This window comes from Phyllobates terribilis, unplaced genomic scaffold (genome assembly GCF_046119375.1).
Source record: "Phyllobates terribilis strain yellow unplaced genomic scaffold, ASM4611937v1 Scaffold_10__3_contigs__length_209671492, whole genome shotgun sequence".
In the NCBI taxonomy this organism is placed as follows: Eukaryota; Metazoa; Chordata; class Amphibia; order Anura; family Dendrobatidae; genus Phyllobates; species Phyllobates terribilis.
This window is the reverse complement of record NW_027362770.1, coordinates 40,441,111-40,729,468: the sequence shown is the minus strand read 5'-3', so window position 1 is coordinate 40,729,468 and position 288,358 is coordinate 40,441,111.

Below are 288,358 nucleotides of genomic sequence, written 5' to 3'. Positions count from 1 at the left end.
CGTGGAGGTCAGAGTGGTATAACAAGATGCTTTTAATGCCCCTCAGAAGAGACGTGGAGGTCAGAGTGGTATAACAAGACGCTTTTAATGCCCCTCAGAAGAGACGTGGATGTCAGAGTGGTATAACAAGAAGGTTTTAATGCCCCTCAGAAGAGATGTGGAGGTCAGAAAGGTATAACAAGACACTTTTAATGCCCCTCAGAAGAGACATGGAGGTCAGAGTGGTATAACAATATGCTTTTAATGCCCTTTACAAGAGACGTGGAGGTCAGAGTGGTAAAACGAGATGCTTTAAATGCCCCTCAGGATAGACGTGGAGGTCAGAGTGGTATAACAAGATGTTTTTAATGCCCCTCAGAAGAGACATGGAGGTCTACGTGGCATAAGAAGATGCTTTTAATGCCCCTCAGAAGAGACGTGGAGGTCAGAGTGGTATAACAAGACGGTTTTAATGCCCCTCAGAAGAGACGTGGAGGTCAGAGTGGTATAACAAGACGCTTTTAATGCCCCTCAGAAGAGACATGGAGGTCAAAGTGGTATAACAAGACGCTTTTAATGCCCCTTACAAGAGACGTGGAGGTCAGAGTGGTATAACAAGACGCTTTTAATGCCCCTCAGGATAGACGTGGAGGTCAAAGTGGTATAACAAGACTTTTTTAATGCCCCTTACAAGAGACGTGGAGGTCAGAGTGGTATAACAAGACGATTTTAATGCCCCTCAGAAGAGACGTGGAGGTCAGAGTGGTACAACAAGATGCTTTTAATGCCCCTCAGAAGAGACGTGGAGGTCACAGTGGTATAACAAGATGATTTTAATGCAGCTCACAAGAGATGTGGAGGTCAGAGTGGTTTAACAAGACACTTTTAATTCCCCTCAGAAAAGACGTGGAGGTCAGAGTGGTATCACAAGATGCTTTTAATGCCCCTTACAAGAGACGTGGAGGTCAGAGTCGTATAACAAGACGGATTTAATACCCCTCAGAAGAGACGTGGAGATCAGAATGGTATAAGAAGATGGTTTTAATGCACCTCAGAAGAGTCGTGGAGGTCGCAGCTGCTTAACAAGACGCTTTTAATGCCCCATCAGAAGAGACGTGGAGGTCAGAGTGGTATAACAAGACTGTTTTAATGCCCATCAGAAGAGACGTGGAGGTCAGAGTGATATAACAAGATGGTTTTAATGCCCCTCAGAAGAGACGTGGAGGTCGCAGTAGCTTAACAAGACGGTTTTAATGCCCCTCAGAAGAGATGTGGAGGTCAGAGTGGTATAACAAGACGGTATTAATGCCCCTCAGAAGAGACGTGGAGGGCAGAGTGGTATAACAAGACGCTTTTAATGCCCCTCAGAAGAGACATGGAGGTCAGAGTGGCATAACAAGACGCTTTTAATGCCCCTTACAAGAGACGTGGAGGTCAGAGTGGTATAACAAGACGATTTTAATGCCCCTCAGAAGAGACGTGGAGGTCAAAGTGGTATAACAAGGCGCTTTTAATGCCCCTCACAAGAGATGTGTAGGTCAGAGTGGTATAAAAAGACGCTTTTAATGCCCCTCAGGAGAGACGTGGGGGTCAGAGTGGTATAACAAGACGGTTTTAATGCCCCTTACAAGAGACGTGGAGGTCAGAGTGGTAAAACAAGATGCTTTAAATGCCCCTCAGGATAGACGTGGAGGTCAGAGTGGTATAACAAGACGTTTTTAAGGCCCTCAGAAGAGACATGGAGGTCTAAGTGGCATAACAAGATGCTTTTAATGCCCCTCAGAAGAGACGTGGGGGTCAGAGTGGTATAGCAAGACGGTTTTAATGCCCCTCAGAAGAGACGTGGAGGTCAGAGTGGTATAACAAGACGCTTTTAATGCCCCTCAGAAGAGACATGGAGGTCAAAGTGGTATAACAAGACGCTTTTAATGCCCCTTACAAGAGACGTGGAGGTCAGAGTGGTATAACAAGACGCTTTTAATGCCCCTCAGGATAGACGTGGAGGTCAAAGTGGTATAACAAGACTTTTTTAATGCCCCTTACAAGAGACGTGGAGGTCAGAGTGGTATAACAAGACGATTTTAATGCCCCTCAGAAGAGACGTGGAGGTCAGAGTGGTACAACAAGATGCTTTTAATGCCCCTCAGAAGAGACGTGGAGGTCACAGTGGTATAACAAGACGCTTTTAATGCAGCTCACAAGAGATGTGGAGGTCAGAGTGGTTTAACAAGACACTTTTAATTCCCCTCAGAAGAGACGTGGAGGTCAGAGTGGTATAACAATATGCTTTTAATGCCCCTTACAAGAGACGTGGGGGTCAGAGTCGTATAACAAGACGGATTTAATGCCCCTCAGAAGAGACGTGGAGATCAGAATGGTATAAGAAGATGGTTTTAATGCACCTCAGAAGAGTCGTGGAGGTCGCAGCTGCTTAACAAGACGCTTTTAATGCCCATCAGAAGAGACGTGGAGGTCAGAGTGGTATAACAAGACTGTTTTAATGCCCATCAGAAGAGACGTGGAGGTCAGAGTGGTATAACAAGATGGTTTTAATGCCCCTCAGAAGAGACGTGGAGGTCGCAGTAGCTTAACAAGACGGTTTTAATGCCCCTCAGAAGAGATGTGGAGGTCAGAGTGGTATAACAAGACGGTTTTAATGCCCCTCAGAAGAGACGTGGAGGGCAGAGTGGTATAACAAGACGCTTTTAATGCCCCTCAGAAGAGACATGGAGGTCAGAGTGGCATAACAAGACGCTTTTAATGCCCCTTACAAGAGACGTGGAGGTCAGAGTGGTATAACAAGACGATTTTAATGCCCCTCAGAAGAGACGTGGAGGTCAGAGTGGTACAACAAGATGCTTTTAATGCCCCTCGGAAGAGACGTGGAGGTCACAGTGGTATAACAAGACGCTTTTAATGCAGCTCACAAGAGATGTGGAGGTCAGAGTGGTTTAACAAGACACTTTTAATTCCCCTCAGAAGAGACGTGGAGGTCAGAGTGGTATAACAAGATGCTTTTAATGCCCCTTACAAGAGACGTGGAGGTCAGAGTCGTATAACAAGACGGATTTAATACCCCTCAGAAGAGACGTGGAGATCAGAATGGTATAAGAAGATGGTTTTAATGCACCTCAGAAGAGTCGTGGAGGTCGCAGCTGCTTAACAAGACGCTTTTAATGCCCATCAGAAGAGACGTGGAGGTCAGAGTAGTATAACAAGACTGTTTTAATGCCCATCAGAAGAGACGTGGAGGTCAGAGTGGTATAACAAGATGGTTTTAATGCCCTTCAGAAGAGACGTGGAGGTCGCAGTAGCTTAACAAGACGGTTTTAATGCCCCTCAGAAGATATGTGGAGGTCAGAGTGGTATAACAAGACGGTTTTAATGCCCCTCAGAAGAGACGTGGAGGGCAGAGTGGTATAACAAGACGCTTTTAATGCCCCTCAGAAGAGACATGGAGGTCAGAGTGGCATAACAAGACGCTTTTAATGCCCCTTACAAGAGACGTGGAGGTCAGAGTGGTATAACAAGACGATTTTAATGCCCCTCAGAAGAGACGTGGAGGTCAGAGTGGTATAACAAGGCGCTTTTAATGCCCCTCACAAGAGATGTGTAGGTCAGAGTGGTATAAAAAGACGCTTTTAATGCCCCTCAGGAGTGACGTGGGGGTCAGAGTGGTATAACAAGACGGTTTTAATGCCCCTTACAAGAGACGTGGAGGTCAGAGTGGTAAAACGAGATGCTTTAAATGCCCCTCAGGATAGACGTGGAGGTCAGAGTGGTATAACAAGACGTTTTTAAGGCCCTCAGAAGAGACATGGAGGTCTAAGTGGCATAACAAGATGCTTTTAATGCCCCTCAGAAGAGACGTGGAGGTCAGAGTGGTATAGCAAGACGGTTTTAATGCCCCTCAGAAGAGACGTGGAGGTCAGAGTGGTATAACAAGACGGTTTTAATGCCCCTCAGAAGAGACGTGGAGGTCAGAGTGGTATAACAAGATGCTTTTAATGCCCCTCAGAAGAGACATGGAGGTCAAAGTGGTATAACAAAACGCTTTTAATGCCCCTTACAAGAGACGTGGAGGTCAGAGTGGTATAACAAGATGCTTTTAATGCCCCTCAGGATAGACGTGGAGGTCAGAGTGGTATAACAAGACTTTTTTAATTCCCCTCAGAAGAGACGTGGAGGTCAGAGTGGTATAACAAGATGCTGTTAATGCGCCTCAGAAAATATGTGGAGGTCAGAGTGGTATATCAAGACGCTTTTAATGCCCCTCAGAAGAGACATGGAGGTCAGAGTGGCATAACAAGACGCTTTTAATGCCCCTTACAAGAGACGTGGAGGTCAGAGTGGTATAACAAGACGATTTTAATGCCCCTCAGAAGAGACGTGGAGGTCAGAGTGGTACAACAAGATGCTTTTAATGCCCCTCAGAAGAGACGTGGAGGTCACAGTGGTATAACAAGACGCTTTTAATGTCCCACACAAGAGATGTGGACGTCAGAGTGGTATAACAAGACACTTTAAATTCCCCTCAGAAGAGACGTGGAGGTCAGAGTGGTATAACAACACTGTTTTAATGCCCACCAGAAGAGTCGTGGAAGTCGCAGTATCTTAACAAGACGCTTTTAATACCCCTCAGAAGAGATGTGGGGGTCAGAGTGGTACAACAAGATGCTTTTAATGCCCCTCAGAAGAGACGTGGAGGTCACAGTGGTATAACAAGACGCTTTTAATGTCCCTTACAAGAGATGTGGAGGTCAGAGTGGTATAACAAAACACTTTTAATTCCCCTCAGAAGAGACGTGGAGGTCAGAGTGGTATAACAAGACTGTTTTAATGCCCACCAGAAGAGTCGTGGAAGTCGCAGTAGCTTACCAATACGCTTTTAATGCCCCTCAGAAGAGACTTGGAGGTCAGAATGGCATAACAAGACGCATTTAATGCCCCTCAGAAGAGACGTGGAGATCAGAATGGTTTAAGAAGATGGTTTTAATGCACCTCAGAAGAGTCTTGGAGGTCGCAGCTGCTTAACAAGACGCTTTTAATGCCCCTCAGAAGAGACGTGGAGGTCAGAGTGGTATAGCAAGACGGTTTTAATGCCCCTCAGAAGAGACGTGGAGGTCAGAGTGGTATAACAAGGCGCTTTTAATGCCCCTCACAAGAGATGTGTAGGTCAGAGTGGTATAAAAAGACGCTTTTAATGCCCCTCAGGAGAGACGTGGGGGTCAGAGTGGTATAACAAGACGGTTTTAATGCCCCTTACAAGAGACGTGGAGGTCAGAGTGGTAAAACGAGATGCTTTAAATGCCCCTCAGGATAGACGTGGAGGTCAGAGTGGTATAACAAGACGTTTTTAAGGCCCTCAGAAGAGACATGGAGGTCTAAGTGGCATAACAAGATGCTTTTAATGCCCCTCAGAAGAGACGTGGAGGTCAGAGTGGTATAGCAAGACGGTTTTAATGCCCCTCAGAAGAGACGTGGAGGTCAGAGTGGTATAACAAGACGGTTTTAATGCCCCTCAGAAGAGACGTGGAGGTCAGAGTGGTATAACAAGATGCTTTTAATGCCCCTCAGAAGAGACATGGAGGTCAAAGTGGTATAACAAAACGCTTTTAATGCCCCTTACAAGAGACGTGGAGGTCAGAGTGGTATAACAAGATGCTTTTAATGCCCCTCAGGATAGACGTGGAGGTCAGAGTGGTATAACAAGACTTTTTTAATGCCCCTCAGAAGAGACGTGGAGGTCAGAGTGGTATAACAAGATGCTGTTAATGCCCCTCAGAAAAGATGTGGAGGTCAGAGTGGTATATCAAGACGCTTTTAATGCCCCTCAGAAGAGACATGGAGGTCAGAGTGGCATAACAAGACGCTTTTAATGCCCCTTACAAGAGACGTGGAGGTCAGAGTGGTATAACAAGACGATTTTAATGCCCCTCAGAAGAGACGTGGAGGTCAGAGTGGTACAACAAGATGCTTTTAATGCCCCTCAGAAGAGACGTGGAGGTCACAGTGGTATAACAAGACGCTTTTAATGTCCCTCACAAGAGATGTGGACGTCAGAGTGGTATAACAAGACACTTTAAATTCCCCTCAGAAGAGACGTGGAGGTCAGAGTGGTATAACAACACTGTTTTAATGCCCACCAGAAGAGTCGTGGAAGTCGCAGTATCTTAACAAGACGCTTTTAATACCCCTCAGAAGAGATGTGGGGGTCAGAGTGGTACAACAAGATGCTTTTAATGCCCCTCAGAAGAGACGTGGAGGTCACAGTGGTATAACAAGACGCTTTTAATGTCCCTTACAAGAGATGTGGAGGTCAGAGTGGTATAACAAAACACTTTTAATTCCCCTCAGAAGAGACGTGGAGGTCAGAGTGGTATAACAAGACTGTTTTAATGCCCACCAGAAGAGTCGTGGAAGTCGCAGTAGCTTACCAATACGCTTTTAATGCCCCTCAGAAGAGACTTGGAGGTCAGAATGGCATAACAAGACGCATTTAATGCCCCTCAGAAGAGACGTGGAGATCAGAATGGTTTAAGAAGATGGTTTTAATGCACCTCAGAAGAGTCTTGGAGGTCGCAGCTGCTTAACAAGACGCTTTTAATGCCCCTCAGAAGAGACGTGGAGGTCAGAGTGGTATAACAAGACTGTTTTAATGCCCATCAGAAGAGATGTGGAGGTCAGAGTGGTATAACAAGATGGTTTTAATGCCCCTCAGAAGAGACGTGGAGGTCGCAGTAGCTTAACAAGACGGTTTTAATGCCCCTCAGAAGAGATGTGGAGGTCAGAGTGGTATAACAAGACGGTTTTAATGCCCCTCAGAAGAGACGTGGAGGACAGAGTGGTATAAAAAGACGCTTTTAATGCCCCTCAGAAGAGACGTGGAGGTCAGAGTGGTATATCAAGACGGTTTTAATGCCCCTTAGAAGAGACGTGGAGGTCAGAGTGGTATAACAAGACGCTTTTAATGCCCCTCAGAAGAGACGAAGAGGTCAGAGTGGTATAACAAGATGGTTTTAATTCCCATCCGAAGAGAAGTGGAGGTCGCAGTAGCTTAACAAGGCGCTTTTAATGCCCCTCAGAAGAGACGTGGAGGTCAGAGTGGTATAACAAGATGCTTTTAATGCCCCTCAGAAGAGAAGTCGAGGTCAGAGTGGTATAACAAGACGCTTTTAATGCCCCTCAGAAGAGACATGGAGGTCAGAGTGGTATAACAAGACGGTTTTAATGCCCCTCAAAAGAGACGTGGAGGTCAGAGTGGTATAACAAGACGTTTTTAATGCCCCTCAGAGGAGACGTGGAGGTCAGAGTGGTATAACAAAATGCTTTTAATGCCCCTCAGAAGAGACGTGGAGGTCAGAGTGGTATAACAAGATGCTTTTAATGCACCTCAGAAGAGACATGGAGGTCAGAGTGGTATAACAAGACGGTTTTAATGCCCCTCAGAAGAGACATGGAGGTCAGAGTGGTATAACAAGACGGTTTTAATGCCCCTCAGAAGAGACGTGGAGGTCAGAGTGGTATAACAAGACGATTTTAATGCCCCTCAGAAGAGACATGGAGGTCAGAGTGGTATAACAATACGCTTTTAATGCCCCTTACAAGAGACGTGGAGGTCAGAGTGGTACAACAAGACGCTTTTAATGCCCCTCAGGATAGATGTGGAGGTCAGAGTAGTATAACAAGACGTTTTTAATGCCCCTCAGAAGAGACGTGGAGGTCAGAGTGGTATAGAAAGATGCTTTTAATGCCCCTCAGAAGAGAAGTCGAGTTCAGAGTGGTATAACAAGACGCTTTTAATGCACCTCAGAAGAGACATGGAGGTCACAGTGACATAACAAGATGCTTTTAATGCCCCTTACAAGAGACGTGGAGGTCAGAGTGGTATAACAAGACGATTTTAATGCCCCTCAGAAGAGACGTGGAGGTCAGAGTGGTATAACAAGGCGCTTTTAATGCAGCTCACAAGAGATGTGTAGGTCAGAGTGGTATAACAAGACGCTTTTAATGCCCCTCAGAAGAGACGTGGGGGTCAGAGTGGTATAACAAGACGATTATAATGCCCCTTACAAGAGACGTGGAGGTCAGAGTGGTAAAACGAGATGCTTTAAATGCCCCTCAGGATAGACGTGGAGGTCAGAGTGGTATAACAAGACGTTTTTAATGCCCCTCAGAAGAGACATGGAGGTCTAAGTGGCATAACAAGATGCTTTTAATGCCCCTCAGAAGAGACGTGGAGGTCAGAGTGGTATAACAAGACGCTTTTAATGCCCCTCAGAAGAGACGTGGACGTCAGAGTGGTATAACAAGAAGGTTTTAATGCCCCTCAGAAGAGATGTGGAGGTCAGAAAGGTATAACAAGACACTTTTAATGCCCCTCAGAAGAGACATGGAGGTCAGAGTGGTATAACAATACGCTTTTAATGCCCTTTACAAGAGACGTGGAGGTCAGAGTGGTAAAACGAGATGCTTTAAATGCCCCTCAGGATAGACGTGGAGGTCAGAGTGGTATAACAAGATGTTTTTAATGCCCCTCAGAAGAGACATGGAGGTCTACGTGGCATAACAAGATGCTTTTAATGCCCCTCAGAAGAGACGTGGAGGTCAGAGTGGTATAACAAGACGGTTTTAATGCCCCTCAGAAGAGACGTGGAGGTCAGAGTGGTATAACAAGACGCTTTTAATGCCCCTCAGAAGAGACATGGAGGTCAAAGTGGTATAACAAGACGCTTTTAATGCCCCTTACAAGAGACGTGGAGGTCAGAGTGGTATAACAAGACGCTTTTAATGCCCCTCAGGATAGACGTGGAGGTCAAAGTGGTATAACAAGACTTTTTTAATGCCCCTTACAAGAGACGTGGAGGTCAGAGTGGTATAACAAGACGATTTTAATGCCCCTCAGAAGAGACGTGGAGGTCAGAGTGGTACAACAAGATGCTTTTAATGCCCCTCAGAAGAGACGTGGAGGTCACAGTGGTATAACAAGACGCTTTTAATGCCCCTTACAAGAGATGTGGAGGTCAGAGTGGTTTAACAAGACACTTTTAATTCCCCTCAGAAGAGACGTGGAGGTCAGAGTGGTATAACAAGATGCTTTTAATGCCCCTTACAAGAGACGTGGAGGTCAGAGTCGTATAACAAGACGGATTTAATGCCCCTCAGAAGAGACGTGGAGATCAGAATGGTATAAGAAGATGATTTTAATGCACCTCAGAAGAGTCGTGGAGGTCGCAGCTGCTTAACAAGACGCTTTTAATGCCCATCAGAAGAGACGTGGAGGTCAGAGTGGTATAACAAGACTGTTTTAATGCCCATCAGAAGAGACGTGGAGGTCAGAGGGGTATAACAAGATGGTTTTAATGCCCCTCAGAAGAGACGTGGAGGTCGCAGTAGCTTAACAAGACGGTTTTAATGCCCCTCAGAAGAGATGTGGAGGTCAGAGTGGTATAACAAGACGGTTTTAATGCCCCTCAGAAGAGACGTGGAAGGCAGAGTGGTATAACAAGACGCTTTTAATGCCCCTCAGAAGAGACATGGAGGTCAGAGTGGCATAACAAGACGCTTTTAATGCCCCTTACAAGAGACGTGGAGGTCAGAGTGGTATAACAAGACGCTTTTAATGCCCCTCAGAAGAGACGAAGAGGTCAGAGTGGTATAACAAGATGGTTTTAATTCCCATCCGAAGAGAAGTGGAGGTCGCAGTAGCTTAACAAGGCGCTTTTAATGCCCCTCAGAAGAGACGTGGAGGTCAGAGTGGTATAACAAGATGCTTTTAATGCCCCTCAGAAGAGAAGTCGAGGTCAGAGTGGTATAACAAGACGCTTTTAATGCTCCTCAGAAGAGACATGGAGGTCAGAGTGGCATAACAAGACGCTTTTAATGCAACTTACAAGAGACGTGGAGGTCAGAGTGGTATAACAAGATGGTTTTAATTCCCATCCGAAGAGAAGTGGAGGTCGCAGTAGCTTAACAAGGCGCTTTTAATGCCCCTCAGAAGAGACGTGGAGGTCAGAGTGGTATAACAAGATGCTTTTAATGCCCCTCAGAAGAGAAGTCAAGGTCAGAGTGGTATAACAAGAAGCTTTTAATGCCCCTCAGAAGAGACATGGAGGTCAGAGTGGCATAACAAGACGCTTTTAATGTAACTTACAAGAGACGTGGAGGTCAGAGTGGTATAACAAGACGGTTTTAATGCCACTCAGAAGAGACGTGGAGGACAGAGTGGTATAAAAAGAAGCTTTTAATACCCCTCAGAAGAGACGTGGAGGTCAGAGTAGTATAACAAGACGCTTTTAATGCCCCTCAGAAGAGACGTGGAGGTCAGAGTGGTATAACAAGAAGGTTTTAATGCCCCTCAGAAGAGAAGTGGAGGTCGCAGTATCTTAACAAGGCGCTTTTAATGCCCCTCAGGAGAGACGTGGGGGTCAGAGTGGTATAGCAAGAAGGTTTTAATGCCCCTTACAAGAGACGTGGAGGTCAGAGTGGTAAAACGAGATGCTTTAAATGCCCCTCAGGATAGACGTGGAGGTCAGAGTGGTATAACAAGACGTTTTTAAGGCCCTCAGAAGAGACATGGAGGTCTAAGTGGCATAACAAGATGCTTTTAATGCCCCTCAGAAGAGACGTGGAGGTCAGAGTGGTATAGCAAGACGGTTTTAATGCCCCTCAGAAGAGACGTGGAGGTCAGAGTGGTATAACAAGACGGTTTTAATGCCCCTCAGAAGAGACGTGGAGGTCAGAGTGGTATAACAAGATGCTTTTAATGCCCCTCAGAAGAGACATGGAGGTCAAAGTGGTATAACAAAACGCTTTTAATGCCCCTTACAAGAGACGTGGAGGTCAGAGTGGTATAACAAGATGCTTTTAATGCCCCTCAGGATAGACGTGGAGGTCAGAGTGGTATAACAAGACTTTTTTAATGCCCCTCAGAAGAGACGTGGAGGTCAGAGTGGTATAACAAGATGCTGTTAATGCCCCTCAGAAAAGACGTGGAGGTCAGAGTGGTATATCAAGACGCTTTTAATGCCCCTCAGAAGAGACATGGAGGTCAGAGTGGCATAACAATACGCTTTTAATGCCCCTTACAAGAGACGTGGAGGTCAGAGTGGTATAACAAGACGATTTTAATGCCCCTCAGAAGAGACGTGGAGGTCAGAGTGGTACAACAAGATGCTTTTAATGCCCCTCAGAAGAGACGTGGAGGTCACAGTGGTATAACAAGACGCTTTTAATGTCCCTCACAAGAGATGTGGAGGTCAGAGTGGTATAACAAGACACTTTTAATTCCCCTCAGAAGAGACGTGGAGGTCAGAGTGGTATAACAAGACTGTTTTAATGCCCACCAGAAGAGTCGTGGAAGTCGCAGTATCTTAACAAGACGCTTTTAATGCCCCTCAGAAGAGATGTGGAGGTCAGAGTGGTACAACAAGATGCTTTTAATGCCCCTCAGAAGAGACGTGGAGGTCACAGTGGTATAACAAGACGCTTTTAATGTCCCTTACAAGAGATGTGGAGGTCAGAGTGGTATAACAAGAAACTTTTAATTCCCCTCAGAAGAGACGTGGAGGTCAGAGTGGTATAACAAGACTGTTTTAATGCCCACCAGAAGAGTCGTGGAAGTCGCAGTAGCTTAACAAGACGCTTATAATGCCCCTCAGAAGAGACTTGGAGGTCAGAATGGCATAACAAGACGCATTTAATGCCCCTCAGAAGAGACGTGGAGGTCAGAGTGGTATAACAAGACGGTTTTAATGCCCCTCAGAAAAGACGTGGAGGTCAGAGTGGTTTAACAAGACACTTTTGATGCCCCTCAGAAGAGACGTGGAGGTCGCAGTAGCTTAACAAGATGCTTCTAATGCCCCTCAGAAGAGATGTGGAGGTCAGATTGGTATAACAAGACGGTTTTAATGCCCCTCAGAAGAGACGTGGAGGTCGCAGTAGCTTAAGAAGACGCTTTTAATGCCCCTCAGAAGAGACGTGGAGGTCAGAGTGGTATAACAAGATGCTTTTAATGCCCCTTACAAGAGACGTGGAGGTCAGAGTGGTATAACAAGGCGCTTTTAATGCCCCTCATAATAGACGTGGAGGTCAGAATGGTATAAGAGGATGGTTTTATTGCCCCTCAGAAGAGTCGTGGAGGTCGCAGCTGCTTAACAAGACACTTTTAATGCCCCTCAGAAGAGACGTGGAGGTCAGAGTGGTATAACAAGACGGTTTTAATGCCCCTCAAAAGAGACGTGGAGGTCAGAGTGGTATAACAAGACGTTTTTAATGCCCCTCAGAAGAGACGTGGAGGTCAGAGTGGTATAACAAGATGCTTTTAATGCCCCTCAGAAGAGACGTGGAGGTCAGAGTGGTATAACAAGATGCTTTTAATGCACCTCAGAAGAGACATGGAGGTCAGAGTGGTATAACAAGACGGTTTTAATGCCCCTCAGAAGAGACGTGGAGGTCAGAGTAGTATAACAAGATGGTTTTAATGCCCCTCAGAAGAGACGTGGAGGTCAGAGTGGTATAACAAGACGATTTTAATGCCACTCAGAAGAGACATGGAGGTCAGAGTGGTATTACAAGACGCTTTTAATGCCCCTTACAAGAGACGTGGAGGTCAGAGTGGTACAACAAGACGCTTTTAATGCCCCTCAGGATAGATGTGGAGGTCAGAGTAGTATAACAAGACGTTTTTAATGCCCCTCAGAAGATACGTGGAGGACAGAGTGGTATAAAAAGATGCTTTTAATGCCCCTCAGAAGAGAAGTCGAGGTCAGAGTGGTATAACAAGACGCTTTTAATGCCCCTCAGAAGAGAAATGGAGGTCAGAGTGGCATAACAAGATGCTTTTAATGCCCCTTACAAGAGACGTGGAGGTCAGAGTGGTATAACAAGACGATTTTAATGCCCCTCAGATGAGACGTGGAGGACAGAGTGGTATAACAAGGCGCTTTTAATGCCCCTCACAAGAGATGTGTAGGTCAGAGTGGTATAACAAGACGCTTTTAATGCCCCTCAGAAGAGACGTGGGGGTCAGAGTGGTATAACAAGACGATTTTAATGCCCCTTACAAGAGACGTGGAGGTCAGAGTGGTAAAACGAAATGCTTTAAATGCCCCTCAGGATAGACGTGGAGGTCAGAGTGGTATAACAAGACGTTTTTAATGCCCCTCAGAAGAGACATGGAGGTCTAAGTGGCATAACAAGATGCTTTTAATGCCCCTCAGAAGAGACGCGGAGGTCAGAGTGGTATAACAAGACGGTTTTAGTGCCCCTCAGAAGAGACGTGGAGGTCAGAGTGATATAACAAGACGCTTTTAATGCCCCTCAGAAGAGACGTGGAGGTCAGAGTGGTATAAGAAGACGCTTTTAATGCCCCTCAGAAGAGACATGGATGTCAAAGTGTTATAACAAGACGCTTTTAATGCTCCTTACAAGAGACGTGAAGGTCAGAGTGGTATAACAAGATGCTTTTAATGCCCCTCAGGATAGACGTGGAGGTCAGAGTGGTGTAACAAGACGTTTTTAATGCCCCTCAGAAGAGACGTTGAGGTCAGAGTGGTATAACAAGATGCTGATAATGCCCCTCAGAAAAGACGTGGAGGTCAGAGTGGTATATCAAGATGCTTTTAATGCCCCTCAGAAGAGACATGGAGGTCAGAGTGGCATAACAAGACGCTTTTAATGCCCCTTACAAGAGACGTGGAGGTCAGAGTGGTATAACAAGATGATTTTAATGCCCCTCAGAAGAGACGTGGAGGTCAGAGTGGCACAACAAGATGCTTTTAATGGCCCTCAGAAGAGACGTGGAGGTCACAGTGGTATAAAAAGACGCTTTTAATGCCCCTCACAAGAGATGTGGAGGTCAGAGTGGTATAACAAGACACTTTTAATTCCCCTCAGAAGAGACGTGGAGGTCAGAGTGGTATAACAAGACTGTTTAATGCCCACCAGAAGAGTCGTGGAAGGCGCAGTAGCTTAACAAAACGCTTTTTATGCCCCTCAGAAGAGACGTGGAGGTCAGAGTGGTATAACAAGATGCATTTAATGCCCCTCAGAAGAGACGTGGAGGTCGCAGTAGCTTAACAAGACACTTTTAATGCCCCTCAGAAGAGACGTGGAGGTCAGAGTGGTATAACAAGACGGTTTTAATGCCCCTCAGAAGAGACGTGGAGGTCAGAGTGGTATGACAAGACACTTTTGATGCCCCTCAGAAGAGACGTGGAGATCAGAGTGGTATAACAAGACGCTTTTAATGCCCCTCAGAAGAGACGTGGAGGTCGCAGTAGCTTAACAAGACGCTTTTGATGCCCCTCAGAAGAGATGTGGAGGTCAGATTGGTATAACAAGACGGTTTTAATGCCCCTCAGAAGAGACGTGGAGGTCGCAGTAGCTTAACAAGATGCTTTTAATGCCCCTCAGAAGAGACGTGGAGGTCAGAGTGATATAACAAGACGGTTTTAATGCCCCTCAGAAGAGACGTGGAGGTCGCAGTAGCTTAAGAAGACGCTTTTAATGCCCTTCAGAAGAGACGTGGAGGTCAGAGTGGTATAACAAGATGCTTTTAATGCCCCTTACAAGAGACGTGGAGGTCAGAGTGGTATAACAAGACGCTTTTAATGCCCCTCAGAATAGACGTGGAGGTCAGAATGGTATAAGAGGATGGTTTTAATGCCCCTCAGAAGAGTTGTGGAGGTCGCAGCTGCTTAACAAGACACTTTTAATGCCCCTCAGAAGAGACGTGGAGGTCAGAGTGGTATAACAGGACGGTTTTAATGCCCCTCAGAAGAGACGTGGAGGTCAGAGTGATATAACAAGACGCTTTTAATGCCCCTCAGAAGAGACGTGGAGGTCAGAGTGGTATAAGAAGACGCTTTTAATGCCCCTCAGAAGAGACATGGATGTCAAAGCGTTATAACAAGACGCTTTTAATGCTCCTTACAAGAGACGTGAAGGTCAGAGTGGTATAACAAGATGCTTTTAATGCCCCTCAGGATAGACGTGGAGGTCAGAGTGGTGTAACAAGACGTTTTTAATGCCCCTCAGAAGAGACGTTGAGGTCAGAGTGGTATAACAAGATGCTGTTAATGCCCCTCAGAAAAGACGTGGAGGTCAGAGTGGTATATCAAGATGCTTTTAATGCCCCTCAGAAGAGACATGGAGGTCAGAGTGGCATAACAAGACGCTTTTAATGCCCCTTACAAGAGATGTGGAGGTCAGAGTGGTATAACAAAACACTTTTAATTCCCCTCAGAAGAGACGTGGAGGTCAGAGTGGTATAACAAGACTGTTTTAATGCCCACCAGAAGAGTCGTGGAAGTCGCAGTAGCTTACCAATACGCTTTTAATGCCCCTCAGAAGAGACTTGGAGGTCAGAATGGCATAACAAGACGCATTTAATGCCCCTCAGAAGAGACGTGGAGATCAGAATGGTTTAAGAAGATGGTTTTAATGCACCTCAGAAGTGTCTTGGAGGTCGCAGCTGCTTAACAAGATGCTTTTAATGCCCCTCAGAAGAGACGTGGAGGTCAGAGTGGTATAACAAGACTGTTTTAATGCCCATCAGAAGAGACGTGGAGGTCAGAGTGGTATAACAAGATGGTTTTAATGCCCCTCAGAAGAGACGTGGAAGTCGCAGTAGCTTAACAAGACGGTTTTAATGCCCCTCAGAAGAGATGTGGAGGTCAGAGTGGTATAACAAGACGGTTTTAATGCCCCTCAGAAGAGACGTGGAGGACAGAGTGGTATAAAAAGACGCTTTTAATGCCCCTCAGAAGAGACGTGGAGGTCAGAGTGGTATATCAAGACGGTTTTAATGCCCCTTAGAAGAGACGTGGAGGTCAGAGTGGTATAACAAGACGCTTTTAATGCCCCTCAGAAGAGACGAAGAGGTCAGAGTGGTATAACAAGATGGTTTTAATTCCCATCCGAAGAGAAGTGGAGGTCGCAGTAGCTTAACAAGGCGCTTTTAATGCCCCTCAGAAGAGACGTGGAGGTCAGAGTGGTATAACAAGATGCTTTTAATGCCCCTCAGAAGAGAAGTCGAGGTCAGAGTGGTATAACAAGAAGCTTTTAATGCCCCTCAGAAGAGACATGGAGGTCAGAGTGGCATAACAAGACGCTTTTAATGTAACTTACAAGAGACGTGGAGGTCAGAGTGGTATAACAAGACGGTTTTAATGCCACTCAGAAGAGACGTGGAGGACAGAGTGGTATAAAAAGAAGCTTTTAATACCCCTCAGAAGAGACGTGGAGGTCAGAGTAGTATAACAAGACGCTTTTAATGCCCCTCAGAAGAGACGTGGAGGTCAGAGTGGTATAACAAGAAGGTTTTAATGCCCCTCAGAAGAGAAGTGGAGGTCGCAGTATCTTAACAAGGCGCTTTTAATGCCCCTCAGGAGAGACGTGGGGGTCAGAGTGGTATAGCAAGACGGTTTTAATGCCCCTTACAAGAGACGTGGAGGTCAGAGTGGTAAAACGAGATGCTTTAAATGCCCCTCAGGATAGACGTGGAGGTCAGAGTGGTATAACAAGACGTTTTTAAGGCCCTCAGAAGAGACATGGAGGTCTAAGTGGCATAACAAGATGCTTTTAATGCCCCTCAGAAGAGACGTGGAGGTCAGAGTGGTATAGCAAGACGGTTTTAATGCCCCTCAGAAGAGACGTGGAGGTCAGAGTGGTATAACAAGACGGTTTTAATGCCCATCAGAAGAGACGTGGAGGTCAGAGTGGTATAACAAGATGCTTTTAATGCCCCTCAGAAGAGACATGGAGGTCAAAGTGGTATAACAAAACGCTTTTAATGCCCCTTACAAGAGACGTGGAGGTCAGAGTGGTATAACAAGATGCTTTTAATGCCCCTCAGGATAGACGTGGAGGTCAGAGTGGTATAACAAGACTTTTTTAATGCCCCTCAGAAGAGACGTGGAGGTCAGAGTGGTATAACAAGATGCTGTTAATGCCCCTCAGAAAAGACGTGGAGGTCAGAGTGGTATATCAAGACGCTTTTAATGCCCCTCAGAAAAGACATGGAGGTCAGAGTGGCATAACAAGACGCTTTTAATGCCCCTTACAAGAGACGTGGAGGTCAGAGTGGTATAACAAGACGATTTTAATGCCCCTCAGAAGAGACGTGGAGGTCAGAGTGGTACAACAAGATGCTTTTAATGCCCCTCAGAAGAGACGTGGAGGTCACAGTGGTATAACAAGACGCTTTTAATGTCCCTCACAAGAGATGTGGAGGTCAGAGTGGTATAACAAGACACTTTTAATTCCCCTCAGAAGAGACGTGGAGGTCAGAGTGGTATAACAAGACTGTTTTAATGCCCACCAGAAGAGTCGTGGAAGTCGCAGTATCTTAACAAGACGCTTTTAATGCCCCTCAGAAGAGATGTGGAGGTCAGAGTGGTACAACAAGATGCTTTTAATGCCCCTCAGAAGAGACGTGGAGGTCACAGTGGTATAACAAGACGCTTTTAATGTCCCTTACAAGAGATGTGGAGGTCAGAGTTGTATAACAAGACACTTTTAATTCCCCTCAGAAGAGACGTGGAGGTCAGAGTGGTATAACAAGACTGTTTTAATGCCCACCAGAAGAGTCGTGGAAGTCGCAGTAGCTTAACAAGACGCTTATAATGCCCCTCAGAAGAGACTTGGAGGTCAGAATGGCATAACAAGACGTATTTAATGCCCATCAGATGAGACGTGGAGGTCAGAGTGGTATAACAAGACGGTTTTAATGCCCCTCAGAAGAGACGTGGAGGTCAGAGTGGTTTAACAAGACACTTTTGATGCCCTTCAGAAGAGACGTGGAGGTCGCAGTAGCTTAACAAGACGCTTCTAATGCCCCTCAGAAGAGATGTGGAGGTCAGATTGGTATAACAAGACGGTTTTAATGCCCCTCAGAAGAGACGTGGAGGTCGCAGTAGCTTAAGAAGACGCTTTTAATGCCCCTCAGAAGAGACGTGGAGGTCAGAGTGGTATAACAAGATGCTTTTAATGCCCCTTACAAGAGACGTGGAGGTCAGAGTGGTATAAAAAGGCGCTTTTAATGCCCCTCATAATAGACGTGGAGGTCAGAATGGTATAAGAGGATGGTTTTATTGCCCCTCAGAAGAGTCGTGGAGGTCGCAGCTGCTTAACAAGACACTTTTAATGCCCCTCAGAAGAGACGTGGAGGTCAGAGTGGTATAACAAGACGGTTTTAATGCCCCTCAAAAGAGACGTGGAGGTCAGAGTGGTATAACAAGACGTTTTTAATGCCCCTCAGAAGAGACGTGGAGGTCAGAGTGGTATAACAAGATGCTTTTAATGCCCCTCAGAAGAGACGTGGAGGTCAGAGTGGTATAACAAGATGCTTTTAATGCACCTCAGAAGAGACATGGAGGTCAGAGTGGTATAACAAGACGGTTTTAATGCCCCTCAGAAGAGACGTGGAGGTCAGAGTGGTATAAAAAGATGCTTTTAATGCCCCTCAGAAGAGAAGTCGAGGTCAGAGTGGTATAACAAGACGCTTTTAATGCCCCTCAGAAGAGAAATGGAGGTCAGAGTGGCATAACAAGATGCTTTTAATGCCCCTTACAAGAGACGTGGAGGTCAGAGTGGTATAACAAGACGATTTTAATGCCCCTCAGATGAGACGTGGAGGACAGAGTGGTATAACAAGGCGCTTTTAATGCCCCTCACAAGAGATGTGTAGGTCAGAGTGGTATAACAAGACGCTTTTAATGCCCCTCAGAAGAGACGTGGGGGTCAGAGTGGTATAACAAGACGATTTTAATGCCCCTTACAAGAGACGTGGAGGTCAGAGTGGTAAAACGAAATGCTTTAAATGCCCCTCAGGATAGACGTGGAGGTCAGAGTGGTATAACAAGACGTTTTTAATGCCCCTCAGAAGAGACATGGAGGTCTAAGTGGCATAACAAGATGCTTTTAATGCCCCTCAGAAGAGACGTGGAGGTCAGAGTGGTATAACAAGACGGTTTTAGTGCCCCTCAGAAGAGACGTGGAGGTCAGAGTGATATAACAAGACGCTTTTAATGCCCCTCAGAAGAGACGTGGAGGTCAGAGTGGTATAAGAAGACGCTTTTAATGCCCCTCAGAAGAGACATGGATGTCAAAGTGTTATAACAAGACGCTTTTAATGCTCCTTACAAGAGACGTGAAGGTCAGAGTGGTATAACAAGATGCTTTTAATGCCCCTCAGGATAGACATGGAGGTCAGAGTGGTGTAACAAGACGTTTTTAATGCCCCTCAGAAGAGACGTTGAGGTCAGAGTGGTATAACAAGATGCTGTTAATGCCCCTCAGAAAAGACGTGGAGGTCACAGTGGTATATCAAGATGCTTTTAATGCCCCTCAGAAGAGACATGGAGGTCAGAGTGGCATAACAAGACGCTTTTAATGCCCCTTACAAGAGACGTGGAGGTCAGAGTGGTATAACAAGATGATTTTAATGCCCCTCAGAAGAGACGTGGAGGTCAGAGTGGCACAACAAGACGCTTTTAATGCCCCTCAGAAGAGACGTGGAGGTCACAGTGGTATAAAAAGACGCTTTTAATGCCCCTCACAAGAGATGTGGAGGTCAGAGTGGTATAACAAGACACTTTTAATTCCCCTCAGAAGAGACGTGGAGGTCAGAGTGGTATAACAAGACTGTTTAATGCCCACCAGAAGAGTCGTGGAAGTCGCAGTAGCTTAACAAAACGCTTTTAATGCCCCTCAGAAGAGACGTGGAGGTCAGAGTGGTATAACAAGATGCTTTTAATGCCCCTCAGAAGAGACGTGGAGGTCGCAGTAGCTTAACAAGACACTTTTAATGCCCCTCAGAAGAGACGTGGAGGTCAGAGTGGTATAACAAGACGGTTTTAATGCACCTCAGAAGAGACGTGGAGGTCAGAGTGGTATAACAAGACACTTTTGATGCCCCTCAGAAGAGACGTGGAGATCAGAGTGGTATAACAAGACGCTTTTAATGCCCCTCAGAAGAGACGTGGAGGTCGCAGTAGCTTAACAAGACGCTTTTGATGCCCCTCAGAAGAGATGTGGAGGTCAGATTGGTATAACAAGACGGTTTTAATGCCCCTCAGAAGAGACGTGGAGGTCGCAGTAGCTTAACAAGATGCTTTTAATGCCCCTCAGAAGAGACGTGGAGGTCAGAGTGATATAACAAGACGGTTTTAATGCCCCTCAGAAGAGACGTGGAGGTCGCAGTAGCTTAAGAAGACGCTTTTAATGCCCTTCAGAAGAGACGTGGAGGTCAGAGTGGTATAACAAGATGCTTTTAATGCCCCTTACAAGAGACGTGGAGGTCAGAGTGGTATAACAAGACGCTTTTAATGCCCCTCAGAATAGACGTGGAGGTCAGAATGGTATAAGAGGATGGTTTTAATGCCCCTCAGAAGAGTCGTGGAGGTCGCAGCTGCTTAACAAGACACTTTTAATGCCCCTCAGAAGAGACGTGGAGGTCAGAGTGGTATAACAGGACGGTTTTAATGCCCCTCAGAAGAGACGTGGAGGTCAGAGTGATATAACAAGACGCTTTTAATGCCCCTCAGAAGAGACGTGGAGGTCAGAGTGGTATAAGAAGACGCTTTTAATGCCCCTCAGAAGAGACATGGATGTCAAAGTGTTATAACAAGACGCTTTTAATGCTCCTTACAAGAGACGTGAAGGTCAGAGTGGTATAACAAGATGCTTTTAATGCCCCTCAGGATAGACGTGGAGGTCAGAGTGGTGTAACAAGATGTTTTTAATGCCCCTCAGAAGAGACGTTGAGGTCAGAGTGGTATAACAAGATGCTGTTAATGCCCCTCAGAAAAGACGTGGAGGTCAGAGTGGTATATCAAGATGCTGTTAATGCCCCTCAGAAGAGACATGGAGGTCAGAGTGGCATAACAAGACGCTTTTAATGCCCCTTACAAGAGACGTGGAGGTCAGAGTGGTATAACAAGATGATTTTAATGCCCCTCAGAAGAGACGTGGAGGTCAGAGTGGCACAACAAGACGCTTTTAATGCCCCTCAGAAGAGACGTGGAGGTCACAGTGGTATAAAAAGACGCTTTTAATGCCCCTCACAAGAGATGTGGAGGTCAGAGTGGTATAACAAGACACTTTTAATTCCCCTCAGAAGAGACGTGGAGGTCAGAGTGGTATAACAAGACTGTTTAATGCCCACCAGAAGAGTCGTGGAAGTCGCAGTAGCTTAACAATACGCTTTTAATGCCCCTCAGAAGAGACGTGGAGGTCAGAGTGGTATAACAAGATGCTTTTAATGCCCCTCAGAAGAGACGTGGAGGTCGCAGTAGCTTAACAAGACACTTTTAATGCCCCTCAGAAGAGACGTGGAGGTCAGAGTGGTATAACAAGACGGTTTTAATGCCCCTCAGAAGAGACGTGGAGGTCAGAGTGGTATAACAAGACACTTTTGATGCCCCTCAGAAGAGACGTGGAGATCAGAGTGGTATAACAAGATGGTTTTAATGCCCCTCAAAAGAGACGTGGAGGTCAAAGTGGTATAACAAGACGCTTTTAATGCCTCTCAGAAGAGACGTGGAGGTCGCAGTAGCTTAACAAGACGCTTTTGATGCCCCTCAGAAGAGATGTGGAGGTCAGATTGGTATAACAAGACGGTTTTAATGCCCCTCAGAAGAGACGTGGAGGTCGCAGTAGCTTAACAAGATGCTTTTAATGCCCCTCAGAAGAGACGTGGAGGTCAGAGTGATATAACAAGACGGTTTTAATGCCCCTCAGAAGAGACGTGGAGGTCGCAGTAGCTTAAGAAGACGCTTTTAATGCCCTTCAGAAGAGACGTGGAGGTCAGAGTGGTATAACAAGATGCTTTTAATGCCCCTTACAAGAGACGTGGAGGTCAGAGTGGTATAACAAGACGCTTTTAATGCCCCTCAGAATAGACGTGGAGGTCAGAATGGTATAAGAGGATGGTTTTAATGCCCCTCAGAAGAGTCGTGGAGGTCGCAGCTGCTTAACAAGACACTTTTAATGCCCCTCAGAAGAGACGTGGAGGTCAGAGTGGTATAACAGGACGGTTTTAATGCCCCTCAGAAGAGACGTGGAGGTCAGAGTGGTATAACAAGACGTTTTTAATGCCCCTCAGAAGAGACGTGGAGGTCAGAGTGGTATAACAAGATGCTTTTAATGCACCTCAGAAGAGACATGGAGGTCAGAGTGGTATAACAAGACGCTTTTAATGCCCCTTACAAAAGACGTGGAGGTCAGAGTGGTATAACAAGACGCTTTTAATGCCCCTCAGGATAGACGTGGAGGTCATCGTGGTATAACAAGACCTTTTTAATGCCCCTCAGAAGAGACGTGGAGGTCAGAGTGGTATAACAAGATGCTTTTTATGCCCCTCAGAAGAGACGTGGAGGTCAGAGTGGTATAACAAGATGCTTTTAATGCCCCTCAGAAGAGACATGGAGGTCAGAGTGGTATAACAAGACGATTTTAATGCCCCTCAGAAGAGACATGGAGGTCAAAGTAGTATAACAAGACGCTTTTAATGCCCCTTACAAGAGACGTGGAGTTCAGCGTGGTATAACAATACGATTTTAATGCCCTTCAGAAGAGACGTGGTGGTCAGAGTGGTATAACAAGGCGCTTTTAATGCCCCTCAGAAGAGACCTGGAGGTCAGAGTGGTATAACAAGACGCTTTTAATGCCTCTCAGAAGAGACGTGAAGGTCAGAGTGGTATAACAAGAAGGTTTTAATGCCCCTCAGAAGAGATGTGGAGGTCAGAAAGGTATAACAAGACGGTTTTAATGCCCCTCAGAAGAGACGTGGAGGTCAGAGTGGTATAACAAGACACTTTTAATGCCCCTCAGAAGAGACATGGAGGTCAGAGTGGTATAACAAGACGCTTTTAATGTCCCTTACAGGAGACGTGGAGGTCAGTGTGGTAAAACGAGATGCTTTAAATGCCCCTCAGGAGAGACGTGGAGGTCACAGTGGTATAACAAGACGTTTTTAATGCCCCTCAGAAGAGACATGGAGGTCTAAGTGGCATAACAAGATGCTTTTAATGCCCCTCAGAAGAGACGTGGAGGTCAGAGTGGTATAACAAGATGCTTTTAATGCCCCTCAGAAGAGATGTGGAGGTCAGAGTGGTATAACAAGACGCTTTTAATGTCCCTTACAAGAGATGTGGAGGTCAGAGTGGTATAACAAGACACTTTTAATTTCCCTCAGAAGAGACGTGGAGGTCAGAGTGGTATAACAAGACTGTTTTAATGCCCACCAGAAGAGTCGTGGAAGTCGCAGTAGCTTAACAAGACGCTTTTAATGGCCCTCAGAAGAGACTTGGAGGTCAGAATGCCATAACAAGACGCATTTAATGCCCCTTAGAAGAGACGTGGAGGTCAGAGTGGTATAACAAGACGGTTTTAATGCCCCTCAGAAGAGACGTGGAGGTCAGAGTGGTTTAACAAGACACTTTTGATGCCCCTCAGAAGAGACGTGGAGATCAGAGTGGTATAACAAAATGGTTTTAATGCCCCTCAAAAGAGGCGTGGAGGTCAAAGTGGTATAACAAGATGCTTTTAATGCCCCTCAGAAGAGACGTGGAGGTCGCAGTAGCTGAACAAGACGCTTTTTATGCCCCTCAGAAGAGATGTGGACGTCAGATTGGTATAACAAGACGGTTTTAATGCCCCTCAGAAGAGACGTGGAGGTCGCAGTAGCTTAAGAAGACGCCTTTAATGCCCCTCAGAAGAGACGTGGAGGTCAGAGTGGTATAACAAGATGCTTTTAATGCCCCTTACAAGAGACGTGGAGGTCAGAGTGGTATAACAAGGTGCTTTTAATGCCCCTCAGAATAGACGTGGAGGTCAGAATGGTATAAGAGGATGATTTTAATGCCCCTCAGAAGAGTCGTGGAGGTCGCAGCTGCTTAACAAGACACTTTTAATGCCCCTCAGAAGAGACGTGGAGGTCAGAGTGGTATAACAAGACGGTTTTAATGCCCCTCAAAAGAGACGTGGAGGTCAGAGTGGTATAACAAGACGTTTTTAATGCCCCTCAGAAGAGACGTGGAGGTCAGAGTGGTATAACAAGATGCTTTTAATGCACCTCAGAAGAGACATGGAGGTCAGAGTGGTATAACAAGACGGTTTTAATGCCCCTCAGAAGAGACGTGGAGGTCAGAGTGGTATAACAAGACGGTTTTAATGCCCCTCAGAAGAGACGTGGAGGTCAGAGTGGTAAAACAAGACGATTTTAATGCCCCTCAGAAGAGACATGGAGGTCAGAGTGGTATAACAAGACGCTTTTAATGCCCCTTAAAAGAGACGTGGAGGTCAGAGTGATACAACAAGACGCTTTTAATGCCCCTCAGGATAGATGTGGAGGTCAGAGTAGTATAACAAGACGTTTTTAATGCCCCTCAGAAGATACGTGGAGGTCAGAGTGGTATAAAAAGATGCTTTTAATGGCCCTCAGAAGAGAAGTCGAGGTCAGAGTGGTATAACAAGACGCTTTTAATGCCCCTCAGAAGAGACATGGAGGTCAGAGTGGCATAACAAGATGCTTTTAATGCCCCTTACAAGAGACGTGGAGGTCAGAGTGGCATAACAAGACGATTTTAATGCCCCTCAGAAGAGACGTGGAGGTCAGAGTGGTATAACAAGGCGCTTTTAATGCCCCTCACAAGAGATGTGTAGGTCAGAGTGGTATAACAAGACGCTTTTAATGCCCCTCAGAAGAGACGTGGGGGTCAGAGTGGTATAACAAGACGATTTTAATGCCCCTTACAAGAGACGTGGAGGTCAGAGTGGTAAAACGAGATGCTTTAAATGCCCCTCAGGATAGACGTGGAGGTCAGAGTGGTATATCAAGACGTTTTTAATGCCCCTCAGAAGAGACATGGAGGTCTAAGTGGCATAACAAGATGCTTTTAATGCCCCTCAGAAGAGACGTCGAGGTCAGAGTGGTATAACAAGACGGTTTTAGTGCCCCTCAGAAGAGACGTGGAGGTCAGAGTGATATAACAAGACGCTTTTAATGCCCCTCAGAAGAGACGTGGAGGTCAGAGTTGTATAAGAAGACGCTTTTAATGCCCCTCAGAAGAGACATGGAGGTCAAAGTGTTATAACAAGACGCTTTTAATGCTCCTTACAAGAGACGTGAAGGTCAGAGTGGTATAACAAGATGCTTTTAATGCCCCTCAGGATAGACGTGGAGGTCAGAGTGGTGTAACAATACGTTTTTAATGCCCCTCAGAAGAGACGTGGAGGTCAGAGTGGTATATCAAGACGCTTTTAATGCCCCTCAGAAGAGAGATGGAGGTCAGAGTGGCATAACAAGACGCTTTTAATGCCCATTACAAGAGACGTGGAGGCAGAGTGATATAACAAGACGATTTTAATGCCCCTCAGAAGAGACGTGGAGGTCAGAGTGGTACAAGACGCTTTTAATGCCCCTCAGAAGAGACGTGGAGGTCACAGTGGTATAAAAAGACGCTTTTAATGCCCCTCACAAGAGATGTGGAGGTCAGAGTGGTATAACAAGACACTTTTAATTCCCCTCAGAAGAGACGTGGAGGTCAGAGTGGTATAACAAGACTGTTTTAATGCCCACTAGAAGAGTCGTGGAAGTCGCAGTAGCTAAACAAGACGCTTTTAATGCCCCTCAGAAGAGACGTGGAGGTCAGAGTGGTATAACAAGATGCTTTTAATGCCCCTCAGAAGAGACGTGGAGGTCGCAGTAGCTTAACAAGACGCTTTTAATGCACCTCAGAAGAGACGTGGAGGTCAGAGTGGTATAACAAGACGGTTTTAATGCCCCTCAGAAGAGACGTGGAGGTCAGAGTGGTATAACAAGACACTTTTGATGCCCCTCAGAAGAGACGTGGAGGTCAGAGTGGTATAACAAGACACTTTTGATGCCCCTCAGAAGAGACGTGGAGATCAGAGTGGTATAACAAGATGGTTTTAATGCCCCTCAAAAGAGACGTGGAGGTCAAAGTGGTATAACAAGACGCTTTTAATGCCCCTCAGAAGAGACGTGGAGGTCGCAGTAGCTTAACAAGACGCTTTTGATGCCCCTCAGAAGAGATGTGGAGGTCAGATTGGTATAACAAGACGGTTTTAATGCCCCTCAGAAGAGACGTGGAGGTCGCAGTAGCTTAACAAGATGCTTTTAATGCCCCTCAGAAGAGACGTGGAGGTCAGAGTGGTATAACAAGACGGTTTTAATGCCCCTCAGAAGAGACGTGGAGGTCGCAGTAGCTTAAGAAGACGCTTTTAATGCCCTTCAGAAGAGACGTGGAGGTCAGAGTGGTATAACAAGATGCTTTTAATGCCCCTTACAAGAGACGTGGAGGTCAGAGTGGTATAACAAGACGCTTTTAATGCCCCTCAGAATAGACGTGGAGGTCAGAATGGTATAAGAGGATGGTTTTAATGCCCCTCAGAAGAGTCGTGGAGGTCGCAGCTGCTTAACAAGACACTTTTAATGCCCCTCAGAAGAGACGTGGAGGTCAGAGTGGTATAACAAGACGGTTTTAATGCCCCTCAGAAGAGACGTGGAGGTCAGAGTGGTATAACAAGACGTTTTTAATGCCCCTCAGAAGAGACGTGGAGGTCAAAGTGGTATAACAAGATGCTTTTAATGCCCCTCAGAAGAGACGTGGAGGTCAGAGTGGTATAACAAGATGCTTTTAATGCACCTCAGAAGAGACATGGAGGTCAGAGTGGTATAACAAGACGGTTTTAATGCCCCTCAGAAGAGACGTGGAGGTCAGAGTGGTATAACAAGACGGTTTTAATGCCCCTCAGAAGAGACGTGGAGGTCAGAGTGGTATAACAAGACGATTTTAATGCCCCTCAGAAGAGACATGGAGGTCAGAGTGGTATAACAAGACGCTTTTAATGCCCCTTACAAGAGACGTTGAGGTCAGAGTGGTATAACAAGACGCTTTTAATGCCCCTCAGAATAGACGTGGAGGTCAGCGTGGTATAACAAGACCTTTTTAATGCCCCTCAGAAGAGACGTGGAGGTCAGAGTGGTATAACAAGATGCTTTTAATGCCCCTCAGAAGAGACGTGGAGGTCAGAGTGGTATAACAAGACGATTTTAATGCCCCTCAGAAGAGACATGGAGGTCAAAGTGGTATAACAAGACGCTTTTAATGCCCCTTACAAGAGACGTGGAGTTCAGCGTGGTATAACAAGATGATTTTAATGCCCTTCAGAAGAGACGTGGTGGTCAGAGTGGTATAACAAGACGCTTTTAATGCCCCTCAGAAAGACGTGGAGGTCAGAGTGGTATAACAAGACGCTTTTAATGCCCCTCAGAAGAGACGTGGAGGTCAGAGTGGTATAACAAGAAGGTTTTAATGCCCCTCAGAAGAGATGTGGAGGTCAGAAAGGTATAACAAGACGGTTTTAATGCCCCTCAGAAGAGACGTGGAGGTCAGAGTGGTATAACAAGACACTTTTAATGCCCCTCAGAAGAGACATGGAGGTCAGAGTGGTATAACAAGACGCTTTTAATACCCCTTACAAGAGACGTGGAGGTCAGAGTGGTAAAACAAGATGCTTTAAATGCCCCTCAGGATAGACGTGGAGGTCAGAGTGGTATAACAAGACGTTTTTAATGCCCCTCAGAAGAGACATGGAGGTCTAAGTGGCATAACAAGATGCTTTTAATGCTCCTCAGAAGAGACGTGGAGGTCAGAGTGGTATAGCAAGACGGTTTTAATGCCCCTCAGAGGAGACGTGGAGGTCAGAGTGGTATAACAAGATGCTTTTAATGCCCCTCAGAAGAGACGTGGAGGTCAGAGTGGTATAACAAGACGATTTTAATGCCCCTCAGAAGAGACATGGAGGTCAAAGTGGCATAACAAGACGCTTTTAATGCCCCTTACAAGAGACGTGGAGTTCAGCGTGGTATAACAAGACGATTTTAATGCCCCTCAGAAGAGACGTGGAGGTCAGAGTGGTATAACAAGATGCTTTTAATGCCCCTTACAAGAGACGTGGAGGTCAGAGTGGTATAACAAGACGCTTTTTAATGCCCCTCAGGATAGACGTGGAGGTCAGAGTGGTATAACAAGACTTTTTTAATGCCCCTCAGAAGAGACGTGGAGGTCAGAGTGGTATAACAAGATGCTGTTATTGCCCCTTACAAGAGACGTGGAGGTCAGAGTGGTACAACAAGACGCTTTTAATGCCCCTCAGAAGAGACGTGGAGGTCACAGTGGTATAACAAGACACTTTTAATGCCCCTCACAAGAGATGTGGAGGTCAGAGTGGTATAACAAGACACTTTTAATTCCCCTCAGAAGAGACGTGGAGGTCAGAGTGGTATAACAAGACTGTTTTAATGCCCACCAGAAAAGTCGTGGAGGTCGCAGTAGCTTAACAAGATGCTTTTAATGCCCCTCAGAAGAGACGTGGAGGTCAGAGTGGTATAACAAGACGCTTTTAATGCCCCTCAGAAGAGGCTTGGAGGTCAGAATGGTATAACAAGACGCATTTAATGCCCCTCAGAAGAGACGAGAAGGTCGCAGTAGCTTAACAAGACGCTTTTAATGCCCCTCAGAATGACGTGGAGGTCAGAGTGGTATAACAAGACGGTTTTAGTGCCCCTCAGAAGAGACGTGGAGGTCAGAGTGTTATAACAAGACACTTTTGATGCCCCTCAGTAGAGACGTGGAGGTCAGAGTGGTATAACAAGATGGTTTTAATGCCCCTCAAAAGAGACGTGGAGGTCAGAGTGGTATAACAAGACGCTTTTAATGCCCCTCAGAAGAGACGTGGAGGTCGCAGTAGCTTAACAAGACGCTTTTAATGCCCCTCAGAAGAGAAGTGGAGGTCAGATTGGTATAACAAGACAGTTTTAATGCCCCTCAGAAGAGACGTGGAGGTCGCAGTAGCTTAACAAGATGATTTAATGCCCCTCAAAAGAGACGTGGAGGTCAGAGTGGTATAACAAGACGGTTTTAATGCCCCTCAAAAGAGACGTGGAGGTCGCAGTAGCTTAAGAAGACGCTTTTAATGCCCCTCAGAAGAGACGTGGATGTCAGAGTGGTATAAAAAGATGCTTTTAATGCCCTTTACAAGAGACGTGGAGGTCAGAGTGCTATAACAAGACGCATTTAATGCCCCTCAGAATAGACGTGGAGGTCAGAATGGTATAAGAGGATGGTTTTAATGCCCCTCAGAAGAGTCGAGGAGGTCGCAGCTGCTTAACAAGACACTTTTAATGCCCCTCAGAAGATACGTGGAGGTCAGAGTGGTATAACAAGACGTTTTTAATGCCCCTCAGAAGAGACTTGGAGGTCAGAGTGGTATAACAAGATGCTTTTAATGCCCCTCAGAAGAGACGTGAAGGTCAGAGTGGTACAACAAGATGCTTTTAATGCACCTCAGAAGAGACATGGAGGTCAGAGTGGCATAACAAGAAGCTTTTAATTCCCCTCAGAAGAGACGTGGAGGTCAGAGTGGTATAACAAGACGGTTTTAATGCCCCTCAGAAGAGACATGGAGGTCTAAGTGGCATAACAAGATGCTTTTAATGCCCCTCAGAAGAGACATGGAAGTCAAAGTGGCATAACAAGACGCTTTTAATGCCCCTTACAAGAGACGTGGAGTTCAGCGTGGTATAACAAGACGATTTCAATGCCCCTCAGAAGAGACGTGGAGGTCAAAGTGGTATAACAAGACGCTTTTAATGCCCCTCAGAAGAGACGTGGAGGTCAGAGTGGTATAACAAGACGCTTTTAATGCCCCTCAGAAGAGACGTGGACGTCAGAGTGGTATAACAAGAAGGTTTTAATGCCCCTCAGAAGAGATGTGGAGGTCAGAAAGGTATAACAAGAAACTTTTAATGCCCCTCAGAAGAGACATGGAGGTCAGAGTGGTATAACAAGACGCTTTTAATGCCCTTTACAAGAGACGTGGAGGTCAGAGTGGTAAAACGAGATGCTTTAAATGCCCCTCTGGATAGACGTGGAGGTCAGAGTGGTATAACAAGATGTTTTCAATGCCCCTCAGAAGAGACATGGAGGTCTAAGTGGCATAACAAGATGCTTTTAATGCCCCTCAGAAGAGACGTGGAGGTCAGAGTGGTATAACAAGATGCTTTTAATGCCCCTCAGAAGAGACGTGGAGGTCAGAGTGGTATAACAAGACGCTTTTAATGCCCCTCAGAAGAGACGTGGAGGTCAGAGTGGTATAACAAGACGGTTTTAATGCCCCTCAGAAGAGACGTGGAGGACAGAGTGGTATAAAAAGACGCTTTTAATGCCCCTCAGAAGAGACGTGGAGGTCAGAGTGGTATATCAAGACGGTTTTAATGCCCCTTAGAAGAGACGTGGAGGTCAGAGTGGTATAACAAGACGCTTTTAATGCCCCTCAGAAGAGACGAAGAGGTCAGAGTGGTATAACAAGATGTTTTTAATTCCCCTCAGAAGAGAAGTGGAGGTCGCAGGAGCTTAACAAGGCGCTTTTAATGACCCTCAGAAGAGACGTGGTGGTTAGAGTGGTATAACAAGACACTTTTAATGCCCCTCAGAAGAGACGTGGAGGTCAGAATGGTATAACAAGACGCATTTAATGCCCCTCAGAAGATACGCGGAGGTCGCAGTAGCTTAACAAGACGCTTTTAATGCCCCTCAGAAGAGACGTGGAGGTCAGAGTGGTATAACAAGACAGTTTTAATGCCCCTCAAAAGAGACGTGGAGGTCAGAGTGGTATAACAAGACGGATTTAATGCCCCTCAGAAGAGACGTGGAGGTCGCAGTAGCTTAACAAGACGCTTTTAATGCCCCTCAGAAGAGACGTGGAAGTCAGAGTGGTATAACAAGATGGTTTTAATGCCCCTCAAAAGAGACGTGGAGGTCAGAGTGGAATAACACGACGCTTTTAATGCCCCTCAGAAGAGACGTGGAGGTCAACGTGGTATAACAAGACTGATTTAATGCCCCTCAGAAGAGACGTGGAGATCGCAGTAGCTTAACAAGACGCTTTTAATGCCCCTCAGAAGAGACGTGGAGGTCAGAGTGGTATAACAAGACACTTTTAATGCCCCTCAGAAGAGACATGGAGGTCAGAGTGGTATAACAAGACGCTTTTAATGCCACATACAAGAGAGGTGGAGGTCAGAGTGGTAAAACGAGATGCTTTAAATGCCCCTCAGGATAGACGTGGAGGTCAGAGTGGTATAACAAGACATTTTTAATGCCCCTCAGAAGAGACATGGAGGTCTAAGTGGCATAACAAGATGCTTTTAATGCCCCTCAGAAGAGACGTGGAGGTCAGAGTCCTATAACAAGACGGTTTTAATGCCCCTCAGAAGAGACGTGGAGGTCAGAGTGGTATAACAAGATGCTTTCAATGCCCCTCAGAAGAGACGTGAAGGTCAGAGTGGTATAACAAGACGATTTTAATGCCCCTTACAAGAGATGTGGAGGTCAGAGTGGTAAAACGAGATGCTTTAAATGCCCCTCAGGATAGACGTGGAGGTCAGAGTGCTATAACAAGACGTTTTTAATGCCCCTCAGAAGAGACATGGAGGTCTAAGTGGCATAACAAGATGCTTTTAATGCCCCTCAGAAGAGACGTGGAGGTCAGAGTGGTATAACAAGACGGTTTTAATGCCCCTCAGAAGAGACGTGGAGGTCAGAGTGGTATAAAAAGATGCTTTTAATGCCCCTCAGAAGAGACTTGGAGGTCGCAGTAGCTTCACAAGACGCTTTTAATGCCCCTCAGAAAAGACGTGGAGGTCAGGATGGTATAATAAGACGCTTTTAATGTCCCTCAGCAGAGACGTGGAGGTCAGAGTGGTATAACAAGATGTTTTTAATGCCCCTTACAAGAGACGTGGAGGTCAGAGTGGTACAACAAGACTGCTTTAATGCCCATCAGAAGAGACGTGGAGGTCAGAGTGGTATAACAAGACGCTTTTAATGCCCCTCAGAAGAGACGTGGAGGACAGAGTGGTATAACAAGACGCTTTTAATGCCCCTCAGAAGAGACGTGGACGTCAGAGTGGTATAACAAGAAGGTTTTAATGCCCCTCAGAAGAGATGTGGAGGTCAGAAAGGTATAAAAAGACACTTTTAATGCCCCTCAGAAGAGACATGGAGGTCAGAGTGGTATAACAAGACGCTTTTAATGCCCTTTACAAGAGACGTGGAGGTCAGAGTGGTAAAACGAGATGCTTTATATGCCCCTCTGGATAGACGTGGAGGTCAGAGTGGTATAACAAGATGTTTTTAATGCCCCTCAGAAGAGACATGGAGGTCTAAGTGGCATAACAAGATGCTTTTAATGCCCCTCAGAAGAGACGTGGAGGTCAGAGTGGTATAACAAGACGGTTTAATGCCCCTCAGAAGAGACGTGGAGGTCAGAGTGGTATAACAAGATGCTTTTAATGCCCCTCAGAAGAGACGTGGAGGTCAGAGTGGTATAACAAGACGGTTTTAATGCCCCTCAGAAGAGACGTGGAGGACAGAGTGGTATAAAAAGACGCTTTTAATGCCCCTCAGAAGAGACGTGGAGGTCAGAGTGGTATAACAAGACGCTTTTAATGACCCTCAGAAGAGACGTGGTGGTTAGAGTAGTATAACAAGACACTTTTAATGCCCCTCAGAAGAGACGTGGAGGTCAGAATGGTATAACAAGACGGTTTTAATGCCCCTCAGAAGATACGCGGAGGTCGCAGTAGCTTAACAAGACGCTTTTAATGCCTCTCAGAAGAGACGTGGAGGTCAGAGTGGTATAACAAGACAGTTTTAATGCCCCTCAAAAGAGACGTGGAGGTCAGAGTGGTATAACAAGACGGATTTAATGCCCCTCAGAAGAGACGTGGAGGTCGCAGTAGCTTAACAAGACGCTTTTAATGCCCCTCAGAAGAGACGTGGAAGTCAGAGTGGTATAACAAGATGGTTTTAATGCCCCTCAAAAGAGACGTGGAGGTCAGAGTGGAATAACACGAAGCTTTTAATGCCCCTCAGAAGAGACGTGGAGGTCAACGTGGTATAACAAGACTGATTTAATGCCCCTCAGAAGAGACGTGGAGATCGCAGTAGCTTAACAAGACGCTTTTAATGCCCCTCAGAAGAGACGTGGAGGTCAGAGTGGTATAACAAGAAAATTTTAATGCCCCTCAGAAGAGACATGGAGGTCAGAGTGGTATAACAAGACGCTTTTAATGCCACATACAAGAGAGGTGGAGGTCAGAGTGGTAAAACGAGATGCTTTAAATGCCCCTCAGGATAGACGTGGAGGTCAGAGTGGTATAACAAGACATTTTTAATGCCCCTCAGAAGAGACATGGAGGTCTAAGTGGCATAACAAGATGCTTTTAATGCCCCTCAGAAGAGACGTGGAGGTCAGAGTGCTATAACAAGACGGTTTTAATGCCCCTCAGAAGAGACGTGGAGGTCAGAGTGGTATAACAAGATGCTTTCAATGCCCCTCAGAAGAGACGTGAAGGTCAGAGTGGTATAACAAGACGCTTTTAATGCCCCTTACAAGAGACGTGGAGTTCAGCGTGGTATAACAAGACGATTTTAATGCCCCTCAGAAGAGACGTGAAGGTCAGAGTGGTATAACAAGACGCTTTTAATGCCCCTCAGAAGAGAAGTGGAGGTCAGAGTGGTATAACAAGACGCTTTAAATGCCCCTCAGAAGAGAAGTGGACGTCAGAGTGTTATAACAAGAAGGTTTTAATGCCCCTCAGAAGAGATGTGGAGGTCAGTAATGTATAACAAGACACTTTTAATGCCCCTCAGAAGAGACATGGAGGTCAGAGTGGTATAACAAGACGCTTTTAATGCCGTTTACAAGAGACGTGGAGGTCAGAGTGGTAAAACGAGATGCTTTAAATGCCCCTCAGGATAGACGTGGAGGTCAGAGTGGTATAACAAGATGTTTTTAATGCCCCTCAGAAGAGACATGGAGGTCTAAGTGGCATAACAAGATGCTTTTAATGCCCCTCAGAAGAGACGTGGAGGTCAGAGTGGTATAACAAGACGGTTTTAATGTCCCTCAGAAGAGACGTGGAGGTCAGAGTGGTATAACAAGACGGTTTTAATGCCCCTCAGAAGAGACGTGGAGGTCAGAGTGGTATAACAAGACGCTTTTAATGCCCCTCAGAAGAGACATGGAGGTCAAAGTGGTATAACAAGATGCTTTTAATGCCCCTTACAAGAGACGTGGAGGTCAGAGTGGTATAACAAGACGCTTTTAATGCCCCTCAGGATAGACGTGGAGGTCAGAGTGGTATAACAAGACTTTTTTAATGCCCCTCAGAAGAGACGTGAAGGTCAGAGTGGTATAACAAGATGCTGTTATTGCCCCTCAGAAAAGACGTGGAGGTCAGAGTCGTATAACAAGACGGATTTAATGCCCCTCAGAAGAGACGTGGAGATCAGAATGATATAAGAAGATGGTTTTAATGCACCTCAGAAGAGTCGTGGAGGTCGCAGCTGCTTAACAAGACGCTTTTAATGCCCCTCAGAAGAGACGTGGAGGTCAGAGTGGTATAACAAGACTGTTCTAATGCCCCTCTGAAGAGACGTGGAGGTCAGAGTGGTATATCAAGACGGTTTTAATGCTCCTTAGAAGAGAAGTGGAGGTCAGAGTGGTATAACAAGACGCTTTTAATGCCCCTCAGAAGAGACGAAGAGGTCAGAGTGGTATAACAAGATGGTTTTAATTCCCCTCAGATGAGAAGTGGAGGTCGCGGTAGCTTAACAAGGCGCTTTTAATGCCCCTCAGAAGAGACGTGGTGGTTAGAGTGGTATAACAAGACACGTTTAAGGCCCCTCAAAAGATACGTGGAGGTCAGAGTGGTATAACAAGACGGATTTATTGCCCCTCAGAAGAGACGTGGAGGTCGCAGTAGCTTAACAAGACGCTTTTAATGCCCCTCAGAAGAGATGTGGAAGTCAGAGTGGTATAACAAGATGGTTTTAATGCCCCTCAAAAGAGACGTGGAGGTCGCAGTAGCTTAACAAGACGCTTTTAATGCCCCTCAGAAGAGACGTGGAAGTCAGAGAGGTATAACAAGATGGTTTTAATGCCCCTCAAAAGAGACGTGGAGGTCAGAGTGGTATAACACGACGCTTTTAATGCCCCTCAGAAGAGACGTGGAGGTCAACGTGGTATAACAAGACGGATTTAATGCCCCTCAGAAGAGACGTGGAGATCGCAGTAGCTTAACAAGACGCTTTTAATGCCCCTCAGAAGAGACGTGGAGGTCAGAGTGGTATAACAAGACGGTTTTAATGCCCCTTGGAAGAGACGTGGAGGTCGCAGTAGCTTAACAAGATGCTTTTTATGCCCCTCAGAAGAGACGTGGAGGTCAGACTGGTATAACAAGACGGTTTTAATGCCCCTCAGAAGAGACATGGAGGTCGCAGTAGCTTAATAAGACGCTTTTAATGCCCCTCAGAAGAGACGTGGAGGTCAGAGTGGTATAACAAGACGCTTTAAATGCCCCTCAGAAGAGACATGGAGGTCAGAGTGGCATAACAAGACGCTTTTAATGCCCCTTATAAGAGACGTGGAGGTCAGAGTGGTATAACAAGACGCTTTTAATGCCCATCAGAAGAGACGTGGAGCTCAGAGTGGTATAACAAGACGGTTTTAATGCCCCTCAGAAGATACGTGCAGGTCGCATTAGCTTAACAAGACGCTTTTAATACCCCTCAGAAGAGACGTGGAGGTCAGAGTGGTATAACAAGATGGTTTTAATGCCCCTCAGAAGAGACTTGGAGGTCGCAGTAGCTTCACAAGACGCTTTTAATGCCCCTCAGAAAAGACGTGGAGGTCAGGATGGTATAATAAGACGCTTTTAATGTCCCTCAGCAGAGACGTGGAGGTCAGAGTGGTATAACAAGATGTTTTTAATGCCCCTTACAAGAGACGTGGAGGTCAGAGTAGTACAACAAGACTGCTTTAATGCCCATCAGAAGAGACGTGGAGGTCAGAGTGGTATAACAAGACGCTTTTAATGCCCCTCAGAAGAGACATGGAGGTCAAAGTGGTATAACAAGATGCTTTTAATGCCCCTTACAAGAGACGTGGAGGTCAGAGTGGTATAACAAGACGCTTTTAATGCCCCTCAGGATAGACGTGGAGGTCAGATTGGTATAACAAGACTTTTTTAATGCCCCTCAGAAGAGACGTGGAGGTCAGAGTGGTATAACAAGATGCTGTTATTGCCCCTCAGAAAAGACGTGGAGGTCAGAGTCGTATAACAAGACGGATTTAATGCCCCTCAGAAGAGACGTGGAGATCAGAATGATATAAGAAGATGGTTTTAATGCACCTCAGAAGAGTCGGGGAGGTCGCAGCTGCTTAACAAGACGCTTTTAATGCCCCTCAGAAGAGACGTGGAGGTCAGAGTGGTATAACAAGACTGTTTTAATGCCCCTCTGAAGAGACGTGGAGGTCAGAGTGGTATAACAAGATGGTTTTAATGCCCCTCAGAAGAGACGTGGAGGTCGCAGTAGCTTAACAAGACGGTTTTAATGCCCCTCAGAAGAGACGTGGAGGTCAGAGTGGTATAACAAGACGGTTTTAATGCCCCTCAGAAGAGACGTGGAGGACAGAGTGGTAGAAAAAGACACTTTTAATGCCCCTCAGAAGAGACGTGGAGGTCAGAGTGGTATATCAAGACGGTTTTAATGCCCCTTAGAAGAGAAGTGGAGGTCAGAGTGGTATAACAAGACGCTTTTAATGCCCCTCAGAAGAGACGAAGAGGTCAGAGTGGTATAACAAGATGGTTTTAATTCCCCTCAGATGAGAAGTGGAGGTCGCAGTAGCTTAACAAGGCGCTTTTAATGCCCCTCAGAAGAGACGTGGTGGTTAGAGTGGTATAACAAGACACTTTTAAGGCCCCTCAGAAGAGACGTGGAGGTCAGAATGGTATAACAAGACGCATTTAATGCCCCTCAGAAGATACGCGGAGGTGGCAGTAGCTTAACAAGACGCTTTTAATGCCCCTCAGAAGAGACGTGGAGGTCAGAGTGGTATAACAAGACAGTTTTAATGCCCCTCAAAAGATACGTGGAGGTCAGAGTGGTATAACAAGACGGATTTAATGCCCCTCAGAAGAGACGTGGAGGTCGCAGTAGCTTAACAAGACGCTTTTAATGCCCCTCAGAAGAGATGTGGAAGTCAGAGTGGTATAACAAGATGGTTTAAATGCCCCTCAAAAGAGACGTGGAGGTCGCAGTAGCTTAACAAGACGCTTTTAATGCCCCTCAGAAGAGACGTGGAAGTCAGAGTGGTATAACAAGATGGTTTTAATGCCCCTCAAAAGAGACGTGGAGGTCAGAGTGGTATAACACGACGCTTTTAATGCCCCTCAGAAGAGACGTGGAGGTCAACGTGGTATAACAAGACGGATTTAATGCCCCTCAGAAGAGACCTGGAGATCGCAGTAGCTTAACAAGACGCTTTTAATGCCCCTCAGAAGAGACGTGGAGGTCAGAGTGGTATAACAAGACGGTTTTAATGCCCCTTGGAAGAGACGTGGAGGTCGCAGTAGCTTAACAAGATGCTTTTTATGCCCCTCAGAAGAGACGTGGAGGTCAGACTGGTATAACAAGACGGTTTTAATGCCCCTCAGAAGAGACGTGGAGGTCGCAGTAGCTTAATAAGACGCTTTTAATGCCCCTCAGAAGAGACGTGGAGGTCAGAGTGGTATAACAAGACGCTTTAAATGCCCCTCAGAAGAGACATGGAGGTCAGAGTGGCATAACAAGACGCTTTTAATGCCCCTTATAAGAGACGTGGAGGTCAGAGTGGTATAACAAGACGCTTTTAATGCCCATCATAAGAGACGTGGAGCTCAGAGTGGTATAACAAGATGGTTTTAATGCCCCTCAGAAGAGACTTGGAGGTCGCAGTAGCTTCACAAGACGCTTTTAATGCCCCTCAGAAAAGACGTGGAGGTCAGGATGGTATAATAAGACGCTTTTAATGTCCCTCAGCAGAGACGTGGAGGTCAGAGTGGTATAACAAGATGTTTTTAATGCCCCTTACAAGAGACGTGGAGGTCAGAGTGGTACAACAAGACTGCTTTAATGCCCATCAGAAGAGACGTGGAGGTCAGAGTGGTATAACAAGACACTTTTAATGCCCCTCAGAAGAGACGTGGAGGTCGCAGTAGCTTAACTAGACTGTTTTAATGCCCCTCAGAAGAGACGTGGAGGTCAGAGGGGTATAACAAGACGGTTTTAATGCCCCTCAGAAGAGACGTGGAGGACAGAGTGGTATAAAAAGACGCTTTTAATGCCCCTCAGAAGAGACCTGGAGGTCAGAGTGGTATAACAAGACTGTTTTAAAGCCCCTCAGAAGAGGCGTGGACGTCAGAGTGATATAACAAGACGCTTTTAATGCCCTCAGAAGAGACATGGAGGTCAGAGTGGTATAACAATACGCTTTTAATGCCCCTTACAAGAGACGTGGAGGTCAGAGTGGTATAACAAGACGCTTTTAATGCCCTTCAGAAGAGACGTGGAGGTCAGAGTGGTATAACAAGACGCTTTTAATGCCCCTCAGAAGAGACGTGGAGGTCAGAGTGGTATAACAAGATGGTTTTAATGCCCCTCAGAAGAGAAGTGGAGGTCACAGTAGCTTAACAAGATTCTTTTAATGCCCCTCAGAAGAGGCGTGGAGGTCAGAGTGGTATAGCAAGATGGTTTTAATGCCCCTCGGAAGAGACGTGGATGTCAGAGTGGTATAACAATATGCTTTTAATACCCCTCAGAAGAGACGTGGAGGTCAAATTGGTTTAAAAGACGCTTTTAATGCCCCTCAGAAGAGACGTGGAGGTCAGAGTTGTATAACAAGACACTTTTAATGCCGCTCAGAAGAGAAGTGGAGGTCAGAGTGTTATAACAAGTAGCTTTTAATGCACCTCAGAAGAGACATGGAGGTCAGAGTGGTATAACAAGACGCTTTTAATGCCCCTCAGAAGAGACATGGAGGTCAGAGTGGTATAACAAGATGCTTTTAATGCCCCTCAGAAGAGATATGGAGGTCGCAGTAGCTTAACAAAATGCTTTTAATGCCCCTCAGAAGAGACATGGAGGTCAGAGTGGTATAACAAGACGCTTTTAATGCCCTTCAGAAGAGACGTGGAGGTCAGAGTGGTATAACACAATGCTTTTAATGCCCCTCAGAAGAGACGTGGAGGTCAGAGTGGTATAACAAGACGCTTTTAATGCCCCTCAGAAGAGACGTGGAGATCAGAATGGTATAAGAAGATGGTTTTAATGCCCCTCAGAAGAGTCGTGGAGGTCGCAGCTGCCTAACAAGACGCTTTTAATGCCACTCAGAAGAATGGTGGAGGTCAGAGTGGTATAACAAGACTGTTTTAATGCCCCTCAGAAGAGACGTGGAGGACAGAGTGGTATAACAAGACGGTTTTAATGCCCCTCAGAAGAGACGTGGAGGTCGCAGTAGCTTAACAAGACTGTTTTAATGCCCCTCAGAAGAGACGTGGAGGTCAGAGTGGTATAACAAGACGGTTTTAATGCCACTCAGAAGAGACGTGGAGGACAGAGTGGTATAAAAAGAAGCTTTTAATACCCCTCAGAAGAGACGTGGAGGTCAGAGTAGTATAACAAGACGCTTTTAATGCCCCTCAGAAGAGACGTGGAGGTCAGAGTGGTATAACAAGATGGTTTTAATGCCCCTCAGAAGAGAAGTGGAGGTCGCAGTATCTTAACAAGGCGCTTTTAATGCCCCTCAGAAGAGACGTGGAGGTCAGAGTCATATAACAAGACGCTTTTAATGCCCCTCAGAAGAGACATGGGGGTAAGAGTGGTATAAGAAGACGCTTTTAATGCCACTTACAAGAGACGTGGAGGTTAGAGTGGTATAACAAGACGCTTTTAATGCCCTTCAGAAGAGACGTGGAGGTCAGAGTGGTATAGCAACAAGCTTTTAATGCCCCTCAGAAGAGACATGGAGGACAAAGTGGTATAAAAAGACGCTTTTAATGCCCCTCAGAAGAGAAGTGGAGGTCGCAGTAGCTTAACAAGATGCTTTTAATGCCCCTCAGAAGAGGCGTGGCGGTCAGAGTGGTATAACAAGACGGTTTTAATGCCACTCAGAAGAGACGTGGAGGTCGCAGTAACTTCACAAGACGCTTTTAATGCCCCTCAAAAGAGACGTGGAGGTCAGAGTGGCATAAAAAGACTGTTTTAATGCCCCTCAGAAGAGACGTTGAGGTCGCAGTAGCTTAACAAGACGCTTTTAATGCCCCTCAGAAGAGACGTGGAGGTCAGAGTGGTATAACAAGTCGCTTTCAATGTCCCTTACAAGAGACGTGGAGGTCAGAGTGGTATAACAAGACGCTTTTAATGCACCTGAGAAGAGACGTGGAGGTCAGAGTGATATAACAAGACGGTTTTACTGCCCCTCAGAAGAGTCGTGGAGGTCGCAGTAGCTTAACAAGACGCTTTTAATGCCCCTCTGAAGAGACATGGAGGTCAGAGTTGCATAACAAGACGCTTTTAATGCCCCTTACAAGAGACGTGGAGGTCAGAGTGGTATAACAAGACGATTTTAATGCCCCTTACAACAGACGTGGAGGTCAGAGTGGTATAACAAGATGCTTTTAATGACCCTCAGAAGAGACGTGGAGGTTAGAGTGGTATAACAAGACGGTTTTAATGCCCCTCAGAAGAGACGTGGAGGTCGCAGTAGCTTAACAAGACGCTTTTAATGCCCCTAAGAAGAGATGTTGAGGTCGCAGTAGCTTAACAAGATGGTTTTAATACCCCTCAGAAGAGACGTGGAGGTCAGAGTGGTATAACAAGACGGTTTTAATGCCCCTCAGAAGAGACGTGGAGGTCCCAGTAGCTTAACAAGACGCTTTTAATGCCCCTCAGAAGAGACGTGGAGGTCAAAGTGGTATAACAAGACGGTTTTAATGCCCCTCAGAAGAGAAGTGGAGGTCGCAGTAGCTTAACAAGATGCTTTTAATGCCCCTCAGAAGAGACGTGGAGGTCAGAGTGGTATAACTAGACGGTTTTAGTGCGCCTCAGAAGAGACGTGGAGGTCGCAGTAGCTTAACAAGACGCTTTTAATGCACCACAGAAGAGACGTGGAGGTCAGAGTGTTATAAAAAGATGATTTTAATGCCTGCCAGAAGATACGTGGAGGTCAGGGTGGTATAACAAGACGCTTTTAATGCCCCTTACAAGAGACGTGGAGGTCAGAGTGGTATAACAAGACACTTTTAATGCCCCTCAGAAGAGACGTGGAGATCAGAGTGGTATAACAAGATGGTTTTAATGACCCTCAGAAGAGACGTGGAGATCAGAGTGGCATAACAAGACTGTTTTAATGCCCCTCCGAAGACACGTGGAGGTCGCAGTAGTTTAACAAGACGCTTTTAATGCCCCTCAGAAGAGACGTGGAGGTCAGAGTGGTATAACTAGACGGTTTTATTGCGCCTCAGAAGAGACGTGGAGGTCGCAGTAGCTTAACAAGACGCTTTTAATGCACCACAGAAGAGACGTGGAGGTCAGAGTGGTATCAAAAGATGATTTTAATGCCTGTCAGAAGATACGTGGAGGTCAGAGTGGTATAACAAGACGCTTTTAATGCCCCTTACAAGAGACGTGGAGGTCAGAGTGGTATAACAAGACGATTTTAATGCCCCTCAGAAGAGACGTGGAGAACAGATTGGTATAACAAGATGGTTTTAATGACCCTCAGAAGAGTTGTGGAGGTCGCAGTAGCTTAACAAGATGCTTTTAATGCCCCTCAGAAGAGACATGGAGGTCAGAGTGGTATAACAAGGAGGTTTTAATGCCCACAGAAGAGACGTGGAGGTCGCAGTAGCTTAACAAGACGCTTCTAATGCCCCTCTGAAGAGACGTGGAGGTCAGAGTGGTATAACAAGACAGTTTTAATGCCCCTCAGAAGAGACATGGAGGTCAGAGTTGCATAACAAGACGCTTTTAATGCCCCTTACAAGAGACGTGGAGGTCAGAGTGGTATAACAAGACGATTTTAATGCCCCTTACAACAGATGTGGAGGTCAGAGTGGTATAACATGACGCTTTTAATGACCCTCAGAAGAGACGTGGAGGTCAGAGTGGTATAACAAGACGGTTTTAATGCCCCTCAGAAGAGACGTGGAGGTCGCAGTAGCTTAACAAGATGCTTTTAATGCCCCTAAGAAGAGACGTGGAGGTCAGAGTGGTATAACAAGACGGTTTTAATTCCTCTCAGAAGAGACGTGGAAGTCAGAGTGGTATAACAAGACTGTTTTAATGCTCCTCCGAAGAGACGTGGAGGTCGCAGTAGCTTAACAAGACGCTTTTAATGACCCTCAGAAGAGACGTTGGGGTCAGAGTGGTATAACAAGATGGTTTTAATGCCCCTTAGAAGAGACGTGGAGGTCGCAGTAGCTAAACAAGACGCTTTTAATGCCCCTCAGAAGAGACGTAGAGGTCAGAATGGTATAAAAAGACGGTTTTAATGCCCCTCAAAAGAGACGTGGAGGTCAGAGTGGTGTATCAAGACTGCTTTAAAGCCCCTCAGAAGAGATGTTGAGGTCGCAGTAGCTTAACAAGATGGTTTTAATACCCCTCAGAAGAGACGTGGAGGTCAGAGTGGTATAACAAGACGGTTTTAATGCCCCTCAGAAGAGACGTGGAGGGCCCAGTAGCTTAACAAGACGCTTTTAATGCCCCTCAGAAGAGACGTGGAGGTCAGAGTGGCATAACAAGACTGTTTTAATGCCCCTCCGAAGAGACGTGGAGGTCGCAGTAGCTTAACAAGACTCTTTTAATGCCCCTCAGAAGAGACGTGGAGGTCAGAGTGGTATAACTAGACGGTTTTAATGCGCCTCAGAAGAGACGTGGAGGTTGCAGTAGCTTAACAAGACGCTTTTAATGCACCACAGAAGAGACGTGGAGGTCAGAGTGGTATAAAAAGATGATTTTAATGCCTGCCAGATGATACGTGGAGGTCAGGGTGGTATAACAAGACACTTTTAATGCCCCTTACAAGAGACGTGGAGGTCAGAGTGGTATAACAAGACGCTTTTAATGCCCCTCAGAAGAGACGTGGAGATCAGAGTGGTATAACAAGATGGTTTTAATGACCCTCAGAAGAGACGTGGAGGTGAGAGTGGCATAACAAGACTGTTTTAATGCCCCTCCGAAGAGACGTGGAGGTCGCAGTAGCTTAACAAGACGCTTTTAATGCCACTCAGAAGAGACGTGGAGGTCAGAGTGGTATAACTAGACGCTTTTATTGCACCTCAGAAGAGACGTGGAGGTCGCAGTACCTTAACAAGACACTTTTAATGCACCACAGAAGAGACGTGGAGGTCAAAGTGGTATCAAAAGATGATTTTAATGCCTGTCAGAAGATACGTGGAGGTCAGAGTGGTATAACAAGATGCTTTTAATGCCCCTTACAAGAGACGTGGAGGTCAGAGTGGTATAACAAGACGCTTTTAATGCCCCTCAGAAGAGACGTGGAGATCAGAGTGGTATAACAAGATGGTTTTAATGACCCTCAGAAGAGTTGTGGAGGTCGCAGTAGCTTAACAAAATGCTTTTAATGCCCCTCAGAAGAGACATGGAGGTCAGAGTGGTATAACAAGGCGGTTTTAATGCCCCTCAGAAGAGACGTGGAGGTCGCAGTAGCTTAATAAGACGCTTCTAATGCCCCTCAGAAGAGACGTGGAGGTCAGTGTGGCACAACAAGACGGTTTTAATGCGCCTCAGAAGAGACGTGGAGGTAAGAATGGTATAACAAGACTGTTTTAATGTGACTCAGAAGAGACATGGAGGTCGCAGTAGCTTAACAAGACGCTTTTAATGCCCCACAGAATAGACGTGGAGGTCAGAGTGGTATAACAAGATGATTTTAATGCCTGTCAGAAGATACGTGGAGGTCAGAGTGGTATAACAAGACGCTTTTAATGCCCCTTACAAGAGACGTGGAGGTCAGAGTGGTATAACAAGACGCTTTTAATGCCCCAAAGAAGAGACGTGGAGGTCAGAGTGGTATGACAAGACGGATTTAATGCCTCTCAGAAGAGACGTGGAGTTCGCAGTAGCTTAACAAGACGCTTTTAATGCCCCTCAGAAGAGACGTGGAGGTCAGAGTGGTATAACAAGACGGTTTTAATGCCCCTCGGAAGAGACGTGGAGGTCGCAGTAGCTTAACAAGATGCTTTTTATGCCCCTCAGAAGAGACGTGGAGGTCAGACTGGTATAACAAGACGGTTTTAATGCCCCTCAGAAGAGACGTGGAGGTCGCAGTAGCTTAATAAGACGCTTTTAATGCCCCTCAGAAGAGACGTGGAGGTCACAGTGGTATAACAAGACGCTTTTAATGCCCCTCAGAAGAGACATGGAGGTCAGAGTGGCATAACAAGACGCTTTTAATGCCCCTTACAAGAGACGTGGAGGTCAGAGTGGTATAACAAGACGCTTTTAATGCCCCTCAGAAGAGACGTGGAGGTCAGAGTGCTATAACAAGACGGTTTTAATGCCCCTCAGAAGATACGTGCAGGTCGCAGTAGCTTAACAAGACGCTTTTAATACCCCTCAGAAGAGACGTGGAGGTCAGAGTGGTATAATAAGATGGTTTTAATGCCCCTCAGAAGAGACTTGGAGGTAGCAGTAGCTTCACAAGACGCTTTTAATGCCCCTCAGAAAAGAAGTGGAGGTCAGGATGGTATAATAAGACGCTTTTAATGTCCCTCAGAAGAGACGTGGAGGTCAGAGTGGTATAACAAGATGTTTTTAATGCCCCTTACAAGAGACGTGGAGGTCAGAGTGGTATAACAAGACTGCATTAATGCCCATCAGAAGAGACGTGGAGGTCAGAGTGGTATAACAAGACACTTTTAATGCCCCTCAGAAGAGACGTGGAGGTCGCAGTAGCTTAACTAGACTGTTTTAATGTCCCTCAGAAGAGACGTGGAGGTCAGAGGGGTATAACAAGACGGTTTTAATGCCCCTCAGAAGAGACGTGGAGGTCAGAGTGGTATAACAAGACGGTTTTAAAGCCCCTCAGAAGAGGCGTGGAGGTCAGAGTGATCTAACAAGTCGCTTTTAATGCCCCTCAGAAGAGACATGGAGGTCAGAGTGGTATAACAATACGCTTTTAATGCCCCTTACAAGAGACGTGGAGGTCAGAGTGGTATAACAAGATGCTTTTAATGCCCTTCAGAAGAGACGTGGAGGTCAGAGTGGTATAACAAGACGCTTTTAATGCCCCTCAGAAGAGACGTGGAGGTCAAAGTGGTATAACAAGATGGTTTTAATGCCCCTCAGAAGAGAAGTGGAGGTCGCAGTAGCTTAACAAGATTCTTTTAATGCCCCTCAGAAGAGGCGTGGAGGTCAGAGTGGTATAACAAGACGGTTTTAATGCCCCTTGGAAGAGACGTGGAGGTTGCAGTAGCTTAACAAGATGCTTTTTATGCCCCTCAGAAGAGACGTGGAGGTCAGACTGGTATAACAAGACGGTTTTAATGCCCCTCAGAAGAGACGTGGAGGTCGCAGTAGCTTAATAAGACGCTTTTAATGCCCCTCAGAAGAGACGTGGAGGTCAGAGTGGTATAACAAGACGCTTTAAATGCCCCTCAGAAGAGACATGGAGGTCAGAGTGGCATAACAAGACGCTTTTAATGCCCCTTATAAGAGACGTGGAGGTCAGAGTGGTATAACAAGACGCTTTTAATGCCCATCAGAAGAGACGTGGAGCTCAGAGTGGTATAACAAGATGGTTTTAATGCCCCTCAGAAGAGACTTGGAGGTCGCAGTAGCTTCACAAGACGCTTTTAATGCCCCTCAGAAAAGACGTGGAGGTCAGGATGGTATAATAAGACGCTTTTAATGTCCCTCAGCAGAGACGTGGAGGTCAGAGTGGTATAACAAGATGTTTTTAATGCCCCTTACAAGAGACGTGGAGGTCAGAGTGGTACAACAAGACTGCTTTAATGCCCATCAGAAGAGACGTGGAGGTCAGAGTGGTATAACAAGACACTTTTAATGCCCCTCAGAAGAGACGTGGAGGTCGCAGTAGCTTAACTAGACTGTTTTAATGCCCCTCAGAAGAGACGTGGAGGTCAGAGGGGTATAACAAGACGGTTTTAATGCCCCTCAGAAGAGACGTGGAGGACAGAGTGGTATAAAAAGACGCTTTTAATGCCCCTCAGAAGAGACCTGGAGGTCAGAGTGGTATAACAAGACTGTTTTAAAGCCCCTCAGAAGAGGCGTGGACGTCAGAGTGATATAACAAGACGCTTTTAATGCCCTCAGAAGAGACATGGAGGTCAGAGTGGTATAACAATACGCTTTTAATGCCCCTTACAAGAGACGTGGAGGTCAGAGTGGTATAACAAGACGCTTTTAATGCCCTTCAGAAGAGACGTGGAGGTCAGAGTGGTATAACAAGACGCTTTTAATGCCCCTCAGAAGAGACGTGGAGGTCAGAGTGGTATAACAAGATGGTTTTAATGCCCCTCAGAAGAGAAGTGGAGGTCACAGTAGCTTAACAAGATTCTTTTAATGCCCCTCAGAAGAGGCGTGGAGGTCAGAGTGGTATAGCAAGATGGTTTTAATGCCCCTCAGAAGAGACGTGGATGTCAGAGTGGTATAACAATATGCTTTTAATACCCCTCAGAAGAGACGTGGAGGTCAAATTGGTTTAAAAGACGCTTTTAATGCCCCTCAGAAGAGACGTGGAGGTCAGAGTTGTATAACAAGACACTTTTAATGCCGCTCAGAAGAGAAGTGGAGGTCAGAGTGTTATAACAAGAAGCTTTTAATGCACCTCAGAAGAGACATGGAGGTCAGAGTGGTATAACAAGACGCTTTTAATGCCCCTCAGAAGAGACATGGAGGTCAGAGTGGTATAACAAGATGCTTTTAATGCCCCTCAGAAGAGATATGGAGGTCGCAGTAGCTTAACAAAATGCTTTTAATGCCCCTCAGAAGAGACATGGAGGTCAGAGTGGTATAACAAGACGCTTTTAATGCCCTTCAGAAGAGACGTGGAGGTCAGAGTGGTATAACACAATGCTTTTAATGCCCCTCAGAAGAGACGTGGAGGTCAGAGTGGTATAACAAGACGCTTTTAATGCCCCTCAGAAGAGACGTGGAGATCAGAATGGTATAAGAAGATGGTTTTAATGCCCCTCAGAAGAGTCGTGGAGGTCGCAGCTGCCTAACAAGACGCTTTTAATGCCACTCAGAAGAATGGTGGAGGTCAGAGTGGTATAACAAGACTGTTTTAATGCCCCTCAGAAGAGACGTGGAGGACAGAGTGGTATAACAAGACGGTTTTAATGCCCCTCAGAAGAGACGTGGAGGTCGCAGTAGCTTAACAAGACTGTTTTAATGCCCCTCAGAAGAGACGTGGAGGTCAGAGTGGTATAACAAGACGGTTTTAATGCCACTCAGAAGAGACGTGGAGGACAGAGTGGTATAAAAAGTGTAACATACCTGGCGGCGTCCTTGCATGGTGGTCCATCTCCCACTGTGCAAGAGGGCGCACTTGATCTCCTGTCCAGAATGTCTCTCTGGCTTCCCTCCATGCTGTCTGTTTGTGTCTGTTTCTGCTGCTTAAGGGCGGCGCCCGATCACTTCCTGCCTTTAGTACCTGCTGTGGGTCACACCCCTTGTGCGTCCTCAGCCTATTGCTGTCTGTCACTTGGTATATAGCTCAGCAGCTCCCTTCTATCCCTGCCTGAGCATAGTGTTTCCTTCAGTGTGTGCTTGCACTCTGAAGGTGCCAGGTCCCGTCTCTTGTCTCCTGCTTTTTGTATCAGTTCCCGTGTCTGAACTGAGTCCTGTATGTCTCCTGCTTTGCGGTATCAGCTCCCGTGTCTGAACTGTGTCCTGTATGTCTCCTGCTTTGCGGTATCAGCTCCCGTGTCTGAACTGAGTCCTGTATGTCTCCTGCTTTGCGGTATCAGCTCCCGTGTCTGAACTGACTCCTTTCTGTGTTCTCTTGTCTGTCCTGTCTGAACACGCTCCTAGCCTGTTCCTCTCGCCTTCTAGTGGCCGATTTCCTAGACCCGCTCCTGTGTCTGGTCTGTCCTGTCTGAACACGCTCCTTGCCTGTTCGTTCCGCCTCTCTGGGGGCCGTATTCCTAGACCCGCTCCTGTATCCCTCTGCAGTGTCGGTCTCCTCCGTACACTCAGTTCCAGTCTGAACTCTCTCCTGTCCTTTACCAGTTTTGCCTCTATGTCCGTTCCCTTCCTTTTTCTGCAGAGTCTGAACTCGTACCTAACTCCTGCTTGTTGTCTCTGCAAGTACTGTGTGAGTATCTGGCTCTGTCTTTCCCTTCCTGTCTGTTCCGTGTGAACAGAGCCCTGTCCTCCCTGCTCAGCCTTGTCTGCACTCTAGCTGTGCTTGCCTGTAACCCTCTGCCTGTATTGTTCCTGAGTCCCGGTGTGTACTGGGTCCTATCCCGCCTGTGTTCCTACCTGCTAGTGCCTCCCTGTCTGCACTCTAGCTGTGCTTGCCTTTACCCCCCTGCCTGCATACCCGCCTGCCTGCATACCAGTCGTGCCTGCCTATACCCTCCAGTCTGTGTACCAGCCTGTTCCTGTATTTCCCTGTGTGGGTCAACAGCCGTGTCTGGGGTCTGTCCTGGAGTAGCACCTGGTCCCTCTGCTCGGTTCCTCCTTGGTGCACTGGCGTCGTATGCCGTCGTGCGACCCTGGTCGGATCGGGTGAATACTTAGTCACGCCCCTCCAGGCATTCACTCTCCGGCACGGTCCAGTGGAATCACTACCAATCACACGCACACGCCGCTTAGCCCGGGCGTGTGCATAACAAAAAGAAGCTTTTAATACCCCTCAGAAGAGACGTGGAGGTCAGAGTAGTATAACAAGACGCTTTTAATGCCCCTCAGAAGAGACGTGGAGGTCAGAGTGGTATAACAAGATGGTTTTAATGCCCCTCAGAAGAGAAGTGGAGGTCGCAGTATCTTAACAAGGCGCTTTTAATGCCCCTCAGAAGAGACGTGGAGGTCAGAGTCATATAACAAGACGCTTTTAATGCCCCTCAGAAGAGACATGGGGGTAAGAGTGGTATAAGAAGACGCTTTTAATGCCACTTACAAGAGACGTGGAGGTTAGAGTGGTATAACAAGACGTTTTTAATGCCCTTCAGAAGAGACGTGGAGGTCAGAGTGGTATAGCAACAAGCTTTTAATGCCCCTCAGAAGAGACGTGGAGGACAAAGTGGTATAAAAAGACGCTTTTAATGCCCCTCAGAAGAGAAGAGGAGGTCGCAGTAGCTTAACAAGATGCTTTTAATGCCCCTCAGAAGAGGCGTGGCGGTCAGAGTGGTATAACAAGACGGTTTTAATGCCACTCAGAAGAGACGTGGAGGACAGAGTGGTATTACAAGACGGTTTTAATGCCCCTCAGAAGAGACGTGGAGGTCGCAGTAACTTCACAAGACGCTTTTAATGCCCCTCAAAAGAGACGTGGAGGTCAGAGTGGCATAAAAAGACTGTTTTAATGCCCCTCAGAAGAGACGTTGAGGTCGCAGTAGCTTAACAAGACGCTTTTAATGCCCCTCAGAAGAGACGTGGAGGTCAGAGTGGTATAACAAGACGCTTTTAATGCACCTCAGAAGAGACGTGGAGGTCAGAGTGATATAACAAGACGGTTTTACTGCCCCTCAGAAGAGTCGTGGAGGTCGCAGTAGCTTAACAAGACGCTTTTAATGCCCCTCTGAAGAGACGTGGAGGTCAGAGTGGTATAACAAGACAGTTTTAATGCCCCTCAGAAGAGACATGGAGGTCAGAGTGGCATAACAAGACGCTTTTAATGCCCCTTACAAGAGACGTGGAGGTCAGAGTGGTATAACAAGACGATTTTAATGCCCCTTACAACAGACGTGGAGGTCAGAGTGGTATAACAAGACACTTTTAATGACCCTCAGAAGAGACGTGGAGGTTAGAGTGGTATAAGAAGACGGTTTTAATGCCCCTCAGAAGAGACGTGGAGGTCGCAGTAGCTTAACAAGACGCTTTTAATGCCCCTAAGAAGAGACGTGGAGGTCAGAGTGGTATAACAAGACGGTTTAAATTCCTCTCAGAAGAGACGTGGAAGTCAGAGTGGTATAACAAGACTGTTTTAATGCCCCTCCGAAGAGACGTGGAGGTCGCAGTAGCTTAACAAGACACTTTTAATGACACTCAGAAGAGACGTTGGGGTCAGAGTGGTATAACAAGATGGTTTTAATGCCCCTTAGAAGAGACGTGGAGGTCGCAGTAGCTAAACAAGACGCTTTTAATGCCCCTCAGAAGAGACGTAGAGGTCAGAGTGGTATAAAAAGACGGTTTTAATGCCCCTCAAAAGATACGTGTAGGTCAGAGTGGTATATCAAGACTGCTTTAATGCCCCTCAGAAGAGATGTTGAGGTCGCAGTAGCTTAACAAGATGGTTTTAATACCCCTCAGAAGAGACGTGGAGGTCAGAGTGGTATAACAAGACTGTTTTAATGCCCCTCAGAAGAGACGTGGAGGTCCCAGTAGCTTAACAAGACGCTTTTAATGCCCCTCAGAAGAGACGTGGAGGTCAGAGTGGTATAACAAGACGGTTTTAATGCCCCTCAGAAGAGACGTGGAGGTCGCAGTAGCTTAACAAGACGCTTTTAATGCCCCTCAGAAGAGACGTGGAGGTCAGAGTGGTATAACTAGACGGTTTTAGTGCGCCTCAGAAGAGACGTGGAGGTCGCAGTAGCTTAACAAGACGCTTTTAATGCACCACAGAAGAGGCGTGGAGGTCAGAGTGGTATAAAAAGATGATTTTAATGCCTGCCAGAAGATACGTGGAGGTCAGGGTGGTATAACAAGACGCTTTTAATGCCCCTTACAAGAGACGTGGAGGTCAGAGTGGTATAACAAGACGCTTTTAATGCCCCTCAGAAGAGACGTGGAGATCAGAGTGGTATAACAAGATGGTTTTAATGACCCTCAGAAGAGACGTGGAGATCAGAGTGGCATAACAAGACTGTTTTAATGCCCCTCCGAAGACACGTGGAGGTCGCAGTAGTTTAACAAGACGCTTTTAATGCCCCTCAGAAGAGACGTGGAGGTCAGAGTGGTATAACTAGACGGTTTTATTGCGCCTCAGAAGAGACGTGGAGGTCGCAGTAGCTTAACAAGACGCTTTTAATGCACCACAGAAGAGACGTGGAGGTCAGAGTGGTATCAAAAGATGATTTTAATGCCTGTCAGAAGATACGTGGAGGTCAGAGTGGTATAACAAGACGCTTTTAATGCCCCTTACAAGAGACGTGGAGGTCAGAGTGGTATAACAAGACGATTTTAATGCCCCTCAGAAGAGACGTGGAGAACAGATTGGTATAACAAGATGGTTTTAATGACCCTCAGAAGAGTTGTGGAGGTCGCAGTAGCTTAACAAGATGCTTTTAATGTCCCTCAGAAGAGACATGGAGGTCAGAGTGGTATAACAAGGAGGTTTTAATGCCCACAGAAGAGACGTGGAGGTCGCAGTAGCTTAACAAGACGCTTCTAATGCCCCTCTGAAGAGACGTGGAGGTCAGAGTGGTATAACAAGACAGTTTTAATGCCCCTCAGAAGAGACATGGAGGTCAGAGTTGCATAACAAGACGCTTTTAATGCCCCTTACAAGAGACGTGGAGGTCAGAGTGGTATAACAAGACGATTTTAATGCCCCTTACAACAGATGTGGAGGTCAGAGTGGTATAACATGATGCTTTTAATGCCCCTCAGAAGAGACGTGGAGGTCAGAGTGGTATAACAAGACGGTTTTAATGCCCCTCAGAAGAGACGTGGAGGTCGCAGTAGCTTAACAAGATGCTTTTAATGCCCCTAAGAAGAGACGTGGAGGTCAGAGTGGTATAACAAGACGGTTTTAATTCCTCTCAGAAGAGACGTGGAAGTCAGAGTGGTATAACAAGACTGTTTTAATGCTCCTCCGAAGAGACGTGGAGGTCGCAGTAGCTTAACAAGACGCTTTTAATGACCCTCAGAAGAGACGTTGGGGTCAGAGTGGTATAACAAGATGGTTTTAATGCCCCTTAGAAGAGACGTGGAGGTCGCAGTAGCTAAACAAGACGCTTTTAATGCCCCTCAGAAGAGACGTAGAGGTCAGAATGGTATAAAAAGACGGTTTTAATGCCCCTCAAAAGAGACGTGGAGGTCAGAGTGGTGTATCAACACTGCTTTAAAGCCCCTCAGAAGAGATGTTGAGGTCGCAGTAGCTTAACAAGATGGTTTTAATACCCCTCAGAAGAGACGTGGAGGTCAGAGTGGTATAACAAGACGGTTTTAATGCCCCTCAGAAGAGACGTGGAGGGCCCAGTAGCTTAACAAGACGCTTTTAATGCCCCTCAGAAGAGACGTGGAGGTCAGAGTGGCATAACAAGACTGTTTTAATGCCCCTCCGAAGAGACGTGGAGGTCGCAGTAGCTTAACAAGACGCTTTTAATGCCCCTCAGAAGAGACGTGGAGGTCAGAGTGGTATAACTAGACGGTTTTAATGCGCCTCAGAAGAGACGTGGAGGTTGCAGTAGCTTAACAAGACGCTTTTAATGCACCACAGAAGAGACGTGGAGGTCAGAGTGGTATAAAAAGATGATTTTAATGCCTGCCAGATGATACGTGGAGGTCAGGGTGGTATAACAAGACACTTTTAATGCCCCTTACAAGAGACGTGGAGGTCAGAGTGGTATAACAAGACGCTTTTAATGCCCCTCAGAAGAGACGTGGAGATCAGAGTGGTATATCAAGATGGTTTTAATGACCCTCAGAAGAGACGTGGAGGTGAGAGTGGCATAACAAGACTGTTTTAATGCCCCTCCGAAGAGACGTGGAGGTCGCAGTAGCTTAACAAGACGCTTTTAATGCCACTCAGAAGAGACGTGGAGGTCAGAGTGGTATAACTAGACGGTTTTATTGCACCTCAGAAGAGACGTGGAGGTCGCAGTAGCTTAACAAGACACTTTTAATGCACCACAGAAGAGACGTGGAGGTCAAAGTGGTATCAAAAGATGATTTTAATGCCTGTCAGAAGATACGTGGAGGTCAGAGTGGTATAACAAGACGCTTTTAATGCCCCTTACAAGAGACGTGGAGGTCAGAGTGGTATAACAAGACGCTTTTAATGCCCCAAAGAAGAGACGTGGAGGTCAGAGTGGTATGACAAGACGGATTTAATGCCTCTCAGAAGAGACGTGGAGTTCGCAGTAGCTTAACAAGACGCTTTTAATGCCCCTCAGAAGAGACGTGGAGGTCAGAGTGGTATAACAAGACGGTTTTAATGCCCCTCGGAAGAGACGTGGAGGTCGCAGTAGCTTAACAAGATGCTTTTTATGCCCCTCAGAAGAGACGTGGAGGTCAGACTGGTATAACAAGACGGTTTTAATGCCCCTCAGAAGAGACGTGGAGGTCGCAGTAGCTTAATAAGACGCTTTTAATGCCCCTCAGAAGAGACGTGGAGGTCACAGTGGTATAACAAGACGCTTTTAATGCCCCTCAGAAGAGACATGGAGGTCAGAGTGGCATAACAAGACGCTTTTAATGCCCCTTACAAGAGACGTGGAGGTCAGAGTGGTATAACAAGACGCTTATAATGCCCCTCAGAAGAGACGTGGAGGTCAGAGTGGTATAACAAGACGGTTTTAATGCCCCTCAGAAGATACGTGCAGGTCGCAGTAGCTTAACAAGACGCTTTTAATACCCCTCAGAAGAGACATGGAGGTCAGAGTGGTATAACAAGATGGTTTTAATGCCCCTCAGAAGAGACTTGGAGGTAGCAGTAGCTTCACAAGACGCTTTTAATGCCCCTCAGAAAAGAAGTGGAGGTCAAGATGGTATAATAAGACGCTTTTAATGTCCCTCAGAAGAGACGTGGAGGTCAGAGTGGTATAACAAGATGTTTTTAATGCCCCTTACAAGAGACGTGGAGGTCAGAGTGGTATAACAAGACTGCATTAATGCCCATCAGAAGAGACGTGGAGGTCAGAGTGGTATAACAAGACACTTTTAATGCCCCTCAGAAGAGACGTGGAGGTCGCAGTAGCTTAACTAGACTGTTTTAATGTCCCTCAGAAGAGACGTGGAGGTCAGAGGGGTATAACAAGACGGTTTTAATGCCCCTCAGAAGAGACGTGGAGGTCAGAGTGGTATAACAAGACGGTTTTAAAGCCCCTCAGAAGAGGCGTGGAGGTCAGAGTGATCTAAAAAGTCGCTTTTAATGCCCCTCAGAAGAGACATGGAGGTCAGAGTGGTATAACAATACGCTTTTAATGCCCCTTACAAGAGACGTGGAGGTCAGAGTGGTATAACAAGATGCTTTTAATGCCCTTCAGAAGAGACGTGGAGGTCAGAGTGGTATAACAAGACGCTTTTAATGCCCCTCAGAAGAGACGTGGAGGTCAAAGTGGTATAACAAGATGGTTTTAATGCCCCTCAGAAGAGAAGTGGAGGTCGCAGTAGCTTAACAAGATTCTTTTAATGCCCCTCAGAAGAGGCGTGGAGGTCAGAGTGGTATAGCAAGACGGTTTTAATGCCCCTCAGAAGAGACGTGGAGGTCAGAGTGGTATTAAAAGACGGTTTTAATGCCCCTCAGAAGAGATGTGGAGTTCGCAGTAGCTTCACAAGATGCTTTTAATGCCCCTCAAAAGAGACGTGGATGTCAGAGTGGTATAACAATATGCTTTTAATACCCCTAAGAAGAGACGTGGAGGTCAAATTGGTTCAACAAGACGCTTTTAATGCCCCTCAGAAGAGACGTGGAGGTCAGAGTGGTATAACAAGACACTTTTAATGCCGCTCAGAAGAGAAGTGGAGGTCAGAGTGTTATAACAAGAAGCTGTTAATGCACCTCAGAAGAGACATGGAGGTCAGAGTGGTATAACAAGACGCTTTTAATGCCCCTCAGAAGAGACATGGAGGTCAGAGTGGTATAACAAGACGCTTTTAATGCCCCTCAGAAGAGACATGGAGGTCGCAGTAGCTTAACAAAATGCTTTTAATGCCCCTCAGAAGAGACATGGAGGTCAGAGTGGTATAACAAGACGCTTTTTTATGCCCCTCAGAAGAGACGTGGAGGTCAGAGTGGTATAACAAGACGCTTTTAATGCCCTTCAGAAGAGACGTGGAGGTCAGAGTGGTATAACACGATGCTTTTAATGCCCCTCAGAAGAGACGTGGAGGTCAGAGTGGTATAACAAGACACTTTTAATGCCCCTCAGAAGAGACGTGGAGATCAGAATGGTATAAGAAGATGGTTTTAATGCCCCTCAGAAGAGTCGTGGAGGTCGCAGCTGCCTAACAAGACGCTTTTAATGCCACTCAGAAGAAAGGTGGAGGTCAGAGTTGTATAACAAGACTGTTTTAATCCCCCTCAGAAGAGACGTGGAGGTCAGAGTGGTATAACAAGACGGTTTTAATGCCCCTCAGAAGAGACGTGGAGGTCGCAGTAGCTTAACAAGACTGTTTTAATGCCCCTCAGAAGAGACGTGGAGGTCAGAGTGGTATAACAAGACGGTTTTAATGCCACTCAGAAGAGATGTGGAGGACAGAGTGGTATAAAAAGAAGCTTTTAATACCCCTCAGAAGAGACGTGGAGGTCAGAGTAGTATAACAAGACGCTTTTAATGCCCCTCAGAAGAGACGTGGAGGTCAGAGTGGTATAACAAGATGGTTTTAATGCCCCTCAGAAGAGAAGTGGAGGTCGCAGTATCTTAACAAGGCGCTTTTAATGCCCCTCAGAAGAGACGTGGAGGTCAGAGTGATATAACAAGACGCTTTTAATGCCCCTCAGAAGAGACATGGGGGTAAGAGTGGTATAAGAAGACGCTTTTAATGCCACTTACAAGAGACGTGGAGGTCAGAGTGGTATAACAAGACGCTTTTAATGCCCTTCAGAAGAGACGTGGAGGTCAGAGTGGTATAACAAGACGCTTTTAATGCCCCTCAGAAGAGACGTGGAGGACAAAGTGGTATAAAAAGACGCTTTTAATGCCCCTCAGAAGAGAAGTGGAGGTCGCAGTAGCTTAACAAGATGCTTTTAATGCCCCTCAGAAGAGGCGTGGAGGTCAGAGTGGTATAACAAGACGGTTTTACTGCCCCTCAGAAGAGACGTGGAGGACAGAGTGGTATTACAAGACGGTTTTAATGCCCCTCAGCGGAGACGTGGAGGTCGCAGTAGCTTCACAAGACGCTTTTAATGCCCCTCAAAAGAGACGTGGAGGTCAGAGTGGTATAAAAAGACTGTTTTAATGCCCCTCAGAAGAGACGTTGAGGTCGCAGTAGCTTAACAAGACGCTTTTAATGCCCCTCAGAAGAGACGTGGAGGTCAGAGTGGTATAACAAGATGCTTTTAATGCCTGTCAGAAGATACGTGGAGGTCAGAGTGGTATAACAAGACGCTTTTAATGTCCCTTACAAGAGACGTGGAGGTCAGAGTGGTATAACAAGACGCATTTAATGCACCTCAGAAGAGACGTGGAGGTCAGAGTGATATAACAAGACGGTTTAACTGCCCCTCAGAAGAGTCGTGTAGGTCGCAGTAGCTTAACAAGACGCTTTTAATGCCCCTCTGAAGAGACGTGGAGGTCAGAGTGGTATAACAAGACAGTTTTAATGTCCCTCAGAGGAGACATGGAGGTCAGAGTTGCATAACAAGACGCTTTTAATGCCCCTTACAAGAGACGTGGAGGTCAGAGTGGTATAACAAGACGATTTTAATGCCCCTTACAACAGACGTGGATGTCAGAGTTGTACAACAAGAGTCTTTTAATGACCCTCAGAAGAGACATGGAGGTCAGAGTGGTATAATAAGACGGTTTTAATGCCCCTCAGAAGAGACGTGGAGGTCGCAGTAGCTTAACAAGACGCTTTTAATGCCCCTAAGAAGAGACGTGGAGGTCAGAGTGGTATAACAAGACGGTTTTAATTCCTCTCAGAAGAGACGTGGAAGTCAGAGTGGTATAACAAGACTGTTTTAATGCCCCTCCGAAGAGACGTGGAGGTCGCAGTAGCTTAACAAGATGCTTTTAATGACCCTCAGAAGAGACGTTGGGGTCAGAGTGGTATAACAAGATGGTTTTAATGCCCCTTAGAAGAGACGTGGAGGTCGCAGTAGCTAAACAAGACGCTTTTAATGCCCCTCAGAAGAGACGTAGAGGTCAGAGTGGTATAAAAAGACGGTTTTAATGCCCCTCAAAAGAGACGTGGAGGTCAGAGTGGTATATCAAGACTGCTTTAATGCCCCTCAGAAGAGATGTTGAGGTCGCAGTAGCTTAACAAGATGGTTTTAATTCCCCTCAGAAGAGACGTGGAGGTCAGAGTGGTATAACAAGACGGTTTTAATGCCCCTCAGAAGAGACGTGGAGGTCCCAGTAGCTTAACAAGACGCTTTTAATGCCCCTCAGAAGAGACGTGGAGGTCAGAGTGGCATAACAAGACTGTTTTAATGCCCCTCCGAAGAGACGTGGAGGTCGCAGTAGCTTAACAAGACGCTTTTAATGCCCCTCAGAAGAGACGTGGAGGTCAGAGTGGTATAACTAGACGGTTTTAATGCGCCTCAGAAGAGACGTGGAGGTCGCAGTAGCTTAACAAGACGCTTTTAATGCACCACAGAAGAGACGTGGAGGTCAGAGTGGTATAAAAAGATGATTTTAATGCCTGCCAGAAGATACGTGGAGGTCAGGGTGGTATAACAAGACGCTTTTAATGCCCCTTACAAGGGACGTGGAGGTCAGAGTGGTATAACAAGACGCTTTTAATGTCCCTCAGAAGAGACGTGGAGATCAGAGTGGTATAACAAGATGGTTTTAATGACCCTCAGAAGAGACGTGGAGGTCAGAGTGGCATAACAAGACTGTTTTAATGCTCCTCCGAAGAGACGTGGAGGTCGCAGTAGCTTAACAAAACGCTTTTAATGCCCCTCAGAAGAGACGTGGAGGTCAGAGTGGTATAACTAGACGGTTTTATTGCGCCTCAGAAGAGACGTGGAGGTCGCAGTAGCTTAACAAGATGCTTTCAATGCACCACAGAAGAGACGTGGAGGTCAGAGTGGTATCAAAAGATGATTTTAATGCCTGCCAGAAGATACGTGGAGGTCAGAGTGGTATAACAAGACGCTTTTAATGCCCCTTACAAGAGACGTGGAGGTCAGAGTGGTATAACAAGACGCTTTTAATGCCCCTCAGAAGAGACGTGGAGATCAGAGTGGTATAACAAGATGGTTTTAATGACCCTCAGAAGAGTTGTGGAGGTCGCAGTAGCTTAACAAGATGCTTTTAATGCCCCTCAGAAGAGACATGGAGGTCAGAGTGGTATAACAAGGCGGTTTTAATGCCCCTCAGAAGAGACGAGGAGGTAGCAGTAGCTTAACAAGACGCTTCTAATGCCCCTCAGAAGAGACGTGGAGGTCAGTGTGGCATAACAAGACGGTTTTAATGCGCCTCAGAAGAGACGTGGAGGTAAGAATGGTATAACAAGACTGTTTTAATGCGCCTCAGAAGAGACATGGAGGTCGCAGTAGCTTAACAAGTCGCTTTTAATGCCCCACAGAATAGACGTGGAGGTCAGCGTGGCATAACAAGTTGATTTTAATGCCTGTCAGAAGATACATGGAGGTCAGAGTGGTATAACAAGACGCTTTTAATGCCCCTTACAAGAGACGTGGAGGTCAGAGTGGTATAACAAGACGCTTTTAATGCCCCAAAGAAGAGACGTGGAGGTCAGAGTGGTATAACAAGACGGTTTTAATGCCCCTCAGAAGAGTCGTGTAGGTCGCAGTAGCTTAACAACACGCTTTTAATGCCCCTCAGAAGAGACGTGGAGGTCAGAGTGGTATAACAAGACGGTTTTAATGCCCCTCAGAAGAGACATGGAGGTCAGAGTAATATAACAAGACGCTTTTAATGCCCCTTACAAGAGACGTGGAGGTCAGAGTGGTATAACAAGAAGCTTTTAATGACCCTCAGAAGAGACGTGGAGGTCAGAGTGGTATAACAAGACGGTTTTAATGCACCTCAGAAGAGACATGGAGGTCGCAGTAGCTTAACAAGACGCTTTTAATGCCCCTAAGAAGAGACGTGGAGGTCAGAGTGGTATAACAAGACGGTTTTAATGCCCCTCAGAAGAGACGAGGAGGTCAGAATGGTATAACAAGACTGTTTTAATGCCCCTCAGAAGAGACGTGGAGGTCAGAGTGGTATAACTAGAAAGTTTTAATGCCCCTGATAAGAGACGTGGAGCTCAGAGTGGTATTATAAGACGCCTTTAATGGCCCTCAGAAGAGACGTGGAGGTCAGAGTGCTATAACAAGATGGTTTTAATGCCCCTCAGAAGAGAAGTGGAGGTCGCAGTAGCTTAACAAGGCGCTTTTAATGCCCCTCAGAAGAGACGTGGAGGTCAGAGTGATATAACAAGACGCTTTTAATGCCCCTCAGAAGAGACATGGAGGTAAGAGTGGTATAAGAAGACGCTTTTAATGCCCCTTACAAAAGACGTGAGGTCAGAGTGGTATAACAAGACGCTTTTAATGCCCTTCAGAAGAGACGTGGAGGTCAGAGTGGTATAACAAGACGCTTTTAATTCCCCTCAGAAGAGACGTGGAGGTCCCAGTAGCTAAACAAGACGCTTTTAATGCACCTCAGAAGAGACGTGGAGGTCAGAGTGGTATTATAAGACGGTTTTAATGCCCCTCAAAAGAGACGTGGAGGTCAGAGTGTTATATCAAGACTGCTTTAATGCCCCTCAGAAGAGATGTTGAGGTCGCAGTAGCTTAACAAGATGGTTTTAATACCCCTCAGAAGAGACGTGGAGGTCAGAGTGGTATAACAAGACGGTTTTAATGCCCCTCAGAAGAGACGTGGAGGTCGCATCAGCTTAACAAGACGCTTTTAATGCCCCTCAGAAGAGACGTGGAGGTCAGAGTGGCATAACAAGACTGTTTTAATGCCCCTCCAAAGAGACGTGGAGGTCGCAGTAGCTTAACAAGACGCTTTTAATGCCCCTCAGAAGAGACGTGGAGGTCAGAGTGGTATAACTAGACGGTTTAAATGCGCCTCAGAAGAGACGTGGAGGTCGCAGTAGCTTAACAAGACGCTTTTAATGCACCACTGAAGAGACTTGGAGGTCAGAGTGCTATAAAAAGATGATTTTAATGCCTGCCAGAAGATACGTGGAGGTCAGAGTGGTATAACAAGACGGTTTTAATGACCCTCAGAAGAGTCGTGGAGGTCGCAGTATCTTAACAAGACGCTTTTAATGCCCCTCAGAAGAGACATGGAGGTCAGAGTGGTATAACAAGGCGGTTTTAATGCCCCTCAGAAGAGACGTGGAGGTCGCAGTAGCTTAACAAGACGCTTTTAATGCCCCTCAGAAGAGACGTGGAGGTCAGTGTGGCATAACAAGACGGTTTTAATGCGCCTCAGAAGAGACGTGGAGGTAAGAATGGTATAAAAAGACTGTTTTAATGCGCCTCAGAATAGACGTGGAGGTCGCAGTAGCTTAACAAGACGCTTTTAATGCCCCACAGAATAGACGTGGAGGTCAGAGTGGTATAACAAGATGATTTTAATGCCTGTCAGAAGATACGTGGAGGTCAGAGTGGTATAACAAGACGCTTTTAATGCCCCTTACAAGAGACGTGGAGGTCAGAGTGGTATAACAAGACGCTTTAAATGCCCCAAAGAAGAGACGTGGAGTTCAGAGTGGTATAACAAGACGGTTTTAATGCCCCTCAGAAGAGTCGTGTAGGTCGCAGTAGCTTAAAAAGACGCTTTTAATGCCCCTCAGAAGAGACGTGGAGGTCAGAGTGGTATAACAAGACGGTTTTAATGCCCCTCAGAAGAGACATGGAGGTCAGAGTGATATAACAAGACGCTTTTAATGCCCCTTACAAGAGACGTGGAGGTCAGAGTGGTATAACAAGACGCATTTAATGACCCTCAGAAGAGACGTGGAGGTCAGAGTGGTATAACAAGACAGTTTTAATGCCCCTCAGAAGAGATGTGGAGGTCGCAGTAGCTTAACAAGACGCTTTTAATGCCCCTAAGAAGAGACGTGGAGGTCAGTGTGGTATAACAAGACGGTTTTAATGCCCCTCAGAAGAGACGAGGAGGTCAGAATGGTATAACAAGACTGTTTTAATGCCCCTCAGAAGAGACGTGGAGGTCAGAGTGGTATAACTAGAAAGTTTTAATGACCCTGATAAGAGACGTGGAGGTCAGAGTGGTATTACAAGACGCTTTTAATGCCCCTCAGAAGAGACGTGGAGGTCAGAGTGGTATAACAAGATGGATTTAATGCCCCTCAGAAGAGAAGTGGAGGTCGCAGTAGCTTAACAAGGCGCTTTTAATGCCGCTCAGAAGAGACGTGGAGGTCAGAGTGATATAACAAGACGCTTTTAATGCCCCTCAGAAGAGACATGGAGGTAAGAGTGGTATAAGAAGACGCTTTTAATGCCCCTTACAAGAGACGTGAGGTCAGAGTGGTATAACAAGATGCTTTTAATGCCCTTCAGAAGAGACGTGGAGGTCAGAGTGGTATAACAAGACGCTTTTAATGCCCCTCAGAAGAGACGTGGAGGTCAGAGTGGTATAACAAGACGCTTTTAATGCCCCTCAGAAGAGACGTGGAGGTCAGAGTGGTATAACTAGACGGTTTTAATGCGCCTCAGAAAAGACGTGGAGGTCGCAGTAGCTTAACAAGATGCTTTTAATGCACCACAGAAGAGACGTGGAGGTCAGAGTGGCATAAAAAGATGATTTTAATGCCTGCCAGAAGATACGTGGAGGTCAGGGTGGTATAACAAGACGCTTTTAATGCCCCTTACAAGGGACGTGGAGGTCAGAGTGGTATAACAAGATGCTTTTAATGACCCTCAGAAGAGACGTGGAGGTCAGAGTGGTATAACTAGACGGTTTTAATGCCCCTCAGAAGAGACGTGGAGGTCGCAGTTGCTTAACAAGACGCTTTTAATGCCCCTAAGAAGAGACGTGGAGGTCAGAGTGGTATAACAAGACGGTTTTAAAGCCCCTCAGAAGAAACGAGGAGGTCAGAATGGTATAACAAGACTGTTTTAATGCCCCTCAGAAGAGACGTGAGTTCAGAGTGGTATAACTAGAAAGTTTTAATGCCCCTGAGAAGAGACGTGGAGGTCAGAGTGGTATAACAAGACGCTTTTAATGCCCTTCAGAAGAGACGTGGAGGTCAGAGTGGTATAAAAAGATGGTTTTAATGCCCCTCAGAAGAGAAGTGGAGGTCGCAGTAGCTTAACAAGGCGCTTTTAATGCCCCTCAGAAGAGACGTGGAGGTCAGAGTGATATAACAAGACGCTTTTAATGCCCATCAGAAGAGACATGGAGGTAAGAATGGTATAACAAGACTGTTTTAATGCGCCTCAGAAGAGACGTGGAGGTCGCAGTAGCTTAACAAGACGCTTTTAATGCCCCACAGAATAGACGTGGAGGTCAGAGTGGTATAACAAGATGATTTTAATGCCTGTCAGAAGATACGTGGAGGTCAGAGTGGTATAACAAGACGCTTTTAATGCCCCTTACAAGAAACGTGGAGGTCAGAGTGATATAACAAGACGCTTTTAATGCCCCGAAGAAGAGACGTGGAGGTCAGTGTGGTATAACAAGACGGTTTTAATGCCCCTCAGAAGAGTCGTGTAGGTCGCAGTAGCTTAACAAGACGCTTTTAATGCCCCTCAGAAGAGACATGGAGGTCAGAGTGATATAACAAGACGCTTTTAATGCCCCTCAGAAGAGACATGGAGGTAAGATTGGTATAAGAAGACGCTTTTAATGCCCCTTACAAGAGACGTGGGGTCAGAGTGGTATAACAAGACTCTTTTAATGCCCTTCAGAAGAGACGTGGAGGTCAGAGTGGTATAACAAGACGCTTTTAATGCCCCTCAGAAGAGACGTGGAGGTCAGAGTGGTATAACAAGATGGTTTTAATGCCCCTCAGAAGAGACATGGAGGTCAGAGTGATATAACAAGATGCTTTTAATGCCCCTTACAAGAGACGTGGAGGTAAGAGTGGTATAACAAGACGCTTTTAATGACCCTCAGAAAAGACATGGAGGTCAGAGTGGTATAACTAGATGGTTTTAATGCCCCTCAGAAGAGACGTGGAGGTCACAGTTGCTTAATAAGACGCTTTAATGCCCCTAAGAAGAGACGTGGAGGTCAGAAAGGTATAATAAGACGGTTTTAATGCCCCTCAGAAGAGACGAGGAGGTCAGAATGGTATAACAAGACTGTTTTAATGCCCCTCAGAAGAGACGTGGAGGTCAGAGTGGTATAACTAGAAAGTTTTAATGCCCTTGAGAAGAGACGTGGAGGTCAGAGTGGTATAACAACACGCTTTTAATGCCCCTCAGAAGAGACGTGGAGGTCAGAGTGGTATAAAAAGATGGTTTTAATGCCCCTCAGAAGAGAAGTGGAGGTCGCAGTAGCTTAACAAGGCGCTTTTAATGCCCCTCAGAAAAGACGTGGAGGTCAGAGTGATATAACAAGACGCTTTTAATGCCCCTCAGAAGAGACATGGAGGTAAGAGTGGTATAAGAAGATGCTTTTAATGCCCCTTACAAGAGACGTGGAGGTCAGAGTGGTATAACAAGACGCTTTTAATGCCCTTCAGAAGAGACGTGGAGGTCAGAGTGGTATAACAAGACGCTTTTAATGCCCTTCAAAAGAGACGTGGAGGACAGAGTGGTATAAAAAGATGCTTTTAATGCCCCTCAGAAGAGAAGTGGAGGTCGCAGCAGCTTAACAAGATGCTTTTAATGCCCCTCAGAAGAGGCGTGGACGTCAGAGTGGTATAACAAGACGGTTTTAATGCCCCTCAAAAGAGACGTGGAGGTCAGAGTGGTATTACAAGACGGTTTTAATGCCCCTCAGAAGAGACGTGGAGGTCGCCGTAGCTTCACAAGATGCTTTTAATGCCCCTCAAAAGAGACGTGGAGGTCAGAGTGGTATATAAGATGCTTTTAATGCCCCTCGAAAGAAACGTGGAGGTCAAAGTGGTTTAACAAGACGCTTTTAATGCTCCTCAGAAGAGACGTGGAGGTCAGAGTGGTATAACAAGATACTTTTATTGCCGCTCAGAAGAGACGTGGAGGTCAGAGTGGTATAACAAGACGCTTTTAATGCCCCTCAGAAGAGACATGGAGGTCAGAGTTGTATAACAAGAAGCTTTTAATGCCCCTCAGAAGAGACATGGAGGTCGCAGAAGCTTAACAAGACGGTTTTAATGCCCCTCAGAAGAGACGTAGAGGTCAGAGTGGTATAACAAGATGCTTTTTTATGCCCCTCAGAAGAGACGTGGAGGTCAGAGTGGTATATCAAGACGATTTTAATGCCCCTCAGAAGAGACGTGGAGGTCGCAGTATCTTAACAAGACGGTTTTAATGCCCCTCAGAAGAGACATGGAGGTCAGTGTTGTATAACAAGACGCTTTTAATACCCCTCAGAAGAGACATGGAGGTCGCAGTAGCTTAACAAGACGCTTTTAATGCCCCTCAGAAGAGACGTGGAGGTCAGAGTGGTATATCAAGACGCTTTTAATGCCCCTCAGAAGAGACATGGAGGTCAGAGTGGTATAACAAGACTCTTTTAATGCCACTCAGAAGAGACTTGGAGGTCAGAGTGGCATAACAAGACGGTTTTAATGCCCCTCAGAAGAGACGTGGAGGTCGCAGTATCTTAACAAGACGGTTTTAATGCCCCTCAGAAGAGACATGGAGGTCAGAGTGGTATACCACGACGGTTTTAATGCCCCTCAGAAGAGACGTCGAGGTCGCAGTAGCTTAACAAGACGCTTTTAATGACCCTCAGAAGAGACGTGGAGGTCAGAGTGGCATAACAAGAAGGTTTTAATGCGCCTCAGAAGAGATGTGGAGGTCAGAGTGGTATAAAAAGACTGTTTAATTGCCCCTCAGAAGAGACGTTGAGGTCGCAGTAGCTTAACAAGACGCTTTTAATGCCCCTCAGAAGAGACGTGGAGGTCAGAGTGGTATAACAAGATGGTTTTCATGCCTGTCAGAAGATACGTGGAGGTCAGAGTGGTATAACAAGACGCTTTTAATGCCCCTTACAAGAGACGTGGAGGTCAAAGTGGTATAACATGACGCTTTTAATGCACATCAGAAGAGACGTGGAGGTCAGAGTGGTATAACAATACGGTTTTACTGCCCCTCAGAAGAGTCGTGGAGGTCGCAGTAGCTTAACAAGACGCTTTTAATGCCCCTCTGAAGAGACGTGGAGGTCAGAGTGGTATAACAAGACGGTTTTAATGCCCCTCAGAAGAGACATGGAGGTCAGAGTGATATAACAAGACGCTTTTAATGCCCCTCAGAAAAGACGTGGAGATCAGAGTGGTATAACAAGACGGTTTTAATGACCCTCAGAAGAGTCGTGGAGGTCGCAGTAGCTTAACAAGACGCTTTTAATGCCCCTCAGAAGAGACGTGGAGGTCAGTGTGGCATAACAAGACGGTTTTAATGCCCCTCAGAAGAGACGTGAAGGTCGCAGTAGCTTAACAAGATGCTTTTAATGCCCCTCAGAAGAGACGTGGAGGTCAGTGTGGAATAACAAGACGGTTTTAATGCGCCTCAGAAGAGACGTGGAGGTAAGAATGGTATAACAAGACTGTTTTAATGCGCCTCAGAAGAGACGTGGAGGTCGCAGTAGCTTAACAAGACGCTTTTAATGCCCCACAGAATAGACGTGGAGGTCAGAGTGGTATAACAAGATGATTTTAATGCCTGTCAGAAGATACGTGGAGGTCAGAGTCGTATAAGAAGACGCTTTTAATGCTCCTTACAAGAAACGTGGAGGTCAGAGTGGTATAACAAGACGCTTTTAATGCCCCGAAGAAGAGACGTGGAGGTCAGTGTGGTATAACAAGACGGTTTTAATGCCCCTCAGAAGAGTCGTGTAGGTCGCAGTAGCTTAACAAGATGCTTTTAATGCCCCTCAGAAGAGACGTGGAGGTCAGAGTGATATAACAAGACGCTTTTAATGCCCCTCAGAAGAGACATGGAGGTAAGAGTGGTATAAGAATACGCTTTTAATGCCCCTTACAAGAGACGTGAGGTCAGAGTGGTAGAACAAGACTCTTTTAATGCCCTTCAGAAGAGACGTGGAGGTCAGAGTGGTATAACAAGACGCTTTTAATGCACCTCAGAAGAGACGTGGAGGTCAGAGTGGTATAACAAGACTGTTTTAATGCCCCTCAGAAGAGACATGGAGGTCAGAGTGATATATCAAGATGCTTTTAATGCCCCTTACAAGAGACGTGGAGGTGAGAGTGGTATAACAAGACGCTTTTAATGACCCTCAGAAGAGACGTGGAGGTCAGAGTGGTATAACTAGATGGTTTTAATGCCCCTCAGAAGAGACGTGGAGGCCACAGTTGCTTAATAAGACGCTTTTAATGCCCCTAAGAAGAGACGTGGAGGTCAGAAAGGTATAACAAGACGGTTTTAATGCCGCTCAGAAGAGACGAGGAGGTCAGAATGGTATAACAAGACTGTTTTAATGCCCCTCAGAAGAGACGTGGAGGTCAGAGTGGTATAACTAGAAAGTTTTAATGCCCTTGAGAAGAGACGTGGAGGTCAGAGTGGTATAACAACACGCTTTTAATGCCCCTCAGAAGAGACGTGGAGGTCAGAGTGGTATAAAAAGATGGTTTTAATGCCCCTCAGAAGAGAAGTGGAGGTCGCAGTAGCTTAACAAGGCGCTTTTAATGCCCCTCAGAAAAGACGTGGAGGTCAGAGTGATATAACAAGACGCTTTTAATGCCCCTCAGAAGAGACATGGAGGTAAGAGTGGTATAAGAAGATGCTTTTAATGCCCCTTACAAGAGACGTGGAGGTCAGAGTGGTATAACAAGACGCTTTTAATGCCCTTCAGAAGAGACGTGGAGGTCAGAGTGGTATAACAAGACGCTTTTAATGCCCTTCAGAAGAGACGTGGAGGACAGAGTGGTATAAAAAGATGCTTTTAATGCCCCTCAGAAGAGAAGTGGAGGTCGCAGCAGCTTAACAAGATGCTTTTAATGCCCCTCAGAAGAGGCGTGGAGGTCAGAGTGGTATTACAAGACGGTTTTAATGCCCCTCAGAAGAGACGTGGAGGTCAGAGTGGTATTACAAGATGGATTTAATGCCCCTCAGAAGAGACGTGGAGGTCGCAGTAGCTTCACAAGACGCTTTTAATGCCCCTCAAAAGAGACGTGGAGGTCAGAGTGGTATATAAGATGCTTTTAATGCCCCTCGAAAGAAATGTGGAGGTCAAAGTGGTTTAACAAGACGCTTTTAATGCCCCTCAGAAGAGACGTAGAGGTCAGAGTTGTATAACAAGATACTTTTATTGCCGCTCAGAAGAGACGTGGAGGTCAGAGTGGTATAACAAGACGCTTTTAATGCCCCTCAGAAGAGACATGGAGGTCAGAGTTGTATAACAAGACGCTTTTAATGCCCCTCAGAAGAGACATGGAGGTCGCAGTAGCTTAACAAGACAGTTTTAATGCCCCTCAGAAGAGACGTAGAGGTCAGAGTGGTATAACAAGATGCTTTTTTATGCCCGTCAGAAGAGACGTGGAGGTCAGAGTGGTATATCAAGACGATTTTAATGCCCCTCAGAAGAGACGTGGAGGTCGCAGTATCTTAACAAGACGGTTTTAATGCCCCTCAGAAGAGACATGGAGGTCAGAGTTGTATAACAAGACGCTTTTAATACCCCTCAGAAGAGACATGGAGGTCGCAGTAGCTTAACAAGACGCTTTTAATGCCCCTCAGAAGAGACGTGGAGGTCAGAGGGGTATAACAAAATGCTTTTTTATGCCCCTTAGAAGAGACGTGGAGGTCAGAGTGGTATATCAAGACGCTTTTAATGCCCCTCAGAAGAGACATGGAGGTCAGAGTGGTATAACAAGACTCTTTTAATGCCAATCAGAAGAGACTTGGAGGTCAGAGTTGCATAACAAGACGGTTTTAATGCCCCTCAGAAGAGACGTGGAGGTCGTAGTGTCTTAACAAGACGGTTTTAATGCCCCTCAGAAGAGACATGGAGGTCAGAGTGGTATAACAAGACGGTTTTAATGCCCCTCAGAAGAGACGTGGAGGTCGCAGTAGCTTAACAAGACGCTTTTAATGCCCCTCAGAAGAGACGTGGAGGTCAGAGTGGCATAACAAGAAGGTTTTAATGCGCCTCAGAAGAGACGTGGAGGTCAGAGTGGTATAAAAAGACTGTTTTAATGCCCCTCAGAAGAGACGTTGAGGTCGCAGTAGCTTAACAAGACGCTTTTAATGCCCCTCAGAAGAGACGTGGTGGTCAGAGTGGTATAACAAGATGGTTTTAATGCCTGTCAGAAGATACGTGGAGGTCAGAGTGGTATAACAAGAGGCTTTTAATGCCTCTCAGAAGAGACGTGGAGGTCAAAGTGGTATAACATGACGTTTTTAATGCACCTCAGAAGAGACGTGGAGGTCAGAGTGGTATAACAATACGGTTTTACTGCCCCTCATAAGAGTCGTGGAGGTCGCAGTAGCTTAACAAGACGCTTTTAATGCCCCTCTGAAGAGACGTGGAGGTCAGAGTGGCATAACAAGACGCTTTTAATGCACCTTACAAGAGACGTTTAGGTCAGAGTGGTATAACAAGACGATTTTAATGCCCCTTACAACAGACGTGGAGGTCATAGTGGTATAACAAGATGCTTTTAATGACCCTCAGAAGAGACGTGGAGGTCAGAGTGGTATAACAAGACGGTTTTAATGCCCCTCAGAAGAGATGTGGAGGTCGCAGTAGCTTAACAAAACGCTTTTAATGCCCCTAAGAAGAGACGTGGAGGTCAGAGTGGTATAACAAGACGGATTTAATTCCTCTCAGAAGAGACGTATAGGTCAGAGTGGTATAACAAGACTGTTTTAATGCCCCTCAGAAGAGACGTGGAAGTCGCAGTTGCTTAACAAGACCCTTTTAATGACCCTCAGAAGAGACCTGGAGGTCAGAGTGGTATAACAAGACGGTTTTAATGCCCCTCAGAAGAGACGTGGAGGTCGCAGTAGTTAAACAAGACGCTTTTAATGCCCCTCAGAAGAGACGTGGAGGTCAGAGTGGTATAAAAAGACAGTTTTAATGCCCCTCAGAAGAGACGTGGAGGTCGGAGTGGTATATCAAGACTGCTTTAATGCCCCTCAGAAGAGATGTGGAGGTTGCAGTAGCTTAACAAGATGGTTTTAATACCCCTCAGAAGAGACGTGGAGGTCAGAGTGTTATAACAAGACGGTTTTAATGCCCCTCAGAAGAGACGTGGAGGTTGCAGTAGCTTAACAAGAAACCTTTAATGCCCCTCAGAAGAGACATGGAGGTCAGAGTGGTATAACAAGACGGTTTTAATGCCCGTCAGAAGAGACGTGGAGGTCGCAGTAGCTTAACAAGACGCTTTTAATGCCCCACAGAAGAGACGTGGAGGTCAGAGTGGCATAACAAGACGGTTTTAATGCGCCTCAGAAGAGACGTGGAGGTCAGAATGGTATAACAAGACTGTTTTAATGCGCCTCAGAAGAGACGTGGAGGTCAGAGTGGTATAACAAGACGCTTTTAATGTCCCTCAGAAGAGACGTGGAGGTCAGAGTGGTATAACAAGACGGTTTTAATGCCCCTCAGAAGAGTCGTGTAGGTCGCAGTAGCTTAACAAGACGCTTTTAATGCACCACAGAAGAGACGTGGAGGTCAGAGTGGTATAACAAGATGATTTTAATGCCTGTCAGAAGAGACGTGGAGGTCGCTGTAGCTTAACAAGATGCTTTTAATGCCCCACAGAATAGACGTTTAGGTCAGAGTGGTATAACAAGATGATTTTAATGCCTGTCAGAAGATAGGTGGAGGTCAGAGTGTTATAACAAGACGCTTTTAATGCCCCTTACAAGAGACGTGGAGGTCAGAGTGGTATAACAAGACGCTTTTAATGTCCCTCAGAAGAGACGTGGAGGTCAGAGTGGTATAACAAGACGGTTTTAATGCCCCTCAGAAGAGTCGTGTAGGTCGCAGTAGCTTAACAAGACGCTTTTAATGCCCCTCAGAAGAGACGTGGAGGTCAGAGTGGTATAACAAGATGGTTTTAATGCCCCTCAGAAGAGACATGGAGGTCAGAGTGGCATAACAAGACACTTTTAATGCACCTTACAAGAGACGTGGAGGTCAGAGTGGTATAACAAGATGATTTTAATGCCCCTCGGAAGAGACATGGAGGTCAGAGTGATATAGCAAGACACTTTTAATGCCCCTTACAAGAGACGTGGAGGTCAGAGTGGTATAACTAGATGCTTTTAATGACCCTCAGAAGAGACGTGGAGGTCAGAGTGGTATAACAAGACGGTTTTAATGCCCCTCAGAAGAGAGGTGGAGGTCGCAGTAGCTTAACAAGACGCTTTTAATGCCCCTAAGAAGAGACGTGGAGGTCAGAGTGGTATAACAAGACGGTTTTCATGCCCCTCAGAAGAGACGTGGAAGTCGCAATAGCTTAACAAGACGCTTTTAATGCCTCTCAGAAGAGACGTGGAGGTCAGAGTTGTATAACAAGTCGGTTTTAATGCCCCTCAGAAGAGATGTGGAGGTCAGAGTGGTATAACAAGATGCTTTTAATGCCCGTCAGAAGAGACGTGGAGGTCAGAGTGGTATAACAAGACGCTTTTAATGCCCCTTACAAGAGACCTGGAGGTAAGAGTGGTATAACAAGACGCTTTTAATGCCCCTCAGAAGAGACGTGGAGGTCGCAGTAGCTTAACAAGACGCTTTTAATGCCCCTCAGAAGAGACGTGGAGGTCAGAGTGGTAAAACAAGATGCTTTTAATGCCCGTCAGAAGAGACGTGGAGGTCAGAGTGGTATAACAAGACGCTTTTAATGCCCCTTACAAGAGACCTGGAGGTCAGAGTGGTATAACAAGACGCTTTTAATGCCCCTCAGAAGAGACGTGGAGGTCAGAGTGGTATAACAAGACGGTTTTAATGCCCCTCAGAAGAGTGGTGGAGGTCGCAGAAGCTCAACAAGATGCTTTTAATGCCCCTCAGAAGAGACGTGGAGGTGAGAGTGGTATAACAAGACGGTTTTAATGCCCCTCAGAAGAGACGTGGAAGTCAGAGTGGTATAACAAGACGGTTTTAATGCCCCTCAGAAGAGACGTGGAGGTCGCAGTAGCTTAACAAGACGCTTATAATACCCCTCAGAAGAGACGTGGAGGTCAGAGTGGTATAACAAGACGGTTTTAATGCCCCTCAGAAGAGACGTGGAGGTCAGAGTGGTATAACAATACGCTTTTAATGCCCCTCAGAAGAGAGGTGGAGGTCAGAGTGATATAACAAGACGGTTTTAATGCCCATTTAGAAGAGACGTGGAGGTCAGAGTGGTATAACAAGACGGTTTTAATGCCCCTCAGAAGAGACGTGGAGGTCGCAGTAGCTTAACAAGATGCTTTTAATGCCCCTCAAAAGAAACGTGGAGTTCAGAGTGGTATAACAAGACGCTTTTAATGCCCCTCAGAAGAGACGTGGAGTTCAGAGTGGTATAACAAGACGCTTTTAATGCCCCTCAGAAGAGACGTGGAGGTCAAAGTGGTATAACAAGATGTTTTTAATGCCCCTCAGAAGAGATGTGGAGGTCAGAGTGGTATAATAAGACGCTTTTAATGTCCCTCAGAAGAGACGTGGAGGTCAGAGTGGTATAACAAGACGCTTTTAATGCCCCTCAGAAGAGACAAGGAGGTCAGAGTGGCATAACAAGATGCTTTTAATGCCCTTTACAAGAGACGTGGAGGTCAGAGTGGTATAACTAGACAGTTTTAATGCCCCTCAGAAGAGACGTGGAGGTCAGAGTGGTATAACAAGATGGATTTAATGCCCCTCAGAAGAGACGTGGAGGTCGCAGTAGCTTAACAAGACGCTTTTAATGCCCGTCAGAAGAGACGTGGAGGTCAGAGTGGTATAACAAGACGGTTTTAATGCCCCTCAGAAGAGACATGGAGGTCAGAGTGGTATAACAAGACTGTTTTAAAGCCCCTCAGAAGAGACGGGGAGGTCGCAGTTGCTTAAAAAGATGCTTTTAATGCCCCTCAGAAGAGACGTGGAGGTCAGAGAGGCATAACAGGATGCTTTTAATGCCCGTCAGAAGAGACGTGGAGGTTAGAGTGGTATAACAATACGCTTTTAATGCCCCACAGAAGAGACTTGGAGGTCAGAGTGATATTACAAGACGGATTTAATGCCCCTTTATAAGAGACGTGGAGGTCAGAGTGGTATAACAAGACGGTTTTAATGCCCCTCAGAAGAGACGTGGAGGTCGCAGTAGCTTAACAAGATGCTTTTAATGCCCCTCAAAAGAGACGTGGAGTTCAGAGTGATATAACAAGACGCTTTTAATGCCCCTCAGAAGAGACGTGGAGGTCAGAGTGGTATAACAAGACGCTTTTAATGCCCCTCAGAAGAGACGTGAGGGTCGCAGTAGCTTAACAAGACACTTTTAATGACCCTCAGAAGAGACGTGGAGGTCAGAGTTGTATAACAAGATGGGTTTAATGCCCCTCAGAATAGACGTGGAGTTCGCAGTAGCTTAACAAGACGCTTTTAATGCCCGTCAGAAGAGACGTGGAGGTCAAAGTGGTATAACAAGACTGTATTAAGGCCCCACAAAAGAGACGTGGAGGTCGCTGTAGCTTAACAAGATGCTTTTAATGCCCCTCAGAAGAGACGTGGAAGTCAGAGTGTTATAACTATATGCTTTTAATGCCCGTCAGAAGAGACGTGGAGGTCAAAGTGGTATAACAAGATGTTTTTAATGCCCCTCAGAAGAGATGTGGAGGTCAGTGTGGTATAACAAGACGCTTTTCCTGCCCCTTACAAGGGACGTGGAGGTCAGAGTGGTATAACAAGTTGCTTTTAATGCCCCTCAGAAGAGACGTTGAAGTCAGAGTGGTATAACAAGACAGTTTTAATGCCCCTCAGAAGAGTCGTGGAGGTCGCAGTAGCTTAACAAGACGCTTTTAATGCCCCTCAAAAGAGACGTGGAGGTGAGAGTGGTATAACAAGACGGTTTTAATGCCCCTCAGCAGAGACATGGAGGTCAGAGTGGCATAACAAGACGCTTTTAATGCCCCTTACAAGAGACGTGGAGGTCAGAGTGGTATAACAAGACGCTTTTAATGACCCTCAGAAGAGACGTGGAGGTCAGAGTCGTATAACAAGACGGTTTTAATGCCCCTCAGAAGAGACATGGAGGTCACAGTAACTTAACAAGACGCTTTTAATGCCCCTCAGAAGAGACGTGGGGGTCAGAGTGGTATAACAAGACGGTTTTAATGCCCGTCAGAAGAGACGTAGAGGTCAGAGTGGTATAACAAGACTGTTTTAATGCCCCTCAGAAGAGACGTGGAGGTCGCAGTAGCTTAACAAGTCGCTTTTAATGCCCCTCAGAAGAGACGTGGAGGTTAGATTGGTATAACAAGATGCTTTTAATGCCCGTCAGAAGAGACGTGGAGGTCAGAGTGGTATAACAAGACGCTTTTACTGCCTCTTACAAGAGACTTGGAGGTCAGAGTGGTATAACAAGATGCTTTTAATGCCCTTCAGAAGAGACGTGGAGGTCAGAGTGGTATAACAAGACAGTTTTAATGCCCCTCAGAAGAGTCGTGTAGGTCGCAGTAGCTTAACAAGACGCTTTTAATGCCCCTCAGAAGAGACGTGGAGGTCAGAGTGGTATAACAAGACCCTTTTAAAGCCCGTCAGAAGAGACATGAAGGTCAGAGTGATATAACAAGACGCTTTTAATGCCCCTCACAAGAGACGTGGAGGTCAGAGTGGTATAACAAGACGCTTTTAATGACCCTCAGAAGAGACGTGGAGGTCAGAGTGGTATAACAAGACGGTTTTAATGCCCCTCAGAAGAGACGTGGAGGTTGCAGTAGCTTAACAAGATGCTTTTAATGCCCCTAAGAAGAGACGTGGAGGTCAGAGTGGTATAACAAGACGGTTTTAATGACCCTCAGAAGAGACGAGGAGGTCAGAATGGTATAACAAGACTGTTTTAATGCCCCTCAGAAGAGACGTGGAGGTCAGAGTGGTATAACTAGAAAGTTTTAATGCCCCTGATAAGAGACGTGGAGGTCAGAGTGGTATTACAAGACGCTTTTAATGCCCCTCAGAAGAGACGTGGAGGTCAGAGTGGTATAACAATATGGTTTTAATGCCCCTCAGAAGAGAAGTGGAGGTCGCAGTAGCTTAACAAGTCGCTTTTAATACCCCTCAGAAGAGACATGGAGGTCAGAGTGGTATAACAAGATGCTTTTTTATGCCCCTCAGAAGAGACGTGGAGGTCAGAGTAGTATATCAAGACGCTTTTAATGCCCATCAGAAGAGACGTGGAGGTCAGAGTGGTATAACAAGACTTTTTTAATGCCCCTCAGAAGAGAAGTGGAGGTCGCAGTATCTTAACAAGACGGTTTTAATGCCCCTCAGAAGAGACATGGAGGTCAGAGTGGTATAACAAGACGGTTTTAATGCCCCTCAGAAGAGAAGTGGAGGTCGCAGTAGCTTAACAAGACGGTATTAATGCCCCTCAGAAGAGAAGTGGAGGTCGCAGTAGCTTAACAAGGCGCTTTTAATGCCCCTCAGAAGAGACGTGGAGGTCAGAGTGATATAACAAGACGCTTTTAATGCCCCTCAGAAGAGACATGGAGGTAAGAGTGGTATAAGAAGACGCTTTTAATGCCCCTTACAAGAGACGTGAGGTCAGAGTGGTATAACAAGACGCTTTTAATGCCATTCAGAAGAGACATGGAGGTCAGAGTGGTATAACAAGACGCTTTTAATGCCCCAAAGAAGAGACGTAGAGGTCGCAGTAGCTAAACAAGACGCTTTTAATGCCCCTCAGAAGAGACGTGGAGGTCAGAGTGGTATAAAAGACGGTTTTAATGCCCCTCAAAAGAGACGTGGAGGTCAGAGTGGTATATCAAGACTGCTTTAATGCCCCTCAGAAGAGATGTTGAGGTCGCAGTAGCTTAACAAGATGGTTTCAATACACCTCAGAAGAGACGTGGAGGTCAGAGTGGTATAACAAGACGGTTTTAATGCCCCTCAGAAGAGACATGGAGGTCGCAGCAGCTTAACAAGACGCTTTTAATGCCCCTCAGAAGAGACGTGGTGGTCAGAGTGGCATAACAAGACTGTTTTAATGCCCCTCCGAAGAGACGTGGAGGTCGCAGTAGCTTAACAAGACGCTTTTAATGCCCCTCAGAAGAGACGTGGAGGTCAGAGTGGTACAACTAGACGGTTTTAATGAACCTCAGAAGAGACGTGGAGGTCGGAGTGGAATAAAAAGATGATTTCAATGCCTGCCAGAAGAGACATGGAGGTCAGAGTGGTATAACAAGGCGGTTTTAATGCCCCTCAGAAGAGAGGTGGAGGTTGCAGTAGCTTAACAAGATGCTTTTAATGCCCCTCAGAAGAGACGTGGAGGTCAGTGTGGCATAACAAGACGGATTTAATGCACCTCAGAAGAGACGTGGAGGTAAGAATGGTATAACAAGACTGTTTTAATGCGCCTCAGAAGAGACGTGGAGGTCGCAGTAGCTTAACAAGACACTTTTAATGCCCCACAGAATAGACGTGGAGGTCAGAGTGGTATAACAAGACGCTTTTAATGCCCCTTACAAGAAACGTGGAGGTCAGAGTGGTATAACAAGACGCTTTTAATGCCCCGAAGAAGAGACGTGGAGGTCAGTGTGGTATAACAAGACGGTTTTAATGCCCCTCAGAAGAGTCGTGTAGGTCGCCGTAGCTTAACAAGACGCTTTTAATGCCCCTCAGAAGAGACGTGGAGGTCAGAGTGATATAACAAGACGCTTTTAATGCCCCTCAGAAGAGACATGGAGGTAAGAGTAGTATAACAAGACGCTTTTAATGCCCCTTACAAGAGACGTGGGGTCAGAGTGGTATAACAAGACTCTTTTAATGCCCTTCAGAAGAGACGTGGAGGTCAGAGTGGTATAACAAGACGCTTTTAATGCCCCTCAGAAGAGACGTGGAGGTCAGAGTGGTATAACAAGACGGTTTTAATGCCCCTCAGAAGAGACATGGAGGTCAGAGTGATATAACAAGATGCTTTTAATGCCCCTTACAAGAGACGTGGAGGTCAGAGTGGTATAAAAAGACGGTTTTAATGCCCCTCAGAAGAGTCGTGTAGGTCGCAGTAACTTAACAAGACGCTTTTAATGCCCCTCAGAAGAGACGTGGAGGTCAGAGTGATATAACAAGACGCTTTTAATGCCCCTCAGAAGAGACATGGAGGTAAGAGTGGTATAAGAATACGCTTTTAATGCCCCTTACAAGAGACGTGAGGTCAGAGTGGTAGAACAAGACGCTTTTAATGCCCTTCAGAAGAGACGTGGAGGTCAGAGTGGTATAACAAGACGCTTTTAATGCCCCTCAGAAGAGACGTGGAGGTCAGAGTGGTATAACAAGACGGTTTTAATGCCCCTCAGAAGAGACATGGAGGTCAGAGTGATATAACAAGATGCTTTTAATGCCCCTTACAAGAGACGTGGAGGTCAGAGTGGTATAACAAGACGCTTTTAATGCCCTTCAGAAGAGACATGGAGGTCGCAGTAGCTTAACAAGACGCTTTTAATGCCCCTCAGAAGAGACGAGGAGGTCAGAATGGTATAACAAGACTGTTTTAATGCCCCTCAGAAGAGACGTGGAGGTCAGAGTGGTATAACTAGAAAGTTTTAATGCCCTTGAGAAGAGACGTGGAGGTCAGAGTGGTATAACAACACGGTTTTAATGCCCCTCAGAAGAGATGTGGAGGTCAGAGTGGTATAAAAAGATGGTTTTAATGCCCCTCAGAAGAGAAGTGGAGGTCGCAGTAGCTTAACAAGGCGCTTTTAATGCCCCTCAGAAAAGACGTGGAGGTCAGAGTGATATAACAAGACGCTTTTAATGCCCCTCAGAAGAGACATGGAGGTAAGAGTGGTATAAGAAGATGCTTTTAATGCCCCTTACAAGAGACGTGGAGGTCAGAGTGGTATAACAAGACGCTTTTAATGCCCTTCAGAAGAGACGTGGAGGTCAGAGTGGTATAACAAGACGCTTTTAATGCCCTTCAGAAGAGACGTGGAGAACAGAGTGGTATAAAAAAATGCTTTTAATGCCCCTCAGAAGAGAAGTGGAGGTCGCAGCAGCTTAACAAGATGCTTTTAATGCCCCTCAGAAGAGGCGTGGAGGTCAGAGTGGTATAACAAGACGGTTTTAATGCCCCTCAGAAGAGACGTGGAGGTCAGAGTGGTATTACAAGACGGTTTTAATGCCCCTCAGAAGAGACGTGGAGGTCGCAGTAGCTTCACAAGACCCTTTTAATGCCCCTCAAAAGAGACGTGGAGGTCAGAGTGGTATATAAGATGCTTTTAATGCCCCTCGAAAGAAACGTGGAGGTCAAAGTGGTAGAACAAGACGCTTTTAATGCCCCTCAGAAGAGACGTGGAGGTCAGAGTGGTATAACAAGATACTTTTATTGCCGCTCAGAAGAGACGTGGAGGTCAGAGTGGTATAACAAGACACTTTTAATGCCCCTCAGAAGAGACATGGAGGTCAGAGTTGTATAACAAGAAGCTTTTAATGCCCCTCAGAAGAGACATGGAGGTCGCAGTAGCTTAACAAGACGGTTTTAATGCCCCTCAGAAGAGACGTAGAGGTCAGAGTGGTATAACAAGATGCTTTTTTATGCCCCTCAGAAGAGACGTGGAGGTCAGAGTGGTATATCAAGACGATTTTAATGCCCCTCAGAAGAGACGTGGAGGTCGCAGTATCTTAACAAGATGGTTTTAATGCCCCTCAGAAGAGACATGGAGGTCAGAGTTGTATAACAAGACGCTTTTAATACCCCTCAGAAGAGACATGGAGGTCGCAGTAGCTTAACAAGACGCTTTTAATGCCCCTCAGAAGAGACGTGGAGATCAGAGTGGTATAACAAGATGCTTTTTTATGCCCCTTAGAAGAGACGTGGAGGTCAGAGTGGTATATCAAGACGCTTTTAATGCCCCTCAGAAGAGACATGGAGGTCAGAGTGGTATAACAAGACTCTTTTAATGCCACTCAGAAGAGACTTGGAGGTCAGAGTGGCATAACAAAACGGTTTTAATGCCCCTCAGAAGAGACGTGGAGGTCGCAGTATCTTAACAAGACGGTTTTAATGCCCCTCAGAAGAGACATGGAGGTCAGAGTGGTATACCAAGACGGTTTTAATGCCCCTCAGAAGAGACGTGGAGGTCGCAGTAGCTTAACAAGACGCTTTTAATGCCCCTCAGAAGAGACGTGGAGGTCAGAGTGGCATAACAAGAAGGTTTTAATGCGCCTCAGAAGAGACGTGGAGGTCAGAGTGGTATAAAAAGACTGTTTTAATGCCCCTCAGAAGAGACGTTAAGGTCGCAGTAGCTTAACAAGACTCTTTTAATGCCCCTCAGAAGAGACGTGGAGGTCAGAGTGGTATAACAAGATGGTTTTAATGCCTGTCAGAAGATACGTGGAGGTCAGAGTGGTATAACAAGACGCTTTTAATGCCCTTTACAAGAGACGTGGAGGTCAAAGTGGTATAACATGACGCTTTTAATGCACATCAGAAGAGACGTGGAGGTCAGAGTGGTATAACAATACGGTTTTACTGCCCCTCAGAAGAGTCGTGGAGGTCGCAGTAGCTTAACAAGACGCTTTTAATGCCCCTCTGAAGAGACGTGGAGGTCAGAGTGGTATAACAAGACGGTTTTAATGCCCCTCAGAAGAGACATGGAGGTCAGAGTGATATAACAAGACGCTTTTAATGCCCCTCAGAAGAGACGTGGAGATCAGAGTGGTATAACAAGACGGTTTTAATGACCCTCAGAAGAGTCGTGTAGGTCGCAGTAGCTTAACAAGACGCTTTTAATGCCCCTCAGAAGAGACATGGAGGTCAGAGTGGTATAACAAGGCGGTTTTAATGCCCCTCAGAAGAGACGTGGAGGTCGCAGTAGCTTAACAAGATGCTTTTAATGCCCCTCAGAAGAGACATGGAGGTAAGAATGGTATAACAAGACTGTTTTAATGCGCCTCAGAAGAGACGTGGAGGTCGCAGTAGCTTAACAGGACGCTTTTAATGCCCCACAGAATAGACGTGGAGGTCAGATTGGTATAACAAGATGATTTTAATGCCTGTCAGAAGATACGTGGAGGTCAGAGTGGTATAAGAAGACGCTTTTAATGCCCCTTACAAGAAACGTGGAGGTCAGAGTGGTATAACAAGACGCTTTTAATGCCCCGAAGAAGAGACGTGGAGGTCAGTGTGGTATAACAAGACGGTTTTAATGCCCCTCAGAAGAGTCGTGTAGGTCGCAGTAACTTAACAAGACGCTTTTAATGCCCCTCAGAAGAGACGTGGAGATCAGAGTGATATAACAAGACGCTTTTAATGCCCCTCTGAAGAGACATGGAGGTAAGAGTGGTATAAGAATACGCTTTTAATGCCCCTTACAAGAGACGTGAGGTCAGAGTGGTAGAACAAGACGCTTTTAATGTCCTTCAGAAGAGACGTGGAGGTCAGAGTGGTATAACAAGACGCTTTTAATGCCCCTCAGAAGAGACGTGGAGGTCAGAGTGGTATAACAAGACGGTTTTAATGCCCCTCAGAAGAGACATGGAGGTCAGAGTGATATAACAAGATGCTTTTAATGCCCCTTACAAGAGACGTGGAGGTCAGAGTGGTATAACAAGACGCTTTTAATGACCCTCAGAAGAGACGTGGAGGTCAGAGTGGTATAACTAGATGGTTTTAATGCCCCTCAGAAGAGACGTGGAGGTCGCAGTTGCTTAATAAGACGCTTTTAATGCCCCTAAGAAGAGACGTGGAGGTCAGAAAGGTATAACAAGACGGTTTTAATGCCCCTCAGAAGAGACGAGGAGGTCAGAATGGTATAACAAGACTGTTTTAATGCCCCTCAGAAGAGACGTGGAGGTCAGAGTGGTATAACTAGAAAGTTTTAATGCCCTTGAGAAGAGACGTGGAGGTCAGAGTGGTATAACAACACGCTTTTAATGCCCCTCAGAAGAGATGTGGAGGTCAGAGTGGTATAAAAAGATGGTTTTAATGCCCCTCAGAAGAGAAGTGGAGGTCGCAGTAGCTTAACAAGGCGCTTTTAATGCCCCTCAGAAAAGACGTGGAGGTCAGAGTGATATAACAAGACGCTTTTAATGCCCCTCAGAAGAGACATGGAGGTAAGAGTGGTATAAGAAGATGCTTTTAATGCCCCTTACAAGAGACGTGGAGGTCAGGGTGGTATAACAAGACGCTTTTAATGCCCTTCAGAAGAGACGTGGAGGTCAGAGTGGTATAACAAGACGCTTTTAATGCCCTTCAGAAGAGACGTGGAGGACAGAGTGGTATAAAAAGATGCTTTTAATGCCCCTCAGAAGAGAAGTGGAGGTCGCAGCAGCTTAACAAGATGCTTTTAATGCCCCTCAGAAGAGGCGTGGAGGTCAGAGTGGTATAACAAGACGGTTTTAATGCCCCTCAGAAGAGACGTGGAGGTCAGAGTGGTATTACAAGACGGTTTTAATGCCCCTCAGAAGAGACATGGAGGTCGCAGTAGCTTCACAAGACCCTTTTAATGCCCCTCAAAAGAGACGTGGAGGTCAGAGTGGTATATAAGATGCTTTTAATGCCCCTCGAAAGAAACGTGGAGGTCAAAGTGGTAGAACAAGACGCTTTTAATGCCCCTCAGAAGAGACGTGGAGGTCAGAGTGGTATAACAAGATACTTTTATTGCCGCTCAGAAGAGACGTGGAGGTCAGAGTGGTATAACAAGACGCTTTTAATGCCCCTCAGAAGAGACATGGAGGTCAGAGTTGTATAACAAGAAGCTTTTAATGCCCCTCAGAAGAGACATGGAGGTCGCAGTAGCTTAACAAGACGGTTTTAATGCCCCTCAGAAGAGACGTAGAGGTCAGAGTGGTATAACAAGATGCTTTTTTATGCCCCTCAGAAGAGACGTGGAGGTCAGAGTGGTATGTCAAGACGATTTTAATGCCCCTCAGAAGAGACGTGGAGGTCGCAGTATCTTAACAAGATGGTTTTAATGCCCCTCAGAAGAGACATGGAGGTCAGAGTTGTATAACAAGACGCTTTTAATACCCCTCAGAAGAGACATGGAGGTCGCAGTAGCTTAACAAGACGCTTTTAATGCCCCTCAGAAGAGATGTGGAGGTCAGAGTGGTATAACAAGATGCTTTTTTATGCCCCTTAGAAGAGACGTGGAGGTCAAAGTGGTATATCAAGACGCTTTTAATGCCCCTCAGAAGAGACATGGAGGTCAGAGTGGTATAACAAGACTCTTTTAATGCCACTCAGAAGAGACTTGGAGGTCAGAGTGGCATAACAAGACGGTTTTAATGCCCCTCAGAAGAGACGTGGAGGTCGCAGTATCTTAACAAGACGGTTTTAATGCCCCTCAGAAGAGACATGGAGGTCAGAGTGGTATACCAAGACGGTTTTAATGCCCCTCAGAAGAGATGTGGAGGTCGCAGTAGCTTAACAAGACGCTTTTAATGCCCCTCAGAAGAGACGTGGAGGTCAGAGTGGCATAACAAGAAGGTTTTAATGCGCCTCAGAAGAGACGTGGAGGTCAGAGTGGTATAAAAAGACTGTTTTAATGCCCCTCAGAAGAGACGTTGAGGTCGCAGTAGCTTAACAAGGCGCTTTTAATGCCCCTCAGAAAAGACGTGGAGGTCAGAGTGATATAACAAGACGCTTTTAATGCCCCTCAGAAGAGACGTGGAGGTCAGAGTGGTATAACAAGATGGTTTTAATGCCTGTCAGAAGATACGTGGAGGTCAGAGTGGTATATCAAGACGCTTTTAATGCCCCTTACAAGAGAGGTGGAGGTCAAAGTGGTATAACATGACGCTTTTAATGCACATCAGAAGAGACGTGGAGGTCAGAGTGGTATAACAATACGGTTTTACTGCCCCTCAGAAGAGACATGGAGGTCTGAGTGATATAACAAGACGCTTTTAATGGCCCTCAGAAGAGACGTGGAGATCAGAGTGGTATAACAAGACGGTTTTAATGACCCTCAGAAGAGTCGTGGAGGTCGCAGTAGCTTAACAAGACGCTTTTAATGCCCCTCTGAAGAGACGTGGAGGTCAGAGTGGTATAACAAGACGGTTTTAATGCCCCTCAGAAGAGACATGGAGGTCTGAGTGATATAACAAGACGCTTTTAATGGCCCTCAGAAGAGACGTGGAGATCAGAGTGGTATAACAAGACGGTTTTAATGACCCTCAGAAGAGTCGTGGAGGTCGCAGTAGCTTAACAAGACGCTTTTAATGCCCCTCAGAAGAGACATGGAGGTCAGAGTGGTATAACAAGGCAGTTTTAATGCCCCTCAGAAGAGACGTGGAGGTCGCAGTAGCTTAACAAGATGCTTTTAATGCCCCTCAGAAGAGACGTGGAGGTAAGAATGGTATAACAAGACTGTTTTAATGCGCCTCAGAAGAGACGTGGAGGTCGCAGTAGCTTAACAAGACGCTTTTAATGCCCCACAGAATAGACGTGGAGGTCAGAGTGGTATAACAAGATGATTTTAATGCTTGACAGAAGATACGTGGAGGTCAGAGTGGTATAAGAAGACACTTTTAATGCACCTTACAAGAAACGTGGAGGTCAGAGTGGTATAACAAGACGCTTTTAATGCCCCGAAGAAGAGACGTGGAGGTCAGTGTGGTATAACAAGACGGTTTTAATGCCCCTCAGAAGAGTCGTGTAGGTCGCAGTAGCTTAACAAGACGCTTTTAATGCCCCTCAGAAGAGACGTGGAGGTCAGAGTGATATAACAAGACGCTTTTAATGCCCCTCAGAAGAGACATGGAGGTAAGAGTGGTATAAGAATACGCTTTTAATGCCCCTTACAAGAGACGTGAGGTCAGAGTGGTAGAACAAGACGCTTTTAATGCCCTTCAGAAGAGACGTGGAGGTCAGAGTGGTATAACAAGACGCTTTTAATGCCCCTCAGAAGAGACGTGGAGGTCAGAGTGGTATAACAAGACGGTTTTAATGCCCCTCAGAAGAGACATGGAGGTCAGAGTGATATAACAAGACGCTTTTAATGCCCCTCAGAAGAGACGTGGAGATCAGAGTGGTATAACAAGACGGTTTTAATGACCCTAAGAAGAGTCGTGGAGGTCGCAGTAGCTTAACAAGACGCTTTTAATGCCCCTCAGAAGAGACATGGAGGTCAGAGTGGTATAACAAGGCGGTTTTAATGCCCCTCTGAAGAGACGTGGAGGTCGCAGTAGCTTAACAAGATGCTTTTAATGCCCCTCAGAAGAGACGTGGAGGTAAGAATGGTATAACAAGACTGTTTTAATGCGCCTCAGAAGAGACGTGGAGGTCGCAGTAGCTTAACAAGACGCTTTTAATGCCCCACAGAATAGACGTGGAGGTCAGAGTGGTATAACAAGATGATTTTAATGCCTGTCAGAAGATACGTGGAGGTCAGAGTGGTATAAGAAGACGCTTTTAATGCCCCTTACAAGAAACGTGGAGGTCAGAGTGGTATAACAAGATGCTTTTAATGCCCCGAAGAAGAGACGTGGAGGTCAGTGTTGTATAACAAGACGGTTTTAATGCCCCTCAGAAGAGTCGTGTAGGTCGCAGTAGCTTAACAAGACGCTTTTAATGCCCCTCAGAAGAGACGTGGAGGTCAGAGTGATATAACAAGACGCTTTTAATGCCCCTCAGAAGAGAGATGGAGGTAAGAGTTGTATAAGAATACCCTTTTAATGCCCCTTACAAGAGACGTGAGGTCAGAGTGGTAGAACAAGACGCTTTTAATGCCCTTCAGAAGAGACGTGGAGGTCAGAGTGGTATAACAAGACGCTTTTAATGCCCCTCAGAAGAGACGTGGAGGTCAGAGTGGTATAACAAGACAGTTTTAATGCCCCTCAGAAGAGACATGGAGGTCAGAGTGATATAACAAGACGCTTTTAATGCCCCTCAGAAGAGACGTGGAGATCAGAGTGGTATAACAAGACGGTTTTAATGACCCTCAGAAGAGTCGTGGAGGTCGCAGTAGCTTAACAAGACGCTTTTAATGCCCCTCAGAAGAGACATGGAGGTCAGAGTGGTATAACAAGGCGGTTTTAATGCCCCTCAGAAGAGACGTGGAGGTCGCAGTAGCTTAACAAGATGCTTTTAATGCCCCTCAGAAGAGACGTGGAGGTAAGAATGGTATAACAAGACTGTTTTAATGCGCCTCAGAAGAGACGTGGAGGTCGCAGTAGCTTAAGAAGACGCTTTTAATGCCCCACAGAATAGACGTGGAGGTCAGAGTGGTATAACAAGATGATTTTAATGCCTGTCAGAAGATACGTGGAGGTCAGAGTCGTATAAGAAGACGCTTTTAATGCCCCTTACAAGAAACGTGGAGGTCAGAGTGGTATAACAAGACGCTTTTAGTGCCCCGAAGAAGAGACGTGGAGGTCAGTGTGGTATAACAAGACGGTTTTAATGCCCCTCAGAAGAGTCGTGTAGGTCGCAGTAGCTTAACAAGACGCTTTTAATGCCCCTCAGAAGAGACGTGGAGGTCAGAGTGATATAACAAGACGCTTTTAATGCCCCTCAGAAGAGACATGGAGGTAAGAGTTGTATAAGAATACGCTTTTAATGCCCCTTACAAGAGACGTGAGGTCAGAGTGGTAGAACAAGACGCTTTTAATGCCCTTCAGAAGAGACGTGGAGGTAAGAGTGGTATAACAAGATGCTTTTAATGCCCCTCAGAAGAGACGTGGAGGTCAGAGTGGTATAACAAGACGATTTTAATGCCCCTCAGAAGAGACATGGAGGTCAGAGTGGTATAACAAGATGCTTTTAATGCCCCTTACAAGAGACGTGGAGGTCAGAGTGGTATAACAAGACGCTTTTAATGACCCTCAGAAGAGACGTGGAGGTCAGAGTGGTATAACTAGATGGTTTTAATGCCCCTCAGAAGAGACGTGGAGGTCGCAGTTGCTTAATAAGACGCTTTTAATGCCCCTAAGAAGAGACGTGGAGGTCAGAAAGGTATAACAAGACGGTTTTAATGCCCCTCAGAAGAGACGAGGAGGTCAGAATGGTATAACAAGACGGTTTTAATGCCCCTCAGAAGAGTCGTGGCGGTCGCAGTAGCTTAACAAGACGCTTTAAATGCCCCTCAGAAGAGACATGGAGGTCAGAGTGGTATAACAAGACGGTTTTAATGCCGCTCAGAAGAGTCGAGGAGGTCGCAGTAGCTTAACAAGACGCTTTTAATGCCCCTCAGAAGAGACGTGGAGGTCAGAGTGGCATAACAAGACGGTTTTAATGCGCCTCAGATGAGACGTGGAGGTAACAATGGTATAACAAGACAGTTTTAATGCGCCTCACAAGAGACGTGGAGGTCGCAGTAGCTTAACAAGACGCTTTTAATGCCCCACAGAATAGACGTGGAGGTCAGAGTGGTATAACAAGATGATTTTAATGCCTGTCAGAAGATACGTGGAGGTCAGAGTGGTATAACAAGACGCTTTTAATGCCCCTTACAAGAGACGTGGAGGTCAGAGTGGTATAACAAGACGCTTTTAATGCCCCTCAGAAGAGACGTGGAGGTCAGAGTGGTATAACAAGACGGTTTTAATGCCCCTCAGAAGAGTCGTGTAGGTCGCAGTAGCTTAACAAGACGCTTTTAATGCCCCTCAGAAGAGACGTGGAGGTCAGAGTGTTATAAGAATACGCTTTTAATGCCCCTTACAAGAGACGTGAGGTCAGAGTGGTAGAACAAGACTCTTTTAATGCCCTTCAGAAGAGACGTGGAGGTCAGAGTGGTATAACAAGACGCTTTTAATGCCCCTCAGAAGAGACGTGGAGGTCAGAGTGGTATAACAAGACGGTTTTAATGCCCCTCAGAAGAGACATGGAGGTCAGAGTGATATAACAAGATGCTTTTAATGCCCCTTACAAGAGACGTGGAGGTCAGAGTGGTATAACAAGACGCTTTTAATGACCCTCAGAAGAGACGTGGAGGTCAGAGTGGTATAACTAGATGGTTTTAATGCCCCTCAGAAGAGACGTGGAGGCCACAGTTGCTTAATAAGACGCTTTTAATGCCCCTAAGAAGAGACGTGGAGGTCAGAAAGGTATAACAAGACGGTTTTAATGCCGCTCAGAAGAGACGAGGAGGTCAAAATGGTATAACAAGACTGTTTTAATGCCCCTCAGAAGAGACGTGGAGGTCAGAGTGGTATAACTAGAAAGTTTTAATGCCCTTGAGAAGAGACGTGGAGGTCAGAGTGGTATAACAACACGCTTTTAATGCCCCTCAGAAGAGACGTGGAGGTCAGAGTGGTATAAAAAGATGGTTTTAATGCCCCTCAGAAGAGAAGTGGAGGTCGCAGTAGCTTAACAAGGCGCTTTTAATGCCCCTCAGAAAAGACGTGGAGGTCAGAGTGATATAACAAGACGCTTTTAATGCCCCTCAGAAGAGACATGGAGGTAAGAGTGGTATAAGAAGATGCTTTTAATGCCCCTTACAAGACACGTGGAGGTCAGAGTGGTATAACAAGACGCTTTTAATGCCCTTCAGAAGAGACGTGGAGGTCAGAGTGGTATAACAAGACACTTTTAATGCCCTTCAGAAGAGACGTGGAGGACAGAGTGGTATAAAAAGATGCTTTTAATGCCCCTCAGAAGAGAAGTGGAGGTCGCAGCAGCTTAACAAGATGCTTTTAATGCCCCTCAGAAGAGGCGTGGAGGTCAGAGTGGTATAAAAAGACGGTTTTAATGCCCCTCAGAAGAGACGTGGAGGTCAGAGTGGTATTACAAGACGGATTTAATGCCCCTCAGAAGAGACGTGGAGGTCGCAGTAGCTTCACAAGACGCTTTTAATGCCCCTCAAAAGAGACGTGGAGGTCAGAGTGGTATATAAGATGCTTTTAATGCCCCTCGAAAGAAACGTGGAGGTCAAAGTGGTTTAACAAGACGCTTTTAATGCCCCTCAGAAGAGACGTGGAGGTCAGAGTTGTATAACAAGATACTTTTATTGCCGCTCAGAAGAGACGTGGAGGTCAGAGTGGTATAACAAGACGCTTTTAATGCCCCTCAGAAGAGACATGGAGGTCAGAGTTGTATAACAAGACGCTTTTAATGCCCCTCAGAAGAGACATGGAGGTCGCAGAAGCTTAACAAGACAGTTTTAATGCCCCTCAGAAGAGACGTGGAGGTCAGAGTTGTATAACAAGATACTTTTATTGCCGCTCAGAAGAGACGTGGAGGTCAGAGTGGTATAACAAGACGCTTTTAATGCCCCTCAGAAGAGACATGGAGGTCAGAGTGGTATAACAAGATGCTTTTTTATGCCCCTCAGAAGAGACGTGGAGGTCAGAGTGGTATATCAAGACGATTTTAATGCCCCTCAGAAGAGACGTGGAGGTCGCAGTATCTTAACAAGACGGTTTTAATGCCCCTCAGAAGAGACATGGAGGTCAGAGTTGTATAACAAGACGCTTTTAATACCCCTCAGAAGAGACATGGAGGTCGCAGTAGCTTAACAAGACGCTTTTAATGCCCCTCAGAAGAGACGTGGAGGTCAGAGGGGTATAACAAGATGCTTTTTTATGCCCCTTAGAAGAGACGTGGAGGTCAGAGTGGTATATCAAGACGCTTTTAATGCCCCTCAGAAGAGACGTGGAGATCAGAGTGGTATAACAAGACGGTTTTAATGACCCTCAGAAGAGTCGTGGAGGTCGCAGTAGCTTAACAAGACGCTTTTAATGCCCCTCAGAAGAGACATGGAGGTCAGAGTGGTATAACAAGGCGGTTTTAATGCCCCTCAGAAGAGACGTGGAGGTCGCAGTAGCTTAACAAGACGCTTTTAATGCCCCTCAGAAGAGACGTGGAGGTCAGAGTGGCATAACAAGAAGGTTTTAATGCGCCTCAGAAGAGACGTGGAGGTCAGAGTGGTATAAAAAGACTGTTTTAATGCCCCTCAGAAGAGACGTTGAGGTCGCAGTAGCTTAACAAGACGCTTTTAATGCCCCTCAGAAGAGACGTGGAGGTCAGAGTGGTATAACAAGATGGTTTTAATGCCTGTCAGAAGATACGTGGAGGTCAGAGTGGTATATCAAGACGCTTTTAATGCCCCTTACAAGAGAGGTGGAGGTCAAAGTGGTATAACATGACGCTTTTAATGCACATCAGAAGAGACGTGGAGGTCAGAGTGGTATAACAATACGGTTTTACTGCCCCTCAGAAGAGACATGGAGGTCTGAGTGATATAACAAGACGCTTTTAATGGCCCTCAGAAGAGACGTGGAGATCAGAGTGGTATAACAAGACGGTTTTAATGACCCTCAGAAGAGTCGTGGAGGTCGCAGTAGCTTAACAAGACGCTTTTAATGCCCCTCTGAAGAGACGTGGAGGTCAGAGTGGTATAACAAGACGGTTTTAATGCCCCTCAGAAGAGACATGGAGGTCTGAGTGATATAACAAGACGCTTTTAATGGCCCTCAGAAGAGACGTGGAGATCAGAGTGGTATAACAAGACGGTTTTAATGACCCTCAGAAGAGTCGTGGAGGTCGCAGTAGCTTAACAAGACGCTTTTAATGCCCCTCAGAAGAGACATGGAGGTCAGAGTGGTATAACAAGGCAGTTTTAATGCCCCTCAGAAGAGACGTGGAGGTCGCAGTAGCTTAACAAGATGCTTTTAATGCCCCTCAAAAGAGACGTGGAGGTAAGAATGGTATAACAAGACTGTTTTAATGCGCCTCAGAAGAGACGTGGAGGTCGCAGTAGCTTAACAAGACGCTTTTAATGCCCCACAGAATAGACGTGGAGGTCAGAGTGGTATAACAAGATGATTTTAATGCTTGACAGAAGATACGTGGAGGTCAGAGTGGTATAAGAAGACACTTTTAATGCACCTTACAAGAAACGTGGAGGTCAGAGTGGTATAACAAGACTCTTTTAATGCCCCGAAGAAGAGACGTGGAGGTCAGTGTGGTATAACAAGACGGTTTTAATGCCCCTCAGAAGAGTCGTGTAGGTCGCAGTAGCTTAACAAGACGCTTTTAATGCCCCTCAGAAGAGACGTGGAGGTCAGAGTGATATAACAAGACGCTTTTAATGCCCCTCAGAAGAGACATGGAGGTAAGAGTGGTATAAGAATACGCTTTTAATGCCCCTTACAAGAGACGTGAGGTCAGAGTGGTAGAACAAGACGCTTTTAATGCCCTTCAGAAGAGACGTGGAGGTCAGAGTGGTATAACAAGACGCTTTTAATGCCCCTCAGAAGAGACGTGGAGGTCAGAGTGGTATAACAAGACGGTTTTAATGCCCCTCAGAAGAGACATGGAGGTCAGAGTGATATAACAAGACGCTTTTAATGCCCCTCAGAAGAGACGTGGAGATCAGAGTGGTATAACAAGACGCTTTTAATGACCCTAAGAAGAGTCGTGGAGGTCGCAGTAGCTTAACAAGACGCTTTTAATGCCCCTCAGAAGAGACATGGAGGTCAGAGTGGTATAACAAGGCGGTTTTAATGCCCCTCTGAAGAGACGTGGAGGTCGCAGTAGCTTAACAAGATGCTTTTAATGCCCCTCAGAAGAGACGTGGAGGTAAGAATGGTATAACAAGACTGTTTTAATGCGCCTCAGAAGAGACGTGGAGGTCGCAGTAGCTTAACAAGACGCTTTTAATGCCCCACAGAATAGACGTGGAGGTCAGAGTGGTATAACAAGATGATTTTAATGCCTGTCAGAAGATACGTGGAGGTCAGAGTGGTATAAGAAGACGCTTTTAATGCCCCTTACAAGAAACGTGGAGGTCAGAGTGGTATAACAAGATGCTTTTAATGCCCAGAAGAAGAGACGTGGAGGTCAGTGTTGTATAACAAGACGGTTTTAATGCCCCTCAGAAGAGTCGTGTAGGTCGCAGTAGCTTAACAAGACGCTTTTAATGCCCCTCAGAAGAGACGTGGAGGTCAGAGTGATATAACAAGACGCTTTTAATGCCCCTCAGAAGAGAGATGGAGGTAAGAGTTGTATAAGAATACCCTTTTAATGCCCCTTACAAGAGACGTGAGGTCAGAGTGGTAGAACAAGACGCTTTTAATGCCCTTCAGAAGAGACGTGGAGGTCAGAGTGGTATAACAAGACGCTTTTAATGCCCCTCAGAAGAGACGTGGAGGTCAGAGTGGTATAACAAGACAGTTTTAATGCCCCTCAGAAGAGACATGGAGGTCAGAGTGATATAACAAGACGATTTTAATGCCCCTCAGAAGAGACGTGGAGATCAGAGTGGTATAACAAGACGGTTTTAATGACCCTCAGAAGAGTCGTGGAGGTCGCAGTAGCTTAACAAGACGCTTTTAATGCCCCTCAGAAGAGACATGGAGGTCAGAGTGGTATAACAAGGCGGTTTTAATGCCCCTCAGAAGAGACGTGGAGGTCGCAGTAGCTTAACAAGATGCTTTTAATGCCCCTCAGAAGAGACGTGGAGGTAAGAATGGTATAACAAGACTGTTTTAATGCGCCTCAGAAGAGACGTGGAGGTCGCAGTAGCTTAAGAAGACGCTTTTAATGCCCCACAGAATAGACGTGGAGGTCAGAGTGGTATAACAAGATGATTTTAATGCCTGTCAGAAGATACGTGGAGGTCAGAGTCGTATAAGAAGACGCTTTTAATGCCCCTTACAAGAAACGTGGAGGTCAGAGTGGTATAACAAGACGCTTTTAATGCCCCGAAGAAGAGACGTGGAGGTCAGTGTGGTATAACAAGACGGTTTTAATGCCCCTCAGAAGAGTCGTGTAGGTCGCAGTAGCTTAACAAGACGCTTTTAATGCCCCTCAGAAGAGACGTGGAGGTCAGAGTGATATAACAAGACGCTTTTAATGCCCCTCAGAAGAGACATGGAGGTAAGAGTTGTATAAGAATACGCTTTTAATGCCCCTTACAAGAGACGTGAGGTCAGAGTGGTAGAACAAGACGCTTTTAATGCCCTTCAGAAGAGACGTGGAGGTCAGAGTGGTATAACAAGATGCTTTTAATGCCCCTCAGAAGAGACGTGGAGGTCAGAGTGGTATAACAAGACGATTTTAATGCCCCTCAGAAGAGACATGGAGGTCAGAGTGGTATAACAAGATGCTTTTAATGCCCCTTACAAGAGACGTGGAGGTCAGAGTGGTATAACAAGACGCTTTTAATGACCCTCAGAAGAGACGTGGAGGTCAGAGTGGTATAACTAGATGGTTTTAATGCCCCTCAGAAGAGACGTGGAGGTCGCAGTTGCTTAATAAGACGCTTTTAATGCCCCTAAGAAGAGACGTGGAGGTCAGAAAGGTATAACAAGACGGTTTTAATGCCCCTCAGAAGAGACGAGGAGGTCAGAATGGTATAACAAGACGGTTTTAATGCCCCTCAGAAGAGTCGTGGCGGTCGCAGTAGCTTAACAAGATGCTTTAAATGCCCCTCAGAAGAGACATGGAGGTCAGAGTGGTATAACAAGACGGTTTTAATGCCCCTCAGAAGAGTCGAGGAGGTCGCAGTAGCTTAACAAGACGCTTTTAATGCCCCTCAGAAGAGACGTGGAGGTCAGAGTGGCATAACAAGACGGTTTTAATGCGCCTCAGATGAGACGTGGAGGTAACAATGGTATAACAAGACAGTTTTAATGCGCCTCACAAGAGACGTGGAGGTCGCAGTAGCTTAACAAGACGCTTTTAATGCCCCACAGAATAGACGTGGAGGTCAGAGTGGTATAACAAGATGATTTTAATGCCTGTCAGAAGATACGTGGAGGTCAGAGTGGTATAACAAGACGCTTTTAATGCCCCTTACAAGAGACGTGGAGGTCAGAGTGGTATAACAAGACGCTTTTATTGCCCCTCAGAAGAGACGTGGAGGTCAGAGTGGTATAACAAGACGGTTTTAATGCCCCTCAGAAGAGTCGTGTAGGTCGCAGTAGCTTAACAAGACGCTTTTAATGCCCCTCAGAAGAGACGTGGAGGTCAGAGTGGTATAAGAATACGCTTTTAATGCCCCTTACAAGAGACGTGAGGTCAGAGTGGTAGAACAAGACTCTTTTAATGCCCTTCAGAAGAGACGTGGAGGTCAGAGTGGTATAACAAGACGCTTTTAATGCCCCTCAGAAGAGACGTGGAGGTCAGAGTGGTATAACAAGACGGTTTTAATGCCCCTCAGAAGAGACATGGAGGTCAGAGTGATATAACAAGATGCTTTTAATGCCCCTTACAAGAGACGTGGAGGTCAGAGTGGTATAACAAGACGCTTTTAATGACCCTCAGAAGAGACGTGGAGGTCAGAGTGGTATAACTAGATGGTTTTAATGCCCCTCAGAAGAGACGTGGAGGCCACAGTTGCTTAATAAGACGCTTTTAATGCCCCTAAGAAGAGACGTGGAGGTCAGAAAGGTATAACAAGACGGTTTTAATGCCGCTCAGAAGAGACGAGGAGGTCAAAATGGTATAACAAGACTGTTTTAATGCCCCTCAGAAGAGACGTGGAGGTCAGAGTGGTATAACTAGAAAGTTTTAATGCCCTTGAGAAGAGACGTGGAGGTCAGAGTGGTATAACAACACGCTTTTAATGCCCCTCAGAAGAGACGTGGAGGTCAGAGTGGTATAAAAAGATGGTTTTAATGCCCCTCAGAAGAGAAGTGGAGGTCGCAGTAGCTTAACAAGGCGCTTTTAATGCCCCTCAGAAAAGACGTGGAGGTCAGAGTGATATAACAAGACGCTTTTAATGCCCCTCAGAAGAGACATGGAGGTAAGAGTGGTATAAGAAGATGCTTTTAATGCCCCTTACAAGACACGTGGAGGTCAGAGTGGTATAACAAGACGCTTTTAATGCCCTTCAGAAGAGACGTGGAGGTCAGAGTGGTATAACAAGACACTTTTAATGCCCTTCAGAAGAGACGTGGAGGACAGAGTGGTATAAAAAGATGCTTTTAATGCCCCTCAGAAGAGAAGTGGAGGTCGCAGCAGCTTAACAAGATGCTTTTAATGCCCCTCAGAAGAGGCGTGGAGGTCAGAGTGGTATAAAAAGACGGTTTTAATGCCCCTCAGAAGAGACGTGGAGGTCAGAGTGGTATTACAAGACGGATTTAATGCCCCTCAGAAGAGACGTGGAGGTCGCAGTAGCTTCACAAGACGCTTTTAATGCCCCTCAAAAGAGACGTGGAGGTCAGAGTGGTATATAAGATGCTTTTAATGCCCCTCGAAAGAAACGTGGAGGTCAAAGTGGTTTAACAAGACGCTTTTAATGCCCCTCAGAAGAGACGTGGAGGTCAGAGTTGTATAACAAGATACTTTTATTGCCGCTCAGAAGAGACGTGGAGGTCAGAGTGGTATAACAAGACGCTTTTAATGCCCCTCAGAAGAGACATGGAGGTCAGAGTTGTATAACAAGACGCTTTTAATGCCCCTCAGAAGAGACATGGAGGTCGCAGTAGCTTAACAAGACAGTTTTAATGCCCCTCAGAAGAGACGTAGAGGTCAGAGTGGTATAACAAGATGCTTTTTTATGCCCCTCAGAAGAGACGTGGAGGTCAGAGTGGTATATCAAGACGATTTTAATGCCCCTCAGAAGAGACGTGGAGGTCGCAGTATCTTAACAAGACGGTTATAATGCCCCTCAGAAGAGACATGGAGGTCAGAGTTGTATAACAAGACGCTTTTAATACCCCTCAGAAGAGACATGGAGGTCGCAGTAGCTTAACAAGACGCTTTTAATGCCCCTCAGAAGAGACGTGGAGGTCAGAGGGGTATAACAAGATGCTTTTTTATGCCCCTTAGAAGAGACGTGGAGGTCAGAGTGGTATATCAAGACGCTTTTAATGCCCCTCAGAAGAGACATGGAGGTCAGAGTGGTATAACAAGACTCTTTTAATGCCAATCAGAAGAGACTTGGAGGTCAGAGTGGCATAACAAGACGGTTTTAATGCCCCTCAGAAGAGACGTGGAGGTCGTAGTATCTTAACAAGACGGTTTTAATGCCCCTCAGAAGAGACATGGAGGTCAGAGTGGTATAACAAGATGGTTTTAATGCCCCTCAGAAGAGACGTGGAGGTCGCAGTAGCTTAACAAGACGCTTTTAATGCCCCTCAGAAGAGACGTGGAGGTCAGAGTGGCATAACAAGAAGGTTTTAATGCGCCTCAGAAGAGACGTGGAGGTCAGAGTGGTATAAAAAGACTGTTTTAATGCCCCTCAGAAGAGACGTTGAGGTCGCAGTAGCTTAACAAGACGCTTTTAATGCCCCTCAGAAGAGACGTGGTGGTCAGAGTGGTATAACAAGATGGTTTTAATGCCTGTCAGAAGATACGTGGAGGTCAGAGTGGTATAACAAGACGCTTTTAATGCCCCTCAGAAGAGACGTGGAGGTCAAAGTGGTATAACATGACGTTTTTCATGCACCTCAGAAGAGACGTGGAGGTCAGAGTGGTATAACAATACGGTTTTACTGCCCCTCAGAAGAGTCGTGGAGGTCGCAGTAGCTTAACAAGACGCTTTTAATGCCCCTCTGAAGAGACGTGGAGGTCAGAGTGGCATAACAAGACGCTTTTAATGCCCCTTACAAGAGACGTTTAGGTCAGAGTGGTATAACAAGACGATTTTAATGCCCCTTACAACAGACGTGGAGGTCAGAGTGGTATAACAAGATGCTTTTAATGACCCTCAGAAGAGACGTGGAGGTCAGAGTGGTATAACAAGACGGTTTTAATGCCCCTCAGAAGAGATGTGGAGGTCGCAGTAGCTTAACAAGACGCTTTTAATGCCCCTAAGAAGAGACGTGGAGGTCAGAGTGGTATAACAAGACGGATTTAATTCCTCTCAGAAGAGACGTATAGGTCAGAGTGGTATAACAAGACTGTTTTAATGCCCCTCAGAAGAGACGTGGAAGTCGCAGTTGCTTAACAAGACCCTTTTAATGACCATCAGAAGAGACCTGGAGGTCAGAGTGGTATAACAAGACGGTTTTAATGCCCCTCAGAAGAGACGTGGAGGTCGCAGTAGTTAAACAAGACGCTTTTAATGCCCCTCAGAAGAGACGTGGAGGTCAGAGTGGTATAAAAAGACAGTTTTAATGCCCCTCAGAAGAGACGTGGAGGTCAGAGTGGTATATCAAGACTGCTTTAATGCCTCTCAGAAGAGATGTGGAGGTTGCAGTAGCTTAACAAGATGGTTTTAATACCCCTCAGAAGAGACGTGGAGGACAGAGTGGTATAACAAGACGGTTTTAATGCCCCTCAGAAGAGACGTGGAGGTTGCAGTAGCTTAACAAGAAACGTTTAATGCCCCTCAGAAGAGACATGGAGGTCAGAGTGGTATAACAAGACGGTTTTAATGCCCGTCAGAAGAGACGTGGAGGTCGCAGTAGCTTAACAAGACGCTTTTAATGCCCCACAGAAGAGACGTGGAGGTCAGAGTGGCATAACAAGACGGTTTTAATGCGCCTCAGAAGAGACGTGGAGGTCAGAATGGTATAACAAGACTGTTTTAATGCGCCTCAGAAGAGACGTGGAGGTCGCAGTAGCTTAACAAGACGCTTTTAATGCACCACAGAAGAGACGTGGAGGTCAGAGTGGTATAACAAGATGATTTTAATGCCTGTCAGAAGAGACGTGGAGGTCGCTGTAGCTTAACAAGACGCTTTTAATGCCCCACAGAATAGACGTGGAGGTCAGAGTGGTATAACAAGATGATTTTAATGCCTGTCAGAAGATAGGTGGAGGTCAGAGTGTTATAACAAGACGCTTTTAATGCCCCTTACAAGAGACGTGGAGGTCAGAGTGGTATAACAAGACGCTTTTAATGTCCCTCAGAAGAGACGTGGAGGTCAGAGTGGTATAACAAGACGCTTTTAATGCCCCTCAGAAGAGTCGTGTAGGTCGCAGTAGCTTAACAAGACGCTTTTAATGCCCCTCAGAAGAGACGTGGAGGTCAGAGTGGTATAACAAGATGGTTTTAATGCCCCTCAGAAGAGACATGGAGGTCAGAGTGGCATAACAAGACACTTTTAATGCACCTTACAAGAGACGTGGAGGTCAGAGTGGTATAACAAGATGATTTTAATGCCCCTCGGAAGAGACATGGAGGTCAGAGTGATATAGCAAGACACTTTTAATGCCCCTTACAAGAGACGTGGAGGTCAGAGTGGTATAAAAAGATGCTTTTAATGACCCTCAGAAGAGACGTGGAGGCCAGAGTGGTATAACAAGACGGTTTTAATGCCCCTCAGAAGAGAGGTGGAGGTCGCAGTAGCTTAACAAGACGCTTTTAATGCCCCTCAGAAGAGACGTGGAGGTCAGAGTGATATAACAAGACGCTTTTAATGCCCCTCAGAAGAGACATGGAGGTAAGAGTGGTATAAGAATACGCTTTTAATGCCCCTTACAAGAGACGTGAGGTCAGAGTGGTAGAACAAGACGCTTTTAATGCCCTTCAGAAGAGACGTGGAGGTCAGAGTGGTATAACAAGACGCTTTTAATGCCCCTCAGAAGAGACGTGGAGGTCAGAGTGGTATAACAAGACGATTTTAATGCCCCTCAGAAGAGACATGGAGGTCAGAGTGATATAACAAGATGCTTTTAATGCCCCTTACAAGAGACGTGGAGGTCAGAGTGGTATAACAAGACGCTTTTAATGACCCTCAGAAGAGACGTGGAGGTCAGAGTGGTATAACTAGATGGTTTTAATGCCCCTCAGAAGAGACGTGGAGGTCGCAGTTGCTTAATAAGACGCTTTTAATGCCCCTAAGAAGAGACGTGGAGGTCAGAAAGGTATAACAAGACGGTTTTAATGCCCCTCAGAAGAGACGAGGAGGTCAGAATGGTATAACAAGACGGTTTTAATGCCCCTCAGAAGAGTCGTGGCGGTCGCAGTAGCTTAACAAGACGCTTTTAATGCCCCTCAGAAGAGACATGGAGGTCAGAGTGGTATAACAAGACGGTTTTAATGCCCCTCAGAAGAGTCGAGGAGGTCGCAGTAGCTTAACAAGACGCTTTTAATGCCCCTCAGAAGAGACGTGGAGGTCAGAGTGGCATAACAAGACGGTTTTAATGCGCCTCAGATGAGACGTGGAGGTAACAATGGTATAACAAGACAGTTTTAATGCGCCTCACAAGAGACGTGGAGGTCGCAGTAGCTTAACAAGACGCTTTTAATGCCCCACAGAATAGACGTGGAGGTCAGAGTGGTATAACAAGATGATTTTAATGCCTGTCAGAAGATACGTGGAGGTCAGAGTGGTATAACAAGACGCTTTTAATGCCCCTTACAAGAGACGTGGAGGTCAGAGTGGTATAACAAGACGCTTTTAATGCCCCTCAGAAGAGACGTGGAGGTCAGAGTGGTATAACAAGACGGTTTTAATGCCCCTCAGAAGAGTCGTGTAGGTCGCAGTAGCTTAACAAGACGCTTTTAATGCCCCTCAGAAGAGACGTGGAGGTCAGAGTGGTATAAGAATACGCTTTTAATGCCCCTTACAAGAGACGTGAGGTCAGAGTGGTAGAACAAGACTCTTTTAATGTCCTTCAGAAGAGACGTGGAGGTCAGAGTGGTATAACAAGACGGTTTTAATGCCCCTCAGAAGAGACGTGGAGGTCAGAGTGGTATAACAAGACGGTTTTAATGCCCCTCAGAAGAGACATGGAGGTCAGAGTGATATAACAAGATGGTTTTAATGCCCCTTACAAGAGACGTGGAGGTCAGAGTGGTATAACAAGACGCTTTTAATGACCCTCAGAAGAGACGTGGAGGTCAGAGTGGTATAACTAGATGGTTTTAATGCCCCTCAGAAGAGACGTGGAGGCCATAGTTGCTTAATAAGACGCTTTTAATGCCCCTAAGAAGAGACGTGGAGGTCAGAAAGGTATAACAAGACGGTTTTAATGCCGCTCAGAAGAGACGAGGAGGTCAGAATGGTATAACAAGACTGTTTTAATGCCCCTCAGAAGAGACGTGGAGGTCAGAGTGGTATAACTAGAAAGTTTTAATGCCCTTGAGAAGAGACGTGGAGGTCAGAGTGGTATAACAAGACGCTTTTAATGCCCCTTACAAGAGACGTGGAGGTCAGAGTGGTATAACAAGACGCTTTTAATGCCCCTCAGAAGAGACGTGGAGGTCAGAGTGGTATAACAAGACGGTTTTAATGCCCCTCAGAAGAGTCGTGTAGGTCGCAGTAGCTTAACAAGACGCTTTTAATGCCCCTCAGAAGAGACGTGGAGGTCAGAGTGGTATAAGAATACGCTTTTAATGCCCCTTACAAGAGACGTGAGGTCAGAGTGGTAGAACAAGACTCTTTTAATGCCCTTCAGAAGAGACGTGGAGGTCAGAGTGGTATAACAAGACGCTTTTAATGCCCCTCAGAAGAGACGTGGAGGTCAGAGTGGTATAACAAGACGGTTTTAATGCCCCTCAGAAGAGACATGGAGGTCAGAGTGATATAACAAGATGCTTTTAATGCCCCTTACAAGAGACGTGGAGGTCAGAGTGGTATAACAAGACGCTTTTAATGACCCTCAGAAGAGACGTGGAGGTCAGAGTGGTATAACTAGATGGTTTTAATGCCCCTCAGAAGAGACGTGGAGGCCACAGTTGCTTAATAAGACGCTTTTAATGCCCCTAAGAAGAGACGTGGAGGTCAGAAAGGTATAACAAGACGGTTTTAATGCCGCTCAGAAGAGACGAGGAGGTCAGAATGGTATAACAAGACTGTTTTAATGCCCCTCAGAAGAGACGTGGAGGTCAGAGTGGTATAACTAGAAAGTTTTAATGCCCTTGAGAAGAGACGTGGAGGTCAGAGTGGTATAACAACAAGCTTTTAATGCCCCTCAGAAGAGACGTGGAGGTCAGAGTGGTATAAAAAGATGGTTTTAATGCCCCTCAGAAGAGAAGTGGAGGTCGCAGTAGCTTAACAAGGCGCTTTTAATGCCCCTCAGAAAAGACGTGGAGGTCAGAGTGATATAAGAAGATGCTTTTAATGCCCCTTACAAGAGACGTGGAGGTCAGAGTGGTATAACAAGACGCTTTTAATGCCCTTCAGAAGAGACGTGGAGGTCAGAGTGGTATAACAAGACGCTTTTAATGCCCTTCAGAAGAGACGTGGAGGACAGAGTGGTATAAAAAATGCTTTTAATGCCCCTCAGAAGAGAAGTGGAGGTCGCAGCAGCTTAGCAAGATGCTTTTAATGCCCCTCAGAAGAGGCGTGGAGGTCAGAGTGGTATAAAAAGACGGTTTTAATGCCCCTCAGAAGAGACGTGGAGGTCAGAGTGGTATTACAAGACGGATTTAATGCCCCTCAGAAGAGACGTGGAGGTCGCAGTAGCTTCACAAGACGCTTTTAATGCCCCTCAAAAGAGACGTGGAGGTCAGAGTGGTATATAAGATGCTTTTAATGCCCCTCGAAAGAAACGTGGAGGTCAAAGTGGTTTAACAAGACGCTTTTAATGCCCCTCAGAAGAGACGTGGAGGTCAGAGTTGTATAACAAGATACTTTTATTGCCGCTCAGAAGAGACGTGGAGGTCAGAGTGGTATAACAAGACGCTTTTAATGCCCCTCAGAAGAGACATGGAGGTCAGAGTTGTATAACAAGACGCTTTTAATGCCCCTCAGAAGAGACATTGAGGTCGCAGTAGCTTAACAAGACAGTTTTAATGCCCCTCAGAAGAGACGTAGAGGTCAGAGTGGTATAACAAGATGCTTTTTTATGCCCCTCAGAAGAGACGTGGAGTTCAGAGTGGTATATCAAGACGATTTTAATGCCCCTCAGAAGAGACGTGGAGGTCGCAGTATCTTAACAAGACGGTTTTAATGCCCCTCAGAAGAGACATGGAGGTCAGAGTTGTATAACAAGACGCTTTTAATACCCCTCAGAAGAGACATGGAGGTCGCAGTAGCTTAACAAGACGCTTTTAATGCCCCTCAGAAGAGACGTGGAGGTCAGAGGGGTATAACAAGATGCTTTTTTATGCCCCTTAGAAGAGACGTGGAGGTCAGAGTGGTATATCAAGACGCTTTTAATGCCCCTCAGAAGAGACATGGAGGTCAGAGTGGTATAACAAGACTCTTTTAATGCCAATCAGAAGAGACTTGGAGGTCAGAGTGGCATAACAAGACGGTTTTAATGCCCCTCAGAAGAGACGTGGAGGTCGTAGTATCTTAACAAGACGGTTTTAATGCCCCTCAGAAGAGACATGGAGGTCAGAGTGGTATAACAAGATGGTTTTAATGCCCCTCAGAAGAGACGTGGAGGTCGCAGTAGCTTAACAAGACGCTTTTAATGCCCCACAGAATAGACGTGGAGGTCAGAGTGGTATAACAAGATGATTTTAATGCCTGTCAGAAGATACGTGGAGGTCAGAGTGGTATAAGAAGACACTTTTAATGCCCCTTACAAGAAACGTGGAGGTCAGAGTGGTATAACAAGACGCTTTTAATGCCCCGAAGAAGAGACATGGAGGTCAGTGTGGTATAACAAGACGGTTTTAATGCCCCTCAGAAGAGTCGTGTAGGTCGCAGTAGCTTAACAAGACGCTTTTAATGCCCCTCAGAAGAGACGTGGAGGTTATAGTGATATAACAAGACGCTTTTAATGCCCCTCAGAAGAGACATGGAGGTAAGAGTGGTATAAGAATACGCTTTTAATGCCCCTTACAAGAGACGTGAGGTCAGAGTGGTAGAACAAGACGCTTTTAATGCCCTTCAGAAGAGACGTGGAGGTCAGAGTGGTATAACAAGACGCTTTTAATGCCCCTCAGAAGAGACGTGGAGGTCAGAGTGGTATAACAAGACGGTTTTAATGCCCCTCAGAAGAGACATGGAGGTCAGAGTGATATAACAAGACGCTTTTAATGCCCCTCAGAAGAGACGTGGAGATCAGAGTGGTATAACAAGACGGTTTTAATGACCCTCAGAAGAGTCGTGGAGGTCGCAGTAGCTTAACAAGACGCTTTTAATGCCCCTCAGAAGAGACATGGAGGTCAGAGTGGTATAACAAGGCGGTTTTAATGCCCCTCAGAAGAGACGTGGAGGTCGCAGTAGCTTAACAGGACGCTTTTAATGCCCCACAGAATAGATGTGGAGGTCAGAATGGTATAACAAGATGATTTTAATGCCTGTCAGAAGATACGTGGAGGTCAGAGTGGTATAAGAAGACGCTTTTAATGCCCCTTACAAGAAACGTGGAGGTCAGAGTGGTATAACAAGACGCTTTTAATGCCCCGAAGAAGAGACGTGGAGGTCAGTGTGGTATAACAAGACGGTTTTAATGCCCCTCAGAAGAGTCGTGTAGGTCGCAGTAACTTAACAAGACGCTTTTAATGCCCCTCAGAAGAGACGTGGAGATCAGAGTGATATAACAAGACGCTTTTAATGCCCCTCAGAAGAGACATGGAGGTAAGAGTGGTATAAGAATACGCTTTTAATGCCCCTTACAAGAGACGTGAGGTCAGAGTGGTAGAACAAGACGCTTTTAATGTCCTTCAGAAGAGACGTGGAGGTCAGAGTGGTATAACAAGACGCTTTTAATGCCCCTCAGAAGAGACGTGGAGGTCAGAGTGGTATAACAAGACGGTTTTAATGCCCCTCAGAAGAGACATGGAGGTCAGAGTGATATAACAAGATGCTTTTAATGCCCCTTACAAGAGACGTGGAGGTCAAAGTGGTATAACAAGACGCTTTTAATGACCCTCAGAAGAGACGTGGAGGTCAGAGTGGTATAACTAGATGGTTTTAATGCCCCTCAGAAGAGACGTGGAGGTCAGAGTGGTATAAGAATACGCTTTTAATGCCCCTTACAAGAGACGTGAGGTCAGAGTGGTAGAACAAGACTCTTTTAATGTCCTTCAGAAGAGACGTGGAGGTCAGAGTGGTATAACAAGACGGTTTTAATGCCCCTCAGAAGAGACGTGGAGGTCAGAGTGGTATAACAAGACGGTTTTAATGCCCCTCAGAAGAGACATGGAGGTCAGAGTGGTATAACAAGATGGTTTTAATGCCCCTTACAAGAGACGTGGAGGTCAGAGTGGTATAACAAGACGCTTTTAATGACCCTCAGAAGAGACGTGGAGGTCAGAGTGGTATAACTAGATGGTTTTAATGCCCCTCAGAAGAGACGTGGAGGCCACAGTTGCTTAATAAGACGCTTTTAATGCCCCTAAGAAGAGACGTGGAGGTCAGAAAGGTATAACAAGACGGTTTTAATGCCGCTCAGAAGAGACGAGGAGGTCAGAATGGTATAACAAGACTGTTTTAATGCCCCTCAGAAGAGACGTGGAGGTCAGAGTGGTATAACTAGAAAGTTTTAATGCCCTTGAGAAGAGACGTGGAGGTCAGAGTGGTATAACAAGACGCTTTTAATGCCCCTTACAAGAGACGTGGAGGTCAGAGTGGTATAACAAGACGCTTTTAATGCCCCTCAGAAGAGACGTGGAGGTCAGAGTGGTATAACAAGACGGTTTTAATGCCCCTCAGAAGAGTCGTGTAGGTCGCAGTAGCTTAACAAGACGCTTTTAATGCCCCTCAGAAGAGACGTGGAGGTCAGAGTGGTATAAGTATACGCTTTTAATGCCCCTTACAAGAGACGTGAGGTCAGAGTGGTAGAACAAGACTCTTTTAATGCCCTTCAGAAGAGACGTGGAGGTCAGAGTGGTATAACAAGACGCTTTTAATGCCCCTCAGAAGAGACGTGGAGGTCAGAGTGGTATAACAAGACGGTTTTAATGCCCCTCAGAAGAGACATGGAGGTCAGAGTGATATAACAAGATGCTTTTAATGCCCCTTACAAGAGACGTGGAGGTCAGAGTGGTATAACAAGACGCTTTTAATGACCCTCAGAAGAGACGTGGAGGTCAGAGTGGTATAACTAGATGGTTTTAATGCCCCTCAGAAGAGACGTGGAGGCCACAGTTGCTTAATAAGACGCTTTTAATGCCCCTAAGAAGAGACGTGGAGGTCAGAAAGGTATAACAAGACGGTTTTAATGCCGCTCAGAAGAGACGAGGAGGTCAGAATGGTATAACAAGACTGTTTTAATGCCCCTCAGAAGAGACGTGGAGGTCAGAGTGGTATAACTAGAAAGTTTTAATGCCCTTGAGAAGAGACGTGGAGGTCAGAGTGGTATAACAACAAGCTTTTAATGCCCCTCAGAAGAGACGTGGAGGTCAGAGTGGTATAAAAAGATGGTTTTAATGCCCCTCAGAAGAGAAGTGGAGGTCGCAGTAGCTTAACAAGGCGCTTTTAATGCCCCTCAGAAAAGACGTGGAGGTCAGAGTGATATAAGAAGATGCTTTTAATGCCCCTTACAAGAGACGTGGAGGTCAGAGTGGTATAACAAGACGCTTTTAATGCCCTTCAGAAGAGACGTGGAGGTCAGAGTGGTATAACAAGACGCTTTTAATGCCCTTCAGAAGAGACGTGGAGGACAGAGTGGTATAAAAAATGCTTTTAATGCCCCTCAGAAGAGAAGTGGAGGTCGCAGCAGCTTAGCAAGATGCTTTTAATGCCCCTCAGAAGAGGCGTGGAGGTCAGAGTGGTATAAAAAGACGGTTTTAATGCCCCTCAGAAGAGACGTGGAGGTCAGAGTGGTATTACAAGACGGATTTAATGCCCCTCAGAAGAGACGTGGAGGTCGCAGTAGCTTCACAAGACGCTTTTAATGCCCCTCAAAAGAGACGTGGAGGTCAGAGTGGTATATAAGATGCTTTTAATGCCCCTCGAAAGAAACGTGGAGGTCAAAGTGGTTTAACAAGACGCTTTTAATGCCCCTCAGAAGAGACGTGGAGGTCAGAGTTGTATAACAAGATACTTTTATTGCCGCTCAGAAGAGACGTGGAGGTCAGAGTGGTATAACAAGACGCTTTTAATGCCCCTCAGAAGAGACATGGAGGTCAGAGTTGTATAACAAGACGCTTTTAATGCCCCTCAGAAGAGACATTGAGGTCGCAGTAGCTTAACAAGACAGTTTTAATGCCCCTCAGAAGAGACGTAGAGGTCAGAGTGGTATAACAAGATGCTTTTTTATGCCCCTCAGAAGAGACGTGGAGTTCAGAGTGGTATATCAAGACGATTTTAATGCCCCTCAGAAGAGACGTGGAGGTCGCAGTATCTTAACAAGACGGTTTTAATGCCCCTCAGAAGAGACATGGAGGTCAGAGTTGTATAACAAGACGCTTTTAATACCCCTCAGAAGAGACATGGAGGTCGCAGTAGCTTAACAAGACGCTTTTAATGCCCCTCAGAAGAGACGTGGAGGTCAGAGGGGTATAACAAGATGCTTTTTTATGCCCCTTAGAAGAGACGTGGAGGTCAGAGTGGTATATCAAGACGCTTTTAATGCCCCTCAGAAGAGACATGGAGGTCAGAGTGGTATAACAAGACTCTTTTAATGCCAATCAGAAGAGACTTGGAGGTCAGAGTGGCATAACAAGACGGTTTTAATGCCCCTCAGAAGAGACGTGGAGGTCGTAGTATCTTAACAAGACGGTTTTAATGCCCCTCAGAAGAGACATGGAGGTCAGAGTGGTATAACAAGATGGTTTTAATGCCCCTCAGAAGAGACGTGGAGGTCGCAGTAGCTTAACAAGACGCTTTTAATGCCCCACAGAATAGACGTGGAGGTCAGAGTGGTATAACAAGATGATTTTAATGCCTGTCAGAAGATACGTGGAGGTCAGAGTGGTATAAGAAGACACTTTTAATGCCCCTTACAAGAAACGTGGAGGTCAGAGTGGTATAACAAGACGCTTTTAATGCCCCGAAGAAGAGACGTGGAGGTCAGTGTGGTATAACAAGACGGTTTTAATGCCCCTCAGAAGAGTCGTGTAGGTCGCAGTAGCTTAACAAGACGCTTTTAATGCCCCTCAGAAGAGACGTGGAGGTTATAGTGATATAACAAGACGCTTTTAATGCCCCTCAGAAGAGACATGGAGGTAAGAGTGGTATAAGAATACGCTTTTAATGCCCCTTACAAGAGACGTGAGGTCAGAGTGGTAGAACAAGACGCTTTTAATGCCCTTCAGAAGAGACGTGGAGGTCAGAGTGGTATAACAAGACGCTTTTAATGCCCCTCAGAAGAGACGTGGAGGTCAGAGTGGTATAACAAGACGGTTTTAATGCCCCTCAGAAGAGACATGGAGGTCAGAGTGATATAACAAGACGCTTTTAATGCCCCTCAGAAGAGACGTGGAGATCAGAGTGGTATAACAAGACGGTTTTAATGACCCTCAGAAGAGTCGTGGAGGTCGCAGTAGCTTAACAAGACGCTTTTAATGCCCCTCAGAAGAGACATGGAGGTCAGAGTGGTATAACAAGGCGGTTTTAATGCCCCTCAGAAGAGACGTGGAGGTCGCAGTAGCTTAACAGGACGCTTTTAATGCCCCACAGAATAGATGTGGAGGTCAGAATGGTATAACAAGATGATTTTAATGCCTGTCAGAAGATACGTGGAGGTCAGAGTGGTATAAGAAGACGCTTTTAATGCCCCTTACAAGAAACGTGGAGGTCAGAGTGGTATAACAAGACGCTTTTAATGCCCCGAAGAAGAGACGTGGAGGTCAGTGTGGTATAACAAGACGGTTTTAATGCCCCTCAGAAGAGTCGTGTAGGTCGCAGTAACTTAACAAGACGCTTTTAATGCCCCTCAGAAGAGACGTGGAGATCAGAGTGATATAACAAGACGCTTTTAATGCCCCTCAGAAGAGACATGGAGGTAAGAGTGGTATAAGAATACGCTTTTAATGCCCCTTACAAGAGACGTGAGGTCAGAGTGGTAGAACAAGACGCTTTTAATGTCCTTCAGAAGAGACGTGGAGGTCAGAGTGGTATAACAAGACGCTTTTAATGCCCCTCAGAAGAGACGTGGAGGTCAGAGTGGTATAACAAGACGGTTTTAATGCCCCTCAGAAGAGACATGGAGGTCAGAGTGATATAACAAGATGCTTTTAATGCCCCTTACAAGAGACGTGGAGGTCAAAGTGGTATAACAAGACGCTTTTAATGACCCTCAGAAGAGACGTGGAGGTCAGAGTGGTATAACTAGATGGTTTTAATGCCCCTCAGAAGAGACGTGGAGGTCGCAGTTGCTTAATAAGACGCTTTTAATGCCCCTAAGAAGAGACGTGGAGGTCAGAAAGGTATAACAAGACGGTTTTAATGCCCCTCAGAAGAGACGAGGAGGTCAGAATGGTATAACAAGACTGTTTTAATGCCCCTCAGAAGAGACGTGGAGGTCAGAGTGGTATAACTAGAAAGTTTTAATGCCCTTGAGAAGAGACGTGGAGGTCAGAGTGGTATAACAACACGCTTTTAATGCCCCTCAGAAGAGATGTGGAGGTCAGAGTGGTATAAAAAGATGGTTTTAATGCCCCTCAGAAGAGAAGTGGAGGTCGCAGTAGCTTAACAAGGCGCTTTTAATGCCCCTCAGAAAAGACGTGGAGGTCAGAGTGATATAACAAGACGCTTTTAATGCCCCTCAGAAGAGACATGGAGGTAAGAGTGGTATAAGAAGATGCTTTTAATGCCCCTTACAAGAGACGTGGAGGTCAGAGTGGTATAACAAGACGCTTTTAATGACCCTCAGAAGAGACGTGGAGGTCAGAGTGGTATAACTAGATGGTTTTAATGCCCCTCAGAAGAGACGTGGAGGCCACAGTTGCTTAATAAGACGCTTTTAATGCCCCTAAGAAGAGACGTGGAGGTCAGAAAGGTATAACAAGACGGTTTTAATGCCGCTCAGAAGAGACGAGGAGGTCAGAATGGTATAACAAGACTGTTTTAATGCCCCTCAGAAGAGACGTGGAGGTCAGAGTGGTATAACTAGAAAGTTTTAATGCCCTTGAAAAGAGACGTGGAGGTCAGAGTGGTATAACAACACGCTTTTAATGCCCCTCAGAAGAGACGTGGAGGTCGCAGTAGCTTAACAAGGCGCTTTTAATGCCCCTCAGAAAAGACGTGGAGGTCAGAGTGATATAAGAAGATGCTTTTAATGCCCCTTACAAGAGACGTGGAGGTCAGAGTGGTATAACAAGACGCTTTTAATGCCCTTCAGAAGAGACGTGGAGGTCAGAGTGGTATAACAAGACGCTTTTAATGCCCTTCAGAAGAGACGTGGAGGACAGAGTGGTATAAAAAATGCTTTTAATGCCCCTCAGAAGAGAAGTGGAGGTCGCAGCAGCTTAGCAAGATGCTTTTAATGCCCCTCAGAAGAGGCGTGGAGGTCAGAGTGGTATAAAAAGACGGTTTTAATGCCCCTCAGAAGAGACGTGGAGGTCAGAGTGGTATTACAAGACGGATTTAATGCCCCTCAGAAGAGACGTGGAGGTCGCAGTAGCTTCACAAGACGCTTTTAATGCCCCTCAAAAGAGACGTGGAGGTCAGAGTGGTATATAAGATGCTTTTAATGCCCCTCGAAAGAAACGTGGAGGTCAAAGTGGTTTAACAAGACGCTTTTAATGCCCCTCAGAAGAGACGTGGAGGTCAGAGTTGTATAACAAGATACTTTTATTGCCGCTCAGAAGAGACGTGGAGGTCAGAGTGGTATAACAAGACGCTTTTAATGCCCCTCAGAAGAGACATGGAGGTCAGAGTTGTATAACAAGACGCTTTTAATGCCCCTCAGAAGAGACATTGAGGTCGCAGTAGCTTAACAAGACAGTTTTAATGCCCCTCAGAAGAGACGTAGAGGTCAGAGTGGTATAACAAGATGCTTTTTTATGCCCCTCAGAAGAGACGTGGAGTTCAGAGTGGTATATCAAGACGATTTTAATGCCCCTCAGAAGAGACGTGGAGGTCGCAGTATCTTAACAAGACGGTTTTAATGCCCCTCAGAAGAGACATGGAGGTCAGAGTTGTATAACAAGACGCTTTTAATACCCCTCAGAAGAGACATGGAGGTCGCAGTAGCTTAACAAGACGCTTTTAATGCCCCTCAGAAGAGACGTGGAGGTCAGAGGGGTATAACAAGATGCTTTTTTATGCCCCTTAGAAGAGACGTGGAGGTCAGAGTGGTATATCAAGACGCTTTTAATGCCCCTCAGAAGAGACATGGAGGTCAGAGTGGTATAACAAGACTCTTTTAATGCCAATCAGAAGAGACTTGGAGGTCAGAGTGGCATAACAAGACGGTTTTAATGCCCCTCAGAAGAGACGTGGAGGTCGTAGTATCTTAACAAGACGGTTTTAATGCCCCTCAGAAGAGACATGGAGGTCAGAGTGGTATAACAAGATGGTTTTAATGCCCCTCAGAAGAGACGTGGAGGTCGCAGTAGCTTAACAAGATGCTTTTAATGCCCCTCAGAAGAGACGTGGAGGTAAGAATGGTATAACAAGACTGTTTTAATGCGCCTCAGAAGAGACGTGGAGGTCGCAGTAGCTTAACAAGACGCTTTTAATGCCCCACAGAATAGACGTGGAGGTCAGAGTGGTATAACAAGATGATTTTAATGCCTGTCAGAAGATACGTGGAGGTCAGAGTGGTATAAGAAGACACTTTTAATGCCCCTTACAAGAAACGTGGAGGTCAGAGTGGTATAACAAGACGCTTTTAATGCCCCTCAGAAGAGAAGTGGAGGTCGCAGCAGCTTAGCAAGATGCTTTTAATGCCCCTCAGAAGAGGCGTGGAGGTCAGAGTGGTATAAAAAGACGGTTTTAATGCCCCTCAGAAGAGACGTGGAGGTCAGAGTGGTATTACAAGACGGATTTAATGCCCCTCAGAAGAGACGTGGAGGTCGCAGTAGCTTCAAAAGACGCTTTTAATGCCCCTCAAAAGAGACGTGGAGGTCAGAGTGGTATATAAGATGCTTTTAATGCCCCTCGAAAGAAACGTGGAGGTCAAAGTGGTTTAACAAGACGCTTTTAATGCCCCTCAGAAGAGACGTGGAGGTCAGAGTTGTATAACAAGATACTTTTATTGCCGCTCAGAAGAGACGTGGAGGTCAGAGTGGTATAACAAGACGCTTTTAATGCCCCTCAGAAGAGACATGGAGGTCAGAGTTGTATAACAAGACGCTTTTAATGCCCCTCAGAAGAGACATTGAGGTCGCAGTAGCTTAACAAGACAGTTTTAATGCCCCTCAGAAGAGACGTAGAGGTCAGAGTGGTATAACAAGATGCTTTTTTATGCCCCTCAGAAGAGACGTGGAGTTCAGAGTGGTATATCAAGACGATTTTAATGCCCCTCAGAAGAGACGTGGAGGTCGCAGTATCTTAACAAGACGGTTTTAATGCCCCTCAGAAGAGACATGGAGGTCAGAGTTGTATAACAAGACGCTTTTAATACCCCTCAGAAGAGACATGGAGGTCGCAGTAGCTTAACAAGACGCTTTTAATGCCCCTCAGAAGAGACGTGGAGGTCAGAGGGGTATAACAAGATGCTTTTTTATGCCCCTTAGAAGAGACGTGGAGGTCAGAGTGGTATATCAAGACGCTTTTAATGCCCCTCAGAAGAGACATGGAGGTCAGAGTGGTATAACAAGACTCTTTTAATGCCAATCAGAAGAGACTTGGAGGTCAGAGTGGCATAACAAGACGGTTTTAATGCCCCTCAGAAGAGACGTGGAGGTCGTAGTATCTTAACAAGACGGTTTTAATGCCCCTCAGAAGAGACATGGAGGTCAGAGTGGTATAACAAGACGCTTTTAATGCCCCGAAGAAGAGACGTGGAGGTCAGTGTGGTATAACAAGACGGTTTTAATGCCCCTCAGAAGAGTCGTGTAGGTCGCAGTAACTTAACAAGACGCTTTTAATGCCCCTCAGAAGAGACGTGGAGATCAGAGTGATATAACAAGACGCTTTTAATGCCCCTCAGAAGAGACATGGAGGTAAGAGTGGTATAAGAATACGCTTTTAATGCCCCTTACAAGAGACGTGAGGTCAGAGTGGTAGAACAAGACGCTTTTAATGTCCTTCAGAAGAGACGTGGAGGTCAGAGTGGTATAACAAGACGCTTTTAATGCCCCTCAGAAGAGACGTGGAGGTCAGAGTGGTATAACAAGACGGTTTTAATGCCCCTCAGAAGAGACATGGAGGTCAGAGTGATATAACAAGATGCTTTTAATGCCCCTTACAAGAGACGTGGAGGTCAGAGTGGTATAACAAGACGCTTTTAATGACCCTCAGAAGAGACGTGGAGGTCAGAGTGGTATAACTAGATGGTTTTAATGCCCCTCAGAAGAGACGTGGAGGTCGCAGTTGCTTAATAAGACGCTTTTAATGCCCCTAAGAAGAGACGTGGAGGTCAGAAAGGTATAACAAGACGGTTTTAATGCCCCTCAGAAGAGACGAGGAGGTCAGAATGGTATAACAAGACTGTTTTAATGCCCCTCAGAAGAGACGTGGAGGTCAGAGTGGTATAACTAGAAAGTTTTAATGCCCTTGAGAAGAGACGTGGAGGTCAGAGTGGTATAACAACACGCTTTTAATGCCCCTCAGAAGAGATGTGGAGGTCAGAGTGGTATAAAAAGATGGTTTTAATGCCCCTCAGAAGAGAAGTGGAGGTCGCAGTAGCTTAACAAGGCGCTTTTAATGCCCCTCAGAAAAGACGTGGAGGTCAGAGTGATATAACAAGACGCTTTTAATGCCCCTCAGAAGAGACATGGAGGTAAGAGTGGTATAAGAAGATGCTTTTAATGCCCCTTACAAGAGACGTGGAGGTCAGAGTGGTATAACAAGACGCTTTTAATGACCCTCAGAAGAGACGTGGAGGTCAGAGTGGTATAACTAGATGGTTTTAATGCCCCTCAGAAGAGACGTGGAGGCCACAGTTGCTTAATAAGACGCTTTTAATGCCCCTAAGAAGAGACGTGGAGGTCAGAAAGGTATAACAAGACGGTTTTAATGCCGCTCAGAAGAGACGAGGAGGTCAGAATGGTATAACAAGACTGTTTTAATGCCCCTCAGAAGAGACGTGGAGGTCAGAGTGGTATAACTAGAAAGTTTTAATGCCCTTGAGAAGAGACGTGGAGGTCAGAGTGGTATAACAACAAGCTTTTAATGCCCCTCAGAAGAGACGTGGAGGTCAGAGTGGTATAAAAAGATGGTTTTAATGCCCCTCAGAAGAGAAGTGGAGGTCGCAGTAGCTTAACAAGGCGCTTTTAATGCCCCTCAGAAAAGACGTGGAGGTCAGAGTGATATAAGAAGATGCTTTTAATGCCCCTTACAAGAGACGTGGAGGTCAGAGTGGTATAACAAGACGCTTTTAATGCCCTTCAGAAGAGACGTGGAGGTCAGAGTGGTATAACAAGACGCTTTTAATGCCCTTCAGAAGAGACGTGGAGGACAGAGTGGTATAACAAGACTGTTTTAATGTCCCTCAGAAAAGACGTGGAGGTCAGAGTGATATAACAAGACGCTTTTAATGCCCCTCAGAAGAGACATGGAGGTAAGAGTGGTATAAGAAGATGCTTTTAATGCCCCTTACAAGAGACGTGGAGGTCAGAGTGGTATAACAAGACGCTTTTAATGACCCTCAGAAGAGACGTGGAGGTCAGAGTGGTATAACTAGATGGTTTTAATGCCCCTCAGAAGAGACGTGGAGGCCACAGTTGCTTAATAAGACGCTTTTAATGCCCCTAAGAAGAGACGTGGAGGTCAGAAAGGTATAACAAGACGGTTTTAATGCCGCTCAGAAGAGACGAGGAGGTCAGAATGGTATAACAAGACTGTTTTAATGCCCCTCAGAAGAGACGTGGAGGTCAGAGTGGTATAACTAGAAAGTTTTAATGCCCTTGAGAAGAGACGTGGAGGTCAGAGTGGTATAACAACAAGCTTTTAATGCCCCTCAGAAGAGACGTGGAGGTCAGAGTGGTATAAAAAGATGGTTTTAATGCCCCTCAGAAGAGAAGTGGAGGTCGCAGTAGCTTAACAAGGCGCTTTTAATGCCCCTCAGAAAAGACGTGGAGGTCAGAGTGATATAAGAAGATGCTTTTAATGCCCCTTACAAGAGACGTGGAGGTCAGAGTGGTATAACAAGACGCTTTTAATGCCCTTCAGAAGAGACGTGGAGGTCAGAGTGGTATAACAAGACGCTTTTAATGCCCTTCAGAAGAGACGTGGAGGACAGAGATGTATAAAAAATGCTTTTAATGCCCCTCAGAAGAGAAGTGGAGGTCGCAGCAGCTTAGCAAGATGCTTTTAATGCCCCTCAGAAGAGGCGTGGAGGTCAGAGTGGTATAAAAAGACGGTTTTAATGCCCCTCAGAAGAGACGTGGAGGTCAGAGTGGTATTACAAGACGGATTTAATGCCCCTCAGAAGAGACGTGGAGGTCGCAGTAGCTTCACAAGACGCTTTTAATGCCCCTCAAAAGAGACGTGGAGGTCAGAGTGGTATATAAGATGCTTTTAATGCCCCTCGAAAGAAACGTGGAGGTCAAAGTGGTTTAACAAGACGCTTTTAATGCCCCTCAGAAGAGACGTGGAGGTCAGAGTTGTATAACAAGATACTTTTATTGCCGCTCAGAAGAGACGTGGAGGTCAGAGTGGTATAACAAGACGCTTTTAATGCCCCTCAGAAGAGACATGGAGGTCAGAGTTGTATAACAAGACGCTTTTAATGCCCCTCAGAAGAGACATTGAGGTCGCAGTAGCTTAACAAGACAGTTTTAATGCCCCTCAGAAGAGACGTAGAGGTCAGAGTGGTATAACAAGATGCTTTTTTATGCCCCTCAGAAGAGACGTGGAGTTCAGAGTGTTATATCAAGACGATTTTAATGCCCCTCAGAAGAGACGTGGAGGTCGCAGTATCTTAACAAGACGGTTTTAATGCCCCTCAGAAGAGACATGGAGGTCAGAGTTGTATAACAAGACGCTTTTAATACCCCTCAGAAGAGACATGGAGGTCGCAGTAGCTTAACAAGACGCTTTTAATGCCCCTCAGAAGAGACGTGGAGGTCAGAGGGGTATAACAAGATGCTTTTTTATGCCCCTTAGAAGAGACGTGGAGGTCAGAGTGGTATATCAAGACGCTTTTAATGCCCCTCAGAAGAGACATGGAGGTCAGAGTGGTATAACAAGACTCTTTTAATGCCAATCAGAAGAGACTTGGAGGTCAGAGTGGCATAACAAGACGGTTTTAATGCCCCTCAGAAGAGACGTGGAGGTCGTAGTATCTTAACAAGACGGTTTTAATGCCCCTCAGAAGAGACATGGAGGTCAGAGTGGTATAACAAGATGGTTTTAATGCCCCTCAGAAGAGACGTGGAGGTCGCAGTAGCTTAACAAGATGCTTTTAATGCCCCTCAGAAGAGACGTGGAGGTAAGAATGGTATAACAAGACTGTTTTAATGCGCCTCAGAAGAGACGTGGAGGTCGCAGTAGCTTAACAAGACGCTTTTAATGCCCCACAGAATAGACGTGGAGGTCAGAGTGGTATAACAAGATGATTTTAATGCCTGTCAGAAGATACGTGGAGGTCAGAGTGGTATAAGAAGACACTTTTAATGCCCCTTACAAGAAACGTGGAGGTCAGAGTGGTATAACAAGACGCTTTTAATGCCCCGAAGAAGAGACGTGGAGGTCAGTGTGGTATAACAAGACGGTTTTAATGCCCCTCAGAAGAGTCGTGTAGGTCGCAGTAGCTTAACAAGACGCTTTTAATGCCCCTCAGAAGAGACGTGGAGGTTATAGTGATATAACAAGACGCTTTTAATGCCCCTCAGAAGAGACATGGAGGTAAGAGTGGTATAAGAATACGCTTTTAATGCCCCTTACAAGAGACGTGAGGTCAGAGTGGTAGAACAAGACGCTTTTAATGCCCTTCAGAAGAGACGTGGAGGTCAGAGTGGTATAACAAGACGCTTTTAATGCCCCTCAGAAGAGACGTGGAGGTCAGAGTGGTATAACAAGACGGTTTTAATGCCCCTCAGAAGAGACATGGAGGTCAGAGTGATATAACAAGACGCTTTTAATGCCCCTCAGAAGAGACGTGGAGATCAGAGTGGTATAACAAGACGGTTTTAATGACCCTCAGAAGAGTCGTGGAGGTCGCAGTAGCTTAACAAGACGATTTTAATGCCCCTCAGAAGAGACATGGAGGTCAGAGTGGTATAACAAGGCGGTTTTAATGCCCCTCAGAAGAGACGTGGAGGTCGCAGTAGCTTAACAGGACGCTTTTAATGCCCCACAGAATAGATGTGGAGGTCAGAATGGTATAACAAGATGATTTTAATGCCTGTCAGAAGATACGTGGAGGTCAGAGTGGTATAAGAAGACGCTTTTAATGCCCCTTACAAGAAACGTGGAGGTCAGAGTGGTATAACAAGACGCTTTTAATGCCCCGAAGAAGAGACGTGGAGGTCAGTGTGGTATAACAAGACGGTTTTAATGCCCCTCAGAAGAGTCGTGTAGGTCGCAGTAACTTAACAAGACGCTTTTAATGCCCCTCAGAAGAGACGTGGAGATCAGAGTGATATAACAAGACGCTTTTAATGCCCCTCAGAAGAGACATGGAGGTAAGAGTGGTATAAGAATACGCTTTTAATGCCCCTTACAAGAGACGTGAGGTCAGAGTGGTAGAACAAGACGCTTTTAATGTCCTTCAGAAGAGACGTGGAGGTCAGAGTGGTATAACAAGACGCTTTTAATGCCCCTCAGAAGAGACGTGGAGGTCAGAGTGGTATAACAAGACGGTTTTAATGCCCCTCAGAAGAGACATGGAGGTCAGAGTGATATAACAAGATGCTTTTAATGCCCCTTACAAGAGACGTGGAGGTCAGAGTGGTATAACAAGACGCTTTTAATGACCCTCAGAAGAGACGTGGAGGTCAGAGTGGTATAACTAGATGGTTTTAATGCCCCTCAGAAGAGACGTGGAGGTCGCAGTTGCTTAATAAGACGCTTTTAATGCCCCTAAGAAGAGACGTGGAGGTCAGAAAGGTATAACAAGACGGTTTTAATGCCCCTCAGAAGAGACGAGGAGGTCAGAATGGTATAACAAGACTGTTTTAATGCCCCTCAGAAGAGACGTGGAGGTCAGAGTGGTATAACTAGAAAGTTTTAATGCCCTTGAGAAGAGACGTGGAGGTCAGAGTGGTATAACAACACGCTTTTAATGCCCCTCAGAAGAGATGTGGAGGTCAGAGTGGTATAAAAAGATGGTTTTAATGCCCCTCAGAAGAGAAGTGGAGGTCGCAGTAGCTTAACAAGGCGCTTTTAATGCCCCTCAGAAAAGACGTGGAGGTCAGAGTGATATAACAAGACGCTTTTAATGCCCCTCAGAAGAGACATGGAGGTAAGAGTGGTATAAGAAGATGCTTTTAATGCCCCTTACAAGAGACGTGGAGGTCAGGGTGGTATAACAAGACGCTTTTAATGCCCTTCAGAAGAGACGTGGAGGTCAGAGTGGTATAACAAGACGCTTTTAATGCCCTTCAGAAGAGACGTGGAGGACAGAGTGGTATAAAAAGATGCTTTTAATGCCCCTCAGAAGAGAAGTGGAGGTCGCAGCAGCTTAACAAGATGCTTTTAATGCCCCTCAGAAGAGGCGTGGAGGTCAGAGTGGTATAACAAGATGGTTTTAATGCCCCTCAGAAGAGACGTGGAGGTCGCAGTAGCTTAACAAGATGCTTTTAATGCCCCTCAGAAGAGACGTGGAGGTAAGAATGGTATAACAAGACTGTTTTAATGCGCCTCAGAAGAGACGTGGAGGTCGCAGTAGCTTAACAAGACGCTTTTAATGCCCCACAGAATAGACGTGGAGGTCAGAGTGGTATAACAAGATGATTTTAATGCCTGTCAGAAGATACGTGGAGGTCAGAGTGGTATAAGAAGACACTTTTAATGCCCCTTACAAGAAACGTGGAGGTCAGAGTGGTATAACAAGACGGTTTTAATGCCCCTCAGAAGAGTCGTGTAGGTCGCAGTAGCTTAACAAGACGCTTTTAATGCCCCTCAGAAGAGACGTGGAGGTTATAGTGATATAACAAGACGCTTTTAATGCCCCTCAGAAGAGACATGGAGGTAAGAGTGGTATAAGAATACGCTTTTAATGCCCCTTACAAGAGACGTGAGGTCAGAGTGGTAGAACAAGACGCTTTTAATGCCCTTCAGAAGAGACGTGGAGGTCAGAGTGGTATAACAAGACGCTTTTAATGCCCCTCAGAAGAGACGTGGAGGTCAGAGTGGTATAACAAGACGGTTTTAATGCCCCTCAGAAGAGACATGGAGGTCAGAGTGATATAACAAGACGCTTTTAATGCCCCTCAGAAGAGACGTGGAGATCAGAGTGGTATAACAAGACGGTTTTAATGACCCTCAGAAGAGTCGTGGAGGTCGCAGTAGCTTAACAAGACGCTTTTAATGCCCCTCAGAAGAGACATGGAGGTCAGAGTGGTATAACAAGGCGGTTTTAATGCCCCTCAGAAGAGACGTGGAGGTCGCAGTAGCTTAACAGGACGCTTTTAATGCCCCACAGAATAGATGTGGAGGTCAGAATGGTATAACAAGATGATTTTAATGCCTGTCAGAAGATACGTGGAGGTCAGAGTGGTATAAGAAGACGCTTTTAATGCCCCTTACAAGAAACGTGGAGGTCAGAGTGGTATAACAAGACGCTTTTAATGCCCCGAAGAAGAGACGTGGAGGTCAGTGTGGTATAACAAGACGGTTTTAATGCCCCTCAGAAGAGTCGTGTAGGTCGCAGTAACTTAACAAGACGCTTTTAATGCCCCTCAGAAGAGACGTGGAGATCAGAGTGATATAACAAGACGCTTTTAATGCCCCTCAGAAGAGACATGGAGGTAAGAGTGGTATAAGAATACGCTTTTAATGCCCCTTACAAGAGACGTGAGGTCAGAGTGGTAGAACAAGACGCTTTTAATGTCCTTCAGAAGAGACGTGGAGGTCAGAGTGGTATAACAAGACGCTTTTAATGCCCCTCAGAAGAGACGTGGAGGTCAGAGTGGTATAACAAGACGGTTTTAATGCCCCTCAGAAGAGACATGGAGGTCAGAGTGATATAACAAGATGCTTTTAATGCCCCTTACAAGAGACGTGGAGGTCAGAGTGGTATAACAAGACGCTTTTAATGACCCTCAGAAGAGACGTGGAGGTCAGAGTGGTATAACTAGATGGTTTTAATGCCCCTCAGAAGAGACGTGGAGGTCGCAGTTGCTTAATAAGACGCTTTTAATGCCCCTAAGAAGAGACGTGGAGGTCAGAAAGGTATAACAAGACGGTTTTAATGCCCCTCAGAAGAGACGAGGAGGTCAGAATGGTATAACAAGACTGTTTTAATGCCCCTCAGAAGAGACGTGGAGGTCAGAGTGGTATAACTAGAAAGTTTTAATGCCCTTGAGAAGAGACGTGGAGGTCAGAGTGGTATAACAACACGCTTTTAATGCCCCTCAGAAGAGATGTGGAGGTCAGAGTGGTATAAAAAGATGGTTTTAATGCCCCTCAGAAGAGAAGTGGAGGTCGCAGTAGCTTAACAAGGCGCTTTTAATGCCCCTCAGAAAAGACGTGGAGGTCAGAGTGATATAACAAGACGCTTTTAATGCCCCTCAGAAGAGACATGGAGGTAAGAGTGGTATAAGAAGATGCTTTTAATGCCCCTTACAAGAGACGTGGAGGTCAGGGTGGTATAACAAGACGCTTTTAATGCCCTTCAGAAGAGACGTGGAGGTCAGAGTGGTATAACAAGACGCTTTTAATGCCCTTCAGAAGAGACGTGGAGGACAGAGTGGTATAAAAAGATGCTTTTAATGCCCCTCAGAAGAGAAGTGGAGGTCGCAGCAGCTTAACAAGATGCTTTTAATGCCCCTCAGAAGAGGCGTGGAGGTCAGAGTGGTATAACAAGACGGTTTTAATGCCCCTCAGAAGAGACGTGGAGGTCAGAGTGGTATTACAAGACGGTTTTAATGCCCCTCAGAAGAGACGTGGAGGTCGCAGTAGCTTCACAAGACCCTTTTAATGCCCCTCAAAAGAGACGTGGAGGTCAGAGTGGTATATAAGATGCTTTTAATGCCCCTCGAAAGAAACGTGGAGGTCAAAGTGGTAGAACAAGACGCTTTTAATGCCCCTCAGAAGAGACGTGGAGGTCAGAGTGGTATAACAAGATACTTTTATTGCCGCTCAGAAGAGACGTGGAGGTCAGAGTGGTATAACAAGACGCTTTTAATGCCCCTCAGAAGAGACATGGAGGTCAGAGTTGTATAACAAGAAGCTTTTAATGCCCCTCAGAAGAGACATGGAGGTCGCAGTAGCTTAACAAGACGGTTTTAATGCCCCTCAGAAGAGACGTAGAGGTCAGAGTGGTATAACAAGATGCTTTTTTATGCCCCTCAGAAGAGACGTGGAGGTCAGAGTGGTATGTCAAGACGATTTTAATGCCCCTCAGAAGAGACGTGGAGGTCGCAGTATCTTAACAAGATGGTTTTAATGCCCCTCAGAAGAGACATGGAGGTCAGAGTTGTATAACAAGACGCTTTTAATACCCCTCAGAAGAGACATGGAGGTCGCAGTAGCTTAACAAGACGCTTTTAATGCCCCTCAGAAGAGACGTGGAGGTCAGAGTGGTATAACAAGATGCTTTTTTATGCCCCTTAGAAGAGACGTGGAGGTCAAAGTGGTATATCAAGGCGCTTTTAATGCCCCTCAGAAGAGACATGGAGGTCAGAGTGGTATAACAAGACTCTTTTAATGCCACTCAGAAGAGACTTGGAGGTCAGAGTGGCATAACAAGACGGTTTTAATGCCCCTCAGAAGAGACGTGGAGGTCGCAGTATCTTAACAAGACGGTTTTAATGCCCCTCAGAAGAGACATGGAGGTCAGAGTGGTATACCAAGACGGTTTTAATGCCCCTCAGAAGAGACGTGGAGGTCGCAGTAGCTTAACAAGACGCTTTTAATGCCCCTCAGAAGAGACGTGGAGGTCAGAGTGGTATAACAAGACGGTTTTAATGCCCCTCAGAAGAGACATGGAGGTCAGAGTGATATAACAAGATGGTTTTAATGCCCCTTACAAGAGACGTGGAGGTCAGAGTGGTATAACAAGACGCTTTTAATTACCCTCAGAAGAGACGTGGAGGTCAGAGTGGTATAACTAGATGGTTTTAATGCCCCTCAGAAGAGACGTGGAGGCCACAGTTGCTTAATAAGACGCTTTTAATGCCCCTAAGAAGAGACGTGGAGGTCAGAAAGGTATAACAAGACGGTTTTAATGCCGCTCAGAAGAGACGAGAAGGTCAGAATGGTATAACAAGACTGTTTTAATGCCCCTCAGAAGAGACGTGGAGGTCAGAGTGGTATAACTAGAAAGTTTTAATGCCCTTGAGAAGAGACGTGGAGGTCAGAGTGGTATAACAACAAGCTTTTAATGCCCCTCAGAAGAGACGTGGAGGTCAGAGTGGTATAAAAAGATGGTTTTAATGCCCCTCAGAAGAGAAGTGGAGGTCGCAGTAGCTTAACAAGGCGCTTTTAATGCCCCTCAGAAAAGACGTGGAGGTCAGAGTGGTATAACTAGATGATTTTAATGCCTGTCAGAAGATACGTGGAGGTCAGAGTGGTATAACAAGACGCTTTTAATGCCCCTTACAAGAGACGTGGAGGTCAGAGTGGTATAACAAGACGCTTTTAATGCCCCTTACAAGAGACGTGGAGGTCAGAGTGGTATAACAAGACGCTTTTAATGCCCCTCAGAAGAGACGTGGAGATCAGAGTGATATAACAAGACGCTTTTAATGCCCCTCAGAAGAGACATGGAGGTAAGAGTGGTATAAGAATACGCTTTTAATGCCCCTTACAAGAGACGTGAGGTCAGAGTGGTAGAACAAGACGCTTTTAATGTCCTTCAGAAGAGACGTGGAGGTCAGAGTGGTATAACAAGACGCTTTTAATGCCCCTCAGAAGAGACGTGGAGGTCAGAGTGGTATAACAAGACGGTTTTAATGCCCCTCAGAAGAGACATGGAGGTCAGAGTGATATAACAAGATGCTTTTAATGCCCCTTACAAGAGACGTGGAGGTCAGAGTGGTATAACAAGACGCTTTTAATGACCCTCAGAAGAGACGTGGAGGTCAGAGTGGTATAACTAGATGGTTTTAATGCCCCTCAGAAGAGACGTGGAGGTCGCAGTTGCTTAATAAGACGCTTTTAATGCCCCTAAGAAGAGACGTGGAGGTCAGAAAGGTATAACAAGACGGTTTTAATGCCCCTCAGAAGAGACGAGGAGGTCAGAATGGTATAACAAGACTGTTTTAATGCCCCTCAGAAGAGACGTGGAGGTCAGAGTGGTATAACTAGAAAGTTTTAATGCCCTTGAGAAGAGACGTGGAGGTCAGAGTGGTATAACAACACGCTTTTAATGCCCCTCAGAAGAGATGTGGAGGTCAGAGTGGTATAAAAAGATGGTTTTAATGCCCCTCAGAAGAGAAGTGGAGGTCGCAGTAGCTTAACAAGGCGCTTTTAATGCCCCTCAGAAAAGACGTGGAGGTCAGAGTGATATAACAAGACGCTTTTAATGCCCCTCAGAAGAGACATGGAGGTAAGAGTGGTATAAGAAGATGCTTTTAATGCCCCTTACAAGAGACGTGGAGGTCAGGGTGGTATAACAAGACGCTTTTAATGCCCTTCAGAAGAGACGTGGAGGTCAGAGTGGTATAACAAGACGCTTTTAATGCCCTTCAGAAGAGACGTGGAGGACAGAGTGGTATAAAAAGATGCTTTTAATGCCCCTCAGAAGAGAAGTGGAGGTCGCAGCAGCTTAACAAGATGCTTTTAATGCCCCTCAGAAGAGGCGTGGAGGTCAGAGTGGTATAACAAGACGGTTTTAACGCCCCTCAGAAGAGACGTGGAGGTCAGAGTGGTATTACAAGACGGTTTTAATGCCCCTCAGAAGAGACGTGGAGGTCGCAGTAGCTTCACAAGACCCTTTTAATGCCCCTCAAAAGAGACGTGGAGGTCAGAGTGGTATATAAGATGCTTTTAATGCCCCTCGAAAGAAACGTGGAGGTCAAAGTGGTAGAACAAGACGCTTTTAATGCCCCTCAGAAGAGACGTGGAGGTCAGAGTGGTATAACAAGATACTTTTATTGCCGCTCAGAAGAGACGTGGAGGTCAGAGTGGTATAACAAGACGCTTTTAATGCCCCTCAGAAGAGACATGGAGGTCAGAGTTGTATAACAAGAAGCTTTTAATGCCCCTCAGAAGAGACATGGAGGTCGCAGTAGCTTAACAAGACGGTTTTAATGCCCCTCAGAAGAGACGTAGAGGTCAGAGTGGTATAACAAGATGCTTTTTTATGCCCCTCAGAAGAGACGTGGAGGTCAGAGTGGTATGTCAAGACGATTTTAATGCCCCTCAGAAGAGACGTGGAGGTCGCAGTATCTTAACAAGATGGTTTTAATGCCCCTCAGAAGAGACATGGAGGTCAGAGTTGTATAACAAGACGCTTTTAATACCCCTCAGAAGAGACATGGAGGTCGCAGTAGCTTAACAAGACGCTTTTAATGCCCCTCAGAAGAGACGTGGAGGTCAGAGTGGTATAACAAGATGCTTTTTTATGCCCCTTAGAAGAGACGTGGAGGTCAAAGTGGTATATCAAGGCGCTTTTAATGCCCCTCAGAAGAGACATGGAGGTCAGAGTGGTATAACAAGACTCTTTTAATGCCACTCAGAAGAGACTTGGAGGTCAGAGTGGCATAACAAGACGGTTTTAATGCCCCTCAGAAGAGACGTGGAGGTCGCAGTATCTTAACAAGACGGTTTTAATGCCCCTCAGAAGAGACATGGAGGTCAGAGTGGTATACCAAGACGGTTTTAATGCCCCTCAGAAGAGACGTGGAGGTCGCAGTAGCTTAACAAGACGCTTTTAATGCCCCTCAGAAGAGACGTGGAGGTCAGAGTGGTATAACAAGACGGTTTTAATGCCCCTCAGAAGAGACATGGAGGTCAGAGTGATATAACAAGATGGTTTTAATGCCCCTTACAAGAGACGTGGAGGTCAGAGTGGTATAACAAGACGCTTTTAATGACCCTCAGAAGAGACGTGGAGGTCAGAGTGGTATAACTAGATGGTTTTAATGCCCCTCAGAAGAGACGTGGAGGCCACAGTTGCTTAATAAGACGCTTTTAATGCCCCTAAGAAGAGACGTGGAGGTCAGAAAGGTATAACAAGACGGTTTTAATGCCGCTCAGAAGAGACGAGAAGGTCAGAATGGTATAACAAGACTGTTTTAATGCCCCTCAGAAGAGACGTGGAGGTCAGAGTGGTATAACTAGAAAGTTTTAATGCCCTTGAGAAGAGACGTGGAGGTCAGAGTGGTATAACAACAAGCTTTTAATGCCCCTCAGAAGAGACGTGGAGGTCAGAGTGGTATAAAAAGATGGTTTTAATGCCCCTCAGAAGAGAAGTGGAGGTCGCAGTAGCTTAACAAGGCGCTTTTAATGCCCCTCAGAAAAGACGTGGAGGTCAGAGTGGTATAACTAGATGATTTTAATGCCTGTCAGAAGATACGTGGAGGTCAGAGTGGTATAACAAGACGCTTTTAATGCCCCTTACAAGAGACGTGGAGGTCAGAGTGGTATAACAAGACGCTTTTAATGACCCTCAGAAGAGACGTGGAGGTCAGAGTGGTATAACTAGATGGTTTTAATGCCCCTCAGAAGAGACGTGGAGGTCGCAGTTGCTTAATAAGACGCTTTTAATGCCCCTAAGAAGAGACGTGGAGGTCAGAAAGGTATAACAAGACGGTTTTAATGCCCCTCAGAAGAGACGAGGAGGTCAGAATGGTATAACAAGACTGTTTTAATGCCCCTCAGAAGAGACGTGGAGGTCAGAGTGGTATAACTAGAAAGTTTTAATGCCCTTGAGAAGAGACGTGGAGGTCAGAGTGGTATAACAAAACGCTTTTAATGCCCCTCAGAAGAGATGTGGAGGTCAGAGTGGTATAAAAAGATGGTTTTAATGCCCCTCAGAAGAGAAGTGGAGGTCGCAGTAGCTTAACAAGGCGCTTTTAATGCCCCTCAGAAAAGACGTGGAGGTCAGAGTGATATAACAAGACGCTTTTAATGCCCCTCAGAAGAGACATGGAGGTAAGAGTGGTATAAGAAGATGCTTTTAATGCCCCTTACAAGAGACGTGGAGGTCAGGGTGGTATAACAAGACGCTTTTAATGCCCTTCAGAAGAGACGTGGAGGTCAGAGTGGTATAACAAGACGCTTTTAATGCCCTTCAGAAGAGACGTGGAGGACAGAGTGGTATAAAAAGATGCTTTTAATGCCCCTCAGAAGAGAAGTGGAGGTCGCAGCAGCTTAACAAGATGCTTTTAATGCCCCTCAGAAGAGGCGTGGAGGTCAGAGTGGTATAACAAGACGGTTTTAACGCCCCTCAGAAGAGACGTGGAGGTCAGAGTGGTATTACAAGACGGTTTTAATGCCCCTCAGAAGAGACGTGGAGGTCGCAGTAGCTTCACAAGACCCTTTTAATGCCCCTCAAAAGAGACGTGGAGGTCAGAGTGGTATATAAGATGCTTTTAATGCCCCTCGAAAGAAACGTGGAGGTCAAAGTGGTAGAACAAGACGCTTTTAATGCCCCTCAGAAGAGACGTGGAGGTCAGAGTGGTATAACAAGATACTTTTATTGCCGCTCAGAAGAGACGTGGAGGTCAGAGTGGTATAACAAGACGCTTTTAATGCCCCTCAGAAGAGACATGGAGGTCAGAGTTGTATAACAAGAAGCTTTTAATGCCCCTCAGAAGAGACATGGAGGTCGCAGTAGCTTAACAAGACGGTTTTAATGCCCCTCAGAAGAGACGTAGAGGTCAGAGTGGTATAACAAGATGCTTTTTTATGCCCCTCAGAAGAGACGTGGAGGTCAGAGTGGTATGTCAAGACGATTTTAATGCCCCTCAGAAGAGACGTGGAGGTCGCAGTATCTTAACAAGATGGTTTTAATGCCCCTCAGAAGAGACATGGAGGTCAGAGTTGTATAACAAGACGCTTTTAATACCCCTCAGAAGAGACATGGAGGTCGCAGTAGCTTAACAAGACGCTTTTAATGCCCCTCAGAAGAGACGTGGAGGTCAGAGTGGTATAACAAGATGCTTTTTTATGCCCCTTAGAAGAGACGTGGAGGTCAAAGTGGTATATCAAGGCGCTTTTAATGCCCCTCAGAAGAGACATGGAGGTCAGAGTGGTATAACAAGACTCTTTTAATGCCACTCAGAAGAGACTTGGAGGTCAGAGTGGCATAACAAGACGGTTTTAATGCCCCTCAGAAGAGACGTGGAGGTCGCAGTATCTTAACAAGACGGTTTTAATGCCCCTCAGAAGAGACATGGAGGTCAGAGTGGTATACCAAGACGGTTTTAATGCCCCTCAGAAGAGACGTGGAGGTCGCAGTAGCTTAACAAGACGCTTTTAATGCCCCTCAGAAGAGACGTGGAGGTCAGAGTGGTATAACAAGACGGTTTTAATGCCCCTCAGAAGAGACATGGAGGTCAGAGTGATATAACAAGATGGTTTTAATGCCTGTTACAAGAGACGTGGAGGTCAGAGTGGTATAACAAGACGCTTTTAATGACCCTCAGAAGAGACGTGGAGGTCAGAGTGGTATAACTAGATGGTTTTAATGCCCCTCAGAAGAGACGTGGAGGCCACAGTTGCTTAATAAGACGCTTTTAATGCCCCTAAGAAGAGACGTGGAGGTCAGAAAGGTATAACAAGACGGTTTTAATGCCGCTCAGAAGAGACGAGAAGGTCAGAATGGTATAACAAGACTGTTTTAATGCCCCTCAGAAGAGACGTGGAGGTCAGAGTGGTATAACTAGAAAGTTTTAATGCCCTTGAGAAGAGACGTGGAGGTCAGAGTGGTATAACAACAAGCTTTTAATGCCCCTCAGAAGAGACGTGGAGGTCAGAGTGGTATAAAAAGATGGTTTTAATGCCCCTCAGAAGAGAAGTGGAGGTCGCAGTAGCTTAACAAGGCGCTTTTAATGCCCCTCAGAAAAGACGTGGAGGTCAGAGTGGTATAACTAGATGATTTTAATGCCTGTCAGAAGATACGTGGAGGTCAGAGTGGTATAACAAGACGCTTTTAATGCCCCTTACAAGAGACGTGGAGGTCAGAGTGGTATAACAAGACGCTTTTAATGCCCCTCAGAAGAGACGTGGAGGTCAGAGTGGTATAACAAGACGGTTTTAATGCCCCTCAGAAGAGTCGTGTAGGTCGCAGTAGCTTAACAAGACGCTTTTAATGCCCCTCAGAAGAGACGTGGAGGTCAGAGTGGTATAAGAATACGCTTTTAATGCCCCTTACAAGAGACGTGAGGTCAGAGTGGTAGAACAAGACTCTTTTAATGCCCTTCAGAAGAGACGTGGAGGTCAGAGTGGTATAACAAGACGCTTTTAATGCCCCTCAGAAGAGACGTGGAGGTCAGAGTGGTATAACAAGACAGTTTTAATGCCCCTCAGAAGAGACATGGAGGTCAGAGTGATATAACAAGATGCTTTTAATGCCCCTTACAAGAGACGTGGAGGTCAGAGTGGTATAACAAGACGCTTTTAATGACCCTCAGAAGAGACGTGGAGGTCAGAGTGGTATAACTAGATGGTTTTAATGCCCCTCAGAAGAGACGTGGAGGCCACAGTTGCTTAATAAGACGCTTTTAATGCCCCTAAGAAGAGACGTGGAGGTCAGAAAGGTATAACAAGACGGTTTTAATGCCGCTCAGAAGAGAAGAGGAGGTCAGAATGGTATAACAAGACTGTTTTAATGCCCCTCAGAAGAGACGTGGAGGTCAGAGTGGTATAACTAGAAAGTTTTAATGCCCTTGAGAAGAGACGTGGAGGTCAGAGTGGTATAACAACAAGCTTTTAATGCCCCTCAGAAGAGACGTGGAGGTCAGAGTGGTATAAAAAGATGGTTTTAATGCCCCTCAGAAGAGAAGTGGAGGTCGCAGTAGCTTAACAAGGCGCTTTTAATGCCCCTCAGAAAAGACGTGGAGGTCAGAGTGATATAAGAAGATGCTTTTAATGCCCCTTACAAGAGACGTGGAGGTCAGAGTGGTATAACAAGACGCTTTTAATGCCCTTCAGAAGAGACGTGGAGGTCAGAGTGGTATAACAAGACGCTTTTAATGCCCTTCAGAAGAGACGTGGAGGACAGAGTGGTATAAAAAATGCTTTTAATGCCCCTCAGAAGAGAAGTGGAGGTCGCAGCAGCTTAGCAAGATGCTTTTAATGCCCCTCAGAAGAGGCGTGGAGGTCAGAGTGGTATAAAAAGACGGTTTTAATGCCCCTCAGAAGAGACGTGGAGGTCAGAGTGGTATTACAAGACGGATTTAATGCCCCTCAGAAGAGACGTGGAGGTCGCAGTAGCTTCACAAGACGCTTTTAATGCCCCTCAAAAGAGACGTGGAGGTCAGAGTGGTATATAAGATGCTTTTAATGCCCCTCGAAAGAAACGTGGAGGTCAAAGTGGTTTAACAAGACGCTTTTAATGCCCCTCAGAAGAGACGTGGAGGTCAGAGTTGTATAACAAGATACTTTTATTGCCGCTCAGAAGAGACGTGGAAGTCAGAGTGGTATAACAAGACGCTTTTAATGCCCCTCAGAAGAGACATGGAGGTCAGAGTTGTATAACAAGACGCTTTTAATGCCCCTCAGAAGAGACATTGAGGTCGCAGTAGCTTAACAAGACAGTTTTAATGCCCCTCAGAAGAGACGTAGAGGTCAGAGTGGTATAACAAGATGCTTTTTTATGCCCCTCAGAAGAGACGTGGAGTTCAGAGTGGTATATCAAGACGATTTTAATGCCCCTCAGAAGAGACGTGGAGGTCGCAGTATCTTAACAAGACGGTTTTAATGCCCCTCAGAAGAGACATGGAGGTCAGAGTTGTATAACAAGACGCTTTTAATACCCCTCAGAAGAGACATGGAGGTCGCAGTAGCTTAACAAGACGCTTTTAATGCCCCTCAGAAGAGACGTGGAGGTCAGAGGGCTATAACAAGATGCTTTTTTATGCCCCTTAGAAGAGACGTGGAGGTCAGAGTGGTATATCAAGACGCTTTTAATGCCCCTCAGAAGAGACATGGAGGTCAGAGTGGTATAACAAGACTCTTTTAATGCCAATCAGAAGAGACTTGGAGGTCAGAGTGGCATAACAAGACGGTTTTAATGCCCCTCAGAAGAGACGTGGAGGTCGTAGTATCTTAACAAGACGGTTTTAATGCCCCTCAGAAGAGACATGGAGGTCAGAGTGGTATAACAAGATGGTTTTAATGCCCCTCAGAAGAGACGTGGAGGTCGCAGTAGCTTAACAAGACGCTTTTAATGCCCCTCAGAAGAGACGTGGAGGTCAGAGTGGCATAACAAGAAGGTTTTAATGCACCTCAGAAGAGACGTGGAGGTCAGAGTGGTATAAAAAGACTGTTTTAATGCCCCTCAGAAGAGACGTTGAGGTCGCAGTAGCTTAACAAGACGCTTTTAATGCCCCTCAGAAGAGACGTGGTGGTCAGAGTGGTATAACAAGATGGTTTTAATGCCTGTCAGAAGATACGTGGAGGTCAGAGTGGTATAACAAGACGCTTTTAATGCCCCTCAGAAGAGACGTGGAGGTCAAAGTGGTATAACATGACGTTTTTAATGCACCTCAGAAGAGACGTGGAGGTCAGAGTGGTATAACAATACGGTTTTACTGCCCCTCAGAAGAGTCGTGGAGGTCGCAGTAGCTTAACAAGACGCTTTTAATGCCCCTCTGAAGAGACGTGGAGGTCAGAGTGGCATAACAAGACGCTTTTAATGCCCCTTACAAGAGACGTTTAGGTCAGAGTCGTATAACAAGACGATTTTAATGCCCCTTACAACAGACGTGGAGGTCAGAGTGGTATAACAAGATGCTTTTAATGACCCTCAGAAGAGACGTGGAGGTCAGAGTGGTATAACAAGACGGTTTTAATGCCCCTCAGAAGAGATGTGGAGGTCGCAGTAGCTTAACAAGACGCTTTTAATGCCCCTAAGAAGAGACGTGGAGGTCAGAGTGGTATAACAAGACGGATTTAATTCCTCTCAGAAGAGACGTATAGGTCAGAGTGGTATAACAAGACTGTTTTAATGCCCCTCAGAAGAGACGTGGAAGTCGCAGTTGCTTAACAAGACCCTTTTAATGACCCTCAGAAGAGACCTGGAGGTCAGAGTGGTATAACAAGACGGTTTTAATGCCCCTCAGAAGAGACGTGGAGGTCGCAGTAGTTAAACAAGACGCTTTTAATGCCCCTCAGAAGAGACGTGGAGGTCAGAGTGGTATAAAAAGACAGTTTTAATGCCCCTCAGAAGAGACGTGGAGGTCAGAGTGGTATATCAAGACTGCTTTAATGCCCCTCAGAAGAGATGTGGAGGTTGCAGTAGCTTAACAAGATGGTTTTAATACCCCTCAGAAGAGACGTGGAGGTCAGAGTGGTATAACAAGACGGTTTTAATGCCCCTCATAAGAGACGTGGAGGTTGCAGTAGCTTAACAAGAAACGTTTAATGCCCCTCAGAAGAGACATGGAGGTCAGAGTGGTATAACAAGACGGTTTTAATGCCCGTCAGAAGAGACGTGGAGGTCGCAGTAGCTTAACAAGACGCTTTTAATGCCCCACAGAAGAGACGTGGAGGTCAGAGTGGCATAACAAGACGGTTTTAATGCGCCTCAGAAGAGACGTGGAGGTCAGAATGGTATAACAAGACTGTTTTAATGCGCCTCAGAAGAGACGTGGAGGTCGCAGTAGCTTAACAAGACGCTTTTAATGCACCACAGAAGAGACGTGGAGGTCAGAGTGGTATAACAAGATGATTTTAATGCCTGTCAGAAGAGACGTGGAGGTCGCTGTAGCTTAACAAGACGCTTTTAATGCCCCACAGAATAGACGTGGAGGTCAGAGTGGTATAACAAGATGATTTTAATGCCTGTCAGAAGATAGGTGGAGGTCAGAGTGTTATAACAAGACGCTTTTAATGCCCCTTACAAGAGACGTGGAGGTCAGAGTGGTATAACAAGACGCTTTTAATGTCCCTCAGAAGAGACGTGGAGGTCAGAGTGGTATAACAAGACGCTTTTAATGCCCCTCAGAAGAGTCGTGTAGGTCGCAGTAGCTTAACAAGACGCTTTTAATGCCCCTCAGAAGAGACGTGGAGGTCAGAGTGGTATAACAAGATGGTTTTAATGCCCCTCAGAAGAGACATGGAGGTCAGAGTGGCATAACAAGACACTTTTAATGCACCTTACAAGAGACGTGGAGGTCAGAGTGGTATAACAAGATGATTTTAATGCCCCTCGGAAGAGACATGGAGGTCAGAGTGATATAGCAAGACACTTTTAATGCCCCTTACAAGAGACGTGGAGGTCAGAGTGGTATAACAAGATGCTTTTAATGACCCTCAGAAGAGACGTGGAGGTCAGAGTGGTATAACAAGACGGTTTTAATGCCCCTCAGAAGAGAGGTGGAGGTCGCAGTAGCTTAACAAGACGCTTTTAATGCCCCTAAGAAGAGAAGTGGAGGTCAGAGTGGTATAACAAGACGGTTTTCATGCCCCTCAGAAGAGACGTGGAAGTCGCAATAGCTTAACAAGACGCTTTTAATGCCTCTCAGAAGAGACGTGGAGGTCGGAGTGGTATAACAAGACGGTTTTAATGCCCCTCAGAAGAGGCGTGGAGGTCAGAGTGGTATAACAAGATGCTTTTAATGCCCGTCAGAAGAGACGTGGAGGTCAGAGTGGTATAACAATACGCTTTTAATGCCCCTTACAAGAGACCTGGAGGTAAGAGTGGTATAACAAGACGCTTTTAATGCCCCTCAGAAGAGACGTGGAGGTCGCAGTAGCTTAACAAGACGCTTTTAATGCCCCTCAGAAGAGACGTGGAGGTCAGAGTGGTAAAACAAGATGGTTTTAATGCCCGTCAGAAGAGACGTGGAGGTCAGAGTGGTATAACAAGACGCTTTTAATGCCCCTAACAAGAGACCTGGAGGTCAGAGTGGTATAACAAGACGCTTTTAATGCCCCTCAGAAGAGACGTGGAGGTCAGAGTGGTATAACAAGACGGTTTTAATGCCCCTCAGAAGAGTCGTGGAGGTCGCAGAAGCTCAACAAGATGCTTTTAATGCCCCTCAGAAGAGACGTGGAGTTCAGAGTGGTATAACAAGACGCTTTTAATGCCCCTCAGAAGAGACGTGGAGGTCAAAGTGGTATAACAAGATGTTTTTAATGCCCCTCAGAAGAGATGTGGAGGTCAGAGTGGTATAATAAGACGCTTTTAATGTCCCTCAGAAGAGACGTGGAGGTCAGAGTGGTATAACAAGACGCTTTTAATGCCCCTCAGAAGAGACAAGGAGGTCAGAGTGGCATAACAAGATGCTTTTAATGCCCTTTACAAGAGACGTGGAGGTCAGAGTGGTATAACTAGACAGTTTTAATGCCCCTCAGAAGAGACGTGGAGGTCAGAGTGGTATAACAAGATGGATTTAATGCCCCTCAGAAGAGACGTGGAGGTCGCAGTAGCTTAACAAGACGCTTTTAATGCCCGTCAGAAGAGACGTGGAGGTCAGAGTGGTATAACAAGACTGTTTTAAAGCCCTTCAGAAGAGACGGGGAGGTCGCAGTTGCTTAAAAGGATGCTTTTAATGCCCCTCAGAAGAGACGTGGAGGTCAGAGAGGCATAACAGGATGCTTTTAATGCACGTCAGAAGAGACGTGGAGGTCAGAGTGGTATAACAATACGCTTTTAATGCCCCACAGAAGAGACTTGGAGGTCAGAGTGATATTACAAGACGGATTTAATGCCACTTTATAAGAGACGTGGAGGTCAGAGTGGTATAACAAGACGGTTTTAATGCCCCTCAGAAGAGACGTGGAGGTCGCAGTAGCTTAACAAGATGCTTTTAATGCCCCTCAAAAGAGACGTGGAGTTCAGAGTGATATAACAAGACGCTTTTAATGCCCCTCAAAAGAGACGTGGAGGTCAGAGTGGTATAACAAGACGCTTTTAATGCCCCTCAGAAGAGACGTGAGGGTCGCAGTAGCTTAACAAGACACTTTTAATGACCCTCAGAAGAGACGTGGAGGTCAGAGTTGTATAACAAGATGGGTTTAATGCCCCTCAGAATAGACGTGGAGTTCGCAGTAGCTTAACAAGACGCTTTTAATGCCCGTCAGAAGAGACGTGGAGGTCAAAGTCGTATAACAAGACTGTATTAAGGCCCCACAAAAGAGACGTGGAGGTCGCTGTAGCTTAACAAGATGCTTTTAATGCCCCTCAGAAGAGACGTGGAAGTCAGAGTGTTATAACTATATGCTTTTAATGCCCGTCAGAAGAGACGTGGAGGTCAAAGTGGTATAACAAGATGTTTTTAATGCCCCTCAGAAGAGATGTGGAGGTCAGAGTGGTATAACAAGACGCTTTTCCTGCCCCTTACAAGGGACGTGGAGGTCAGACTGGTATAACAAGTTGCTTTTAATGCCCCTCAGAAGAGACGTTGAAGTCAGAGTGGTATAACAAGACAGTTTTAATGCCCCTCAGAAGAGTCGTGGAGGTCGCAGTAGCTTAACAAGACGCTTTTAATGCCCCTCAAAAGAGACGTGAAGGTGAGAGTGGTATAACAAGACGGTTTTAATGCCCCTCAGCAGAGACATGGAGGTCAGAGTGGCATAACAAGACGCTTTTAATGCCCCTCAGAAGAGACATGGAGGTCAGAGTGATATAACAAGATGCTTTTAATGCACCTTACAAGAGAAGTGGAGGTCAGAGTGGTATAACAAGACGCTTTTAATGACCCTCAGAAGAGACGTGGAGGTCAGAGTCGTATAACAAGACGGTTTTAATGCCCCTCAGAAGAGACGTGGAGGTCACAGTAGCTTAACAAGACGCTTTTAATGCCCCTCAGAAGAGACGTGGAGGTCAGAGTCGTATAACAAGACGGTTTTAATGCCCCTCAGAAGAGACGTGGAGGTCGCTGTAGCTTAACAAGACGCTTTTAATGCCCCACAGAATAGACGTGGAGGTCAGAGTGGTATAACAAGATGATTTTAATGCCTGTCAGAAGATAGGTGGAGGTCAGAGTGTTATAACAAGACGCTTTTAATGCCCCTTACAAGAGACGTGTAGGTCAGAGTGGTATAACAAGACGCTTTTAATGTCCCTCAGAAGAGACGTGGAGGTCAGAGTGGTATAACAAGACGGTTTTAATGCCCCTCAGAAGAGTCGTGTAGGTCGCAGTAGCTTAACAAGACGCTTTTAATGCCCCTCAGAAGAGACGTGGAGGTTAGAGTGGTATAACAAGATGGTTTTAATGCCCCTCAGAAGAGACATGGAGGTCAGAGTGGCATAACAAGACACTTTTAATGCACCTTACAAGAGACGTGGAGGTCAGAGTGGTATAACAAGATGCTTTTAATGACCCTCAGAAGAGACGTGGAGGTCAGAGTGGTATAACAAGACGCTTTTAATGCCCCTCAGAAGAGACGTGGAGGTCAGAGTGGTATAACAAGACGGTTTTAATGCCCCTCAGAAGAGACTTGGAGGTCAGAGTGATATAACAAGACGCTTTTAATGCCCCTCAGAAGAGACGTGGAGATCAGAGTGGTATAACAAGACGGTTTTAATGACCCTCAGAAGAGTCGTGGAGGTCGCAGTAGCTTAACAAGACGCTTTTAATGCCCCTCAGAAGAGACATGGAGGTCAGAGTGGTATAACAAGGCGGTTTTAATGCCCCTCAGAAGAGACGTGGAGGTCGCAGTAGCTTAACAAGATGCTTTTAATGCCCCTCAGAAGAGACGTGGAGGTAAGAATGGTATAACAAGACTGTTTTAATGCGCCTCAGAAGAGACGTGGAGGTTGCAGTAGCTTAACAAGACGCTTTTAATGCCCCACAGAATAGACGTGGAGGTCAGAGTGGTATAACAAGATGATTTTAATGCCTGTCAGAAGATACGTGGAGGTCAGAGTGGTATAAGAAGACGCTTTTAATGCCCCTTACAAGAAACGTGGAGGTCAGAGTGGTATAACAAGACGCTTTTAATGCCCCGAAGAAGAGACGTGGAGGTCAGAGTGGTATAACAAGACGGTTTCAATGACCCTCAGAAGAGTCGTGGAGGTCGCAGTAGCTTAACAAGACGCTTTTAATGCCCCTCAGAAGAGACATGGAGGTCAGAGTGGTATAACAAGGCAGTTTTAATGCCCCTCAGAAGAGACGTGGAGGTCGCAGTAGCTTAACAAGATGCTTTTAATGCCCCTCAGAAGAGACGTGGAGGTAAGAATGGTATAACAAGACTGTTTTAATGCGCCTCAGAAGAGACGTGGAGGTCGCAGTAGCTTAACAAGACGCTTTTAATGCCCCACAGAATAGACGTGGAGGTCAGAGTGGTATAACAAGATGATTTTAATGCCTGTCAGAAGATACGTGGAGGTCAGACTGGTATAAGAAGACACTTTTAATGCCCCTTACAAGAAACGTGGAGGTCAGAGTGGTATAACAAGACGCTTTTAATGCCCCGAAGAAGAGACGTGGAGGTCAGTGTGGTATAACAAGACGGTTTTAATGCCCCTCAGAAGAGTCGTGTAGGTCGCAGTAGCTTAACAAGACGCTTTTAATGCCCCTCAGAAGAGACGTGGAGGTCAGAGTGATATAACAAGACGCTTTTAATGCCCCTCAGAAGAGACATGGAGGTAAGAGTGGTATAAGAATACGCTTTTAATGCCCCTTACAAGAGACGTGAGGTCAGAGTGGTAGAACAAGACGCTTTTAATGCCCTTCAGAAGAGACGTGGAGGTCAGAGTGGTATAACAAGACGCTTTTAATGCCCCTCAGAAGAGACGTGGAGGTTAGAGTGGTATAACAAGACGGTTTTAATGCCCCTCAGAAGAGACATGGAGGTCAGAGTGATATAACAAGTCGCTTTTAATGCCCCTCAGAAGAGACGTGGAGATCAGAGTGGTATAACAAGACGGTTTTAATGACCCTCAGAAGAGTCGTGGAGGTCGCAGTAGCTTAACAAGACGCTTTTAATGCCCCTCAGAAGAGACATGGAGGTCAGAGTGGTATAACAAGGCGGTTTTAATGCCCCTCAGAAGAGACGTGGAGGTCGCAGTAGCTTAACAAGATGCTTTTAATTCCCCTCAGAAGAGACGTGGAGGTAAGAATGGTATAACAAGACTGTTTTAATGCGCCTCAGAAGAGACTTGGAGGTCGCAGTAGCTTAACAAGACGCTTTTAATGCCCCACAGAATAGACGTGGAGGTCAGAGTGGTATAACAAGATGATTTTAATGCCTGTCAGAAGATACGTGGAGGTCAGAGTGGTATAAGAAGACGCTTTTAATGCCCCTTACAAGAAACGTGGAGGTCAGAGTGGTATAACAAGACGCTTTTAATGCCCCTCAGAAGAGACGTGGAGGTCAGTGTGGTATAACAAGACGGTTTTAATGCCCCTCAGAAGAGTCGTGTAGGTCGCAGTAGCTTAACAAGACGCTTTTAATGCCCCTCAGAAGAGACGTGGAGGTCAGAGTGGTATAACAAGACGCTTTTAATGCCCCTTACAAGAGACGTGAGGTCAGAGTGGTAGAAGAAGACGCTTTTAATGCCCTTCAGTAGAGACGTGGAGGTCAGAGTGGTATAACAAGACGCTTTTAATGCCCCTCAGAAGAGACGTGGAGGTCAGAGTGGTATAACAAGATGGTTTTAATGCCCCTCAGAAGAGACATAGAGGTCAGAGTGATATAACATGTTGCTTTTAATGCCCCTTACAAGAGACGTGGAGGTCAGAGTGGTATAACAAGACGCTTTTAATGACCCTCAGAAGAGACGTGGAGGTCAGAGTGGTATAACTAGATGGTTTTAATGCCCCTCAGAAGAGACGTGGAGGTCGCAGTTGCTTAATAAGACGCTTTTAATGCCCCTAAGAAGAGACGTGGAGGTCAGAAAGGTATAACAAGATGGTTTTAATGCCCCTCAGAAGAGACGAGGAGGTCAGAATGGTATAACAAGACGGTTTTAATGCCCCTCAGAAGAGTCGTGGCGGTCGCAGTAGCTTAACAAGACGCTTTTAATGCCCCTCAGAAGAGACATGGAGGTCAGAGTGGTATAACAAGACGGTTTTAATGCCCCTCAGAAGAGTCGAGGAGGTCGCAGTAGCTTAAAAAGACGCTTTTAATGCCCCTCAGAAGAGACGTGGAGGTCAGAGTGGCATAACAAGACGGTTTTAATGCGCCTCAGATGAGACGTGGAGGTAACAATGGTATAACAAGACAGTTTTAATGCGCCGCACAAGAGACGTGGAGGTCGCAGTAGCTTAACAAGACGCTTTTAATGCCCCACAGAATAGACGTGGAGGTCAGAGTGGTATAACAAGATGATTTTAATGCCTGTCAGAAGATACGTGGAGGTCAGAGTGGTATAACAAGACGCTTTTAATGCCCCTTACAAGAGACGTGGAGGTCAGAGTGGTATAACATGACGCTTTTAATGCTCCTCAGAAGAGACGTGGATGTCAGAGTGGTATAACAAGACGGTTTTAATGCCCCTCAGAAGAGTCGTGTAGGTCGCAGTAGCTTAACAAGATGCTTTTAATGCCCCTCAGAAGAGACGTGGAGGTCAGAGTGGTATAACAAGTTGGTTTTAATGCCCCTCAGAAGAGACATGGAGGTCAGAGTGGCATAACAAGACACTTTTAATGCACCTTACAAGAGACGTGGAGGTAAGAGTGGTATAACAAGACGATTTTAATGCCCCTCGGAAGAGACATGGAGGTCAGAGTGATATAGCAAGACACTTTTAATGCCCCTTACAAGAGACGTGGAGGTCAGAGTGGTATAACAAGACGGTTTTAATGCCCCTCAGAAGAGTCGAGGAGGTCGCAGTAGCTTAACAAGACGCTTTTAATGCCCCTCAGAAGAGACGTGGAGGTCAGAGTGGCATAACAAGACGGTTTTAATGCGCCTCAGATGAGACGTGGAGGTAACAATGGTATAACAAGACAGTTTTAATGTGCCTCACAAGAGACGTGGAGGTCGCAGTAGCTTAACAAGACGCTTTTAATGCCCCACAGAATAGACGTGGAGGTCAGAGTGGTATAACAAGATGATTTTAATGCCTGTCAGAAGATACGTGGAGGTCAGAGTGGTATAACAAGACGCTTTTAATGCCCCTTACAAGAGACGTGGAGGTCAGAGTGGTATAACAAGACGCTTTTAATGCCCCTCAGAAGAGACGTGGAGGTCAGAGTGGTATAACAAGAGGTTTTAATGCCCCTCAGAAGAGTCGTGTAGGTCGCAGTAGCTTAACAAGACGCTTTTAATGCCCCTCAGAAGAGACGTGGAGGTCAGAGTGGTATAACAAGATGGTTTTAATGCCCCTCAGAAGAGACATGGAGGTCAGAGTGGCATAACAAGACACTTTTAATGCACCTTACAAGAGACGTGGAGGTCAGAGTGGTATAACAAGACGATTTTAATGCCCCTCGGAAGAGACATGGAGGTCAGAGTGATATAACAAGATACTTTTAATGCCCCTTACAAGAGACGTGGAGGTCAGAGTGGTATAACAAGACGCTTTTAATGACCCTCAGAAGAGACGTGGAGGTCAGAGTGGTATAACAAGACGCTTTTAATGCCCCTCAGAAGAGAGGTGGAGGTCGCAGTAGCTTAACAAGACGCTTTTAATGCCCCTAAGAAGAGACGTGGAGGTCAGAGTGGTATAACAAGACGGTTTTAATGCTCCTCAGAAGAGACGTGGAGGTCAGAATGGTATAAAAAGACTGTTTTAATGCCCGTCAGAAGAGACGTGGAGGTCGCAGTAGCTTAACAAGACGCTTTTAATGCCCCTCAGAAGAGACGTGGAGGTCAGAGTGGTATAACAAGACGGTTTTCATGCCCCTCAGAAGAGACGTGGAAGTCGCAATAGCTTAACAAGACGCTTTTAATGCCTCTCAGATGAGACGTGGAGGTCAGAGTGGTATAACAAGACGGTTTTAATGCCCCTCAGAAGAGACGTGGAGGTCAGAGTGGTATAACAAGACGCTTTTAATGCCCGTCAGAAGAGACGTGAAGGTCAGAGTTGTATAACAAGACGCTTTTAATGCCCCTTACAAGAGACCTGGAGGTCAGAGTGGTATAACAAGACGCTTTTAATGCCCCTCAGAAGAGACGTGGAGGTCGCAGTAGCTTAACAAGATGCTTTTAATGCCCCTCAGAAGAGACGTGGAGGTCAGAGTGGTAAAACAAGATGCTTTTAATGCCCGTCAGAAGAGACGTGGAGGTCAGAGTGGTATAACAAGACGCTTTTAATGCCCCTTACAAGAGACCTGGAGGTCAGAGTGGTATAACAAGACGCTTTTAATGCCCCTCAGAAGAGACGTGGAGGTCAGAGTGGTATAACAAGACGGTTTTAATGCCCCTCAGAAGAGTCGTGGAGGTCGCAGAAGCTCAACAAGATGCTTTTAATGCCCCTCAGAAGAGACGTGGAGGTGAGAGTGGTATAACAAGACGGTTTTAATGCCCCTCAGAAGAGACGTGGAAGTCAGAGTGGTATAACAAGACGGCTTTAATGCCCCTCAGAAAAGACGTGGAGGTCGCAGTAGCTTAACAAGACTCTTATAATACCCCTCAGAAGAGACGTGGAGGTCAGAGTGGTATAACAAGACGGTTTTAATGCCCCTCAGAAGAGACGTGGAGGTCAGAGTGGTATAACAATACGCTTTTAATGCCCCTCAGAAGAGAGGTGGAGGTCAGAGTGATATAACAAGACGGTTTTAATGCCCATTTAGAAGAGACGTGGAGGTCAGAGTGGTATAACAAGACGGTTTTAATGCCCCTCAGAAGAGACGTGGAGGTCGCAGTAGCTTAACAAGATGCTTTTAATGCCCCTCAAAAGAAACGTGGAGTTCAGAGTGGTATAACAAGATGTTTTTAATGCCCCTCAGAAGAGACGTGGAGGTCAGAGTGGTATAATAAGACGCTTTTAATGTCCCTCAGAAGAGACGTGGAGGTCAGAGTGGTATAACAAGACGCTTTTAATGCCCCTTAGAAGAGACAAGGAGGTCAGAGTGGCATAACAAGATGCTTTTAATGCCCCTTACAAGAGACGTGGAGGTCAGAGTGGTATAACTAGACAGTTTTAATGCCCCTCAGAAGAGATGTGGAGGTCAGAGTGGTATAATAAGATGGATTTAATGCCCCTCAGAAGAGACGTGGAGGTCGCAGTAGCTTAACAAGACGCTTTTAATGCCCGTCAGAAGAGACGTGGAGGTCAGAGTGGTATAACAAGACGGTTTTAATGTCCCTCAGAAGAGACATGGAGGTCAGAGTGGTATAACAAGACTGTTTTAAAGCCCCTCAGAAGAGACGGGGAGGTCGCAGTTGCTTAAAAGGACGCTTTTAATGCCCCTCAGAAGAGACGTGGAGGTCAGAGAGGCATAACAGGATGCTTTTAATGCCCGTCAGAAGAGACGTGGAGGTCAGAGTGGTATAACAATACGCTTTTAATGCCCCACAGAAGAGACGTGGAGGTCAGAGTGATATTACAAGATGGTTTTAATGCCCCTTTATAAGAGACGTGGAGGTCAGAGTGGTATAACAAGACGGTTTTAATGCCCCTCAGAAGAGACGTGGAGGTCGCAGTAGCTTAACAAGATGCTTTTAATGCCCCTCAAAAGACACGTGGAGTTCAGAGTGATATAACAAGACGCTTTTAATGCCCCTCAGAAGAGACGTGGAGGTCAGAGTGGTATAACAAGACGCTTTTAATGCCCCTCAGAAGAGACGTGAGGGTCGCAGTAGCTTAACAAGACACTTTTAATGACCCTCAGAAGAGACGTGGAGGTCAGAGTTGTATAACAAGATAGGTTTAATGCCCCTCAGAATAGACGTGGAGTTCGCAGTAGCTTAACAAGACGCTTTTAATGCCCGTCAGAAGAGACGTGGAGGTCAAAGTGGTATAACAAGACTGTATTAAGGCCCCACAAAAGAGACGTGGAGGTCGCTGTAGCTTAACAAGATGCTTTTAATGCCCCTCAGAAGAGACGTGGAGGTCAGAGTGGTATAACAAGACGCTTTTCCTGCCCCTTACAAGGGACGTGGAGGTCAGAGTGGTATAACAAGTTGCTTTTAATGCCCCTCAGAAGAGACGTTGAAGTCAGAGTGGTATAACAAGACAGTTTTAATGCCCCTCAGAAGAGTCGTGGAGGTCGCAGTAGCTTAACAAGACGCTTTTAATGCCCCTCAAAAGAGACGTGGAGGTGAGAGTGGTATAACAAGACGGTTTTAATGCCCCTCAGCAGAGACATGGAGGTCAGAGTGGCATAATAAGACGCTTTTAATGCCCCTTACAAGAGACGTGGAGGTCAGAGTGTTATATCAAGACGATTTTAATGCCCCTCAGAAGAGACATGGAGGTCAGAGTGATATAACAAGATGCTTTTAATGCCCCTTACAAGAGACGTGGAGGTCAGAGTGGTATAACAAGACGCTTTTAATTACCCTCAGAAGAGACCTGGAGGTCAGAGTCGTATAACAAGACGGTTTTAATGCCCCTCAGAAGAGACGTGGAGGTCAGAGTGGTATACCAAGACGGTTTTAATGCCCCTCAGAAGAGACGTAGAGGACAGAGTGGTATAACAAGACTGTTTTAATGCCCCTCAGAAGAGACGTGGTGGTTGCAGTAGTTTAACAAGACGCTTTTAATGCCCCTCATAAGAGACCTGGAGGTCAGAGTGGTATAACAAGAGTGGTTTAATGCCCCTCAGAAGAGACGTGGAGGTCGCAGTAGCTTAACAAGACGCTTTTAATGCCCCTCAGAAGAGACGTGGAGGTTAGATTGGTATAACAAGATGCTTTTAATGCCCGTCAGAAGAGACGTGGAGGTCAGAGTGGTATAACAAGACGATTTTACTGCCTCTTACAAGAGACGTGGAGGTCAGAGTGGTATAACAAGATGCTTTTAATGCCCTTCAGAAGAGACGTGGAGGTCAGAGTGGTATAACAAGACAGTTTTAATGCCCCTCAGAAGAGTCGTGGAGGTCGCAGTAGCTTAACAAGACGCTTTTAATGCCCCTCAGAAGAGACGTGGAGGTCAGAGTGGTATAACAAGACGGTTTTAATGCCCCTCAGAAGAGACATGGAGGTCATAGTGGCATAACAAGACGCTTTTAATGCCCCTTACAAGAGACGTGGAGGTCAGAGTGGTATAACAAGACGATTTTAATGCCCCTCAGAAGAGACATGGAGGTCATTGTGATATAACAAGACGCTTTTAATGCCCCTTACAAGAGACATGGAGGTCAGAGTGGTATAACAAGACGCTTTTAATGACCCTCAGAAGAGACGTGGAGGTCAGAGTGGTATAACAAGACGGTTTTAATGCCCCTCAGAAGAGACGTGGCGATCGCAGTAGCTTAACAAGATGCTTTTAATGCCTCTCAGAAGAGAAGTGGAGGTCAGAGTGGTATAAAAAGACGGTTTTAATGCCCCTCAGAAGAGATGTGGAGGTCAGAGTGGTATAACAAGACTGTTTCAATGACCCTCAGAAGAGACGTGGAGGTCGCAGTAGCATAACAAGACGCTTTTAATGCCCCTCAGAAGAGACGTGGAGGTCAGAGTGGTATAACAAGACGGTTTTAATGCCCCTCAGAAGAGACGTGGAGGTCGCAGTAGCTTAACAAGACGCTTTTAATGCCCCTCAGAAGAGACGTGGAGGTCAGTGTGGTATAACAAGACTGTTTTAATGCCCCTCAGAAGAGACGTGGAGGTCGCAGTACCTTAACAAGACACTTTTAATGCCCCTCAGAAGAGACATGGAGGTCAGAGTCGTATAACAAGATCCTTTTAATGCCCATCAGAAGAGACGTGGAGGTCAGAGTGGTATAACAAGACGCTTTTAATGCCCCTTACAAGAGACGTGGAGGTCCGAATGGTATAACAAGATGCTTTTAATGCCCCTCAGAAGAGACTTGGAGGTCAGAGTGGTATAACAAGATGATTTTAATGCCCCTCAGAAGAGTCGTGGAGGTTGCAGTAGCTTAACAAGACGCTTTTAATGCCCCTCAGAAGAGACATGGAGGTCATAGTGGTATAAAAAGACGGTTTTAATGCCCCTCAGAAGAGACGTGGAGGTCAGAGTGGTATAACAAGACACTTTTAATGCCCCTCAGAAGAGACGTGGAGGTCAGAGTGGTATAACAAGATGCTTTCAATGCCCCTCAGAAGAGACGTGGAGGTCAGAGTGATATAAGAAGACGGTTTTAATGCCCCTCAGAAGAGACATGGAGGTCGCAGTATCTTAACAAGACGCTTTTAATGCCCTTGAGAAGAGACATGGAGGTCATTGTGATATAACAAGACGCTTTTAATGCCCCTTACAAGAGACGTGGAGGTCAGAGTGGTATAACAAGACGCTTTTAATGACCCTCAGAAGAGACGTGGAGGTCAGAGTGGTATAACAAGACGGTTTTAATGTCCCTCAGAAGAGACGTGGCGATCGCAGTAGCTTAACAAGATGCTTTTAATGCCTCTCAGAAGAGACGTGGAGGTCAGAGTGGTATAAAAAGACGGTTTTAATGCCCCTCAGAAGAGACGTGGAGGTCAGAGTGGTATAACAAGACTGTTTCAATGCCCCTCAGAAGAGACGTGGAGGTCGCAGTAGCTTAACAAGACGCTTTTAATGCCCCTCAGAAGAGACGTGGAGGTCAGAGTCGTATAACAAGACGGTTTTAATGCCCCTCAGAAGAGACGTGGAGGTCGCAGTAGCTTAACAAGACGCTTTTAATGCCCCTCAGAAGAGACGTGGAGGTCAGTGTGGTATAACAACACTGTTTTAATGCCCCTCAGAAGAGACATGGATTTCGCAGTAGCTTAACAAGACACTTTTAATGCCCCTCAGAAGAGACATGGAGGTCAGAGTGGTATAACAAGATGCTTTTAATGCCCATCAGAAGAGACGTGGAGGTCAGAGTGGTATAACAAGACGCTTTTAATGCCCCTTACAAGAGACGTGGAGGTCCGAATGGTATAACAAGATGCTTTTAATGCCCCTCAGAAGAGACGTGGAGGTCAAAGTGGTATAACAAGATGATATTAATGCCCCTCAGAAGAGTCGTGGAGGTTGCAGTAGCTTAACAAGACACTTTTAATGCCCCTCAGAAGAGACGTGGAGGTCAGAGTGGTATAACAAGACGCTTTTAATGCCCATCAGAAGAGACGTGGAGGTCAGAGTGGTATAACAAGACGCTTTTAATGCCCCTCAGAAGAGACATGGAGGTCAGAGTGGCATAACAAGACGCTTTTAATGCCCCTTACAAGAGACGTGGAGGTCAGAGTGGTATAACAAGACGTCAGTCTGGTACTCTTCTTCCACTTCCTATTCCTAGTAGGCCATGTACACACTTGTCCATGGATTTTATTACTGACCTACCGGTTTCTGAAGGCAAAATGGTGGTTTTGGTGGTAGCTGATAGGTTTAGTAAAATGGTTAATTTCGTCGCACTTCCAAATGCCAAGACACTTGCCCAGGTGTTTATAAATGAGATTGTGGAGCTTCACGGGGTTCCCTCCGATGTGGTGTCAGATCAGGGGACCCAGTTTGTTTCCAAGTTCTGGAAGGCATTTTGTTCTCAACTGGGGGTGCAGAAGTACTTTTCCTCTGCCTTCCACGCTCAGTCGAATGGTCAGACTGAGCGTGTCAATCAGAACTTGGAGACCTACCTCAGGCGTTTCGTCTCAGAAAATCAGGAGGATTAGGCATTCTACTTACCGCTGGCAGAATTTGCCATTAATAATCATTGGCAAGAATCCACTGGTAGGTCACCGTTCTTTGGTACATACGGTTATCAGCCGCAGTTTGCTACCTTTCCTGGGGTAGGAGCTTCGGGAGTTCCCGAGGAGGAACGGTTTGCCTCATCACTCTTCTCAGTATGGCAGGACATTCTGAGTTATCTAAAGATCATGGGAGACAGGTATAAACGTATGGCTGACAGAAAGCGCTTGCCAGGTCCAGAGCTGAATGTGAATGACTTTGTGTGGTTGTCTACCAGGAATATAAGACTGAAAGTTCCCTCTTGGAAGCTGGGGCCTAGGTTTATTGGTCCTTATAAAATAACCGCCATCATTATTCCAGCAGCTTTTTGTCTTGAACTTCCTCAGACCCTTAAGGTCCACAATGTGTTCCACAGGTACTTACTCAAAAAGTATGTGGAACCTCTTGAGCCCTCTCCTCTACTGCCACCCCCAGTAATGGTTGGAGTTCCAGATTTCGAGGATTGTAGGTAGAGATGAGCGTTGTTCTACTCGAACTGTTCGCCAATCTCAAATTCGAGCTGTTTTGGGCGGTGTTCGAGCCGGTCGGCGAACACGAACAATTTGAGAAAAATTCGGCTGTTCGAGGTTATGTTCGATAACTGTTCGTGCACCAAAATCATAACTGGATTTTTTCTCAGTAATGATGAAAATTAATGTTAATACGCAGTTTGAGTGTACAGCGGGGCGGGGGGAGGGGCAGGGGATGGATCTCTGCAGGAACAATGAAGATCTCCATTTTTTTTTCTCTTTCCCGCATTTGCAGTGGGGAGGTGCAATCTGTCAGCCTATCAGCAGCGCACACACGGAGCGAAGTGCTTTTTTTCACACAAGCAAGGGCATGTGTGATTGGCAGTGTATGTCACATGTCCTTGCCCTATAAGACCAAGCCATTTTCCCCGTCGCCACCATTTTCTCACTGCTGCAGCTGCGTGTTAGACGGCACCGCTGTTGCTGTGTGCGCTATACCTTGTTAATTTCAAGACAATTTTCGCACAAATATACAGATAGCTTGGGAGTAGGGAATAGTTGTGATTGCAGTCCTTTTAAGGACTAGGTTACAGCATTTCCTACGACTTTTATCAGGCAGGTCTGTGCTCTTAAATAGATAGATTGTGGGAGTAAAGACTAATTGTAATTGGAGTCCTTTTCAGGACTAGGTTACATCAGTTCCTATCAGTTTTTGCCAGGCAGGTCTGTGCCAGTGCTGTGCAAGTTTTTTTCACAGCATTTGGCTGAATCTAGCAAAGCTAATCCTTTTTGGCCTATTGCAGAGTGTGTTAGTCAGTGGAGTAGCCTATCTGTGTTGCAAGATATACCACCTGTGTATAGAATACCAATTTTTTTACTGCACCTAGTGAAGTAAAATCTTTTGGGCATAGCATCATTCTATTAGTCCATCTATACTGACCTCCATCAGGTTGCAAACTGAATATAATTTTTTTCTGCATCTAGCTCTGAAAAAATATTTGGGCTTCTAGCGGTGTGTGGGACTTGGTCTATTAGTCCATCTATACTGACCTCCATCAGGTTGCAAATTAAAAATAATTTTTTTCTGCATCTAGCTCTGAAAAAATATTTGGGCTTCTAGCAGTGTGTGGGACTTGGTCTATTAGTCCATCTATACTGACCTCCATCAGGTTGCAAATTAAAAATAATTTTTTTCTGCATCTAGCTCTGAAAAAATATTTGGGCTTCTAGCAGTGTGTGGGACTTGGTCTATTAGTCCATCTATACTGACCTCCATCAGGTTGCAAATTAAAAATAATTTTTTTCTTCATTTATCTCTGAAAAAATATTTGGGCTTCTAGCAGCGTGTGGGACTTGTTCTATTAGTCCATCTATACTGACCTCCATCAGGTTGCAAATTAAAAATAATTTTTTTCTGCATCTAGCTCTGAAAAAATATTTGGGCTTCTAGCAGTGTGTGGGACTTGGTCTATTAGTCCATCTATACTGACCTCCATCAGGTTGCAAATTAAAAATAATTTTTTTCTTCATTTATCTCTGAAAAAATATTTGGGCTTCTAGCAGCGTGTGGGACTTGTTCTATTAGTCCATCTATACTGACCTCCATCAGGTTGCAAATTAAAAATAATTTTTTTCTGCATCTAGCTCTGAAAAAATATTTGGGCTTCTAGCAGTGTGTGGGACTTGGTCTATTAGTCCATCTATACTGACCTCCATCAGGTTGCAAATTAAAAATAATTTTTTTCTGCATCTAGCTCTGAAAAAATATTTGGGCTTCTAGCAGTGTGTGGGACTTGGTCTATTAGTCCATCTATACTGACCTCCATCAGGTTGCAAATTAAAAATAATTTTTTTCTGCATCTAGCTCTGAAAAAATAATTGGGCTTCTAGCAGTGTGTGGGACTTGGTCTATTAGTCCATCTATACTGACCTCCATCAGGTTGCAAATTAAAAATAATTTTTTTCTGCATCTAGCTCTGAAAAAATATTTGGGCTTCTAGCAGTGTGTGGGACTTGGTCTATTAGTCCATCTATACTGACCTCCATCAGGTTGCAAATTAAAAATAATTTTTTTCTTCATTTATCTCTGAAAAAATATTTGGGCTTCTAGCAGCGTGTGGGACTTGTTCTATTAGTCCATCTATACTGACCTCCATCAGGTTGCAAATTAAAAATAATTTTTTTCTGCATCTAGCCCAGCCAATAGTTTTGGCCTAATACCACAGTTTGGCCACTCAGCTCTGCTCGGTTACCATCCATTGTTTTTTTGTGCAAACAACTCCAGAGTTGTGAATTAGTTAACCACCAAAATGAGTGGAAAAAGGCCTGCTGCTGGTGGAAAGGGGAATAGGCGTGTTGGGAAGGGGAAAAAAGGTTGTGTCCGTGGGGTAGGTGCAGAAGAAAGACCATCTTCCAGCCAAACTAAAATGTCTACTTCTTTTAGCGGACAATGTGATAAGATCCCTTTCTTACGGCCACGCCAATCGCTACAAATTCCAGATGAGGCACAAAAACAGCAGGTGCTTCAACGGATATCAAGTGCTCCTTTAAGTGGGCTCTCCTCCACATCAACTTCAACATCACAAATACTCCAGTCCTCAAAGGTGTCACCCAAATCGCACTTGCTTCCTCACAGCTCCCAAATCTCCAGCTGCCCGTCTGAGTAAGAGGTAGAACAGATGGTTGAGTCTGCAGAGCTGTTTACTCATACTATAGCCTGGGAATCAGAGGTCGACTCCAGCGCTTCTGTGAATCCAGACGAGGAAATGATCTGCACTGATGCCCAGAATCTTTATGAGTCGGATCCAGGACCAGACGCAGAAGGTTCTGACCATAATGTAGACCCTGATTCCCAAACTGTAACTCCTGTTGGTGGAGACAATGAGGAAGACGATGATAAGACTCAAATACCTGATTGGAGCGACAACTTTAGTTTTTTGTCAGGGCAGGAACAGGTTGGCTCTGAGGACGATGGGTGTGATAACGCACAGGGTGATGATGATGAGGTCGGAGATCCCACTTACTGTCAACCCACAGTCAGCCAAGAGATGAGGTCAGCAGAGGAGGTGGAGGAAGATGCTAGTGACGACGAGGTCAGGTTGCGCCTTCCTGGACAGAGACGTAGTACTGGAAGCACGTCAACAACTGCATCCTCAAACACAACTCTGCCTCTCACCACAAGTCGTGGTGGCTCTTCAGGTCGCATGGGTGCTAAGCCTTGCATAGCCTGGGCATTTTTTCAGATCGATAAAGATGACCCAACTCGTGTTATCTGTAACATTTGTCAGCAAAAGCTAAGTAGAGGCCAAAAAATACATAGTTTGAGTACTTCATGCATGAACCGGCACATGGACATGAAGCATAAGTTGCAGTGGGAAGCTCAGTGTGCTACAATGCGGCCTAGCCGGCCGGGCCAATCACCGTCTGCCATATCTTGTGCATCCGCGGCCTCTTCATCCTCTGTGACTGGGGGGACAGCAGTCACACCTGTTTTGGGGCGCAGACCTGCCACCTCTTTACCCGCAACAGCCAGCGTGATTGGCAGGTCATCATTTTCTTTGGAGGTGGTAACACCAGCTGGTGTTGAGCGCTGTCCGACATCGATAGCACCACCTTTGGATCAAGGCAACCTAACATGTCCGCCTGCATCTTCCTCACAGACCGGCAGTTTGCCGGGGACACCCTTATCAACCCCGTCTAAGCACAATAGCCAGCCCTCGGTCCCTCAGATGTGGACAAGTAAAAGACCATTTCCTCCTAGCCATGAGAAAGCTAAGAGGTTGAATTTCACCATCTGCAAGCTCTTGGCTACAGAAATGCTGCCTTTCTGCCTGGTGGACACAGAGGATTTTCGAGACCTTATGTCCGTCGCAGTGCCCCAGTACCAGATGCCCAGTCGGCACTACTTCTCAAAGAAAGGTGTGCCTGCGCTCCACCAGCATGTCGCACACAACATCACCGCTTCTTTGAGAAACTCTGTGTGTGACAGGGTGCATTTCACCACAGACACTTGGACGAGTAGGCATGGACAGGGGCGTTACATGTCACTGACTGGGCACTGGGTAACTATGGTGACAGCAGGACAAGGGGCTGCTGTCCAAGTCTTGCCGTCCCCACGAGTTGTGCGTCAATCCTCTTTATGTCAAAGTTCCTCCACTGCTTCTGCCTCCTCAACCTCCTCTCGGTCTTCCACCTGCACCCAAAGCCTGTCTGGTCATGCCACAAGCTTTCTAACTGCGCAGAAGGGATCCTGCACACCTCCTTACTATGCTGGCAGTAGGGCTCAACGTCATCAGGCGGTTTTTACATTGAAATGTCTGGGAAATGTGAGTCACACAGCTGAGGAGTTGTGGTCAGCTCTGGAGAACCAATTTCATGAATGGTTGTCTCCACTGGACCTGAAACCAGGGAAGGCCGTGTGCCACAATGCTGCAAACCTGGGTGCGGCCCTTCGCCGGGGCAATGTCACACACGTGCCTTGTATGGCTCACGTGTTGAACCTGGTTGTCCAGCAATTTTTAGCCCACTATCCCAGACTAGATGGCCTTCTGCAGAGGGCACGGTCGCTGTGTGCTCACTTCCGCCGTTCGCATCCCGCAGCTCAGCGACTTACATCTCTACAGAAGTCGTTGGGCCTGCCACTTCACCGGCTAAAATGCGATGTGCCTACCCGGTGGAATTCAACTCTGCACATGTTGCAGCGACTGTGGCAGCACCGACAAGCCCTGGTGCAATACGTTCTGACGTATAGCCTGGGCCAACGAGATTCAGAGGTGGGGCAAATCACGCTGGAGGAGTGGTCTCAGATCAGGAACCTATGCACCCTTCTGCACAGTTTTGAAATGGCGACGAAGATGTTTAGTGCTGACGATGCCATTATCAGCATGACTATTCCGGTGATTTACATGCTGGAGCACATGTTAAACAGAATTCGGAGTCAGGTGGTGGCACAAGAGGAGGTGGAGGAAGTAGAGGAGGAGGAGTTGTATGCGGAAGGGCTAACATCTGCAAGGTCCAGACGGTCGGCAGCACCAAGGCGGCAGGCATGTGAGGGTGGGGGAGATGGTTTTACCAGGGCGCATGGTAGCAGCCAAACTAGTGAGGAAGGTGCAGGAGCCCAGGAAGAAGTGGAGGACGAACTGATGGAAGACTCATCAGATGAGGGAGACCTTGATCACATTTCTGTTGTGCGAGGTTGGGGGGAGAGGACAGAGGAAGGAAGCATGATTGTTACCTCGCCACCAACACAACAGGGACTTGGTGCTCCTGGATGCGCAACACACATGAGTGCCTTCTTGCTGCACTACCTGCAACATGACCCTCGAATTGTGAGAATTAGAAATAATCCTGACTACTGGGTTGCCACACTGTTAGATCCCCGGTACAAAAGTAAATTTGCAGAAATTATTCCTGCCATAGAAAGGGATGCACGCATGCAGGAGTATCAGCAGAGACTGTTGCAGAATCTTACATGTGCTTTTCCACAAAATACCAGTGGTGCACGTAGTGAATCTCACAGTTCCAACTTGCCAACCGTGGGACCGTCAAGTGTTCAGCACTCAAACCGTAACAGAACCACAGTATCTGCTGGTAACATCAGTTTTGCGGAATCATTTCACCACTTTTTTAGCCCATCCTTTGCAAGGCCACAGGAGACAAGAAGTCTGACACATAGTCAACGCCTAGAGACGATGGTACAGGAGTATCTCCAAGTAAACATTGAAGCCACGACTGTGTCACTGGACCCTTGCTCTTTTTGGGCTTCCAATCTGGATAAATGGCCGGAGTTAGCCACTTACGCCTTGGAGATCTTGTCATGCCCCGCAGCCAGCGTTCTGTCTGAACGTGTGTTCAGCGCTGCTGGTGGTGTGCTGACAGATAAGCGCACGCGGCTCTCCACTGATAATGTAGACAGACTCACGTTCATAAAGATGAACAAATCATGGATCCGAAACGACTTTTCTACCCCTGTGTCATCCTGGGGAGAGTAAAAGCTTGATGATTGGTTAAAATCACCCTACCAACCGTTTTAAGCTTTCAAATTACTAATCATGTTTATCTGTATCTTGACTGGAAAATAATTTGGGCTTTGTAGCAGTGTGCAGCACTGATCCTATTAGGCCATCTATAATAAGCTTCACCAGATTTAAAATTAAAAATAATTTTTAGCTGCATCTAGCCCGGAAAATAATTTTGGGGCTCCGAGATGCGCAAGACACATAAGTGCCTTCTTGCTGCACTACCTGCAGCATGACCCTCATATTGTCAGAATTCGAAGTAATCATGACTACTGGGTTGCCACACTCTTAGATCCCCCAAACTTTTCGATCAACCTTTTCATTTTAATAAAGACCAAAAAAATGGTCATTTTTGAAATTATAAGCATTAGCAGGTTGTTAGAAACTGAAATCAAACAGTTTTCAACTCAAAACTTTATTCTAGGTGATGTTACATTTTCACATAGGACCCCTTGTTCGAAAGGAGCTTCTGAACTCTCTCGTCCATTGAATTTGTCAGGTTTTGGATGGTTTCTGCTTCAATTGTTTTGCATGAGGACAGAATACCCTCCCAGAGCTGTTGCTTAGATGTGAACTGCCTCCCGCCATCATAGACACTCCTTTTAATGATGCTCCAAAGGTTCTGAATGGGGTAGAGGTCAGGGGAGCATGGGGGTCACACCATAAGTTTGTCCCCTTTTATGCCCATATCAGCCAGAGATGCAGATGTTTTATGTGCAGCATGAGATGGTGCATTATCATGCAGAAAAATGATCTTGCTGTGAAATACACGGTTCTTCTTCTTGAACCATGGCAGGAAGTGCTGTTTGAGAAAATCCACATACATTATGGAGTTCATCTTTAGCGCCTTCAGGGATCCTAAAGGGGCCGACAATCTCTCTCCCCATGATTCCAGCCCAAAACATTACTCCACCTCCTCCTTGTTGGCGCTGTAGCCGTGTTTGCGTGGGGTGTCCATCAACCAGCCATCCTCCACTCCATTCATCTGGACCATCGAGCGCTGCACGGCACTCATCCGTGAACAAAACAGTTTTGAAATCAGTCTTCATGTAATGTTTGGCCCACTGGAGCCGTTTCTGCTTGTGTGAAGTGGATAGAGGAGGTCGACAGGATGGCATATGCACAGCTGCAAACCTCTGAAGGACCCTGCATCTTGTTGTTCGGGGGATGTTGGAGGCACAAGCAGCTTCAAAAACTTGTCTGCTGCTATGACAAGGCTTTTTTGCCGCTGCTGTTTCAACCTGACGTAATTGCCTGTAGGAAAGAGTCCTCAATTTGCCCTTATCAGCACGCACACGTGTGTACTGTGAATCAGCTACATACTTCTTGATTGCCAAGACACTTCATCCTGATCATCGCACAATGTTGATTGTAGTCATGCCTTGACCTAAACACTCCACAATTTGTTGCTTCTCAGCAGCCGACACATCCTTTTTCTTTCCCATTTTGGCAGAAAATGTAGGCTGCTTAATAATGTGAGAGAGCCTTCTTAAGTAGTCTTGCCTTTCATTGGACACACCTGCCAAACTAATTAGCACAGGTGTCTGCAATTGCTTACAGTGATATAAAGAGCCCTGACACACATCACCATCAATGAGTTTAACTGACAAACAAACAAATTCTTCCCTTATCACTCCTAAACACTTTTTGCATAATAATTTGGAACGCGGTGTACATGTGCTTTTCCACAAAACACCAGTGGTTCACGTAGTGAATCTTACAGTTCTAACTTGCCAACCGTGGTCTGTATGGAATTGTTCAATAAAGGGCCCAAAATTAAGATAACATAGATGGGAGAGGTCTCTATGAATAGGAATTCCTAAGTATTTGATACCCTGTGAGGGCCAGGCAAAGGGAAAGTTGGACTGGATGGAATCCTATATGGATTTAGGGAGGGAGACATCGAGGGCCTCAGACTTCGCTGCATTGATTTTAAAATTTTACCATGTAACAAAGTGATCTATTTCAGCCATAACAGCAGGGATGGATATATGTGATTGAGTGATATATACTAGGACATCATCAGCAAATAGAGAGCACTTGTACTCGGTGCCTCCCACCTCAATCCACCTAATATTGGGGTTATGGCGAATTGATGAGAGCAGGTGCTCCGTCACTAGGATGTATAAGAGAGGGGACAGAGGACATCCCTGCCTTGTCCCATTGGTGATTGTGAAAGGTGATGAAAATGTTCTGACGCACCCCCTGGGCCTTGGGACACCCGGAGCCGGACACTTTTTGGTGGATGCTGGTGGTTGTAGTCTTCGTGGCGGCGATCCGGTTCCGTGGCTCAGGGCGGTCAAACCAGTGGCGGAACTATTTATGTGGTTTTGATGTTTAAATGTCCGACTACGCCACCCGGGGATTGTGGTCAGAGTGAACCGCCGCTACAGGGCAGACCGCTAAGGCTGGTGTTGTGGGTGCAGCAGAGCGTAGCATAACTCCCCACGGGAGGAGTATAGCCTCAGGGCAGTGTATGCGGAGGATGGGGGTGATGGTGCAGGGCAGCAGCAGTAACGACACGGAGTCAGTGATGCAGTTCAGGGCCTTTACTCACAGTTCTTATTATCCAGACCACGTCTGCAGGTAACGGCTGCCCACGTCGTACTGTGCTCACCAGGTGAGGGGCTCAGACAACTCCCAGATAACTTTGGAGCGCTTCACAGGACCCCCTTTGTGTGTCCTTTGTCTGGCCTTTCTTACCAACACTTCTGTCCGGCTGCCTCGGGCCTCCTCTTGGTAAACTTGGCGCCAGTTTCCCTGACCCTATGTGGTGCCTTCCTAGCGGGTGGAGCAAGGGGCTGCGCCACATAAAATGTCAGAGCCTCCGGTTTCTAGCTGAGGGTCGTTTCCTGCCTCCACTAGTTCGGGGACCGGTCTCCCCCTTTGGCCTGACCCCTCCACGCAGGTGGATTCGGGCGTGCGGTGGCGACTCGCCCGTCAGCACCCCTGGGATCCCTTCATTCCTCGTTCCTGGAGCCTTCTCCGCTCCTCTTCCTTCCTTCTCCCTCTTGCAGGCCTGGGCCTCTGTTACTAGGCCCGCCTCCGGAGCAGAGCTCATGCAGAGCCCCTGCTCCCTGCCACTTCTGCTCAGACTTCTCTGCACTGAACTAAGATGGTGCCCACCTTTTATACTCCCTTCTCAATGCACCCAGGAACTGCTTCCTCCCTGCTCCTGCACTGCAGGGTTCCCCTTCCTCAGTGTTCCCTCCCCCCACTCCAGCCAGGGACAGGGACTGTCGTGCCCATCTCAGGGGCATATTGGTCGCCCTGCCCCACGACAATGTGGTGTAATGCATGCAGGTGTCGGGTCCTGATCCACACTCCATCCTTATCTGAGAGTGAGATATCACACCTCTGGGTGAGGTGCAATATACGTCTGTAGCAACCGAGCCCTCGGTGCTACAGTTCCATTTATCTTCAGCCTAGGTGACGTATTGTGATACAGGGCCGTGATTTTGGCTATAAAAGGGTCCCCTAGACCCCTACCCCAAGCTTTTTAAGAGAATCATATATGGCGTGCCAGGAGACTCTATGGAATGCTTTCTCAGCATCCAACGAGAGTATCTACTTACAAATTTTTAACTGCATCTAGCCCAGGAAATACTTTGTGCCTAGTAGCAGTGTCTGCTAGTCAGCGGATTATCCCGGCTGTTAAGCAAGCTACACCACCTGTAGTTTGGACACTTAATTTTTTCAAAGGAAATGCTTCGGGACCACGGGATACTTAGTGAAGAGCATCAGGAGGCACCCCAAGGCATAGGGGCTGGGACTGGCACTAGGATGCCTTGCGGTGGACAGCCGAGCTCGATCCTTATAAAAGCTTTTTAACTGCAGCAGCTTTAGTGGACGCTACTGGAGCTGGAATTACGCGGCTGCTGGCATGAGACTTGCCCTCCAATAGATCCTTGTAAATGGATTTAAAGTGTATTCATTCAAATTAGAGGGACAATTTAAATTAAAAAGCTTAGAGCTGCCTCCACCACAGGGGGGCTCTCTCGACCCACCAGCGGACAGGCACCAGTATTGGGAGAGGGGGGCTGGCCGTCAGGGTTCACCGCGGCTCTGGCACAAACCCGGCGACACGGAGGTGGCACGGGCAGGAGCGGACTGGCCGTCTCGGCTTCTCACTTTTTGGATTTTAGAAGGGCATGACATGCCTATATCTGTGTCTCCCCCTCCTTTTACTCCTCCACCTCTTTTCTTTTCGCATGACTATATGTACTTGTCACTTTTCCATGTGTTAGTTGTGTCTTCTGAGCAGTTTGTCAGCTTTTGGACACCTTTGAAGGTGTTTTCTATGTGTTTCTATGTGTTTTTGTTTGCCTGCCATTGGTTTTAACGGTGTTCGAAGGTGTTCGACGAACAGTTCGACGAACAGTTCGGCGAACACACGGGTGTTCGACGAACCGAACCGAACTCGAACACTACGGGGGTGGCTCAACACTAATTGTAGGTTCTCATCTTCAATGTTGTTCTCTACAATACCTGGTGCACTGGAAAGGCTATGATCCAGAGGAGAGGATGTGCGTTTCTGCGTCAGAGGTGAACGCTCCCAGATTGGTTCGCTCATTCCACACCTCTTTTCCTGAAAAACCCATTCCTGAGTGTCCAGAGTCCACTCATAGAGAGGGGGGGGGGGGTACTGTCAAGGGTGTGTCAGAGGTGACAGACAGTCGCCATGCAGTGGGTTGCAGGAGATCTGTACGCTTGGCATTGCAGACAGCTTCTTAGGTAAGAGGCTGTCTTTAGGATCGAGTGGCTACCTCTCTCTTGCTAATTAGCTCTCTGGCCTGGGTGTATATATACCTGGTGTGTCTGAGAGGGAGTCGCCAGCTATATTCTGTTCTACTTGTGAAGCCTAGCAGGAGTTGTACGTCGTCCTCTCTGGAGCTTGAGGCCGTGTGCATATTTGGAGTTCATCTAAAGCTAAGCTATTATTCCCCTGTGTTGTCTACCCTCATTGTCTATAAAGTTTAGTGGAGGTTGACTAGTGCTCATCTCCTTCCTTCCCTAGCCGTAGCCTTACGCCAGGGTCAGTAGGGCGAGGCACGCGTCGGCTATTGCTGAGGAGACAATATAGGGACGGTAGTTGAGACATGGTGACGCTAGACCAGACTAGGAGGTCTCCACTTCCCCCTTTCCCTAGTGTCTGGGCTCCCTTTCCCTTTTCCCTTTAAAGCACAGTGGCCATGAGGTTTCTATAAAATCCCATCCACTTTGCTTGAACTGCAAAACACTCTGTTTTTGCCACAGCAAATAAATATTGTCAAAAACGAACCGAAAGCTCATTGTGGGAACATAACCCACAAGAGTACTATGGGGCCTGTGACTTCCTCCTCTTTCATTCTTCCTCAGCGTCTGACATCTCAGCACAGCGGGCCTGATGACATCATTACATGGCACCCACTGCCCTGAGATGTGCAGGCGCTTCAGAATGCTTCTACATAGACCGGAGCAGTGGGGGACAAGGAGGAGAGGTGAGTATTTTTTTTTTAAATCAATGAGCACATTTTGGTAGTCATAGTACTGTATAGAGGACCATGGGGAATTCATTATACTGTATGGAGGACAATGGAGGTGCATTATACTATATGGAGGGCTATGGGGAGTGTATTATACTATATGGAGGGCTATGGGTAGTGCATTATACTGTATGGAGGGCTATGGGTAGTGCATTATACTATATGGAGGACTATGGAAGTGCATTATACTACATTGAGGACTATGGGAGTACATTATACTACGTGGAGGACTATGGGGAGTGCATTATACTATATGGTGGAATATGGGGTGCATTATACTATATAGAGGTCTATGTGAAGTGCCTTATACAGTATGGAGGACTATGTGGATTGCATTATACTATATGCAGGACTATGTATGTGTGTTTTTACCTGCAGATTTTCAGCATCTAATGGAAATCTATGGGGAAAATCCACACATAAAACTCAGCGTACTCACAAGAGAAATTGACATGATGTGGATTTGATACATGCACCGCAGCTCAGTTTACGCTGAATAAAATTAAAGCACAGTTGCCATGAGGTTTCTATAAATCCCATCCACTTTGCTTGAACTGTAAAACACTCAGTTTTTGCCACAGCAAATAATTAGTGTCAAAAACAAACCAAAAGCTCATTGTTGGAACATAGGCCACGCGAGTACTATGGGGTCTGTGACTTCCTACTTCGTCATTCTTCCTCAGCATCTGACATCTCAGTACAGCGGGCCCTATGACATCATTACATGGCATCCACTGCCCTGAGATGTGCAGGCACTTCAGAATGCTTGCTGCATAGACCGGAGCAGCGGAGAACAAGGAGGAGAGGTGAGTATTTCTTTTTTAAATCAATGAACACATTGTGGTGGTCATAGTACTGTATAGAGGACTATGAGGAGTGCATTATACTGTATGGACTATATAGGACCATGGGGAGTGCATTATACTATATGGAGGACTATGGGGAGTGTGTTATACTATATGGAGGATTATGGGGAGTGCATTATACTACATGGAGGACTATCGGCAGTGCCATATACTGTATGGAGGACTATGGGGAGTGTATTATACTATATGGAGGACTATGAGGAGTGCATCTTACTGTATGGAGCACTATGAGGAGTGCATTTTACTATATGGAGGAGTGCATTATGCTATATGGAGGACTATGGGGAGTGCATTATGCTATATGGAGAACTATGGGGAGTGCATTATACTGTATGGAGAACTATGGGGATTGCATTATACTATATGGAGGAGTGCATTATACTATATGGAGGACTATGGGGAGTGCATTATACTATATGGAGGACTATGGGGAGTGCATTATACTGTATGGAGCACTATGAGGAATGCATTTTACTATATGGAGGACTATGGGGAGTGCATTATACTGTATGGAGAACAATGGGGAGTGCATTATACTATATGAAGGAATATGGGGTGCATTATACTGTATGGAGGACTATGTGGATTGCATTATACTATATGCAGGACTATGGGGAGTGCATTATACTATATGGAAGACTATGGGGAGTGCATGATACTATATGGAGGACTATAGGGTTCAGCACACTATATAGAAGATTATGATTTTGCATTATACAATATGGAGGAATATGGGGCCCATTATATTATATAGAGGGCTATGTGGGGGCTATTATAATAATTCAAGGGCTATGTGGGAGCCTTTATACTTTGTGGAGGGCTATGTGGGGGCCAATATACTGTATGCAAGCAATTATACAGTGTGATGGTTTGTGTGGGGACCATCATACCATGTGGAGGGCAGTGTGGGGGTCATTGCACTGTTTGGTTGTACTGTTTGGAGAGCTAGTGGGGGCCATTATACAGCATGGTGAGGTGTGGGGCCATTATACTGTATGATGACCTATTATACTTTATAGAGGGCTGTGTGGGGGCCACAGCTGGGGGATCACACTGTGTCAGGGTCACCATACTTTGCCAGGGGAGTTGAAGTCGAGTACAGTATGGTCATCATAATGTGCATGTGGAGGGTACTGTGAAAGACTTCACATACTGTGTTTGTTGGGCACTTTTGTTGGTATCATACTTTAAACATGCAATGAAAGAGGAATCTGGGGCTTCAGTAGGAGGAAAATTACTTTGTAAAGGCTGGAAAGTTGTGAGATATGCTCTTCTGTGACCCTGTCAAATGTTATTTTTTGTTGTTGGGTGGGGGGCAATTAGCTCTTCTGCTATGGGATCCCATGATTTCTATGTACACCCATGTCTATGGGGCTGTTTACATGCCAGTGTATTTTCACAGTCTTGGGGCTCATTCACCTGTTAGTTTCTGTGCTATCACGTATAGTGCTATTTTTTATTTTTTTCACAGGTAGCATGTGTACCTATGACCGTTTATGGGGATGTTCACATGTCCATGATTTTTCATGGAGATATGTTTTATATGGATTCAAGTGTCATCAAATTCATCAATGAAAGTGTCCGGGTCTGTTAAAAGATGGGCCAGAACTCGGATGAAGTTTGTCCGTTTTTGACTGACCGATGGGAAAAGTACTGATGTAATTCTGACCAACCTAAGGTAAAAATCACTGATTAAACTCGGTCCATTTTTCTCGTACATGAAAAAACCTGATGTCTGAATGAGGCCTAAGTGGTCCACACAAAATTATATACAGTATCACCAATGCAAGTCTATTAGTCCGCAAAAAATGTGGACAGCATTTGGATGTCATCTGTGTGCCATCCATCAAATGGACTGTTGGTTATGAGACGGGTGAGAAACATTCATCATTTTTATTTTTAGCTGAGAAAAGCTAATGAAATACTGACCAAACTGTGATGAAACTGATAAAAAAACCCTCATCATACTTGCACCATTTTTTTGAGTAGAAGACATATCACTGTTGTATAATTCAGCACTTTACACACTACAGGGTTAACCCAACAGATTAGCTATGTAGCATCCAGAAGGCGGGAGGAGAAGAGTTAATATAAAGCTCAGTCACAGGTTTGCCTTTAGAGTAATTAGCTTGGAGGAGTAGAGCAGCATGGAGCAGGGTGATGGCTCCACATTCCCTCTTATCCCTCAAGGAGGAGGATAGGAATTTGTCCTGATCCTCCGCTGCAGCCAGCTGTGCAGGATGGGAAAGCATGAAGATGATGGGAATGTGCACTACACGTAAGGAAGATGTGTAAGGTAATTGGAACAATGAGGCCCACAGGGGAGTTATTGCCCTGTATGGAGGGGAACATACTATAGGTAAAACTGGCACCAATGGATAATGACCGATCAGTAAAGATGAGCAAAACTTTTGAAACTTACATTTGCAGAGTTTTCCCAGGAAATTCCATTCTCTGCAAATGTCTTCCTCTATCTGCCCTGAAAAACATGTATGATGCCATTCCCTTTTTTCCTTAACACACGAATCCCCTTCACTGCATTGATGTCGCCCTCTCTGTCTGTCTGTTTTCTATCATGTTTCATGGCTTTGGTTATGTGCCCACATAGCGTTTTTCAAGCGGATATGCTGCGGAATTTCCGCAGCGTAAACGCTTGTGAAACGCTATGTTATCCGCCCCCCATGGTCCCCAATGTGATTGCGCAAGTTCAATGCCCATGCTGCGTATTTTTCCGCAGCGTTTTTGCTGCGGGGAAAAATTCTGCAGCATGTTCATTAATTTTGCGTTTCCGCAAGCGGAATTGCCTTTGCAGTGCAATAACAAACGCAAGGCAATTCCGCATGTGGAAATCGCGCGATAAACGCACGATAAACACGTGTGGAATTCCGCATGCGTTTCTGCTTCATTTCCGCAGCGTGGGCACATACCCTTTCTCTCCCTAATTCTATGGCTAGGCTGTGAGCTGTGATGTACTTTTCTCTATCCAGATTCATCACAAAATGGCTGCTGCCTTTCCTGCTTCTGCTTTTATAGTTGCTATAATAGTCCTTCTTAATTGTCTGAGCTATACTATGTTAGGCCTCATTCACATGTGCAGGGTTTAAACATGTACGTGAAAAATGGTACTGAGATCCTCAGTTTTCGATCAGTGGTTTTCATGGATGGATAAAGAAATTACAAAGCTTCTCCTATACTTTTCAATGTTAAACTTGTACAGAACACTGATGGCACACTGACAGACCCATAGACCACTATTGGACCTCCTTGGCATCCGTGGAAAAAAAATGGACATGGTTCTGTATGGACACAAGGGGTGTGTAAAAACACTGGTGTGTGAATAGCACCATACACGTTCTATCCATGAAAACTGATACAACACGCACGTGCAATGCAAATGAGACCTAATATGGCAGCAAGGCATTCTGGGAAAGCCCACCTTCTCTGACTGATGCAATCTTCTGCAATGTCTCAAAAGGTGACATTCATTTTAAGCACAAAAATTCAACATGAATTTGATTCCCGTTGAATGGATTCGCTCAGATCTAGTCATCAGAAAATGTTTAAATTAGTTTGTTTTACGTGTTTTTTTTTTTTATGTTTTCATACTTTATCACAGTCTTGCAATTTTCACACTGGCCACCAGGGCTATTTTAGACCTTTACTTCTGTCCTTTCAGGAAGAATTTTCAGCAAAGCTTTTTATCTGAGGCCGGATTACAATGACAGGTAGCATACAGCTGATAACGCAGGTTCCACCAATCACAGTTGATGTCACACCTGACCTTGCTCCCCCCCCCTCCCCTTCGCCCATTGATCTTTGTACAAGCTCATTGGGTGATTCAATGCAAAACAGAGGCCCTGACTCCAGACCGGTGGTGTTCATGCTAATCTTGATGAGGTCGGTGTGCTAGAGTCTTGCAGAGGTCAATGAATCAGGACTATCAGAGAACTAGCGAGCGCCTTGTGTGTCTTGCAAATAATCTTACTCCAGTCAGTGGCTGGAGTAAGATATGTCGCACAGAGAATGCCACAGCTTATAAAATTTTGCTGGTGCCCACTTTATCAGGGCTGGGTGAAAATGGTGTGTGAACGCTAAAAAGTCACAATTTCAGCCCAGCTTTGAGTTGCGCTAAAACTTTGTGACTTCTCAAAGCTTTTTACACTAGTATTCTGGCTTTGAATGAGGCCCATAGTGTCTAAGTGAGTTTATTGCTGTTAATGTGGATTTCCTGAAAGAACAGGACATATGAACATAGAATAGCCTCAGTGGTCAGTGTAAAAAAATTCTAAGATTTCTAATTTTAAATATAAATTTTGATATAGGAAAATATTGCCAATTTTTTTGAATGCATTTAAAGAAAACTAGATGTAAACTTTTTTTATGATTCCTACCCTTTAATTTTGCTTATGAAAATTTGGAGCTCTGAATCTGAAAAATAGAGCACCAACTACTATGAGGATTTACTGTTAGAAATAAATGAAAGGCAGATAAATTCAGAATAGCATTTAATGTTTTATATGAATTTGACCCCTTTGCACATATGGGCGTAACTGTACGTCAGCGCTGAGGTGACTGCATGTGGAGCTGAACTCCTTCCACACTTGTCTGATGCAGAATGTAATAAAGGGGTTGTCCATTACTCAAACAACGCCTTCTTAATAACGATTTCAATCATGTGAAATAGCAGCTATGCTCTCCTCTGGTGCGGGCGCCATTCCAGTGATGTCTGTGTCTGGTCTCCTGGAGCATGCATAACATATCACGGGAACCCTGCAGCCGACGCCATTCCAGTGATGTCTGTGTCTGGTCTCCTGGAGCATGCATAACATATCACGGGAACCCTGCAGCCCACGCCATACCAGTAATGTCTGTGTCTGGTCTCCTGGGGCGTGCATGACTAATCAGTGACTGCATCACTCTCTCATCCTTTGAACAGAACTGACAGCCAGAGAGCAGCAGCAGATTACACTTCTTTAGGGTGTCCCTTTCGTCTGAAGGAAGTGAGAGCGAAATGGCCACTGACTGCGTGCTATGAGGTCACTCGAGTCCTGGGAGACTAAGCGCAGACATGGGTAGAACGGCAACAGCACAAGAGGTGATTATAGCTGTTTTATATGTAAGAAATATTGTGATTGAGAGCTGTTTGAGTAGTGGACAACCCTTTCTATATAGCTGACATTTATCTCTAACAGTCGCAGTCAGAGCTTTGTTTCGGCTGCAGCTGTTAACCATTTAAATGCCGCTGGCTCCCATTGGCGCTCTGGGACGAGGCCGATGAGTTAAAATGAAAGCTGGTGGCATGCTGAAGGTCCCTGTCTCGACTATCTTTGAACTGATCTGAATCAGAGCTTTGAAGGAAGCTGGTATTTTCACTATATAGCATAATAATGTGGTATTGCACCGTGTCATAGAAAATATTGCAATTTCTGAAGCCACTAGTGATGGGGCATTCCTTCACCCCTCTCACCTCCTCTTTTGCAATAGGACAAAAGAGGGCAATCTAAGCAGCCCATATGTAGAATGCCCAGTTGACAAGTAGGAAAATTAGATGTAGCTGGATAGTGAACTGTGGGGAAAGGCACTGGCGAGATCTTAAAATATCCCACCACTGCCACCAATTTGTCAGGGATTTGCACACACAGACTATCCTGATTACTCACTATGTAGTTACCGGCAAGCAAGCAGTGAACATATGGCGTACACGCCTCCGAATTCCAACGCATTGAATGTGTATATGCCCCCATACGATCATTGCCAGCTTCACGATAACCCAATTAATAGTATTCACTGCCACCACCGATCAGTTCTAAATACAGGTCTGATCGGACTCCTGCTTTCTGGTAGCATATGGCTTCGGGGGAGGAACGATTACAGAACAGAAGAAACAGGACAAATACATTTTATATTTAATCCAAAGGGAGGCAGGGTTTATGAAAAAATATACAAAAGATTTTACAAAGAGGGACAGTACAATACATATACAGTTACACAAAATAAAAGGTATTAATAGAAGAACTTACTAGACAGATCAGAGACGATTCAATTTACCTGGAGGGGAGGTGCTCCAATGGAGCGGGACCCATGCTTACAAATATGTATCTCACGGCATGAGTATAGACCCATATTCAGCTGGATCTTTTATGCTGAAGGGGTGGCCCTGCCCACTCACTCCCCATGTGATGACCTAACGTGGGCTCATCTGTCCTTCATGGTTTTATGAAATCTATAATTTCTGCAATAACTTCTCACTGGTTGATCACAGAAGTTAGCAAGTGATGCCATCTATTTTAATGTGATTTTGCCTTGAGAAGAATATTGAAAATTTAACCCCATGTCAATCATTGTGCCCTGTTTGGTGGGATTATAGAGGTCTACAGCATACAGTTGTAACTGGACACTTCTGCAGCTTAGAAGGAAGGGGGCAGAGAGGCAGTGAGTGACAAATGTCTCACAGCAGCTCTCAGCCAAGAAGCTGCCACAGCAAGACCCCCTTTGGACCCCAGCCATGCAGCATGCCCTTTGTGTCTGATACAGTATTCCCATAACTCGGTATTGAATTATAGCATGTCCTAGTTATTCATAATCTAGATTTTCGAGATCCCAAGAGAATGGGAAATGTCACTGTCATAGAAATATTGAGAATCTTTCTCCCCCTCCGAAATCCCACTCACTCTTCCCTCCTCCCCTAGCTACCATTTTTCAAAGGAGCAAGAGCTTACACTCTACCCAATTGCCCATATGCAAATAGCGGCATCCACCAAGTGTTCAGACTAATCACCATATAAAATGGAGACAGGAGTGATGAATTGACACCTGGGTGAAGAGGATACAGCTCCTAGAATTCCTTTGAAGCTTAGCTCATCTCCATTTGCACATGTATTCAAGCTGCTGTCTGGTAGGTACTGAAATTAAATATGGAATATCAGTTTCTATAACGCCGATTGTGATAGGACACATATTTTTAGCGGCAGGGTTAGCTAAGGAACAATATGCATATTTTTCCATATCTGAGAACAGTACGGGTGCGCTATGACGCAAGAGGGCAGGAATGACCAACCTCAGATATGTCATGTCTAGTCTCTAAAGAAAGGTAAATTTGTAATAAGAAATGTGATATCACTTGCGAACTTCTGCGATCAACCAGCGAGGAGTTATCGTGGAAGTTAGAGATCTTAATAAAACCATGAAGTGAGGTCCTGACAGGGGAATGTGTGGGCAGGGCCCCTTTCAGCATAAAAGTTCCAGCTGTAGTTGAGAATATAGTCATGCCGGGAATTATATATTTTATAGTCCCATTGTCTGTGTAGAACTGTACCAATCTGACCTTACACGTCCTCGAGGGGGTGCGGAATGTCACGATGGTGCAAATGACAGATCCATACCACGTGCTCGGTCTGACATAATTGTGACTTCAGGCAGGTGGTGGGGTGTGGATCCATGAGTTCCGACAGCGGTAGGATTCTGCGGGGTCACTCTGCTGCCAATTTCTTTGCATTGGTGGCAGCGTTGGGATTCTGTGGGGTCCCTCCTGCTGCCAATTTCTTTGCAGTGGTGGCAAGCGTATCAAGATAATAGTGTGTGTGTGTGTGTGTGTGTGTAACGCATACTCAGACACTAAAGACTGCCAGTAGTAGTAGCTTTTGCTGCTGGGGTCTTAAGATCAGCTCAGCACTAGACAGTCCGAGTGCAAATACTGTAAGGTGTGTGGGAGCATCAGGTGGCAGTTCGGTGTCACTGACCATAGAGTGCAAGGATGGCCAGTGGCACCAGGGCCAGAACCAAGAAGATGGCCAATGCTCCATATGGTGTTGAGGAGGTGGAAGATCACGTCACTCTAAGAGAAGGGGAGTCCAACCTAGGCCCCCCAGAGAGATTCACCAGTGGTCGGTCCCGCAGTGGGCTACCCACCACCTGACCCCCTCATACAAGTTTCCCTAGCGAGTCTCCAGGTTGGAGACAGGGCCACCTATGAGACCCTCATGGCAGAACGTCAGCGGGAACACGAGCACCAGAAAGATATGTTCCAGCTCTAACTGCAGGCCCCAGCCAGTCGCAAGTCCCCTGAGATCTGAGTCCCGAAGCTATGGACGAATGACTTCTCCCTGCTGGACAAAGGAGGGGGCTTGGACACTTTCTTGCTGGCATTTGAAAAAAACTGCCATCAGTACCATCTGCCAGAGGAACCAGTGGGTCTGGTTCCTAACCCCTCAGCTTAGGGGTAAGGACCTGGAAATCTTTGGGTACTTGCACAGTGAGACCACACTGAACTATGAGGACATCAAGCAGGCTCTGGTCTGGCAGTACAACTTGACTCCTGAGTCATACTGGAAGAAGCTCCAGAGTATGCAGTGGTGTCCTGCATACTGCTGGGTCGATCACATGTGGGCCCTACTGAGAGCAGTTGATCCTCGTCCCAGAATCTGTCCACTGTTTTTTGAGTGGGGGTGGTGGGAGGTCCCTTGACAACATTCAGACTGTTACCATAGGCCATGCCAGAGCAATGGGACTGAGACACCGGTGCTGAGATGACCCTTGTTTGGCCCGAACTGGTGTCACCCCAGGATTTGATACCTGGTAAAACTTTCGCCGGCTCCGGGATTGGAGGCATCAAGCCGGCGCTGTCCATTGCCAAGGTGTATGTGATCAATACTGCCTGCTGTATGAAGTTTAATTCAAACGTTCAAGTAAAGTTCTTTTTTATAAAACAGAGGGAAAATTCCCTAATGTGTGTGCGGTGGTTCCTGAAGTGGAAGAACCGAAGACAGCAGAGGTCTCTGACCAAAACGTGAGTGTTACACACCACATACAGAGCACAGGAGAATTGGGACATTTGTCTTTATCAGGGAGCCAGAGTGTGGGAACACAGCAGCACCTCACCACAACTACCACCCTGAGCCCCTCACGCCTCTCCCCCCATGGGGGACGAGATCAATGAAGTCAGCTGTGATGAGGCCTCAGAATGTGGCCATACGGCAGGCTGGAGCAATTTGTCCTGTGAGGTTGTCACAGAGGGGGCAGACAAGGGGCAAACAGCTGCAGAGGGAGAGCATGCCATGGAGGGCGGGGCAGTTCCAGGAGAGATGGGGCTCCCAGGTAAGGCCGCATGGTAGGGTTCCTCCACAACCAGGATGTTAGAGGGCCAGGGTAGTCCGTTTAGACCAAAGGCTTGGTCAGAAGCAGAGGAGAAACGGGCGCTACCCACGGTCTCAGCGGCTGTAGCCACTGTTGCTTTCAGTGGTGGCACCCGGGCCCTTGTGGCCCCTCGGGAGTCCGACGGCTTCTCGCCTTCCGAACAAGTGGCTGCCGGGTCAGACGGAGGCCAGGAGACGTGGCAGGTTTGTCTATTCTGGCCACGTCCAGTCAGGGGTTTCAGGTGGCATTAGAGACTGACGACAGCCTGAAGGCTCGTGAGGAGCAGGCGGCACAGCCTCCCTCGAACTCGGTCCTCCAGTGGGTGGTCTGGGACCAAGGACTGCTATACCGGGTAACAGTCCAGCGAGGTTCACCGGAGGCGTGGCCCAGGGACCGACAGTTAGTGGTACCCTATCCGTTCAGGGTGGAGTTATTGCAGATGGCACACGAAATTCCGATGGCTGGACATCTAGGGATCCATAAGACCAAGGCCAGGCTAGCCCAGCATTTCTAATGGCCAAGGTTGGGAGCTGAGGTAACTGTCTACTGCCGTTTGTGTTACACCGGTCAGAGGGTGGGGAAGGTGGGGCGGTGCCCCAAAGCCCCACTGGTAACTCTGCCCATCATCGAAGAGCCTTTCAGGAGGGTGGCTGTGGATTTGGCTGGCCTGATGGCCACTCCCAGCAGCTCCAGGAAATGCTTCACACTGATGGTAGTAGACTATGCCACCCGGTACCCGGAAGCGGTAGCCTTCTCATCCATTCGGGCAGACAAGGTGGCTATCGCCTTACTGAAGATGTTCTCCTGAGTGTGTTTTCCCCAGGAAATGCTCACCGACCGGGGAACCCAGTTCATGTCGCAGCTGATGAAGGCCCTCTGTAAGCAAATACAGGTGCAAAATCTGGTGACCAGCCCTTACCACCCACAGACCAATGGCCTGTGCGAACTGATCAATGGCACTCTGAAGCAAATGCTTAAGATGTTGGTTGACTCCTACGGGCACGTCTGGGCGCGGTACCTCCCACACCTGTTCTTTGCCTACCTTTTGAGCTCCAGTACGACCGGCGTGCGTGGGGCGCCTGGCTCTGTTGAAGGAGGTCTGGGAAGGGGACTTGGTCTCCCCTGGAGTGTCGGTCATTGAATGTCTTGCGCTTCCATGCCCAAATGCAGGCCTTGGCGCAGCTGGTGCACGACAATATGACGCGAGCACAGGCTGACCAGAAGCGATAGTACGACCAGAATGCTTGTCAAAGGACCTACCAGGTGGGTCCAAAGGTGTGGGTACTGGTCCCCGTACCCCAGGACGAGCTTCAGGCGGCCTGGGAAGGCCTATACCTCCTGCACCAGTGGCTCAGTCGTAATGTACCTGGTCACCTTGGACCACGCCTGGGTAAGGTGGATGGTCTTCCATGTAAACATGATGAAAGCCCATCATGAGTGGGAGGCCTGCACCATCCCTGTGTGCAACCTGCCAGAGGAGGGAGAGGTGTAAACCCTCCCAGACATGCTCGCCCAGGCTACGGCGGGTGGGTCCATTGAGGACGTGAAGGTTTGCTACCAGCTGTTGTTGGACCAATGGTCCCAGCTGTGGGAAACCCTAAACCCCTTCTGGGAAGTGTTCAGTGACAAGCCCAGAAGGATAGTCGGCAATCCATCACATGGACACCCGGGATCACCCCCCCCCATCCGGCGTTCAGCATATTAGGTCTACCTGGAACTACAGCAGTACATGCGCCAGGAGATTGACGAGATGCTGAAACTGGCGGTCATCCAACCCTCCAGCAGCGCTTGGGCCTCATCTGTGGTCAATGTTCCAAAGAAGGACTGGACAACCTGGTTCTGCGTGGACTACAGGAGCTCAAAGCTGTCGCGGTCACCGATGCGTACCTAATGCCGCGTGTCGATGACCTGCTTGATCAGTTGGCCGGGGCTAAGTACCTCACCATCATGGATCTGAGCCGGGGATATTGGCAGATTCCCCTGACCATAAAGGCACGGGAATGCTCGGACTCCACCATGATGCCATTGGGCATGAAGAATGCTCCTGACACTTTTCAGCAGATGGTCAACACACTGGTCATGGGACTCTAAGGGTATGTGGCCGCGTACCTGGATGTGTAGTTCTAGAACCGCCCGCTGGCACCAGGGGTAGTTCTAGAACCGCCCGCTGGCACCAGGGGTAGTTCTAGAACCGCCCGCTGGCACCAGGGGTAGTTCTAGAACCGCCCGCTGGCACCAGGGGTAGTTCTAGAACCGCCCGCTGGCACCAGGGGTAGTTCTAGAACCGCCCGCTGGCACCAGGGGTAGTTCTAGAACCAGCCACGGGCACCAGGAGTGGTTCTAGAACGGCCTACTTGCACAACGACTAGTACTAGAAGCGCCCATCAGGAGATCTTGAAACGCCCACCAGGAGTAGTACTAGAGCTGCCCACTAGCACCAGGAGTAGTTCTAGAACCACCTACTGGCACCAGGAGTAGTTCTAGAATCACCCGCTACTTTGAAGAACCTAGAATATAAGACATATTTTCAGTTGTTTCACACTTTTTTCTTAAGTATATAATTCCACATGTGTTAATTCATAGTTTTGATGCCTTCAGTGTGAATGTACAATTTTCACAGTCATAAAAATAAAGAAAAATCTTTAAATGAGAAGGTGTGTCCAAACATTTGGTCCGTACTGTATATAGTGCGAAATAGTTAGTGTAGGGTCTCTAAAGGCTGCCAAATCAAACGGTCCTTCTCAGGACTAATATCCATCCCAGATATCAGGCAGGCAGGCTGTATAGGAGATGCAGTGGTTATACCAACAAACAGTGCATTAAAGTCCCGTGTGCTCCTGCTGGTCAAATTGCTAGACTTATCCCCCGGTCTCAGGGGCCAGGAAAAATCCTGCAACAAGGCCGTCAATATTCAGGTCAGACTCCACACATAAGACATCAGGAGTGGACCTGGATGTCTGACATATGTACCATCCTGACAAACTTTGAGGAGTCCACCAAGATGGTGAGTGGCGATTACGCCATCATTAGCGTCAGCATCCCACTTGTCTGTCTTTTGCAGTGCTCTCTGCAGAGAATTAAAGAGGAGGCATTGCAGCCAGAGTATGATGAGATGGATCAAGAAGCTGTAACGGCGATTACACACAGCCCTGCCTCATCTCATCCCAACGTGCATTGGGGGACAATGGGGGAGAGGAGGAGGAGGATGAGGAAGAACAGGAGCTGGTATCATATGCTGTAGACGGTAGTACCTGTACATCTGTCATACCGTCGGTTCAGCGTGGGTGGCCTGAGGACAGGGGGGAGGAGGAGGAGGAGAACATGGTCAGTCGTCATCTTGGTGAGGACACGCAAGTCTTGCCCGTTACCAGTCTGGCACGCATGGCTGACTTTGTTACGCTGCCTTAACCGTGACCCTCGCGTTGTCAAAATGTTGGGTGACGGTCATTACTGGTTGGTGACACGTTTAGACCCCTGCTACAAGGAGAACTTTCACTCTTATTCCTGAGGTGGAGAGGTCTACAAAAATGGAGCAGTACCAGAAGGCCCTTGCTGCAGAACTGTTAAAAAAAATTCCCATCTGAACACTCTAGCGGTAGAGGTCACAGTTCGTTGCCCAACCAAGGCGTACAGGCGAGAAAGACGCAACTCCAATCCAACAGAGGCAGGGGAACATGGTCAACGTTCTGGGACAGTTTTCTGAGACCCGCCCAGCTTACAGGCCCTGAGGCGCGGGGCACTCACAAGGAGTGGAAAGTTTCAAAAGATGGTGAGGGAGTACCTTGTAGACCATACCAGCATCCTCCGTGATTCCTCTGTGTCTTTTAATTATTGGGTATCCAAGCTGGACACTTGGAATGAACTTGCTCTGTACGCCTTGGAGGTCCTGTCCTGCCCTGCCGCTAGCGTGTTATTGGAGCGTGTTTAGTGCCGCTGGGGGAATTATAACTGATAAGCATACTCGCCTGTCAACTGACAATGCTGACAAGCTGACCTTTATCAAAATGAACAAGGGCTGGATTGGGCCAGACTTCTCATCACCACCAAATGACAGCAGAGTAACATAAAGTCAAATCCACTGTGTTATTTCGGGAGGTGTATTCCCATGCACCGCTTCACACCCACACATGGGTATACACTTCCTCATTTCAGCTGTATTTTGCTCTTCTCCTTATCCTTAGCCTCCACCACCACTATACCACCAGGGTGACCGTGGTCCGTGTTGCCAGCATTGCAAGTTCCTCTGTCCTAATTTTTGGCAGCTTTTGCTTGGAATGCATAGGCAAAGACTATGGGAGACCCACTCCCCAATAATGGGAATAATGTTTTTAATATGCTGTACTGCATGGCTCTTGTAAGGGGCATTAAAACCATCTTTTTAAGCTACTGTGACCTCCACCTCTCTTCCAAGGGGCATTAAAACCATCTTGTTAAACCACTCAGAACTCCACAGCTCTTCCAAGGGGCATTGAAATGTTGTTTTTAATTACCTCTAACCTCCACGACTCTTACTGTATAACGGGCATTGCATTTCCTCCAAATTTTAGTCAGCTTTTGCTTTTCAATGCATAGGCGAACACTAAGGGAGACCGACTCTCCAATAATGGGTAGAAGGTTTTTAGTATGCTGTAATCCATGTGTGTTTTAAGGGGCATTGCTGTTCCTCATAATTTTTGGAAAGCTTTCCATTCACTGCTTAGGCCAACAGTGCACAGGAGACCCAGTTGCTCTAAATGAAAAAAAAAACGGTTTAGTTAAGGCCCTCTTACTGTCATGTCACTTCCAAGGGGCATTGGAGTGCCTTGAAATTTTTGGTAGGCATTGCACTCACTGTATGCCCTTTAACTGTGTAGCCGAACTGCTCCTTTTGGTACAGAAACATATCCTACAAGACATGTGTGGTTGACTGGCCTGGTATTGGTGTGAATGTTCCCTTTTCCTCCTGCTCTTTCTCCTTTGCCATCACCTCATCCATCATTCATCACCTGAAGCTTTGTTTTAACGGGAGTCATAGAACTGGGATAGTAGCAGGAAAACATCCAGCAATCCTCGGAGGAGGTAGGATATGCACCAAAACGCTGACCACCTCAGGCCTAGCCACTACTACATACATGCGCTTGCATTCCAAGGAACAGAAAGCGAAGGAGATGGGTGGCCTCATGATCATGAATAACTTACTCGTTGTGTAGGAGGCCGACCACTGCTGCTGTCTACCTTCTGAGCTTTGTGTTGAAGCCTGATTGACCCAGGACCCGCAATCCCCTGTCTGGAGGACGTGTTGCATCCCAGTGTCCAACTGTGTCCCAGCTTCCACAATATTAACCCAGTGTGAAGGCGTCAGTCAGATGGGCCATCCCTGGCCACATTCACTTGTCCACATGGGGACCGAGTGTGGGCACCCGGCCGCCGACGCAACCATTGACGTGGTGGCCAGATTCCGCCTCCACATGCCTGAAAGACCCAATTTCAAGTGCAAGCAAGCAGTATGGTATTGCACTCTGGGTGTGGGTGGGTGGCAGGCTGCTTACTTGTGCTTGCATTGCAAGGAATGGGGGAGGTACAATTGAACACGGACCTTGGACAAGGACTTCCACGGGGATAGTTGCAAGTCTGCATCTTCTGATGCGGCAAGGATCACTTCTGATGGGCACACTTTTAGGCAGTGACCTGGGTGTCAGAGATGCTTCCAGGGGTCTTCCCCATGCTGATCCATGTCTTTACAGCACTGTATGCATGTGTCACACTGCACATGGCCAGATAAGGTTGTAAAATGTTAAAATGACATTTCCCGGTGAATGCATTTGTCTCGGTTGAAAGCAATACAAAAGTGCAAAAACGCATGAAAAATGCTACTTGTTAACATAGCCCAAGGTGTGGAGGAGTATTTTTGTTTATTTATTTTACCTTATACACAAGTCTTTACCCTGGAAAGGAAATTCCTTAACATATTTCACAGGAAAACCGTTTCAGTTTCGTTTTTGAACATTTTATTGTGAGCCCGCAAAAGTGGCTTAATACCTCTGACCACATTGTTGACAGCAGTGACCTGGGGGTCAGAAATGCTTCCTGGGGCGATCCCCATGCTGTCCCCATGTCATTTGAGCACTGTCACTATCGTTTTGGGCATTTTTAGGCTTTCTACAGATTGCCTGGAGTGCCGCCGCAAAAATGCTCGGGTCTCCCATAGACTAACATTGGGCTCGTTGCTCGGGTTGAGCACCCGTATATCACGGTGAGCTCAGCCTGAGCTACGAGCACCCGAGCATTTTAGTGCTCGCTCAACACTACCCACCAGGCGTAGTTCTAGAACTGCACACTAAGAGCACTTCTAGAAGCGCCCACCAGGGGTAGTTCTAGAACAGCCCACCGGCACCAGGGTAGTTCTAGAACTGCACACTAAGAGTAGTTACAGAAGCGCACACCTGGAGCAGTATTAGAACCGCACACTAGAAGAAGTTTTAGAACCACTCACGGCACCAGGGGTAGTTCTATAACCACCCACCAGGGGTAGCTCTAGAACCGTTCACGGCACCAGGGGTAGTTCTATAACCACCCACCAGGGGTAGCTCTAGAACCGCCCACAGGCACCAGGGGTTGTTCTAGTAGCGCCTGCCGGGGGCAATTCTAGAAGCGCCCGCCGGGGGGGGCAGTTCTAGAAGCGCCCGCCGGGGGGGGCAGTTCTAGAAGCGCCCGCCGGGAGGGGGGGGGGGCAGTTCTAGAAGCGCCCGCCGGGAGGGGGGGGGGCAGTTCTAGAAGCGCCCGCCGGGAGGGGGGGGGGGCAGTTCTAGAAGCGCCCGCCGGGGGGGCAGTTCTAGAAGCGCCCGCCGGGGGGCATCATTAGAACTTCACACAGCACCAGGGGTAGTTTCAGGGCCCCGGTCACCTGTCCCGGTGGGCAGACGGGCCCCGGTCACCTGTCCCGGTGGGCAGACGGGCCCCGGTCACCTGTCCCGGTGGGCAGACGGGCCCCGGTCACCTGTCCCGGTGGGCAGACGGGCCCCGGTCACCTGTCCCGGTGGGCAGACGGGCCACGATCCGATTTCAAAGGTATAAAAATTTAAGACGCGGAAGTAGCATTTAATCATTTCGCCATATAAAAATGTTAAAATATTGAACCCATAATATTAGCACCATAACAAGTATTTACCCCTTTAATAACCATATAACATTCCCAAATAATTGTTTTTTAAAATCATCAAAATCTTTGTTCCCCAAACTTTTGTCAATAAAAACATGAGCTTCACTCACAAACACTAAATCCTCATTTTGCTTTACCAATAGGAAAATATTTGGCCACAGAAAATAATGGGAAACGAGTTTTCTTTTCTTTGTTGCAAAATGAAACCAAATAAAATGTTTTCACCACTAAGTAAAAACAAACTATACAACTATATATTTATCATATGTCTGAAATCTGGAGAGAAACAAAATCTGTGTTGGGATGAAATAATGAGATAAAAGCAATTCCACTGTTGTCTATTAAGGATTCTTTTTTAGATTATAATATAATTCTCCAGGTCTTTGAGATAACTGCAATACCAAACTCAAGGTGTTTTATCTCCCATGGTGGTTAAACTACTATGTAACAACACTAAAGAAATTGGTTTGTGTCACCATATTCTGAGACCTTTTACAATTTTTTTTTCTGTTGATGGACCTTTGTGAGGGCGTGATTTTGCGTAGCTTTTATTGATACAATTCTGGGGTATATTAAAAGTTTTGCCCAGGTTTGGGGCGCCATCTGCAGTCAGATTGTTGCTCCTTAAAGTGCACAGCGTGCGAGCGGTCAGAATTTCTCTTGTACTGGTGCCGCAAGATTGCAATTTGCATACACGCGATCACGTGCCGACTGGATGTGTTCGGCCTCTCTCAATACAAGTGAATTGACCCGTTTTTGATACCTTTTTGGGTTGCATTAAATGTCATTGCTTTTGTTTGTGTTTTGTGAAGAAGAGAATTTCATTTTTTGTTTTGGGGGGTATTTTAACAGAACGGTTGAATAATTTAAACGTTCATATTTTTCAAAACTTTTTCAATTTTTAATTATTTTTAAGTTAACTTAGTGGACTTATGTGATCATTTAACTATTATATTATATTTTGTAACTCTATATTATTGCAGTATATACATGTAGCTTAATTGACATTCTCTTGTGAAGCCGAGCTTTATAGGAGTACTAAGATGGCAGTGATTGAATCCTTCTTTAAGGCCCCTGACTGCCATGGTAAATCTTCGGCAATCACTTCTTTGGGACGATGGGAAGAGGTACATGAGTGAAGTAGCTACCAGGACACTTAAATGCCCCTGTTAGTGATTAACCATGGTATTGACTGAACGGCAGCATTTAATGCTCCCTCCCTCCTGCATCTGATACAGCGGGCACGATTACGACACTTCATCGCACTCCATGCTGTGTCAGATAGTGTAGCTGCTGAGGTGAGTATATGTGCTGCAGAGCAAGGAGCGGTGAGTATTGTATTTATTTTCTTAAAAAAATCAGTGAGTACGTGGTGCCCATAATACTGGAAAACTGTGGGTTGTGTTTTACCCTATGGGGGGGAGGGGTTGTGTTTTACCCTATGGGGGGGAGGGGTTGTGTTTTACCCTATGGGGGGGAGGGGTTGTGTTTTACCCTATGGGGGGGAGGGGTGGTGTTTTACCCTATGGGGGGGAGGGGTGGTGTTTTACCCTATGGGGGGGAGGGGTGGTGTTTTACCCTATGGGGGGGAGGGGTGGTGTTTTACCCTATGGGGGGGAGGGGTGGTGTTTTACCCTATGGGGGGGAGGGGTGGTGTTTTACCCTATGGGGGGGAGGGGTGGTGTTTTACCCTATGGGGGGGAGGGGTGGTGTTTTACCCTATGGGGGGGAGGGGTTGTGTTTTACCCTATGGGGGGGTGGGGTTGTGTTTTACCCTATGGGGGGGTGGGGTTGTGTTTTACCCTATGGGGGGGTGGGGTTGTGTTTTACCCTATGGGGGGGTGGGGTTGTGTTTTACCCTATGGGAGGGTGGGGTTGTGTTTTACCCTATGGGCGGGTGCATATTACTGTGTGGAGGACCATGGGGAGTGTATTATTGTATGGAGGATTATGGTGGCGTGTTATAATATATGGGGCCATTATAATAAGTGAAGGGTTATGTATGGGGCAATTATACAGTGTTAAGGTTTGTGTGGGGTCCATCATGCATGGATTGAAGTGAATGTCCAGCTCCAGTAAAAAAACAAAGGGATTGTTGTGACACCATTTAGCTGTAGTTGGGGCTTTGGAAGGTGCAGAAAATGTGCAACACCGAAAGAGTTTCGAACACTCTGCATGTTCTTAGACTCATATTTTGTGCACCTTCCAAACACTCAACTACACCTAAATGGTGTGTCACAACAATGCCATTGTTTCAATCGTTCTTATAATGACTTTTTTGTACTGGATTTGGATATTCACTAAAATTCGTTCACCTTGCTTCTACATCTGGCAGAGACTGGATCCTGTGCTTCGTTATATGGAACCCTCTGGGAATCCTTCAAGGGTGAGCTGAATATTACTCTGACCTATGTGGGGTCCATCATGCTGTGTGGGGTTCATTATACTGTTTGGAGGGCTAGTGCAGACTATTATACAGTGTGGGGCCATTATACTGTATGTAGGCCCATTACACTGCATGGAGGGCTGTGTGGGGGTCACAGTTGGGGGATTACTGTGTTGTGGTCACCTTACTTTACCTTGGGAGTTGAGTGGGGTGGCACAGTTTGAAGATCCTACTGTACATGTGGAGGCTAAGGTAGAGGAATTCACCATGGGGGGTATCATACTGTGTTTGGGGGGCACTTTTGTTGGCATCATATGTTATGGTGGCAATGAGAGGGGAATCTAGGACTTCAGCAGGAGGAAAATTACTATGTAAAGGCTTGAAAGTTGTGAGATCTGCTCTTCTGTGACACCAACAAATATATATTTTTTTAAATTTCTTTTGAAGGGGGGAGGCCTCAACTCAAACTTCTGCTATGGGGCCCGATGATTTCTATGTACGCCCCTGCCCCACAGCATCAATATACGCGCACAGCACTGCTACAGCAATACACAGAATTAACAAAATGAAGGTGAGTGACCCCCTAACCTATTAGCCCCCTGTGCAGCTGCACTGGTTGCACCAATAATATCCACTTAGTCTAGTAAAAACTGTCACCCCTTATCAAAGCTGAGCAACAAAAAACTCTCCTAGTTACCCATAGCAATCAGAGATTAAAAGGGTACTCCCATCTCCAAGATCCTATCCCAATATGTAGTAGGTGTAATAATAATATTAGCAAATACCTCCAATTAGAAATGTAGAATAGTTTTTCTGCTTCGCCATGTCTCTTCCCTCATGTGCAGGCATTGCAGGACCTTAGGTATCCATGGTTACGACCACTAGCAACTAGATAACTGGTGGTTGTAAGCATGGATATCTAATATTATTATTACACCTACTACATATTGGGATAGGATCTTGGAGATGGGAATACCCCTTTAATAAAAGCAGAGCTCTGACTGGTTGCTATGGGTAATGAGAATAGTTGTAATGCTGCTACATAATCTACATAATTTCTCCCCTTTCTCATCAGTCAGGTGGATGTGACGGGGTCCTGGGTCTCCTCCTCCGCTTCCATCCGCTCCGTCTTGTCATGGCTCAGTGAAGCCTAAGAAGTGGGTTATTCTGTTCTTGGCTTTCTCCTGTCCCTATTCTCCAATCGATTCTTCTTGCCTTCTGTTAGAACCTTGCTCTTAGGTTTTTTTTCCTTTGCTGGTCACATGACCTTGTTGGCCTATTTAATCCTTCTCCGCCCTTCTGGCTTTGCTGGACTTCATTGTATATCTACTTTCTAGCTAGCCTGTGCTCTGTGTCTTGCTCTGTTAGTTTGCTTGGTCTACTGACCTCTATGTTCTATATATTTTGTTTGTTCGTCTGTCTGCTACTATTTCTGTTAGGAGGTGTCCCATATTCCTCCCAGTCCTTAGTACTTGTAGGGATTCCTTCCCCACATCTATAGGTCTCCGTACAGACTAGCTTAGGACTTTAGCAGGTCTGATCACAGGATCAGGTTCCCTGTTACATCGTAGGGATTAAGCTGAGTTCTATCGTAGGGACAGATCTCCTCTCTTTCCTTAGCTCTGGTAGCAGAACATAACAGTAAGTCCAGCCAGCAAATTCTCTAAGGAAAGATTTTTCTGTTCCATCATGGTGTCGGTTCAGGATTTGGTTCATCGCCTGCAGGGACTCTCTCTGGAGGTGGCCGAGCTCCGTCAGCACGTGAGTAACTGTCCTGGAGCACATTTCTTGGAGCCTAAGGTATGTTTGCCGGATTTATTTTTTGAACACCGAGAATTTTTTTTCATTCAAAAATGCTTGCTTATTGTATTTTCGTTTGAGACCTAAGTCCTCTGGGGATGAATCCCAGCGCGTAGGGTTCATAATGTCACTTTTGCGCAAAGAGCCTCAGGAGTGTGCCTTTTCTTTGCAACCTAGTGATACATGCTTCAGATCAGTGGATAGTTTTTTTTCTGCTTTGGGACTATTATATGATCCTGACCGTGTCGCATCAGCTGAGACTGAGTTGAGACGTTTAAAACAAGGATCAGGTAATGTGGAAAAATATTGTACTCATTTCCGTCGTTGGTCTACTCAAACAGGGTGGAACGATTCTGCTCTGAAAAGTCTATTTCTTGCTGGGCTCAGTGAAAGGGTTAAAGACCTGCTAATTGCTTATCCTACACCTGAAGATTTGCAACAGGCTATGCAATTAGCTATACGGGTGGATAGAAGACTGCGTGCAAGGGTTAATGAGAGCAAATCCTCTGCTATGTCAGTTTCTGGTTATGAGAATGTGTGTACTAACAGTGGTGAACCGATGGAGATTGGATCGGTGGCACCTCGCTCTCAAGAAAAAGACCGTCGATTTTTTGAAGGCTTGTGTTTCTATTGCGGAAAATCTGGTCATTTGATTAAAGGCTGTGAGCTTCGTATGAAGAAAGGAAAAAAAAGGTCAGTCATGCCCGTATTGCCTGTTTAAATTCCAAGGGTGTATTTTTAGCTGCTTCCACGATTGCTCAGGAAAAATTAATGGAATTTCGGGTGTTTGTCGATTGTGGGTCTACTCTGAATGTTATTGATGGGGGATTCGTGGAAAGACTCAATTTAAAACCTGAACCTTTATCATCCCCCATTGCTGTGGTTTCTGTGGATGGTTCCCCTTTGAAGAATATTACTCTCAAGGTCTGTGAATTTCCTCTCACTATTAATGGTGTTCACCATGAGAAATTGGATTTGGTAGTGTTGAATAACTTGCCTTCTCCAGTAATATTGGGATTGCCCTGGTTAAAATTTCACAATCCTGTACTGGATTGGTCTACCAGTGAAATTAAATCCTGGAGCCATAAATGTTATGACAAGTGGTGTAATGGGCGTATTGCAGCTTTGGATAGGGGAGAATTGCCTGTTCCTATTCAGGATTTTTGGAGAGTTTTTTCTGAGAAGGAATCGCAGGTTTTGCCTCCCCATAGAGACTATGATTGTTCTATTGAATTTGTCCCTGGAGCGACTCTTCCTAAAAGTCGTTTATTTAACCTTACTATTCCTGAGAGGAAGGCTTTGGATGAATACATACAGACAAGTTTGGCCGCCGGTCACATTAGGCCCTCTAAGTCTCCTGTGGCGGTTGGATTTTTTTTTGTAAAAAAAAAGGACGGCGGTTTACGTCCTTGTCTGGATTTTCGTGAGATTAACAAAATTACTGTACGCAATCCTTACCCACTGCCATTGATTCCTGATCTGTTTAACCAGTTAATGGGGGCCAAGTGGTTCTCTAAAATTGACCTTAAGGGGGCATACAATCTGTTGCGCATGAAGGAGGGTGACGAATGGAAGACTGCTTTTAACACTCTTCTGTGGGTCATTTTGAGAATCTGGTTATGCCTTTTGGTCTTACTAATGCTCCTGCATTTTTTCAGAATCTGATTAATGACATCCTTAGACCTTTGATCGGTAAAAATGTGGTTGTGTATTTGGATGACATTTTGATTTATTCGCCGGATCTGGAGTCTCATTGGCGGAGCGTGCGTGAGGTATTACAGTTATTAATGGACAATTCGCTTTTTGCTAAGCTGGAGAAATGTGAGTTCGCTGTACAGAGAATTAGTTTTTTGGGCTACATTATCTCCAGCAAAGGTTTTGAGATGGATCCGGTTAAGGTTCAGGCTGTGCAGGAATGGCCTAGGCCTATTGGTTTGAAATCGATACAGAGGTTTTTGGGTTTCGCCAATTACTATAGAAAATTCATAAAAAATTTTTCTAGTATTGTCAAACCTCTGACTGATCTCACCAGGAAAGGTGCTGATGCGGTTCAGTGGTCTTCTGAGGCCATTGAAGCTTTTGTGTATCTCAAGGAGAGGTTCACCTCTGCTCCCATCCTTATGCAGCCTGATGTTACTAGGCCGTTTTTGGTTGAGGTTGATGCTTCCTCTGTGGGGGTTGGCGCAGTATTGTCTCAGGATAACGGGGATGGATTACATCCCTGTGCCTTTTTTTCAAAAAAATTTTCGGAGACTGAACTGAATTACGATATTGGTAATCGGGAATTATTGGCTATTAAACTCGCATTTGAACACTGGCGCCACTTCTTGGAAGGTGCGGAATTTCCCGTTCAGGTTCTTACGGATCATAAAAATCTGATATATCTTGATGCTGCCAAGCGCCTGAATGCCCGTCAGGCTAGGTGGGCACTGTTTTTCTCGCGGTTTAATTTCTCCGTTACTTACATCCCTGGTACTAAGAATGTTAAGGCGGATGCCTTGTCTCGCAGTTTTTCTCCCATAGTCGGTGCTGAGAAAGAGGAGAACATTTTACAAGAAGGTGTTGTGATAGCTGCTTTGGACTCCGTTTTGGAAAATGAGATTCTTAAAGCACAGGAGAATGCCCCTTCTAACACTCCTCATGGGAGGTTGTTTGTGCCTGGGACCTTTAGGAGAGATTTGTTTGTTGAGTGTCACGAATCTCGGTTGGCAGGTCATCCCGGAATCTCTGAGACCAAGAGACTGGTGGGTCGCAGTTTTTGGTGGCCTGGATGGCAGAAGGAAGTCATTAAGTGGGTGCATCAATGTACTATATGTGCTAGATCTAAGTCCTCACATACTCCTGCTGCGGGGTTGCTTTGTCCTTTGGAGGTTCCCAGTGCTCCTTGGACACATTTGGCTATGGACTTTATAACTGACCTTCCCCCCTCTGAGGGTTTTACTGTCATCTGGGTGGTCGTGGACCGTTTTAGCAAGATGTGTCACTTGGTTCCTTTCGTCAAACTGCCCTGCGCTAAAACTCTCGCTAAGGCCTTTGTCAAGGAAATTGTCAGACTTCATGGCGTTCCTACTGACATTGTTTCTGATAGGGGTCCTCAGTTCGTGGCTCGTTTTTGGCGTGCCTTTTGTGATAGGTTGGGAGTTCATTTGTCGTTCTCGTCCGGATATCATCCTGAATCTAATGGCCAGACAGAAAGGAAAAACCAGGATGTTGAGCAGTTCTTGCGTTGTTTTGTGGCAGACAATCAAGAGGGGTGGTCTGAGTTTCTGCCATTTGCTGAATTTGTTCTGAACAATCATACATCCTCTTCTGCTGGTTGTTCGCCTTTTTTTTGTTGTTCTGGGAGACATCCGTCGTTTGGGTCGTTCTCCAAGTTGGGATCTGCCGTGCCTGAGGAGGAGAATTTTTCCGGTGATTTGGAGAGAGTTTGGACGGATGTGCGTGGTAATCTTCGGGAGGCCAACAGAAAATCTAAAGACTACTTTGATAGGAAACGACAGGAGGTTTTGTTCGCTGTTGGTGACCTGGTTTGGTTGTCCTCTAGGAATCTGCGGTTGAGGATTCCTTCAAAGAAATTGGGTCCCAAGTTTGTAGGGCCCTTTAAGGTGCTTCAGGTTGTCAACCAATCTGCTGTTAGGTTGGAGGTTCCTACCTCCTGGAGAATTAATCCGGTATTTCATGTCTCTCTGTTGAAAAAAGCTGTTGTATCAGATTGTGACGCCTCTGCCTCTGTTCCTCCGGTGGTGGAGGACGGGGAATATGAAATTTCTCGCATCCTTAACTCTAGACGGTATAGAGGTAGTTTGCAGTATCTTGTGGCCTGGAAAGGTTTCGGTCCCGAGGATAACTCTTGGGTGAGGTCGGATGATGTTTCCGCGTCCAGACTTATCAGAGCGTTTCACAGGAGATTTCCTGATAAGCCTGGTCCTAGGGGATCCGGAGGATCCTCTTAGAAGGGGGGGTACTGTTAGAACCTTGCTCTTAGGTTTTTTTTCCTTTGCTGGTCACATGACCTTGTTGGCCTATTTAATCCTGCTCCGCCCTTCTGGCTTTGCTGGACTTCATTGTATATCTACTTTCTAGCTAGCCTGTGCTCTGTGTCTTGCTCTGTTAGTTTGCTTGGTCTACTGACCTCTATGTTCTATATATTTTGTTTGTTCGTCTGTCTGCTACTATTTCTGTTAGGAGGTGTCCCATATTCCTCCCAGTCCTTAGTACTTGTAGGGATTCCTTCCCCACATCTATAGGTCTCCGTACAGACTAGCTTAGGACTTTAGCAGGTCTGATCGCAGGATCAGGTTCCCTGTTACATCGTAGGGATTAAGCGGCGTTCTATCGTAGGGACAGATCTCCTCTCTTTCCTTAGCTCTGGTAGCAGAACATAACACCTTCCTTGTGGTTTGTGAGCTCCTGTGTGTCTCCTCTCACCTGCGCTCCTGTGTATGTAGGCGCCTGCCATTGTGATGTCATCGCTATGTCATAGATTCCACATTCCGGCACCTGCCATTGTGATGTCATCGCTATGTTGCCATGCTTCCACATGCTGGTATGTGCCTCTGTGATATCACAGCTTTGGCCAATATGGCTGTAGTCCTGGGGCAGCATAAGTCACATGACTGGTACAAGTCGTATGGTTCAGGACATTGCAGTCCAATTGAAGAAATCATAGCTTGATTACAATCCGGTTTTCCACACAATTTACCTCACACACATTATTTACACCAGTGCATTATTAATGGCCGTACAGAACTAGGCCTCAAAAAGGCTGGGTTTATTGAGGTCCTGACAAGACCAGGTAATGAAGGGTTTATTACAGGGTTTGATATGGAGGTTGGATGTGGAACTAGGAATGTGATAGGCTGGTGGTGGAGTTATAGTGAGATTTATATAATAGGAGGGCAGCCATCTTTGGCGTGACATTCAGCGCTGGCTTCATTTTCCTCTCCTACAGACATCATTGACAGCTGGAGGAGGTGGGAGAGCAGCTGCAGCGGTCAATTCCTCCAATGTGCGAGAGAGGGAAGACACCTCTGATTGGCCGCAGGGATCGCGGGCCACGGGAGAGCCAGTGCTGACACTGCTGGAATAATGGCACAGAGTAGAATAGTTATTATTTTACTGAGGGGAAACAGTGATTGAGAAGTTGTCTGAATAGTGGAAAAGCCTTTTAAGTTTGGGGGTGGCGCGTTCTCATGAAGCCTCAGCGCCACCTGATGGAGTTTAGGTTTTCTACAATAGGGGGCTAGTTGATGGTGTGACTTCATTGCCACCTGCTGGTCATTCGGTGCAATGCAGAAGAGTTTACTTTTTTATTATTATTATTTTTTATTATTGCAGGCTTCATCAGAGGTCGTTAATCCAGAAGATACTTTGCATCAGGTCCTCTGAGTGCCCAGAGTCAGTTAGGATGGACCATTAGTGGGTTGTGGTGATGACCTCCGGTGAGACATGGGTACATCTTTTAGGCCACCGGGTGTTGCAGTTGGGACCACAGTGTGAGGGGCCTGTAGCAGCATGGTCTGTTAGGGTTGATGATGCAGAAGGATGTGTTGGGACTTGGCCAGTGACACCAGAGACTTACCAAAAATAGGCTTGTCCGTCTGCAACAAACTCTGACTTGGGAGCATGTGTGTATGCTTTCAAGGACCATTAGGGCCTCATTTAAAAAATGGAAGTTAAAAATATTTGGAAAAGGAAAACTGCAGCTATATCTACTTTACTGCCACTTGAGTGTTTCATCACTGAAATGTGGGAGCAGGGGAAAAAGCATAGGGAGGTGGAGAGTGAGCAATGTAGGAGGCACTTTTGGAAATTGGCTACAGGCATTTATTATTCTCGGCAGTGTGATAGGTGAGGAGAATCCTGAGCACTGTTCAGATCTGTTCTGCAGTGATGAGCGAACGTGCTCCGATAAGGAGTTATCCGAGTATTCTCGGGTGCTAAGAGTATCTTCGGCGTGCTTGAAAAATATGTTTGCGTCACCGCGGCTGCATGTCTCACGGCTGTTAGACCGCCGCAATACATGCAGGGCTTGCCAGTTTGTGTGCAGCCGTGGCGACGTGAACATATTTTTAAAGCACGCCAAAGATAATCTGTTAGCACCCGAGCGTGCTCAGATAACACCTTATCCAAGCATGTTTGCGCAACACTACTGTTCTGTTATCTTGATGCCAATTGGGAGGCTTATAGTGTGTATAATAATGATACTGGCCACTGGATGCCATACCGTAATGATACTGGCCACTGGATGCCATACCGTAATGATACTGGCCACTGGATGCCATACCGTAATGATACTGGCCACTGGATGAGCTTGATGGCAGAAGTCGGTGCAGACTTCTGGACAAACCAGCTCTTCAGGTAATTGAATAAAATGGAGGTTAATTTAGAATAAACTTACAATTAAAAAAGGTATAGATAAGGATAAGATATAAAAAAACCTTATACAGAAACCTCTATGAATGAGAAGTGGGTCTGCCTTCTTGCAAAAGGGTGCAGTATTTAAATCTAATTTTCTCTCCTGCATGGAGTTTCCACGCACGCCCAGACAATATAATGAAATGACATGGAAATCTGTATTCCAAGCAAAACATCCATATTCACAGGTGATTAGAATGAGAGAAAAATGTATTTTGAATAATAGTTACAGTTCAGAGATGGAGATGAGACATAAATTGTGTATACAGGACCCCTATGAATGAGAGCGGGACCTACTCTGTTACAGAAGAGTGCAGTATCTAAACCAAAGTTCTGGCTCACAGTAACAAAGTTTCCATGCATGTTCAGATTAAACATTACAATTCTTAGTTCTCAAGGATAAGTCTGTTGCAGGAGACCTCCAAACGCCTGGTTTCTGTGAGTACATTTTATCTATGGAATAACAGGTTACAGAACTTTCTAACAATATCTGCAGGCTCAGCCTTGATTTCCTTTACAGAAACAAAACATGATTTAATAAAGCTAGACTATATCAGATGTATCACAAGTAATATACCATATTGGAAAATTATGGATTATAATTACTGTATTATTTTCTTTATTAGAAATATTTAAAGTAAAATATAATTAGTTCTTAAGCATAAATCTGACAAGGAGGCTTCCAGGCGGTTTGTTTCTGGAAGAATATCTGATCTATAGTGTAATGTCTTACAGAACCTTCTGACCATATCTGCAAGCTTAGCACAGAGGCAGATCTGTATTCTGGCACCCGGAGCAAGAATTCAGTTTGGCGCCCCCACACACACCGCTCATGCAGTTTGAATAGTAGTCATGTGACCGCTCATCTACGATTTGCTTTTTTGACAGTCACGTGACTAGCTACTCTTCCTAATTCTCTCAATTTCAGTCAAAAACTACAGCCCCTATTTCATGAAGAGAAGCTGGATTAAAGGCTAGTTGTCACATAACCGTAAGTATGAAAATCACATATGAGTGGTCATGTGGTGTTTGCTGGACCCAGCTAGCAGAGCTGAATCCTGACATTGAGTATATTACACGCTGTTAGGATTGGGCATGCTACAGTACTTAATTGTATAATTAAAAGGGTTGTCCAGGTTTGTGATTAAAGTCGGAAGAACTCTAGGTGACTGCAGACTTCTGAATACTCGCAGCGCATGCACTGCACACTTTCACCTTTCCTCCAGTACAGGAGAATCCTGAAAGGTCATGTGAGTGCAAGTATGAGATTTTCATACTTCTGGCCACATTCCAACTAAACGTGACCAGCCTCACTCAAGTAATTTGTATAGAATGAGGCCACGCATGTCTAGTCGGCATGTGACCATGTGTATGCAATTCGCATAATTGTGGTTTCCAGACTTCCTGCTCTCACCACTAGCACCAGAGAATCCTGACCGCATGCAGTGCACATGCGCACTGTGAGAATTCAGAGGTATGCTGTCAGTGATTGCAGACTTTCATCACAAACTTGAACAAACCCTTTAATTTTCCTAAAACAAATAAAAACAGTAACTCTTGTCAGACAGCACAACACTTTATTAACATGGCCATGTATCATGTAATCTTACAAGTTATGGACTGTTCCATGTGTACAGGATCAGAACCAATAACTGCACAAAAATACATCAATAGAACTACCAGCAGTATGCAGAAATACAGCATCACAACCCTCATCAGTACAGTACAACATCACCAGAACCACCATCCGTACATGTACTGTCTCCTCTTTGGTATGCCCTCACACTGTCTCTTCATGTTACCCCTTTCCCCACATTACCCAGTCTCTATTATGTGCCCGCACAAACTTTTCTCCCCCTACTGTCTCCTGACACATCCCCCCCCCCCGTTCCTCATTATTTCCACACACCCATTCCCCCTTGCTCCTCACACATTCCCTCCCTCGCCCCACAGTGTTTACACACCCATTCCTCACCTCCGCTCACTATGCTGTTTCCTCACACATTCTCCCCTCTCTCTCCATTCTGTATCCCAATGCATCCCCTTCCCTATCCTGTTACCACACTCACCCCCCTCCTCTCCATACTGTTTCTTTACACATTCTCCCCATACTGTCTCCTCAAATTCACCCAGCATTACAATAATTCTTTGGTTCCTTCAGCTTAATTGGAGCGCTTGCCACACCAACAGACGTTCTTCGTGCCTATGTGTCGCTGAAGAGTGTCATCAGCAGTATAATCAGATGACCTGATGACGCTGCTTACGTTGCCCTGACTCAGAAGTGCGGGAAGTCAGTGCTTGAATTGTTCTTGTGCATGAAAGACGTGAGTAAAGTTGATTGCTGGGAGCCGTTGTTGCACCTTCTCTGAGTCGGCCATCAAGCTAATAGCTGAATCCCACTATGGCGGCGGCAAAGATACGTCTGACCGCTACTTTAGGTGGCTCGATGGCGTCCCCCAGCCGACTGCGCTGAAGGCAAATGCCACACCTGCACCCCCTTAGATACGCCCCTGATTAGAATTTGTTTCTTTTAGCTGAAACAAAACATCATTTTAACTGACATATAACAAGTAATATTGGCAAATGATGGATTATAATAGCTGTACGGATTATTTTCATCAGTTCCCACCTTTGTTTTGCACGTAATCACAAAGTTAAAAGCAATAGCTACTTTTACAAGCTTAAAAGTACACTGTTTCTATTTCGAATCTTCATGTGTATTTGCAATGTCTAGAATTATAATAACACAAATTGCAACAATAGGTTTGAGGAATGAAACAAAGAACTCAATCAACTGAGCTCCTACGGAACCCGTTTTGGATGCTATCACTTGGTGCTCTTTTACATTCTTGAGATGCTCAATCACAACTTCAGAGCTATCAAAGATACAACATTAATCCTCCACGAATTAACACACAACCTTGAGCTGCCAGTAAGAAATCTGCTACTCTACATGTCTGTTCTAATTCTAAAGAGATTTCTGCCAGAGCATCAGAAGTCTCATTGATAACCTGGTCCATGATATTACTATACAGATTTAGCTTTTTCATAATGAGGATACCAGAACCTATCAAAATTGGGGCCATTGAATAGAATCATAGATTCGTAGCTGTAAGTGACCTCCAGGGTCATCGTGTTCAACACCCTGCTCAATGCAGGATTCACTAAACCATCTCCAGACAGATGTCTGTCCAGCCTCTGTTTGAAGACTTCCGTTGAAGAAGAACTCGCCACTAGTGATGAGCGAGCATGCTCGCCACTGCATGGTACTCGCCTGAGCATCTCAGTACTCGAGATGCTCGGAGCTCGCCGAGTACTTGCGCGATGCTCGGGCAGGAGCTCGGGTCCCCGTCCTGCATGTTTGCCGCTATTCAGAGCGCCAATCAACATGCAGGGATTGCCTGCCACTCACTGTAATGCCGCAGCCATGGTGGTTGTGGCATTACAGTGATTGCCCAAATCGATGGGAACAGTGCTCAGTGAAACATGAAAAGTTGGCAATTCAGCAGCCGCATACAGTTATAACATCTGTACCCGACAATTTAGAACAGAAAGAATAGACCATTACACACAGATTAGATAGAAACATGTCAGTCACATATATAATAAGTACAGTGATAGTGTTGATTACAGTACTTGTCATTTAGTGTTAAAATAAAGGATTTATTTAAAAATAAAAAAAATTGGCGTGGTGTCCCCCGTAATTCTAGTCTCTAGCGGAGGTTAAGCAGACGGCTGGGAAGGGGTTCATACCCACGGAGCTTCCCAGGCTACTAATATCAGCCCCCAGCTGAATACCTAGCCTTTACTAGCTATTAAAATGGGGGACCCAAACACAGCAAAAACCACACTAAGAAGAATTAAAATTCCCCCCAAAATTCAAGAAAAACCAGCAAAAAAGGGCAGCAGTGTTTACCAGGCCAGATCTTCAAAGCCAAATGCACTACCAGGATGCAGCAGACCCACATAAAGATGGCTGATACACAGGTGCAAAATACTGATGAAACAATCACTCACAACCTACCAGTTCATGAGGCTCCCTGAGAGGGTGCACTTGAATAGTACCGGGCAGCCCGCCTAGTCGAATAGTATGGGCATAACTAATAGGCTGTAAGCCGGATACTGTGCACTATCCTAGTGTGAACAGCACCCTATACAAGCCTATCTTTGTGCAATTCTAATACTAGGCAGTCACCCCCTCCATGAAATGGTAGGTTGTGAGTGATTGTTTCATCAGTATTTTGCACCTGTGTATCCGCCATCTTAAAATGGGGGACCCCAAAAATAATGATGTGGGGTCCCCCTATTTTAATAGCTAGCAAAGGCTAGGCAGACAGCTGGGGGCTGATATTAATAGCCCAGGAAGGGTGCCATGAATATTGGCCCCCTCACAGGCTAGAAACACCAGCCGTCAGCTGCCCCAGAAATGGCGCATCCATAGGATGCGCCAATTCTGGCACTTAGCCTCGCTCTTCCCACTGCCCTGTAGCGGTGGCAGTGGGGTAATGGGGTTGGGGTTGATGTCTGCTTATAATGCCAGCTGACATCAAGCCCAGGTTAGTAATGGGGAGGCGTCTATAAGACACCCCCATTACTAACCCCATAGTGAAAGTGAATAAAACACCAACACCCAGAATAAAATCTTTTAATTGAAATAAACACACAATACTTTAATATCCTAAATTAAACTCTACTTAGCGTCACGCCCATTCCAGCTGAAGCCAATGTCTCCTGCAATAGAAGTAAAATAATTAACAAACCTCATCTTTACCTTTCCATGGTTCCCACGACTGCTCCAGCTCTGCTACATTGAGATGGCAGGCTGGGTCGTAGCAGAACGCTGCCATCCAGCTTGCCATGCCGCAGACACTGAGAAGCGGATCCATAGTAATATGGAAACTACTAAACCAATATTGACCCCTCACTGTTTTATATAGTATAAATATGCTCCAAGATAATTACGCAGTATTTCAGTCAAATCCAATGGGAGTAAAATATAAAAAATAACCTTTATTCAATATTTTAAAAAGATTTTTTAAGTGTCCAAAATCCGTGACCAATTTCCTAAAATTATCCTTAACATAGGACTATTGTGTATGGTTTTAATTTATCTCACCGGCTAACCATTTATATATATATATTGTCTTGTTGGGAGGCCAGGGATTAGTCACAATTCCTAGGGGTATCTCTTTATTTATATTTATAACTCCCTTTTGAATTTAGCCTCTGGCTATTAGAAATCACGCCATGTCATTTCTCCTCATTGTGAGTCTGCAGTCTGATAATGGCATTAATAATCTTCATTTTACCATGTCCTGTGCTATTCTCTTCAGAACGGCTTTATAGTGCTGCCGTCATATCCAGGTGCGGTGCTTGTTTCTCCTGATCTAGGAGCTTTATATTGAGGTAGCCTGGCTAATCATCTCTAGTAGGACTTTCTATATAAATGCTCAGCCCTACGCGTTTCATCATTCTTATGAGACTCTCATGGTCATCAGGGGCTCACAGTCTATGATCTTTTTTGGTTTGATAGTACAATAGTTTAGTAATAAACTTATCGGCAGGGTTGCCGGCAGCGTCTGGCGGCTAAACCAGCGTGACTTTATAGGAAAGTTGGTGCCACCTCTTGTGCGCCTCCCCCTTCTGTCATCCAATCGAGTGACTAGGGTGCGTTGCAGGCGTATCATGTTCTGATCATATAATCATGCAGGGACTCGTCTCCTTCTTCCAATAGGATCTTTTTCTCACAGAGCTGTCTTGGCTGCACTGCGATCTCACAGTATTAATATGTCTTTTATATCTAGGGAAGGAGACTGGTATATTACATTGCATCTTATAATGTAGTCTCTACGAGTTTGTTGCGATACGAGTTGTTAATTATTTAGTGTTTGTTCGTAGTTTGTCATTTGTTTTGTTTACAGCCAGATCTTCCTGTTTCATGTGCTACCTCGTCCCACCTACACTTAGATCGATGCAGAACTTCTTTTCATCGTGACAAATGCCATCTGGCTATGTCAATGCTTCCGCACCAGCAAACGCTTGCGGACGTCTTTTTTTCCTCAAAGTTAATTTCATTTGATCGTATCAATATATCCATAATAATAGACATTGGGATGACTTTTATTCTGATTGTATCAGTGTGTCTGATTGTATCGATGTATCTGTATTAAGTCTTCAGATGAGTATTTTATAATATAAAAACAAAGGAAGAAATTCTGATGACATTTGTCCTATTGTTATCAAAGTTCAATTTGTTCAAGAGGTCATTTTGTTATTTTAAAGTATAATAACTTTAATAGTTTTGGTCCTATAAGGCGCTGGTTTGATAGTTATGTTGACCAATATCCATTATGAAGAACATGGACTAGATTGTAAATATTATATTTTAGAGAGTTTTTAGGTCTAGCGAGGTTCAAGAGGTTTCATAGGGGGTGAAAATGTTATTATGTGTCAATGAAACATGAGAAGGACAATGTTTCATTTGTGTAGTGTGGGTTATAGGATTTCATTCTATGGATCCATCTACTTTCTTTCTGAAGCAGCAGTTGGTCCCAATTACCTCCTCTCAGGGGGGCGTACTACTTCAATGGCTTGATAGTATAAAGAAAACAGGTCCAAGGTGTGTTTCTCAAGCATGTGTCTCGAGAGAGTTGTGTCCTCCCTACGTCTGACATAACCGATATGGTCCAATATCCGTCTCCGGAACTCTTTTGGTTTTGCCGATGTAGTTCATCGGACATTGGCAAGTTGCCATATAGATTACTCCTTGCGTCTTGCAGTTTGTGAATTCGCGATTTTGGTATTCTAGTTTGGTTGTGGCACTGATACATTTCTTGCTTTTACAGATGTATTTGCAGGCTTTGCAGTCACCACATTTATAAGTATCCGTGGTGTCACTGCTCAGCCACGTTTTTTTGCCCGTGTTGTCCTCCCACAAAGTGGCTGCGCACAAGGTGATCTCTAAGGTTCCTGCCTCTCCTGTATGTGACCCTGGGTCTCTCAGGGACCACATCTTGCAGATCTTTATCTGATCTCAAAATTGCCCAAAGATCATAGAGTATGTTCATCACCCCCTGATTTCGGCCGTCGTAGGTTCCTATTAGATGGATCTCATTATCTTGTTGTTCTCGTACTTTAGGGGTCAATAGAGAATTTCGGTCTCTTGTAAGGGCGCTGGCCTAGCACTTTTTTAGGATATCCCTTTGTAGGAAGCGTTTTTGTAATTCCCTCGATTTTATCATGTACTCATTCACCGTTGAGCAATTTCTACTTAGGCGTATATATTGGCTTTTCGGTATTCCTCTACATAGGGGAGCCGGATGGTAGCTCTGCCAGGATAGTAAGCCATTTGTGGCTGGCAGCTTTCAAAACAGTGTTGTGGTTAACTGGCCTTGGGTTGGTATTTATTACTGTAATGTCAAGGAAGTTTAAATTGTGTCTTTGAATCTCACTGGTAAAATACAAGCCTAACTGGTTCTGGTGTCACTGTTGTACTTCAATACATCTACATTTGGCTTTTGAGATCTATGAATGATTATTTCATTCTTAGAAGGACCCTGAGTCCGGTAATGTAATGACTAGTAGAGTCACAGCCAGCTGGATAAAAAATCCTGTTATGTGATGTTGTGCTGCCACCTAGTGGCTTCCCATTCTTTTACATAACCCTCTACACCATAGGTCACAAACACGCGGGCCACATGCGGCCCCTGGGGCTGCTTTATGCGGTCCACAGGCACAGACCCCTTGACTATCCGACCTGGTCCAGGAGGAGACGCCGACAGCAGCGCTGCATTGACGCGTAGAGACCGGCTCTCTGCACAGCATTTCCAATGCCAGCCGCCGGTCAATCGGAAGCCAGCCGCTTCTGCGCGTCAATGCAACGCTGCTGTCGGCGGCTCCTCCTGGACCAGGTCGGATCGTCAAGGGGTCTGTGCCTGCGGGCCACATGTGTACAAAGGACGCCGAGGAAACGGAGGACAGGTGAAAGGAATCATTTTTTTTTTTTTTAATCTTTGTGTATGAAGAACAGCGCAGAGGACAATTCTACCAGATGGGGACCTGGATGGGGCCAATTACTGCAAGATGAGGAGCACCAGGATGGGGCATATTACTGCAAGATGGGGACCACTAGGATGGGGCACATTACTACAAGGTGGGGACCAGAATGGGGCACATTACTACAAGATGGGGACCACCAGAATGGGGCACATTACTGCAAGATGGGGACCACCAGGATGGGGCATATTACTACAAGATGGGGAACACCAAAATGGGGCATATCAATACAAGATGGGGACCACTAGGATGGGGCACATTACTACAAGGTGGGGACCAGAATGGGGCACATTACCACAAGGTGGGGACCACCAGGATGGGGCATATTACTACAATATGGGGACCACCAGGATGGGGCACATTACTGCAAGATGGGGACCACCAGGATGGGGCACATTACTGCAAGATGGGGACCACCAGGATGGGGCACATTACTGCAAGATGGGGACCACCAGGATGGGGCACATTACTGCAAGATGGGGACCACTAGAATGGGGCATATTACTACAAGATGGGGAACACCAGGATGGGGCACATTACTACAAGAAGGGGACCACCTGAATTGGGCACATTACTACAAGATGGGGACCACCTAAATGGGGCATATTACTACAAGATGGGGACCACCTGAATTGGGCACATTACTACAAGATGGGGACCACCTGAATTGGGCACATTACTACAAGATGGGGACCACCTGAATGGGGCATATTAGTACAAGATGGGGACCACCTGAATGGGGCATATTAGTACAAGATAGGGACCACCTGGATGGGGCACATTACTACAAGTTGGGGACCACTAGGATGTGGCATATTACTACAAGTTCGGGACCACCTGAATTGGGCACATTACTACAAGATGGGGACCACCTGAATTGGGCACATTACTACAAGATGGGGACCACCTGAATTGGGCACATTACTACAAGATGGGGACCACCTGAATGGGGCATATTAGTACAAGATAGGGACCACCTGGATGGGGCACATTACTACAAGTTGGGGACCACTAGGATGTGGCATATTACTACAAGTTGGGGACCACCAGGATGGGGCATATTACTACAAGATGGGGACCACTAGGATGGGGCTTATTACTACAAGATGGGGACCACCAGGATGGGGCATATTACTACAAGATGGGGCACATTACTACAAGTTGGGGACCACTAGGATGGGGCTTATTACTACAAGATGGGGACCACCAGGATGGGGCATATTACTACAAGATGGGGCACATTACTACAAGTTGGGGACCACTAGGATGTGGCATATTACTACAAGTTGGGGACCACCAGGATTGGGGCATATTACTACAAGATGGGGACCACTAGGATGGGGCTTATTACTACAAGATGGGGACCACCAGGATGGGGCATATTACTACAATATGGGGACCACCAGGATGGGGCACATTACTACAAGATGGGGACCACCAGGATGGGGCACATTACTGCAAGATGGGGACCACTAGGATGGTGGGAATAATTAGCCTACTAGAAAGGTATAATGAGCAGCTGTAAGTACAGTGCTGTATAATATGATTACAATATATTAAGAGGATAAGCTCTGATGGGAGAGGGTCTTTAAGCCTGTCATGTATTGGGTAATGAGTTGGGGTGTCAGTCTCCATCAGTGCTGGCTGAACACTGACTATCCTGCTCAGATTACTACACATGGCGCTGCTCCTCCTCCCTGTAGTATGGGCTACGCAGGACGGTGCCGAGGCTCCAGATTCTACCTGCACAGCAACAAGGTCCCAACACTTCTACCTCTATAACTTGCCTAATGCAGACGCAAACCTGCAGCCTTTCCACTGAGATCTTGTCGGCCTTCTACACTGCCATGGCTTTGTCTGCACAATGTAGCTTAAAGGGAATGTCCACTTCTTAAGCATCCTAGAAGTCTACAATATAAGGTCTGTATTCCTCTAACCCTCTGCTTTATTTGGCTGCCATTGAAGGCAGTCAGCAAAATGGGTTCAATTTTCTATAGAAGTGGCAGAATTTAACCCCTTCCTGACCATGTTATTTTCCGTCTCTGCATTTTTCTTATTCTTCTAAGAGCAGTAGCTTTATTTTTCTGTCAATACAGCCATATGAGGGTTTTTGTTTTTATGCCGTTCACTGATCAGGTAAATTATTTTTATATTTTGATTGGACTTTTACAGAAGTAACGCCCCTATGTTTTATTTTAAAATGGGTCATAGAGGGGCAGGAGTGATTTGAATGTTCAGATTAAACTTTTTGTCCCCTAGGCTGTGTGCCCACGATTCGTTTTTTAAGCGTTTACGCAGCGGCAAAAATGCTGCAGAAACGCTTAAAAAACGCATGGTAGAAGGCCTGCCATGTTCCCCAATGATAATCCGCATGTGCTGTGCACATGCTGTGGAAATTTCCGCTGCGGATGATCATTGTGGAAAAAAACGCAGCACTACCAATTATTTTGCGGAAGTGCTGCGTTTTCGCCGCCATTGACTTGCATTAGAACGCATGGATTACGCATCACTGTATATGTAGATGCACATTCCATGCGTTCTAATGTGTGGATGGTACCCAGGTCTAGAGGAGAGGAGACTCTCCTCTGGACCCAGGTACCATAGAAACTGTGAAAAAAAGAATAAAATAAAAAATAAATATGATACTTACCTTCTGGCGGCCCCCGTTGCTCTCCTCGTCTCATGCCGGCAAATCGCGATGGACTGAAGGACCAACGCTGACGTCATATTCATGTGACGGGTCACGCAACGCTGACGTCGGCAGGTCCTTCAGTGCAGTGTACCGCGATCTGCCGGCAGTCAGCACCGAGTGAAGCAAGACTCCGGGAGCCATCGGATGGCAAGTATAGATTTATTTTTTATTTTTTTGACATTCTCTCGGGTCACACTATATAAATCCATGCCAGTTGGATGGATTTATATAGTGTGACCACGTTGACAAGCACTTTCCAAGTGATGCTAAAATCGCTTGGAAAGCGCTTGAAAACCCGCATGTGGAAATGCCAGTGAAGAACGCTTCACATCCGCAGGTCCCTGGCAGGAAAAACGCATGTACAATCTGCATGTACAATCCGCATGCGTTTTTTCTGCCAGGGGAGATGCAGAAACGCTCAGGAAAAATCCAGAGCATTTCTGCATCGTGGGCACATAGCCTTAGGGGACTTGAACATGCTATCATCTGATTTCTTGTGTTACGTACAGCAATACTGCAGTATATAGCCAGCATTCACAGATCTGTCATGACAGGCATGGGTCTTTTCAGCAGACTCCTTTCTGGCAGTGATGGCATCCCATGATCATGTTACAGGGGCACAGATGGGCACATGGCATGACTCCCTTCTCAGTTTGCTGTTAATTCTGCTGTCCATCTCTAACAGGTGGAGCTCTGCTCTACATGTGGCTATTAAAGGCAGATGATGGCTAAATATTATAGCCATCATCTTCCAGGCAAGAAGTCAGAGCTGGCATATGATGTAACTGCAAATCATGTTGATAAGGGGTTAAAGTGCCACTTCAGTGGGGGGGTTTTGACACGTGAAATACTTTTAGTGCAGAAATGATGTAGTCCTTTTGGGCATGAGGGCAGGATGCTGGGATTACTAGTACACCTGACATCCAGGTGGGCATAATTCTGTTCCTTGTGTATTGGAAGACTTTTGCCTCTGCAGCTTTGGTGTTGGCAATCTTTCACTTTCATGCCCATTGATGCTCCACATGGTTGGCTCAGGAATAGTGTTGAGCGAACATGCTCGACACTGCTCGGTACTCGCCCGAGCATCATGCTACTCGGGATGTTCGGTGAGCACCGAGCATTTCTGGGTTACTCGGGCGGGAGCTCGGGTCTCCGCCCTGCATGTTTGGCGCTCTTTACAGAGCCAATGAACATGCAGGGATTGCCAGCCAATCACTGTAATGCCACAGCCATGTTTGTGGGCATTACAGTGATTGGCTGGCCGCACAGCGTCACCTCGAGTATTTAAAACCGGGCGCCGCCATCTTGGACACAGTCGCTCCGGATCAGACAGGGTAGGGACAGCGCTGCTGATTTAGGGAGAGATATATCCTGAAAAAATAGTTAGTGTAGGGTCTGTAAAGGCTGCCAGATTAAACAAACAGACCTTCTCAGGACTAATATCCATCCCAGGTATATCAGGCAGGCAGGCTGGCTGTATAGGAGACGCAGTGGTTATACCAGCAAACGCTGCATTACAGTCCTGTGTGCTGCTCCTGTTGCTGGACTTAGCTCCAGGTACCGGGGGCCAGGAAAAATCCTTTTTTTTAATCTAAATCCTTTTTTTTTTTTTCCTCCTTCACAATGTACAAATACCCATCTTATTAACCTTTTGGTGCACCCCCCCCCCCCAAAAAAAAAAAAAGTGTGCCTCTGATTTTTCAGACACAAATATATCTGTTGAAAATAGTCTGGTGTAGGCCAGAGAAATAGAAGTGTGGTTTTGCAGTTCTATGGGCCATTTGTATCTAAAAAAAAAACAGTTTGAGTGTGTCGCTCACTGTTCAGCCGCAAATATATATATATTTTAAAAAGCCTGGTATACACCAGTAAATTATAACTGTGGTTTTGCTGTTCCACGGTAAAAAATCTCAATTCAGGTTTTGGTAGTTTTTTCCGTAAAGAAAAACAGTAGTGTCTCCTGACTGTTGTGACACAAAAATATATCTGTTGAAAATAGTCTTGTGTAGGCCCGACATCCCAGTGTGGTTTCGCAGTTCCACGGGTCAAATCACTGTACTATCCAGTTTTGGGCCTTTGGTATCTAAAAAAAAAAAAAAGCAGTTTGAGTGTGTCGCTCACTGTTCAGCCGCAAATATCTCTATTTAAAAAAGTTTGGTATACCCCAGTAAACAATAACTGTGGTTTTCCTCTTCCACGGTTCTAATCTACTCTTTATTACCCTTTTTCCATTGATAGTGCAAGTGTAAGCTATTTTACTTCATTTACAATGGGCAAGGGACGTGGAAGTGGACGTTCTGGTGATGGTTCGTGCAGAGGACGGGGCCGTGGCCAAGGTGAAAATGTGCCACAACCAACAGCCACATCTTCTCGCTCCCACTTCTTGACCGAATTACTAGGGAAGCACAGAACACCACCAGTATTGCGAACTGATCAGTGTGAACAGGTTATTAATTGGATAGCAGACAATACTTCCAGTTACCTGGGCACCACCACCTCCGGTCTGTCTTCCACACGGTCAACTCTTAGTAGCCGTGAGTCTCGACCGCATACTCCTCCTCACCCTGATGCTCCTTCCTCCCACCAGGCCGAGTGTCGTCAGACAGCAAGTGATCCCACACTTGGACACTCTGAAGAGCTGTTCACTGGTCCATTTCCATATTTGGGCCCCTCGCCTGATACACTTGAAGTGGTGGAAGAGGAGATCCCATGTTGCAATGCCCAAATATTTGAACAGCCACGGCCACAGGAAGTCGACGTTGGCAATCTGTCACAAGAGGTGGACGATGACGAGACACAATTGCCAGGAAGTGAGGAGGAGGATCGTGGTGCGCAAGTGGAAGAGGAGGAGGTGGTGGATGATCTAGTAACTGACCCAACGTGGAAGGAGGACATGCAGAGGGAGGCAGAGTACCCCAACAGGCAGGAAGAAGCAGTGTGGTGGCCTCAGACGGAAGGCAGGCAACCGTTCCCCGTAACACCAACACGAGGGACGTTGCCAGTACAAGCGGTAGGTCTTCCAGAGTCTGGAATTTTTTTAAAGACTCTGCTGATAACCCCAAAAAGGCCATATGTTCCACCTACCATGCCAGCATCAGCAGGGGTGACAAAACTACCAGCCTGACCACCACCAGCATGATCAGGCACATGGCAGCAAAGCACCCGACTTTGTGGGGCGAAACCCAGGGTCCACGACCAGTGTCAGCGGGTGTCACCACTGCTTCTTCCCCTGTTGTGTGTGCAAGGCAATCCCCTGTCCATACTGCATGCAAAGATGCCCCTTCCTCTCAGTCTTCACTTGTTATGGCAGTTTCTCAAGAAACAGCATCCACGTCCACGTCCCACCGCAGCGTTCAATTGTCCATATCCCAGACCTTTGAACGAAAGCGGAAATTAGCAGCTAACGCCCCACAGGCCACAGTCCTAAATTCGCACATTTCACGACTGCTTGCATTGGAAATGCTGCCTTTTAGGCTGGTGGAGACGGAATCCTTCCGCAATCTTATGGCGGTGGCCGTCCCTCGGTACTCGGTCCCCAGCCGACACTATTTTGCCCGGTGTGCCATCCCCGCACTACACAAGCACGTGTAACAAAGCATCTGCCGTGCCCTCAACAACGCAGTTACTGGGAGAGTCAACCTGACAACGGACACGTGGACAAGTGCTTGTGGCCAGGGACGGTACATCTCTCTGACGGCACACTGGGTAAACATAGTGGAAGCCGGGACCCAGTCGGACCTTGGGACGGAACACATCCTCCCCACACCGAGGATTGCGGGCCCTATGTCAGTCAGAGTTGCCCCCACAGTGTACAGCTCCTGCGCATCCTCCTCCGCCTCCGCCTCCTCCTCCTCCGCCTCCGCCTCCATCTCAGATATCACCACATCAGTTACAAGCTGGAAGCATTGCAGTACTGCCTCCGCCAAGCGGCAACAGGCTGTGCTGAAACTCATAAGCTTAGGTGATAAACCTCACACTGCTTGTGAGTTGTAGACAGCTGTGAAAGAGCAGGCAGATCTGTGGCTGAGACCGCTGAACCTACATCCCGGCATGGTCGTGTGTGACAATGGCCGTAACCTGGTGGCGGCTCTGAGGCGAGGTGAGATCACACACGTACCATGACTGGCTCATGTGCTTAACCTCGTGGTTCAGCGGTTTCTTAAATCGTACCCCGAGTTGCCAGATCTGCTCGTGAAAGTACGCCGCCTGTCAGCTCATTTTCGCAAGTCTGCTACAGCTTCCGCCGCCCTTGCTGTGTTGCAGCAGCGTTTGCAGCTTCCGGCACACCGACTGGTGTGTGATGTCCCCACACGTTGGAACTCTACCCTCCACATATTGCAAAGGATTTTTGAGCAGAAGAGAGCAGTTGTGGAGTACCAGCTGCAACAAGGCCGTCGATATTCAGGTCAGACTCCACACATAAGACCTCAGGAGTGGACCTGGATGTCTGACATATGTACCATCCTGACAAACTTTGAGGAGGCCACCAAGATGGTGAGTGGCGATGACGCCATCATTAGTGTCAGCATCCCACCACTTGTCTGTCTTTTGCAACGCTCTCTGTAGAGAATTAAAGAGGAGGCATTGCAGCCAGAGTATGATGAGATGGATCAAGAAGCCGTAGTGGGCGATTACACACAGCCCAGCCTCATCACATCCCAACGTGCATTGGGGGACAATGAGGGAGAGGAGGAGAAGGAGGAGGAACAGGAGCTGCTATCATGCGTTGTAGACGGTAGTACCTGTACAAGTGTCATACCATCGGTTCAGCGTGGGTGGCCTGAGGACAGGGGGGAGGAGGAAGAGGAGGAGGAGAGCATGGTCAGTCGTCATCTTGGTGAGGACACGGAAATCTTGCCCGTTACCAGTCTGGCACGCATGGCTGACTTTGTTACGCTGCCTTAACAGTGACCCTCGCGTTGTCAAAATGTTGGGTGACAGTCATTACTGGTTGGTGACACTTGTAGACCCCCGCTACAAGGAGAACTTTCACTCTCTTATTCCTGAGGTGGAGAGGTCTACAAAAATGGGGCAATACCAGAAGGCCCTTGCTGCAGAACTCTTAAAAAAATTCCCATCTGAACACGCTAGCGGCAGAGGTCACAGTTCGTTGCCCAACCAAGGCGTACAGGCGAGAGAGATGCAACTCCAATCCAGCAGAGGCAGGGGAACACTGTCAACGTTCTGGGACAGTTTTCTGACACCTGCCCAGCTTACAGGCCCTGAGGCGCGGGGTACTCTCACAAGGAGTGGAAAGTTTCAAAAGATGGTGAGGGAGTACCTTGCCGATCGTACCAGCGTCCTCTGTGATTCCTCTGTGCCTTTTAATTATTGGGTATCCAAGCTGGACACTTGGAATGAACTCGCTCAGTACGCCTTGGAGGTCCTGGCCTGCCCTGCCGCTAGCGTGTTATCGGAGCGTGTTTTTAGTGCCGCTGGGGGAATTATAACTGATAAGCGCACTCGCCTGTCAACTGACAATGCTGACAAGCTGACCCTTATCAAAATGAACAAGGGCTGGATTGGGCCAGACTTCTCATCACCACCAAATGACAGCAGAGTAACATAGTCAAATCCACTGTGTTATTTCGGGAGGTGTATTCACATGCACCGCTTCACACCCACACATGGGTATACACTTCCTCGTTTCGGTTGTTTAATCTTCTTCTCCTTATCCTCAGCCTCCACCACCACTATACCACCAGGGTGCCAGCATTGCAAGTTCCTCCGTCCAAATTTTTGGCAGCTTTTGCTGGGAAAGCATAAGCAAATACCATGGGACACCCACTCCCCAATAATGGGACTTATGTTTGTAATATGCTGTACTGCATGGCTCTTGTAAGGGGCATTGCAAGTTGCTCCGTCCTAATTTTTGGCAGCTTTTGCTTGCAAGGCATAAGCAAATACTATGGGACACCCACTCCCCAATAATGGGACTTGCGTTTGTAATATGCTGTACTGCATGTGACGCGCCCCCTGGGCCGTGTGTACACGTGTGTGGGATACCCGGTGCCGGGTCTCTGGGGTCTGTAGTCTCCGTGGCGGTGACCCAGTCTCGTAGCTCAGGCTGGTCAAACCAGTGGCAGTCTTTCTTAGGTTTTGAGGTTAATTGTCCGACTGCGCCACCCGTGGATTGCGGTCAGGGAGTACCACCGCTGCGAGGCAGACCGCTGAGGCTGGTGCTGTGTGCGCAGCATAGAATGGGATAACTCCCCTCGGGAGGAGTATAGCCTCAGGGCAGTGAGTGTGGATGATGGGGGTGATGGTGCACTAGCGCAGCAGGAACAACTCAGAGTCTTTGCAGTGCAGTTCAGGGTCTTTACTGATGATTAAAAGGTAGACCCTCCCGGGAGTACTGGCTAGCATAAGAGGCCTGGTCAGTCTGTGAGCAAGCAGGAGTTCCCCTGGCCAGGTGGAGTTGTAGGCCTCCCCGTCTGTCTGCACTCTTCCTGGCTACCTTGCTGTAAGCGGGTAGAAGTAGCCCACGTCCCTGAGTGTACTGTGTAGTGCTCACCCGTATGGCTGGTGACTTGGGGCCTTCTGTTAGCCTCCGCTCCACGACGGCGGTGCTGGTCCCTTGCTTGTGACTGAGCCTCCGGGCTTCTATGGCCAGAGGACCTGAAATCCCCTGCCGGCTGGTTTCTGCTGCTGGATATATAAGTCCTCACAGCTTCGGACTCCTGTGTCTGGTTCCTATTGTCTTCTGCCAGGGCGAGCTCTGCTCAGCTTCCAGCCCCTGGTCTTTAGCTCCTACAGAGCTCCTTGCTGTTACTTTCCCTTTCTCTCACTCTGACTCTGACTGTTCTCTGACTCACTCAACCCCGCCCCAGATCCAGTTTATAAGGGCAGAATTCTCCCCTCCCAGGACTGGGGCAGGAGGATGTTGCATGTTTAAGGGATCCTGACCAGGAAACCTCCCACTTGCTCTCCGACGTAATATCTCTATTACTGTGGTGACCAGACCCCTGGGGTGCCACACATGGCTCTTGTAAGGGGCATTGCAGTTCCTCATAATTTTTGGAAAGCCTTCCATTCACTGCTTAGGCCAACAGTGCACAGGAGACCCAGTTGCTATAAATCGAAAAAAAGGTTTAGTTAACGCCCTCTGACCTCCATGTCATTTCCATGGGGCATTGGAGTGGCTCGAAATTTTTGGTAGGCATTGCACTCACTGTATGCCCTATAACTATGTAGCCGAACCGCTGCTTTTGTTGCAGAAACATATCCTACAAGACATATCTGGTTGACTGGCCTGATATTGATGTGAATGGTCCCTGTTCCTCCTGCTCTTTCTCCTTTGCCACCACCTCATCCATCATTCATCACCTGAAGCTTTGTTTTAACTGGAGTCATAGAACTGGGATAGTAGCAGGAAAACATCCAGCAATCCTCGGAGGAGGTAGGATATGCGCCAAAACGCGGACCACCTCAGGCCTAGCTGCTACTACATACATGCGCTTGCATTCCAAGAAAACAAAGCAGATGCTAACTTTCATCATCATCATCATGCTCCTCACCTAGGCATTCTTAACTCCCCTGATGGAGAAGCCAGGGCCCACCGGAGGAGTCTGGTTCTCTGGTGAGCTCGTTCAATGCTGCCCTAAAGCAGGCCAGGCTAAGAAAAGTGTGGGGGAAGGTGACAGGAGAAATCAGGGCTGCTGGGGACCGAGTATGGACACCTGGCGGCTGGCGACCGAGCGTGGACACCCGGGCGGCTGGGGACAGAGTATGGATACCTCGCTGCCGAAGCGGCCATGAGGTAGTGGCCAGCTTCGGCCTCCTCCAAACTAAAAGGCCCCATTTCAAGTGAAAGCTAGCAGTATGGTATTGTAGCCTGCGGGTGGGTGGGTGGTTGGCTGCATATTTGCGCTTGCATTGCAAGGAATGGGGGAGGTACAATTGAACACTGCCCTGGGACAAGGACTTGCACGGGGATAGTTGCAAGTCTGCATCTTCTGATGCGGCAAGGATCACTTCTGATGGGCACACTTTTAGGCAGTGACCTGGGTGTCAGAGATGCTTCCAGGGGTCTTCCCCATGCTGATCCCTTGTCTTTTCAGCACTGTATGCATGTGTCACACAGCACATGGCCAGATAAGGTTGTAAAATGTTAAAATGACATTTCCCGGTGAATGCATTTGTCACGGTTGAAAGCAATACAAAAGTGCAAAAACGCATGAAAAATGCTACTTGTGAACATAGCCCAAGGTGTGGAGGAGTATTTTTGTTTTTGGTTATTTATTTTACCTTATACACAAGTTTTTACCCTGGAAAGGAAATTCCTTAACATATTTCACAGGAAAACCGTTTCAGTTTCGTTTTTGAACGTTTTATTGTGAGCCCGCAAAAGTGGCTTAATACCTCTGACCACGTTGCTGACAGCAGTGACCTGGGGGTCAGGAATGCTTCCAGGGGCGATCCCCCATGCTGCCCCCATGTCTTTTGAGCACTGTTACTATCGTTTTGGGCACTTCTTAGGCTTTCTACAGACTGCCGGGGGTGCTGCCGCAAAAATGCTCGGGTCTCTCATAGACTAACATTGGGCTCGTTGCTCGGGTCGAGCACCCGAGTATCACGGTAAGCTCGGCCGAGCTTCGAGCACCCGAGCATTTTAATGATCGCTCAACACTATCAGTCGTCATCTTGGTGAGGACACGGTAGTCTTGCCCGTCACCAGTTTGGCACCCATGGCTGACTTTGTTACGCTGCCTTAACCGTGACCCTCGCATTGTCAAAATGTTGGGTGACAGTCATTACTGGTTGATGACACTTTTAGACCCCCCCCCTACAAGGAGAACTTTCACTCTCTTATTCCTGAGTTGGAGAGGTCTACAAAAATGGGGCAGTACCAGAAGGCCCTTGCTGCAGAACTATTAAAAAAATTCCCATCTGAACACTGTAGCAGCAGAGGTCACAGTTCGCTGCCCAACTAAGGCATACAGGCGAGAAAGACGCAACTCCAATCCAGCAGAGGCAGGGGAACACTGTCAATGTTCTAGGACAGTTTTCTGAGACCTGCCCAGCTTACAGGCCCTGAGGCGCAGGGTACTCTCAGAAGGAGTGGAAAGTTTCAAAAGATGGTGAGGGAGTACCAGCGTCCTCCGTGATTCCTCTGTGCCTTTTAATTATTGGGTATCCAAGCTGGACACTTGGAATGAACTCGCTCAGTACGCCTTGGAGGTCCTGGCCTTCCCTGCCGCTAGCGTGTTATCGGAGCGTGTTTTTAGTGCCGCTGGGGGAATTATAACTGATAAGCGCACTCGCCTGTCAACTGACAATGCTGACAAGCTGACCCTTATCAAAATGAACAAGGGCTGGATTGGGCCAGACTTCTCATCACCACCAAATGACAGCAGAGTAACATAAAGTCAAATCCACTGTGTTATTTCGGGAGGTGTATTCACATGCACCGCTTCACACCCACACATGGGTATACGCTTCCTCATTTCAGCTGTTTTTTGCTCTTCTCCTTATCCTCAGCCTCCACGACCACTATACCACCAGGGTGACCGTGGTCCATGTTGCCAGCATTGCAAGTTCCTCTGTCCTAATTTTTGGCAGCTTTTGCTTGGAAAGCATAGGCAAAGACTATGGGAGACCCACTACCCAATAATGGGAATAATGTTTTTAATATGCTGTACTGCATGGCTCTTGTAAGGGGCATTAAAATCGTCTTATTAAGCTACTGTGACCTCCACGTCTCTTCCAAGGGTCGTTAATATTGTCTTTTTATTCCACTGTAACCTCCACGTCTCTTCTAACGGGCATTAAAACCGTCTTGTTAAACCACTCTGAACTCCACAGCTCTTCCAAGGGGCATTGACATGTTGTTTTAAATTACCTCTAACCTCCACGACTCTTGCAACGGGCATTGCATTTCCTCGTATTTTTTGTCTGCTTTTGCTTTTCAATGCATAGGCGAACACTAAGGGAGACCCACTCCCCAATAATGGGTAGAAGGTTTTTAATACGCTGTAATCCACGTCTGTTTCAAGGGGCATTGCAGTGCCTAATAATTTTTGGAAAGCCTTCAGAGACCCAGTTGCTATAAATGGAAAAAACGGTTTAGTTAAGGCCCTCTGACCTCCATGTCACTTCCAAGGGGCTTTTGAGTGCCTCGAAATTTTTGGTAGGCATTGCATTCACTGTATGCCTTATAACTGTGTGTAGCTGAACCGCTCCTTTTGGTACAGAAACATATCCTACAAGACATGTGTGGTTGGCTGGCCTGATATTGATGTGAATGGTCCCTGTTCCTCCTGCTCTTTCTCCTTTGCCACCACCTCATCCATCATTCATCACCTGAAGCTTTGTTTTAACGGGAGTCATAGAACTGGGATAGTAGCAGGAAAACATCCAGCAATCCTCGAAGGAGGTAGAATATGCGCCAAAACGCTGACCACCTCAGGCCTAGCTGCTACTACATACATGCGCTTGCATTCCAAGGAACCGAAAGCTAAGGAGGTGGATGGCCTCATGATCATGAATAATTTACTCGTTGTGTAGGAGGCCCACCACTGCTGCTGTCTACCTTCTGAACTTTGTGTTGAAGCCTGATTGACCCAGGACCCGTAATCCTCTGTCTGGAGGACGTGTTGCATCCCAGTGTCCAACTGTGTCCCGGCTTCCACAATATTAACCCAGTGTGAAGGCGTCAGTGAGATGGACCATTCCTGGCCACATTCACTTGTCCACGTGTTTGTGGTTAGGCTGTCCTTCCCACTAAATGCACTGGGGAGGGCACAGGTAATGTTTTGGTATGCGCGCTTGTGTATAAGGCGCACCGGGACAAATAGGGGTGGCTGGGGACCGTTTATGGACACCCGGCCACCCCCACGCGGCTGGGGACTGTGTGTGGGCACCCGGCCGCTGGGCGGCTGGGGACTGAGTATGGACACCCGGCCGCCCCCTGGCGGCTGGGGACCAAGCGTGGACACCCGGCCGCCGGGCGGCTGGGGACGGAGTATGAATACCAGGCTACTGACGCAGCCATGATGTTGTGGCCAGATTCCACCTCCACATGCCTAAATGGCCCAATTTCAAGTGCAAGCAAGCTAGCAGTATGGTATTGCAGCCTGGGGGTGGGTGGGTGGCAGGCTGCATACTTGCGCTTGTATTGCAAGTTATGGGGGAGGTACAATTGAACACTGACCTGGGACAAGGCCTTGCACGGGGATAGTTGCAAGTCATAGAATCATAGAATCATAGAATGGTAGAGTTGGAAGGAACCTCCTGGGTCATCTGGTCCAACCCCCTGCTCAAAGCAGGATTCACTAGATCATCTCAGACAGATGTCTGTCCAGCCTCTGTTTGAAGACGTCCATTGAAGGGGAACTCACCACCTCTCGTGGCAGCCTGTTCCACTCATTAATCACCCTAACTGTCAAAAAGTTTTTTCTAATATCTAATCTGTGTCTCCTCCCATTTAGTTTCATCCCATTGCTTCTAGTCTTTCCTTGTGCAAATGAGAATAAAGATGATCCTTCTACAATGTGACAGCCCTTGACATATTTGTAGACAGCTATTAAGTCTCCTCTCAGTCTTCTTTTTTGCAAGCTAAACATTCCCAAATCCTGCAACCGTTCCTCATAGGACATGGTTTGCAGACCAGTCACCATTCTGGTCGCTCTTCTCTAAACTTGCTCCAGTTTGTCTATGTCTTTTTTAAAATGTGGTGCCCAAAACTGTACACAGTATTCCAGATGAGGTCTGACCAAAGAGGAGTAAAGACCGATAATGACTTCACGTGATCTAGACTGTATGCTTCTGTTAATACATCCCAGAATTGTATTTGCCTTTTTTGCTGCTGCATCACACTGTTGACTCATGTTCAGTCTATGATCTATTAGTATACCTAAGTCTTTTTCACATGTACTGTTGCTTAGCTCTATTCCTCCCATACTGTATATGCTTTTTTCATTTTTATTGCCCAGATGTAGTACTTTGCATTTTTCCCTGTTAAAAACCATTCTGTTGGTTGCTGCCCACTGCTCCAGTTTATTTAGGTCTTTTTGAATCCTCTCTCTCTCTTCTCTAGTATTAGCTATCCCTCCTAGCTTTGTGTCATCAGCAAATTTAATCAGTTTACCCTCAATTCCTTCATCTAAATCATTGATAAAGATGTTGAACAATACAGGTCCCAGGACGGAGCCCTGTGGTACCCCACTTGAGACATTCATCCAGCTGGATGTGAAGCCATTTACAACCACCCTTTGAGTCCGATCACTAAGCCAGTTATGAATCCACCTAACAGTTGCCTGGTCCATTGCATACTTGGTCATTTTTTCAATAAGGATGATGTGAGATACTTTGTCAAATGCTTTGCTGAAGTCAAGATATACTATATCTACAGCATTTCCCTGATCCACCCAGTCAGTGATTCTGTCATAGAAGGAAATTAAGTTAGTCTGACATGACTTGTTAGTTACAAACCCATGCTGACTCTGGTTAATCACTTCATTCTTATCCATGTACTTACATACATGTTGCTTAATAATTTGTTCAAAGATCTTTCCTGGTATAGAAGTCAGACTCACCGGCCTATAGTTCCCTGGGTCCACCTTCTTCCCCTTTTTGAAGATAGGAACAACATTTGCTCTTCTCCAGTCTTCTGGGACTTCTCCTGTTCTCCAAGAATTTTCAAAGATTATGGAGAGTGGTTCTAAAATTTCTTCTACGATCTCCTTCAGTACTCTGGGGTGTAATTCATCTGGACCTGGAGACTTGAACTCATTTATGTTAGCTAAATATTCCCTCACAATCTTTCTGTTTACTGATAACTTGGATTCCTCTATTCCTTTAAAAGGACAGTGAAGATCAGTTGATGTTACATTTTCTTTCTGAGAGAAAACGGATGCAAAATAGGAATTAAAAAGTTCGGCCTTCTCAACATCCTCTCTTACCATTTCTCCATTTTCATCCTGTAAAAATCCTATAGCATCTTTGACTTTTCTTTTACTTTTGACATACCCCCAAAATCCTTTTTTATTGCTTTTGACATCTCTTGCAAGCCTTAATTCATTGTCAGCTTTAGCTAACCTGATACGTGCCCTACAGGATCTGCAGACTGCATTATAATCTTCTTTAGATATGCCTCCCTCTTTCCATTTAATAAACATTTCTTTCTTTCTTTTTAGCATGTGTTTAAGTTCTGTGTTCATCCATCCTGGTTTCCTTAAATGCTTCCCATTCTTCCAAGTCTGCACCTTCTGATGTGGCAAGGATCACTTCTGATGGGCACACTTTTAGGCAGTGACCTGGGTGTCAGAGATGCTTCCAGGGGTCTTCCCCATGCTGTTCCCATGTCTTTTTAGCACTGTATGCATGTGTCACACAGCACATGGCCAGATAAGGTTGTAAAATGTTAAAATGACATTTCCCGGTGAATGCATTTGTCACGGTTGAAAGCAATACAAACGTGCAAAAACGCATAAAAAATGCTACTTGTGAACATAGCCCAAGGTGTGGAGGAGTATTTTTATTTTTGGTTATTTATTTTACCTTATACACAAGTCTTTATCCTGGAAAGGATGTTCCTTAACCCCTTTCCGACCTGGTCAGTAATAGTACGCACCAGGTCGGGAAGGCCGGTTCAGCGGGGGCTCCGGCGGTGAGCCCGCACTGAAGCGAGCACATGTCAGCTGATTATTGGCATCGCAATCCACCCGCGGCTGTTAATATGTTAAATCTCTGACAGTGGCATTTAACTCGCGCTTCCGGGAGTCCTAAGCCCCGCCCATCAGCCCCGCCCATCAGTGACCCTGTCACGTGATCGTGGGTCACCAATGGGTGGGCATGACAACTCAGGATCTGCAGCAGATGCCTGTGGTTGTCATGTCTCAATTGCTATGAGTGCCACCTAGTGGTCAGCGCTCATAGCAAGTGAGTATTTCTCCTGCATACAAGCGATCTGCTCATTGCTTGTATGCAGTAGAAGCAATCAGACAACTGCTGCTTCTATAGTCTCCTCTGGAGACTATAGAAGCAAGCAGAAAGTGTAAAAAAAAGTTTTTAAAAAAAATAAAAAATATATAAAGGTTTAAGTCACCCCCCTTTCGCCCCATTCAAAAAAAAATAAAAATAAATATATATATATAAAAACCCACATACACATTTGGTATCGCCGCGTTCAGAATCGCCCGATCTATCAATAGAAAAGAAGAATTAATACAATCAGTAAACAGCGTAACGAGAAAAAAACGCCAGAACTAAGTTTTTTTGGTCGCTGCAATTTTGAAATAAAATACAATAACGGGCGATCAAAACATCAGATCTACCCCAAAATGGTATCAATAAAAACGTCAGCCCGTCACGCAAAAAATGAGCCCTCACCTGGCCCCAGATCCCGAAAAATGGAGAAGCTAAGGGTCTCGGAAAATGGCGTCATTTTTTTTTGTATTTTTAGCATGCTTTGGATTTTTTTTTCACCACTTAAATAAAAAAGAACCTATACATGTTTGGTGTCTATGAACTCGTAATGACCTGGAAAATAATGATGGCAGGTCAGTTTTAGCAATCTGTGAACGTGGTAAAAAAGGACCCAAAAAACAACTGTGGAATTGCATTTTTTTTGCAGTTTCACTGCACTTGGAATTTTTTTCCCATTTTCTAGCACACGATATGGTAAAACCAGTGATGGTGTTTAAAAGTACAACTCGTCCCGCAAAAAATAAGCCCTCACATGGCCATATTGAACGAAAATTAAAAAAGTAATGGCTCTGGGAAGAAGGGGAGCAAAAAAGGAAAACACAAAAACAGAAAGACCCATGGTCGTTAAGGGGTTAACATATTTCACAGGAAAGCACTTTCACTTTCGTTTTTGAACGTTTTATTGTGAGCCTGTAAAAGTGGCTTAATACCTCTGACCACGTTGTTGACAGCAGTGACCTGGGGGTCAGAAATGCTTCCTGGGGCGATCCACATGCTGTCCCCATGTCATTTGAGGACTGTCACTATCGTTTTGGGCACTTTTTAGGCTTTCTACAGACTGCCGGGGGAGCCGCCGCAAAAAATGTTCGGGTCTCCCATAGACTAACATTGGGCTCGTTTCTCGGGTCGAGCACCCGAGTATCACAGTGAGCTCGGCCTGAGCTTCGAGCACCCAAGCATTTTAGTGCTCGCTCAACACTACTCAGGAACAGTCCTCACATGATCTATATTTCCCTAAAGGAAAGCCACTTGTCAAAAGCCACCAGGACAAAGTGCGCGGTTCTGTATCATGTGGTATAACATCAAGAAAAGCTCTAGGAAAGGTCAGCAAGCAAGTAATGACCCAGAAGAACGGGCAGCCTCTGAAAGGAGACCGGAAAGTGCCAAAGCCTCCGCCAATTGTTATACAGGTATAATGTATTACCGCAGCTCTGATCATACACCACTCTTGTGTTCTGCCCTGTACTGATGTACAGACTTGTATCTACATAATCCTAAAATGCCATAGGAAACATCTGCAAAAAGATCACATGGCATTTTCTACTATTATGACGCGCCCCCTGGGCCGTGGGGTACTCGGCAGCCGGGCCTATCGATGTCGGTATAGGGGATATCACCGTGGATGGCCCGGTCCGTGACCCAGGGCGGTCAGTAAAAAGGGGAAGATATTGGGGGATCTGGGGAAAGTGTTCGTGATGCCACCTGTGGAATGCGGCCAAAGGGAGCCGCCACTGCGGAGCAGTCCGCTGGAGCTGGTGTTACGGCAGCAGGGATGGTGTGGCTCTCCACAGGTAGAGCTTGCTCCAGGGCAGTGTAAGGCGGTGAAAGTTGCGCTGGGCATTGTAGTGCAGGGAGGGAAAGATGGCGCAGATAAAGAATGGATGGAGGCAGTGCGGTGCAGTCATCCGAATCTTTACTCACAGTGCTTATGACGGTTCCATTGGTGCACTATACAGTCATGGCCAAAAGTATTGAGAATGAGACAAATAGTAATTTTTCCAAAGTTTACTGCTTCATTTTTTGTAATGGCAATTTGCATATGCTCCTGAATGTCAAAGAGTGATCAGCTTAACAGCAATTACTGTACTTGCAAAGTCAATATTTGCCCAGAAAATGAACTTGAACCCCCAAAACACATTTCAACATCATTGCAGTCCTGCCTTAAAAGGAGCAGCTAACATCGTTTTAGTGGTTGATCCATTAACACAGGTGTGGGTGTTGAGGAGGACAGGGCTGGCGATCAATCAGTCATGATTAAGTAAGAATGACATCACTGGACACTTTAAAAGGAGGCTGGTTCTTGGTATCATTGTTTCTCTTCAGTTAACCATGGTTATCTCTAAAGAAACACGTGCAGCCATCATTGCACTGCACAAAAATGGCCTAACAGGGAAGAGTATCGCAGCTACAAAGATTGCACCTCAGTCAACAATCTATCGCATCATCAAGAACTTTAAGGAGAGAGCTTGCATTGTTGTCAAGGCTCCAGGGCACCCAAGAAAGACCAGCAAGCGCCAGGACCGTATCTTAAAACTGTTTCAGCTGCGGGATCGGACTACCAGCAGTGCCGAGCTTGCTCAGGAATGGCAGCAGGCTGGTGTGAGTGCTTCTGCACGCACTGTGAGGCGGAGACTCTTTCAGCAAGGGCTGGTTTCAAGGAGGGCAGCAAAGAAGCCACTTCTCTCCAGAACAAACATCAGGGACCGACTGATATTCTGCAAAAGGTACAGGGAGTGGACTGCTGAGGACTGGGGCAAAGTCATTTTCTCTGATGAATCCCCTTTTTGATTGTTTGGGACATCTGGAAAACAGCTTATTCGGAGAATAGGTGAGCGCTACCACCAGTCTTGTCTCATGCCAACTGTAAAGCATCCTGAAACCATTCATGTGTGGGGTTGCTTCTCAGCCAAGTGAATCGGCTCACTCAGTCTTGCCTAAAAACACAGCCATGAATAGTGTTGAGCGATACCTTCCGATATCGGGAAATATCGGATCGGATTGGATCGGACCGATACCGAAAAAGTATCGGATATCGCCGATTCCGATACCGGAAACCAATGCAAGTCAATGGGACAGAAATATCGGAATGAAAATAAACCCTTTCTTTCCTTGTAGGTTAATTCTACATGAAGCAAAACAACTAAGAATAATGTAGAATGTATTGGGGGAGGTGGGGGAGACAATAAAGGCATAGAGGTTTAGCCCAATCAAATGGAATAGCAGGAATTAATATTTTTTTTAAGACGTTCGGAGTTACAAAGATATTGACTATGTTAAGTATTTTTATATTTTGTCAGATATTTGTTTCACTACTTCCATGCTCTTCACCTTCTTTTTTACTTCTCCCACACTTTCTCCTTCATCATCCTCAGCTTCTTTTTCATCCACTTCTTCTTCACATTCTTCATATTCATCTTTGTGACAGGCATTCCTGTAGTTATCTATAAAAGGTTGGACATTACACCTTTCGTTCTGCCCGTCACAAAAGATTTACAACAGGATTTGTCCGCGTTCAGTTTGGCCTGCAGCAGCAGGTCTTTTCCAGGGGCACCACGAGGAGGAACGGACTCACCCCCATACACTGCTTAGTCATCTTCTGCTTATAATTTAGATATTATCTTTTGCTCTGATTTTTAGTCTTGTGCTTAATGTTCTTCCGCTTTTTGTTCTGCAGCTTCTTGTATTTCTGCTTCTTGGTTTTCTGTCTCTTGTTCTTCTGTATCTTGGTGCTTGTCTTCTCTTTTGTCCTCTTGGTCAACTTCTTCAGGGTCATCTTCTTGGTCTTCTTCGGGGTGGTCTTCAGGGTCGTTGTCTTCGGGGTCCTCGTCTTCTATGGGTTGGTCTTCTGGGTCCTCGTCTTCAGGGTCCTCGTCTTCAGGGTCCTCGTCTTCAGGGTCCTCGTCTTCAGGGTCCTCGTCTTCAGGGTCCTCGTCTTCAGGGTCCTCGTCTTCAGGGTCCTCGTCTTCAGGGTCCTCGTCTTCAGGGTCCTCGTCTTCAGGGTCCTCGTCTTCAGGGTCCTCGTCTTCAGGGTCCTCGTCTTCAGGGTCCTCGTCTTCAGGGTCCTCGTCTTCAGGGTCCTCGTCTTCAGGGTCCTCGTCTTCAGGGTCCTCGTCTTCAGGGTCCTCGTCTTCAGGGTCCTCGTCTTCAGGGTCCTCGTCTTCAGGGTCCTCGTCTTCAGGGTCCTCGTCTTCAGGGTCCTCGTCTTCAGGGTCCTCGTCTTCAGGGTCCTCGTCTTCAGGGTCCTCGTCTTCAGGGTCCTCGTCTTCAGGGTCCTCGTCTTCAGGGTCCTCGTCTTCAGGGTCCTCGTCTTCAGGGTCCTCGTCTTCAGGGTCCTCGTCTTCAGGGTCCTCGTCTTCGAGATCCAGAGTGATTACCAAGAACCATTTCAAAAAGCTTGAACTTGGAAATGTAGCAGAAGGTACAAGAAGGCTGAGGAACTACCGAGGACCAGCTGACTGTACTGGAACCCGTATGGGTAGCAGAAGGTACAAGAGCCAATGGAAGTGCCGAAGACCAGCTGACGGTACTAGAACTCGGTTACTAAGCAGGAGGTACCTGTGCCAGAAAGCACTACCAAGGACCAGCAGACGTTGGTGGAACTTGGATACCGAGAAGGAGGCACCTAATCCAAAGGCACTGCCGAGAACCAGCTGACTGTACTGGAACCCGGATGGGTAGCAGAAGGTACCCATGTAAAAATAAGTTCAAGGCCGCGAGCCAGCCGCAGTTACCAAAACCCACAGTCCTACAGGGGCTGCTTGTCCTATTGGCACTATGGAACCAGCCTTCATTGCCAGATCCCGCAGCCCACAGAGGAGTCACCTAAACTGCAGGCACCATAGAGTCTGCTAACCCGACTGCAACACGACAGGACAACGCATTGGAGGCAAAGTGACGTTGACACTACCCGGAAACAGCTGGCGTGCTGGAACCAGGCTGGGCAGGAGGGAGTACCCGTGCCAAAGACACTGCCGAGAACCAGCTGACTGTATTGGAGCCCAGGGTAATTACTAAAAACAGAGGAGCCAGAGGTATAATTGGAGCAACTTTAAAATCTGTAGTAGTGAGAATGTGGACAGAGCAGGAGAAATTGCCGTCCGCACAGCAGGGGAACAGCTGACGTTACTGAACCCCAATAACACGGCAGCAAGTGTTAACTGTGCAGACGGCACTTCCGAGCACCAACTGGCGGTGTTGGAGCTCAGGGATTACAGTTCAGGTGGTAGAAACATGAACACAACAGGAGACCTGGATACTATTGCCAACCAATTATTTATTCTGGAAGAGGACTGGCGAATTCATGAGAGATCAAGGCCTTGTTCATTTTGAGAAAAGTAAGCCGGTCAACGTTATCGGAGGATAGTCGCTTGCGACGGTCTGTTAGTACACCACCTGCGGCACTAAAGACGCGTTCCGATAATACACTAGCAGCAGGGCAAGCTAGCACCTCCAATGCATACTGACTAAGCTCTGGCCATGTATCCAGCTTACAGACCCAAAACTTGAAGGGAGAAGAGCCGTCTGGGAGTACACTAAGAGGGCAAGACATGTAGTCTGTCACCATCTGACGGAAACGTTGCCTCCTGCTAACTGAAGCCGTCTGTGATGGTGTAGACATTTGTGGCGGCGGGGACACAAAACTTTGCCACATTTCGGCCATACTGGTCTTGCCTTGTGCTGAGGCACTGCTTCTGCTCCCTCTTTGTGCAAAGCTTCCTCCACTGCCTCGACGCACTGAGCTGCTTTGTAAAGCACTAGCAGCACTGCTCTCGGTTGGAATGGAGAACATGATGGAATGCACCAGTGCGTCTTGGTACTCCCGCATTTTACGCTCCCGATTCAACGGTGTTATGAGGCTTTGTAAGTTGTCCCGGTAGCGAGGATCTAGGAGGGTGGACACCCAATAATCAGCCGTGTTGAGAATGTGGGCGATGCGGCGGTCGTTTCTCAGGCACTGCAGCATGAAATCAACCATGTGCTGCTGACTGCCAACTGGCCAAGAAACGCTGTCCCCTGCTTGAAGCGTGATCTCTGCCTGCTCTGCATCACCCCACCCTCGCTCTAGATACTGACTACTAGAGCATTGTGTACCTCCCCTCCTCTGGACAGATGTGTTCCTCATCCATTTACTCCTCCTCATCCTCCTCACAAAGTGTCCCCTGCCTAGGCCTTTGTGAGGAACCACATTGCGCAGACTGTAGAGAAGCAGATGGCATTTGTGACTCCTCATCCTCCACCTCTTCCAAAACCTCGTCCCTTAGTGCTTTCAGTGTTTTTTCAAGCAGGCAGATAAGGGGGATAGTCATGCTGACTAGTGCATCATCTGCACTCGCCATCCGCGTGGAATAATCGAAGGTATGCAAAACGTGGCAAATGTCCTTCATAGAGGCCCACTCAGTGGTGGTGAAGTGTGAACGGCGCGCGCTGCAGCTGGTACTCAATTACTGCTGCCTGCTGCTCACACAACCTCTCCAACATATGTAACGTTGAATTCCACCTGGTGGGTAGGTCACATATGATGCGATGTTCCGGAAGACTTAATCAGCGCTGCAGAGCTGCAATGCGTGATCTTGCATTGCTGGAACGCCGCAAGTGAGCGCACTCTATGCGGACCTTGTGCAGCAGTGCATCAAGATCCGGAGAGTCCCTCAAAAAACTCTGCACGACCAAGTTGAGCACATGTGCCAGACATGGGATGTGAGTGAGGTTGCCAAGGCCCAGAGCTGCCACCAGATTTCGGCCATTGTCACACACTACCATGCCTGGCTGGAGATTCGATGGCACAAACCACACGTCGCTCTGCTGCTTGATGGCATTCCAGAGCTCCTGCGCTGTGTGGCTTCGATTCCCCAAAGAAATAAATTTTAATATGGCTTGTTGACGTTTGGCCACGGCTGTGCTCATATCGGTCATCATAACAGGTAACCGTTCACGGGTCGATGTGGAGGTAGACCGTGACGGCTCCTGCAGCGCTGATTCAGAGGAACTGGAGTATGAGGAGGAGTCAATGTGTACAGACTGGATTCCTGCCATCCTTGGAGTTGGCAGAACACGTACAGCGCCACTCTCGATCTGTACCCGGCTCCACAACATTTACCCAATGGACAGTGAGGGAAAAGTATCGTCCCTGTCCATGCTTACTGGTCCACGCATCGGTGGTCAGGTGGACCTTGCTACTGACGGCGTTTTGTAGCGCATGTTTAATGTTTCCCTCCACATGATGTTGCAGGGCAGGGACAGCTTGCCTACTGAAATAAAAGCGGCTGGGCACGTTGTATTGTGGGACTGCCAATGCCATAAAGTTACGGAATGTGTCAGTCTCCACCAGCCTGAATGATAGCATTTCAAGGGCCAGTTTAGCAATGCCAGCATTCAGAGCCTGTGCTCGGGGGTGGTTTGCCAAGTATGGGCGCCTTTTCTCCCATGCCTGTGCTAGCGATGGCTGTAGACTGGCCTGGGAGTGTGAGGATGACTGGGAAAGTGGTGCTGTGGGTGGAATTACACTGGGTCTCTGTACAACAGTGCCAGAGATTCTTCCATGGCGATCCTGTGAGGAAGCCGAACCAGCTGTGTGTGAGCTGGAGGAAGAGGCTACAACACGAGCTGAAGAGGTGGTAGGTGGTGCTGTAGGTTGGCCTAGGTCTTCAGTGTGTTTTTGTAACTCCACCACGTGCTTGGTCCGCACATGTTTCCACATATTTGTGGTATTGAGGTTGCTGACACTTTTCCCTCTTTTCACTTTCTGATTACACAGCTTGCATTTGACAAAGCAAATGTCATCTGCAACTGTGTCAAAAAAGGACCAGGTACTGCAAGTCTTGGGAGCGCCCTCTTTGGATTTTGGAAGAGCCATGCTCCTAATGGGTGCCGAAGTGGAGGCTACAGGCAACCAAGTCTGCCCCCTCCCTCTCCCTCCTTTTTGGGCTGTTCGGGGAATCTCTTCCTCAGAGCTGCTCCCACCACCTTCCTGTCCCTCACGCCATGATGGGTCAAGGACCTCATCATCTACACCACCCTCTTCAAACAACTGCTTCTCCTGGGTAGTCTCGACAGCACAGTACGCACCAGAAAGTGGCACCTGAGTCTCATCATCAGATGCGTACTGAGGTGTGCTGCTGACCATAGACACTGGCCCACCCGCCTCTTCAGATTCAGAGAGACAAAACGGTTGCGCATCACTGCATACTACCTCTTCTTCAAATTCTCGAATTCTGCTTGGCTGGCCCCCTCTTTCCAAGCCAAGAGATTCAGAGAACAGAAGTAGAGATGGCTCCTGTCCAGGGCTCTCTGACTGCCTGGGCAATTTGGCAGGTGGTGAAGAGACAGATGGGTGTTCTTCAGTGCTCAGGACCTGAGAGGATCTGGAACTAATTGAAGTCTATGCGTTAGCTGCCATCCATCCGACAACGGCTTCAATTTGGTCCTCCCGCAGTAGTGGGGTACGGCTAGCTCCTACAAAGCTGCGCATGAAGGACTGTTCCCTGGTAAAACTGGGGGATGCTGAGTCACTGGTGCCCGCAGCACGCACAGAATCCTCACGTCCTCTCCCTGCAGAAACTCAACGCCCACGACCACATGCCCTACTCCCTGCCTTCTTCATCTTGGTAGACTGATAAAGATAGGCAGAAAAGTACTGAGGGCTTAGTGTGCTTATTCCTGAACAGCTGCTAACAGGTATAAGAAGCACTAATTTTATAAAGTGTGGACTAGACTTTAATATGAGCTAATGTGGCCTACACAACTGTAAAGTGGAGTGTTTGGTGAACTTCATTTAGGTTTTTTTTGTCACAAAAAGACACTAGATGTGCCTAAAGATGTAATAACGATAGTATCACAAACTTTTTGTAGCTATTACAATGTAGGAAGGTAACCTACAATGCCATAGATGAGGCTACAAAAAATAGGCTAATACTAATCTGGCTGGGGCTGCAGGGCCCAATGCTGCAGAAAGGCTCCTCTAACTACTCCTATATAGTGTGTTTGGAACCAATTTAGCTGAATACGGATGGAACCACCACACTAATAGGAGATATCAGGAAAAATTATGAATTGGCAAAAAAGGACAATGTATGAGGCAGTGACACACACTGAGTGCACTACAACCAGACGTGGTTGAAGCACACACTACAGGGTGAGCTGCACTCACACACAGAGACCTTGCAGACAGCGGTGAACAGCTCAGAGAACTGTGCACTAGCACTGCAAGGCACAGCGATTTATAAAGTAGCTTGGGTAAAGCAGAATAGACCAAATAGGTAGCTAAAACTGTCCCTCAGAACAACAGCGTCCTATCCCTAACTGAATTCACAGCAGAGTGAGCTCAAAATGGCGGCGGCGGCTTTTATAGTGCATCATGACATCATTTCAGCAGCCAATCACAGCCATGTTATTAGTTAAGATGCCTACATGCCTAACAGGATGTGCCCACACTTCTTAGGATCCTCATTGGCTGAATAAAATGAAAATGGCTCATTGCATTATGGGAACTTCCGATTCCGGTATACGATATTGCAAAAGTATCGGAATTCCGATACCCCGAATATCAGCCGATACCCGATATTTCAGTATCGGAATGCTCAACACTAGCCATGAATAAAGAATGGTACCAGAATGTTCTCCAAGAGAAACTTCTCCCAACCGTCCAAGAGCAGTTTGGCGCCCAACAATGCCTTTTCCAGCATGATGGAGCACCTTGCCATAAAGCAAAGGTGATAACTAAATGGCTCATGGAACAAAACATAGATTTTGGGTCCATGGCCTGGAAGCTCCACAGATCTTAATCCCATTGAGAACTTGTGGTCAATCATCAAGAGACGTGTGGACAAACAAAAACCAACAAATTCTGGCAAAATGCAAGCATGGACTGCTATCAGTCAGGATTTGGTCCAAAAGTTGAGAGCATGCCAGGGAGAATTAGAGGTCTTGAAGAGGCAACACTGCATATATTGACTTGCTGCATTAACTCATTCTAACTGTCAATATAACCTATTGGTACTCATAATATGATTGCAATTATATTTCTGTATGTGATGTAAACATCAGACAAACACTAATAAAAACCAGAGGCCAGCAGATCATGTGAAAATATAATTTTGGTGTCATTCTCAAAACTTTTGGCCATGACTGTACAGTTGTCGGCCTTCCACGTCGCACTGTGTTCACCAGGCAGAGGTTCAGCTCTTCCTCAGGTGATTAGGAGCACCTGACAGAACCCCACTTGTGTTCATAGACCCAGCGTGAAGACTGTCTAGCTTTCTCCCTCCTGCCCTGCTCTGCTCTTCCCACTCTCAATCCCGTTCGGGTGCTCTGAAGCCCCTCCTGTACGTTTGAGTTCCCGGACCTGCTTGACCCTCATGGGGATTAGAATGAGGCTTCAGCAACTGACTATATAAGCCAGAAGCCTCTGGTTTTCCCAGCCGAGACCTGGAGTTAAATGGCTGGACCAGGGGCCGGTCCCCTTCCTGCGGCCTACAATCCCTCTGTCTTCTGACAGATGCGGGGCGTATGGGTGCCGTCCTGCACTCGCCGTACCCCCTAGGATCCCTTCCTTAGATCGGAGCCTACTCTTCTGCTCCCCTCCTGGGCCTCTAGCACTGGGCCCTGCTTGTGGAGCAGAGCTCCTAAAGAGACTCTGCTCCCTGACTGTTCTCCACTCACTCCTCTACCGAACTCTCCTGCCACCCTAAAATGGCTCCCCTTTATATACCTACTACTATAGTGCTCCCTTAAACTACTTCCTCCACCCACACCCACTACTGGTTCCCCCTACCTCTGGGTTCCCCCCACTCCAGCCAGGGACAGGGCTCAGCAGGTGCGCTCATGCATGTTGCCCCTCCAGCCGGTCTGGAGCAGTGTAGTGTTGAATGCGGGTGTTGGGGTTCCGGGCAGCACTCCCTCCTTACCTGTTACCTGAGAGGAGACACCACACCTCTGGGTGAGGTGCAGTACCTCTGTGGCGACTGAACCCTCAGGGGCGCTACACTCCCTCCTGGTAAAACACAGCACGTCCGCGGGCTGGAACAGAGCAAAACAGGGTATATTAGACATGCAAATTTTATAATTTTTAAGAATGCATTCGCATAAAAGATTATAAAACTATCTTCCCTTTATGGGAGGCACATCACTTTAAAGTTAGAGTATATTTATCAAACATTATAAAACACTTTCCATAACGTTCTGGTAAACGAGTGCAAATTTAGCAGCATGAGGGACCCGTCCGCAAACCCTCAACGTAGGCCCTGGGCGTGGCTGCAGGGCATGGGTGATCCTGGTGCTGGACCACGTCTTCCGCCTCGCCAAATGGGTTTGTCTTCTGAGGTCATGTGATCGTACTTATAAAACCAATAGGAAGCACTTTAAGAAGTGCAGAACTATATACAAGACAAGTTTTCAGCTGTTCACTGTCCCCAGCCTGGAGTCTGTATACCCTGACGGGTAATTATGAAAACACACACTCTAAGAAAACATTATTTCAAACTTCAACTACTGCACCATTACGTTTGACTATTTACATAGTATTCAGTCCTACTTGCTGGACTAATAGTGGGGTCCCCGCCTGGGGTACTGCTGGTTATTACCTGACCCAGCCGGGTCATAAGGTATGTCCTGCGGGGGTGAGTCCTCGACCACGCGGTACACTTGTAGGGCGTACCACCCGCGTTCCCCGTGGTGACGTGTGTAGGTGACACTGTCACCGAGGTATAGATTCCGGTCGGGATGGCCGTGTTCCAGCTCGGGCTCAGCATCCCGCCAGTTTACGAAAATGTCCCTCGCAAAGTTGGGATCCCGTATAAAGCCCCACCCAGCCTTCAGGTCACACTTTATCACGAGTCCTTCCTCGCTGGGGCTGGGGTGGGCAGACTCCGCCTGACGGACTTGGGCCTTTGCGGCCTTGTTCCGGGCCTCCAGACGCTCGCAACGTGCCCGCCGAGCGCGCCACTCCTTCTCCAGCTGCTGGAGCTCCCGCCTGCAGAATTCTTTCCTCCGCACGGCTTCGACCTGGGTCTCCTGCGGGAACCCCATCAGGGCGCTGGTGTCAGGAGTAGCGGGCACGGCTGCTGGTCCTCAAACCGGGCGGACCAATCGAAGACCGGCGCGCCGTACACCCACTCAGGTGCCGGAAGTGGAGGCTCCGGGAGGGAACCCAGCAGAAGGTTCCTGACTTCAGCGCCCGGGGGTGGAGGTTCCGGGCTGAGCAGCTGCTCCAGGGAGGGCATGGCGGGATACGGAGTGTGCTGGTGTAGGAGTCACAGGTGCAGGTCGGCGCTTGCAGCGCCCGGGACTGGGGGATTTCTTCCAACCTGCTCCTGTGCTGCACACTGCCTCCTGGTATTCAGCGGGCTCCGCCGGGGCTGGGGTGCCGCTGCTGGCATCCGGTGCTGCAAACTTCTCCAACAGCTCGCTCCTCCACTTGGTAACCGCTGCTTGCTGGGCCGTTCCACTTGTTGGCTCAGCTCCAGAATGTCACTCTGGAGGAACTCCGCGTCCTCCGGGGATAACTTACTGGCTTCTCCCTCCAGGGTGAGGGGGGTTGCTTGCTGCGGCAGCAGGCCAAAGGCAGAGGCTTGATCCTGGCTTCCGTCCATGCTGGCTGCCGGGTGCGGTCTGTCTAGACTGGTTAAGACCACACCCTGTCTCCATTCCATCTCTCCTCCTCTTCGGGGGCGGTCCCATGGCAATCTGCTGTCGGTCACTCCTTGTAACGGCCTCCCTGCCTTGAACGACACATCTATGCGGACAGTCACAGTTGCTAGGGGCAGAGTATGCTTTTTGTGCCATTCTGGGACCCGGGCCACGATGGGACGTTCCATACTGTTGTCTTTGATCATGCACATAATGGTGCCCGTTCTTCTGGGGCGCGCGTCACATTCAGTATCATTACATAGTTCTTTAGGCACACTTCACCCACCGATAACGGGTTGGTCACGTATCCTGTTCGTGACGCCAGAGCTGACACGCCCCCTGGGCCATGGGGTACTCGGCAGCTGGGCCTATGGATGCCGGTATAGGGGATATCACGGTGGCTGGCCCGGTCCGTGACCCAGGGCGGTCAGTAAAAAGGGGAAGATATTGGGGGATCTGAGGAAAGTGTTCGTGACGCCACCTGTGGATTGCGGCCAAAGGGAGCCGCCGCTGCGGAGCAGTCCTCTGGAGCTGGTGTTACGGCAGCAGGAATGGTGTGGCTCTCCACAGGTAGAGCTTGCTGCTGGGCAGTGTAAGGCGGTGAAAGTTGCGCTGGGCATTGTAGTGCAGGGAGGGAAAGATGGCGCAGATAAAGAATGGATGGAGGCAGTGCGGTGCAGTCATCCGAGTCTTTACTCACAGTTCTTATGACAGTTCCATTGGTGTACTGTACAGTTGTTGGCCTCTCACGTCACGCTGCGTTCACCAGGCAGGGGTTCAGTACTTCCTCAGGTAGATTAGGACACCTGACAGAACCCCACTTTCTTGTGTTCATAGCTAGACCGTCTTCACGCTGGGTCTTTCTCCCTCCTGCCCTGCGCTTCCCACTCTCAATCCCGTTCGGGTGCTCTGAAGCCCCTCCTGTACGTTGGAGTTCCTGGACCTGCTTGACCCTAACGGGGATTAGAATGAGGCTGCGGCAACTGACTATATAAGCCAGAAGCCTCTGGTTTTCCCAGCCGAGACCTGGAGTTACACGGCTGGACCAGGGGCCGGTCCCCTTCCTGCGGCCTACGATCCCTCTGTCTTCTGACAGATGCGGGGCGTATGGGTGCTGTCCTGCACTCGCCGTACCCCCTAGGACCCCTTCCTTAGATCGGAGCCTTCTCCTCTGCTCTCCTCCTGGGCCTCTAGCACTGGGCCCTGCTTGTGGAGCAGAGCTCCTAAAGAGACTCTGCTCCCTGACTGTTCTCCACTGACTCCTCTACCGAACTCTCCTACCACCCTAAAGTGGCTCCCCTTTATATACCTACTACTATAGTGCTCCCTTAAACTATTTCCTCCACCCACACCCACTACTGGTTCCACCTACCTCTGGGTTCCCCTCACTCCAGCCAGGGACAGGGCTCAGTAGTTGCGCTCATGCATGTTGCCCCTCCAGCCGCCCTGGAGCAGTGTAGTGTTGAATGCGGGTGTTGGGGTTCTGGGCAGCACTCCTTCCTTACCTGAGAGAAGGAGACACCACACCTCTGGGTGAGGTGCAGTACCTCTGTGGTGACTGAACCCTCAGGGGCACCACAATTACAAGTCCCATTGTTTTATGTTGGATTAAAGTGAGCTACTATCTGGCTAATCTAGCTGTGTAATGTGTATGGGGGTCTCCTCGCTGCCCTAACAAATGTTCAGTACAAATACCCGCTCCTTGTTCTCTAGGCACAAATTGCTTAGAGGCAGCAGATTAACCTCCTCACCACAGAACACATGAGAGCTCATCTGTATGTTGGGAGAGATGGCTGCTAGCCAAGCAGTGTATGGCCAGGCCACAGCTATGCCACAAGGGCTTGGCTGACTCCTTTTCAGATCATATATGGAGAACCTAATGGTAAACCCTGGATAAATGAAGCTTGTGACCTGGTTCCTGTTCCCCACTAGGTTTCTGGCACTTCTGATAAGACAGACGAGCAGCAGTACCCCGACATTGAGAAGTTTGTTCCCTACAATCCTGCAGGTAACTTTTCCACACTTTGCTGTACCTATTGCCTGCCATTAGCCACTGGCCTTTACATTTAATTTTGAGCATCAGAATCATTTCTAATACTTGCACCTGAAGCTGGATGGGGTTAGTGATTTTGTCACCAGGATTTTGCTGCCCCATCTGAGAGCAGGGTGATTTAGGGGCTGAGACCCTGATTACAGTGATGGATCGCTTGGTGCAGTTCAGAGTAACTGTGTCTGCTGCAGATCTACAAATTCTCTGAATGCTGGGCTCTGTATAACCCCACCCACACCACTGATGGGCATAAAGCTACCAATGCACAGTGTACAGAGCTATTCATCAGTTGTGGGGACAGGGTTGGACTACATGGCAGCAGCTTTACTAGTCCTCTGGTGGCAGTCTCCTGCTGGTGGAGGATCACCTATCAAAACTACAGTAGTCAGCCCAGAAAGCAACACGTCGCTGCAATTGGGGATCTTTGTCCCCACGTTGTGCTGTGCTCAGATCAGGTGGCAATAAACCTGGTGACATTCCTTTTGTCAGGCAAAATGTATTTCTCCTTCCCCCATGACGGCACCACGGAGAAAGAGGGGATCCGCCCTTCAAGGAAAGGAAACCTACAGATAAAAGGGCGGTACCTCTCTCCCGCATCAGTTTGTTTCCTGTCCTTGACGGGACCCTACAGTCCGGAGGAGGCATACCTGCGGGGTGTCAGAAGATGGACGTAGTAGGATGCCCGGCCTGGCCAGTCTGATCTAGGCAGCGGGAGTCCCCCTGCCTCGGCTGGTGCGGTGTCCTGAAGCTGAGGTCAGTGGGCCTTTAGGGTGTGTGGAGGGGGTCTGGATGAAGAGGAGGCTGCCAGGACTGTGCTAGACCCCCTGGTTACGGAGGTGAGAACGTGCACGGCCCGGCAACATGCATTTAAGCTTCCGGGTTCACCGCACATGCGCGGGCGCCCCTGGATGACGTGGCGCCGCAATGCATGACTGGGTAACCAGTCTGTGCAGGCGAGGGCATCCCCCCACGGGTGCAGGGGAGGAAGGGGAGGCCAGGTCACTACAGGCACTATGGGAGGGACTCCCAGTGCCTTAAAACACAGCAGAGGATGCCAGTATTTGCTCTTCTGGTCTCTGGCACGCTGTGTGAAGAAAAAAAAAAACAAAAAAACTGTAACAATGAGTGACCAGGACCTACCTGAGGAGCAGCAGCTACATCCTCAGTCGCCGCCACCACCGCCAACCCAACAGAAAAAGGGATCGGAAGGCCAGGACCCGAGTGGAAGCGGGCGCTCTGGCAGATCATCGTAGCGCAGCAAGGACTCCACCTCGGTATCTTCCAGGGAGGACTTCGGCTACAAAGATGGCTCTACCTCCTTAACCGATACCTGCTCTTCTGTCTGGTTGGTAAGTGAACTTCGTGAAAGTCCACTTTGTAACTAGGGGCCCTTGCTCTCTCTCTCTTTTGTCTCCCGTAGGGAAAAAGAATAAAGGGAAAACAAAAAATAGGCCTTGTCCACTACTTGGGAAAAGACTCTGCAGCTCCTGCATTGAGCAGACCATATGCGAGGGAACCCCGAGACTTGCCTCTGATCTTAGAGACCTAATTAAGTCGCAAGTTGAAAACACTATTAAATCTTTTCAGGGCAATAAATTAAAGAAAACTGAAAACATATCCCCCCGAGTCCACGTCTAGTAGTTCTGAGGATGACGGGGATTCGGACTCTTCCTCCTCTTCCTCCTCCTCTTCCTCGTCTACAGTTAGAGGAGGTCGGATCTGTTTTCCCGTTGAGGAAACAGATAGACCCATGGTAGACCTGACTGCCTTGATAAGGCTAACAGATCCCCGGCCCAAAAAATCCATACAAGACATGATGTTTAGCGGCCTAGAACAGAAAAAAAGGAGATCTTTTCCACTCAATGAACATGTTCATTTGCTGATTATGAAAGAGTGGAAAAGACCGGAGAGGAAGGGCTTCCTTTCCCCTAAACGAAAGTACCCGTTTGAGGACCCCGTATGCTCCTTTTGGGAGAAAGCACCGAAACTGGATGTCGCTATAGCCAAAGCCTCAAAAAAATACTCCCTTCCATTTGAAGACATGGGTGTCTTGAAAGACCCCATGGATAAAAAGGCAGACAACTTCTTAAAGGGTTCCTGGGAAGCCGCTGGGGGGGGGTTAAAATCGGCAATAGCTGCCACGTGTACGGCCAGATCCCTAATGGTCTGGTTGGACCAGCTAGAATCACAACTGAGGCAGAAGACATCCAGAGACACAATCCTTGAAGCCATCCCAATAATGAAAAGGGCAGCGACCTTCCTGGCAGAAGCCTCGGCGGTCTCTGTCAGGTTAAGTGCTATAGCGGCGGGGCTTGCCAACGCGGCTAGAAGAGCCCTCTGGCTCAAATGTTGGCCCGGGGACCTACAAACTAAATCCAGATTGTGCTCCATCCCCTGTGAGGGCGAGTTTCTATTTGGGCCTGCCCTTGATGACATCCTGGATAAAGCAGGGGATAATAAGAAACGGTTTCCTGTCCCATCTAATGCTGCTTACAGGAAGTCTTTTTGGAGTAGAAGATTTATGTGTAGGAAACCCCCTAAAGAGCAGGATAGGTGGGAAGACAGGAGAAGGAAGACCAAGGGATTCCTATTTAACAAGCTCTCCAGTGATAATAGAAAGGCCCCCCAATGAAGATTTTCCCCAGGTGGGGGGAAGGTTATAAAGTTTTCTCCCGGCCTGGGAGCTAATATCCAACAGCTCATGGATTCTGACCCTAATTCAATTGGGCCCGAAACTCCAGTTCTTCAAAGTCCCTCAGAGAAACTTTATTATAACCCCCGAAAGATCTTCAAACGAGGAGCAACTAGCCTTGGAGCAGGAAATCCGGGGACTAGTAGGGAAAGCAGTCCTCCAGGAGGTCCGGGGGGGGGGGGGGGCATGGGCTTCTATTCTCAACTATTCCTGAGAAAAAAAACAGATGGGACATACAGGACGATTGTGAATCTGAAAAAGCTGAACAAGCTGTTGAAGGTGGAACCCTTCAAAATGGAAACAATAAAATCTTCAATAAAAATGCTGTTTCCTGGTTGTTTCATGGCTGTCCTGGACTTAAGATGCTTATTATCACGTCCCGATACACAAGGACTACCAGAAGTTCCTCAGGGTAGCTGTTCCTATGGGTGGAGTGGTCAAGCACTACCTATATACAGCCCTCCCATTCGGCATCGCCATAGCCCCAAGGGTCTTCACCAAAGTGGTTGCAGAGGTGATGGCTCATCTAAGGGAGCAGAACACCCTGGTCATCCCATACCTAGACGACTTCCTGATAATAGGCAGCTCCTTCCTAGACTGCAAATCCCATCTGGAAAAGGTCATGGATTCCTTGACTCGCTTAGGGTGGCTTTTGAATCTGGAAAAGTCCAAGACAGAACCATGCCAGATACAGGAGTACCTAGGCATCATACTGGATTAAAACATTCAGGAGTGTAGTCTCCCCTCAATGAAAATTCCAAAAATCTTAAACCTGATATCACGGGCGAAATCCCACCCGTCTATGTCCCTTCGGAAGGCCATGTCCCTGCTAGGTTCCCTGACGGCGTGCTTTCCGGCCGTTCAATGGGCTCAAATACATACCAGGACCCTTCAGTGGGAAATCCTAGAGGCAGAAAAGGCACTATCTGTAAAAACCACACTTTCCCTAGAGTGGTGGAGGAACATACACAATCTGGCCCGGGGGCTGCATTGGACAATCCCGACACCGCAAGTCCTGACCACAGATGCAAGCCCCGGGCACTGTGGGGCCCACCTCAACAACCTGGTAGCTCAAGGGGTCTGGACAGAATGCCTGAAACTAATGTCCTCAAACATTAAGGAGCTCCTAGCTGTAGAGCAGGCACTCCGGGAGTTCATGCACACACTACAAGGACATCACGTGAGGGTCTTCTCAGACAACCGAATAGTAGTGGCATACCTGAACCACCAGGGGGGTACACGGTCCCATTCCCTAATGCAGATGACAGAAGTCATCTTTCACTTAGCGGAGGAGAACTTGCAATCCCTATACGCTCTACACATAAAAGGTAGAAAACCGCACCGCAGACTTTCTGAGTTGGACTCAGTTGAAGCAGGGCGAGTGGGGAATTAAGACAGGCGATTTTTCGGCAGATTGTACAAAGGTGGGGCCGTCCCTCCATAGATCTGTTTGCCAACAATTAGAACAAAAAAACACGCTCTTTTTGCTCCCTAGATCCCAAAGGGAACCCGGTAGCCGTGGATGCCTTTATGATCCCTTGGAATTACCCTCTAGCTTGCGCTTTTCCTCCGACCGCTCTGATTCCAGCTGTTCTGAGGAAAATCAGAGAAGAGGAAGTGAGGGTAATCCTAATAGCCCCCTTTTGGCCAAAGAGAGCATGGTTTTCATGGCTGAGGAGGTTGTCAATCTCTGATCCATGGGTTCTCCCGGACCTTCTTTCTCAGGGTCCGGTCCTCCATCCTCAGGTGTCAAGCTTACCCTTGACAGCCTGGAATTTGAGAGGGCTCTTCTGAAAGACAAAGGTTTCTCCCCAATAATTTTGACCTAGCCAGGGATAGAAGGGTATCTAGGTTTATTAAGGCATCAGCTAGATCCCGCCCTATCCCATCACGAAATAGTACACCCTGGGATTTGAACTTGGTCCTTTCAGCCCTAACTGAGGCACCTTTTGAACCCCTGGTAGCTCTCACATCAGCACGTAGGGTTAGTGATATTCAGGCCCTATCGGCAGACCCCCCCTTCACACAAATCTTGGAGGATAGGGTTATTCTGAAAACTGATCCTGCCGATCTACCAAAAGTGGCATCAAGATTTCACAGGTCCCAGGAAATCACCCTCCCTTCTTTCTGCCCTAACCCAAGGAACATGAAAGAGAGGGTCCTGCATACACTAGACGTCAGAAGGAGCATAATCTAGTATCTAGAGGCAACACAAGAGGGTAGGCAGGATAGTTCTCTCTGTCTGCTTTCAAGGTCCTGGTAAGGGGAAGAAAGCTTCTAAGGGCACGCTGGCCAGATGGATAGGGGAGGCCATCACATTATCTTACTCCTCACGTGGAGAAGCTGCCCCGGAGAAACTGAAGGCCCACTCAACAAGAGCAGTGGCAGCCTCCTGGGCAGAGAAGGCCGGTGCTACGATAGAGCAGATATGTAGAGCGGCAACCCGGTCTTCCCCCTCTACCTTTTTTAATCACTACCGGCTAGACTTGACCTCTTCTTCAGACCTTACTTTCGGGAGAAGTGTTCTGGAAGCTGTGGTCCCCCCTAATGAGTCACTTCTCTGCCATTCTCTCCGTGGTGCCATCATGGGGGAAGGAGAAAGACCTAGACATAGTTACTTACCGGTAACGGGATTTCTCAGAGCCCATGACAGCACCCGTATATTCCCTACCTTCACGTGTGGGTGCGCACACTTATTAGTTAATTATTGTAGCCACGTGGTGTGTCTAGCGAGGTCTTAAATTGTAAAATTTTGTGTTACTAACCTGGTGGTCCTCTCATGCTCTGTAAACAACTGATGCGGGAGAGAGGTACCGCCCTTTTATCTGTAGGTTTCCTGTCCTTGAAGGGCGGATCCCCTCTCTCTCCGTGGTGCTGTCATGGGCTCTGAGAAATCCCGTTACCGGTAAGTAACTGCGTCTTTTTGTCCTAGTTTTAAAAATGTTGAAAGGACAGCCAGAGATGTCTTAAATTTCCGCCCCCTGTTCCCTTGGAAGGGACCTCCATAGAACTCTACTCTTGCTTCCCCCAAACGAGGAATTTTTATAACCGCCATAAACCTCAGCCCAGGGCAAGCATACTGGTCTACACTGGATTACCCCTCCAAAGCCCTATTGTGTAACTGTCCAAACTTTTAATGTCTAATTTAATAATGCACATGACTGTCACAAACACATGGACCACATTTTTGTGATGCTCACCTTTTTCCAGTTATGATGGTGTATCTTTCATAACTGGGAAACCACCAGAAACCTAGGAAATGGTTTGAGCTTCTGAATGCCATAGAAATATCATATTTGATATCAATCTCCGTGAATATTGGTGACAGTAAACATGATGCATCCATCTTGGATGTGGGCCCCCCTCATACCAAGATATGAAAGATAAAGGATTTTATGTCTTGTGCAGCTGGGTGGGTTCACAAAACAGAGCCCCCATGTGAGGTAAACAACATGGTTGTGTCCTAGTGTTTTGCCTCCTTACTAAAAACCAGAACGTCCATGTTGGCTCATTCCAACCCAGGGACGTCAGATGCAAGCTCTCCTCGCTGCGTGGAGGAATCACACCTAATTTCCGGGGAGCTGTCCCCTCACAGAATCTGAGACCATCACCTCGTGGCGCTGGTTTTGCTATTATTTACCCCTTTTATTTTAATAACTCAATCCAGGGATTTAATCTTACTGCCAGATTGGTGTCGGGAAGTGAATTTTTCCTCAGTGATGTAAATTGGCCTATACCTCATGGTTTTTTGTTGCCTTCCCCTGGATCAACGCTGCGGAATAGCTGCAGTGCACAAGAAATAGGCTGAACTGGATGGACGCTTGTCTTTTTTCGGCCTTATAAACTATGTATATATGTAACTGTTTTATGCATATATGTAAATTGTCTCTTTTATAATATCTTGCATTTCTTTTGTAAACACTGCCAACTTTCGGGAGTAAATTATTATTTACCAGCTTCGTTCTTCTTGTTCTATGTCGAGCAAACACGTTCCTCACCCGCTAATTCATGTTACCTAACGGGTACCCGATCCACCTGTTAAGAGATCGGTGGTGGCAGCATACGGTGTATTTATGTGATATTGTGGTTGTGTGGTGGGATTGAGGTATATATACGTTCCTGGATGGAACTGGTGGTATATATACATCCAGTCACATCACGTGCCACAATAGTTGATATAAATGAGAGCAGCTGCGCCCTATTGCTTATCCTCGGTCAATACCGTGTTTGACCAGCAGGATAAGGGGGCGCCAGAGGGCTGCAAAGTATGACTAAGTTTTCCTGACACCCTTTAAATGCAGTTTAGGGCCATCTCTGTTGCACTCTTACTCTCTATTAGCTGCAGTGTCCCATCTGCCTAATGCTGCCACAGATCTCATGGCTGCAGTATCCAGACATTCAGCAACTCGCTGACATCGTGTCAGTTAATCCAATGAGTGTTTGCAGTGACAGCAATGTCTGTTAGCTGGGTTTCTGATGCTGCTCAGTTGTGGAAGAGAGCAGACAAATGTCAGTGTGGTGTTCGGAGGCTCCTGGGGCCCCTGCACATGACATCAGGAGTGCCAGAGATCCAGAGTGTGATCTTGTGGTCTTGGGCTCCAGTATACAGGTCGGGCTTTGCAGCTATTGGGGGGGGGGGGGGAGGGAGGGAGGGAGAAGGGCACAACACTGACGTGTGCAGTGAAGGTGGTTAAAGTTCATTGATGCTAGATGACTTATTTTGGTGCATTTACCCCATAGGCAAACTAGGAATGTTAAAGAACCAATCAAGAACAACCGAACAAAATTGTCAAATTATGCATAAATAGGAAATTAAAAATCCTATAATAAATACACGGTTACGTAGTGTTGAGCCACCCCCATAGTGTTCGGGTTCGGTTCGTCGAACACCGGGATGTTCGAGGAACTGTTCGTCGAACACCGTTAAAACCAATGGCAGACAAACAGAAACATATAGAAACACATAGAAAACACCTGCAAAGGTGTCCAAAAGCTGACAAACTGCTCAGAAGACACACTCTTTAAAAAAGCCGGCCGGCAAATTCAGCAGCGGCATACACCGGTACCCGACAATTTAGACAAGAAGGAATAGAGCATCACACATAGATAAGATAGATAGAAACATGTCAGTCACATATATAATAAGTACAGTGACAGTGTTGGTTACTGTACTTGTCATTTAGTGTAAAGGATTTATTTAAAAAAATAATAGTGTTTTCATGCACCGTCTCTTTAAAAAAGCCGGCCGGCAATTCAGCATCTGTACCCGACAATTTAGAACAGAAAGAATAGAGCTTCACACATAGATTAGATAGATAGAAACATGTCAGTCACATATATAATAAGTACAGTGACAGTGTTGGTTACTGTACTTGTCATTTAGTGTTAAAATAAAGGATTTATTAAAATAAAAATTGGCGTGGGGTTCCCCTTAATTTTAGGCTCTAGCGGAGGTCAAGCAGACGGCTGGGGCAGATGTTTGAAGCCTGGGAAGGGGGTAATACCCATGGAGCTTCCCAGGCTATAATATCAGCCTCCAGCTGAATACCTAGCCTTTACTAGCTATTAAAATGGGGGACCCCCCCAAAAAAATGACGTGGGGTCCCCCCTATTTTAATAGCTAGCAAAGGCTAGGCAGACAGCTGGGGGCTGATATTAATAGCTCAGGAAGGGAGCCATGAATATTGGCCCCCTCCCAGGCTAGAAACACCAGCCGTCAGCCGCCCCAGAAATGGCGCATCCATAGGATGCGCTAATTCTGGCACTTGGCCTCGCTCTTCCCACTGCCCTGTAGCGGTGGCAGTGGGGTAATAGGGCTGGGGTTGATGTCAGCTTATAATGCCAGCTGACATCAAGCCCAGGTTAGTAATTGAGAGGCGTCTATAAGACACCCCCATTACTAACCCCATAGTCAAAGTTAAAAAAAACACAACACCCAGAATAAAGTCCTTTAATTGAAATAAACACACAATTCTTTATTGTTCTAAATTAAACCATACTTACTGTATCGCCCATTCCAGCTGAAGCCAACGATCTCCTGTAATAAAAATAAAATAATAAACCAACATCATCCTTACCTTTCGATGGTTCCCAGGACAGCTTCAGCTCTGCTACATCGAGATGACAGGCTGGACTGCAGGAGAAAGCTGCCATCCAGCCTGTCATCCCGCAGACACTGAGAAGCGTAGGCATGCTTGCGCTCCTCAGTGTCAGGCTGTGACGGCATCCAGATGAGCCGAGGTCATGTCCAATGAACTCGGCGCACCTCATGCACGTCACTGACAGCGTGGGAGAATTCTCCTGCACTCAGCACTTCAGCGTGAGAATTTTCCCACGCTGTCAGTGACGTGCATGAGGTGAGCCGAGTTCATTGGACATGACCTCGGCTCATCTGGATGCCGTCACAGCGAGACACTGAGGAGCGCAAACATGCCTGCTCTTCTCAGTGTCTGCGGGATGACAGGCTGGATGGCAGCGTTCTGCTGCGGTCCAGCCAGTCATCTCGATGTAGCAGAGCTGAAGCTGTCATGGGAACCATGGAAAGGTAAGGATGAGGTTGGTTTATTATTTTTCTTTTATTGCAGGAGATCGTTGGCTTCAGCTGGAATGGGCGTGATGGTAAGTATGGTTTAATTTAGAACAATAAAGAATTGTGTGTTTATTTCAATTAAAGGACTTTATTCTGGGTGTTGTGTTTTTTTTAAATACTTTACTAGAAATTCATGGCGGTCATGTCTAATACTGGCGTGACCCCATGAATTTTGGGCTTGGGGCCAGCTGATAATACCAAGCTGGCCCTAACCCCTCTATTACCCAGTGAGCCACCGCACCAGGGCCCTGGATGAGTTGGGTACAGCGCCAGAAGATGGCGCTTCTATGAACGCGCCATTTTCCGGGGTGGCTGCGGTCTGCAATTTGCAGCGGGGGGGGGCCCAGAAAGCTTGGGCCTCCCTGCGCTGCAGATTCCAGCCCCCAGCTGCCTAGTTGTACCTGGCTGGACACAAAAATAGGGCGAAGCCCCACTTCAATTTTTTTTAATTATTTCAGGAAATTCATGAAATAATTAAAAAAAATTGACGTGGGGCTTCGCACTATATTTGTGTCCAGTCAGGTGCAGCAGGCAGAAACGGGCTGCCCTCAACCACCAGCTGCCTATTTGTACCTGGCCGGACACAACAATATAGGGAAGCCCTTTTTTTCTTAATTATTTTATGAAGTAATTTAAAGAAAATTGACGTGGAGCTTCGCCTTGTTTTTGTGTCCAGCCAGGTACAACTAGGAAGCTGGGGGCTGGAATCTGCAGCGCAGGGAGGCCCAAGCTTTCTGGGCCACCCCCGCTGCAAATTGCAGTCCACAGCCACCCAGGAAAATGGCGCGTTCATAGAAGCGCCATCTTCTGGCGCTGTACCCAACTCATCCAGGGCCCTGATGTGGTGGCTCACTGGGTAATAAAGGGGTTAGGGCCAGCTTGGCATTATCAGCTGGCCCTAAGCCCGAAATTCATGGGGTCACGCCAATATTAGACATGACCACCATGAATTTCTAGTAAAGTATTTAAAAAAAACACACCACCAAGAAAAAAGTCCTTTAATTGAAATAAACACACAATTCTTTATTGTTCTAAATTAAACCATACTTACCATCATGCCCATTCCAGCTGAAGCCAACGATCTCCTGCAATAAAAGAAAAATAATAAAGCAACATCATCCTTACCTTTCCATGGTTCCTATGACAGCTTCAGCTCTGCTACATCGAGATGACAGGCTGGACATCAGCAGAACGCTGCCATCCAGCCTGTCGTCCCGCAGACACTGAGAAGCACAGGCATGCTTGCGCTCCACAGTGTCTCTCTGTGAGGGCATCCAGATGAGCCGAGTTAATGTCCAATGAACTCGGCTCACCTCATGCACGTCACTGACAGCGTGGGAAAATTCTCCTGCACTCAGCGCTTCAGCGTGAGAATTTTCCCACGCTGTCAGTGACGTGCATGAGGTGAGCCGAGTTCATTGGACATTAACTCGGCTCATCTGGATGCCCTCACAGAGAGACGCTGAGGAGCGCAAGCAAGCCTGCGCTTCTCAGTGTCTGCGGGATGACAGGCTGGATGGCAGCTTTCTGCTGCGGTCCAGCCTGTCATCTCGATGTAGCAGAGCTGAAGCTGTCGTGGGAACCATGGAAAGGTAAGGATTATGTTGCTTTATTATTTTTCTTTTATTGCAGAGGATCGTTGGCTTCAGCTGGAATGGGCGTGATTGTAAGTATGGTTTAATTTAGAACAATAAAGAATTGTGTGTTTATTTCAATTAAAGGACTTTATTCTGGGTGTTTGTGTTTTTTTTTTAACTTTGACTATGGGGTTAGTAATGGGGGTGTCTTATAGACTCCTCTCCATTACTAACCTGGGCTTGATGTCAGCTGGCATTATAAGCTGACATCAACCCCAGCCCTATTACCCCACTGCCACCGCTACAGGGCAATGGGAAGAGCGAGGCTAAGTGCCAGAATTGGCGCATCCTATGGATGCGCCATTTCTGGGGCGGCTGACGGCTGGTGTTTCTAGCCAGGGAGGGGGCCAATATTCATGGCACCCTTCCTGGGCTATTAATATCAGCCCCCAGCTGTCTGCCTAGCCTTTGCTAGCTATTAAAATAGGGGGGACCCCCATTTTAATAGCTAGTAAAGGCTAGGCATTCAGCTGGGGGCTGATATTAGTAGCCTGGGAAGCTCTGTGGGTATTACCCCTTCCCAGGCTTCAAACATCTGCCTCAGCCGTCTGCTTAACCTCCGCTAGAGCCTAAAATTATGGGGAACCCCACGCCATTTTTTTTTTAAATAAATCCTTTATTTTAACACTAAATGACAAGTACAGTAATCAACACTGTCACTGTACTTATTATATATATGTGACTGACATGTTTCTATCTATCTAATCTATGTGTGAAGCTCTATTCTTTCGGTTCTAAATTGTCGGGTACCGGTGTACGCCGCTGCTGAATTGCCGGCTTTTCATGTTTCACTGTGAGCACAGTTCCCATCGATTTGGGCAATCACTCTAATGCCACAACCACCATGGCTGTGGCATTACAGTGAGTGGCAGACAATCCCTGCATGATTGGTGCTCTAAATAGCGCCAGACATGCAGGACACGCTTTTGGTGCACGAACAGTTATCGAACATAACCTCGAACAGCCGAATTTTTTGCAAATCATTCGGGTTCGTCGAACAACTCTAACACCGCCCAAAACAGCTCGAATTTGAGATTGGCGAACAGTTCTAGTCGAACACCGCTCATCTCTACGGTTAAGTAAGAGTGACACCGTAGAGTCAGGCACTCACACCAATGTGCATACAATAGTTAAAATAGAAAAATATAGAATAGATGTATACTACCAGGAGTAGTACTGGAACCGCCCACCATGGGTAGCTCTAGAACCGCCCACTGGCAGCAGGGGTAGTTCTACAGCAGCCCACCGGGGTAGTTCTACAGCAGCCCACCGGGGTAGTTCTACAGCAGCCCAACCGGGGTAGTTCTAGAACAGCCCATCGGGGCAGTAGTAGAACTGCAGACTAGTATTACTTCTAGAACCGTCCACCAGGGGTAGTTCTATGACCGTCCACCAGGGGTTGTTCTATGACTGCACACCAGTGGTAGTACTAGAACCTAGTACACGCCTCCTGACGAAGTCACTTCCGGGCGAAACGCGCGTAGAGGCTGCCACTCATCCCCAGCATTTCAGTCTACACTCCCCTAGACCTTATCCACATGGCCCAAGGTAATGGAAACCTTACAAGGCTGCTACTCTAGATCTGACAATAAGGGCATTCTCATAGTGCAACTTTTGAACTACTATTGCCCCTTTTTACATGTTACATGCTATACCCTGCATCGTCATTGACTCACCTAATAAGGTTATTGTCTTGATGATACGGGGATTTCTATAATGCTACTTTTGAGGTTATAACCTATTATTGTATTCTTTACATGTTATATTTACCCATTGTCATTGACTCCCCTTATGTGAAGGTACCATCTGGTACGATCTATTCTAGGACTTTTTACTCTTATATTACCTAGCTGGCAGCTTATACTTACATCTGTTATATTATCTATGCTGGTCTTGGGATGTTAGTCTCCTTGCAGGACTTTTTTCCATCTTATCCTGCTTCTATAGCTGTCCTCTCCCCTCCCTACCCTCTCCCTTTCTTATTTATTGTTTTTGTGTAACTAAATAAACATTGTCTAATAAAATTTATATTTTATGATATAAAATCCCTTCTATGTCATTTTGGGTGTACCTATAGGCGGATTGAGGCATTATCTTTAATTAGTGGAGTCTTTCCCTTTACATTTAACCTCCTTCTTCCCCAAAATAGATTACATGTCGGTTTTTGTAGTACTAGAACTGCCCACAAAGAGTAGTATTAGAACTGCACAGTAGGAGTAGTTCTAGAACCGCTCACTGCAACAGGGGCAGTTCTAGAACCGCTCACTGCACCTGGGGTAGTTCTAGAACCGCTCACTGCACCTGGGGTAGTTCTAGAAGCGCCCACCAGTGGTAGTTCTAGAAGCGCCCACGAGGGGTAGTAATAAAAGCGCCCACGAGGGGTAGTAGTAAAAGCGCCCACGAGGGGTAGTTCTAGAACAACACACTAGAAGATCTAGAACCACTCACCGCACCAGGGGGTGGTTCTAGAAGCGCCCACGAGGGGGTAGTAATAAAAGCGCCCACGAGGGGGTAGTAATAAAAGCGCCCACGAGGGGGTAGTAATAAAAGCGCCCACGAGGAGCAGTATTAGAACCGCATACTAGAAGAAGTTCTAGAACCACTCACGGCACCACCAGGGGATGGTTCTGGAAGCACCCACAAGGGTTAGTTCTAGTAGCGCCCACCTGAAGTAGTTTCAGAACCGCTCACTGGTGCCAGGGGTAGTTCTAGAACTGCATGCTAGGAGTACTTCTAGAACTGCCCACCAAGTGTATCTCTAGAACCACCCACAGACACCAGGTGTAGCTATAGAACTGCCCACCAGGAGTAGTTCTAGTACTGCTCATGGGGGGTAGTTCTTGAAGCGCCCACGAAGGGTAGTTCTTGAAGCGCCCACGAGGGGTAGTTCTTGAAGCGCCCACGAGGGGTAGTTCTTGAAGCGCCCACGAGGGGTAGTTCTTGAAGCGCCCACGAGGGGTTGTTCTTGAAGCGCCCACGAGGGGTTGTTCTTGAAGCGCCCACGAGGGGTTGTTCTTGAAGCGCCCACGAGGGGTTGTTCTTGAAGCGCCCACGAGGGGTTGTTCTTGAAGCGCCCACGAGGAGCAATATTAGAACCGCATACTAGAAGAAGTTCTAGAACCACTCACGGCACCACCAGGGGATGGTTCTGGAAGCACCCACAAGGGTTAGTTCTAGTAGCGCCCACCTGAAGTAGTTTCAGAACCGCTCACTGGTGCCAGGGGTAGTTCTAGAACTGCATGCTAGGAGTACTTCTAGAACTGCCCACAAAGTGTATCTCTAGAACCACCCACAGACACCAGGTGTAGTTATAGAACTGCCCAGCAGGAGTAGTTCTAGTACTGCTCATGGGGGGGTAGTTCTTGAAGCACCCACGAAGGGTAGTTCTTGAAGCGCCCACGAGGGGTTGTTCTTGAAGCGCCCACCGGGGGGGGGGTAGTTCTAGAAGCGCCCACCGGGGGGGGGGGTAGTTCTAGAAGCGCCCACCGGGGGGGGGGGGTAGTTCTAGAAGCGCCCACCGGGGGGGGGGGTAGTTCTAGAAGCGCCCACCGGGGGGGGTAGTTCTAGAAGCGCCCACCGGGGGGGTAGTTCTAGAAGCGCCCACCGGGGGGTAGTTCTGTGAGGGTCCACCAGCACCAGAGGTAGCTCTATGACTGCCCATCTGGGGTAGTTTTAGAAGTGCCCACCAGCACCAGGGGTAGTATTAGAACCGCACACTAGAAGAAATTCTAGAACCGATCATGGCACCAGGGGTAGTTCTAGAAGTGCACACCGGCACCAGGGGTAGTTCTAGTACTGCACACTAGGAGGACTTCTAGAACCGCCCACCAAGGGTAGTTCTAAAAGCGCCCACCGGAAGTTCTAGAACCGCTCACGGCACTGGGGGTAGTTCTAGTACTGGACACTAGGAGTACTTCTAGAAGCGCCCACCAGGGGTAGTTCTAGTAGCTCCCACCAGGTGTAGTTCTAGTTGTGCCTACCAGGGGGGGTAGTTCTAGAACCCCCCACGGGCACCAGGGGTAGTTCTAGAACTGCACACTAGGGGTAGTTTTAGAACCGCACACTAGGAGTACTTATAGAAGCGGCCCCCCGGGGGTAGCACTAGAAGCGGCCCCCCGGGGGTAGCACTAGAAGCGGCCCCCCGGGGGTAGCACTAGAAGCGGCCCCCCGGGGGTAGCACTAGAAGCGGCCCCCCGGGGGTAGCACTAGAAGCGGCCCCCCGGGGGTAGCACTAGAAGCGGCCCCCCGGGGGTAGCACTAGAAGCGGCCCCCCGGGGGTAGCACTAGAAGCGGCCCCCCGGGGGTAGCACTAGAAGCGGCCCCCCGGGGGTAGCACTAGAAGCGGCCCCCCGGGGGTAGCACTAGAAGCGGCCCCCCGGGGGTAGCACTAGAAAACTGTCCCAGAATGTTGACAGTGTTCCCCTGCCTCTGCTGGATTGGAGTTGCATCTCTCTCGATTGTACGCCTTGGTTGGGCAACAAACTGTGACCTCTGCCGCTAGCGTGTTCAGATGGGAATTTTTTTTAACAGTTCTGCAGCAAGGGCCTTCTGGTACTGCCCCATTTTTGTAGACCTCTCCACCTCAGGAATAAGAGAGTGAAAGTTCTCCTTGTAGCGGTGGTCTACAAGTGTCACCAACCAGTAATGACTGTCACCCAACATTTTGACAACGCGAGGGTCACGGTTAAGGCAGCGTAACATAAAGTCAGCCATGCGTGCTAGACTGGTAACTAGTGTTGAGCCACCCCCGTAGTGTTCGAGTTCGGTTCGGTTCGTCGAACACCCGTGTGTTCGCCGAACTGTTCGTCGAACACCTTTAGAACACCGTTAAAACCAATGGCAGGCAAACAAAAACACATAGAAACACACAGAAAACACCTTCAAAGGTGTCCAAAAGCTGACAAACTGCTCAGAAGACACAACTAACACATGGAAAAGTGACAAGTACATATAGTCATGCGAAAAGAAAAGAGGTGGAGGAGTAAAAGGAGGGGGAGACACAGATATAGGCATGTCATGCCCTTCTAAAATCCAAAAAGTGAGAAGCCGACACGGCCAGTCCGCTCCTGCCCGTGCCACCTTCGTGTCGCCGGGTTTGTGCCAGAGCCGCGGTAAACCCTGACGGCCAGCCCCCCTCTCCCAATACTGGTGCCTTTCCGCTGGTGGGTCGAGAGAAGCCCCCCTGTGGTGGAGGCAGCTCTAAGCTTTTTAATTTAAATTGTCTCTCTAATTTGAATGAATACACTTTAAATCCATCTACAAGGATCTATTGGAGGGCAAGTCTCATGCCAGCAGCCGCGTAATTCCAGCTCCAGTAGCGTCCACTAAAGCTGCTGCAGTTAAAAAGCTTTTATAAGGATCGAGCTCGGCTGTCCACCGCAAGGCATCCTACTGCCAGTCCCAGCCCCTATGCCTTGGGGTGCCTCCTGATGCTCTTCACTGAGTATCCCGTGGTCCCGAAGCATTTCCTTTGAAAAAATTAAGTGTCCAAACTACAGGTGGTGTAGCTTGCTTAACAGCCGGGATAATCCGCTGACTAGCACTTTGTGCCTAGTAGCACTGTCTATTTCCTGGGCTAGATGCAGTTAAAAATTTGTAATTAGATACTCTCGTTGGATGCTGAGAAAGCATTCCATAGAGTCTCCTGGCACGCCATATATGATTCTCTTAAAAAGCTTGGGGTAGGGGTCTAGGGGACCCTTTTATAGCCAAAATCACGGCCCTGTATCGCAATACGTCACCTAGGCTGAAGATAAATGGAACTGTAGCACCCTGAGGGCTCGGTTGCTACAGAGGTATTGCACCTCACCCAGACGTGTGATATCTCACTCTCAGGTAAGGATGGAGTGTGGATCAGGACCCGACACCTGCATGCATTACACCACATTGCTGTGGGGCAGGGCGACCAATATGCCCCTGAAATGGGCACGACAGCCCCTGTCCCTGGCTGGAGTGGGGGGAGGGAACACTGAGGAAGGGGAACCCTGTAGTGCAGGAGCAGGGAGGAAGCAGTTCCTGGGTGCATTGAGAAGGGAGTATAAATGGTGGGCACCATTTTAGTTCAGTGCAGAGATGTCTGAGCAGAAGTGACAGGGAGCAGGGGCTCTGCATGAGCTCTGCTCCGGAGGCGGGCCTAGTAACAGAGGCCCAGGCCTGGAAGAGGGAGAAGGAAGGAAGAGGAGCGGAGAAGGCTCCAGGAATGAGGAACGAAGGGATCCCAGGGGTGTGGATGGGCGAGTCGCCACCGCACGCCCGAATCCACCTGCGTGGAGGGGAAACTAGTGGAGGCAGTAAACGACCCTCAGCTAGAAACAGGAGGCTGTGACATTTTATGTGGCGCAGCCCCTCGCTACACCCACTAGGAAGGCACCACATAGGGTCAGGGAAACTGGCGCCAAGTTTACCAAGAGGAGGCCCGAGGCAGCTGGACAGAAGGGTTGGTAAGAAAGGCCAGACAAAGGACACACAAAGGGGGTCCTGTGAAGCGCTCCAAAGTTATCTGGGAGGTGTCTGAGCCCCTCACCTGGTGAGCACAGTACGACGTGGGCAGCTGTTACCTGCAGACGTGGTCTGGATAATAAGAACTGTGAGTAAAGGCCCTGGACTGCATCACTGACTCCGTGTCGTTACTGCTGCTGCCCTGCACCATCACCCCCATCCTCCGCATACACTGCCCTGAGGCTATACTCCTCCCGTGGGGAGTTATGCTACGCTCTGCTGCACCCACAACACCAGCCTCAGCGGTCGGCCCTGCAGCGGCGGTTCACTCTGACCGCAATCCACGGGTGGCGTAGTCGGACATTTAAACATCAAAACCACATAAATAGTTACGCCACGGAGACTACAACCACCAGCTTCCACCAAAAAGGGTCTGGCTCCGGGTGTCCCAAGGCCCAGGGGGTGCATCAGAACATTTTCATCACCTTTCACAATCACCAATGGGACAAGGCAGGGATGTCCTCTGTCCCCTCTCTTATACATCCTTGTGACGGAGCACCTGCTCTCATCAATTCGCCATAACCCCAATATTAGGTGGATTGAGGTGGGAGGCACCGAGTACAAGTGCTCTCTATTTGCTGATGATGTCCTAGTATATATCACTCAATCACATATATCTATCCATGCTGTTATGGCTGAAATAGATCACTTTGTTACATGGTCAAATTTTAAAATCAATGCAGCGAAGTCTGAGGCCCTCGATGTCTCCCTCTCCAAATCCATACAGGATTCCATCCAGTCCAATATTCCCTTTGCCTGGCCCTCACAGGGTATCAAATACTTAGGAATTCCTATTCATAGAGACCTCTCTCATATGTTATCTTAATTTTGGGCCCTTTATTGAACAACTCCATACAGACCACGGTTGGCAAGTTAGAACTGTAAGATTCACTACGTGAACCACTGGTGTTTTGTGGAAAAACACATGTACACTGTGTTCCAAATTATTATGCAAAAAGTGTTTAGGAGTGAAAGAAGAATTTGTTTGTTTGTCAGTTAAACTCATTGATGGTGATGTGTGTCAGGGCTCTTTATATCACTGTAAGCAATTGCAGACACCTGTGCTGATTAGCTTGGCAGGTGTGTCCAATGAAAGGCAAGACTACTTAAGAAGGCTGTCTCACATTATTAAGCAGCCTACATTTTCTGCCAAAATGGGAAAGAAAAAGGATGTGTCGGCTGCTGAGAAGCAACAAATTGTGGAGTGTTTAGGTCAAGGCATGACTACAATTAACATTGTGCGATGATCAGGATGAAGTGTCTTGGCAATCAAGAAGTATGTAGCTGATACACAGTACACACGTGTGCGTGCTGATAAGGGCAAATTGAGGACTCTTTCCTACAGGCAATTACGTCAGGTTTAAAGAGCAGCGGCAAAAAAGCCTTGTCATAGCAGCAGACAAGTTTTTGAAGCTGCTGGTGCCTCCAACATCCCCCGAACAACAAGATGCAGGGTCCTTCAGAGGTTTGCAGCTGTGCATACGCCATCCTGTCGACCTACTCTATCCACTTCACACAAGCAGAAACTGCTCCAGTGGGCCAAACATTACATGAAGACTGATTTCCAAACTGTTTTGTTCACGGATGAGTGCTGTGCAACGCTCGATGGTCCAGATGGATGGAGTGGAGGATGGCTGGTTGATGGACACCCCACGCAAACACGGCTACAGCGCCAACAAGGAGGAGGTGGAGTAATGTTTTGGGCTGGAATCATGGGGAGAGAGATTGTCGGCCCCTTTAGGATCCCTGAATGGGTAAAGATGAACTCCATAATGTATGTGGATTTTCTCAAACAGCACTTCCTGCCATGGTTCAAGAAGAAGAACCGTGTATTCCACAGCAAGATCATTTTTATGCATGATAATGCACCGTCTCATGCTGCACATAAAACATCTGCATCTCTGGCTGATATGGGCATAAAAGGGGACAAACTTATGGTGTGACCCCCATGCTCCCCTGACCTCTACCCCATTCAGAACCTCTGGAGCATCATCAAAAGGAGTGTCTATGATGGCGGGAGGCAGTTCACATCTAAGCAACAGCTCTGGGAGGGTATTCTGTCCTCATGCAAAACAATTGAAGCAGAAACCATCCAAAACTTGACAAATTCAATGGAGGAGAGAGTTCAGAAGCTCCTTTCGAACAAGGGGTCCTATGTGCAAATGTAACATCACCTAGAATAAAGTTTTGAGTTGAAAACTGTTTGATTTCAGTTTCTAATAACCTGCTAATGCTTATAATTTCAAAAATGACCATTTTTTTGGTCTTTATTAAAATGAAAAGGTTGATTGAAAAGTTTGGGGGATCTAAGAGTGTGGCAACCCAGTAGTCATGATTACTTCTAATTCTGACAATATGAGGGTCATGTTGCAGGTAGTGCAGCAAGAAGGCACTTATGTGTCTTGCGCATCTCGGAGCCCCAAAATTATTTTCTGGGCTAGATGCAGCTAAAAATTATTATTAATTTTAAATCTGGTGGAGCTTAGTATAGATGGCCTAATAGAATCAGTGCTGCACACTGCTACAAAGCCCAAATTATTTTGCAGCCAACGTACAGATAAACATGATTAGTAATTTTAAATCTGGTGGAGCTTAGTATAGATGGCCTAATAGAATCAGTACTGCACACTGCTACAAAGCCCAAATTATTTTGCAGCCAACGTACAGATAAACATGATTAGTAATTTTAAATCTGGTGGAGCTTATTATAGATGGCCTAATAGAATCAGTGCTACACACTGCTACAAAGCCCATATTATTTTCCATCCAAGATGCAGATAAACATGATTAGTAATTTGAAAGCTTAAAACGGTTGGTGAGGTGATTTTAACCAATCATCCATCTTTTACTCTCCCCAGGATGACACAGGGGTAGAAAAGTCGTTTCGGATCCATGATTTGTTCATCTTTATGAACGTGAGTCTGTCTACATTATCAGTGGAGAGCCGCGTGCGCTTATCTGTCAGCACACCACCAGCAGCGCTGAACACACGTTCAGACAGAACGCTGGCTGCGGGGAACGACAAGATCTCCAAGGCGTAAGTGGCTAGCTCCGGCCATTTATCCAGATTGGAAGCCCAAAAAGAGCAAGGGTCCAGTGACACAGTCGTGGCTTCAATGTTTACTTGGAGATACTCCTGTACCATCGTCTCTAGGCGTTGACTATGTGTCAGACTTCTTGTCTCCTGTGGCCTTGCAAAGGATGGGCTAAAAAAGTGGTGAAATGATTCCGCAAAATTGATGTTACCAGCAGATACTGTGGTTCTGTTACGGTTTGAGTGCTGAACACTCGACGGTCCCAGCACTCTGTGAGATTCACTACGTGCACCACTGGTGTTTTGTGGAAAAGCACATGTAAGATTCTGCAACAGTCTCTGCTGATACTCCTGCATGCGTGCATCCCTTTCTATGGCAGGAATAATTTCGGCAAATTTACTTTTGTACCGGGGATCTAACAGTGTGGCAACCCAGTAGTCAGGATTATTTCTAATTCTCACAATTCGAGGGTCATGTTGCAGGTAGTGCAGCAAGAAGGCACTCATGTGTGTTGCGCATCCAGGAGCACCAAGTCCCTGTTGTGTTGGTGGCGAGGTAACAATCATGCTTCCTTCCTCTGTCCTCTCCCCCCAACCTCGCACAACAGAAATGTGATCAAGGTCTCCCTCATCTGATGAGTCTTCCATCAGTTCGTCCTCCACTTCTTCCTGGGCTCCTGCACCTTCCTCACTAGTTTGGCTGCTACCATGCGCCCTGGTAAAACCATCTCCCCCACCCTCACATGCCTGCCGCCTTGGTGCTGCCGACCGTCTGGACCTTGCAGATGTTAGCCCTTCCGCATACAACTCCTCCTCCTCTACTTCCTCCACCTCCTCTTGTGCCACCACCTGACTCCGAATTCTGTTTAACATGTGCTCCAGCATGTAAATCACCGGAATAGTCATGCTGATAATGGCATCATCAGCACTAAACATCTTCGTCGCCATTTCAAAACTGTGCAGAAGGGTGCATAGGTCCCTGATCTGAGACCACTCCTCCAGCGTGATTTGCCCCACCTCTGGATCTCGTTGGCCCAGGCTATACGTCAGAACGTATTGCACCAGGGCTTGTCGGTGCTGCCACAGTCGTTGCAACATGTGCAGAGTTGAATTCCACCGGGTAGGCACATCGCATTTTAGCCGGTGAAGTGGCAGGCCCAACGACTTCTGTAGAGATGTAAGTCGCTGAGCTGCGGGATGCGAACGGCGGAAGTGAGCACACAGCGACTGTGCCCTCTGCAGAAGGCCATCTAGTCCGGGATAGTGGGCTAAAAATTGCTGGACAACCAGGTTCAACACGTGAGCCAAACAAGGCACGTGTGTGACATTGCCCCGGCAAAGGGCCGCACCCAGGTTTGCAGCATTGTCACACACTGCTTTTCCAGTGGAGACAACCAATCATGAAATTGGTTCTCCAGAGCTGACCACAACTCCTCAGCTGTGTGACTCACATTTCCCAGACATTTCAAAGTAAAAACCGCCTGATGACGTTGAGCCCTACTGCCAGCATAGTAAGGAGGTGTGCAGGATCCCTTCTGTGCAGTTAGAAAGCTTGTGGCATGACCAGACAGGCTTTGGGTGCAGGTGGAGGACCGAGAGGAGGTTGAGGAGGCAGAAGCAGTGGAGGAACTTTGACATAAAGAGGATTGACGCACAACTCGTGGGGACGGCAAGACTTGGACAGCAGTCCCTTGTCCTGCTGTCACCATAGTTACCCAGTGCCCAGTCAGCGACATGTAACGCCCCTGTCCATTCCTACTTGTCCAAGTGTCTGTGGTGAAATGCACCCTGTCACACACAGAGTTTCTCAAAGAAGCGGTGATGTTGTGTGCGACATGCTGGTGGAGCGCAGGCACACCTTTCTTTGAGAAGTAGTGCCGACTGGGCATCTGGTACTGGGGCACTGCGACTGACATAAGGTCTCGAAAATCCTGTGTGTCCACCAGGCGGAAAGGCAGCATTTCTGTAGCCAAGAGCTTGCAGATGGTGAAATTCAACCTCTTAGCTTTCTCATGGCTAGGAGGAAATGGTCTTTTACTTGTCCACATCTGAGGGACCGAGGGCTGGCTATTGTGCTTAGATGGGGTTGATAAGGGTGTCCCCGGCAAACTGCCGGTCTGTGAGGAAGATGCAGGCGGACATGTTAGGTTGCCTTGATCCAAAGGTGGTGCTATCGATGTCGGACAGCGCTCAACACCAGCTGGTGTTACCACCTCCAAAGAAAATGATGACCTGCCAATCACGCTGGCTGTTGCGGGTAAAGAGGTGGCAGGTCTGCGCCCCAAAACAGGTGTGACTGCTGTCCCCCCAGTCACAGAGGATGAAGAGGCCGCGGATGCACAAGATATGGCAGACGGTGGTTGGCCCGGCCGGCTAGGCCGCATTGTAGCACACTGAGCTTCCCACTGCAACTTATGCTTCATGTCCATGTGCCGGTTCATGCATGAAGTACTCAAACTATGTATTTTTTGGCCTCTACTTAGCTTTTGTTGACAAATGTTACAGATAACACGAGTTGGGTCATCTTTATCGATCTGAAAAAATGCCCAGGCTATGCAAGGCTTAGCACCCATGCGACCTGAAGAGCCACCACGACTTGTGGTGAGAGGCAGAGTTGTGTTTGAGGATGCAGTTGTTGACGTGCTTCCAGTACTACGTCTCTGTCCAAGAATGCGCAACCTGACCTCGTCGTCACTAGCATCCTCCTCTGCTGACCTCATCTCTTGGCTGACTGTGGGTTGACAGTAAGTGGGATCTCCAACCTCATCATCATCACCCTGTGCGTTATCACACCCGTCGTCCTCAGAGCCAGCCTGTTCCTGCCCTGACAAAAAACTAAAGTTGTCGCTCCAATCAGGTATTTGAGTCTTATCATCGTCTTCCTCATTGTCTCCACCAACAGGAGTTACAGTTTGGGAATGAGGGTCTACATTATGGTCAGAACCTTCTGCGTCTGGTCCTGGATCCGACTCATAAAGATTCTGGGCATCAGTGCAGATCATTTCCTCGTCTGGATTCACTGAAGCGCTGGAGTCGACCTCTGATTCCCAGGCTATAGTATGAGTAAACAGCTCTGCAGACTCAACCATCTGTTCTACCTCATACTCAGACGGGCAGCTGGAGATTTGGGAGCTGTGAGGAAGCAAGTGCGATTGGGGTGACACCTTTGAGGACTGGAGTATTTGTGATGTTGAAGTTGATGTGGAGGAGAGCCCACTTGATATCCGTTGAAGCACCTGCTGTTTTTGTGCTTCATCTGGAATTTGTAGCGATTGGCGTGGCCGTAAGAAAGGGATCTTATCACATTGTCCGCTAAAAGAAGTAGACCTTTTAATTTGGCTGGAAGATGGTCTTTCTTCTGCAGATGTTACTGTTGCTTTAACACCTACCCCACGGACACAACCTTTTTTCCCCTTCCCAACACGCCTATTCCCCTTTCCACCAGCAGCAGGCCTTTTTCCACTCATTTTGGTGGTTAACTAATTCACAACTCTGGAGTTGTTTGCACAAAAAAACAATGGATGGGAACCGAGCAGAGCTGAGTGGCCAAACTGTGGTATTAGTTTTGGCCTATTGGCTGGGTTAGATGCAGAAAAAAATTTATATTCAATTTGCAACCTGATGGAGGTCATATATAGATGGACTAATAGAACAAGTCCCACACACTACTAGAAGGCCAAATATTTTTTCAGAGCTAGATGCAGAAAAAAATTATATTCAATTTGCAACCTGATGGAGGTCAGTATAGATGGACTAATAGAACAAGTCCCACACACTGCTAGAAGGCCAAATAATTTTTCAGAGCTAGATGCAGAAAAAAATTATATTCAATTTGCAGCCTGATGGAGGTCAGTATAGATGGACTAATAGAACAAGTCCCACACACTGCTAGAAGGCCAAATATTTTTTCAGAGCTAGATGCAGAAAAAAATTATATTCAGTTTGCAACCTGATGGAGGTCAGTATAGATGGACTAATAGAATGATGCCATGCCCAAAATTTTTTACTTCACTAGGTGCAGTAAAATATTGGTATTCTATACACAGGTGGTATATCTTGCAACACAGATAGGCTACTCCACTGACTAACACACTCTGCAATAGGCCAAAAAGGATTAGCTTTGCTAGATTCAGCCAAATGCTGTGAAAAAAACTTGCACAGCACTGGCACAGACCTGCCTGGCAAAAACTGATAGGAACTGATGTAACCTAGTCCTGAAAAGGACTGCAATTACAATTAGTATTTACTCCCAACCTATCTAAGAGCACAGACCTGCCTGATAAGTCGTAGGAAATGCTGTAACCTAGTCCTTAAAAGGACTGCAATCACAACTATTCCCTACTCCCAAGCTTTCTGTAGATTTGTGCGAAAATTGGCTTGAAATTAACAAGGTATAGCGCACACAGCAACAGCGATGCCGTCTAACACGCAGCTGCAGCAGTGAGAAAATGGTGGCGACAGGGAAAATGGCTTGGTCTTATAGGGCAAGGACATGTGACATACACTGCCAATGACACATGCCCTTGCTTGTGTGAAAAAAAGCACTTCGCTCCATGTGCGCGCTGCTGATAGGCTGACAGATTGCACCTCCCCACTGTAAATGCGGGAAAGAGAAAAAAAAATGGAGATCTTCATTATTCCTGCAGAGATCCATCCCCTGCCCCTCCCCCCGCCCCGCTGTACACTCAAACTGCGTATTAACATTAATTTTCATGATTGCTGAGAAAAAATCCAGTTATGATTATGGTGCACGAACAGTTATCGAACATAACCTCGAACAGCCGAATTTTTCTCAAATCGTTCGTGTTCGCCGAACGGCTCGAACACACCGCCCAAAACAGCTCTAATTTGAGATTGGCGAACAGTTCGAGTCGAACAACGCTCATCTCTACTGGTAACAGGCAAGATTTCCGTGTTCTCACCATGATGACGACTGACCATGCTCTCCTCCTCCTCCCCCCCCCCCCCCCCTGTCCTCAGGCCACCCACGCTGAACCGACGGTATGACACTTGTACAGGTACTACCATCTACAGCGCATGATAACCGCTCCTGTTCTTCCTCCTCCTCCTCTCCCTCATTGTCCCCCAATGCACGTTGGGATGAGATGAGGCTGGGCTGTGTAATCACCCGCTACGGCCTTGTTGCAGCTGGTACTCCACAACTGCTCTCTTCTGCTCACAAATCCTTTGCAACATATGGAGGGTAGAGTTCCAGCGTGTGGGGACATCACACACCAGTCGGTGTGCCAGAAGCTGCAAACGCTACTGCAACACAGCAAGAGCGGCGGAAGCTGTAGCTGACTTGCGAAAATGAGCTGACAGGCGGCGTACTTTCACGAGCTGATCTGGCAACTCGGGGTACGATTTAAGAAACCGCTGAACCACGAGGTTAAGCACATGAGCCAGGCATGGTACGTGTGTGATCTCGCCTCGCCTCAGAGCCGCCACCAGGTTATGGCCATTGTCACACATGACCATGCCTGGATGTAGGTTCAGCGGTCTCAGCCACAGATCTGCCTGCTTTTTCACAGCTGTCAACAACTCACAAGCAGTGCGAGGTTTATCACCTAAGCTTATGAGTTTCAGCACAGCCTGCACTGCAGTGCTTGTAACTGATGTGGTCATATCTGAGATGGAGGCTGAACATGAGGAGGAGGATGATGATGCGCAGGAGCTGTACACTGTGGGGGGCAACTCTGACTGACATAAGGCCCGCAATCCTCGGTGTGGGGAGGATGTGTTCCGTCCCAAGGTCCAACTAGGACCCGGTATATGTTTACCCAGTGTGCCGTCAGGGAGATGTACCGTCCCTGGCCACAAGCACTTGTTCACGTGTCTGTTGTCAGGTGGAGTCTCCCGATTACTGCGTTGTTGAGGGCACGGCAGATGTTTTGGGACACGTGGTTGTGTAGTGCGGGGATGGCACACCGGGCAAAATAGTGTCGGCTGGGGACCGAGTACCGAGGGACGGCCACCGCCATAAGGTTGCGGAAGGATTCCGTCTCTACCAGCCTAAAAGGCAGCATTTCCAACGCAAGCAGTCGTGAAGTGTGTGAATTTAGGACTGTGGCCTGTGGGGCATTAGCTGCAAATTTCCGCTTTCCTTCAAAGGTCTGGGATATGGACAATTGAACGCTGCAGTGAGACGTGGACGTTGATGCTGTTTGTTGAGAAACTGCCATAACAAGTGAAGACTGAGAGGAGGGGGCATCTTTGCATGCAGTATGGACAGGGGATTGCCTTGCACACACAACAGGGGGTTCTATTGCATGCACAACAGTGGAAGAAGCAGTGGTGACACCCGCTGACACTGGTCGTGGACCCTGGGGTTCACCCCACAAAGTCGGGTGCTTTGCTGCCATGTGCCTGATCATGCTGGTGGTGGTCAGGCTGGTAGTTTTGTCACCCCTGCTGATGCTGGCATCGCAGGTGGTACAAATGGCCTTTTTGAGGTTATCAGCAGAGTTTTTAAAAAATTCCAGACCTCGAAGACCTACCGGTTGTACTGGCTACATCCCTCGTGTTGGTGTTACGGGGAATGGTTGCCCGCCTTCTGTCTGCGGCCACCACACTGCTTCTTCCTGCCTGTTTGGGTACTCTGCCTCCCTCCCCCTGTGTGCTGCTGGCTTCACTCTGCATGTCCTCCAGACACGTTGGGTCAGTTACTAGATCATCCACCACCTCCTCCTCTTCCACTTGCGCACCACGATCCTCCTCCTCACTTCCTGGCAATTGTGTCTCGTCATCATCCACCTCTTGTGACAAATTGCCAGCATTGACGTCCTGTGGCCGTGGCTGTTCAAATATTTGGGCATCGGAGGTGGTGGTGCCCAGATAACTGGAAGTATTATCTGCTATCCAATTAATAAACTGTTCACACTGATCAGTTCGCAATACTGGTGGTGTTCTGTGCTTCCCTAGTAATTCGGTCAAGAAGTGGGAGCGAGAAGATGTGGCTGTTGGTTGTGGCACATTTTCACCTTGGCCACGGCCCCGTCCTCTGCACGCACCATCACCAGAACGTCCAGTTCCACGGCCCTTGCCACACGCCTTGCCCATTGTAAAGGAAGTAAAATAGCTTACACTCGCACTATCAATGGAAAAAGGGTAATAAAAAGTAGATTAGAACCGTGGAAGAGGAAAACCACAGTTCTATTTGTCTGGCCTACACACGACTCTTTTAAACAATCAGGGAGAAACTATTACTGTTTTTCCTTATGGAAAAAATACCAAAACCTTATTTTTTACCGTGGAATGGCAAAACCACAGTTATTGTTTACTGGTGTATACCAGACTTTTTAAAATATATAGATTTGCGGCTGAACAGTGAGCGACACACTCAAACAGTTTTTTTTTTTTTTTAGATACTAAAGGCCCAAAACTGGATACTACACAGATTTTACCCGTTGAACTGCAAAACCACACTGGGATTTGTCAGGCGTACACCAGACTATTTTCAACAGATATATTTTTGTGTCAGAACACTCAGGAGACACTACTGTTTTTTTACTGCAAAAAATGCAAAAAGCAAGATAATAGAGATTTTTTACCGTGGAACAGCAAAACCACAGTTTTAATTTACTGCTGTATACCAGACTTTTTAAAATATATAGACTTGCGGCTGAACAGTGAGCGACACACTGAAACTGTTTTTTTTTTTTTTAGATACCAAAGGCCCAAAACTGGATACTACACAGATTTTACCCGTTGAACTGCAAAACCACACTACTGTTTCTGTGGCCTATACCAGACTCTTTTTCAACAGATAATAAGACGGGTATTTGTACAGTGTGTAGGAGGAAAAAAAAAAGGGGATTTAGATGGTAAAAAAAGGATTTTTGCTGGCCCCCGAGACCTGCCGCTAAGTCCAACAATTTCAGAAACAGGAGCTCACAGGACTGTAATGCAGCGTTTGCTGGTATAACCACTGTGTCTCCTATACAGCTTGCCTGCCTGATATACCTGGGATGGATATTAGTCCTGTGAAGGACTGTTTGTTTGTTCTGGCAGCCTTTACAGACCCTACACTAACTATTTCGCAGCAAAAATCTCTCCCTAGCTCAGCAGCGCTGTCCCTACACTGTCTGATCCGGAGCGTCTGTGTACAAGATGGCGGCGCCCGGTTTTAAATACTCGAGGTGACGCTGTGCGGCCAGCCAATCACTGTAATGCCCACAAACAACATGGCTGCGGCATTACAGTGACTGGCTGGCAATCCCTGCATGTTCATTGGCTCTGTAAAGAGCGCCAAACATGCAGGGCGGAGACGCAAGCTCCCGCCCGAGTAACCCGGAAATGCTTGGAGCTCGCCGAACATCCCGAGTAGCGTGATGCTCGGGCAAGTACCGAGCAGTGTCGAGCATGCTCACTCAACACTAGTAAAGTCTTGTCCTCTCTAGAGATTGAACCTATTTTTCTGCAGACAGACTGAGTACCACCTTGTCTTTTGAGGGCCTTTTACATGGAACAGGTTTGACTTTTTATATGGGATGTGTACAAGTTAATCATTTCCCCCCATTAGATCACGTCACTAAACAACCACCGATTGATAAACCTTTATCGATAGCCAGTTTAATAGTCTGTTTACACAGAAACTGAATTAAACAATGCACACTGAGCAATCTGTAATTAAGATGCCATGGTGCCAGCATGCAAGTCCTGTTTACACATGGTTATGCACCGCCAAGAACAATGATCTTTTGGACTGCACAAAAGATCATTTCACCTGATGAAAGACCATTTTGCTCATTCATCTGGTGGTCAATGTCACTTTTACACTGAAATATTATGATGAAATGAGCATTCTTAGGATGTTCTTTCATGATTATATTTCAGTGTAATTGAAGCAGAAAACATTTTCAAGACTAAATTAATTAAAGTTTTAATTTTTCCTCATACTGTAATTAAGATATGCCATGACTAGTGATGAGCGAACATACTCGTCACTGCTTGGTACTCGCCCGAGCATCTCACGGCTCGAGATGCTCGGCGCTCGACGAGAATTTTCGGGTTGCTCGGGCCGGACATCGCCATGCTCGTCACAGTCTACCCTGGAATCAGGCAGAGTAGGGAGAGATGCTGCTGCGTCAGGGAGAGATTTGCTTGTTTAGAATTATTATAGGTATTTGTTACACGCACGCCGCTAGGTTCAGATAGGGGCGAGAGAGGTTACATGAATTCTTTGGAATCCTGGGGGAACCATTACTCAGGGTGACCATAGACCATGTGCTGCTGCTTCTCTCAGGCACACAGGGGTATTGACCCTCAGGCACAGACACGTAGGTTGCTTCACTTGCTGACCAGACACACTTGTCAAGGGTCCTCATAAACGGTAGAACAGTAGCATTTAATAAGAAGCTGCACAGCCAGTGCAAGTTAAGTCTTATGAGCAACAGGCTCCAATGACAAACAGTACAGCTACCTTAGCAGCACAGCAGTTCACAGTCTTTCCAGTAGTACAGGACACCACAGTTCTAATGCAAAGGCACATTAATGAACACAGTATTCTTTACAGCACAGTGAGATGGAGAAGGGGTGGGGGTTTGCTGAAGGAGATGATCCCTGTGAAACCATTTCTTCCATTCCTTATCTTTCTGCATGACAATACTCTGCACTGCTAGTTCAGGAACTCTACCTGACCTGTGCTTAGCTTCACTCCTAACTTGAATCCTTTTCACTTGCAGGGGCACTTCTGTGAGATGCAGAACACACACACCACCTTTCTCTTTGGCTCCAGTCAGACAGTAAACAACTTCCCCACAATTCCCTTGGGGCTCTGCCAAAACACTCCCCCCTTCTCCTGTGACTGTGTTAACCCCAGTAGTTGCTGGATCCTTCTGGAGCACAACACTTCCTGTCTACTGAGCTTGTGATACTTCTAATAGTTGCTGAATGCTTTTAAAGCAACAGCACTACTTCATACTCTGCAACAGCACTATGTTACGCTTGCACCCGGACTGACTGGCGTGAGCGTGATTAGTGATCCCACTGTACCATGAACCGAGGAGTGCCTGGAGGGGCGTAACTAAGCATCAACCCGATCCGACCAAGGTCGCACGGTGGCTTAGTCGACTCCGTGGACCAAGGAGGAACTGAGTAGAGGGACCAGGTATGGCTCCAGGTCAGACCCCGACCTCAGTTGTTGACCCACACCGGGGAATGCAGGAACAGGCAGGTTAGACTGGCATACAGGCAGGTGGGCACCGGCAAGCACGGCTGGCATGCAGACAGATAGGCACTGGCAAGCATGGCCGGAATGCATACAGGGGGGTACAAGCAGGTTGAAACGCAGGCTGGATAGGGTCCAGTACAGATTTGGAGACGGGTTCAGAGCCGCAGATGCGGTAGTCCAGCAGAGCAAAGCAAAACCGCAGGTGCAGTGGACAAGGCTGAGCAGAACGAAACTGCAGGTGCGGTGGACAAGGCTGAGCAGAGCGAAACCGCAGGTGCGGTGGACAAGTCTGAGCAGAGCGAAACCGCAGGTGCGATGGACAAGGCTGAGCAGAGCGAAACGGCAGGTGCGATGGACAAGGCTGAGCAGAGCGAAACGGCAGGTGCGATGGACAAGGCTGAGCAGAGCGAAACGGCAGGTGCGATGGACAAGGCTGAGCAGAGCGAAACGGCAGGTGCGATGGACAAGGCTGAGCAGAGCGAAACCGCAGGTGCGGTGGACACTGCAGAGAGGACAGGGCTCTGTTCACATGGAACAGACAGGAAAATGCAGGAAGATGGCTAGAACACAGGAGGAAGATATGGAGGAAAGGAAACGGGACAAGCAGAACCAGATACACACAAGGTACTACACATGAAGTAGCGAGTGATCACAAAACTCACAAACTGAAGTACAGAGACAACGAGTTGGAGTTAGGTGCAGGAAAAGGGAAGGTAAGGACATAGAGACAAACAGGCTAGGAGAGAGTTCCTGTCTGAACAAACACTGCAACAAGATACAGGAGCGAGTCTAGGTATACGGCCCCCAGAGAGGCGGACAAACAGGCTAAGAGATAGTTCAGACAGGCCTGGGAATACAGCCCCCAGGTTGATGGACAGGCAAGAAACAGAACGGGACCTGGCACATCAGAGGCAAGGAGCGCTCTGAAGGTAAGAGTTGCTCAGGCACCTTCTTCTGGGAGAAGGAGGTTTAAATATCTAGTGACCTACAGCAATAGGCTGGGGACACATTAGGGGTGTGCCCACAGCAGCTACAAGAATCAGGAAGTAACCGGGCCGCCAACCTAAGCAGTAAGCAGCATGCACACAGTAGAACAGGAGCACGGCTTACAAACTGGACTGAAGGTTAAGATGCGATCTTGCATAGTGGGAGATGGTGCACTATGCAATCACGCTGCCAGGTATGTTACACACTACTTCTGCATGTCATATATTCCACAACATATATCTATAATATCCATCTGAACTAGCAGTCCTTCTGAGGACTAATCCAGCTGCATATAATCCATGCTGGGCAGGCAGTGTATGTTGCAGACTGCAGTGCATGATACAGCACAAGTGGGTCCATTGAGCGTCCTGTTAGTATAGGTATTCCAGAACATATATCTATATCCATTTGGACTAACAATCCTTCTGAGGACTAATCCAGCTGCATATAATCAGTGCTAGGCAGGCAGACATTGTATGTGGCAGACTGCAGTGCATATCGTGCAAGAGGGTCCATTGAACGTTCCTGCTGTTGCTGTTACAGATATTTGTAGACATAGCCCCAGATATCAGGGGCTAGGGAAATTTTATTTTATCTTAATCCTGGTTATTTGCTTAAAAAGCAATCCAGAGTACACTATTTTTCTGCTCCATGTGCTTGTTGGCACTGCAGAATACAGCCAGATTCTTTCCATTTTACAGCGATAAAAATCCAGAAATTTGTAGTGAACGTGGAAAATATTGGCCTCCATTTAAATTTTGTTGCAGTGTGTCAGTGAAGTTATTGACACGAGGTCGCTGTGAAAAATAGTAACCTACAGGCCAGCTGCTTAAAACTGTGGTTTTCAGTACATGTATCACTGCGGTTCAAATCCAGCCATTTGTAGTGAACGTGGAAAATATTGTCCTCCATTTAAAATGGTTAAGGCGCGTGGCAAGGAACGGGGAAGTGGACATGATGGTGATGGTGCATGCAGAGGACGAGGCCGAGGCCATGGGCAAGCTGAAATTGTGCCACAACAAACACCCACATCTTGTCGCTCGACCTTCGTTTCCCAATTAATAAGGGACCTCAGGACACCACTATTGAACACAGAGCAGTATTAAAAGGTTATTGGTTGGATAGCAGATAATGCTTCCAGTCACTTAGCCACCACCACCACCACCCTGTCTTCCACACGGTCAAGTGTCAGTAGCCATGAGTCTGGACTGCATAGCCCTCACCCTGATCCTCCTTCCTCCCACCATGCCGAGTGCCAGGAGACAACTGATTCCACACTTGGACACTCCGAAGTTCACTGTTCACTTTTCCATTTATAGATTCGGGCCTCTCACCTGGTCCACTTGAAGCAGGGCAAGAGGACATCGCATGTAGCGATTCCCAAATATTTGAGCAGCCACGGTCACATGAAGGCGACAGTGGGAAATTGTCACAAGAGGTGGACGATGATGAGACACAATTGCCAGAAAGTAAGGAGGAGGACCAGGGTGCAGAAGTGGAAGATGAGGTGGTGGACGATGAAGTCACTGACCCAACTTGGCAAGGTGACATGCAGAACGAGGACAGCCGCACACAGAAGGAGGGAGGCGTAGCACCACAACAAGCAAGAACAAGCAGTGTGGTGGCTGCAGACAGAAGGTGGGCAACCGTTCCCCGTAACATCAACACGACGGAAGTTGACAGTACAACTGTTAGGTCTTCCCGAGTCTGGTTGTTTTTTAAAGACTTGGCCGATATCCCCAAAAAGGCCATTTGCACCACCTGCCAGGCCAGCATCAGCAGGGGTAGCAAAACTACTAGCCTGACCACTACCAGCATGATCAGGCACATGGCAACAAAGCACCCGACTAAGTGGGCTGAGCCCCCCCGGGTCCAGCAACAGTGTCTGCGGGTGACACCACTGATTGATCCGTTGTTGTGCATGCACGCCAATCCCCTGTCCATGGCGCATACCAAGATGCCTCCTGCCCTGCACCGGTCATTGAACACTCTCAACTAGCACCAACAGCAAGCACGTCCAGGTCCTTATCCCAGCAAAGCGATCAGTTGTCCCTACCTCAGTCCTTGGAACGCAAGCGCAAATACGCAGCTAACGCCCCACAGGCTACACTACTAAATTCACACATTTTGCGAATGAGCTCGAAATATTGCCTTTTAGGCTCATGGAGACTGAAGATTTCCGCAACCTGATGGTGGCGGCCATCCCTCGGTACTCGGTCCCCAGCCACCACTATTTCTTTCAGTGTGCCGTCCCCGCATTACACAAGCACGGTTCCCACAACATTAGCCTCAACAATGCAGTTACTGGGAAAGTCCACTTAACCACGGATACGTGGACAAGTGCTTGTGGGCAGGGATGGTACATCTCGCTGACGGCACACTGGGTTAACATAGTAGAAACTGGGACCCAGTAATCAAAAGAACAGAAGTATGCTAATATGCAGTGATCACCCAATGTACACAATACACCAATAGTATACAAGAATATAGATATACTGTAAGTTTTATTCATATCAATACATATACCAACATCACAGACTCATCAAATTCATTAAAACACAAGTAAAAATACAGTGGACTTAACCACTAGTAGAAAGCCCATCTACTTCAGAGACCATCCCAAGACATGATCACAGTGAATCAAATACTGTACATGATGGAAAAATTAATTATATAATCTAAGTGCAGGCTATCCCTGGTGATCAATATTGCACAACAAATATTACAAAAAATGGCTAATACCCATCAGAAATGCACCGTAGCTAAAGTGACCTGTGCACAGTATATATAAAGGGAATGGGGGATTAAATTCTCATATTCAGATAATGTATTATTATATTGCTCAGAAATACCTAATTGGCAAAAAATAGAAGCATAGCATTAATCCGGTTAATCCATAAGGTAAGAGGAAAAACAATACCAGAAAAATAATAAAGAAGCTAGGACCCAGTCGGAGATTGGAACTTAACACATCCTCCCGACATCGAGGATTGCGGGCACTAGGTCTATCAGTGTTGCCCCCACATTCTACAGCTCCTGCACCTCATCCTCTTCCTCCTCCTTCTCCTCCTTTTCAACCTCCATCTCTGAAATGACCACATCAGTCACAAGCTGGAAGCACTGCAGCACTGCCTCAGCCAAGCTGCAACAGGCTGTGCTGAAGCTAATATGCTTAGGTGACAAACCGCACTATTCTGAAGAGTTGTGGACAGCTCTGAAAGAGCAGGCAGATCTGTGGCTGGCACCACTGAACCTAAAGCCAGGCATGGTCGTGTGTGACAATGACTGGAACCTGGTGGCGGCTCTGAGGCGAGCTCACACACATACCATGCCTCGCCCATGTGCTTAACCTCATGGTTCAGCGGTTTCTCAAAACCTACCTGGATCTGTCGGATCTGCTTGTCAAAGTACGCCGCCTGTGTGCCCATTTTAGAAAGTCAGCTACAGCTTCCGCCACCCTTGCCGTGCTTCAGCAACATTTGCAGCTTCCAGCTCACCGACTGGGGTGTGATGTCCCCACGCATTGGAACTCTACATTGCAGATGTTGGGAAGGATTTGTGAGCAGAAGAGGGCAGTTGTAGACTACCAGGATCAACAAGGCTTTTGGTATTCAGTTCAGACTCCACACATAAGACCTCAGGAGTGGACAGGGATGTCAGACATATGTACCATCCTCCAAAACTTTGAGGACTCCACCAAGATGATGAGCGGCGATGACGCCATAATAAGCGTAACCATCCCGCTTCTCTGTCTTCTGAAACGCTCTCTGCTCTCAATTAAAGAGGATGCATTGCAGGCAGAGCACGATGGGATGGAGCAAGGAACCATACAGGGTGATTACAAACAGCCCAGCCTCATCTCATCCTAACGTGAATTGGGTGACAATGAGGAAGAGGAGGAGGAAGAACAGGAGCTAGTTTCCTGCACTATATACGGTAGTACCTGCACTACTGTCATACCGTCTGTTCAGCGTGGATGGACTGAGGATAGGGAGGAGGAGGAAGATGAGGAAGAGAGCATGGTCAGTCATCCTCTTGGTGAGGACACTTAAGTTTTGCCTCTTTGAAGTCTGGCACACATAACTGAGTTTGTTACGCTGCCTTTCCCGTGAAACTTGTGTTGTCCAAATTTCGGGTGAAAGTTATTACTGGTTGGTGATGCTTCTAGACCCACGCTACAGGGAGAACTTTGTCTCTTATTCCTTTGCAGGACAGGCCTAACAAAATTGTGCAGGCCCTTGTTGCGGAATTATTAAAAAAATTCCCATCTGAAAATGCTGGCGGCAGAAGTCACAGTTCGTTGGACAACCAAGGAGTACAGGCAAGAGAGCCACAAATGCAATCCAGCAGAGGTAGGGGAACACTGTCAAAGGTCTGGGACAGTTTTCTCAGACTCTCCCATCGCACAGGCCCTGAGGCTCAGGGTACTCTCACAAGGAGTGCAAAGTTTCTAAAGATAGTGAGGAAGTACCTTGCCGACCATACCAATGCCCGTGATTCTTCTGTGCCTTATAATTATTGGGTATCCAAGCTGGACACGTGGCATGAACGGACTCTCTACGCCTTGGAGGTCCTGGCCTGCCCTGCCGCTAGCGTTTTGTCAGAGCGGGTTTTTAGTGCTGCCGGTAGAATTATAACCGAGAGGCGCATCCGCCTGTCAACTGAAAATGCTGACAGACTGACTCTTATAAAAATGAACAAGGACTGGATTAGGCCAGACTTCTCAACACCACCAAATGATAGCAGCATAACAAACTCAAATACAGTGTCTTTTTTTTTTAGGGGGTATAACTCTATTCCCATGCACCACTGTCTTCACACCCAAACATGGGTATACGCTTCCTGATTTTGTCTATTTGCTCTTGTCCTCCTCCTTTTCCTCATCCTCATCCTCCACCACCATATCACCACCATATGTACTATATCAACATACTGTATCTACGTCTCTTGCAAGGGGCATTGGAGTTCCTCCAAATTTTTGGCAGCCGTTGCATTCATTGCATAGGCAAACAGTATGGGAGACCCACTTCCTAATAATGAGAGCATTGTTTTCAGGAGGCCCTCTGACCTCTACATCTCTTTCAATGGGCATTGGAGTTCCTTCAAATTTTTAGCAGCCGTTGCTTCACTGCATAGGCAAACAGTATGGGAGACCAGCTCCTTTCTAATGGGAATATGTCGTTACTGTGGCCTTGCACTATGTGTCTTTAAATTGTTAGTGGGGTTTTTCCTAAATTTTGTCAGCCGTTGGACTCACTGCATACCCTATAACTGTATAGCATACACTCTCCTTTCTAATGGGAACATGTTGTTACTGTGCCCCAGCTCTATGTGTCTTTAAATAGTTAGTGAGGTTTTTCCCAAGTTTTGGCAGCCCTTGCAGTCACAGCATGGGCATTACCACTATAGGAGACCCGCTCCTTTATAATGGGAACATTTTTTTTACTGAGACCTTCCTCTTTGTCTCTTCAAAGGGGTACTGGGTTGCGTCCAAATTTTTGGCAGCCCTTACAGTCACTGCATATGCAATAACAGTATAGGAGACCCACTCGTTAATAATGGGAACAACAAAGCATAGCAGGCTGATGGCTTTCTAACAATAGCGAGGGCTGACTGCTGACTCTTTAAGAATAGTAAGGGCCGCCTGATGGCCTATAAAAATAGACTGACTTTCAGAGCCCCCCCATCATAAATGAAACAGGATGTGTCTGATGATGTCACACACCACATGGCCAGATAAGGTTGTAAAATGTTAAAATGACATTTCCTGGTGTATGCATTTGTCTTAAAAAATAACGTAAAAAAAAATAAAATAAACACAGAAGGATATTTGTTTAATATAAAAACCAGAGTCGCCAAAGTAGCCTCAATGTAATAACATTGTGCACCTCCTCCTCCAGTTCAGCCTCCATCTCCGAAATTACCACATGATGAAATGCAACTCCCACTGAGAAGCAATTTCAAAGTGGAAAACATTGGGCCCACCAGAGGATTTGATTCCGAGGGCTCGCCTTTCTCCTACACACAAGAGCCCCATAGCTGCTGCAAAGTTTGCGCTATCATGAACTCTCCTGATGGAGAAGCCAGGGCCCACCCGAGGATTCTCTGCTGGGACCGTCCAACCCTGCCGAGAAGCAGTCCTGGAAGGTTCCCGAACACTCTATGGCTGCTTTTTTTTAATGTGGATTGGACGTGCTTAATTGCATGTTATTTCTGAAACCGCATTGCAGATCAGGCCATTGCCCAACTCTGTAGTCATGAAACTAAAGGGCAAAGAAAGATGTTTGTGTGTTGAAGCTCCACTGACAAGTGAGAGCTGATGTTGGACAGGCTGCCATAGCTTATGCGCCAAGCTGCATTAGAGGACTTCCTGGGAGAAATGACAGCTGGAGTAGATAGTGTTTCCCAAGTCAATCCTTTAACCGAGCTAAAAAATATTGCTGTGGTGAAATACAGCTCTCACAAAAAGCTGTGGACTGACTCCGCACTGTCCCTGGCCACATTCACTTGTCCGTGTGTTTGTGGTTAGGCGGTCCTTCCCAGTAAGTGCACTGGGGAGGGCACGGGTAATGTTGTAGGATCTGTGCTTGTGGAAGGCGGAGACGACACTGGGACAAATAGTTGCGGCTGATGACCGAGTATAGACACCTGGCCGCCACAATAAGGTTATGGACAGCTTCCGCCTCCACGAGCCTAAAAGGCCACATTTCAAGTGCAAGCAGTTGTCAAAAATTTGGCAGTGTATTATTGCAGCCTGTGGGTAAGTGGGTGGCTGGCTACATTCTTGCTCTTACATTCCAAGGAATAGGGTAGGGACAACTGAATGCTGCACTGGGACAAGGAGGTGGACTGTAATTGTTGCAAGTCTGCAACGACTGGTGCATGGCGTGAAGCTTCTTCTCATGCGCCAAGGATCACTTGTGATGGAAACACTTTTAGGCAGTGACCTGGGAGTCAGAGATGCTTCCCGGGGTCTTCCCCATGCTGTTTCCATGTCTTTTCAGCACTGTGTCTGATGATGTGTCACAAAGCACATGGCCAGATAAGGTTGTAAAATGTTAAAATTACATTTCCCAGTGAATGCATTTGTCTTAGTTGAAAGCAATGCAAAAGTGCAAAAGCGCATCAAAAACGCTGCGTGTGAACATAGACCAAGGTGTGGAGGAGCATTTTTGTTTTTGGTTATTTATTTTGCCTTATATACATGTCATTACCCTCAAAAGGATGTTCTTAACATATTGCACAGGAAAATCCATTTGTTTCGCTTTTGTATGTTTTCTTTTGAGTCCGTAAAAGTGGCGTAATACTCTGACAACGTTGTTGACAGAAGTGACTTGGGAGTCAGAAATGCTTCCAGGGGTCTTCTCCATGCTGTACCTATGTCATTTGAGCACTGTTCCCATCGATTTGGCCAATTTTTAGGCCCTCTGCAGACCGCCGGGGGGAGCCACCGGAAAAATGCTCGAGTTTCCCATAGACTTACATTGGACTCGTTACTCGGACCGAGCACTCGAGCTTTCTAATTTGCTCGACTCGAGTGAGTACCTGAGCATTTTAGTGCTCGCTCATCACTAGCCATGACCTTTATCAGCTTTGTGGCTTTCCTTTTGAACTTTTTCTAACTCCAGGGCATTTTTTCAATGAACTGGTGCCCAGAACTAAACTGCATATTCAAGATGGGATCACACCATTACTTTGTAAAGTGGTAATATTACATCCACCATCCAGTGAGTCCATGCCTTCCTTTAATACATGACATTAAACTGTTGGCCTTAGAAGCCATTGATTGACATTACAAGCTATTGCATAACTAGATACCTTCGCACAAAAATTAGTATGTTGCTTTGCCAAAAAATTGCTATATTGCAGTGTTAGCGGCCAATGAAACAGTGATAACCAACATTTTGCTGTTTCACCTCGATCAAGCTTATCTACATTAGTGAAAAACAAAGAAAACATATGTCCTTTAAGTGAAAACGGTCACTGATAAAATATAGGAAATCAATATACAAACTATAAAAATATATATACATATTGTAAGGCGGTGGTGTTCACACCGTGCAGTAATTGAGGCAGTGACCCAAGCAAGTCCAACATAAGCAGCTTTTGTTCAGCACTCATGGGTAAAACAGAAAGTCCTCCGGTTCGCAGCCAGGTTAACATAAGTCTATAACAACGGTAGCTGTGGACAATGGCCGCGCCGGACAGCTCAGAGCCTGACAGGTGCAGAGCCTTCCCAGGCGTAGGTTCAGCTACACGCAGGCCCGCCAAGCTTTCCTGCTATGTTCCTAGCAGGTCCCAACACTGAACAACACTAATCCTTAATTCAGGGTTTTTAAAGGACCTGTGGCAAGAGCCACTGGAAAACCTGGGTTGGAGGGAGGATACTGCCCCACTGCCTCCCTGTAGTCTCCCCCAAGAAATGAAGGTCCTGCCGGGTTTTACTTAATCTGCCTTAGCCAGATAACCTGACCAGGTCAATGCTCAACTTTATTCCTGCATTGCAGCCACAGCTGTGTTTGTGACTGCAATACACTCCAATGGATTTAATAGGTCTCTGTACATATTCTGGGGGATATATAACATCCCTCGTATATGATTCCGGTCACTGCCTCACATATTCCTCCCCTCTGTTCAAACTTGTGGGGTTGAACATTTGTCACCCTACAGGGTGCCCGGGACAGGGCATCCATGTTTGCCTGCGACTTACCAGGGCGATGTTCTACAGAGAAACTGAAGTTTTGCAGTGACAGGAACCACCTGGTGACTCGTGCATTGCTCTACTTGGCATACCTCATCCATACCAAGGTTGAGTGGTCTGTCACCAAGCGGAACTGACACCTGAGTAAATAGTAACGTAGCGATTCCAAGGCCCACTTAATAGCCAAACACTCCTTCTCTACCACGCTATAGTTTTTCTCTGCCGGGATAAGCTTTCTACTCAAGTAGGTGACCGGGTGCTCTTCACCATTCACTTTTTGTGACAATACCATCCCTAGGCCTTCCTCCGAGGCATCTGTCTGTACAATGAAGGTTTCCTTGAAGTTGGGGCTGATGAGCACCGGCTGTCCACACAAGGCCAATTTCATGGATTGAAAGGCTTCTTCTGCCTGAGGGTTCCACAGAACCATTACCGATTTTTTTTTTTCCTTTCAAGAGATCGGTCAGGGCAGCCATTCTCCCAGCAAAATTAGGTATAAACCGGTGGTACTACCCAAGGATGCCAAGGAATGCCCTCATCTGTTTTGTACTTAACGGTTTAGGCCAGTTTTTAATGGCCTCAACTTTATTGATTTGGGACTTGATAACTCCTCGGCCAATCACATACCCCAAGTATCGGGTTTCCTCTAGCCCTATCGCACATTTTTTGGGGTTTGCCCTTAACCCCGTGGATCTGAGAGAATCCAGCACCGCTTGTACTTAAGATAGTTGCGTATGCCAGTCGGTGCTAAAGATGATGATATCATCCAGATAAGCGGACGTGTACTCCTGATGAGGCTTGAGCACTATGTCCATCAGCCTCTGGAATGTAGCCGTATTCTGCTGCACCAGCGAGCGAGCCTCCTGTCGCTGCTGTTTAGTGAGAGCATCACTTATCCCGACCTCCCACCGGGAGGCATCCCTGGCTGGAGGTAGAGAACTCTCTAGCGATATGCCCGGGGTGACGTCTGTAACTAAACACTCTCGATCTTTCCAAGGTTTTAGCAGGTTTACATGATAAAGCTGCTCAGGTTTCCTCCTTCCGGGCTGATACACATGGTAATTTACCTCCCCCACCTTTTCTCGAACCTCATATGTCCCTTGCCATTTGGCCATGAGCTTACTTTATGGCTGTGGGTACCAGTACTAACACCAAATCGCCCTTGTTAAAAGACCTGACCGTGGCTCTTTTATTATATGTGCGCCTCTGGGCTGCCTGGGCATCTAACAGATGTTCTTTCACGATGGGCATGACCGCTGCAATCCGGTCCTGCATACTAGCCACGTGTTCAATTATACTCCTATGTGGAGTCGGCTCTTGTTCCCACGTCTCTTTGCCTACGTCCAACAGACCCCTAGGGTGTCTGCCGTACAATAACTCAAAGGGAGAGAACCCTGTGGAAGCCTAGGGTACCTCACGGACGACGAACATCAAATAGGGTAGCAACATGTCCCAATCACTTCCGTCCTTAGAAACCACCTTTCTTAACATGGATTTGAGGGTTTTATTGAACCATTCTACTAGCCCGTCGGTTTGAGGGTGGTACACAGAGGTGCGCAATTGTTTTATTTTTAGCAGTTTTCACGGTTCTCGTCACTTTGGACATAAAAGGGGTCCCTTGATCCGTTAGGATCTCCTTAGGTAGTCCAAGGTGACAGAACATGGCAAACAGCTCCCATGCAATCAGTTTCACTGAGGTGTGGCGTAGCAGTATAGCCTCCGGGTACCGGGTGGCATAGTCGACGACCGCCAGTATATGTTGGTGGCCTCGAGCGGATTTTACAATGGGCCCTACCAAGTCCATTGCAATCAGTGCAAAAGGTACCTCTATCACTGGCAAGAGAGTGAATTTTGCTTTTCCACAGAGTCCAGAACAAAGTCTCTTCCCAACCCATAGAGAAGAATTTTTACCACCCCCACCACATGTTTTATGTCTCCACATGACGTGGACAAAACTACCTCTGCGGTTGGGTACTCTCGGAGGTCCCCATGGATACACACAACCCCGACTGTCCATACACTGGGGTTTTCTCCTGCCACCAGCGACCCATGTACCAAAGTCATAAGGCTCCCCGAATCTAGGAGGGCCTCCGAGCGGTACCCATTAACCAATACCTAACACAGTTGGGGTTCACTGTCCAGAGGGTCGGCGCTCGCAGTGCAGATGGTCTGGGCGTACATTGAGACCCGGCGGTTATACCCACAGTCCATAGGCTCAGTAGTCAGAGGGTAGTTGGCAACCACATGTCCTGGCCCCTGACACCGCCAGAACCTATTGGCAGAGGCACGGTTAGTTCTTGTGACAGTTTAGGAGGGAACAGGTCTCCCGCCACTCTCACTCCGGGGTACCCCTTCAGCACGGGTACGGTGCTGACTGTACTTAGCAGAGGGACGTAACCCCTTTCCCGGTTCCTGGGTTGGCAAGGATTGGTGTGACAGCCGCGAGGGGCAACGTCCCGGATAAAGTAATGAGTGGCCAAGTTGTTCTCTATCATACTGATCACCTGGTCGAGTGTGCCGGGGTCCTCTTGCCCCACCCAAAGTTGGATAGCGGCCGGCAGAGTCCTCACCAGCCGGTCAACCACCACCTTCTCCACCATCTGGGCTGAAGCCAAAGTCTCAGGCTGAAGCCACCTCTTTACCAGCTGCAGAAGATCATAAGCCTGAGACCGGGCGGATCGGGTCTCCACATAGGCCCATGAAAATACGCACTGAGCCCTCACATATGTATTGACCCCCAGTCAGGCAAGGATCTCACCTTTGAGCTTCTGGTAGTCCTGGGCGTCCTCCCGACTGAGGTCAAAGTAGGCCTTCTGGGCATCGCCGACCAAAAACGGAGCCACCACTTCCGCCCACTGGCCAGCTGGTAGGTTTTCCCGCTCTGCTGTACTACGCTCGTAGATGGACAGAAAGGCTTCCACGTCGTCGTCCGGTCCCATCTTCCTCAATGCTGAGCGAACCTTGTCTCAGGCCTCTCGACATTCCGGGGCAGGTGCCGTCGGCGTCTCCCGCAGGGCTGTGAGCTGCTCATTGGTGTACTGCTGCTGCTTGAGCTGCTCCTGCTCCTGCCTCTGCGTGAGGACCAATTGCCTTAACAGCTTCTCCATTTTGTCCATGGCGTTGGGCTGAAAGGTAGCCGGTCGGATTGTGGTCATGCAGTTGGCGGTGGGGTAAGCCTCAGTCACAATGCCCGCATTCTCCACCAAGCTGTAAGGCGGTGGTGTTCACACCGTGCAGTAACTGAGGCAGTGACCAAAGCAAGTCAAACATAAGCAGCTTTTATTCAGCACTCATGGGTAAAACAGAAAGTCCTCTGGTTCGCAGCCGTGTTAACATAAGTCCGTAACAATGGTTGCCGTGGTCAACGGCTGCGCCGGGCCGCTCAGAGCCTGATGGGTGCAGAGCCTTCTCAGGCGTAGGTTCAGCTACACGCAGGCCCGCCAAGCTTTCCTGCTATGTTCCTAGCAGGTCCCAACACTGAACAACACTAATCCTTAATTCAGGGTTATTAAAGGACCTGTGGCAAGAGCAACTGGAAAACCCGGGTTGGAGGGAGGAGGCTGCTCTACTGCTTTCCTGTAGCTTCCCCCAAGAAATGAAGGCCATGCCAGGTTTTACTTAATCTGCCTTAGCCAGATAGCCTGACCAGGTCAATACTCGCCTTCATTCCTGCATTGCATCCACAGTTGTGTTTGTGACTGCAATGCACTCCAATGGATTTAATATTTCTCTGTACACATTCTGGGGGATATATAATGTCCCTCATATATGATCCTGGTCACTGCCTCCCAATATGTATATATTTATTTATTAAGGTGGCTAAAGGTCGAGTAGTCGATGGGAGGTATGTGTCACAGAGATGGCTGATCTCTGATGTAACCCGGAGTATTTCTCTAGTGCATGTAGCACTAAGAGGATTATTTGGTGTACCTGGGACCGGGTTACTGGTAGCTGTGAAGAGTTGGGCGGGTCTTGCTACCCACATACCTCACCTTTTGGGTGCGGTTAAGAGCCTATTTAATGGAGGCTGTTGCTTGGCACATAGTCTGTGTAACATACCTGGCGGCATACTTGCATAGTGCACCATCTCCCACTATGCAAGATCGCAATCTTAACCTTCAGTCCAGTCTGCTAGTCTTGCTCCTGTTCATACTGTGTGCTTGCCTCTGGTGTGACTGCTTAGGGCGGCGGCCCGGTTACTTTCTGTTTCTTATAGCTGCTGTGGGCAAACTCCTAATGCATCCCCAGCCTATTGCTGTGAGTCACTGGATATTTAAACCCACTCCACCCTGTAGGAGATGCCTGAGCAACTCTAACATTCAGTGTGCTCCTTGACTCTGAATGTGCCAGGTCCCGTTCTGTTCCTTGCCTGTCCGCCAACCTGGAGGCTGTATTCCCAGGCCTGTCTGAACTATCTCTTAGCCTGTTTGTCCGCCATACTGGGGGCTGTATACCCAGACTCGCTCCTGTATCTTGTTGCAGTGTCAGTTCCTGTCTGAACACTCTCCTAGCCTGTTTATCTCTGTGTCCGTTCCTTCCCTTTTCCTTCTGTCTCTGAACCTGCACCTAACTCCTACTCGTTGTCTCTGTACTTCTGTTGTGAGTTTAGAGTCCACTCGCTACTTAATTGCAAGTACCTTGTGTGTATCTGGTTCTGCTTGTCCCTTCCAGTCTGTTCAGTGTGAACAGAGCCCTTTCCTCTCTGCTCTGCCTGGTTCACCGCTCCGGCGGTTCCTCTCTGCTCTGCCTGGTTCACCGCTCCGGCGGTTCCTCTCTGCTCTGCCTTGCTCACCGCTCCGGCGGTTCCTCTCTGCTCTGCCTTGTTCACCACTCCGGCGGTTCCTCTCTAATCTCTGCCTTGTTCACCGCTCCGGCAGTTTTGCTCTGCACTGCCTTGCTCACCGCTCTGGCGGTTCCTCTCTTCTCTGCCTTGCTCACCGCTCCAGCGGTTCCTCTCTTCTCTGGCTTGTCCACTGCTCCGGCGGTTTCGCCCTGTTCTTCCTTGCTCACCGCTCCAGCGGTATCTCTCTGCTCTGCTTTGCTCACCACTCCAGCGGTTCCTCTCTGCTCTGCTTGTCTACCGCATCTGCAGTTCTGTTCATGAATCCCAGTCAGTAATGGACCCTATCCAGCCTGCGCTCCAACCTACTAGTACCTCCCTGTCTGCACTCCAGCCATGCTTGCCAGTACCGCTCCCCCTGTCTGCATACCAGCCGTGCTTGCCAGTATCCTCCTTTCTGCACTCCAGCCGTGCCTGCCAATACCCACCTGCCTGTATGCCAGTCTAACCTGCCTGTTCCTGCATTCCCCAGTGTGGGTCATCAACTGTGACCGGGGTCTGACCTGGAGTCGCACCTGGTCCCTCTGATCAGTTCCTCCTTGGTCCACAGAGTCGACTAAGCCGCCGTGCAACCTTGATCGGATTGGGTTGATACTTAGTTACGCCCCTCTAGGCACTCCTCGGTTCATGGTACAGTGGGATCACTAATCACGCACACGCCAGCCAGTCTGGGCGTGTGCATAACAGTCTGTGTGTTTGGAGGGAGAAAGACCTCTGAGTGTTGCCTCCAGACTGAGCTGTGTGCTGGATACGTACCAACCTGTGTGACCACAGGTCCAGTTTACCAGAGGCTTTGCTTAAAGGACTGTTTTCTTTGTTTTTGTCTGCACTAAAGGCTGTTTGTTTGCATTTTACTTTCTGACCGGTTTATGTAGCCAATAAACCGTTCTGGACATTTAAAGGAACATGCCTCATGTTTGCCTCACATTGCATCTTAGTGAGTGCAATCCCTACAATATAAAAAATATATATATAGTACAGACCAAAAGTTTGGACACACCTTCTCATTTAAAGATTTTTCTGTATTTTCATGACTTTGAAAATTGTACATTCACACTGAAGGCATCAAAACTATGAATTAACACATGTGGAATTATATACTTAACAAAAAAGTGTGAAGCAACTGAAAATATGTCTTATATTCTAGGTTCTTCAAAGTAGCCACCTTTTGCTTTGATGACTGCTTTGCACACTCTTGGCATTCTCTTGATGAGCTTCAAGAGGTAGTCACCGGAAATGGTTTTCACTTCACAGGTGTGCCCTGTCAGGTTTAATAAGTGGGATTTCTTGCCTTATAAATGGGGTTGGGACCATCAGTTGTGTTGTGCAGAAGTCTGGTGGATACACAGCTGATAGTCCTAGTGAATAGACTGTTAGCTGCCTTCTTCTTGCCATAATACAAATTCTAAGTAAAGAAAAACGAGTGGCCATCATTACTTTAAGAAATGAAGGTCAGTCAGTCTGAAAAATTGGGCAAACTTTGAAAGTGTCCCCAAGTGCAGTTGCAAAAACCATCAAGGGCTACAAAGAAACTGGCTCACATGAGGACCGCCCCAGGAAAGGAAGACCAAGAGTCACCTCTGCTTCTGATAAGTTTATCCAAGTCACCAGCCTCAGAAATCGCAGGTTAACAGCAGCTCAGATTAGAGACCAGGTCAATGCCACACAGAGTTCTAGCAGCAGACGCATCTCTACAACAACTGTTAAGAGGAGACTTTGTGCAGCAGGCCTTCATGGTAAAATAGCTGCTAGGAAACCACTGCTAAGGACAGGCAACAAGCAGAAGAGACTTGTTTGGGCTAAAGAACACAAGGAATGGACATTAGACCAGTGGAAATCTGCTTTGGTCTGATGAGTCCAAATTTGAGATCTTTGGTTCCAACCACCGTGTCTTTGTGCGACGCAGAAAAGGTTAACGGATGTACTCTACATGCCTGGTTCCCACCGTGAAGCATGGAGGAGGAGGTGTGATGGTGTGGGGGTGCTTTGCTGGTGACACTGTTGGGGATTTAACCAAAATTGAAGGCATACTGAACCAGCATGTCTACCACAGCATCTTGCAGCGGCATGCTATTCCATCCGGTTTGCATTTAGTTAGACCATCATTTATTTTTCAACAGGACAATGACCCCAAACACACCTCCAGGCTGTGTAAGGGCTATTTGACCAAGAGGGAGAGTGATGGGGTGCTACGCCAGATGACCTGGTCTCCAGTCACCAGACCTGAACCCAATCGAGATGGTTTGGGGTGAGCTGGACCGCAGAGTGAAGGCAAAAGGGCCAACAAGTGCTAAGCATCTCTGGGAACTCCTTCAAGATTGTTGGAAGACCATTTACGGTGACTACCTCTTGAAGCTCATCAAGAGAATGCCAAGAGTGTGCAAAGCAGTCATCAAAGCAAAAGGTGGCTACTTTGAAGAACCTAGAATGTAAGACATATTTTCAGTTGCTTCACACTTTTTTTGTTAAGTATATAATTCCACATGTGTTAATTCATAGTTTTGATGCCTTCAGTGTGAATGTACAATTTTCAAAGTCATGAAAATAAATAAATTTCTTTAAATGAAAGGTGTGTCTAAACTTTTGGTCTGTACTGTAAGTCTATGGGAAACTCAAGCATTTTTTAGGCGGTTCTCCTCGGCGGTCTGCAGAGAGCCTAAAAATTGCCCAAATCGATTTGAACAGTGCTCAAATGACATTGGAACAGCATGGGGAAGATCCCTGGAAACATTTATGACTCCCAGGTCATTTCTGTCAACAACATTGTCAGAGGTATTACGCCACTTTTACGGACTCACAATAAAACATACAAAAACGAAACCAAAATGGATTTTCCTGGGAAATATGTTAAGGAACATCCTTTCAAGGGTAATGACTTGTATATAAAGCAAAATAAATAACCAAAAGCAAAAATAATCCTCCACACCTTGGGCTATGTTCACACTTAGCCTTTTTGATGCATTTTTGTACTTTTGCATTGCTTTCAACCGTGACAAATGCATTCACCCGGAAATGTCATTTTAACATTTTACAGCTGTAAGGCGGCGGTGTTCACACCGTGCAGTAACTGAAGCAGTGACCCAAGCAAATCCAACATAAGTAGCTTTTAGTCAGCAACTCACGGGTAAAACAGAAAGTCCTCCAGTTCGCAGCCGGGTTAACATAAGTCCATGAACAACGGTTGCCGGGGGCAACGGCCACGCCGGACCGCTCAGAGCCTGACTGGTGCAGAGCCTTCCCAGGCGTGGGTTCAGCTACTCACAGGCCCGCCAAGCTTTCCTGCCATGCTCCTAGCAGGTCCCAACATTGAACAACACTAATCTTTAATGCAGGGTTTTTAAAGTACCTGTGGCAAGAGCCACTGGAAAACCCGGGTTAAAGGGAGGAGGCCGCCCCACTGCCTTCCTGTAGCCTCCTCCAAGAAATGAAGGCCCTGCCGGGTTTTACTTAATCTGCCTTAGCCAGAAAGTCTGACCAGGTCAATGCTCACCTTCGTTCCTGCATTGCAGCCGCAGCTGTGTCTGTGACTGCAATGCACTCCAACGGGTTTAATAGGTCTCTGCACACATTCTGGGGGATATAAAACATCCCTCATGTACGATCCCAGTCACTGCCTCACATATCCCCCCCTCTGTTCAAACTTGTGGCTTTGAACATTTGTCACCATACAGGGTGCCCGGGACAGGGCATCCGCGTTTGCCTGCGACTTCTCAGCACGATGTTCTACTGAGAAACTGAAATTTTGCAGTGACAGAAACCACCTGGTGACTCGCGCATTCCTCTCCTTGGCGTTCCTCATCCATACCAAGGGTGAGTGGTCCATCACCGAGCGGAACTGATGCCTGAGCAAATAATAACGTAGCAATTCCAAGGCCCACTTAATAGCCAAACACTCCTTCTCCACCACGCTATAGTTTTTCTCTGCCGGGTTAAGCTTTCTACTCAAGTAGGTGACCGGGTGCTCTTCACCATTTACTTTTTGTGACAATACCACCCCTAGGCCTTCCTCCGAGGCATCTGTCTGTACAATGAAGGTTTCCTTGAAGCTGGGGATGATGAGGACCGGCTGTCTACTCGGGGCCAATTTCATGGACTGAAACGCTTCTTTTGCCTGAGGGTTCCACCGAACCATTACCGATCTTTTCCCTTTCAAGCGATCGGTCAGGGCCACCGTTCTCCCAGCAAAATTAGGTATAAACTGACGGTAATACCCCAGGATCCCAAGGAATGCCCTCATCTGTTTTGTACTTGCCGGTTTAGGCCAGTTTTTAATGGCCTCAACTTTATTGATTTGGAGTTTGATAACTCCTCGGTCAATCACATACCCCAAATATCGGGCTTTCTCTAGCCCTATTGCACATTTTTTTGGATTTGCTATTAACCCCGTGGCTCTGAGAGAATCCAGCACCACTTGTACCTGAGATAGGTGCGTATGCCAGTCTGTGCTAAAGATGATGATATCATCTAGATACTCGGATGCGTACTCCTGATGAGGCTTGAGCACTATATCCATCAGCCTCTGGAATGTAGCCGGGGCCCCATGTAACCCAAAAGGTAAGACCACATAGTGATACGGACCCTCCGGAATTATGAAGGCGGTCTTTTCCTTTGCCGATTTCGTGAGAGTTACCTGCCAGTAACCCTTGGTGAGATCGAGCGTGGTAAAGTACTGGGCCTGCCGCAGTCTCTCAATCACCTCATCCACCCTGGGCATTAGATAAAGGTCCAACTTTGACACTTCATGTAATTTCCGGAAATCGTTACAAAAGCGTAACGATCCGTCTGGTTTCGGGATCAGTACGATGGGGCTAGCCCACTCACTCCGTGATCCTCGATGACGTGATGACTTGCCTCCTGGTTTCGGGTACCCGGTACTGTCTCATTCGTACCCATTCCCCAGGTTGGGTAACTGTCATGTTGGAGAACCGTAGTCCTGCCCGGTAGCTATGAGAACACGTCGGTATTTTGCTGCACCAGCGAGCGAGCCTCCCGTCGCTGCTGTTTTAGAGAGAGCATCACTTATCCTGACCTCTCCCCAGACGCATCCCTGGCTGAAGGTAGAGAACTCTCTGGCCACATACCTGGATTGACGTCTGTAATTAAACAATCTCGATCTTTCCAAGGTTTTAGCAGGTTTACATGATAAAGCTGCTCAGGTTTCCTCCTTCCGGGCTGATACACCCGGTAATTTACCTCCCCCACCTTTTCTTGAACTTCATATGGCCCTTACCACTTGGCCATGAGCATACTCTCGGCTGTGGGTACCAGTACTAACATTCGATCGCCCTTGTTAAAAGACCTGACCGTGGCTCTTTTATTATATATACGCCTCTGTGCTGCCTTGGCATCTAACAGATGTTCTTTCATGATGGGCATGACCGCCGCGATCCGGTCCTGCATACTAGCCACGTGTTCAATTATACTCCTATGTGGAGTCGGCTCTTGTTCCCACGTCTCTTTGCCTACGTCCAACAGACCCCTAGGGTGTCTGCCGTACAATAACTCAAAGGGAGAGAACCCTGTGGAAGCCTAGGGTACCTCACGGACGACGAACATCAAATAGGGTAGCAACATGTCCCAATCCCTTCTGTCCTTAGAAACCACATTTTTTAACATGGACTTGAGGGTTTTATTGAAACCTTCGACTAACCCGTCGGTTAGAGGGTGGTACACCGAGGTGCACAATTGTTTTATTTTTAGCAGTTTGCACAGTTCCCTCATCACCTTGGACATGAAAGGGGTCCCTTGATCCATCAGAATCTCTTTAGGTAGCCCAAGGCGACAGAACATGGCAAACAGCTTCCGTGCAATCAGTTTCGCCGAGGTGTGGCGTAGCGGTATAGCCTCCAGGTACCGGGTGGCATAGTCGACAACCACAAGTATTTGTTGGTAGCCACGAGCGGATTTTACAATGGGCCCTATCAAGTCCATTGCAATCCGTTCAAAAGGTACCTCTATCACTGGCAGAGGTACCAATGGGCTCCGGAAACTTGCGGTGGGTGTGGCCAGCTGTCATTCGGGGCAGAATTCGCAGTACTTTTGGACCTTCGCATAAATCCCAGGCCAAAAGAACCGCTGCAAGATACTCTCTTGCGTCTTTTTAACCTCTAAGTGTCCACCCAGCAGGTGTGTGTGTGCCATCTACAGAACCGCCCTATGGTACGACTGAGGTACCACTAACTGTTCCACAACCTCTTCCCTAAATTTGTCTACCCTATAGAGCAACTCACCATTGACCACCATGCGTGGAAACACAGTATCTGCACCGGGCTGTTGAGCTACGCCATTTACCTCTAACACCCTTTCCCGCGCCCGAGTCAGGGTGGGATCCGGTAGCTGAGCTGTCCCAAACGTGCCCCGGGACACTTCCAGCTTGGGGATCGATGGGGTCTCCTCGACCTCTCCTGCCAGCACCTCTAGGGGAGACCTATTGGGGTCACACTATGTCCCCAGGTTGGACACCGCTACGGCAGGTACCCCTGAATCGGGTTCTTCGGGTACAGCGCCTGTAATAAATTTTACCGGGGGAGAGTGGATTTTGTTTTTCCATATAGTCCAGAACAGGGGCAAGTCTCTTCCCATCGCAGTCCCATAGGGAAGAGATTTTACCACCTCCACCACATGTTTCATGTCCCACATTGCGTGGACAAAACTACCTCCGCAGTTGGGTACTCTCGGAGGTCCCCATGGATACACACAACCCCGACTGTCCGTCCACTGGGGTTGTCTCCTGCCACCAGTGACCCATGTACCAAAGTCACTAGGCTCCCCGAGTCTAGGAGGGCCTCCGTGGGGTACCCATTAACCAGTACCTGGCACAGCTAGGGTTCACTGTCCAGGGGGTCGGCACTCGCAGTGCAGATGGTCTAGGCGTACATGGAGACCCGGCGGTTATACCCGCAGTCCATGGGCTCCGTAGTCAGGGGGCAGTTAGCAACCACATGTCCCGGCCCCTGACACCGCCAGCACCTAACGGTGGAGGTACTATTAGTTCTTATGACCATTTGGGAGGGAACCGGTCTCCTGCCACTCTCACTCCGGGGTACTCCTGCAGCACGGGTACGGTGCTGACTGTCCTTAGCAGAGGGATGCGACCCCTTTCCCGGTTCCTGCGTTGGAAGGGTCCGGCGTGACAGCCGCTAGGAGGCAGAGTCCCATATAAAGTCCTGAGTGGCCACGTACCGCTCGATCAGGCTGACCACCTGGTTGAGGGTGCCGGGATCCCCTTGCCCACCCAACGTTGGATAGCGGCCAGCAGAGTCCTCACCAGCCGGAGCTGGAGCCACCTCTTTACCAGCTGCAGAAGGTCATAAGCCTGAGACCGAGCGGGTCGGGTCTCCACAAAGACCCATGAAAATACGCGCTGAGCTCTCACATATGTATTGACCCCCAGTCGGGCAAGGATCTCACCTTTGAGCCTCTGGTAGTCCTGAGCGTCCTCCCGACTGAGGTCGAAGTATGCATTCTGGGCATCGCCGATTAAAAGCGGAGCCACCACTTTGCCCACTGGCTGGCTGGTAGGTTTCCCACTCTGCTGTGCGTTCATAGATGGTCGGGAAGGCTTCCACGTTGTCCTCCCATCCCTTCTTCCTCAACGCTGAGCGAACCTTGTACCGGGCCTCTTGACGTTCCGGGGTTGGTGCCATCGGTGTCTCCCGCAGAGCTGTGAGCTGCTGCACGATCAGCTCATTGGTGTGCTGCTGCTTCAACTGCTCCTGCTGCTGCCGCTGCGTGAGGACCAAGTGCCTTAACAGCTCCTCCATTTTGTCCACGGAGTTGGGCTGAAACGTGGCAGGCCGGATTGTGGTCATGCACCTGCTGGTGGGGTATGCCTCAGTCACAATGCCCTCATTCTCCACCAAGCTTTAAGACGGCGGTGTTCACAACGTGCAGAAACTGAGGCAGTGACCCAAGCAAGTCCAACATAAGTAGCTTTTATTCAGCAACTCACCGGTAAAACAGAAAGTCCTCCAGTTCGCAGCCGGGTTAACATAAGTCCATGAACAACGGTTGCTGGGGGCAACAGCCGCGCCGGGCCGCTCAGAGCCTGACGGGTGCAGAGCCTTCCCAGGCATGGGTTCAGCTACTCACAGACCTGTCAAGCTTTCCTGCTATGCTCCTAGCAGGTCCCAACACTGAACAACATTAATCCTTAATGCAGGGTTTTTAAAGTACCTGTGGCAAGAGCCACTGAAAAACCCAGGTTGGAGGGAGGAGGCCGCCCCACTGCCTTCCTGTAGCCTCCTCCAAGAAATGAAGGCCCTTAATCTGCTTTAGCCAGGTAGCCTGACCAGGTCAATGCTCACCTTCATTCCTGCATTGCAGCCACAGCTGTTTCTGTGACTGCAATGCACTCCGAGTTTAACAGGTCTCTGTACACATTCTGGGGGATCTATAACGTCCCTCATATACGATCCCAGTCACTGCCTCACACAACCTTATCTGGCCATGTGGTGTGTGAGATCATCAGACACATCGTGTTTCATTTATGAAGGAGTGACTCTGAAAGTCACAAAGCCTATTTTTATAGGGCCATCAGGCAGCCTTTACTCTTCTTAAAGGGCCAGCAGGCAACTATGTTTTATTGTTCCCATTACCAAAGAGTGGGTCTCCTATACTGTTATTGCTTATGCAGTCAGTGGCAGGGCTGCCCAAAATTTGGACACACCCCAATACCCCTTTGAAGAGACTTAGAGGAGGGCCTCCTGAAAACATTATTAAGAAGTAGGTCTCCCATTGTGTTTGCCTATGCAGTGAATGCAAGGGTTGCCAAAAATTTTGAGGCACTCCAATGCTCCTTGGAAGAGACGTGGAAGAAGGCCTCATAAAAAATGTTCCCATTAGAAAGGAGCGTGTCTTCTATACTTGTAATGCCCATGCACTAAGTGTATGGGCTGACAAACATTTACCCCTGTGGGGTATACATGAACATACTGTATAATTTTTTTTTTTTACTGGCATCATAAACACCCTTTAAAAAAATTGTGGGTGTTGCATCACGGACCACGGTCACCCTGGTGATATGATGGTGGAGGATGAGGAGAAGGAGGAGGACAAGAGCAAATGGCAAAATCAGTAAGCGTATACTCATGTGTGGGTGTGAAGAGGTGCATAGGAATGCACCTCCCAAAAAAAGACAATGGATTTGAGTTTGTTACGCTGCTATCATTCGGTGGTGTTGAGAAGTCTGGCCTAATCCAGCCCTTGTTCATTTTTATAAGAGTCAGCCTGTCAGCATTTTCAGTTGACAGGTGGATGTGCTTATCAGTTTTAATTCCACCAGCGGCACTAAAAATCCTCTCTTATAAAATGCTAACGCCAGGCCAGAACCTCCAAGAGCCAGTTCATTCCACGTATCCAGCTTGGATACCCAATAATTATAAGGCACACAGGAATCACGGAGGACGTTGGTACGGTCGGCAAGGTACTCCCTCAGCATCTTCCCAAACTCTGAGAGTACCGCGCGCCTCAGGGCCTGTGCGATGGGGAGGCTGAGAAAATTCTCCCAGAACTTTGACAGTGTTCCCCTCCCTCTGCTGGATTGAAGTTATATCTCTCTCGTTTGTACTCCTTGGTTGTCCAACGAACTGTAACCTCTGCCACCAGTGTTTTTCAGATGGTAATTTTTTAATAGTTCCTCAACCAGGGCCTTCTGCTACTGCCCCATTTTTGTAGACCTGTCCGCCTCAGGAATAAGAGATATAAAGTTCTCCTTGTAGCGTAGGTCTAGAAGTGTCACCAACCAGTAATGACTCTCACCCAAAATTTTGAGAACGCGAGGGTCATGGGAAAGGCAGCGTAACATAAACTCAACCATGCGTGCCAGTCTGCTAACAGGCAAGACTTCCTTGTCCTCACCAAGAGGATGACTGACCATGCTTTTCTCCTCCTCTCTGTCTTCTGGCCATCCACGCTGAACAGATGGTATGACAGTTGCGCAGATAGTGCCGTCTATAGTGCATGAAACTAGCTCCTTTTCTTCATCCTTCTCCTCCTCTTCCTCACTGTCACCCAACCCACGTTGGAATGAGATGAGGCTGGGCTGTCTGTAATCACCCTGTATGGTTCCTTGCTCCATCTTATCGTGCTCTGCCTGCAATGCATCCTCTTTGTGAGCTGGGAGCATTTCAGAAGACAGAGAAGCGGGATGGTGATGCTATTTATGGCGTCATCGCCGCTCACCATCTTGGTGGAATCCTCAAAGTTTTGGAGGATGGTACATATGTCTGACATCCATGTCCAATCCTGAAGTCTTATTTTTGGAGTCTGAACTGAATACCGATGGCCTTGTTGATGCTGGTGCTCAACAAATCCTTCCCAACATCTGCAGTGTAGAGTTCCAATGCGTAGGGACATCACACACCAGTCTGTGAGCCGGAAGCTGCAAATGCTTCTGAAACAGGACAAGGGTGGCGGAAGGTGTAGCTGACTTTCTAAAATGGGCACATAGGCGGTGTACTTTAACAAACAGATCCGGCAGCTCCGGGTAGGATTTGAGAAACTGCTGAACTACGAGGTTAAGCATGTGGGCCAGGCATGGTACGTGTGTGAGCTCTCCTCGCCTCAGAGCCGCCACCAGGTTCCGGCCATTGTCACACATGACAATGCCTGGCTGTAGGTTCAGCGGTGTGAGTCACAGATCTGCCTGCTCTTTCATATCAGTCCACAGTTCTTCTGCATTGTGCAGTTTGTCATCTAAGCATATTAGTTTCAGCACAGCCTGTTGCTGCTTGGCCGAGGCAGTGCTGCAGTGCTTCCAGCTAGTGACTGATGTGGTCATTTCGGAGATGGAGGCTGAAGAGGAGTAGGAGGCTGAATAGGATGCAGTGTATTAGCTGTAGACTGTGGGGGCAACCCTGATTGACCTAGGGCCCCCGATCCTTGGTGTCGGGAGGACGTGTTCCGTCCCAAGGTCCGACTGGGTCCCGGCTTCCACTATGTTAACACAGTGTGCCGTCAGTGAGATGTACCGTTCCTGCCCACAACACTTGTCCACGTGTCGATGGTAAGGTGGACTTTCCCGGTAACTGCGTTGTTGGGGGCACGGCTAATGTTTTGGGACTCGGGCTTGTGTTATGCAGGGACAGCACACCGGGAGAAATAGTTGTGGCTGGGGACCGAGTACCAAGGGACGGCCGCCGCCATCAGGTTGCGGAATGCTTCCGTCTCCACGAGCCTAAAAGGCAATATTTCGAGCGCAAGCCGTCGTGAAATGTGGGAATTTAGTAGTGTGGCCTGTGGGGCCTTGGCTGCATATTTGCGCTTGCATTCCAAGGACTGGGGTATGGACAACTGAACGATGCACTGGGACAAGGACGTGGACATGCTTCCTGATGCTGCTACTTGAGAGTGTGCAATGACACTTGCAGGGCAGGAGGCATCTTCACATGCACCATGGACAGGGGATTGGCTTGCATGCACAACAGTGGAAGAAGCAGTGGTGCCACCCACAGACACTGTTCCTGGACTCTGGGGTTCGGCCCACAAAGTCGGTTGCTTTGCTGCCATGTGCCTGATCATGCTGGTGGTGGTCAGGCTGGTCGTTTTGCCACCCCCGCTGATGCTGGCCTGGCAGGTGTTGCAAATGGCCTTTTTGGGGTTTTCGGCAGAGTCTTTAAAAAATAACCAGACTCGGGAATACCTAACAGTTGTACTGGCAACTTCCTTCGCGTTAGTCTTACGGGGAACGGTTGCCTGCCTTCTTTCTGCGGCCACCACACTGCTTCTTCCTGCCTGTTGTGGTGCGCTGCCTTCCTCCCCCTGTGTGCTGCTGTCCTAGCTCTGCATGTCCTCCTGCCAGGTTGGGTCAGTTACTATGTCATCCACCACCTCGTCTTCCACTTCCACACCCTGGTCCTCCTCCTGACTTTCTGCCAATTGTTTTTCATCATCATCCACCTCTTGTGACACTTTCCCGCCATTGCCTTCATGTGACCGTGGATGCTCAAATATTTGGGCATCGCTACATGCGATCTCCTCTTGCCCCGCTTCAAGTGGACTGGGCGAGAGGCCCGAATCTATAAATGGAAAAGTGAACAGCTCTTTGGAGTGTCCAAGTGTAGGATCAGTTGTCTCCGGGCACTCGGCATGGTGGGAGGAAGGAGGATCGGGTGAGGAATATGCAGTCCAGACTCACGGCTGCTGAGACTTGACCGTCTTGAAGACAGGGTGGTGGTGGTGGTGGTGGCAAGGTGACTGGAAGCATTATCCGCTATCCAACCAACAACCTTTTGACACTGCTCTGGGTTCAATAGTGGTGTGCTGTGGTCCCCTAGGAATTGGGACAGGAAGGTCAGGCGAGAAGATGTTGGTGTTTGTTGTGGCACAATTTCAGCTTGCCTACGGCCTTGGTCTCGGCCTCTGCATGCACCATCACCATCACGTCCAGTACCCCATCCCTTGCCACGCGCCTTGCCCTTTTTAAATGGAGAACAATATCTTCCATGCTCACTACAAATGGCTGAATTTTTGGACAAAGTTATATGTAATCCGTGTGACTGAGAAATCACAGTTTTAAATACCTGGCCTGTAGGTAACTATTTTGAACAGCAAACTGGTGTCAATTGCTTCACTGCCCCAATGTAACAAATTTTTAATGGAGGCCAGAAATGGCAGTATTTTCTGAAAACGTATATGTGATCCGTGTGACAGACAAACCACAGTTTTAAATAGCTGGATTTTTAGCGCTGTAATATGGAAAGGACCTGGCTGTATTCTACAGTGCCAACAAGCAAATGGCGCAGAACAACGGTATTCTCTGGATTGCTTTTTAAGCAAATAATGAGGATTATGATCCAAAAAAAAATTATTCCTGGCCCCTGATACTTGGGCCTATTTCTAGAAATATCTAACAGCAGCAGCAGCAGACAGAACTGGAATGGAGCCTCTTGTGCTATGTGCACTGCTGTCTGCTATATACACTGCCTGCCTATATACACTGCCTGCCTGATATCTCTGCAGATGGATTAGTCCTCAGAATGACTGTTTTTTGAGATGGATATGTGTTTCTAATATAGTTTGGTACACCTACACTAACTAGAAACAAGCACATCTCTCCCTAGCTCAGCAGCACCTCTCCCTACACTGTCTGATTCCGGAGTGACTGTGACGAGCATGGCGGCGCCAGTTCTGATATAGACCTGATGACGCTGTGCGGCCAGCCAATCACTGTAATGCCGCAACCAACATGGCTACGGCATTACAGTGAGTGGCAGGCAATCCCTGCATGTTCATTGGCTCTGTAAAGAGTGCCAAACATGCAGGGAGGAGACCAGAGCTCCTGCCAAGCAACCTCGGAAATACTCGGCGAGCGCCAAGCATGTCGAGCAGTGAGATGCTCGGGCGAACACCGAGCAGTAGCGAGCATGGTTGCTAATCACTAATAGAGTCATTACAAACAGAGTGATCTATTTCAAGTTAATTTCTGTTAATGTTGATGATTATGGCTTACAGTCAATGAAAAAGTCATTAACTCAGTAAACTGAAATAATTAACAAAAAACACCTGCAAAGGCTTCCGAAGCATTTAAAAAGGTCCCTTAGTCTGTTTCAGTAGGATCCACAATCATGGGGAAGACTGCTGACTCCAGAGAGCAGTCATTGACACACTCCACAAGGTCCCAGAGTTCCAAGTTTCATTTGGAAATCCAGGTCCCAGGTTCTGGAGGAGGATTGGAGAGGCACAAACTCCAAGCTGCTTGAGGTCTAGTGTGAAGTTTCCACAATCAGTGATGGTGTGGGGAGCCATGTCATCTGCTGGTGTAGGTCCACTGTGTTTTATCAAGACCAAAGTCAGCGCAGCCATCTACTAGGAAATTTTAGAGCACTTCATGCTTTCCTCTACTGACAAGTTTTTTAGAGATGGAAATTTAATTCTCCAGCAGGACTTGGCCCCTGTCCACACTGCCAAAAGTACCAATACCTGGTTTAAAAACAACAGTATCACTGTGCTTGATTGGCCAGCAAACTCGCCTGACCTTAACCCCATAGAGAATCTATGGGGTATTGTCAAAAGGAAGAAGAGGGACACCGGACCCAACAATGCAGACGAGCTGAAGGCTGCTATCAAAGCAACCTGGGCTTCCATAACACCTCAGCAGTGCCACAGGCTGATGGCCTCCATGCCACATTGCCGCATTGATGCAGTAATTGATGCAAAAGGAGCCCTGACCAAGTATTGAGGGCATTTACTGAACATACAGTACATTTCAGTAGGCCAACATTTTGGATTTTAAAAACATTTTTCAAGCTGTTGTTATAAAGTATTCTAATTTACTGAGATAATGACTTTTGTGTTTTCATTGGCTGTAAGCCATAATCATCAACATTAACAGAAATAAACACTTGAAATAGATCACTCTATTTGTAATGACTCTATATAATATATGAATTTTACTTTTTGTATTGGAGAACTGAAATAAATTAACTTTTTGATGATATTCTAATTTGGTGAGATGAACCTGTAAAATCAATTAATATAAGTGATTGGGCATTGCATGTATAACTTAAAATCTAGGCGTGTCAGGCAAATTTGGAGTTCATATTTGGAATTGGCACGTTCAATTTAGTATAAACCACATGTTTTTCTCTCAGTAGAAAAATCATTGTTGCGTGGTAAATACTTATTAATTTTTTTAACCCCTTTCAATAAAATTCACATTTACATTGATATTCTAAAATGTATTGTCATTTTATATTATTTTATATGTATTGCGGACTCCTAAAACCTTATGAAGCTGCACAAGACAATTATAGAATCTCACCATTCATCAACCATAATCATATTAGGCGAGAGGTTTAATCATGTTATGTCAATATATGCAAGTTATTTCAGTAAATTTTTACAACTTGCACAAAATATATGCTACCCATAAGTTTTTCTCCTTTTTACTAAAATACCTACTAAAAAAAGGCTTGAAATAAATTGATTTTGCTGCTTTATTGGCAAGGAAGTAGAGATAATGGTCATCAAGGTTGTCATTATGCCTGAAGCATGTGTTCTGCTGTACAAAATATAAAAAAGCAATTATAGAAGACATAGATATATGTTGTAAAATAGAACACCAAAGAAATTTCTATAAACGTCCTACTAAGTGAACATTGCTGCTATAGTCTCGTGCAAAAGAAGCTTCAGCAGAATCAGTCTGCATGGATTTGGTAGAAGGGATGTGATACAACTTGGTTGTTTATTAGAGTTGTCATTAAAGAAAATCAGTGAATGTGAATAGCGGTATCAGAGCGCCAATAACAGGGCAAAAATTAATTAAAATGACTGATTTATTATTACACACATCGCGTTTCGGTGGACAAGGCCACCTTCATCAGGTGTGACAAGCAGCAAACAAATGATCCTTATATACATTTAACCAGGTATACAATTACTTCAGAGGGGTGGGGCTAAATACAGAGTGATACCTCTATATTAACCCCTTGAGTTCATTTATGCCCAATAGAGTAAACAGGATTTTTATAAATTAGTACCTAATGAAACATATAGGGTTCTCATAAATAGGATTCGCAGTATAAGAACTTGCGAATCCTATAATCATAATACTTAATAGGATATATTGTTATCTAACACCCTATATTTTATATTATAAAAAATTACATACAACATAGAACAATATGTGAATATAAAAATTACAATCACCAGATATACAGTACAGTCCAAAAGCTTGGACACACCTTCTCATTTAAAGATTTTTCTGTATTTTCATGACTATGAAAATTGTACATTCACACTGAAGGCATCAAAACTATGAATTAACACATGTGGAATTATATACTTAGCAAAAAAGTGTGAAACAACTGAAAATATGTCTTATATTCTAGGTTCTTCAAAGTAGCCACCTTTTGCTTTGATGACTGCTTTGCACTCTCTTGGCATTCTCTTGATGAGCTTCAAGAGGTAGTCACCGGAAATGGTTTTCACTTCACAGGTGTGCCCTGTCAGGTTTAATAAGTGGGATTTCTTGCCTTATAAATGGGGTTGGGACCATCAGTTGTGTTGTGCAGAAGTCAGGTGGATACACAGATGATAATCCTACTGAATAAACTGTTAGAATTTGTATTATGGCAAGAAAAAAGCAGCTAAGTAAAGAAAAACGAGTGGCCATCATTACTTTAAGAAATGAAGGTCAGTCAGTACGAAAAATTGGTAAAACTTTGAAAGTGTCCCCAAGTGCAGTTGCCAAAACCATCAAGCGCTACAAAGAAACTGGCTCACATGAGGACCGCCCCAGGAAAGGAAGACCAAGAGTCACCTCTGCTTCTGAGGATAACTTTATCCAAGTCACCAGCCTCAGAAATCGCAGGTTAACAGCAGCTCAGATTAGAGACCAGGTCAATGCCACACAGAGTTCTAGCAGCAGACACATCTCTACAACAGCTGTTAAGAGGAGACTTTGTGCAGCAGGCCTTCATGGTAAAATAGCTGCTGGGAAACCACTGCTAAGGACAGGCAACAAGCAGAAGAGACTTGTTTGGGCTAAAGAACACAAGGAATGGACATTAGACCAGTGGAAATCTGTGCTTTGGTCTGATGAGTCCAAATTTGAGATCTTTGGTTCCAACCACGGTGTCTTTGTGCGATGCCGAAAAGGTTAACGGATGGACTCTACATGCCTGGTTCCCACCGTGAAGCATGGAGGAGATTGTGTGGGGGTGCATTGCTGGTGACACTGTTTTAGATTTATTCAAAATTGAAGACATACTGAACCAGCATGGCTACCACAGCATCTTGCAGTGGCATGCTATTCCATCCGGTTTGCGTTTAGTTGGACCATCATTTATTTTTCAACAGGACAATGATCCCAAACACACCTCCAGGCTGTATACGGACTATTTGACCAAGAGGTAAAGTGATGGGGTGCTACGCCAGACCTGAACCCAATCGAGATGGTTTGGGGTGAGCTGAACCGCAGAGTGAAGGCAAAAGGGCCAACGAATGCTAAGCATCTCTGGGAACTCCTTCAAGATTGTTGGAAGACCATTTCCGGTGACTACCTCTTGAAGCTCATGAAGAGAATGGCAAGAGTGTGCAAAGCAGTCATCAAAGCAAAAGGTGGCTACTTTGAAGAACCTAGAATATAAGACATATTTTCAGTTGTTTCACACTTTTTTGTTAAGTATATAATTCCACATGTGTTAATTGATAGTTTTGATGCCTTCAGTGTGAATGTCCAATTTTCATAGTCAAGAAAATACAGAAAAATCTTTAAATGAGAAGGTGTGTCCAAACTTTTGGTCTGTACTGTAGGTAAGGGAAAAGGGGTAGGAGAGGAACCAAAAGCTCCCTTACTGTTTCTATCTTTACAATTAGGAAAATATAATAACGAATAAAAAAAATAAATAAAAAAAAAAGGAAAAAAAATTTTTGGGGTAAAAATTATATAATGAAATTGCTAAAATATAAAAACAATTGTTTAAAAAGTTGTCTTTTCTATATTAAGATTCAAACCCTCAGGAGACAGAGTTCCCATTCTGAAAATCCAATAATTTTCGCGTGTAATGAGGCGATTTAATCTATCATGATGTGTATCAACTATATGATCAATGATAGTTGCAGATTATTAGGATTTTTCTGATGTTCTTTTAAGAAATGATTAGAAGCTCTATGCAAAGGAAAGCCGTTTCTAATATTTTGGCGATGTTTAGTTAGTCTGGAGTGCATTTCCTGGATAGTGCATCCAATGTATTGCAGGCCACAGGTGCACTGGAGCAGATATATCACATATGAGGACTGACATGTAAGTCTAAAGCGAATGGGATATAGCTCTCCAGTGACTGCAGAGACAAATGTTTTAGCTCCGTTATCAATGGATTGACAGCATAAGCATTTAGGAACATTACATTTATAACATCCATTGTTGCTACTAGGAGCTAAATTTGAATGGTTAAGTCTTCTACCAATAGTTGTGTTGCTGGGGGCTATATAATTTCCTAGATTTTTACTCCTCCGATATGACATGGGAAAATTCCGGTAAATGACCAGTCAATATCGGATTGTTCCTTAAAATGAACCAGTATTTTTTTAATAAACTGGATAACGCTTGAGTAGGTTTACCATAGGTAGTAATCAGATTTAAACTGAAATCATCACTTGGTTCTTGACTGGTATTCTTAGATTTATTGATACACAAGTTCTGTGATAAGGATCTAGCTTTGGAGAAAGCATCCTTTAATAATTTCTGGGGTATCCCTTAGCTCTAAAACGTTTTTGTAAAACCTTAGATTCCAGAAAAAATCTGAATCGTGTACAATTTTTTCTGACACGCCAATATTGACTGTATGGAATATTTCTAATCCAACTGGGCAAATGGCCACTGTCAAATTCAAGATAACTATTTACATCCACTTCCTTGAAGTGGGTAGATTTAGATATTTTGCCCGAATTGTCTATATTTATCTGAAGATCAAGATATTGGATATTACTCTCGGATATGGTAGAGGTAAAGGAAAGACCCCAGTCATTGGTATTCAATTCATCAATAAATTTGACAGCCTCTACAGTATTCCCCTTCCATATCATAAACAAATCATCTATAAAGCGGCGGTACATGATGATGGGTTTATCGGCGCCGAGGGATTACGCGATGTGGACAGATTCGAATGCCCCCATATATAGATTTTCATAACTGGGGGCAAACCTCGTCCCCATCTCGCAGCCCCTCAGCTGCCGATACATCACCCCCTCAAAAGAGAATACATTTTTTGGGGGATCCTGTAAGTTTGGGTCCTCATCTTGGAATTTTTTAATTGCCTGTAAGCCCAATACATGTGTGACATTGGAATAAAGAGAGCTTAGATCGAGTGTAATAAGAAGACAGCATGGAAGAGGGGGTAATTCACTCAACAATCTAATTAAATGTGTGGAATCTTTTAAATGAGAATCTAGAGATAAAACGTATTTCTGTAAAAAAAAGATCAATATAGTGTGATAGGTTGGATGTGATAGAATTGGTTCCAGAAATAATAGGGCATCCAGGGGGATTAAATTTATCTTTATGAATTTTGGGTAAAAAATAAAAATAAGGGACTTTAAATTTTTTAATGTCTAAAAAAGATTTTACTATAATGGGTAAAGTGCCGCTCACATAGAGTGCGCTTTGCTTCATCCTGGCCCCGTCTCTCCGTGCTCTGCACCGCAGAATTCTTTTGAGCAGGCGCCGGGAAGTGAAAATGACTCCCCGGCGCCTGCGCAATAGAAACCTGTGGCGCAGTGCACTGAGAGACTGGGCCGGGATGAAGCAAAGTTTTCTCTATGTGAGAGACACTTTGCACATGCCCGGGAAGTCAGGGAGCACAGTACACGTCACAGGGCCTGGGTGCATCCAGTTGACTATGTGCATCAGAGATATGATGTTTTCCACACTGTTTGTTACCAATTGCATTTTTTCCCGGAGAAATTTGAAAATTATCTTCGAATGTCCATTGAGACCTTTGATGCTTTATCACATATCCATAACATACTCGGCGTCAGGACACTACGTTTCGTAAAAATATTAGTCCAGAACAACGATTAGTGGTGACACTGAGGTAAATAATTTTATTATTAATTTTGTTATTTTAAATATTATTTTAAAATTGACATCACACGCACAATTTACTATAAATATATTAATCAAATGAACTCTATTAAATTGATATGCATGTACTCTAATTTTGCTATTGTGTACAGTTATTTTTTGAGGCATAATTCCTCTCATATTTTTCATAGATACCTGGCTGCTGGAGAAAGTGTCACCTCACTACATTATCAATTTCGCCTAGGAATTTCAACTAATTGTGAATTGGTTCGACTAACGTGCAAGGTTATTTGGGAGAGATTGCAGCCACTCGTTTTAACACAACCAACTCCTGCTCAGTGACTTAGTATTGCTGAAAGATTCAACCAAGGGGCAAATTTTCCCAATTGCATCGGTGCTTTGGACGGGAAACATGTCCGCATTCAGAAACCTGTCAATAGTGGATCCCTGTATTATAATTATAAAAAGTATTTTTCCATAGTTCTGATGGCTATTGCGGATTCCAGATACCGTTTTGTCACTGTTGATATTGGTGCATATGGGCGTACCAATGATTCAAGAGTATTTAAAGAAAGTAATATGGGTACATAGGCGGATTATAATGAGGGTAATCTGGGCTACTGCCCGGGCCCGAGTCTCCAGGGGGGACCCATGGCCAGATTGCCCTCATTATAATATGTGCAGCCCAATGCTGCACACACCAGCAGGCAGAGGCAGGGGGTCCCCGGATCGCTCTCCCAGCAGCTGCGCAGGGCCCCTGCTTCTTATTCTGCCGGGCCAGCACTGCAGCTGTTAACTTTCCTGTGTGCTGGCCCGGCCAAGTCACAGCTAGGAGACACGGCCATGTGCGCGGCCGTGTCTGCTAGCATGACATCACGCAGTGTGCGCCCTGCACTGTTGCTTACCACCGGAGAGGAGCTGGACGACTGGAGCCGGGGGATGGTGAGTGACGTATGTGTCACTGTGTGTCTTTGTGTGCAGATATCATTGTGTGATGTCAGTTTATATGTATTTTTGTGTTTCAAATGTGTTTATGCATGTATGTACAGTACAGACCAAAAGTTTGGACACACCTTCTCATTTAAAGATTTTTCTATATTTTCATAACTATGAAAGTTGTACATTCACACTGAAGGCATCAAAACTATGAATTAACACATGTGGAATTATATACTTAACAAAAAAGTGTGAAACAACTGAAAATATGTCTTATATTCTAGGTTCTTCAAAGTAGCCACCTTTTGCTTTGATGACTGCTTTGCACACTCTTGGCATTCTCTTGATGAGCTTCAAAAGGTAGTCACCGGAAATGGTTTTCACTTCACAGGTGTGCCCTGTCAGGTTTAATAAGTGGGATTTCTTGCCTTATAAATGGGGTTGGGATCATCAGTTGTGTTGTGCAGAAGTCAGGTGGATACACAGCTGATAGTCCTACTGAATAGACTGTTAGCTGCCTTCTTCTTGCCATAATACAAATTCTAAGTAAAGAAAAACGAGTGGCCATCATTACTTTAAGAAATGAAGGTCAGTCAGTTCGAAAAATTGTGCAAACTTTGAAAGTGTCCCCAAGTGCAGTTGCAAAAACCATCAAGTGCTACAAAGAAACTGGCTCACGTGAGGACCGCCCCGGGAAAGGAAGACCAAGAGTCACCTCTGCTTCTGAGGATAAGTTTATCCGAGTCACCAGCCTCAGAAATCGCAGGTTAACAGCAGCTCAGATTAGAGACCAGGTCAATGCCACGCAGAGTACTTGCAGC